This window comes from Periophthalmus magnuspinnatus, chromosome 10, assembly GCF_009829125.3.
Source record: "Periophthalmus magnuspinnatus isolate fPerMag1 chromosome 10, fPerMag1.2.pri, whole genome shotgun sequence".
Taxonomy (NCBI): Eukaryota; Metazoa; Chordata; class Actinopteri; order Gobiiformes; family Gobiidae; genus Periophthalmus; species Periophthalmus magnuspinnatus.
In genome coordinates, this window is record NC_047135.1 from 26,420,848 (window position 1) to 26,709,205 (window position 288,358).

The window sequence follows — 288,358 nt, forward strand, 5'->3', positions numbered from 1 at the left end:
CAGATATGCCAAACTGTGGAGGCAAAATAGACAAAACAATGGAGACAAGCAAGTGGCAACCCAGAAAAGTTAGTGCAACTTTAACCTTTGATGTAACACTACAAACTGTGTGGGTAATACCTTGTTTGAATTGATTTTAATTATGACAGTAATACTTTTTGAGAATAGCATTAAGTATAATAGCTTTTGCTGTGGTTTTCAAGGTAATTATCCAATCAGAAAGCTGAATGAACTTGCTAGTGGGCTGCGAGATCCCAAAGAAGCCAATTTGTGTCCTCGTTTTGCTTGGTTTCAGATGATATCACAACATTCTAAAGGCCAATAATATAAATACAGATGGGGGTAGTTTAAATTCATATTGTTCTAATGTGGATTTTTTTTTTGTTGTATATGGCAATTTCTTGGGTCTAGTCAAAAATAGAAATGAGGTTCAGGTTCAACATTTACCTTCTGGATATTTCATGGTAAACTACAGTGTAATCAATAGGGAAATTTGGCTCTTGCCCCCCATCTGAGAGTATGATTTCATCACATTGTAGAACCTGAAATCTATCAATACACTATATCGTAGTTAAGGGCATTCCAGGTTTAAGTTTGGATATTTTCTAACCTTTATAGGCAGCATTTTAAATAATTATCCTTCTAAACAACTTTAGTACATATCAAGTTTAAAATTTGTTGTTTTTACCTATTGTTTCCTTTCATCTCCTGACAAACAGTCGCGTGATTTCGCCGTTGTGTCTGATGGTGTACAGTTGCTGTCGAAGCAGGCGGCCGTTGCCTCTAATGAAGGCGCGGGTATCAGCAGATGTGGGTCTGTAACTGGATTTGCCCCCTCAGCTATAGAGCAGATCCTATGGCGGGTAAGTGGTCGTGATGGATGAGCACCAAAGCTCATCATACCCCAGCATCGCATCACCAGCCCCCTGCTCTGTCTCCCCTGCCCTGGAACCACCGGGACCACCGCTCTCTCAGACATTTAATACTCAGAAATATGCTGCCACACTGTATGGGTATATGAATGTGAGATGACGTGACATAAAAGATGCGTGTGGGGTGGGTGCAAAGTAACTGATAAGTACACGGAAACTAGTGATGGGCGATACAATACCAAAGAGCCGGAGTTACCATGGTGACAAAATGCACACATTACTAGCACACCTGATACAATATGAGATCGGGGCGTGTACTCAATACAAGAGTTCTTGGTCCAATTTTAGTGTTTCATTTTCAACTAAAAAGGCGGGTGTGACTGAAAAACATTTGGTTAATGCTAGCTAGCTTGTGAATTTTACTGGACAAAAAAGCTCACCTGTTATAGTTTCAGCTAAGTCGGTTCTATCAGGTCTCATTGTGTTAAAACAAAGCTCGTTTTAACAAGCGTCTAGTAAAGCAATAACACATACATAATAATTGCGAATAAAGCAACACACTGAACAAAAATACAAGATGTTTTAGGCAAAGACAAAAAAAAAAGAGACATCACCCATCAAAGCTGTTTACATCCTCACAGCTCCCTCAAACCCAAACACAGACATCCATCATGGCGTCTGGACATCTCCCCTGTCCCTCCGTCCCTCTGAAGGGCATGAGATGTGGTCTGTGCTGGGGCCTGGAGGGACCATGTGACCACAGCTTCTTCCATATGGAGAAACCTGAGTCCCCGTCAGACAGAGCCTCCCTCTGCAGCCCACAGCTCTGTTGACTGTTTCAACACATGTGTTTTCCCAAAGCAAGAGAGACTGCTTTAAGTCGTGGCTCGGTTCGCCATGCATCAGCAACATGAGAGGATTCACTTACACACTGGGATTGCTGTTGTTTTGGATATATTTAAGTACGGGGGTCTGAGTGATAAAGTTACTTCAAATGTAATAGACTTAAAATTTTAAAGACCTTGTATCTGAGCAAAATGTGTCTTGCCCCAGTACTGATATATTGTATTAGCAGCTCTTGAGGTCAAAAAGTCTCCTGTGTGCTGTGTACTGTCTGCATCTAATCAGGACTGTTAGGTGAATAATTTGGAAACTCGGAATGCATAGATGAGATGCGTTTAATGCCACACTGTAACATTTCATGCCAAAGCAATAACATCTCCTCAAGCGGGTGAAGTTTTACACCTTTAAGGAAGAAAATAATGGTAGCCCCACTCCATTTATCATCCAGTTATCTAAATGTCGATTTAACATCCCTTCATTTGAGCCCTGACTTTTTTAATAGTACATGTGATGGAGTGCAGTTGAGGCTCTTGTTTTGATTATGGTGAATTCACCTGTGGATGTGTTTGCAATCAAAAATGCTAATTACCCATGTGGCTTAATCGACATAACAATAATTACTCCATTACAATAGACGCGTGCTGTGACGGATGTGGGCTGGTAAACCTGTGTAAAACATGCACTGTTGATCTGATTAACATGGAGATGCACTGATGACTCCCCCAACAACTCAAGCACATGATGGATAGGCACTCAAAAGTCAATCCAGGTAACTTAAATTCAGACTATAGTCTATAGCTGTGCTGCAGTTTTAACTCGGCTAAAATAGTATATGCTAATGCTAACATCAAAGTTGCAGAAGTTATTAGAATGAGTCAGCTGAAGGTCAATAAACTTTAAAAAGATAGAAGAGCACCAGAGGCAAGCATAACAGGCTCTGAAGAGTGAGAGTAAAGACAGTTTCAATATCCAGGATTAAACTTACTATTTGAAAGAAAACACACACAACTTCAGGTGTGTTTGATAGAAAACAAGGATAAAAGTGTACTACGTAAAGATGATATTGCTTTGAATGGAATGTTCCTATTTATGGCATTAAACTTATGAATCTTGTGTTTTTTATGTTTTGCTTAAAATACAGCATTATTCTTACTGTAAGTGGGGCTGCCTCTCCACAGATCAGACCTGTAACTTAGCCTGGTTATGTCTGCTTGTCTCCATTGAGAAAAGTTTAATGTCATACTGTCAAACACTTTTTTAAAATATTATATCACCATATAGACAAGCAGATGGCAGACCCTCCACCAGAAATGTTACGTAGTGGTACTTTAACAGTCTTGAACTGTCAAAGTCACATCAAATCAATAACATCTGCAGCTTTTTGCTATTTAAAAAACATTGCAAAAATCACAAAAAATTCAGCAGGTTTACTGTCTAAACCAGACTTGGAGAGACTTTTCCATGCATTTGTCTCCAGTAGGTTAGACTACTGTAACGTCCTGCTCACTGGCCTCTCCAAAAGAGCGTTAAGACAGCTGCAGTACATCCAGAACACTGCTGCTCAGGTCATGACTAAAACCAGGAAGTACAAGCACATAAGTCCTGTGCTCAGGTCTCTGCACTGGCTCCCGTGGCTCAGAGAATAGACTTTAAAGCAGCTCTGCTTGTGAACAAGTCTCTCCATGGCCTAGCACCAAAGTACATCTTTGACAAGTTAGACCTCTATTTTGAATATGTTTAAATGCAGACTTCTGTTTAGCTGTGCATATGACTGAAAGGTTTTTATTCTGCACTTTTCTCTTTTAATGCTAATTTTACCATGATTATTTATGTTTTGTTTGTACTGTGTATTGTCTTTCTTATTCGGTAAACCACTTTGAATTACTTCGTGTATGAATTGTGCTATACAAATAAACCTGCCTTGCCTTTAAATATGATTAAAGTGATTTTGCATAGCTAAAAATCAAGGCAAATGTCTGATTTCATTTGGAAAACTTTGCTACTGCCTGCACAGTGGTTTTCAAATACAGCATTGGAGCAGGGGGTGAAAATAAATGTAGTTAAACAAATCTGTACCTTACAAAATTAATGAGTATTTTGAGTTGTTTGGGAAAAACCTAAAAGAATTGATTTCCAATGCTGTATGGATAGATTTGATCCACTCAGATTATCATCAATATTTCAGTGAGCGGTGAATAAGTGGTATTTCAAGAGTGTTTTGCTGACGTTTTGACCTTAAGTGTCTCATTTTAGAAACGTTTTAGAGAGGACTTAGGGTCAATACGAAGACACACGAGTCAATGAATGCTCTAAAGTGACTTCTCTCCTCTTTCCCTTCTCTTTCTGAGTGACAGACTGAACTCCAAACACCATCTGCTGAAAACTATCTCTAAACTTGACCCCGTGTGCCTCCAGGCTCTGGGTGACCTCTGCTACTCGGACCATTCACAAACTACCACGAGTCCACTTAACAGTTTTGGAAGGGTCCACGATTCAGGTAGATATTTTAACATGAAAAGTTATGGATTGAGTTGCTAGTATTCAAACATATGGTTGCAAAATTATTAACCTAATCAATAAAAGTGATCAGGTCAAAGTAGTAAAAAAAAAAAACTAAGAAAAAGAAAATGACAATTTCAGAGTTCAATAGCAATTCAATCTATAGTCCAAAATATTATATAGAAATGTTGTTATCTGGCTGTTTATGTCACATTAAACATGCTGAATCTGATTTTTAAAATGCAAACAACAAAACCAATTCATTTTAAACTTGTTCCTCACCTATAATGCATTCCTAGCATCCACCGTCATGAGTTTCACAAACCTTACTGTAATTTGAATATCAACTAGCATGCTAACAGTGCACCAGCATTAGATTCTGGTTCCTAGATGATCATTTTGAAAGTTTTATCTAAAAAAAAAAAAAAGATTTTGCTGTCGCTTGTTCATGGTGTCAGTAATTGTGAAGTTTCTTCTCACAATCATCAACAATCAACACTAAAGTCTGATATTAAGTTTCATATTTAAGTCAAGTATGAAAAGATATGAAACTACATTTACCAGACAGTGTTACGAATTTATAGAATTTTAATATCAATTCAATATAATTTTAATTTCTTCTCAAAACAAAATGGAATGTTGTGCTTATCAAGGTGTTTTTGACTTGATCAGTGCACAATTATATTATGAGCATTATAGGAGTTAAGGACACAATAAGAGACAACATTGCTCATACCAGGTACTGTAGGACAAATGTGCAAACCAGAATAGTCCAGTGTAAATCTAAAAAAAACATCTCCCATATGTTTTGACTGTTTGGGGGAGTTTGGTCAGAATTTGCTTGGAGCTCCGTCAAAACAAACCAAGAGAAGGGCCAAGACATTAACAGCCCATAAATCTACAGGCTCAAGTGCTGTGTCTGTGTGCTCTTTAAGATGACAGACGCAGGGCCAGACAGCGCGTTACCCAGAATGCATTCCACACGGCGTCTGCGTAAGGTGCACTTTCACTGCCATTGTCGATTACCCCGGATCTGCTTTTCATCTGTTCTCGCAGTTTGAGTCTCTGTCAGACGCCCACGGGCTGCAGGCCAGCTTTTAATTATACACGGAAATGTTTTATTTTTGCTTTATTTAAAACAGAAATGGCTTTTATTGTGTCTGGGATATTGTTTTAGAAAAGGGAGCCCTGACAAAACGCTCATTAAACGGATTTGCATTTTACCCTCCTGGCTAGCCCGCAGGCCGCTCTGATACAGACATTAATATACACGTCTTTTATTGCTTCTACTGTTGATGAAAAATGCATTTAGGCAAAATCTTTTATTTAATGGTGTTCTTGGGAAGTTTGAACAAATAAAGTTTCAAGTAATGTCTTCAGAGTCATAAACAGTGTTATTGCTGCTGTTATTTAAACCTTTTGAATGTATTTGGCCTAAGGCTCCACTTCCTCACGTTCCCTGGCTATTACTACGTGTCTCAAAATCTCTTATAAAATTTAATATGGATAATTACTGTATTAATATAGCCTTCAATACCTAGACAGTGGAGCTTTAATGTACTCCTTACCCTTCCAATAAAAAGCTTTTAAATTCAAATTACATGAGCCAAAAATGGGGAATGAATAAATGAATATGGATATTTAAACAACATATTATCAGACAGAAGGTCTAATAAAAATTGTATTTTAATTCTATCAAATATTTAACTACTTGCTAAAAACATTCTGTAAATTGGATGGCAGAAGTCAATGCTCTTCACTGTACTATATCGTTTATATTATCGGTTGCATGTAGGCCTACAGAACTGTAGCAACAACATTTTTTTAATTAAAGGTGGTTCTACCTTTTCTCACAGAAATGAAAACAAAATCTAATTAAAATAAATGAGTAAACAGGAAACAGTTTGTAGAAAGTTATTCCTCACTTTTCTAATACATAATTGCATGCTGAATAATTAGGATGCTAACAGGGCACCAGCCTTACTTCCTGGTTCACGGACAATAAAAAAAAAATTAAAATGTTTTACTCCACTACATGCAAGGAGAAAAAAAAAACTTTAATAGGAGGGAAGTCTATTTTTGTACTGTTCACTGTTCACATATTCAAATCCATATCCAACTGTATGTTTAATGTGCAACAAAAATCACAATTGCATGAAATCATTACTTATGTGTCTATAAAAGCTGAGACTCCTCTGTGCAAGCACTAAAAATTATGTTAATAAAGGACGTGTCATTTTTCTACATGAGTGTCTGGATTTTTTCAGCTCCACTGCTGTTCACATCTCCACGTTGCTGTGTGCCAAGCTAAATCTCTGTTATTTCACTAAACATTATCTATTTGCATTTACACTTTAGAGATGAACAATATCGTGCTTAGACAGAACCAACCACCCTGCTTATTTAAATGTTCTTCCCTAATGACCATGCAGTGATGCTTTCATGTCCTCGTTGTGTTAGGGATCCACTGCAGATGAGTGGGTATCTATGAGCTCGGGGTACTCCACTGGACAATAGATGACATGATGCCGCTATTGATCTGTGCTGGTATTTTAAGTTTTGGGTGAGGGGCCTGCTCTATCGGGTTTCCTCTCACAACTGCTCAGTCTGCTGCCAATTTCCACATCTTCCCCTTAAGGTCCCAAGATAGAAACGGTTACATTTTGCAGGCCCTTTTTACGACAGCTAATTCGAACCGCATTGACTACCATTATCACAGTCGGACATAACAGACCCTTACGGCGAAGATGATTGCAAATATAATTCTGTTATTTGAGCGATTACTCATGCGCCAAATGTTTGAGATTTTAAACCTGCCCATTTCCACCAATGCATTTCATGGGATTTGGTTTTAATTTAAACAGACAAAGAAATCCAAAAGGTCTATTATTATCATTGACACATAAACCGATTGGTAATACTTGGGCCTCACATTCAACCTTGATAGACGCATCCTTCAAAGCAGAACTCACGGCTCACATGGGAAATAAGCACCAGCAATGCCTAATGATGCAAACAACTTAATGTGGCTGCAACATGGCCCATGCTCCTCCCCGACAGCGTGGTTTGGTGAGGTGTAAGCCTGTAATGTCCATTTGGGATGGGGAGAGCTAATTTGCGGAGCCAGAGAACAAAACCGTACGGCTATAATGATCGCCGAGCCACCAAAGTCTGTGATTCGCTATCCAACTGTGATGCAGGGGTATTGCAGAGAGTCATTGGAAGATAGGATGATCAGATTTGGCCATGGAACCGAGCAAGCTTTGAGAGGTACTGGACCTACTTATACTGTGAATAGCCACTAAAATATAAAGCAGATTTTATTACCACGAAATCTGAAGGGCTTTACTTTTACTCAAGATGTAAACAATAACAGTATACTGAAACAGTAAATAGCTATTTTCAGGTGCATAATGCTTAGGTTCATAATTAAAAGCCTAGTAGAACACGCATTGCAAGACTGATTTTTAACATGCCGAACACGGAACATTTGTGGCTGTTTGATTCCCTAACAGCAAAAAGGTCACCAGAGAACCTGACAACAGTTAAATTATGCAAAATTGTGCAGAAGAAATTCAATCTATTCTCCAAAGCCAATGAAATGAAGCATGTGAGATAAGTGTCTGTCACATCAATTAAAGCATGTGAGAGGATATTGATAGACAGACATGGCTCCTCCAAAATGAGCACTTTGCCAAGGTGCTGGGATTGATCGAGTGAATGATGAAGACTCTGCTCTGAGGTTGGCCTGATGGTGGCGATGCTGCGTCTCCAAAAGTCTTCCCTGGGGAACCATCTTCTCCACCTCGTGCCACTGGCCTTCTCGGTAACGCTATATCCACATCGCTGAGACGGGACCATTGATTTAGCACTTAGTGCCATTGTCCCTTATGAACGGTTATCATTTTGGCACATTGCCATAGGTCCAGGCGTCAAGAATACTGATCAATGGTCTGCACCTTAAAGATGTGGGCCCAGAGTGTTCACTTTAGATGGAGTTGATTTCATGATATGAAAAGGGGTGCTGTCTGCTAGCTCTCAGGCAGGCAAAGATGAATGCAAGGGCCCTATTGCGTCAACCTGTGACAATCTGTGAAGCATGAAGTGATCTCAGAAGCATTATGAATAGGGGCAGAAGTATCATAAATACAGCCGTCAAACTCTAGTTTGAGGGGCAATGGCCCTGTAAGTGCATAATGTGTACTTACCCCTGTGTACATATGCAGGTGTAAGTTTGTGCAGTAAAGTGCAGTAGCTTTTAAGCAGTACATTTAGTGAAGATTTACCAGACATTTCTTATCCAATAAGTTAAATAGATCAGACCGTAAATGGATAGTCAAACCAATAACCAGTATCTTATTTGTCCTTGAGACAGTTGAGGAAGACCTGTTTTCATGCATGGTTGACTCGAGTCAAAAACTTTCTCAACTTTCCCGGTCCCGTCGTGTCGGTTGACCTACTAATTTCTGGACAGTCTGTTTAAGCGCTCTCAGGGGAGAGAGCAAAGCCCGGCCAGATGGAGAGTCCAGCGATGGAGAGGTCACCCCATCCACATGGGGCCAGGGCATCTCCAAATGTTTGCATGTCTAGGTTACTAAGTTGTTTTAGTGACTATAGCTGTGGTAGGAGTTAGAACAGTGAAGAACGAATATGGTGCCATTGTTGTTCAAGACACACCAACTTATTTATGGTGCTTTTACTGACATATTCCAAAAATTGGTTTTGGAAGGTTTTTTCATGTTACTGTTTTCAAAGGGTTTTTTAAAGCTGCCTTTAGAATACACAGAATGTAACTTTCTAGAGTGGTGCCACATCATTGCAAGATTCCATGGTAATAGACAGTTAAACCAATATTTTGGAATATTCTCCAAGGAGACACGTTTTATTCCATGCTGTTGAAGATTATAGCCAAAGAAAAGGTATTTCCATAGAAACAAGCTGAAGGAGGCCATCCTCCAGGCCAAATAAGAGTCAGATTTGTGGAAATGGAAGCCTGCTCAGAGTAAGAAAGCACGTTTTTCAGTGCAATGAACACAACCAAAATGAAAAAAAACAAACTAGTCGAGTAGTGCGAGTAGTTCTTTCAACTAAAAAGCTGCATACTTGCTGCTGCTTTCAGTGAATCTCGTATCATCTCTGTCACAGAAAGAAGAAAAAAAAATGCAAGAGACCATGGAAACAGGTGTGTTTGTAAAATCCCAAATCTCAGAGGAAGGCATCATAAATTGCATTAGTTGCACATTTTATACATAAGATGTTACATCAGATATTCCAAAAGTGTGCCCACTATCCCTTATTCTATATCAGAGTATCTTTATAGATGCGTACAGTCTCATGGTGTTAATTCTTGCAATTACAGCCAGTGAATGAGTTCTCATGTGTCAATAAGCCAGTGTTTTCTGAGCCGGATAAATATCCCTCGTTATTCAGTTTAAAAATAAACACATTTCTCAACCTAATATTTTCTCCCTAACGGAAACCCATCCTGTTAATCAAACGTTATTACCCTTTATTGGAAATACTATTAGCGGACGAGCGCTTTCTGAGTGGAGTCATTTAGCATCTTCTTCCCACGTTGTCGAAAATTGGGATGGTGAAATGATGTTATCATTGCCTCGTTAATTCACCTAATAATTCCTCATTTATTTAGACAATGAGATCTATAACTCAGCTCTGCCAGATAATAGTCAACCTGTGGGTTAGACAAACACACACTGAAATATAATCCCCTTCAAGCTTAAGGTGGGTTTCTTTTATTGTTTCTTAAGTAGCCTCTAATATTTATGTCTCTGCAGCCACATAAATTCATTTAAAAACATTTAAATATTAATGACCAACCCTTTGCTTTTAGCTGTTTTTCTGCAAACCCCATAGTGCTCAGAAGATTTATGGCTTGAGTTTTGCAAATCAAGGAGTGTGGAATAACCCAGGCTTTAGCTCTATCCTGTACTATACTACACTCTCATATTTGCTTTTCATTAGAATACTAAAGCATGGTTGCGTGTGGTGTTTACATGTAAATACACGTCCATCAATCACTTCAGGACAATAGGATGTGACCATACAAACTTTGAATATGCAGGTAGATCACTATCAGCACTACAATAAAAACTAAATTGGTTTCTGAAAAGACTACCATAGCACTTTGTCTCACCAGTTAATATAAATATGAGACAAAGTTAACATCCTCCGGGCTATTTGTGCAGATATCATGAAGCTGCAGCTGCTAGCCTCTGGTCTATATAACATGAGATTCAATACAAGCTGGATCACACAGGTACTCCAATAAGCTTCATTAGCACTGCAGGCAAACACAAATGCCAAATTATGTAAACTAGACTATATTGAGAAGAAATTCTCATTAAGTGAATGTGTTTTAATGATCCATGATGTGAAAACATAAAATGCTAAAGACATTAGTCCACATTTCCCATTATAAACAGCTAATTAAACACTTAATAATTATTTGCTTTATAACACAACGATGTATGTGCTACTTTAACTGCAACTTTTCTTTATTTTTGTTTTCTTAACAGGATTTAAGAGGATTTGTGCTGCTAGAGGCTTGGAATTATTTGCATTTTAATGTAATGTAGTGTAATGCAACAACATAATGTGAATAGTCAGTAGTAGTTACACCATTTTCCCACCAAACCAAAGGCTGCCTGTTGGATCCAAGTTCTAACCAGTGGATACCGTCACTGTATTCTTGGGTAAGACACACGATTCAGGCTAATAGATGTGCTGTGGGAGTGAACGGTGAACAATTCAGAACCAATGGTTCATATTAGCAACCACTTTTTTTGGTTGACTGGGGAGCTGTGGCTACAGAAGCTTAGTTACTTAAGAGAATGGAGAATGTATGAAAAAGCGTAAAAGTAATTTAAAAAAGCTGCACCTGATTTTTACTGCCTTAAAAAAATGAAAAACAGAAATAGTTCAGTGTTTGCAGTGGTCCAAAAATTATTTCTCATTTTCCACGCAAATTAATCACCGCAATGAGTTTATAAATGCTTTTTACATCTCCAAGAGGCCACACCAGAGTTCTGTCGTCACAGTAATGCTAACAACAACTACCATGCTAACCTCGCACTTCCTGACACCTGAACAATAAAAAGCTTTACAATTAGATGCAAACACAACACAATGGACTTATTTTGACCTCAAGAGCATATATTTGTACTGAGGTAAGAGGCAATAGCTCCTTTAAAATGTTTAATTACATGTATATTTATAATTGTATAAACAAAGTCATAGAGAAAGCTCAGCCTATAGAATGCATCCATGCCATTGGCAAAAGTAAAGAGGACAATATTGGGCGCAGTTGCAACAAATGAATACGGGTGCGTCTTGCAGGCAAATGAATACGCGCAAGTTGGAGTGCAGGAGTCACGGCAGCCTCCCTCGTGTCACCTCAGGCCTATTAGTCTCTATAAAGGATGATGAATTAGAGACAGAGGGGGTACTGCGTCGAAGATGGGGTCATAAGAATGATAAAGTGAACAGCATGAGCGCTTTAATGGCCGATGCCAGCAGAGAGGTGCAGGGAAGGCGGAACATGAAATCTTAAACAGGGGCTTTCCATACAGCATGTACAGCAGCGCTTCATATACAGTCTGTGGGGTGGATCGTAAAAGAAGTGACTGATATTTTAAAATGAGAGGAGGTCAGTGTAATCCCTCAGTTGTCCAGGTATGATCCATGGTAGAAGAAAAATTTGTCTACTCTACTATAAAATGAGAGGAGCTACCCATCTTAGTCTACCTATTTTAAAGTAAACAGTAACCAAACAGAAACAAACTATAAATAGTTTAATATGACTCTAATTTGGACAGTTGTCAGTTGTGCAGATTAAGTTAATCGCATAACTCACAAAAAGCTCTGAGGCATAAACTTCACAAAACGAAACCATAGACTGTTTATAAATGGACATAGCTAACTTGCTAGCTGCAGCATTCCAAACAGGAAATGGACATGGGTGCGATTTGGGGGCTTCCTCAACTCTGGCTCCAATTCACTTTCTGTTGAAAAGTCTCTCATTAACTGCTGTGTGAGGCTTAAATTGTTTGTATTACTCCACTCTACATGATCCTGGTGTTTTTATTTAGCTATTTTGTCCATAAATCAAGATATGCACATTCATTTTACACCAATCTGGTGGCTTCTTTCTCACCACTACCGAGCGGGCATAAGGGGTGAGTGCCTTTAACAACCTCGCTCCTGATTGGCTCTGTGGTTCCCCTCTCGTATTTCCAAAACTTAAGCCACTATAACTGACTATAACTCATTTGGTTGGAGCTGAACGCTATGGACAACGTCTACTCCCTCCAGTACAGTAGAGTCTATGAAGTTCACAGTATGTTTTGTTTATGTATAAGTTTATGTTAATTGTAGTACATTCCAGACAAAGCAATAACATCTACATGCAGACAAGCAGCTGACGGACCCTCACCAGAAAAGTTGTGCACCTATTTCCATCAAATGAGTCATCCAGGCTAAAATGGCAAACATAAAACTTAAATGAAACTGGTTTAAACAAGTATTACCAAATGTTACATGTTAAAAAATCCTGTTCAGCTGACAATTCATTTATGTAAGAAGTGTTGCTCTTTGATAAGTACAGTCAAGTATGTTTTTTTAATAAGCATCAATCATACACTGATGACAAGGACAGTGAAAACAAATGGTTGTCATATAATATTCAGAAGGAGCATACACTTAGTCTGAGCTCTAAATGGGCCTTTGTCTTTGCTGGACTTTTCTTCTGACGTTGACAGATGGGCCACAGTCCTACCTGCAGGACCAGTTATGCATTACTGCGCTGCTGCTGATAATGACTGCTCTCTATCAGGGTCATATGGGGTTTCATTACAGCACTCCTACTTTGCACCAGCTTTATGAAAACGAGCTGGTTTTAAAACAGGTATTTGTGGAGAAGAAGCAAGAGATAATCCCAAAATGCTTAAGACCAAGTTGATTTATACTTTTAATGGCTGTGGATTGGGGATTTGGAGTCACTATAAAAAAAACTGTAAAAAAAAATGTGGGGAAATTGCATTATTTACTTTGTAGCCACCACAAGCTATTTCAAATAAACAAATGGATGGGTAATGCAATGAGCCACAATACTAATATCAGCATATGTATATGAATGTGGCAGTTGAAACACATTGTTTCCTTACAGTGGTGATTGTAAACTATAGTGGTAAGGAAGAGACCTTAAAGGGCCTACCTGACTCTTTTCTTTTATATTTGGATTACTCTTGTACTCCTTACAGTGTGTTGTAACATCAGCTATTTTTGTGAATGAAAAAAATTGTAAAATATTGCTTTGTTGTACGAGAACTATAGCAAAAACATATACCAGATAATTTCATCAAATCAGAATTGTTACTTTAACCTCTTATGGAAACAACTACCTTTGACTATCCCAGATTGTTTCTCACTCATGGTTCAACATCAGGGTGAAGGAAGTGGGTGGAGCTTAAAGCGCTTTCAGAAACAAGTTTTTCACAAATGGTCCAAAATCAGCTACAGAGCCTTTAAGACTTCATCATCATTTCAATGCAACTAATAAGACACTTTATGTTATGTTGCTTCAGAAATATGATTTGTTTTTACACAAAAGGCTACGCTGGTATTTCTATACAATTACTTGTTAATACTGTTTTACAGTTTTCATTGTTAAAGTCCCATCAGCCATGACACATCTTTAGTAGGAACATTTTATCTTCTCATCTCTCCTCTGCACTGTCCCTGTCTCACAGATCACTGACAGCTGAGAAGCTAAAGATTGTGTAATTGCAGGATCCGTGGCATCACTCCGTAAAATAATATGCTAAGTGACTATTAATCATTCCAGTGACAAAATAACAAAATAAAGGCGAGACGTGGGAAGACACAGGGGTGTGATGGATGCTGTGCTGGGGAACTCTGTGTGCTGTAATTGCTGATGAGGCATTCTTTTCAAATCTGATCTTCAGTTTGAACAGACAAAATAATTGCAAATATCAAATTACAAACCTCTATTTCAATTTCAATAAAAGTGATTACAGCTAGCAAGTTCTAAGCTTTCTAATAAAACTTTACTTTATTGTCTTGTCTGAACAATATATATAACGATGATATGGTGTCACATTAGATTTCAAACGCACTTTAAAGCCATTTGCATCAACTCAGGCTCATGAACTACTGCTCTTAGAGAAGTAGTTCATGAGACATCACTTTAAAATGTGAGAAACTATTGTAAACGGTTTATAGCAGTTCTTTCATTACTTTACTAACGCATCCTAATTATATATGCTTGAATCTTGTCCCAACTTTCCGAGGCCAGTTTCGCTTTGTTCTTCAGCAAACGTAACAACAGCTTCCTAATTCTCGGACAGTAAGTATATAACATAACATTACAATTATAAATAAATGAATTAGTCTTTTAAAGATGTGAGACACAGACACAGTTCTTGGCCCTAACAGTGAATAGGTCTAATATAGGCCTACACTGGCAGACAATCTAACAGTGAGACAGTCTGTTTAGCCTGATTCATTGCCGACTTAGTCCCACTGGATACAGGAGTTCAGCAGGACAAAGAGCCTAGTGTACAGTATTGTTTATGTTTGGTCACTTTCACATGCCTGTCACATTGTCCTACATCCTCTTCCTTCTCCATCACGGCCCGATTAGGACTCTGCGATGATGGATGAGGGCAGAGAGCTGCTCCTCTATGGCACCACTCAAGACTTGGATGCGCCGGACACACGCTCTCCGGTGGCCTTCAATCCGGCACACGGCAAGTCTCTCAAAGCAGCCCACCAATAACAGCTTTGGCACTTTACACTCAAAACACCGAGAAGAATATGGGAGGCAGGGACAGGAAAACAAGCTGTCGACAACAAACGTACCTCTGAGGGTCGTCAAGAGGATGCAGCGAATGCGACTTGTCCCATTTCGAGCGCGTTCAGACAGGAAGTGGAGATCACGGGGCGGGAGGGGAGGGAGGGAGAGGAGAGACGCCGGGCGATGAGCTAATGCACAAGGGAGGAAGGCAGAATCACCTCTTCCTCCGCTTGATTCCACTTGATTTATGGGACAAGTTTAAAAACAACATTAAGCGCAAATAAAATCACGCAGGATCATTTCTGTACTAAATCAAAGACTTATTACGGCGGTCCGCGTGATGGGGAGATCGCACGGAAGCGTAGTGTAGATAGAACACGCATGGTACTAATGATGATGTAAGGCTGTATGAAGATGGAGGAGAAGTATTATTAGAAGGCAAGTGTATCAGCGTTTACGACATGAGAGCAGTGATAAAGCAGAGTAAGCAGAATCATTGGAGGATGTGAGCTATATCAAATTTAATATTCACTCCAGATATGTTATGAATCTATTGCGTAGTATGTCATTGCAAAGTACTTAAAAAGTCAAAAAGAGTCCAAATGTAACGATTATGTACACCAGATTCTTATATACGCAACACAAGTTTGAACTGAAATTGAAACTCCTCTGCTTGCCGTCTTTGCCTGTCATATGCCACCCACTGCCATAATGAATCTTGTTGATAATATAAATGACAAAGTTTCCCAATCTTTACTGTCAGCTGTTAACCTTATGCTGTAAGCTGGATTGTCAGGAGCTCAAACTTACTATAATCCATTTAGTACAGCTTCTTCTAGTGTTGTCACGATGCTAAAATGTCAAACTCGATTAAAAAATAGACTACCGATTCCAATACCACTGATGATGATAATAAAAACTCATCTAAATAGGTTCTATAGTGGCCCATGGGCGTATACTAGTCTATGTGGTCTTATTCTTGTTCTGACACAGCTCAAGATCTTTCTAAAGCTATAAAAGAAAGATTCATTCCTGTCCTGTGAATGACTTTTTAAGTATTGATACCTGTCTAAATGTGTATGTATGTGTTTTGTTATTAGTTTTAGTATCAATTAGTATCTGATTTTCGACAACCCTAGCTTCCACTGATGCGTTCCAGTCAGCACAACTTTTAATGTGGAGCAGAAAGCGCAGATGTTCCAATAAAAACATTTTGCAACCCTGCCTATTCAAAAAGGGACCTATAAAATGCAGTTCCATCTTTTTTACTGTCATGTTTAATAGGCTACTTTACTTTAAGACAGACTTTCCCTTTTGCTTGTAATAGTATTGATATTTTGATGAAAGGTACCCAAAACATTCTGAATGATCAAACTGGGTATTACAAGTCAATGCAAGCACATGTACCTGCTCATAACAACCAATTTCACAGCACTTTTAAATAACCTTAAAAGTAGCCTGTCCGATGTTTCACCTTTTAGTTCAAAATTCCAAAAGGCCTATGTATGACTTGTCTTCTTTTAATAATTTGAAAGCCTCTGTTCTTTGCAAACTTTTCTTTTCAATGAAACTAAGAGGATGAAGTCACCGCGTTGTTATGTACTTGAATGGTGTCACGTTTGATGCACATGTGATTCTGTCCAGTCATATCTAATGCTCTGTCTCTGTTCTCTCTCAAACACTTGTATTTTTATAACAAAACAGCATTTCTGCATCAGTGTGTTTTCAATCAGCCTCCAGATGCTCGGGTTACTAATAATATTTAGGCTTTTAGCAATGAACTGTCTCTTTCCACTTCACGTGAGCAGTGCATCTAACCTCATGTGGCCTCAACTGGAGCTTGCCGGCCATTCTTTGTTGTTCACTTGCCATGTTGTCCATTCAGTATAAACGACAAACAAGTAGCCAAGTGAATAGCAAACCAAAAAGCCAACACTGTCAAAGCTAATACTTCAGGCCTATATGAAATGATAGTCTATTAAATACATAAACTGGCCCACTTTCTTAATTTGATTTGTAAAAGATGTGGGGTTTTTTTGCATTGTAGAGACTTGCTAATACGATAAAAAGACAAAAAAGCTGCAGGACTATGTGAATGAACTAAAAAGTAGCCATGCACGTTGTGGCATAAACATGACACTGGAGATGGTAAAGTTAGAGTATGATTCCTTTATGCCATTTTAAAAACAACATTGTTTCATCAACGCTTTGCCAAACTGTTGCCGAGTTGAAGCATGGGCCTACAGGCTATTAGCTGGATTAGTAATGCCTTCAGTATTTTATGACTGATAACATTATAAGATTATGTTTATGTGAATGCTAATGTTTTTAACAAGTGTAGTAATTATGTGTAGACCGACTAAAGACCAAAATAAGCCTTACAGTTTAAAATATTTTATAATGTCTCTAATACCAACAAAACATACTAATTGCATACGTATTTTGGTCTAAAGATCGTATCTGTGTAGAGACTTCATCTCTGTAAGTCTTTGAAAATACTTTTTATTAGCATTCAAAGCAGGAAAGTGTTCTTACATGTCTTTCATGACTTCCTCTTTTCTTCTCTGACTTCTCACTTATCTGTTAGCATCATGTTAATTACAGCCATGGTGCTAATTTCCATAGACACCAAGCAATACTAGTAAAAATGAATGCCCAGGTGTTATATTGAGTGGTAGAGCATGACATAAACATCAAAAAATGCAGTGTATGATTAAATAAGCCTATGTTGGATATGAAATATATAGACTGAATTTCCATGCCCTAACAAGCAGTATCAATGGGCCATTTGTCCAATTTGTCTAAATTAGAATGGCGACCCTAGCCCTATTGATTTATTGGCTCTGCCGTGAAGATTCTTACTTAATATCATGACAGCGGTAGCTGTGTCGGGGCAGCCGCTGACAGTTTGAATGGCAGCGATGTCATTAATGCTCTTATGGCAACTGTCAGCAACAACCCTGTCAAATGCTCTCAGTGTGAGGACTGCACTTTTAATTCAACTGTCATAGGTCAGAACAGCATGGCCTGGAATGGCCCGCCACTGACTGCAATCATCTGTGACAGCAATTACGGACCAATCTAACGATGCAGTGCTTACCTCATTGACGTGTTTCATATTGGATTGATTGGTGCTTATCAATCAAACTGTCATTGGGAAAAACATATTATTATGATGAATGGTTGGTCAGGAAAGTCATAATTCACCATATTTTTGGAATGGACCGCTTTCATCTTGGCTGTTGATGGACATAACACAAAACCAGACAGGTTTGGAGTAGGTAAACTATTGTATTAGTTAGTTAAGCAAATTCTCAAGTATTTCAAATTGTGTAGGTCTGTTCATATATGTTTTATGGTAGAACGCAAACAGCTTGACATTGCTGAACGTCCAACGGGGAAAAAAACAATACATTTGTGTGTGCAGTGTACTAAGAGTAGTAAAGATAGCATCTATGGTTATAGCTGTAGATAAAATTTATTTTTTAAACTAGTTGTTGAGTATATAGGCAGTATTTCTAGTTGATAATGCAGTATTTTATTGTTATGTAATTTTTCAATGTTTTCTAATGTAAACTGGTCAAAAAACAAACAAAATAATGTTGATTTCATATGCATAAGTCTAAAATACGAATCCTCAATGCCAGAGATTTGGATTTAAATGCACTATACACACAATAATAAAACGCCTACACCTGTGCACTTAATTATATTGCGGACTAACGCATTGATTGAACACCTCTCCAGCGATGGCGGATCATTGTGGCAGACGTCAGGGACAACCGCTCCTACCCATAGTGTTGGAGCTGGGAACGCTCAGTAATTGATGGTCGGATGTGTTTTCCCTCCGATAATGTGTCTTTGCCGTCTTGGGGTTGCTGCTTTCCTTCCTTTCACTCCGTCAGAGCCTTTACTGTCAAAACAGCACATGTGTCTCCCCAATGAAGATGGATGACTCCGGGTCGGATGGATACGGAGGGATGCAGAGGAGGAGATGGAGGGCGAATGCACAAGGAAGGTAAAGAAAAAACATGCAAAAGAAGGGATGGAAAGACAAATGAAATGATAGAGAAGTAAGGTAAAGCCGACGAAGGAAGAGGGAGAGCAGTACAAATATGGTAGATGTGAAGGTGTTTCCTATGTTCATATACAGGCCTGTACTACATATGCCCATACAATAGCTTTCAAAACAAATACATAATGATTTCTATATTCACCTATGCTTTTCTGCCTTCAACACTACTCTCTACTTTTAAATATAGGCCTACATACTGTACATAACACCATCTAAATTTTCATTACCACACTAGATGTTGGTAGCAGTGGTGTGACAGAAAAACTCTGAAATTGTGAAAATCGCTTATAAACTTGTCATTGTGGATAATTGTGATGCTAGGAATGCATTAGTGAGGAATAACTTTGGATGCCATAAAATGAACTAGGTCTGTTTTTCACAATAAACAGTAAAAATCAGGTAGCTACAGTGGTTTTAAAGACAGAAATTACGTTGTTAAAGTTGCAGAACAGCTTTATGAAACTGTATAAGCCAACATTTGCTACTACTGCTCTAGGATTCTTTATTTAGAATCAAAATAAGTAATCTCGGAATTGTATTGTCCTTGTTGTGATATTGATATGCCCATCACTTAACAGGAAGGGCTAAACCTTACTTAAAGTCACAACCACACACCCTGACATAGTTACTTCCCTTGCTCCTGCATCCATTAGTGCTGACCTTTGACCTGAGCCCTTGTGATCATGTGATTGTGAAACACAAGGGTCAGGCTGCCTTGTCAAAACAGCACACTGATATGTGACAATGTGGTAACCTGTGTGCTTATCTGAGAGATGGAGGCTCAGTGCATTCACTCTCACTATAACAGCCTTCAAGTGAGATTTTGAAATATGTGTAAGAATCAAAAATGTTACATGCACATTTTGTCTTTTAGAGATATTTTTATAGTATGCTTCAGAATGTACTTTAATGGTGAAATATGTAACTTTTTTCTGGCGGCAGGTCCGCCACCTGCTTGTCTCCAATGAGATGTTATTGCTTTGCATGGAACGTTCCCACAGTATCTATCTGCACGGAGATAAGTGTAGAGGCCTCTCTATTGAGCATGTTTTGGTGGTGGAACCAGAGCACCCAGAAGAAACCAATGTAGACATAGGAAGAACATGCAAACTCTAGTCCCATCTAGGAATTAAATCTAGGACTTACATGGATTTTCTAATATAATTATAAAAAATAGTATTGTCCAATTTGAAACATCTGATTTTTTAAATAATGCTCTGCTTATTAAATTCCACAGTGGCCCACTTTCATTGATGGGAACTCCAAACCCCCTGATTCAGCCTTACTGGTGTCCTGTTTTTGTCCTGTTATCATTTGACTGGCAAAATGAAGCAGAGCATTGGCCCACATAGTGACATGACAGTGTGAGTAAGCGATCCCTTATCGGATCGGAGCGTGAATTGTTTACCTTGTCAGTCGTGAAGGACAGCAGAAATTGTTTGTGCAGCAGCTGTGACGGTTCAGGTTCAGGTAGCGTATTTATTTCAAAGGAGATAGAAGACAGGGAATATTCTCTGACACTAATGAATATCAGTTTTATTAGGATATGATTGCGGCCATCGCAAAGGTTATTGCTTTCATAACATTGTATATTAAAAACAATTTAATCTCATCCTTGTAAACAGTAATTCAATCTCTATCATGCCTGATCTCTAGTGATTGATGGCAAAACTATCATCATCCATACCATGTCACCGGAACAACTGCTTTGCTTCAACAGACTGTCACCTGCTTGTCAAAGAGGAGACAAAGCTACAAATCAAAGAAAAGACATCGTCATCATTTTTTTCCGCTTGTAACTATGAAATTCAGAATTGTTCACCACCATGTTCAAAGATGCACTAGTTGTTCTGATGGAAGGCAAGTCATCTGGCTGTTTCCTTGGAGATGTTGCTGCATGAAATGTTCCACAGTATGGCATTAAACTTGACTAACTTCATAAAGATCAGCAGGTGACACCACTAAGAAAAGTTACAGGTAAGATCTGTGGAGAGGGAAGCCCGCTCAGAGTAACAATGCATGTTTTTCAAGGTATTCTTAGCAATAAAAACATGTCCAATTGAATAAATGGAATATAGTTACATTTAATGGGATACTTGGAAATAGCTTCTCCATGGAGGCAAACAGGTGCCTGTGGACCTTTAATGTAGTAAAATTAATTTAAAGCACAGGTCGTTCAGACAGCATACAAGATTAGCTGTCAAATATCCATTTTAATCCCACAAAATCCGTTTTAAAATATAATCTCTAGATAGCAATGGAATCCGTTGACTCTTTGGACTGAGATATGTAGAACTATATTTGAACACAGAATAGACCGTGACCCCCAGTGTTCTCAATTTGACCTACACCATCACAACCTCTCCAGGCATCAGCAGCAGCAGCATTACAACCTCCCTGCACCATCCTTTCATCTTGTGTCCCAACTTGACCAGAACGAAGAAGCTCGAAAGATTAGGAGCAACAGAGAGACGAAAGAGTGAAAGAGAGGGAGAGAGAGGGAGAGAGGAGCTTTTAAAAGGATTTTGTCGGTTATTGACTGGTTGCACTCTTCAGCTAATAGCCATTTAAAGATTATGGGCCTGCTGGTGGAAATCAAGGCCTCCATTGTTTGCCTTATTGCATTCTGGCAGATGGGGGCTGACACAACAACACGCAGCCTCCCTCCGGGCACACTCGCCGAGCACCGACCCTCCATCAGCAGATCTCCTATTGAACTGGCCCTAATAACTGCCCATGAATTATTAATCCAGCCAAGCCATATTGAAGACAGCGGAGAGCAAAAAAACAACGCTGGGTTGCGGGGCCGACTTGCATTCAGTGTGATTGCCGTTCAGGTGCCAGTCAAAGGAAGAAGAGGAAAAAAATCAGTTCCAAAGAGTCCCAGGGCGGCTATTTCTCGGAACGGTGGAGGACGTTCCGATAACTGGCACGGGAAGATAAAATATATATTCATTAAATGTCAGATTGCTGATGAAATGGGTCCGATCCATTAGTGGGTAGCGGACGGTTAATGTTTCCCGGTTGTTGGTGGGTTGGGTGGCTTTTAGAGAGAGGCTAGAGGAGGTCGCTTTTGCTGCTGGAAACTAGATCACTTGATCCCGGAAGGAAAAAACGGGGGTTAAAAAGTTTGAAAGAGCAGGTGTTTGTGGTAAATAAAAACTGAATGCAAGAGGAATTGGAGTTAGGGGCACCTGTTGTGAAATCGGAGTCCCGTGAACTTGATAGCAGATTTGAACTTTATGTCTACTCCGCCCCTACCAATCTCCTGTCCAAAGATTGATGTGCGATTTTGGTTGTGCGACTTTTTCTTCTTTATTGCTGCCGTAACCGATGGCAGGGTCGTTTTTTTAAGGCGCTACTACTGAAATATTTGAGAATCTTCCATTTTTGAAGGCCACAAAATTTGACTAGCGTTTTTTAGATATGTTATGAGAATTGTTGAATACTGTTAAAGTTGGAGTACACACCTTTTTAGTGAAAATTCTACAGCCCATCCAGTACTATGACCAAATAGTAGAGGTGAGATGGGACACGATTTTCACAAGACGAGACAATACGAGATTTTAACAATTTTGTCTTGTGAGATCTTGTTGCATCCCTACCACATAGTTAGGTTGCGGGATGCATTCTGTGCCAGCTCCAGGGTTGTGAGATCCATCTCCAAACAAATTTGATGAATGTCTCTCCCCACTCTTCTCCTGCATAAAAGAAACAGTGTCCCCATATTGTAAATTTAAAAAAAAAAAATTATGAAGCACTCTATATTTCATAATAAACAAATTTTCCCTCATCTTCATTTCGTTTGTGACTTGATATGATACAAGATCTCATGCATGCCCTTGTACACTTACCACTGTATACAATAAAATCACATTAGAATGTAACTAGAGAAACTGTCTGCATAAAAGCATGTGAAGGCAGTCGGAAATATGCACATCTTTTCAAGTGCGTCAGCAAACAAGCATACTTACAATGTCGGCAAGTGCAGTTTGACCCGAGGTCTGTTGGCAACATTTAAAACTTGACTTGTGAGTAGAAGAGACTTGTCAAAACACGTCACTTCAACCGTGTCACTCGGCTTATGTAGACTGTAATACACACCCGCATCCAACACTTAATACGGTTTTCTAAAAGGCTCACCTCATCATATTCTAGTGTCTATAGGTTGCGTTCATGTTCTAGAAGTTGATGATTTCATAATTTCAGATGGAGGACAGGGGCAATATGTAACTTTATGAGAGATTTAGTTTGAAAGAAATACCCAGATTATGATGCACAAATGCTTAACTTTATCCTTTATCATATTTGTTTTGGATTAACTACACAAATTGGCCATGTCAATGTTATGGCATGAAATCCTTTCAGCTGACATCAATCACATTGGCACCATTATCTGAAGCTACTGAAAAAAATCAAAAAATCATTGTTGTTCATTGTGTTAGCATAGAAGATGTTGAACTTTGCCAGTCTTGTTTCTATTGGATGAAACCAGTAAATAGATATTAACCAGGTCAATAAACCTGCAATCTGACAGTCAAACAGAAAATTCTACCTCACAATTCAGAACTGTCCTCAATGTTAAACTAAGGGGATTCGAAAATATTGTGATATCACATGACGCAAGGTATTCTGCAGCTTTTCATCAACGTATCAAAAAAAACAACAACAATCAAATCATTTCAAATATTCACTTCCATGTCTAGCCTAGTTCACACTCGCTCTTAACAACTAATCACTTGGACTTTTTCCATCTCCTCTCTTCGTCTGCCACGAGCGGCCTCTGAATTAAAAAGCCTTTGGCAGGGCTGTTCTCACTTCCGCCGTTTCAAAATGAAGTCTAACCCAGCGCCTGATGAATTGAATTTCCTGAGTCTGAAGCCTACGATTTCCAAACTAAATAATGAACAACGCCCCTAGAATCCCCTTTCAGATCTCATTATGAGGGAGAGGTTCTAATTGCAAAGGAAAATTAAATTTCTATTGCTTTGCCGTAATATGAGTTTTTTGTGATTTGAACGACACAATGGGATCTAAGCAAGACTTTTTATGTATATTAGCGTTGCATTGTTGAGCGATGAATGGTCATGTGGTAGAAAATGAGGGGTACCTTCACATTGGTGGCTCAGATGATCCGCCCTCATGTCTTCACTGAAAGCTGCTGCTACTGCTCTTTTTTGGATGAGTGCCCCTATTTCATCAGATTCACACAGCGCCAAGAAAAACGTTGTCTCTTCTGAACTACAGCCAAACGCCAACACAAATGCGCCCATCTCTGACTACAGGACCATTCCCATATGCCCCGGGTCGGATTTCAGCAATATCACCTGTGCTGCTTGTGTGGATTAAAACAAGTTGGGCAAACAGTGTGAAACTGTTTTAATGGAATTTGGTGGTCACTGACATCTTTTATGCTTATCTTGGCTTTACATTTTAGAATTGTACATTTATACCCAATTGTAGGCCTATTTTGTAGAAAAACAGCAATTGAAGAAAATTGTGAAATTATTAAGCCAATTTAAAATTCCCAAAAAAATACTATATTAATTTTACAACATCACCTTCAATAGTACCAGGTGGTGTAAATTGGATGGTTTATTTAATATTTTAAATACCTTTGAGTCATTATGTAAAGAGCTGATATTGACAAAGGTGAGTGTGATAAATGTTTGTTGAATACCTATTTGCCTTATTTATTAAAAGACAATTAAAAAAAATGCATTTCTTCTATGCATGAAAAAAAGAAAAAAAATTAAATCAAGGTTAAAAAAAACCCTAAACTTTTATCTGATATTGTGCAATTTCCTTATAAGTGTAAACAGTCGTATTACTCAGTGTTCTTAGGATGCAAAATCGTGCAGTATCTGACAGACCATCTTGATGTCAGCAGAGGGTGGTGATGTGGACTGTTGTGTAAATCGTCAGCAGAGTGCAGTACCGATGAAAGAGGAGAGGCCCATAGTACTGCGTGTTTTAACGTGCACTGAACGCATTCAAAAGTGTGGCATGTTTCGACAGCTGGCAGCTCTCTTTTTGGCTCGCCACACAGTTCAACGCAGCCCTGGTCTGCCAAAGCCAAAATAACCACAAGAATGCACCACGGCTCATGTGCGATTAGCTCAATTATTTTTCATAGTTAAATATACGGGCTTTTATGACAACATGAAAGTGATCACGCGCTATGATGGTGATGTGGTGTCTTCCAGAATGAGACAGCTAGAGTGGAGAGTGGGGTGAATAAAGGTGCGGATGGCATTAGGTGGCATACTGGGTTGGGTGCTATCATGGGCTTTTCAAAGAAGGATTAGTGGGTCGTACTCAGTAATGTGATGGACTTTTGAGTGGCATTCAACTTCTCACTACAATGATGAGCCCAGTACAACTGTTGTGTGCAAGATAGTTTAGCATTTGACAAACAAATTAATCCAAACTTCTTGGATTACATGCCATGAAATAAATAAAAATGACATGACATGGCATGACAATAAATCCATATTAGTAATGAGGATTATTTTTAGACACATATTGACGTAATAGGGGATAAAACAAATTAAGAAATTCCATCAAAATGTCTTATATTATATATTGCCAATCTATAATCTTAGTAATGTTAATTTCAATTAAAAGTTTGCTAAATAAAAAAAAAAAAAAGAAAGAAGATAAATTATAAAAGTATCATAATAAATGAATATATAATAAATGACTATTTCTTTTGACCAAAGAAATAACAGAGGCATTTTTGAGGGTTTTTTTTTTTAAATAAAAAACGTTTGAAGAGAATAACTGCATATTCCATTTTGATGTTCTACAATAGTATAACAGGCTCTGAATTAAATATCTTTGATGACAGGCAGTTCATACAAAAGGTCATAACAACTGAATACTAATGACGTATTCAAACCAACACAGAGCCTACATTTATACTAGTATGATTACTGACTGCTCCTAATAGTCACTGCACATTAATCAAACAGCACACACAAAAGTCAAACAAGCCCAGTAGCGCTTCCCAGTCTATAGTAGACTTGAGTGACGAGAACAGAGCAGCAACAGCGCCTGCAGGCAAAGAGTGAATGCTTGAAACACGGTGTGTGTACTGGGGGGGTCAAAATGAGCACCATCTGGGTACATGAAAGGGAAGGGAAGTGGGAGGGAGAGCACGGTGCTAGAGCGAGGAGGGGTCCGAGCGCAAACAAAAGCACCAGCGCTGCCAGCATGTAGCCAGAACACCACCAGCTTCCATGACGTGACCCCCCCACCCCCCCACCCCACCCCAGGAACCCTCCCTCGCCCCTCTAGCCCTTTAAAAATCAGGTGGAAGAACAGTGCTCGCTAGCCTACATCATCCGTCATTGTCCCCCTCCCCTCTCTTAAGTCTTGTACCCGAGGGGATTCAGATCATTGCCAAAAGGAGCCACAGGCCACTTGCGAGCCTGACAGTCAGCTCCTCTAATGGGCCTGGCTGTTTATTTTGTAGCGCGTGGAAGTGGATTAGCTGGGAGGTAATTACGGTTAATGATGTGCCCGCCTCACCCCGCTGATCTGTAGTCACCCGTCAACGAAGAAAAAAAACACCCGCTCACTAGGCCCATATAGCTGCCGGCACCATTAATACAGGATAATGTTACCGATTATGCCGTACAAAAGGGGAAGGGGAGGGTTTGTCAGATGGGTTTTAGCCAAATGACACGGATCCATTTTGTGGCAGAAGTGATGCACTCAGGGTTCAAGCAGCTTTTGCCGATCACTATTAGATTATGAGCGCTGACATGGGGTGTGACAGAGGCCTCAGAGCTACAGCTATTAACACCAAAGATTAACGTCGGCCTGTGGAGAGGGCTTCATTTTGGAGAAAAGCACATGGATCATTAGGCACTGCGTGTTTGAGGAAGCCAAAACATTTTTGTCTGTTTTGACTGCTAGTGATTTATGAATGAACGAGACGGGACAAATGTAAAATGCCAGCAAATATCTAGCCCTTTAAAAGGCCTTGTACCTGATTTTTTCTCATGTAGGCTATTCATCTTGCCCCAGTGCAGATATATTATATAAGCAACTCTTGAAGTCAACATAAGTCAGCTGTGTACTATTTGCAGCTAATTAAAAAGTGTTTTATGCACTGGTAGCATGCAGGTTGGTAGCATCAGAGTGACGGCAAAAGCCCGGTTTATCCTTGAAAGTAATAAAAACACTTATAAACTTTTCGCAGGGAAGAATTAGCAAGCTCTGAACGTTAAGGTTAAGTGAGGAATAAGTTTGGACCACTGCAAACCGTTTAAAATGAACTAGTTCTGCTTTTCACATTTGTAAGTCTGTAAAAATCAAGTGCACACCTTCAAGCTTGGATGCCCATGTCCAAAAAATATAATTAATTTCCATCCAACCGGTGGTTAGTTGAGGTCAGCTGATGGTTAACAGAATAAATAATATGGGCAACATTTCAGATTTTTGTCTGTATCTGGTATTTATTCATTTTCCTGAACAGATTGTTCACAAATGTATATTGTTTGCCATTTAACAAATAGGGCCCACAAATAGTCTAGCATTTCACAATAGATCTCCACACAGCTAGCGTTCTAATTCTGGTTTCATCTACTCTAGCATTTCAATATTCATCTGTTTAATATGATACTCATCTGTTTGTGCTTATGTTTTTGTTGTGACTGACTAAGCATTATCTAAACAAGGAACAGAAACCTTGAAATGCATTTACCATGACTTGTCAAAAGAAACCAACATGCGTACCAACATTTTTTTCTTGGTGTTGCTCTGTTATTTCTTGAGTGATTCTCACTTTATGCTTTCTCCTTTTCAATGTTATCCTTATAAATCCTTAATCCTAATACAATAATTGTTCAACTGAAAAAAAAAAAAAGTTGATCAAGATGCTATCGACTGATTAAATGAATAAACCAATGTTTCCCAATCTGAGCTACTGTGACACAGCAAGCACAAACCTGGGGGTACTGGTTTCAGATTTTAAAAGAAGATTAAATTAATTGTTATTTGAATAAAAATGTTCTTTGTAGTAAATCTTAAATACTTCTATAATAATAGAATTTTGGACATTGATATAATTAAAGATAGTAGTAATAATTCACAATATACTACTATAGAAAACAGCCTGACTTGGCTACTACCCAAGTTAGGGTGCACTCAGAGTGTGAGACAAAGCTAAAAGAGCACAGGAGACAAAAAAGGTTGGAGACCCTTTGGACTAAATGACTGAAGAACAACAGTCCTGTTGTTTAGCTTGGCAACTAATGAGGCTTGGCCAACGAGGTAACCAGGAAATGGAGGTCAAGAAAACATTTAGCTTTGACTTTCTATTATTTCTCAGGTGTAGAAATTATACAAGGTGGTAATAAATGGCTGCAGCAACATTCCAAATCCTAGCACCCAAGGCCTCTTATGGCTCAATTCAAAACCATGTAACGTTTAGAAGCATAATAAAATCAGGAAATGTTCACTTATGGCCACCCTCAACACTTTGTTCTCACATTATAGTTTATGGGAACATGAGAGCCACCCATACTGTATAGAATTTACACAGCTGGTCAAGTTAACCATCTAAGAGCGACGTCGGAAAATTATGACGTATTGTGCAAGCGATTTTTTTCTGCATGCATCCATCTGGAAAATGCACCAGTAATAGCAACAAAGTGGTTTTTCCCCCCAAAATGAAGTTTGACTTAATCAAATCAGGGGTCAGAGAAACATATCAGCGCATGAAGAGGACAGGACACATCAGGGTTAAAGCGATTATGTGCCGTTAAACAGGCCTTTCAAAGTCTCCATCTCAGACACATTTTCCTGCCTTTTCCAGTAATTTTTGAGAGCCTTCAGCTGTAATAAAATATCACTTTTTGTGCATTTCGAGCATTAAACACTCTTGGTCTCGTTGTGTTTTTCTGGTCATAATTGCATTTCACTGGAACCCTCCCCTACAACCATTCCCATCTCCCCTTTTAATGCACTTTGAGTGAAGAGGACACTGGCTCGGGGTGGGGTGGGAGAGTGAGCCGTATTGGCGGCCAAGAGCGCGCCATAGACCATTCTATGACTAACACAATCTGAATGCATGAACAATCAAAATACAAGTCATTACAGTTTCATTTAGGAGAATTTACTTGGAATTATTTTTTTTTAAGTTATTGTCTGAGGTGGCACTGGGGCAGCAATCTTCCAGCGAGTTACAGGTTCATCCACCAACTAAAGAGTAGTCGGTTCAAATCTTATACTGTTGTTGTTCCCAAGACAAGACACTTTCCACATAACGTACTGTACATATATCAAGATTCGCCACTTCTAGCATGACTTGTGGATGTAAGGCCATCGAAGTTTGCTAATGCTCTAAGCCCCATCTATCACTGACAGTATCAAAACAGTTTTCAACTCTTTTGATCAAGCTTTTACTCTAATTGGGAAATAAATACAGATGATTGAACAATGAAAAGTTTGCGGGCGCCATCAAGGGTGATTTTGAACCATGCTTCACAGCAAGACGGTCCTGGGTTTGATTCCATATAATTCTTATCGAACAAAATATGTATAAGCATCATCATCAATCTAATTCTTTCCACAAATGCACGCTCCTTCTTCAGATCTTCTCAGTCTGTAGCACAGTTTAATACCAGACTTAAAACCCACATCGTCTCCCTGGTATTTAGGCAGGATATCTTGGTGTTTTATTGTCCTTTGCTTATGTGTCATATTTTATGTACAGTATATCTGTTTTTGTTGACTTTTGTCTGAAGCACTTTGGGCAGCTTAAGTTGCATTTTAAATGTGCTATATAAATACAATTTAACTGAATGCTTTAACAAAACAGTGTATGGAGCCAGAGGTGTTTTTTGAACCATAAAAGAAATAGAGTCAGGTGCAGACCCTGCTATATTCTCACATAACACCACTAGATATCTACTTTACTGCAGTCCGATAGTGTGCCAGGTAAGGCCTGACAGAAGAACAGGTGTGCCTGAACAAAGGCCAGGTGAGGCAAGGGGGAGGGGTGAACAGGTTTCACATCTGCCATCTACTGGTGAAAAAAAGGGAACTTTAAAAACAACTTGCAATGGAAAAATAATAATAAAGTCTAAAGATTCTATTTGTCTTAATCTTAATTTCAACTCATTTATCATGGACAACAAGGTTATTTGAACTTGTCCTAAAAGAATATAATCTCTTTTACTGTCCACCTCTAATTCACAAACATGTTTTACAGTTGCAGTTGAAGGAGGACAGGAGCTGGGGCCTTGTTGAGCTGGCTCCATGACGTCGCATAGCCCCATCGGAGAGGCGAGGAGCCTCGTAAAGTGCTCGCATGTTTCATAATGCAGATCATTACCCAGAATGATGCCGGAGACCCCAAAGTCCCCACTGTGTTATGTTTCCCAATAGTCGGCCCGCAGACGCTCTGATTGTCCATTCCAGGCTGCCATATCCTCACTTTATTGACACTAAGTTCCCCCACAAGGCACTGTTAATACGCACGACAAACATGTTTATCTCCTCCGAGTCAAGGTGCTTACCAACTGTAGGTTATTGAGGCACAGAGCCATAAAAAGAACTGGGATGATTTTAGATGCGAGGTGTGCCAAGTCAAATGCAGGGATTTCAAAACACAAGGCCTTATGAGGAGCAAAGGCGAGCACTGCAAAGCAAAACTAAATAAATATATAAAACATTTATTCTGTATATTAATCTTGTTTGAAGTACAAGTACTTTTAATAATATTTTTACAGCTGATTAAACATAAACATTTGGGTATATTTAACCAAGGGTGGAAAGTACTTAAGTTACTGTAATTGAGTAGATTTGTTAACCTTGTACAGCAAGATGGATTCTGGCAATATTTGAGCTCACAAACTCACCAGAAATCACCTTGAGATACTCCCGCTGTAAGGTTCAAAGTACCTTTTAGCTTTGTGCAGAAGACAACGGTGAAGTGCCCAAGCAACCCAAAGCAACCCAAAAGAAACAAAATGTACTTCAGCTATTTGTGGACAGGGAAGATGTCTGTGCTTTTCTCTCAACTGGATGTAACAAAAGTTAGATTTGTCATCTTGCTCTGCTGTTGTGACGCTTCCACCAATCAGATTAAAATATTAGTCAGGGTGTTCTGTGTTTTTTGATTGCTTTCAGCAAGAGCCGTTCCAGATAACAGTGTAGAACTCAATTCAGACACATATCAATTGGGCATGAGCCAGGTTATCGACTTTGGGATAGTTGTTAACTTGTACTTGTGTAATGGAGTATAATTCTGGCCATGAAAGTACCAATCTCCCAATGTCTCTGTTTCACCGTTGTGTCTGCTCCCTTCTAAGCATACACTTCAGCACGCCATCACCTTGTCTGATTGCCTTTAGCCAGAAAAATAAGTGCATTGTCACATGAATTGTTTGAAACAACTTAATTCAGTATCAAACCATTAAATTAATTAAGTTTTGCATAAATGACTAATCTGTGCTACTAAAATTCAATAGTAACTAGTAAAAACAGGTACTTAGAGAACTATGCTTCATATATATTTTGTTTGTATAATTCTAGCAACACTATTTGTACTTTTAATTGAGTGCATCTACTGTTACTTGAGTACACATTTTCAGTGCACTCTCTGACATAATTTAAAATACCCCCAAATTACTTTTGATGAATGTAGTCATCCCTTTTTCTAAGTTCTAAGTCAATGATTCCTTTTTTGGTGTACTTTGGATTGGTTTATATTTGCGTTTCCTACACCTACATTATCCAAATTGTTACTTTCTGCACTGGTCTCAAGGTCATCAAAACAGGAAAACCAAATCATGATCTGTATGAGCTCAGAAAATGTGGGTAAGAGATATAAACTAGTATAATATTCAAATTAGGTTTAATATTCAGAAAGTAATATAAAGTGTTGTCATTCATTATTTTTGTAGAGTATGTCACAAGCCATTAGTCAGCTGGCTATATGTCTATATTAAACAATGTTCGAAAAACATGAGTCATTATGTTATCACTCTTTTTTTTTATTTGTAGATTTGTCATGAGTCATACCGTTTCATATCACCCACAAATCCTTCCTTATTTATACATTGCCTTAGTTGTCTGTCTCTTCAGGTCAAAGTTTAGAACATATACATGACAAAAGATCAGCTGGCAGTTACCAATATAAGTGTCATAGTTAACAGGGTCCATATCCAATAAGCATCAGGTTGCATTGGGTTTACCAGATCCATTAATGGGAGTGAGTGTTGGACCCCCATATGACTAACACTGAATATTTGTATTTGCTTGGTTCAAACTGAAATCCACAAATCATTTTTCAGTACAGTAAAAGAAAAAATATATATTTATATTGATTAAATGCTGATATTTTTTATATATACTTTTATATAAAGACAAAGCAAAAAATAAATAAATTAAAAAATCTCCAGACGTATTATTGTTGTTTGTACTATGCCTTATTAAGCAGGTTTGAATGCACCACTTCAAACAAATTAAAGTTCCCAGGCTTTTTCCAGGACTTTCCAGGACTTTTTCAGGACATTTTTTATTAAGTACGTCATCTACAACTGCATAACCTCATTCTATTTATTTATTTTACAGATTTTCAAATAAAGGTGTAGTCTATGGCTATATCTGTCCACAATTAATAAGAATTGTATTCACGATAAACATATATTATATTCTCTTTGCACTGTGGTGTCACATTGCATATGCAAACATAGGCCTATAGATGACCCCAAATATTTTCTTGTAGTCAAACTGAAATAGATTGAAAATTAGCAGTAAAAACAAAATACTTAATTTCAGAAGTTGGTATGTTCGGGTTCAATACGTATGTGATGCCAGATAAGATAAGAAGGTAAAAGGGGTTTTGGTGGTTATGCCCCAAGAAATTTAGCTGTTTTTTGTTTTGGTTTTGTTTTTTTTTTTCAGAAAAAACACAACTGCTCTTTTTTACTATGATGATTGAAGTAACAGTCTCCATCAATTTGTAAAGCAAAGGGTGGAATAATTTTCAAGGACAGAATATATATTTTCCAGGACATTTGGGCTTTTTTCTCATTTTCCATATCTGAAAAACAGGCCAATTATTTTCCAGGTTTTCCAGGACACGTGGGAACCCTGAAAGTAGCGTTTAACTTTCAGAAGGTGGCACATCACCGCCTTGATTCCATGGAAAACAAAAGACAAAATCAAAGACCGATGTTTTATGCAATATTGTGGAATATTATATCCAAAGTAACAACATTTCACACTCACAGTAAAGTAGAATGAATGTAATATGTCAGTTAGAATCCAATATAAACATATTTATTAAAACATATTCAAATATATATATTAATATTCCTTAAGTAGACCTACTCACTATCCTTGAGCAATCACTCATTATCCTTTTGTAATTAGACCATTTATTAACCCTTTTCTGCCTGGACACAGTCGACAAAAGCCTTCAGGTGTAGTTCATGAGAAAAGAGAGAGAAGGAAAGAGAGACAGAGAGAATTTAATGAAAGCTCTGGCATCTGGATCCGATTTGTCAATGTTCCGCGCACCGTCCTTGCCCCAAACCAAACCCCCACCAGCATGCCTTGCCAGCATCAGCCACTTTAATTACTTTTCTCTCTTTTTTTTTTTTTTTTTTTTTTTGCATGGAACTGCGACCCTCGGAAAACTGACAGACAGGTGCAGCCATCCTGATTAATTAAAATAATAACGAAGGGGACAAGTGGAAGGAGGCGGTATTGAAAACATTGATTTACTTGGTGACACCCCTGGACGGCCTTGGGGCTTGATGGGTCTGTACTAGCTAAAAGAGAGGGGAGGATTTAAAAATGCGGGTCGCGGCCCTCATTCAGATCACCCCCCCATGCTTCCTTCCCCCTCCCTCTTGTTACTATCCATGCAGCTGCGTCGTGCCGCCTCCTCTACACATTCTGAATGCAAGCAGTAGTGCCATCACACCTATCAACATGAGACGGAGTTAATAAAAGCTTTCTCCAGGGAATCATCAGCTCAAATGGCCGTATATGATTTCAAGCGAGCGCAGAAACGTATCCAGGAGTGATCAGTCCTGAGAGAGCACACCACAAACGCGCTTGTTGTCGGCTGCTTTTACTCACATCATGTAAGGGTGCTGCCCGGTCTGCTCACATGTGAAGGGTTCCAACAATGGGTCCGGCTGAGGTACGGATTGGGCGCATCATGTGTTCTTTGGCAATTTGCCTGGTGTCACAGCGGGGAGGTGACACGATCATGGGTGCTGTTACTAAGACAATAAAAATGTTAGACAAAAAGTATTTACAGTAGATGGTCATATTTTTTCCATCTTCAAGGCAGTCAGAGTGCTTTGCATCAAGGAACCCCCCCCCATACACACATACACATTCATACACCATTGTACACACACACATTCATACACCATTGTACACACACATTCATACACCATTGTACACACACACATTCATACACCATTGTACACACACACATTCATACACCATTGTACACACACACATTCATACACCATTGTACACACACACATTCATACACCATTGTACACACACACATTCATACACCATTGTACACAGACACTGCAGGCAAACCGGGTTAAGGACACAAAGCTCGACTGACAAGGTTTATGCCAGGAGCAGGATTCAAACTGCCAACCTTTCAAAGTGGAGTCTCATGGGAAAGCCATCACTGTACTATGATCACAGCTGTCCCAAAACATAGGTTTGGTGACCACCACGTAACATTAAAAATATACAATCTTAATAACAGTATTTGAAAGATAAATACATGGAGGGTATGTCTTTGCAAATAAAATATTAAGAAGAAATGGTTAGGTCTTAGGTAAAAAACATAAGATTGAACTACATTAACACACTGTATTGAAGGTGCATTGGAGGATCTGTCACTGGTTCATCTTGTTATTGCCTTATGTGGAATGTTCCACAGTATGGCATTATACTTAAATCCGTTTAGCATGTATTAAATTACATGTATTTTATTGCTCAAAAATATCTTGAAAAAATTATTCTGCTTGGCTAGATCTCCTCTCTACAGATCGGTCATGGAAATCGGCCTGGTGGAGTCACCTGCTTGTTTCCAGAGAGATGAAGAAGTTTAATGCCCTACTGTGGAACAATCCAGGCAAAACAGTAACATTTCCTTGGAGACCAAAAGCCCAGAAGTGGCTGACCCTTCACTGGAATAACTTGGATATTTTGTTCTTTGCAGAGGACTTTCTATACCAGTATAATTGCAGCCTTTGTGATTTGATAATTGTGCCAACTCAAATTACAATTTTGTTTCGATTGCGATATATGGTGTGACCCTACTGAACTCAAGTAATACTGGATTATTGGAATATAAATGTACTCTTACTTGAGCACATTTTCTGGCTACTCTACCAAACTCTGACCCCATGAGCAGAAGAATGGGCCAGTTGCTTGTCCCTATATTGTGAAGTGTAACTTGATCTGTGTAAGTTTGTGTGTATGTAAGCTAACCTCCACTGCCCACATCCTCCAGCAGAGTAGCCCGGGTCCCTCTCAGCTGAGCATAACTCCGCAACCACTGGCCATTATTGGCCAAATTTCTATTATGAAAGTTATGGATGGAGGATTTGACTTTTGTTTCTATAGAGTACATGCATTAAAAGGCCTACAATATGATTAAGTTTGACTGTTACTACTACTTCAGTAGATTTTTTTTTTTTTTTGCTAAAACAGTATAGTTTTCAGATGGTAAAATTGTTTAATTTGTGTATTTTATCACTTGAGTAGCAGTAGTATAACAGGATAAAGTATCAAATGAGGCAATGGTGATAGTAGGCCAAGGCCCATATTAAAGTAATGGTAGAAGTAATAGTTGCATGCCTCTGTAGTATAGTACGATGCAAAGTAACACTAGTTTCAGTAGTACTTTCATTGGTAACAAATAAATTACATATTATTAAATAAGTACTGTGACTTGCATATTCTGTATAGATTTTATAGAATAATTTTTCCACCTCAAATAAAAATATGGTAGGCTTGTTGGATGTGTTGCAGCGGTCTATTGCAGGTTATACTGTGTGGCTTTTATTGGAGTGCAATGGGTCATTATGCATGGGTAATCTGTCACATTACTTGTCATCATTAATTGAGTGGTTAGAATGAGGAAGCCCTTCAAATGCTTCCGTGTTGTCTTGTAATGTTAACACATGGTACACAAAGTACAACCATTTCATATAAATGCTATAATAAGTAGTACAACATTTTTGGCTCATAGAAATAATACTGTGCATATTATATATATATATATATATATATACATATACATATATACATATATATATATATATATATATATATATATATATATATATATATATATATATATATATATATATATATATATATATATACTATAACTAGTATAGTATATACTACTAACTACACTATACTATACTATTTCGGTGCATGCATTTTCCAAGTCATGCAGTCAATGCAACTGGTCTAATTCCCTCATTATATGAGTGTTTCAGAGCTATATAATTATAATGTTATTCACTTTAATTAAACAAAAGTGTCAAATGTTACAAAGACAGCTCACACTATTTTTCACCCTCTTCAAATTTGCATGTAGCTGTTTGGTCGGTGCTGGATTAGCTCACGGTCTTGACAGTGCTACACGCCACCTACTGGACAAATTGTGAACTGTCGTTGCCTCGTGTTCTCCGTGAAAACAACTCCACTTTGTACCTCTGATAATACAAAATGTTCTTACTTGCAAACCAACTGCTTGCTCATATTTTTTTTTAGTTAATTAAAATTTTAAAATCTCATAATCATAATTGTCACATTTGATATTTTTTCTAGTAGCCTATAATTTGCTCTGTGAAAAAGAAAAAAAAATAATTTATACTGTTATATTTGAATAATCTCCCCAAACTTAATGTATTACATAGTGTAAGGGCATCAATTGCTTTGTATAATCAAGTGCACATTCTAATCTTCTTAAACAACAACAGATTATACAGGAAATGAAACAAAATCTATTGACTCCTTGGTTTCCCTTTAATTGGTCAATTAGAAGTTGTTTCCGAGTAGAGCTGGTTATCCGTGCGGTGTTGCAGGAGGAATTCCCTGCCTGTATGGAGCGGATTGGAGTGCACTGGTAATATTAGCTTTGCTTTTATATAGAGGTCCATTAATCGCAGCCTTCTGCCGATGACCTCTTGACCCCGCTGACCCCCAGACATCATGTTACAGGCCGGACGAATTCAAAATCACCACAATAACAGGGTACCAATGTGCAGGTGTTTTGAATGGCTGTAATGTTGGAATGCTCATTCTGTCATGGTTCAGTGTATGACTCTTGCTATATTGTAAAATACTTTCAGTGCATGGAATAAAAGTCATGTTTTTTCCTTGTCCAGTTTGTTGTATTTGAAAAAAATTGCATATGTTATGACAATGTGATCTTTCAGAACTGCAAAATCAATGTAAGAATTGAGTTAAGATTAATATATTTATCTTGATTTGAGTAAACATGAATATGAAATTAGCTAATGGAATAAGGCTTGCACTGAAATTTAGAAAATATAGCTTTTTACGCCTAAGAAAATCATCAACTTATTAGGCAGCTGTGGCTTAGCTTTTAGAGCGATTGCCCACTAACCTGATGGTTGACGGTTCAATCCCAGCTTAGACCAGTCCATGTTATTCTTATTCAATTAGATGTATTTGACAAAAAAAAATCCCTACGTGTATAGAATAATTGCTGTGCAGAAAATATATATGTGGGATTGTAAACTGTATATTTTTGGTGCTTCCCAGGATTGCATAAAAACAATGCACTAAATTAAGTTACTTATGTGGAAATTATAATTACAAAAAATTATAACATGACATTTATAATAAAGATTAAACTGAATATTCCAAATGTTAATAATACTTTTCTCAAGCAAGGACAATATTGTTTCTGCCGTTTTATAAGAGGTAGGGCTAAGAATGCTGGAATTTGCAGTAGTGTTTTAGGTTTTATGACAAAGCAACTCTAAGTGCAGGGTTGTCAAAAGTATCGAAAATCAAATACTAGTACTAACACTAATACTAAAACTGGTATCGAAACTAGATACCTATTTGATCCGGTATTGATACTAAAAAAGGTCACATTCACAGGACAGAAATGAACCTTCCATGAATAGCTTTAAAAGGATCTTGAGCTGTGTCAGAACAATGCTGAAAATCACATTCTATCATCTAAAGAAATTATCATTGTGGTATCGGAATCGGTATTGAGTATTAAGTCTGTTAGTATGGAAATCGTGTTTGGAATTTTAGCATTGTGACGACACCACTTCTTACATGTTCCTATCAAAAATACTTAATTGGTCAGACCATCTTTTTATATAACAGAATTGCGTTTAACATTTCCCGGTAATTACTAAAATATTAATAGTTGACTATGTGTTTACATCATATTCTCACTGTGCATTATTTTAAAAGCACTTAATGTCTATAAGGTCAGGAAACGAGCTGATCACCAACAAGCCTTTTGTCATACTTAAATAAAACAGGTGTTGGGTTCTGAGGGAGCAGATTTAGAAGACACACCATTAAATCTCTGCAATAATAAAGAAAGAATAATGGGGGACAGGATGCATTAGGCTATGGAAACCCATCATCAACTGCCCCACTTTAAGTCTACCCAAATAACATTATACCGTACCACCAGTATAGAGTTCCATTAAAGTAATCCAGGACATAACTGCCTATATAAAGTCGTCTAATAATATGTTATGACAACGTGATCTCTTAGAACAGCTATTTCATTTTGCTTCTGTATACACTGCAAATTCAAGGTAAGAATTGAGTTTAGAATATATAAAAGGTCCCATATTGCGCAAAATTTACTCTTGTGAGCTTTAAGTCATGTTATAATGTTGTCTTCTTCAGTTCCAGCTTGGATGAGCAGCAAAACATCTTCACTCCTACAACTTTTTGTCCAGTTGACAGATTTTACTTTAGGCTTTTACTACGTTACAATGTTGTTGTTTCATCAAAATCACAGCTAGAGTTGTGTTTTGTCTCATTTACACATGTTTGAGTAATCCTGCATTATTAGTCTGGCTACATTTCCAAAGCTCAAAATGCTGTTTTATGTTGCAACATCATGAAGTGGTAGTTTCCAAGTTAACTGCTACCTTTTAAGTTTTGTTCAGCAGAAGTAGACAATTCCTAGTCTGAAATTATCCATATGATTCTAGTGAAGTTGTATGGAGTTAGATGGTACTAAACTATATACAATAAAAAGCAGAGTGCTTTGCAGTGAAGCACTTTCTGTATTACCACATGATGTCACAAGGTGAAACAGTGTGTTTTACTCTGAGAGAAGATCTCAACATAAATATGCAGGATTTGTGTGTTAAGCATGTGTGAATGAAACAAAACTCAACTTCAGGTATCTTTGTGATGAGGTAACAACATTATAACCTAGATTTTTAAAAATAGCATAATATTGCCTCTTAAACTTCATGTGAGTACATTTATGAAATATGAAATTATGCAATGGAATAAAGCTTACATTTAAAATATGAATGACACATACAAATAACAACTTATTATGCAGTTGTGGTGTCTCAGTTAGAGCGATTTCCCACTAACCTGATGACTGACGGATCAATCTCAGCTCAAACCAGTCCATGAGGTTGTTGTGTCCTTGGGCAATACGCTTCGCCCACTTTGCCATGTAACTGAGTAAAAAAAAAAGGCATTATTATTATTGTCAACATTAACAAGAACTTACTTAAAATTTGAATAAATAAATAAATAAAATACAAACATTCAATTGACAGATCATTTTACTTTGCATCTACTCAAATCAAGATTAAAAAAAAATCTTTTTATTATGTTTTTGGACTTAATAGCTAAATTTGCTACCGTCATTCTCGTATTGTGCCTTTACATTAGGAACAAATGGCTATAAACTGCCCAATCATTTTTTTCGTTGCATATAGATTTTCCTTTTTTCTCATGCGGCGTTGAAAGCATACACCTGATTGCATTAACGCCCTCCCCTTTAAGCTGTTGTCACCTAGCTGACCGATTATGGGCAATTACCTGCTCTGTCGGAATCCTAGCCGAATAGATTGAATTCGGATTGATTTTCGCCCAGGAAAGAGGAGGGAATTTAAAGCCTTTTTTTAATTGGGTATTTGGTGTGTGCTGATGTGAACACCATGCACCTCCCGCGGGATCCTTTATGGCCCAATAATGGCATTGCTGGAGTCTCGTCTGCCCGCCCGCTCCCAAGGCCATAACCCTGCATTTGCTCTGAGTGCTTTTCTATTATGCATTGATAGTTGAGCATCAATCAATAAGAGGGGGAAACAGAAAACCCAGCGAAACCAACTTCTTAAGTGTAAAATGCCTCTTAATACTGCGGGGCCTTTCAAACAACTTAACCTGGACGCTTTTTAGCCCTGCCCTTCGTCTCTCTCTCTCCCTCCTCTTCCTCCTCCCCCCTTCCGCCATGGTCCGACAGAGGAGGGCAGGGACACTTACACCGGCGCCGGGCGACACAATGTTTTATTTAGGACATGAAAATGTGCAGTGCTCAGGTAAAAGTGTGCCGCATACGCTATACATCAATATGGGGTATAAGAAAGTATGTAGTCAGTGCATTGGGCTGGTATGTTCTCAAAATGCTGCAGGTGTTTTTTGAGTCAGACTTTATTAAAGGTTCTTTATGTAACTTTACTGGTTGGGTGTCCACCAAATGCTTTTCTCCATTGAGAGGTTATTGCTTTGGCTGAAATGTTCCACAGTATGTACATCTTTTAATTTATCCAGTTGCATGTGAAAATACATTGGGAAAACTGTGCGTTCCTACTGTGACAGGGGTCTCCTCTACGCAGATCTGACCTGTAACTTGGCCTGGAGTCGACATTCAGTCCCATACTGTGGAGCATTCACTTTCAAGCAATAATGTTGATATCTCCATGAAGACAAACAGGTGGTAAACCCTCCACCAAAAAGTTACCTAGTACACCTTTATAATAAAATTGTTTGCATAGGACCCAAATTTCAGTCACATTGCCTCTCAATCAGAAATAGCTGAAAAGGTTCTGAAAATCTTGGTTAGGAGTACCTTAGAGTATTTGGGGAGGATAAAGCTGAGGAAATACAGCCTCATTATGTATGCTACGTTCAAATGTTATATTGAAATAATATATTTTTTGGTTACTCTACCCTCTAAACAAATTATAGCTTACTGATATGTTTAGGTTGCACATTGTTTGGTATTATTTTCACGTAGAGTATGTTTCTGACTACTTTTTAGTAACCCTATTTCTAGTCTCATGACTCTATAGTTTATAAGTCTTTACTGACCCCTTGAGGGCTAGAGTTAGTGCAGTTTCATTCCCTGTCAATATAATTATTTACAATATGATCCAGACACTGTTCAAGACCCACCCCAGTCCTTTGACTATTGTATGACCATATGGGCCTATTTCATATTTTGCCATTTGACAATCTGTTGACAGTGAGTATAGAAGCAGATGGAGAATTTACATTGCATTTGCATGGACTCCACAGGCTTAGTAGACCAAGCTTTTGTAAGAAATAGGGCTCCACATTATATTGCAATTAAAAAGAATAGCAATTTGAAACGCTGCAATAGGCTCTGCACGCTAGGTAACAATCGCTTTTATTAAAATTGGAAAGCATCAAATAAACAACCTACTGAAATTCAATTTAACTAAAATAAAGACTACCCAATTATTTTTATTTGGAGAATCCTTCAATTTGTGGTGTTTAATATGTATTGTGCCTCAAAATTTGCATTAGCACTAAGGCACAAACTCCCTGTCCACTGCCTTATCTTTAAATATAAATTTTAGCATGACTCAGCAAAAACCTCAGAGAAACAATTAGACAGGAAGTAGTGACGCTCACAGTGAGGTTGACGGGCGCTATTGTGCACAGTGCCTATTATTAAATCGTAGACGCTGTGATTAGTTAGATAACAGAATGTCAACAAAGTCTCCAGTTTAGTTCAAGACCTCTATAAACATTTCTCAAAAGCATGGGATTCTTGTATAGTTTAGTAGATCATATAGCAGTCTTCTCTGAGTTTTAAATGTGTATTGTGAACTGAATTCTGGTTTGAAAACATTGCTAATATAATCACAATTGCCATGTTTCGATCTGTCTATTTTTCCCAAAATTGTGCATCCCTAGTACGGAACTACTTAACAAACTTAATAATACAAAATTGCAGAAAAAGCTCAATTTATGTCTGTGAACATGTTAATAGGAATGAACTACATAGTCACTTTTTGTCTATAACATATTTTTTTCATAAACTTCCCCAATCAGACCACAACAATACATGCTTCCAACTAAAATCTTCCCTTTCCATCTCGCTGTTGGTCACAATAAGCGTCTCCTTTCACCAGACCAATACCACAGCACACTGCACAGGGAGCGTTCCGGGAAGTCAAAGCTGCACCAGCCTAGTCTCAGCCAAAGATAACAGCCGTGGTGAAGACTAGAAACCCGACTGAGGAGGAGCAGATAAGGCCGAGACAGTCAAATCATCCGCCAACCACACAGGAGAATGTAGAGTCCCCACCGGCCCTCCTGTCATCACTAATGCACCCGGGCTATAGGACGGAGACCCAAGCACAGTAAGGTTATCTGGGGTTTCACGGCGTTTCTCGGAATGGCGAAGTTCACCTTTCCCTTGGTTGCGATGACAGTGGGTGATACGGGAGGGGTGATCGATTCAGGTTGTGCAACATTCAACATGTTCGATCTCGGTCAGAGGCTGATAAGTGTTTTTACAGGTGAAGTAGGTCTGTGGGGGAAAGACACAATACTGTACAAAGTTGGGTGTGTTAAAGGTGTGTTAAACCAGTTCATATTAGGGGTAGATTTTTAAAGAGCCTCAAAGGTGCATAGAAAAGTGTTTTATACTGTTTTTTGATATGGATTTTGGATATAATCTGGAGGCACTACAAAATTTGATATAAATTCCAATAAAAAAAGGTTTACATATAATAGCTGGGCTGCTGTAATTCTAACTAAATTCTAAAAAAACATATTTCTGAAATTTGATTCTTGTATTAGTTTGTCAACTCATGTCAGTGTTTTTTGTCTGGAAATGTTTAAAATGTGAACCTTGAACAGAACTTTACTATTAATACACAAATCGGAAATCTAATCGCAATGCTCAAAAATCACAATTTGATATTTTTCCAAATTGTTCAGCCATATTGTACCAACTTTTAGCTAAATATTTCTAGAAATGTTTTTTCTGTTACCGGTAATTGAAGGACTGTAAAGCAGCTGTCATGTGCAATAAAAAGAAGCAAGAAACAAGGCATCACTGTTATATAATAAAAATATGAATATAAAATAAATTTAAAAAACATAAAAATGTATTTGTATTTACCATCAATGAGTTAAAAGTCAAAAATAATTGTCATAACAAATAAAATAAAAAAATGTGTAAGATGAAATTTTTGAGAAGCCTCCAGCTCTAGCTTTTTATTGTATATAATTTAGTACCATCTAAAAAAATATATGGACTTCCAAGTACCACTACCACCAGTCTAAAACAAGTCACCTCTAGATCTAAACTGAAAATGTGGATTATATGACTCTAAATTAGTTTGAGAATCACTGCTTTAGACGATTCAATAACATCTTTGTCCCCGTTTATGAAATGCAATAAAAATGCCTTTGTTTTACATCGTTACTCTAACCTTTACTCTGCCATTTAAAACATCCCAGTGATTAATTATCCCAATAACACACTGCATGCTCTTAATGACCACATCACATTGTAATGCGCATTTGCCTTATTAAAAGCTGAGATTGCTTCCCAGAAAATGTCACCATCGCCACCACCTCTATAGTGCAACAACATCTTAGCACCAAACTGGGAGCTGTGAGGTAGGGCTGAACGATTTGGGAAAAATATCTAATTGTGATGTTTTTGACAAGCATTATGATTAGATTTGCGATTTATGTTTCAATAATAACGATTCAAAGGTCACATTTTAAAAACGTGTCCAGAGGAATTGACAAGACTGAAACATCAACTGACAAACTAAAACATGAATAACATTTCGGAGCATGTTTGTACAGATCTACACTACTGAGTTTGCCATTTTTATGCAGAATAAGCCGAGTGTTTTGCCGGGCTGTAGTCCTTTGGTCATTTAGTCAATTAATTGGTTGACCAAATTTTGTATTGGTTAACTAATTATTTTATTTAGATTATAAGGATTTATATGAGACAATAGCAAGAAAGGAGAAGTTATTGAGTGAGTTATTTGAAGATTTGTTACTGTTTGGTATTCATATGTAAAAAAAATAAATAAAATTAAATTAAAAGTCATATTAAACTCATGGTTAACGAGTTTAATCTGACTTTTATAAATACACTGATTCTTAGTCATTCTTTCTACTACAAATACAATAATACATTACAATAAATAGGTGTTTTTGCAGACAGCTGTAGTAATGTGAATGCAGTTTAGGTCAGATATATTGATACATACATAATATATTTGAGAGTTTTTCCCACGCACCCTCTTTAGTCAACTAATCAATCAGCTGGATGTATTTAGTTGACTACAGCCCTAGTCTTTAGTAGTTTGTTAAGGAAATGTGATGGTACTTCAAAAATTGCAGCCTTTGCGATTTGCCAATTGCTTCCATTCAACTTGCAATTGCGATTAATCTCACAGCCCTACGGTGATGTGTGTGGGGACGACTTTGGTTACACAAACTTTATTTTCACCCTCTTCTCTCTCTCTCCTCCTCTCCTTCGCCTGCAGCCTATGCCATCTGCCGCCCAAGAATCTGTTTCACTCCGCGAGCCAAGCCTTGCCTTTATTGGTCCTAATGGCACTATCAGCTGAGCCGCTAAACCCAATTACGTCTTAAAAAGGGAGGCCACCCCAGCTAATCATGGCTGGCTAACCTGATTTGGCTGTGATGAAGAGACGGGATAAAGAGCAGTTAATGGAGGTAGAATGATCTCACGAATACAAAAAACTCAATTCATTTCTCCGGGAGAGCAATCTGTCCGATTCAGCCCTAATGGAGTGGAGATTCATTAGTCCTCGGGCTTTAGTAGTAGCAGCGTCCCCTTATCAAGTCAGTGACAAAAGCACGGTCACACAATGCTACGAGGTGTGCTTTGTTTCTACACAGATGAAAAAGCTGTGGAAAACTGAAGGCTGCGTGGAGATCTACTGAAAATTCACTGCAGTTATAGGGCTGTAAGTTGTTGCAATTAGATATTTTTCCCCTATCATTCAGCCCTGTTGTGCAAGGATATAAATTACTTTTGCTAAAATATTTCTATATCTATAAATGTTTTTCTATAGGTTTTGGATGTAGGCCTTATCAGTGAATTTGGAAATGCAAGTAGGGTTTGTAGAAATTATAATAATGCCTTTTTTATTCACTCCAAATTCTGTTATGGTAAGCTCCTTCTGTAGCCAAAGCTGCCCTGAGGTAAACTGACAAAAGTGATGCTGCCAGCACGATGCAACCACCAACCAGTCACTCACACATCATATTCACAGCCAGGTGGGTGAAGAGTCTTGCCCAAAGACAGAAGTACTTGCTAGGCCGAGATGCTTGTGAACCACCAACATTTTGATTTGAGCCACAGTCACTCCTAAACAAAACAGAAGAAAAAGAGGAAAAGTATTAGTATAATTTCAGTCATTTAAAAGATAATGTTTTTTTTTAATATTTTGGATCAGTACCATAAAACAGATATTACTTTTAGTAGTGATATTAGCAGTGAAGAATCACCTCAATTGCGTGTAACTATGTACAAAACTGATTTGACCTAGATATTATTACAGGTGGAAGAAGTTGAACCATGGTAGACAAAGGGAGAACATGCATACTCCATACAGTGCTGCCCGTTAAGTAGTGGTAGTAGTTGCAGTAATTGGTATTAGTCATATTATTGGCACATCCTATTATTGCTCTTGCTAGTACTGCAGCTGAAAGTAGTAGTATGACCAAGTAATGATAAAAATACGTTACTAGTACTATGATTATAATAATAAAATATCACTTGTTGGTCACATTGTACATTTTCAAACTTGTAATAACTTTCTAAATTGTTACTACTGCATTTTATTTTAACAATGTCTTACTTAAAATACCACAAAAACAACAAGTTATCCAAAATTTTAAAATGTCCAGTGATGTAAAAATAATTTCCAAAACCTATATCCCTTAATTCACTGGGACTACCATTTCCACGCTGTCCCCACTGGCTCGTATAATGCTGTCTTCCTCACATGTCCCATTGATGATGTCAGTGACATATGAATGACCGATTGATACAAGAATGTCATGGCGTCGTCTTGGAGTGACTTTTGGAGCTGACCCGACCCTCCACCCTTCACCCTCCCCCTGCCCGCCCCTGTCCAGCCCTGCAGATACGAACCAGGGATGTCCGCTGGATGGGGCAGAGGGCCACAGCCAGGCTTTGCAGACGGACATTAGGCCAAAGCCAGAGTTAAAATCCTATTAGTTTGAGTTGGAAATCGGATTATCGTCGTCGAGAATCACTCGTCTGGCAACTAGGGTCTAATTTACGCCAATCAACGGCAATTATTGAGGGGAAGGGAGCCCCTATTAGAGAGCTTCATCCACTTAGTCTAATGAATGGGGCAGATTGAATCTCGGGCTGTGGAGACGCAGTGGAGAGAGTGCAGCAGTAGCAGAGAAGAGCGGCGGCAGTGGGCTCCACAGAGCGACTGGGCTTTATCAATGAGGGTTGCTCTGTCAGGACAGGGGTCTATGGATGGGCTGTCTGCTCGTGAGCTTGGGGCATTTTGTGAAAGACAGATTATGAAAATGTTACAGTACTTCACTAAAGTAATATTCAACAAGGCAAGAGAAGTAGCATTAATAAAAGTTTGTGCTATTTATATGACAATGTAGTGTAATGCATTCTTTATCATTTCAATTTTGGCTACAATTACCATATAGCCTACTCTACTGCATGAAAAGTGTTGGGCAACATTTTTTACTGTTGCTGTTCCTATTGAAAAGAAAAAAAAAACACACCAAAAAAAAAAAAGACATAAATGTGGTTACTATTACTATACATGAAATGGCTGCAAGACCATTTGTGATGACATAATGCAATGTTTTGCCTTTGTATAATGTTTACAATGTAAACGTTGAATTTGCCTTTAAATAAAAATAAATAAATAATGGGACTAATATTACTATTTATACTTTACTATACATGCCAATAAAATGTCCCACATTTTTCTTATTTTTTGAGCCTACTGCTAGGCTACTTTGCTACTAAAGTCTTGCTCCTAATAGACCATCAAAATAGACCAATAAGTAACAAATAGCGTGTAATTTTAATGTAGCATTAATTGTCAAATGCAATGGAAATATCAATAGTTTGATATCTGTTCACATGGTTCACATGCCTGCCAGCTTCCCTTTCCACCGCTGCCCCCTTGTGGCCAATAAGCACCATTATATTTCTGTACAGAGTACCAAACAGACAAACCAAATATACAAAAAAAAAAAAAAAAAGTATCAGATGACATATAGGTTGCTAAAAATAAACTTTAAGTGACTTATTAACTCAACGTGTGATATAGAAATTTCATATGCTTTATAGAGTGCATAGGGGGAATTAAGGGGAATTCCACACAACTCAGATGCTGCTGGGGCAGGGTTCGAAATGTGTGTAGGCAGTTCATAAAACAAAGTGCTTTCCGGATTCAGAGTAATGTAAAGTTAAGTAACATAGGTCCTTGTGCATCAACGATCCCATCTTAGTAAATCGTTTTCGCCATAATCGAGAATTGAACCTCTAACCTCAGCACCAAATACACTGACAAAATTGGAAGGCCTAATAAATTACTTAGCTTTATGTTTGGTCAGATAATGAGGCACGGAAATTATTTCCATCTCTACTTTCCATTTTCCATTCTGATATTTCACCTTATCTGTTCAAAAAGGAATTTGATGAAGACAGCTTGAAGTTAATAGGACAAGTTAGATGGTAATATATTACAAAAAAAAAATTGCCTAGTTATGTCAAGTTTTTTCATTTCTGGTTAAGTTTATTATTTTACTTCCTGGTTGGACAAAGGCAGCAGTCATGACATGCTGTAGAGGTAATTCCAATTCGGTAGGTAGAGATATTCTGTATAAGAACCTACAAAGTGCCAATTATCTGATTTAAACTATGACAAATATTTACAACTGGTACTATCCTACCAAACTCAGTAATAATAAAAAAAAACATGAAAACTTGTCATATGCACTTTAATCCACTTAACACCTGCTTTCACATTCTGTCCAAATTCTGCTATTGAATTATTAAATGCCTTGTGTCATCAAGAAGAATCAGTAGATCACATTAGGTGCTATTGTGAGAACAAGGTTTGTGGTTTGGAGAGTGACTCATCATTTTTCCTTCCCCTTCTCTGCTTATGAAAAATTAGAAGTAGTGGAGCATGCCCAGTCATTTATAGACCTCATCCTTTCCCTTTTCAAGTGAGAGCTGTGCATTTCCATTTGAATTTTGTCCCTATTAGTGGGAACGGAAAACCCAAATTTGGTGACCGTCGCTGCTCACCGTTTGGAGTGTAGGCTGTATGTTCCATTTTAGTTTTTTAAGTTGCACAATTGCTAATCTCATACGTCATTCAACGGGGGGGCAGAAAACAATAAACAAAACTTTGTAATCTTTTATTACTGGACATATGCAGACATTTGAGGAAAAAAAAGCACTTTCAATTTGAAGTGGCAACTTTATAATCACCACGACAAAGGTTAACCAATAGCCAGTTCCCCCGATCGAAACTACTGCATGTGCAAATGTGTAATAGGTTATTAATAAATAGCCTACGCAAAGCGTTCCCCCACAGAAGCAATGGAACAGTTGTATAGAAAAGAACCACAAAAAATTAAGCCTACATATGTGAACTACTTTGTTAAGAATAAAGTGCGAGTTACACTTTATGTTTGGCGAGTGATCCATTTTGCATGAAAACTAAAGTAAACCTTTTATTAGTAAACCACAATAGTGGCCACAAATTGGTAAATTAGGCCACATGTGTTTTGTCATTAAACAGGGGTTCATAAAGTAATAATAACAGCCTCTCTGTGATGAGAAAATGAGAGCCAAAAGGACAATGTGTGGCAATCTGTCAGAGAAGATGAGAGAGGAAGCCCTGATCGTTTATGTCCTGGCATGTCCTTCTTCAAGTTTGTAAACAGATTTAGTCTAACCAGGCTGTGATCATATCCACATCAACACTACAGACTAATGCTTTGAGACTATAGTTGGCAATATTTAACCCCCTGGCAATGGGTATTACTCTTCTTTGTTTGGAATTTTTTTTCAGACAAAATGAGTGCATTTTTGACCCCCCCTGGGCCCCCTACCCTATACATGAAACATCAACATACATCTGATTTGTATGTAATTTGGGGATTTAATTAAATGCATGAGACAAAAAAAAGATCTATTATGAACATTTTAAAAAACTTAAAAAGAACTTTTAAAAATTTTTACATGCACATGCAAATTTTATCTGCTTGGATAAAATTTGTGTCCCTTATACACTCACTGCCACCATGGATCTATAATAAGAACTGGACAAGTCATTCCCCCTCTGTTCCGGGGCAAGATCAACTAGTGGCCGCTGCAGGTGCTGCAGGAGATTGGGGCCAGAAAGAATTTTCCCATAGAGCACAATGCATTTTTTGGGAATTCAAACTGCCTATGGTTGGCGTACAGGGCATCCACAGCTTTCACAATGGTCAGATTCTGTAGGGATTCTTCTCTCTTTTTACAACATGAACATATAAAAAATTTAAAACTTAAGGAAATATAAGATTTAGCTTAGCCCCCCTCTGAGTCCGCACTAGCTATGCTCTAGCAGTTATCGCTCTGATTCTGACGTAAGTAATGCGGAAGACAAAATTTTGGAACCATGCACCAATGAACACAGGCCTTTGAACACAATACAACACCATCTTGGGTTCACCTTCCAAATTTTATTATACTTCCATGGCTGACACTGATGCCCCCCATAATACACATAAAGTCAAAAAAAAATTAATTTGTCATGAAACCTAGGGGATTAATGGTATTCACCATAAAATACAAAAAAAGTCAATTGGACCAACATCATATTCTTTATCGTTTGGACTGTGGGAACATAAGTATCCACTATTTCTTATTGGACTTTCCAAATCTATATACAGACACAGACCTTACTTTATGCAAAGTTATTGAAAATTGACACAAATATTATTTAGGTCACTCCAATCGAAAAAGTCATTTACACCATAGTTGTATTATGCACAAGGTTGCTGGCTCAAAACTATAGTAATGCAAAGTGAAAAGTAACACAAACATTATTTAGGTCACTCCAGTCAAAAAGTAAATTACAGCATGGCTGTATTATGCACAAGGCTGCTGGTTCAAAGCCATGGACACCACCAATACAAAGCAACTGGCACATTGCACTACAAAAAAAGAGTGAAGGGGAACTGATACTGGCCTGGGCAGTGGACAAGCAGGGAGAAGGCAATGCCAAGGCGGGTTTCGATGCAGAGGCGGTCGCGATGCAGAGGCGGTCGCGATGCAGGGGCGGTCGCGAGGCAGGGGCGGTCGCGAGGCAGGGGCGGTCGCGAGGCAGGGGCGGTCGCGAGGCAGGGGGCGGTCGCGAGGCAGGGGCGGTTGTGATTTATTTATTTGGCTGGGACAATGCATGTTAATGAACAGACATGATTCAACATGAATGTAAACACACCGGATTATAGCCAAAGGCTAATTTCCATCTGTTGTCCCAAGAACTGGGGTCATAAAGGGGTCAGAATAAAACGATAAGGCGATGCACCGGCAACGTGCAGTAAGACAGGAATCTATTGTCATTCTAAATATATAAATGGAGCTTTAGTACAGCTAAAATCACACAATTCAAACTGAGTCAGAGACTTGCACCTCCATAACACAACATGCCCTCAGGGTCTATGCTGTTCAGTGCAGTGAAGAACATTGACATCTGTCCATTTTGTTCACATAATAAGAAATTAAATAGACACAAACCTTTTTGTATGTAAAAACTGAAAATTAGCCTTCCTATGATCAACTCCTCAGGTTGGAAAACATATTCAGTTGTCAGTGGGCAGAGACTCTTTTTCGACAATTTCAGGTCAAAGGAAAAAAAATATTTTTGAAAATCTGTTCAGACATTATTCTGAGCAGAGTTTTGGATGAGAATGTATGATCTCGGGTGAAATGATTGAATGACCAGAGCTATTTGACTCTTCAGGTAAACAGCTCATGTTTGGGGCATGTGAGACTGACACTTGAGCTTTCTTTGCAAAATAAAGGCTCAGAATGTGTAATTATGGTGAGAAAGTCTCCAGTTCTTTACAAATAACATAAAAAACATAATACCTGTTGATTAATTCATACAGGATAAAAAAAAACTGTAAAAGAAAAAGTGTGTAATACAGGAGCTGATGTCTGTTGTTAGTATCACTTTGAAAGGAACAGTATTGGGGCTGGAGCTGTCGACCAGAGGAAGCTCTCTGAAAGGTTTTTATTCTGCACTCTTCTGTTTTAATGTTAATTTTATGATGATTATTTGTGATTATTTATGGTTTGATTTGTGTGATTTTAATGTTTAATGATTTGAATTGTTCTTATTCTGTAAAGCACTTTGAATTACTTTGTGTACAAATTGTGCTATACAAATAAACTTGCCTTGCCTCTCAGTCCATAGGTTTGAATTATGTTAGTATCACTTCCCGTCAACATAAGTCTACTAGGAGGAACACATAAAGGTTAAGACACAATCTGCCAGGCATTGCAGAAGAGCCAATCAAAACAAAATAGATTTTTCAATACTGCCATGCCTATGCTGGCCTATCCTGTTTATCAGACCTATCAGTAGATCTTCTTAGCATAGGAAATATTCACAAGAAGGAGACTCGCACTTCAAGATTATTCATCTGAGTTGGGGATATTTTGGCACGGTGAGTTTGATTTATTTATAATCTTTGAGCTCTGAGCACAGGAGGTCAGAAGTAAAGAAGCCTACCTGCACCTTTTCACACCCTTTTGACAGAAGCATCGGTCCAAGTGGGTCAATCAGGCTTTGGAGCAAGCTTTGGAACAGGCTTTTGAGCGGGGTCAGTTGACTTTGGAGCTGGTCAATTATGCTTTGAAGTGGGTCTGTTAAGCTTTGAGTGGGTCAGTTAGGCTTTCAGCGGGTCAGTTGGAGCAGGAGGATCCATCACGGAGCACGTGTGTGAGTGCGTACATGCCTTTATCGGTCTTCTTCCTCTGCTGCCTCTGTGTGAGACAAGAGCAAGGACTTTAAACTGTTGATAAGAAAGTGGGGTAGAATTACTGAGATTGGCTCAATATAGCTTTAATGTAAGTCTCGTTCACAAATTGGCGTTAGTTGTTTTGTATTATGCTATGCCATGCTAACTTTATGTTGAAAGCTTCCATCTTAGCAATAAAAATCAGCTATTTACTATTGTATTTGAGTTATCAGTAAGCTACGTCTCATTCGCTACAAACATGAAAAGATGCAACTTATAAAATTAAACAGTTTATCATTTATTGACTTAGCTAAAGCTAGCCTTCATGTTAGCTTAGCCTCAACGTTAGCATATAGCCGAGGTAACGTTTTCATGCTAGCATATCACTTATAAAGAACTGACGATCTATATTTGGGGTACTCTAATAAACGGTTAATCAGATAAGATTGACTGAGACCCTTAGCTAACATTATGTCTCCATATGTCTCCGAGCTGTCCCGGTGAAACCCTCATGACATGAACGCGCCACGCTACTGTTCTGCCTCCAGTGAACGTGACCTAACCTGTAGCTACATGTGCTCTCTGATCGTCGTTTATTGTTACGCCCAACGTCGTGATGAAGGTTTAGGTCGGTTAACAGGCGTTTCTTTGCTTTATTTCCAGCACTTTGTAATATCACCTGGGATGTTTCCTGCAACTGGGCAGACGGGCAGAGGTGGCTTTGCCCAACCCTTTATGAAAGATATGCCCCAGTCCACTTCCACAGAATTTACAGAAACTCTACCGTGCTTAAACACTTACAAGAAGTATGGAAATGAAGAACAACCGAAAGGATACAGATCAGGTAGGATTGTTGCCATCACTAAATGATGTTTGAATTTTATCCAACTTGCACCAACATATTATAAACTTGCTCTTTTGACATGTATAGAAATTCATGCAAAGCCCAAATGCACAAATCCTCAAACCCTAATAGACCGGTATATGCAAGGAGAGACTCATCCGGTGACTTTACTCCATCAGCTTTCACAGATTTTACAGTTTCATTTGGAAATAAAAGAGACTGGAGGCACAGGTGAATATGTTCTTCATATAAATCTATCTCTTGTGGTGTATTTCTTTGTTGGTACATATCTCCTTATATTCCTAGAAAATATACAAGGCTTTTACTTTGCGTTCTGTGTGGTTATTGATGGTGTTGAGTACAAAACTGGTGTTGGAAATACTAAGAAGGACGCCAGAAGTAATGCTGCAAAGTTGGCTTTGGAAGATCTGTTACCCACTTTGGGAAATTATACCTTAGCCATTCCAGAGAAATCAGGTTGGTGCCTCAAAATTATTTTTATGCCTACTGCCAAATGATTATATATAGTACTAACAGTCCTATAGGTATGCCAATAACTTTAATGACTGCAGCATTGGGGTTTTCTTTCAGATGTTCCTCCACCGCTGCCAGTGAAGGAGGAGCCAAGCTTCTCACAGGTTTCTTGTAGAGCTCTTGGTGGTAAAAAAAAAACAACAATAATATAATATGACTTCACCTATTTTTCCAAATTGTATCATATTTTTGTAATGTTTGTTTTTCAGAAAGGAAAAACCCTGTCAATCTGCAGATCTCTCACGCTGTCAGAGATCAGCTGACTAAACTGATGAACAACCATCCAGAGTTCTCCAACTGTGCTGGAACCACTGCTGCATTTGTCATAAAGACTAGTAATACAAATCAATAAAACATACAAAATTAAGTTTTCCTCTTCCTGTTTTGTGTGGTTATACATGTACTGCAACAACAATTTCAGCTGGATGTAATGTAGATTTTAACACTTATCTTCTCAGCCAGTGGATGTGAAGTGGTTGCACTTGGGACTGGAAATTATAATACGAGAAACAACACTTTTTCAAACGGGAGGATTGTGCATGATTCACATGCAGTGGTGGCTGCAAGAAGGTCGCTTATGAGGTAAACACATTTTAACCATTTCTTCAGCCTTACAAGGGAATAATACTATAAGAGTAAGTGTAGTCATTAAAAACTGTATTTAATGACTGGTTTATTTTCAGGTATTTGTACAGGCACCTGCTCATATTCTTCAGCAAAACGGCCAACTTGACAGAGAAGTCCATCTTCCAGATGAATGGTACCAGTGGTCTTCTGTCTTTGAAGAATGGCATTACCCTCCATCTTTATGTGAACCAGCTGCCCAAAGGCGCGGCGCAAATCCCCTCTACACTGTGAGTTTGTAATCTGCTCACTGGGAGCATTTAGTTAATTCTCTAATGAGTAATTGCTTTTAGGCGCCTGAATCCTTCTTCCATCGCCATGTGGCAAGATAATAATGAATTAAGTTTACATCAGACAGTGGAGGGCAAGGTGAGGTACATTATTTTATTTCTGTCTATTATTTGTGCTTACTCAAACCATTTTTTGTAGGTGTTTTCTGTCTTCTCATTTGCCTTGGAGCATTCGACTTCCAAGGTGGTGAGCATGTCGGCTACAGACAAAATCACCCAGTGGCAAGTTCTTGGCTACCAGGGCGCCCTCCTGAGTCACTTCATTGAACCCATCTATGTCCAAAACATCCTCATAGGCACGTTACCTAATTCAACTAAATCATGAAGTAGTGATTTATTGAACATCTTCCTGAAATTTTTCTATAAATCTTCAAATGAAACGTTTTCATTACATCACAGCTTACATTGAAACCATAGATTGTTTATATGAGATGTGGAAGCTTGTTATACTGCGTTAAAAAAAATAAATGTGGCTATTTTTACAGGAGATTCTGGCTGCAAAGATATTCGAGGTCTGGAGATCTGTGTGAGCCAGCGGGTTGAGGGAATCACTTCTCAGCTGCCCATTTACTACTGCATGGAGAGGCCCCATATCAGTCTTGTTCCGTCTGCAGCCACCTGTGGGATTGATGAAGATCATCTGATAAATTGCATTAATTGGAGTGAAGGAGACAGTTCCTTGGAGGTCGTAGATGGATTGGAGGGAAAGACAATTGAGGAGTAAGGTTCATTTTGAAAGGCATTTCACTTAGTATATGTCATTCTTACTATGCTGCTGAACATTTTGCATGTGTCAGGCCCTAATAATAAAGTGAATTTTTGGTATTTTGGTGTATGTATCTTTTCTAGATCTCCATTTAAAAGTGGTTCAGAATTAGCAAGTCGTCTGTGCAAAGCTGCAATGTTCCACCGTTTCAAGTTGGTTGCCAAGGAGGCGCAAAGGCAAAATCTGCTGGCCACAAGCTCCTATAGACAAGCCAAGGTAACTTCTCGAGCCTTTGGTACACTATGATTACTATGACCAAGTGTTCTAATGCTTATTTTCTCATTCAGAGGATGGCAAAACCATACCAGGAGGCAAAGACTATATTGAGGGAGTACTTGTCACAGCAAGGATTCGGCTCTTGGCTGGCTAAATACTCGGTTAGTGATAACTTTAGCATGTGAACTTTATAGCTGTGTATTACTCTAGGGCTTTTATGTTCATAAAGTAGTTTTGTTTGAACCAGTTTTGTAAAATTTTAACACAGTACAATTTTGTTAACAAATATCGTTTTTGTTATTGTTTTCTTTTTTAATGGCAATAGTCAGGCTGATATTTTAATCATCTGTCCTGGGTTAGGAACATGGGGGAGAAGTATGCTTTTCAAGCCTGATCTATCTCTGTTCATATGGCTATTAAAAGTATAAAAGTACAATTGTAATGTTTCTGGTGGAGAGTATGGCACTTGTTTGAATGTTGTGTTATTAAATTAGTCTTAACATTTATTCAATTGAGTGGTTTTATTGCTAAAAATATTTTGGTATTTGGTAATTGTAACTTGGCCTGATGGCATCACCTGCTTGGAGACTGAAAAGTTTAATACCATTCTGTGGAACCTTCCAGTCAAAACAATAACCTCTCCATGGAGACAAACAAATGCTTTACTCTCCACTAGAAAATTTACCATTATTTTTCAGACTAATTTCTGTTATTATATTTTATTCTGTTAACATTTAAAGCAAGTATTATAACAAACCGTAGTCTTCATCAGTAAGTAATGATATCTAACTGAATTATTAGGTCAGGCAGCAATATAACAAACCCATAATGAAACGTGATGGACTTTTGACTATCACACATGTGTGATCTTTGTTCGAGTTGTAAGTATGTGCACACAGGAAAGACAGTGGTTTCCTGTGTTTGCCGTATAGTAGAGCTGTTTAATGTTTTGCCTTCATCTATCTGTGAATGGACTTGTTAACCTGCTACTGGTGTGTCTGAAAGGAATTCTAAGTGCATTTCAGGATGGACACTTTGTGTTGTATGTAGAACACTTTGGTTATTCTTTTCTTTAGACTGCATGTAGTTTATTGCTTTGTTTGAATACATGTTTAATAATTTGATATTAAGATTTGGCTTACACGGTATTTGTAAGTGGGAGCTATACTAAAACAAAATGGCAGATTCAATTAAATGTTTTCTCTTTCTGTATTTTGTTCTCTGCCATCTACTGCAGTTCACAAGCTTTATAAATTAATCTGCATTGGTGGGGTAAACTTGGCTGCAGAGATTGAAAAAGGTAACAATTAGGGTTAGCATTTGGGGCAACACTTTACAAACAAATTTACTAATCTAGATTTTACAAGCTTCAATTACAACAGCAACATTTTACACTAAAATAATATGTTAAATCTGTAGAAATTGGGCAATTCTATCCTTAAAAATAGCTCTGAACTAAACCACTTGTTTGTGCATAGTTAAATTACTTGCTACTAGAGGAGAAAATGGGGGGTATGACACTAATGGGGGAAATTTCTATGATGAAATGCCATTTATATTTGGTGTTAAGGTCAATGATCTCACTATACCACTCAAAAATTCAGCATTAACCTTTTTTTTTTTTTTAATTACCCCATCAAACATTAAAACATGGACTGTGATGTCATCTGAAATATTCACACAATTTAATAAATAAAATAAATATATAAATACAGTAATCAGTTTTAGAGCTTAAAGTTACAAATACATTCAACAAAACAGAAACATTTTATATAAATATAATCCATTAGTCAGACACCAATATCTTTTAGAGTACCCAGTGTGGCTATGGCATTAAATGTCCGTGAAGATCCAGAGCTTGCTTCATTGTGCAACATGGCTATGGCCAATGTAAATCAAGTCCTTTGCAGTTTTGTCAATCTGCTTTAGATTGTTGTGAAATCAACATCTCGAGCTGTGTCTTAATATTCATAAGAAACTCATTATAAGATCTTTCTGGCCATTGCTCACAAGAACAGTTACATCTACCCTTTTCAACCTGTAATGGAATACAGAGTTTAGAATTTATTCTGTTTTTGCTGCCTTATATGAAAAATAATCAAATACTTACATGGTCCGCTTTCAATTTTGTGTCTATCAGTTCAAATGTTTCAAGTGTGCTTTGAATAATGTCCTCCTCCGTTTGATCTGTACATTCAGGCTCGACAACGCCGTGAAACTCCAGAAAGGAGCATTGCAGTGCAGCAGTTACACATTCAGGCTAGAAGACAAAAGTTGACAAAGTTGGCTGTATGGCTAACTGGAAGCACAGAACATATTTAGCAATGTGCATTTCCTGTACTAGATTGCTTTTGTGTGTGGTTGAGTGCGTTTGATATTTAATATTTAGCTTTGGTTCAGGGGAGTAGGAACATTTTTTCTATTCTTTGTCTAATTCTCTTAATATTAACTAGTTTTGTCTCTTACCTTCACATTTGTTGGAGTGTAAAATTTTGAGTCCAGTGGCTGTTGGTATAACACAATGAAGCATTAGAAAATGATGAGAGTAATTAGTTATGACAAGTTTTATATTGCAATTAAAATAACTTACACATACAACACCGTTCAACTTCGTAAAATCAAGTTCATCGATTAATTTCTCCATTGAGAGGCGTGGTAAGGGGTTTGCCAGAAGTTCGTAAAAAAGGGCAAAAACCCAAATGGTAATCCACACTGACAACTTCATCTTGAGCTGCAAGTTTTGTTTCAAGTAGGTGATGTATTAGGTCCTGAGACCCAGTTATTGAACTGAATATAAAGGCTCCAGGAGGAAAGGGTGGGTTGTGTTGGCTATAAATACATTGCATAGAGCATAATTTTTCCTCTTAGATCACTCTAGGGGTTTTTGGCATAGTATTACTGTGGTTTGTGTTTGAGTTAGTAGGGCAACACACATCTTAAAATTTAGGCTGGACTGACCATCTTCAGTGACTACTTGATAAAGTTTATTGATTGATTTTTGATTGATGGGTTGACATGTTGAATGTTTAATAACTTGAGTCAAGGTACCTGATTGCATTTTATTGTAGATTATAATTTTGTGTTTATATGGAAAGATTTTGGTTTTATTAAATAGAAAATTGCAAAAACACATTGTTGGCATGTTTATTATTTTTTAATACTATAGTATGTAGTACTGAGTTTATCAAATTGAGATCCAATTGTTTCAAAAAGCCAATCAGCTTGGTTGCTTTATAATCCATTTACATGTCAGTAAAAGCATAAGGTTAGGAGCTCACTTTAGAATTATAACTATCTTGTGTATGTTAAAGATGTACTGATTTATTTGGGAATAAAATATAATTGAAAGTTTAAGCATTGGCAGTAATTGCTTTATTTGGTCAGAAGATGGTGCTGTAAAATAAAAGTTCTAATGGGGGCATAGACCCTGCCATTAAATTAGGCAATAATGCAATAAACTGTTTAATCAATGCATATTTTTATTTGATGTAATTGTGACATCAACCTGTCCAGGAACTGCACGTGGAAAGTAGCTTTTTTTTTTTTTTTTTTTACTAAAACCTGGCACATGGCATCTTTTTATAAGGTTAATGTCTTGTGTCTTGTGGCTAAATAAATTAAAATTCAAAGGAAAAGATATGTCACAAAAACACATTTAAACATTTTATTTCCTGTTACATGAATGACAATAACATGGAGATTGTAGAATTGCATTACTTTGTATACATTGTTATATAAATAGGCAAATAAATAGATTATTAAATAAATAAAATGAAAACTGATCCATTTAGTGTGTGAAGACATTTAGTGTCAACACTGCTAATAATACAAATAAATAGGTTTACTGCAGTTACAATTAGTTGGTGTACTTTTTCAATTAGCATTGTTAAGAAGTTCCATAAAACTTTCAATGTTGCTCACAAATTCTTCAAGTGGTTTTTGGTTTGTTTGAGCCTCCCATTTGCAGTCTGAGGAATTTGTCTGCATTGCAAAGGAAAAGAAAAGTTAAGGACACACTTGGCATGAATTCATATAATTAAAATTACAGAAAAAGGTCTGCTCAAAATTTTCAGAATCCTTACCGGCTGTGGACATTGGTCAGAGTAGAACTCCAGAGTTTCTAGTGTACTGATGATATAATCATTATCATCAGTACAGTTGGCCTTGGCCCGTTCCAGCTGTTTCATGATAATTGTGTAGGCTGCAGCACAGCAGTGTGGCTAAAACGAATAAAAGGCAATGTTATGTCAGAAGGCAGGTGGCTCTGTCAATATATGTGTAACCCACATCTAACAAGGTGTAATTCACCACATCAAGACCAGAGCAACTGGAGCAGCTAAACCACTTTTGCACGAATATGCAATATGTCTTACCTGCACATTTGTTGGAGATACAAAAGTCATGTTGTGCTCCTTTTTTAAAAAGAAAAACAAAGTAAAGATTAGATCAAGTAGAAACTATCTAGAAAAAAATTAATAAGATCAAAGTTTGATACTTACACAAGAGATTTTTTTAAGAAGGTGAAGACCTAGATCATGCAACTCAATCGGTCTTGCTTGGAGATATGCCAAGAACAAAACCAAACACACGGCAACTCTGAAACAGTGCTCCATATCCAAGATGCTGACGATGTCCAACTCTGATTCTGAGATTGATCTGTAGATTGCTGTTCTGTGGTACCCTCATGTTCCAAATCAAATTTATAGTATGTAAGTGATGCAGGTTGGGCTATGATTTGTGTGTTTTTTTCCCTATTAATCATTTGATACTTTTCCACTAGCAAGGTGTGGGTAAATCCCCAAAGATAAGGCAGTAGGTCAGATCTGAGAAGACCCCTTTGGTTAGCTTTAGTCAACACGTAGCACAATATGACAATCAGTTTAATCTTCTTGGTAAGCTTAACATGTTTAACTTCTGTATAAAATAAATAATAAATATCAAATAAAGTGAATTAAAATTCCTAAACTAAAAGAGAGATGGAGTAGCTGTTAAACACAAACCGAAGGGATTTCTCTATGCACCCACATGCAGGGGAATCCCCGTTAGGGGCATGGTTTGAGTGATCATACTTGAGACCTGTGAAAACCAGTGTTTTCTGGACACTTTCACTGATTCCCTTTACTCTGTGGTTTATTACGGTTTCATTCTGTTTGATTTTGGATTAACCTTTGGTAAACGTGAAAACAATTCTATTTATATCCATGGAATTTACTGCAGACATTTTCTTTCCATTTCAATTGGCAACTTCTTCACCAAAGTAGTAGCAGTAACTGCAGCAATGAATAAAATTGAAAGTAATCAGTTCTGCATCCTTCTAATTAGTAAGGTAAAATTAGCTTTTACTGTGTTCACTAGATGGTTAGGCTGTGTAATTATTGTATTTTTTTGGTTATAATTATTGCCCCAATCACTTAGAAAATTGTGTAATTGAAAAAATTTGAAGAAAAGCCTCTTGTCATATCTGCAGGGGCTTTTAAAACCCGAATTACAGAATATTATAGGTATAGGTTTACTTTTGAAAGTATAAAATGGTTTCAAATGATTACCCTTTGTTTTCATCACCAAAACATCTGCTTAGTATTAACAATGAATGTCCAAGGATGTGCAGAAAAGAAACTACTTATCCATGATGATCCTTCTTAGAACAGCGCTGTTTTCACTGATGGCGAAGTACAATACTATAATCTGTTAATTTAGAGTCTTCTGGAGATGTGAGCTCATCTCCTCGCTCTACTATGTTTGCTTCACTGTTTTACGCAAGTTTCAATGTAGTTAGCCCCTGTATTTTATTTTTATTTATTTATTTATTTGAAGGACAGTGTGCAGATACATTAAAAAGATGGCTGCACCAGATTTAGCAAAATGCTAATTTCCATCTGTAGTCCTTAAAAAAAACAACATACCTATAAAAAGTGCAATACAAAAGACAATATACAAGTGTTCAAATGTTTCAATACATAGTGCAAATTACAAGTTATTAAAGTGCGAGACACATGCAACTAATATCAAAATAAATACAGTATAGTCGCTATCAGATGATACCCACGAGGGTAGCATCTGATAGCTCTGTACCTATGTAGTGACTTAAAACTAATATTGAATTTTGTTTTGTCTCATTTTGAAGAATCTGTGGTTGCTATTTGAAAATTTTTTATTGAGATTGGATGTGCTTTGAAAGTGGGGAAACATCTTTCGGAGAGCTATGTGGGAGGCTTCTGCTCCGTCAGCCCCCCCCAGGCGCCGCACCTGGTTTGAAGGTCTTTTTGGTGTAACTCCTGGGTGGCGTTAAGCCTTTTTGTGTAGAGTTTCCATTTTCTTCCCATCCGTCTGTTCAGGTTTCCCCTACCACTAGAAACTGCAGTATGGTCAACCCTGGGGTCAGGTGAAAGTGAGTGTCTTAATTTCATTGTGACTTTCTCGGTTAAATAAAGGTCAATAAATTACATTTGTATTAAAAAGTTCAGTTAAAGGTGAGTAGACGACTGTAATACTTGTGATTGTGGTTATTGCTCTCACGCAGGACTGCCCCAGTTAGCCCTAGTTGAGTAGCTCTCTCCTGACATAGTCACACAGTTTAAACCTTACACAGTCAATATTTTATTTACATTCTTTACATTTTGGAGTGCTTCTTCTTCACTTCTTTTGGAGTGCTTCCTGCTGCACGCTGCTTTGTGTGCTGCTTTTCACGTGTACCTAGTATACAGTATAGCGCTCAACCGATATGGGATTTTTCATGGACGGTGCTGGTACTGATTGTTTGGAATCGCAATCAACAGCTGGCTGCTCTGCTGATATTTGGGCGATTTTTATAATTTTCCCCAAATTATGTCACTTAAATTTAATACAAACCTATAAGACAGCTGTGTGGTGTATATTTAGGCAGCGGACTGACGAAAACAAAATATCATCCTGTGCTGGAGATTTAAAGTCCATAACAGCTAAAAAGTCCAAATATCGCTCCGATGTATCAGCCGGCCAATATATGTTAACAGTTGTAATTGTGGTTACAGCTCTCACACAGGACCCTAATATTCAGGTATTCTATTATAGTAAGAACGCCTGTCATGAAAATTACTATATCAACTTATCGTTCAATACATGATAGACGGAATAATCATTTGTGGGAGTAGTATTTATCATGAGCAGTTTTTCTTAGTACTAGTGGGGAACTTTTTGTTGTTTTTCTGTTCTACATTAAATTTAAGCTTTAGAGCATGGAATTTTTAACAATATTGAACATTTTGAATAGTTTTGGATAGTCTTCTTAAAGGGTTGTTGTGTCAGAGGCATAAATTGTGTCGTCATAGTACACTACAGGTCGGTGGCTTTTGTGGTCTATACACTTCTTGGGTTACTCAGGATTCCACTATGTTTGACGTAAGACCACGCTAATAGTCACATTTGCGCAACACGGGTTTGGGTGGTTGTGGGCTGTCAAACTAGAAACACAGACTGAACAATAATAATAATAATAAAAAATTGTCAGATTTCTTCCACCAAAGTCTGAACTTCGCTCCAGACCACATGCTTTTAGTGAAGGATTGACTGTAAATCTCCTGGTTTAAAAAGACCAAAGCTGATGATTGACTATTAGAAATTAATCAATGAATTTCAAAACAATTTAGATTTGATGAACTGCATTAGTTTAAACCTCACACAGTCAATATTTTGTTTACCACTGTAGACTTTTTTTTTTTTTGAGTGCTTCCTGCTACACCCTGCTTTGTTTGCTGCTTTACACAATATAGAGATCCACCGATATGAGTTTTTTCATGGCCAATGCTGATACTCATTGGAATCCAGATAAGCCAGTGGCCGCTCTGCTGATATTTTTATTATTTTCCCCAAATTATGTAATGTAAATTTACTACAAACTCACCCACAGCCTTTATTTTAAACTATAAATCTATAAGACAGCTGTGTTGTCATGTTTTGTGCAGCTCTTTCTTTGCATTAAAGCAGGGGTGTCTAAACTTTTCTCATTAAGGGCCATATATAAAAACACAGACAAAGCTGAGGGCCGATTGAGGGTCGATTGAGGGCCAATAGAGGGCCATAGTCTGGTCACCAATACAGTGAATATTTCAAATCTGTGTGTTTATTACAAGTTAGACTAGACCTTTATTCATGCTTACATCCTAAACGGGACACATGAAATATTTGATAGGTTTGGAAGGTTTGTTAAAAAAGATTTTCAGAAATGTACAGTAAGAAGTACTGTTCAAAGTAATATGGGCCAAGAAAAATTGGTCTGAGGGCCACATTTGGTCCCCGGGCCAAAGTTTGGGCATGCCTGCATTAAAGTTTTAATATAAAGCTTTGGGTGTATTTTTAGGCAGCAGATTGACCAAAATAATATATCTGCCTGTGCTGGAGATATAAAGCCAATAACCGATACACTAAAAAGTCCAAATATCGCCCCGATATATCAGCCAACCGATATATTAGTCCATCTCCAAAAACAATATGATGGACTGAGTGATAAATATGAGTATTGTTTTTATTTTGCTTTTAAAACAACAAACTAAGCATGAGTCATATCATGTGGCAGGGTTGAAGTGTGGATGACAAGTTTAGGATTTTCTAATTTTGAATGAATTTAGTGGGATGATACCTGTTGCAAGTATAAATTATTTTACATCAATAAAGTTGCACTTAGTGAAGGACAGTTGAAAGATATGTTGAAAATGACAGTAGTAGTAGTGTTGTAGAGTAGAATAGATGTCCTCACACTAGGGAGACTCAGAATTTCATCCAGATGTTAGGCACAATTTACGCACAAGAAACAATATTTGTTATATTTTTATGTATAATAATAATATACGATATTGACCTTATTCCGGCCCACCCACCTTTGCCTCTAAATGCTACTGAACTGCACTTTCTTCGTGGTGGCACTTCCGGTTAAGCAGGAATCTCATTCATTTCAACGGAGAATTGGAGAAAAGATTTCCCACTAAAATATTATATAAAGGAGGTCCATTTCTCTTAAACGTTCTATGTTCATGTGCACCAACAAGTCAACACTGCACCAATTCTCTGGGAGGCTTTGAAACAGCTCTATAATCCGCATAGAATTTATTTGCGGTCATAAGGTGAATAGACTATAGATTTGGGGAGATTGTGAGAATTTAAAAGTCGAAAAGAAAATCAGTTGGGTGGATTGTTTGCTGCACTGTGAATGTTTCTCTGACATCTACCAGGTTTACCAGACTCTGGAACTCCCCAATGCATGTGAAGTCCACTGCAGTGCATAAACACCTGCTTGGGCAGCTTGTGTGCACCTGTCACTGTGAAACATTTTGCTGTTTGTTGTTCCATTAATGTGGCTTGTTTGATTTGGTGTGAAGAAAGACACCACAAAAAAAACAAAAAACCCATCAACATCGGTGCACCTGCTACGACAGGATTGGTGATATCATTGTTATTGAGTTTGTTGAAAAATCAAACCTCCATATGTGTTTGTAAGAAAACACTTGATGAGGCTCCTAATCTAAGGGTTTTCACAGAGAGAAAAATAAATTTCCCAAAATTATTTTTTTCAAATACGTATAGCAAGCCTTCATAGTCTGACAAATGTTCCCTGTTAGCTGTGTGTCTTTTGGACATAAAACCTTTAGTAACTTCAGCACTTTATTTCGAGTGGCATAATAAAATATATAATAAAACAAATAACAATTCATTTAGCACACTTTACCATTGTTGTAAATATTATGGAGGGCTGAAAGACTATGACCGAAACAAAACTGGTCAGCCCGATCCAAACTGTAATGTAGCACTGCAGCTTGTGTTCTTATAGTTTTAAAAATGTATCACAATCTCAACTGAAACTGGGGTGCCAGTGTCTTAAATTTTCCTATTTTTTTATTCATGTATTGCAGGAGCGGAGGCTGCACAAGCACTGATTAATAATTAATAATTGGCTGAAGGTGTTGGGGTTTATTCAGAGAGAAGCTTTTTAAATTGGATTTCAGCTTTGAAATTGTCAACCCAAATGAGATTCATGTGAGGCTCACCCTGCTGTCTGATTGGTTAATCATATTGAAACCCAAAACACCAAATTATAACAATAAACAACTTAGCCATCACGTTAGAAAAGAGACAGTGTAATCCCTTATTCATCCAGGAGTGGTCCAGTGTAGAAAATGTTTCAGAGGTGATCATCTATGATTGCAAAACCAGTGTCCAGTTGACTGTCTCTGATACTATTTGAACACTGTCCAAAGCTTTTGTAATCCAGAATAAATTAGCATTATAATTGTTACCCATAAAAGTGATATTCAATTTGAACATGTTCACACTGTATCTGGGGACACAATCTTGTTCATGGAATTTAAAATCACTATTCTTGCATACAGTTCCTTCAAAGCATAAATATTTACCATAAATATTACAAAATGTCAGTGTGCCCTTTGTTATTACACATTATAGTGGTCTGACATTATTATTATTATTATTATTAATAATTTTAGCAATACAATTAAATGTCCATTAAATGTCAAGTGAACACATTTGGCCAGCACATGTCAATATAATGAGCACATTCATTTGCGATTTCATAATGCCGTAATTACTCCTCACATTACATTAATTTCCAAAGTGTCATGCCAGAAGATTCATTTCTCAGATATACTGTAGTAGTATATCATTTAGCTGTGGATATTGCAAAGTATTTCCACCTGGTGGTAGCATTTAGCTAAAACATGTTTAAGACTCGTCTTATTCTACAGCTACAGTAGGGTATGCTTTTCTTGCAGGCACTGACTTATTTTATTTTTGAAAAAAATAACAGGGCAAAGGTTTATTTCATTTATTTAGAGGTAAAGTTGTACAAAAAAGTGTAATATATAGTACAAATGTCAACATAACAGATAAGCTTAGAAATACTGCAGTACTACTACTTTCACTTGGCCATATAAGGCAGTAAAGCAGCACTGAAAATGGACTTGGTAGCTTGCAGCTTCAGATTAAATTACAGACTGTGTAAATAAATATGAAATAAATAAATTGCAGATAAACATTCTTTCAAGTAGTGTCCTTTACGGCGAAGGCTTGATGGGACTCCAAAATTCTTAACGCACTACCAGCTTTACGAGAGCCTAAGATAAAAAAAAAGGTTAAGTCATTATTTCCTAGAAGTTAACTAGTTTTAGTCACAAAAGCACTGAAAAACATGACAATAAATGACAGTATTATATAAAGTTACTCTGCAACATTTCTGGTGGAGGGTCTGCCACCTGCATGTCTCCATTGAGATGTAATTGCTTTGCCTTGAATGTTCCAAAGTATTGCATTAAACTTATGTTATCTCCATGGAGAGAAATAGGTGCCGCCACCAGGCCAAGTTTAAAGTTAGATTTGTAGAGCAGTGACCTCTTCCAATCCATCTTTATCAGTGTGTTTTGAGTAATAAAACACTTGAAAGTTTATAAATTTAAGATAGAAATTCAAGCAGATGGCAGATTCTCTTACCAAAAGAAGAGACATAGTGCAACTTTAACAAATGTTGATGTATAAGAAAATAACTTACACTTTGAATTAGAGACTCTAGTCTTTGTAAAAACTCCTTAGCAGTTTTCTTGGGATGCATGTGGCACAAGTCCTGGCAGGTGGACTGAGTTGAGTTGTTTGAATTGCAAAAGTCCATAGCTGTCTTCTAAATAACACAATGTATTTTATAGGATTAGAAATGTGCAGAAAGAAGTGAGTAGTTTGACTGTAGTTGGTTTTGCACAATGGCTGACTTACAGTAGTTCGACTTTTGAGGCTCCTGCTGAGTTTTTTCACACATGTGCCATTAAAGTGCAAATCCAGGTTGGCTTGGAAACACTTCAGAGCTGTGAGACAACAACAGTCCTAGCAAAGAAACAAAACCGTTCAACATTACTTAAGAGCTACAAATTTTTCTGTATGTCTGACAGAGCAAAATCAGATTAAGAAAGGGTAAAAAAGTTGGAGACTGTAAGCGGCTTTGAATACATGTGTTTTCCGGTAGGATTTGAGAATATCTATGGAGAGTTGGAATACAAAAGAGTCTGTTTAGATAGAGATGGTCCAAAATTGACTTTTTTCATCCAATACCTGATATTTGTCTTTGTTTTGGACAATAAACGATATTTGTTGATGACAATGTCAGTATATTTTATAATCAGTGTTCAAGTTTGAATCGAGATCACAAATGAACTTTTTAACTTTTTTCTCAAATATAGTATAATTTTTACTCTGATTATTGTGTAGACATTCAGCCACCTCTTTAGTCATTGTTTTGCTTCTTGAATTACAGTTATCTACAAGAATTACTACTGTTCCAAAAGGATAGTTTTGACATTTGAATTGAGGCAATACTTTTTACTCCAAAAACTGTATTAAATAACATCTACGGAATACAATATTGGCTGTTTAGCTCAGTTTCCACCAGCCCTACGCTACTTTCCCTTTATCTTTACATGCAATCCATTCCTACCACTGCACTGATGATTCGGTCTATAAGCACACGTGACCCCTTTTGTAATATAAGAATTTTTTCTATAATTAAAAAAATGTCTAGTATTTTTTCTTATGCCAGATCCTCACTGATGAATCTAAAACCACCACTTTGAAGCATTGTATTAACAATATGGTTTGCTGAAACCAAACCAAAGTTTAAATTCAGATTTTTCATATTAGTAAATAATATATAATTAATTTGATATGGATTCAGCAAAATAGGCTGCAGTGTTGGCTGCAGATCAGTCGTGTCTGATCTGTGATTACTCATCAGATTTCACAGAACACAACGGAAGCTTACTCTTCATCTGACTCACGGTTAGAAACGAGACTGAAAACAGGTTGAATTTACACTATATAGTGCAGATGTTTTTATATTATAGTACATGATGTATTGTAAACCCATGGGAAACATCTTGTGAGTTGCTCATAATGGTTCTATATAGTTTAGTGAATTTAGAAGATATCAAACTCATCATTCATAATTATTCATTATTCCTTTTATATGCAACATTTTGAGGACTTTTTCCCATTCAGATAAAAGATTTTGTTAAATTTGTTTATCGCTATGCCTACAGTCCTAGATTTTCATCATTTTTACACCCATGCATAGAAAAATGCTTACAAGTCAAAGGGCGATAAATATAGTAACTGAGCCAAACATAACATAGTCATTCAGTATTGACACCTACATTAGCTGACGACTGGTTATTTGGTGGGTGGTGAATTTCAACGCAATAAGAAACCACAAATATTATGTGGGCCTCAAATTGTATAATGAAGTCTATGTTTACCTCAGTATCCTGTGGAGGAGTGTTGATGAAATATCTGCCGTTCTGCAAAATACATGGCAAAATTAATTTCCTAATCACATTCTGGAGGTCAAGAGGATAAACTTTTCTAGAGTTCAAGTACCTACCGGCAAGTTATTTTTCACCACCTCTATGTAGCTCAAGGCTTCTTCTAATCGATGTCTTTTCTCTATCCCTGTGTCGTTGACCGATGCACAGCAGTAGACTGTAAGAACAGACAAAAGTAGTAGCCTCATTTTGATTGTATGGATAGGCAGCAGCGTATCACTGTAGTCATGAAATACTTGGACATTCTGTTGGTTGTTTGGCCTACCTTTTATATGTATCCCTCAGGACGATGCAAAACCACAGCGCACCTTTGGAAAGCCATAAGAAACCTCCGTGAGTAATGTCAATTTCTTTTCCACTGGCAGGAACCACTACGAAAGTGTCGTCAGTGTGCGCCTGCGTGGGGATTGTATTTGCAAGTGTCTGTGTATCGGTGATGGCATTCGACACAGGAAACTATAGGGAGACGCCACTTCCCATTTTCGCTTTGAATCAGCCGCATCGCTACCGTGTCATAGGTCGTCTTCGGAGGTGTGGTTGTGTATCTGGGCCACCCACATAATACTAGGGTGACAACAGGAAAACCAGGTTAGGGATGAACCCAAGAGCACATTTCAATATTTCAGTCCTGTAATTTCTAAAGTTCAAGTGCAGATGTTATCGAGCATGTCATTGTAAAATGGAAAACACAGTCATTGATAATCATATTTGATAAGATAGTGCCATATTTTAATACTTGTCCTGTTATAATATACTGCTGGCAAAATCCAAAGTTGTTAACAAAAAATTTAATTAAACTAATGCCCAACCTAATGTACGCTACCAGTCAAACGTTTGTACACACTTTTTCATTTATGTTGTTTCCTTATTGTTTTTACTATTTATATTGTAGTTTCTCACTGAACACATCAAAACTATACACTGACACATATGGAATGTAGTAAACAAAAATAGCTTAAAACATGTTTTAGATTCATTTGTTTTGTTAAAAGCCACCCTTCGCTTTGACCATTGCTTTTGGCACTTGCCATTTCTTGACCCTGTCAAGGCACATGTGAAGTGAAACCCATTTCAGGGGACCTCATCATGAAGCTCACTGACAGAAGGCCAAGGGTTTGCGGCAATATCAGCAAAGCAAAGGGTGACTTCAAATGTGTGTGTGTGTATTTATTTATTTATATATACATATATATATATATATATATATATATATAAGAACCCTCAAGCTCCCAGGTCCTGAGCGTGGAAAAGGGCAGATGAGACCACCGGCGGAGGGTGTGGATGAGTTTTTTTTTTGTTTTTTTTTAATATGTGTATATAGTTGATGTTGTTGTAGTTGTACTTGCATGGCTGTTTGTGCTCCTTTCAAAACTTACAAACTCACATAACAGCACTGCATCTCCTCCTCTGATTGAATACATGGATTGCAATTTCAAAAGACTAAATTCAGTTTTACTCTTTTTTAATGATAAAATTTTGTATAAATGGCCAGATATAAAATGTTCTAAAATTGCATTCAAAAGTAACTATTAACTAGAAATAAAAGTAAAAAACGTACATATGAAAAATGTTAAAGTACAATTTTGGCAGCACTACTTGTACTTGTAATTGAGTACATTAGCCATGTAACTGTACTCTCAGAAAACTGTGCATATGAGAGTTTTACTCATTTTTACTTATAAAGCGGAAATGAAAGCTTGATGGAGGAAATTTATGGGAAAAAACATTCACATGTCATTTTCAATGAAATATGACACTTCTTTTCTAAACACCTCCAAAAGGAAATGACCGTCATTGATCATCATTGGTCATTGGAGCAATACACCCCCAATTCAAACTGTGATCGTCAGTGGAGAAGATATTGAAATATTGTCTACCTATAAATACCTGGAGTTGCATCTGGACAGCAAGCTAAACTGGTCCACAAATACAGATGCACTTTATAGGAAAGGCCAAAGCCGGCTATATTTTCTAAGCAAGCTAAGGTCTTTTAATGTAAACTGCTATGTTTTATCGGGGGATAATGTCTAAGTTTGTTGGGGGGGCAGCCTCAGAAAAAGAGATCTTGGGAGACTAGAATAACTAATAGAGAGGGCTGGTTCAACTATAGGAAGTAGTTTAGAGATTGCGATGGTGGAGCAACAGACACGCAACAGGATGAATGCTATACTGAACAACATGGACCTCCTGAATTCAGCTTTTGAACAACAGAGTAGACAGTTTGAGTCTGAGATCAGTGATCTGCGGGACAGAGCATCACAAGACCTCCCTCTTCCCCACTGCCATAAGACTGTACAATAAGGAGGTTTATGGCAGATGAAGATTTGAAGAGACCTACAGTCTGAATTTCCCCTTGAGGATGAATAAAGTATTTTGATTTGATTAGATTTTTGATTTGATTTCTTCACTCAGCTTATGGCATATTTTGGAGTCTGTGCAGGCCAGTTATAGATTTTTCGGTTAACAAATTGGTTGACGATTATTTCAATAATAGATTGGCTGCTATGACTCCCTTGCCCTTTTCCTGCATATATTGCAATTTTGTCTCTGGTTGATTGAAATTGCTGTGTCACATGTGATAAGAAAACTTCCCTAATTATTTAGCCTCAGAATACAACCAAAATGGCCACTATATCTTTAATAGAACACTTTCAAAACTGTCGATTGCCAGTGAAGAACTATAAATGTGATTAGAACTTTCTCCTATAGTATGTGATTTCTTTTTAAGATGCAATGGTCATATTGGTCTTTTTCTAAATAAGTTGAGACTATTATCTAATTACATACAACTAAGCAATTTGTCAAAATGAAACAACATATGTGTCACAAACGTTGTACCTGAATGAGTGAGGAATTACACTGTCCTCTGTCACAATATATGTGCGCATGGCTTTATCTGAGCTCATTTTAAACCATGTCCTAAAATATACTGGTTTGGGATAGGTATTTTATTTTCTAAATCAAGTTGTATTCACCTGCATTCAGTCAAGTATGCCTTTTATATGGATGCCAGCTGCCTTTTCAGATTTTGCCACTCTATAAAGCTGGCAAAAGCCAGAGTGGAATTACACTATTGTAATATAGATCTGGAACAGCACCTGTTCAAATCAAGGACTGGAGTTTTAGGTGATCTTGATGCTAATTTATCATCCAGTGAGGATCTAGAGAGCTCAACAACAAAATACTACAATATTAAAATTATATATTTTTGATTAATAAATGTTTACCATGATACCTTCTGTTTTGTACTTGTTGCTACCTTGTTAACAATTCTATAATGTTGCAAAATTAACACTTTGTACTCCGCAGGTTGTGTAGACTAGAATGGTTTATAAGAGATGGATTCTCTTGAGTTTGAAAACTGAAATATTGCTATGATCTAGCTTGCGCAAGATGTTCTAGAGATGAGCAAGATGTTTCTTTTTATACTAATCAAACATATGCAGATTATTGACACAGAGTTATTTACGTTCCTACACGGTGCAATTTAAAAATGATGTTTAGTCTTTTAACAAAATAAAAATAAATAAAATCTCTTTATTCAAAACAAACAAATACATGTTCAGGCATGTTTTGATGAGCATTTTAGTCTACATCCAAAGCAAGACAGACATAAGGAAACAGTAGTGTGCGTCACCCATATTTTGGTTTGATCTTTTTAAGGCATTTTTTTATCTGACTTTTATGTCGGTAATGTCTCTGAATGTGTTGACATACATCTCCATACAATTTCCTCATGTGCTCTGTGCACGGGGAAGAGAGAAAACCCCTCTGAGTGTGTAAAGGAAAGGGTGGGTGGGGGTTGGACTGGTCTGAGATTCTCTACGTCTTATCTGGCCTTTTATCAGGATCACACACAACTACTAGTCTCTACGTTCTCTCCCCTCCCCGAAAAATGTTAGTCAGCATTTCGTCAGAGAGTGGTTAGTGACATCAGTCTCATGGAAATATAGGGAACAAAATTGTACAAAATATCTGAAAATGAATGTCATTGCCACAGACATTTATGTTGTTGTTACTGCTGTGTACTACTGCAGAGTTAATTGCTTGGACATGCACTGCTTAGCTTTGTTCCCAAAATGCACAGCAAATATCCATAATGCAAACATGGTGCAGTATTTATCCACTGACCCCTATTTTTTTTTCCTTAGCCCATTCATCCATTGCTGATGTTTCAGTGTCAACAGAGGTATGCCACGAGTGAAAAAAGAACAATTACTTAATAGCATGATTTTTTTTTTACACATAATTTAATTGATGTTCATTTTGTTTCCTGACATGATAAACTGGTTTGAAGATTTACCTTGACATAAAACAATAACACACTGTCCGTGGAATAAATATGTTCTTACCCCATTGACTGATACAGTCGTTTGAAATAAGAAGCAGTCAAATGAGTCAAACAATGTTGGTGCATTAAGTAAAAAATAAATCTAATATTCTTAACTGAACTAACTCTTTTGTTTCCCAGTGATGAGACAGTTTTAGTCACGTGTGATGGCTCTTGAAAGACTTGGGGACGTATGTAGTTTTGAACCTTTATGTGCAAGCATTTGTGGTTTACCTCAACGTGAAGGGGCCTCTAAGTCAGCTGCAGCTATCGAGTTCACAGGTATTTTGCTGATGCATAGCTTTGCCATTTGTTTGTGACTTTCCATTTCACTTTACAGCAGTACTAAGGCTCTGGTCTACGCAGATAGAAGTACCACACTCAGGTTAAATGGTCTTGAAACCCTTAGAGAATCACTTGACCATTTTTTGAAAAGTACAAGTTTGTGGTTTGTGTGGGTGATTAGAAATTCCAGTGAAAGCAGTGGTGTTACTACACTAATACTGGTTTGGTGTTGTTGAATACTACTGTTGTGGGTGTCAGGCTTGTAGTAGGTCTCCCTCTCCCACTTGTTTGCACTGTATGGCCTCTAGCACGTTTGTTAGCACATGTACTGCTACTTTTCCACCAGTGAGGACAAAAGCGAGGATCTCTGTAATAAAGAAAAGAAAGTTTGTTTCTATTACGGTAAGAGTGGAGGAAGAGAGCAGATACACTGTGGGTGGGGGAATCACCTGACCTGGTCCACTGTTATACCTAAATCGGAGGGAATCACAGCCATACTCAAAACATCGTTACATTTGAATGGTGAACTATATGAATATATCAAAATATATTAAAACAAACGTACATTATTAGTCGTTAAAGCACTAAGTCTTTTTTTATTCATTTATTTTTTCAATACCAGTACCAACACCAGTTCTTCACAGTGGTTGCTAGGTAGTGCTCAGAAGGAATTATTCTAAATGCTATCAACGATTATTTAATCTTAAAATATTAAAACTAAATATGACATTTGTTTGTCCTCAAATGGCATCACAGGCACAGACGAGGATTACACGTCTACTTGATGTGATGATCTACCTTAGATTTAATGAACAGAACAACACACACAAAAATGTAACACTAACCCTAACCCACGAGTAACATCAACCTTTTGTGCGTTAGCAATAGTCTGCAAATTCTCATAGGATGTTTACAATCTTTACTATTTCCGTTTCATTGCTCTTTTAATTGCGGTAGAGGCAGCTCATCAGCCACTTATGGCAATAGATGAATGTTACTAATGTCATGGTCTACCTTTTCACAAATCATATAAGCAAGAAAGTAACATTTATTCATAGAGCAACCTTTTACAGAGATCTGCTCACAAAGTGCTTTACAATACAGTCAGAAAAGCACCAACATTCACAAATCAGTCTCAAATCATGTGTTGAATCTAATCAAACCATTAATCAAAATGAAGTTACATGTATTGAGTCTATTCAGTTTTTAGGATCAATGCCAGACAGGTTAATAGAAATGGTAGATAATACGCCACTTACCCCTAATGCAGGCACTTGACTTCTGCCAGAAACTGTTATTTATTATACATTTATCCTCATCTAATGCGGTTTCAAAATGAGTTGTCTACATCATAATGAGAACTCTTGACATTAAGGGGTTAATAATCTATAGGCCTTTTACCAGTAGCCTTTGATCAGTTGTTTTGGAAATTGATCATTTTATGGGAAAACTTAACTCCCACTGGTATTCGCTTTGTGTGAACATTTAACCACAGCGGTGGGGGAAAAACATTCAGGTGAGGGGCTGGAGCGCTAATACACTGTTGCACAAAAACAACATCTAAAATGGAAAATTCTGTTTGAAGATGTTCTAACATTTTGCTATGAATGCTGCAGCCTACTTTAAGCAGTGCAATTTAGCGACAAAGAATTTGTGAATGTAACGAACAGGTGTTTCATATAATGAACAGGCGTTTCTTCTCTTTTTTTTTTTTTTTTGGTTATTTAGATCTATTAACTTTTTTTGCTTATGAAAAACCTCACGTTACCTCACTTGATCTTAAATGATATTTGAGTCATAATGGACAACATGATGATCTAAACCTGGCCTTTTGATCTGGCTCATCTCTTTTCATTCCTTGTTTTGACTTGAAATGTCTCAACGTATCCAAAATAAATGTTTACGTAAAGGCAGGAGACTCCTACCCTAACCCTTTTTTTCTATAATTTGTCAAAAAGAATCTAGAACAAAGTGCACAAAAACATTCTCCAAAATAAATGACGACTTGGAAAAATGCATCACCAGTATCCTGTTGATGTTTGGGCTCTAAAAGCCGACTTCCGCGCACTCATACTAATCATCAGGTGCATCTTTCCTACAAGACAAGATTGTTTGTTCAAAAGTTGCATTAAGTTGATCTGTAACCAGGAGTGAGAATTTTACAAAGTTACTCATCTTCATGTTTCGTTATTTTGATGAGTGAGACGAGCATGTACTTAGTCACAAACTTTCACTGTCTGGTCTGCAGCGTCGCATCTGAACAGTATATCACCGCTTACTAAAGAAAATGTGTGCATGCAACCTTGGATGTTTTCCGTAAGTGCTATAAAATGAATGATAATAAATGTTAAGTAAATAAGCAAGTACCAGCAAACTGTTTTTGGTCAGTTATGGGCAGGTTATAATTTTGTCTTTCATATATCAGTTTCTTCAAAATGCTGCCTTGTATTTCCTATTTATCTTGGTTCTACATGTTTATATTAATTCTGCTCCAACAGCCTGTCTGATCAACAACACAATCAGGCTTTTCACATTAGAACTGACTAGACTTTGACTGGTTGACGATGTTTCATTAAGATGCAGATTTATACCACCAATGTAATTTTTATTGCAATATAAAAATCCCTATAAAGTTCAACACTTAAAAATATTTACAACTTCAGGTGAAAAAAATATTGAGTGTGTCAAAATCAACAGTTTATAAAGGTCAGAGAACAATATACACAGATAGGATAGATTCAATATAAATTGGTCTTTTTCATCATTCTAAGAAATTCTTCTTCGCTGACTTCTCCATCTCCATCTCGGTCAGCTTCATCAATCATGTCCTAGAAACAAAATATTAGTTTAGTAAATCTTTTATGAAGGGATATCCATCAATGTTAGCCTCAATTGTTCAGTAATTCTTATGTTTTTACATTAAGTAGGTTTCTTTATTATAGTGTGTGTGTATTTATATAATTATAGCATATATAGTTAAGTAGGTATCTTTATTATAGTAATTAGTAATATACCTATGCATAATGTATGAATATTTACGATGGTGCAATGTGTTACAAAAAACTGTAATGTATACTATACTTATGTAGCCGGCCTAGTAAGTGCCATCACACATTGTTTACCTGTAACTCCTCATCCCTGAGATTTTCTCCCAGCTCTTTTGCGACTCTCTTAAGGTTTTTGAATGAGATTTTGCCCGTGCAGTCATCATCGAACAGCCGGAAAGCCTTTAGAATCTCCTCTTTTGAGTCTTTTTCACTCTGAGAAAACAGTTGTAAATAAAGTCTTGTGACTGGACTTATTTGTTTCATTCTATGACTCACTTTTGCACTTCACACACCATTTTAACAGACATCATGCTGAGAAAGTCATCAAAGTCAATCATTCCAGAGCCTTCTTTATCAATATCTGCAATCATCTTCTTGATTTCTTCTTTTTTTGGCTCAAAACCAAGGGCTCGCATAGCCACCTGTAGAATGCAGCATAGAAAAAAACAAAAAACAATCCATTAAAATTAGTTTTAAGTAGTAGTTAATTGTAGTTAAGTAATAAACAGCATGCGAACTGAATGGACCCAACCTTAAGTTCTTTAACATCGATGGTACCAGTCCCATCAGTATCGAACAGATCAAATGCTTCTTTTATTTCCTGCTTTATTTCTGCAGTTAGTTCGACTTTAGGAGCAGCCCTTTTCTTGGATTGTCCTGCGGAGCTTGCTGATTTCCGATAGTTCGAAGCCTGCAGAATGTTGTAAACAAATAAGATACGATCTGATTTATGTCATTTGCAAAAAGTCAAGCATTAAGTCACATCAAAACAACTTTGTTTAACCAAATGGCTTGCCAATTGTTAGCTAACTTCAGTGTTGATTTTTCCAGAAATTGAACAGCTTCCTTTACTTCTATCCCTTTTGATTGTTTCAAATAATATACACAAACCATTAATTGTAAAAGCAAACGTGCGAATGTGAGCTTACCATTTCAAATAAACAATGTATTCAAACAGGGAGAGAGAAACGTGCACGCTTCTCTGATGTCAACAAAGTCGGATAGAAACGGTTCACCAACGGAAGTCCCCAACGAACTGGAATCCCCTTGTTTAACCAATGATAATGTTTAATGGGCGGGTTTTCAATTTATCCGCCAATAGAAGGAGAGAATCATTCTTGTCTCCTGGCAACCGGAACATAGCGCACGCGCACTGCAGTGTTGTATTGAAGCGCACATCCGAATTGCTCTGTCTGCCGATTATCGTTTATGAAGGTAATTTTACAAACTTTGATCAAATGCATAGAGAGCAGATTATATGCGAACATTTGTATTCAGTCCTTAGGCCATTTACATACTTTGTAACGAGAAAGGAGAGATTAGTTTCAATAGAACCTCGGTTTTGATTTATCTTTGCTGTCTTTGTACTCTTTCTTGCTTGCCACTACACCATAACTTAATGATATCCGAAAATGTCTATTTTCTGCTCATCTACGACATGTTACGGACATTATAATTGCCATCAATACAGCGTTTTGCCCGGTCAATGTGATCTCTGTTTGAAATATAAAATCAATATTGTCAAGCTATTATGAAATCCAGTAATAAAAACTCTTTAAGTTAACCCTATCAATATAATTAGAGTCCGTTTTTTTCTTGTATCAAGACAAGGCAAGTTTATTTGTTTAGGACATTTCGTACACAAAGTAATTTAAAGTGCTTTACAGAATAAGAAAGACATTAAAATCACAATACAAACAAATCAAAACATAAACAATCACAAATAATCATGGTAAAATTAGCATTAAAAGAGAAGAGTACAGAATAAAAACCTTTCAGTCATATGCACAGCTAAACAGAACCGTTTTGAGCCTGGATTTAAACATTGTCAAAGTAGAGGCCTGTCTCACATCTTCAGGAAGATTCTCCCAGGTTTTTGCTGCATAAAACAAACACTGATTCCCCATGTTTAGTCCTGACTCTGGGCACCCGCTGGAGGCCAGTCCCTGAAGTTCTCAGAGTGTGAGATGGATCATTTGACACTAACATTTCAGAGATGTACTTTGGTGCTAGGCCATGGAGAGACTTGTACACAAGCAGAGCTGCTTTAAAGTCTGTTCTCTGAGCCACTGGAGCCAGTGCAGAGACCTGAGCACAGGACTTATGGGCACTGGACTGCTGCCCTGATCCTGACTTGAACCAGGAAATACAGTTCTAGTCAAGATCGGGGCAGCAGCGCTCTGGATGTACCGCAGCTGTCTTACCACTCTTTTGGAGAGGCCAGTGAGCAGGCTGTTGTAGTAGTCTAACCTACTAGAGACAAATGCATGGATAAGTCTCGACAAGTCTGGTTTAGACAGTATATCTTTGATTTTTCCAGTGTTTTTAAATGGTAAAAATCTGCAGATGTTATTGATTTGATGTGGCTGTTAAAGTTCAAGTTTTAGTCCATTATTACTCCTAGATTTCAAGCCTTTGATTTGAAGGTCTTAGAGAGAGAGAAACCGGAGGTGACTGCTGACACCTTTTTAGCTGGAGAAAGTTGTTTTGCATCCACATAGTGATTTGTTGGATGCAGTGACTGAGTAAGTCACCTGGTCCATATTCATGTGTGTTATAGCCATCTCCTAGTCATTTATTTAAGATGTTCTTTTTACATCACCATCCCATATGAGTTTCTTTTACAATAGTAGTGTTATGTTATAAGATAAAACCAATTTAACAATCTTCACTTCATTTCAGATCCTTGAAGTTATGGCAGCAAGTAGTGTTCTAAACCAGCGCCAACATGTGGGATTGCAGACACTGTCAGCATTGTCTGGTATCACGACACAATTTTTGGGTCCTACCAAAACCTACAAGATCATTCAAGATGATGCGACCGGTGAATCCGCTCTAGTATCCTCATGTTATCGGGTACTGGAAAATCTAGAACTGACCTGCGCTGTTGGCCAACTGGTTTACGAGACTGTGGGAGCCCATCACAGAATTTATAAAACTGGTTCTGGATGCTTGCTTTTCATGGCTGGGGCGTGGAGTAGGGTCGCATTAGAGTGCCTACACAGAGGAATTCCAATTGCTCATATAATATCAGCTATGTCAGAAGGAATGGACATCTGCTTAAGTGTCTGCAAGCTATGTAGCATCCCAAATAAAGAACTTTACTCAACACCAAAAGCACAACCTAATGAATCTATTGTAAAGGATTCTGCAAGCCATCAACTGTCATCTAACAAGAACCAAAGAAAACTAAAGCTAAGCCGTCATTTTCAGCAACCAAATTGTGAAAATATTTCCATGATTCCTAATCTTAACTCAGAGAACCAAAACCTAACTGCTATTGCAAGGACGTTAAGTCACGGGTACTCTGAGGCAATGGATTTAGTCATCAAAGCTAGCCAAATTCAATCTGAAAAAGACCTAACATTTGACATTGACAAAATTTCAACTTGCTTACTGCCTTGTTCCGCTGAGATTTGGAATTGTGTTCTACCTGGGTGCATTGTGCCTGTATGTCCAGAAAAGGCTTTAATTGCGCGCAACTTAGAAAAACAAGATTTAAAGGTTGCACTAATAGATGGTCATTTGACATCCACTTACCGCCATCTTGGTTATAACAAACCAAAAGGATTACAACATGTTTCGGAAGTTTCCAGTTCAGACAATCATGAGGAAGAATGGTTGGAATGCATTGTAAGACTTATACTAAACTTGGAAGTGAACCTACTGTTAATTAGTGGGATTGCTGATGGAAAACTGAAGGACCACTTTTGGAAGCATAATATTCTTGTTGTAGAAAAGATGAAGCTTTCGGTTTTGAAGACATTTGCCATGTCAACAGGCACCATTTTGGTGTCTTATGCCACACAGTTAAATTCAAAATGTATTGGAACTGGAGTCACTGTCAATATATGGAAAGATTTGAGCAATTTTGCCAACAAATCAAATCATGAATCTTTTCTAAACCTTTCTACCATAGAGAAAGGCGGCCTAGTAACTGTTGTGCTTTCAAGTTGGATACAGGGGAAATTGCAATCTGAAGAGGACGCATTCTTGGCGTGTGCTTATCGCTTACACTGGGCATTAAAAGACAAATCTCTTCTTCCTGGTGCTGGGGTGACAGAAATGTATTGCATTCATCAACTGCAAAAGCAAGCACTACTCTATGCCAGCGGTCACAAATCTGTGCCACCAATTAATCCAGGGACAGCTGCTGGCCCTTACACCGGTGTAGTGTTGCAGCTCATGGCAGATGGTTTCATAGACTTTGTAATGAATGTGATGGTCAACACTGGGAAGTATTCGAAAGTGCAAGCCAGGACTGTTGTGGTGGAGCAACTACATGGCTTGGATGGAAGTGTTAACAGTGCAAAGATGGACCAAATACGTTTAAAAGATCATCAGATGGACAGTCATTATGGTGAAAGCATGATCTGTGATAATCTAACACTGAAGCAGGAAGTGTGGAGGAAAGCACTGGATTTAGTTTTCCTTATTTTACAAACTGATGCAGAGATTATAACAGGTGTGGACCAGAAACAATTAGAACAGAGGGATCTTATAATTTTATAATAGAAATGCTTTAAATCGAGATCAAGATACCTCAAGATACATTTTTCGATTAAGCTTTTTGTCACCAATGCTTTATTATTTTTGACTTTTTTTTCCGCATGAAGAGTTTCTCTTTAAAGGTCTAAAACCAAAAACCTCCATGTGATTCAGTATACAAGGGGCAAACTTCTGTGTGTAGGTAGCAAGGAAAAAATGTTCCACATTGAAGTGGATTTCATTTTTCACCACATGGTGGAGACAAATTAGTGTGTGTAAACCTTAGAAGCCAGACTGCAATACAATGGATTTTCTGAAACTTTTAATAATTGATTCAAGGTTCTGATTTCTGTTTTCATTCATTTTTTTTATATTCCGTAGCATAGAGTTGGGGAAAAAAAGCATTTAAAATTAAGAAGCTGAATAGCATTAAATAAAATTCCTCTTACTTTAAGTGTAAAAAAAAAAAGATGACTTCTCCTAAAAGTGCAAATTTCAACTTTTGAAATTTGATATCAGTAATAATATCAGTATCTAACTCCAAAAAGCTCAATGTTGCAACATTTTGGCAATGGATTGACATAATAAGCATATTTAACTATAACTAATTTTCCCCCAAATGATGTCATCCTAGTGATTGTAAACTCTTTGTTTTAATTGCAGAGGTTTTTTTTCTGAAATTTCAGTTGAGCTCATAGAAGAGGCATTTACCAGGCTGCCTACCACTTGCTTCTAATAGCTTACTGGAGATTATATTTCCCATAATGCTCTCAGTTTCTTTATTCTGTAGGTCCTTATTCATTACTAGCATATTGAAGCTGTTATGTAGGAGTGAAGTATTGATGCCCGTATGTTTGAAGTTTACAACTGTTACACACTGTTGGCTTTATTAAATTCTTGTTGGACTGCCCTTTTTTTTATATATAATAAAGCAGTTCCACTCACTCAGATGTAATGGATGCTCTAGTTTTTTTTTCATTGTTTTTTTCATAGCCTGTAGTTTAGGTGACATCATTTTTGGTGACATCACGCCTCTACTTTGTGGAGGAAGTGATGGGTCAACATCAATGCTTTCCTTTTTCTAAATATAGGCCCGACGCGTTAAAAACATTTGATGGCATCAGAACTACCTTGAGTCACGGAGGAGGAGTGGAGTGCACTGGAGTTCAGACTGAGTTCAGTGAGTAGCTGTGGAACAAAAAAGTAAAAGTGCCCATTCTGCCAGTTGTAATATCCCAAATTCATACCACCCACATACTTAAACAACAAATCTACATATTTGACTGACTATTAGTCCCACCTGATGTATATTCCTAAAGCTTAAAAAGTTGAAAGTTTCAAATTTCAATTAAAAAGCATTTAGGTTGCCAGAAATAATATTTTCTGATGATTTCCATGATATATTGATTAGCGATAGACTGACATATCGGTTGGCTGGCCGATATAAAAAGGACCGATATTAGCACTTCTTAACGAATTGGCTATCAGGCTTAAATCTTTAGCAGAGACCAATATTTTGTTTGGCCCACCAGCTGCCTACATATGCATATAAAATTTATACATTAAGCTTTATTTGAACTCTTTAGTCCAAAGAGGGTTCTGCAAAAATGTGTCTATACTGCTCTCCTATCCAGTTTGGATAACATTGTGAATAATATGATTTTGGAGAAAATCATCAAAATTGGCCCTACATATCGGCCCAAAAATATCGGCAAAGCTCATCGGCCATCTGTTCTTCTGGATTCTAAATAATCAGTATTGGCATCGGCCATGAAAAAATGCATCATAAGTGTGCAATAAGAATACATTTTGAAGATATAATGAATAGAAAAGGCATAGTAAATTTAAATTATCGCTGGAACTACACAGATTTATTGTGGTTTTCACAGCTTATTTTACTTACTCCAACCAACATTTGAGATGCGGTACCTCTCCAACAGCCACAAGCCTGCTCCAGAACACAAGGGTAACCTATTTCAAAGGCAAGTACAAAAACATTCTACCAGATCCAGAATTTCTTTTTTCATGTAAATTTTGTTCCATTTCCCATTCAAATTTTTTCCCAAAGCGCATGAATGAATTAAGTCTTTTCTTTTGCAGGCTGCATGAATGACAGTGCCTCCGTGCCCATGATGTCTCTTGCTTTTGGCTCTGTGGTGAGTAGTGCCAAGTTTCTCAAGCTATTCACCCGGTTGGTCGGTCAGTTAAATCTTTAAGCATAAGTGGGCGTGTGTGTTACCACTCCGCTGCTAGGGCGCATGCGAACTAGAGGCCCTAACAGGGAAAGCCTCCCTTCAGATCTAAGCCAGCTGCCTTGATTTAACCACTCCACTATTGCAAGCAGGAGTATAAGGGAACTCATGCAATGCCTCCTTGAAACAACTCTACCTATGCTGCTACTCTGCTTTGCTATTTTTAGGTTGAAATTACTGGACGTCAAGGGGCACTTTTTGGGAGGGGGTTACAAACAAACTGACCCCAGGAGGTTAAGGAGTTAGTGGAGGAGGGGAGTGGGAGGAAAAGTAGGGGGGAGGGCTGGTGGTCCCAAAAAGCAAGTAGCAGAAGAAGCAGCAAGAAGAGGTAACCGGAGGAGATGGCTACTGGTGAAATCACAACCCTGCCCCCTTCCACCGAAGATGGCGGTGCCGGTGGTCTAACTCCAGGGACTTTCAAGGACCCCAAAAGATTGTACTGCAAGAACGGGGGATACTTTCTGAGGATAAGGTCGGATGGAATCGTGGATGGGATACGGGAGAAGAGCGATCCTCATAGTAAGTGCCATTCGCAAGCACAGGCCACACAATGCTGCTTTCTGTGGCCTCTTTAGTAAGCAATAGGAAAGTAAAAGTAGAAGGAAGTAGTAGAAGGAAAAGATGTGGATTTTCCAGACACTTACACAACTGTTTGGGAGCATGTGTCTAGGTTTCAGGAAAAAGTAGCAACAATTCAAGACAAATGCCAGAGAAATTGGAATATGAAAGAATTTGAATGAGAGATGAATTGCTGTTGCTTTAATGTAGGATTGAAGCTCTAACTCAGGGTTTGTAAATAACGATGATATAAATTTCATGATGTCAATGATATGTCATAGATTTCACCTCTTTCGTTTATGAATTTAATAAAATAGATTTTCAGGCTATAATATGCCACTCAAAAAAGCAAGTAGCCAATGTATTCACTTAGATGGAGACAGATATATATTTTCTTTTTATTTAACCTTTATTAAACCAGGAAGTCCCATCGAGATTCAGAATATCTTTTACAAGAGGGACCTGGTCAAGGTAACAGCCAACACAATCAACACATTGTAAAAACAATTGCATCTCTCAAGAAAATGTCTCAGTCACCACAATTTTCTTCAACTAATCAAGTGACACTAGACCAAAATAGCTTGTTAATGGTTGTTAAAATATTAAAATAGCACATACCATACACCATCAACTTGGGAATATGCATGTTATGTTGCATCTGGACTCTGGACCACAAGCATTTATTAGGTTGGTCTGAAATTCTATTCAAGGAAACAAACGTGTGTGCTCAGGATACTGACATCCAAGCAGGTGTCCTTAAATTAGCCACTAATCCAAGTGCCTGTAGTAAGCAGCTATTTTTAAACTCTAAACACATGTATTACAGCTAGTCTTAAGATCTTCACCTTGTTGAATTCTCTGGTTTTGTATAAGTTGAGAAATTCCCAATGAGTCACCTAAATGAAATTGGTATTAATCATTAAACTATTTCATAATAATAGTTAACATCAAGGCTGTACGACCTAGCTTGAGCTTCTTCAATGGATCCTTTGTTAAAAGTGGAGAAAAAGCTGCCAACATCGGACCACATGTGTTTCTAATGCCTAGGAAGCAGAGCTCATAGTAATTACAGTAATAGCCATTGCACAGTATGATCAAGCGATTGAAATTATAAGCTGTAAACCAAAGTTTGAGTGATAATTATGCTTTAACACCACTTACACCATAACAAAAACAGGATTTAGCAAATAGTGACCACATTATTGTACTTATGTCTAGTAGGTTTAAAGGGCAGTCCATACTAAATAAATCAACAACATAACTGGACCACACAGCATCTTCACAAGGAAAGCTTAAGGAGCATTTTCCTATTATTGACATTATCTGTGAGACTGCAGCACGGAATACACCAGTCGCACATGTTTGAATGGAGCAGTCCTCTTTGAAGTGAACCATGAATGATCCAGGCCCCAGCTAAGTGCACACAGATGCACATGATCTGAACACACTGTAGCATCATGTGGGCTCATCCCAATCATCCTATCGAAACTGTTGCTTCTTCTTTATTAGTGTGACTGCAGGGTAGACCCAGTGCAGGTAATTCTGTAAATGATGATATCTACTTATAAGCCTCTTGTAAACTATGGCCAAATGATTAATGAAAAAAAAAAGAAAATCACAACTTGAATGATAGCAATTGTTTACAGAATGTAATTTCCACTGCAGAATACAAAAATAACTCCATTAGGGATTGAACAGATGCCTCACTATATTATAGTGATGGGGACTGTTACAATGAAGAAATAATTGGTATTAAACTTAAAAAAAAATCTATCTATCTAACCCATCTACCTACCTACAAACATATAAACATACAAACATACAAAATATTCATGACGTGTGTATACAGCCCAAAGATTTTCGTATATATAAATCTAGTGTAATCTTTGTTACTGTCAAAAGTTTGTGGATCTGACCTAAAGCCTACACAAAACCTAACTTTCTCTTTGGAGACACATGTTGAGTCTAAAATGATAAGTTGCATCAATATGCAAATCATGCACACTCATCCTACTAGCAAACAGAGTCCCAAACTATTATTAGTTATTCTCCCAATGTCAACAAATCCAGGCTAGCCCACATTTCTACTTGCACTCCATGGAAGCCTGCTGTCATTTTCCTTTCCTAAGATGCACACATATTATGCTAGCTGCAATATATTTTGTTTTTGAATACTAAGGTTAAATTCTAAATATTAAGTGTCTTGGGTGTTTTTTCTGCTACCTTTAGTTTCTTATGCTTTCTGTATCCATGTTGGCTAGCAACATGGCTATATTATTATCAATTGCATTAGGCCTATGTTTTTGTTATCCAAAGAAATTACCTTTCTAGCCCAGATAGAAAAGAAAAGATGATAGTAACTTGGGTTTAAGAATCTATTATCCATGCTTTTGAAAGACTCCCATTCTTTGGGTGATGGCTGTTGATCTTGGCAACTGAGTGAGGCATACCAAAATCTATTCCAAGCAGATATTGTTACATTCAATGTGGACACCATAATAGTTTTGTCTCACATTGGCTTATGGACACTGCCAAAATGTCTTCCCCGTTGTTTGTCACTTAACATTTAAAAGGTCTTAAAGCTAGTTTGCACAAGCTGTCACCAGTATCCAATTTCCTGTTGAACTCCTTCATTCTTGTTTAAGTAGTTCACTTAAAAAGTGCATTTTTGTAGAAGATGGGGCAGTTTAGTGGAGTACACGATACATAAGCTTTTTATTCTTTTACAGTAAAGCTTCAGCTGCAGGCGACCTCAGTGGGGGAGGTGGTCATCAAGGGGCTGTATGCTAACCGCTATTTGGCCATGAACAGAGATGGACGTTTGTTTGGAGTGGTGAGTCACACTAGTACATTGTTTCAGTTTTGCCTTCAATGAAACTTCAAGCAATACTATTTAACTTTCTGGAGGTGGTATATCACCTGTGTGATTCCATGGAAACAGAAAATTAAATAAATACTTCAACATTCTCCATGGAGATAGGTTTTATGCCATTCAGTGGAATATTATAGCCAGAGGAACAACATTTCAATGGAAACAAGCTGGAGTTTCAAGCGTGCTCACAATACTCATACAGTATGTTTTTCAGTGCAATAAATAAAAAATGAAAAACTATGCTTTTATTTTAGTCTAGTTTTTTAGCTCAAAGTTATGCCATGGGACTTTAAGTACCCTTATAACATTTTAAATACTCCTAGTCCAAATTTAGGTCAAGACATTTGCAGCCTCTTGCAACACAACAACATTAACACAGACTGACAAACCCAAGTTAATTGTAACACAGTTACTTGTGCCTCACCTACTGTATCCTCCTCCAGCAGCCTGTTGCAGCTGAGAACTTGTGTGAAGAAGGCACTGATGTGGTTTAGAGGTTGTCATGGCTTGTCCACAGTCCATATAATGAGCCAGAAGCATTTCCTCTAAATGAGAGGCTGCAGCTGTGAGCAGCCACCCAGGATCACTCCACAGTGCTACTGCTCCTCTGGAGGAAATTATTACAACATTTAAGATGTTGCACTACACAGCAGGGAACTATAGCGTAACCTTCTTTAATGAGCATATGAACAGCAAATGTATTGCAAAAAAAGTTTCATTGATGATAGTTGCAAGGCCATTGCCCCATACCTCCACCAAAAACACAAACAAGTGTCTAGTGTGGGGTGTATGGGAGTTACACCCAGTGAGAACTCTGTCCAGATGTGCAGGAGTTTGTTTTTGTGTGTGGATTGTCCTTAGCAGCATACTGTTTGGTCCATTATGTGACTGTGTCACTGAACACTGACTATTAAAAATGCATGTTTTATCTACAGTCATTTATTAAATACATTTAAATTAGATATACTGAAGACCCAAGTCTAGTTCAAATCCTATAGCTCAGTATACATCGCAGCAGCATTACTGAAGTTGTTGTTGTCCTGAGAAGACAATGTTTATTGCATTTTCAGTTAATAATAATTCTTGTCTACAGAGGCGTGCCACAGAGGAGTGTTACTTCTTAGAGCGCCTGGAGAGTAACAACTACAACACGTACAGCTCAAAGAAGTACCCACACATGTATGTGGCCCTCAAGAGGTCTGGACATCACAAATCTGGAAACAAGACCAGCCCCGGTCAGAAGGCCATCCTCTTTCTCCCCATGTCAGCCAAGAGCTAATCTGCGATATGATTAGGAAAGAATCACCAATCATGTTATGGCAATGCGCACTAATGTTCCATCAGCGTCGCCAACGGCAACTGTGATGCTTCCCCTCATGCTGTTTGTGGAACATGTCTGGCTGCTTCCCAGTCAAACCAGGACATTACTGTTGGAGTTACCCTCTAGGCTTCAACACTGAAACTGCAGTCTGCATTTTGTGATTTATGATGCTGTGTGCACGAATGTCAGTCTCCATTTACTCCTATAGAGAAAAATCAACAGGACCTAAACTAGACTGAAAATATGAAGACCATATTATGGATTTAAACATGAAATTTGACAATGTTTAGTAGGCAAGGATAAACGGGTGATTTTGTGTATGTGTGTGTTATACACGACAACCTAAATTAAAATCTCTAAAATTCTACATGTTTCAAATCATGCTGACAGTAAGATGCTTGGTTACCTGCCTAAAACCAGTTCCTAAATCTACTATATTTTAAGGGTGTATAGTAATAAAAACAAAATCTAAAATTGACCCATAGGATGGACTGCATTTTCTTTGTTGTGACCTGTACTGAATTCCCTTCGCTCTGTATGCAGCTGTTTAAAAACGTATCAGCGCTTAAATAACTGTAACAGCATGTGGCATAACTGTTAACAGAGACATCTAGGCCTTCTTCTTGGGTAGCGGCCGGTGGTACAGCTGGTAGAACATGCCCGAGTACACGGCGGGCATCTCCTCCATAGTGAGGTCGATGTGGTTGAATCCATGCTTCAAGCCGTACAGCAGCAGACGGGCCACTCTGGAGGTGATGGGGGTGGTGTCTGTGGTCTGGGCTAGCTCCTCCAGGGGGAGCCACTCACAACGCAGACACTCCTGAGGGCAGAAGTCGATGTGGTAGGACAGGGGGCTGAGGCGGCAGATCAGGTACATGTCGGACATGCCAAAGGCCCCGGGATGGTTGTGCTGCTGTCGAATACTGAGCAGAGACCTGAACTCTGAGTGCACTCCCGTCTCCTCCAACACCTCGCGCACTGCTGTGGCACCTGGGAACAAGACACAACGTATGTGTATATAAGAAACATGCTGCTTTAGGACAAGTCCTACTTTATGAATGTAGAGTTTTAGATTAGAACAAGGGTGTCCAAGCGATCAGACCAATTTTTGTTGGCCCTCAGTCCCCATGCTGAATTGGCCCAAATGATTGTAGACTACTTCTACTACAATTTAAGTCATTCTACCACTGTTACCTCAATAGCATCACATTGCATTGTGATACTAACCTAAAATTACAGTTCCAAGCCCTATTAAAGATACGGTGGCTCTGTCATAGCTGTGTAAAATGCACCAATGTGAATGCCACCGGTCTGTAACCCATATGTTTCAAAAATATTTCAATATGGGGCTCTCGGTGAAGGTTTGGACACCCCTGGATTAGAGGTAATCTATTAAAGCATTTGAGTCACTTGTGCTCACCAATATTCTCCCCGGGATCAGACAGACCTCCAGGGAACTTCCATGCATTCTTTGTCTGAAAAACAGTGAAAAACACAGCTTAGACAAAGAGGAATGCTATATATCCATATTTTTCATATAATGCTTTTAAATAGAAGTACCAGTAAAGATGTGTTTTATTTAATCTTGCATATGTGCCTTATGAATTTCACACTTGTGTTTTTTGTGTGGCTTACACTTCACTTTGGTCATATTGAACAACGCTGCTGATTAAATTATACCAGTGCTGTATAAACTTTATTTTTGTAGCTTTTTACAAATGTCGAATGCTGGGTTTATTACGATGAAAGATGTCATGTAACATTTTATTGTATTTTTGAAGTTTAAAAAATGCACTACTATACTTAAAAATGTGTATTTATATTCCTGAATAAATGGGCATAAGAAAATTAATTGTTTGTCATTACTCCCAACATCCCGAATTGTATATACTGTAGTAGAGTAATTACAACTCGGGCTCTCTTCTTACACCACTTTGACACACATTACCTGCAGATAATAGACACTTCCTAGCCACTAACTACATCCCTCTTCCCTGCCTTTCACTAATTTCGAGACTAGCAAATAACAACTAACACGCTAACAACCATTTCCCGATTATCAGACTATCATACCGTTTCTTACTGGATGCAGACAGTACACAGTAGACGTATTTTGACCTCAAGAATTGCTTATATAGTCTATCTGCATTGGACTAATTCTGCTTAAATACATGCGGAATACATCTGGTATAGGCCCTTTAAAGAATATTTACTGTTCAGAATTCAACTTAACTGTCTGGGACAAATCTTGCATTGTTGGTCATCAACAACTAATTGACTAACCAGACATTTACATAGAAAGTCTCTCCAAAATATTGAGCTTGCTTGTTTGTATAGCATGCAGGAGGCTTGGTGATGTGGAAAAGCTGTGAAATTATATCTAGTTTGGGACCAGCTGCGCAGATAAACACTGATAAATAGACTTGTTGTGAGAGGGGTGGTGCTCCAGAGCCCCACAGCACTGGCTCTGTTATATGAAGCACACTGCAGGGGCTGTTCAGGGGCTGCTCTCAGCCCGAACAGGTCAACACACTGTTTACTGATGGCGACATGCTCTCCTTCAGTGGAGCAGACGCAACAAATATGTAAACACTTAGCAAATTAACAAACTCGACTCACTTTGTTTAAAATGGGAAAAAACATTAAATCTGTTTTTTGGCTACTGAGCTGAATATATAGTATTGGCTTGTCCTAGTCTTTTTGGCAACTTTAGTGCAAACTAGGTATATTTGCAACTTTCTGGTCAAAAACAGAGTGTGTGCTGCCTCCAGTGGGCACTGCAATTTCATGTACTATGTGACATCACGCATGACTGCCCTGATTACAAACACATGGCTGCAGGGGTGGAATTTGAAGTGTGGAAACCTATTCGACCAATCACACTGCTCCTTATATCCCAGACCCCATTCCTTCTCCCCCTCACTCTTTTTTTAGTCCTGCGGGTACTCCCCAGTTTAGCATCTCTATTTGAAATGTGGTTGTGGGAGGAGTTTAGGTGTTCAGTCCCGTTTTAGTTCTAATTGCAGATGTAAAATTTCATCAAAAATAGAAAAAATGCATTCTCAGCATCATACATAGCTTACCTTATTTCGGTCTTGAACAACCAGAACCTTTCCATTGGACTTGTCAACAACTGCACCTGGAAAAGTTAGAGGATAAATATTAACCATATTAACCACCCAAGTTAATCAGCAATGGTTTGAATTCCTGAATTCCTTTGCCATTTAAAAAGTGAACAATTATATGGACATAGTGTATCATGAGAGTCATTTAACACATAGCATGTTCCGCATTTGGTCCCACAGTCATTTCTATCAGTGACTGTGGTTACATGCAAACCCAAAATGTGATTATCAGATTTCTCAAGTTTGTCCAGTTAATAAAATGACCGCAACATCTTATCATGGTTCCTCACATCAGATACTGCTGGATGCATCACATTTTAATAATCTGACGACTTAAAATAATCAGATTTTTGTGTGCATTATGGTTGTCAAAAGAACTGAATATCAGATAATCAACAGTAAAACTAGTATTGAAACTAGATACTCATTTGAGCAGGTATCGATACTAAAAAAAAGTCCCATTCACAGGACAGAAAGAAACCTTCCCTGAATAGCTTTTGAATGATCTTGAGCTGTAACAGAACAACTATATGAGCTGTATCAAAACAAGTACAAGACCACATAGACCACTAGGCCCATGGACCGCTATGGAACCTACCTGGGCAACTGAGGGATTACACAGGGTAACATAAATTACTATGATTTAATGCTGAAAATGACATTCTATTGTCTAAATAAATATATTTTTTATTGTCATTGTGGCATCCAGAATTGGTATTGAGTATCAAATCTATTCATTGCTGTTCAGAATTCAACTTAACAACAACTTATCGACCTACCAGACATTTATATAGAAAGTCTCTCTCCAAAATAGTGAGCTTGTTTGTTTGTATAGATTGCAGAAATCTTGGTAATGTGGAAAAGCTGTGAAATTATATCTAGTTTGGGACCAGTTGTGCAGATAAACATTGATAAATAGACATCTTGTGAGAGAGGTGGTGCTCCAGAGCCCCACAGCACTGGCTCTGTTATATGAAGTCTATTCATTAGTATCGAAATCGACTTTGAAATTTTAGTATTGTGACAACACCAGTTTGCATTAAACCTAGCCAATGGGGTTTTTCTTGACGATGTGCCTCACTGGGAGCTCATTTGGTTGAATAGAAATGTTGTTTTTATGCTATTGAAAATCTTGGTAAAATTATGTTACTAAAAGTATTAATTTGAATTGTGAATTATTTAAATGACTTCCGACTTATTTAACTGGTCCCAAATTACAGTTTTTCCATTGTAGGAATTTTAACAGTTATACTTTCTCTCTGCCCACATTCCTTGCTAGTTGGTTAGTTTTGGTGACCACAGGCTATCATCTCTCCAACTCCTCTTCCCTTGGAGCGACTTTCAGGTACTGACTAAGGAAGGACACAAATGGATGTCCCAGATGTGGACAGTGGTGTAGATCATGTTAAAGACGGACACTAAGTTGGACCAGTGAGAGGAAACTGATGTAATGCTGCTTCTGTGCCATATGGCTCTTCACCGATGATGGAGTCTATCATTAAATATAGTGTTGGTTAAGGAAACTAAATGCTCGTTGAAAATGTGCAAGAGCCTTACTAACTTAATGACTTCAGGAGTAATCAGGAGCAGTGGCTTGGCTTCAAGCTGTCTTCACTGGCTACATCAATATTATTTAGCAAGATACAAATATATATATATATATATATATATATATATATATATATATATATATATATATATATATATATATATATATATATATATAAAACAATGCTAATTTGACAGTGACTAATTTCATGTTTTTCTTTGGCCCTGATTCAGTCTTGTTTTTGAAGGTGCACAGTGTAACTTTTCTTGTAGGGGTCTGCCGCCTGATTGTCTCCATGGATATGTAATTGGTATGCTGCCTGGAATGTTCCACAGTATAGCATTTAACTTATCTATGACAATATTTTTAACAATATAGCACCAATGAATGAATACATGCGAAACATATGTTTGATGTCATACATTTGGAACATACCAAAGCAATAACATCTTCACCAGAAATGTTACATAGTGATGATGTAATGTTCGCAAACGAGTCACACATTGGCTTCTGTCATAAATAAATATTGAAAAAGCCAGTTTTTTGAATGGCTCTTTGAAAATGAATTGATCCAAAAGATTCTGATCCCCTAAAAGAGCCAAAAGTCCCATCACTAGTTATTACAATGAATTTCATCATGCTCACTTCATGATGCTGTGGACAATGGACATGTTCTGACATGATCCGATTGGATCATAGTTGATAACAAGAAACTGCACTCTGCCCTCTGGTGGATGATCAGACACATTACGTCACATTGAGGCACAATACTGTCTGCAGTGAAATCATCAAGACTTTTATATTTTCCTAATATATTATTCAGTAAAACCAGAGATATCAACGTGTAAAGTATAAAAGTGAACACGGAATACTTTATTATTACGATCCATCAGTAAAAGCATGTGGTTTGGAGCAGAGATCAGAGGAAGACATTTTTGTGTTAAACAGCAATGATTTAAAGTCTGCGTTGCTTATTACTATTTGTTCTTAATAAGAATTGGTCAATATCTTTTTTGTAATATCACCAAGCCATACTTCACACATTAGATGCGTGTTAATTAATGTGTATTAGAGCTCTGTACCTGCTACTCCTACTTGATGAGTGGCGAACCCGGGCAATCGGCTCTCGCCCTCCTGGAGCCACAGGGCCATGACGGTGTGGTGGGCTTTGGCGTGATGGAAGGTGAAGCCCTGTGTGGAGGCAGCAGCCGCACATCTGCTCAGAGAGATGGGGATCCTGAGCCACACAGCCACTTTATCCTCTGCTCTCCATTGCACCAACGAGTCTGGAGAAAAGAAGCGCAATGTTAACATGTTGTCTAAATGATTAGGGTGTAATTAAAAAAAAAAAAAAAAAGAATGCACTATGTAACTTTTCTGTAGAGTTTGTCTCAGTCACCAACAATGTTATTGTTTTGTCTGGAATGTTCCACGGTTATGACATAAATGTATTTATTTCTATGAAGACAAGCCAGGAATGCTCAAAGGCCAAGTTACAAATCAGATCTGTGGAGAGGTGACAGCATGAAATGTTACATTGATAGATGAGCAATAACATCTCTATGGAAACAAGCTTGTGTAGAAAAGTTACACAGTGCAACTTTAATTACAGAAAGAAAAGAAAAAGAAAGAAGCAAATCATTTATATTAAACTATATGGATAATAAATGTTGTTAATAATTTCTTTGTCACATTTTTATGGGCCTAATGAAAGGGATGTGGATGGAATGGATTATGTTTATTCCAAGCATGCCTTTTGTTTTATGACAGCCAAAGCTAAATGTTGGATACTTTAAGAGGGGCACAAAAAGGTTTGGACTTGGGACAGGGAACTATGGGTATCTGTGATTTGCATGTTTAGGCAAGGACATGCCCAGCACCAGGCACCTGTTTTGTCCACAAAGTTGTATCTCCTAAGGGGAAACTTCACTTTTTGATCAGGCCTTTTAAAAACACATACCGTGGAGTAATCTACTAAATGCATTCTCGCTTATGTCCTCTGCTACACTGCTGTCACCCAGGTCGACTGTCACCCCTCCGAACCGGTCCACTTTGCCCACGAGCCCGCTGGATCCCTCCGCCTTCTGCTGCTGTAAACAGGTCACCGAACATGAAACTGCACGGACAGATTTGCGTGTAGGACAGGCTGCTCCACCTCTAAACGTCCTCCTGAACAAGGTTACAAATCTAAAGGTCCTTACTAAGGCAGACATATTGCATCTATACACAGAAGTATCGTTTTAACAGTAATGCTGTCTAATGTACAACAATAACAGCACATAACAGCTAGCAGGCAAAGATCCGCCCTGAAAGTTTCATAACTACCGTATGTAAAGGTTTAATGCGCACAATGAATCTGCACAAACTAGCAATATCTTAAAACTATGGCGTATTTGACATACATTGCTGTACATATCATTGTAAGTAAACCTTTGACTTCGTGTATTTACTTCAGCTACACATATAACTTGCATTTGTTTTTAATTAACAACATTTCCAATGCTCTTTTATAATATTTACGGTAAATTAGGGCGGGCTCACGCGCCAACCCGGAAGTTTACACATGTTTGCGCTTTCACGTGGAGAGGATTTCTAGTTTTAAAATGTCTACAAAGAAAAATAAAAGTAAATCCAAAAGAACTAGTGAGGGGGACAGTTCACTGGGGCTAAAGGAGGAGGCTTTACATGATTCTTCAGGTCAAAGCTCGAAAAATAGCAACTTATTCACTGTCATCGACTTCATTGAAAAAGGTAAATGTTTGGGAAATGTTTTGTCAGTGTCTCGTCAAAACAAAATAAAAAAAACTAAAAAACAAAAACATTTGTTCTATATTTTGGAGTTGTACATGATGTGTATCGTTTTCACAAAGATACAATGAACGCATTGTTTCTCTGCTTTCCCTCACTGATGCTAAGTGGTCCATGATGTGCTCAAGCTGTCTAAAAAAACTATTGAACAGTAAATGTATGTAATTATTTAGGAATACTTTCTTTGCATCCTTCAACCTTTTTGGTCTTACTGAAGATCCTCATGACTCCAGTCTGCTTGTTTCTGCAAATAGTTTGTTGTACATCAGTATAATTCTGAAACTAAATTGTAATTTAGTTGAAATTTGTTGTAATAATACATGTTATTCTCACTCTATTTAAAAACGTGGATGAACATTTGAACAAAAAACTGAAAACAAGTTTAATTGCCAGTGTAAGTGAACAAAATTCACAAACTAGGAAAATGCTTTGGTATTATTGTGCAAAAGTGAACAGCATATCTCATTTTTATTTCACTGAAGAATTGTGATATTATTTTTGTGTGTCATTTTCCCTCACAGCCGATGACAAAACACCTAAAAGCTGCAGATCATGGCTCGCCCAAATGGGTCTCAACTCGATGAAAGCTGCTAAAGTGTGTATTGGAAGACCTGTTCTATTGACGAGCTCTGTTGGACAAGATGTAAGCACACATTGTACTTGTTGTTATGATGACTTTCTTGTAGATCAACTCTAGATCTATTTATTATTGGGCTGTAAGCAATAAAATAAAAATCACAATTTGACACAATTAGCATTACCAAAATTTTCTCCACAAACCAAAAAATATCTCATTCTGCATAAAAACTGCTAACCCTATAGCTTAGATCTGTACAAGCATGCTCTGAAATTAGAGTTTTATATTAGTTTGAACAGGATCCTATTACTAATAGTATAAATCACAAATCTATTTGCAAACTCAGTGCTTGTCACAAAAATTGCAATTAGATATTTTCTCCCACCCTAATTTCATGTCCATCAGGTGTGTTTGGGCTGGCCTGTTGCCTCGTTCCCTGGTGGAAAGGTGGGGCTGCAGAAGTGTGCTCTGAGTAACCTAAGGGTCAAGCAGGGAGAGGAGGTGATGGTGCAGCCTGTCACTGGACCAGTGCTTCAGACCACAGAGGTGCTTCTCTCCACCAGGTACACTACACAACAATCATACCCTGGGCATTTATGATCATTGGCCTGTTTTAGTCTTATTCCTTTTTATTTTCCTTATTTTTTGCTAAAGTTATGCAAAAATGTGTGGAAATTGTTTGTGTCATGCTTCTGCACAAAGGTGGGTAGTTATGTTTAGACAGTTACATTTACATTGAGTAACTTTTTTAATAAATCATATTTCTCTGAGTAGTTTTTGGAGACCATACTTTTGCTCCTACTTGAGCAATATTTAGTTTGAAGCAACCGTATTCTTACACAAGTAAATGTTTGGGCTACTCTTCCCGTTGTGAGTAAGTCTACAAGTGAGAAAACTTTTATGTTGACAATTTGCAGATTACTTAATGTAATTTGAAAGATATAATAATAACAACTCTAAATTCAAATATTTTACTCTCTCGAGTAAGAGTTACTTTGAAGTGACGTTACTCATACTTTTGGCTACCCATCTTTGCTACTGTACCAGTTGTGAGTTCTGAGAGAACTTTAGATTTTGTTTTCTTGTTAAAGACTTCCATCTGCTGACATAAACGTGCAACTGCATGCACTGTCACTAAAGCATTTCTCAAAAACTCATTTTAGGTCAAAGGACGACAAACTTGACACAGATGAATTTAAAAACTTTTTCCTACGATCTTTAGGTAAGTTACCCCTTTCATCAAACATATTTGTGAAAAATTGAGTCCTGATTGTCCTTTTTAATTTACACATTTTGTTTTATCTGTTTTATATCTGTAGCACAAAACACTACCATTATTTTGTATTATAATATACATTTATTTGAGTAAACATAATAAATGAACCAAAGCATCTGAAAAAAAAGTTAATTGTTGAAGTATAGCTTGCCAACAAGTATACTGTGTAAAAATAGTACATAAACAAATGTAATAGGGACATAAATTGCTGTTTTGTCTTCTCCAGAAGGAAACATCATTCTCCCTGGTAACATTGTTTCTCTGAGTTACTTTGGCCGCTCGTGTAGTCTGCGTGTGGAGAGCATCCGGGGAGAGGACGGAGTGACCCTCCAGAGACCCTCTCCTCCTCTGGGACAGGAGACTGAGGCTGACCAGTCCTCTGCAGACCTCCCAATGCTGGACTGCACTTCTGCTGACCTGTCCCTTCAAATGAGTTTACTCAATGTAGACGACAGTGAACCACACACACCCAGCTCGAGCGGAGATACCTGCCCCACAGCTAGCACCCCTTGTCGGACTGCACCCCTCCCTTCTCTATCCTCCCCACCACCTCATACACCCTCCTACAACTCCCAGAACGCACTTGCAGATCCACAAGAGACTCTGTTGAACATAGATCCAGCTGAAACGTTTCCTACAGCTCCCCCTGGTGGTGTTTTGAGTACTGACACTTTTTACTTCCTATCATGCTCCACTAAAGTGAGTTTCAAAGACAGGGCAGCTCAGAACGATACAGAGGAACAATCCAAAAGCACAAGAGTTAGTTATAGCATGATTGGTGGGCTCAGTAACCAATTAGATGTCATCAGAGAAACAATTGAACTTCCATTGAAAAATCCAGAGCTGTTCACAAATTATGGTAGGTGACTTTCTATCCAAAAATGTATGCATGTTAGGGTTACTTTTAAAACCTACTCCTGTTATTGTAGGTATCCCACCCTCACGAGGAGTTCTGCTCTACGGGCCCCCAGGAACAGGGAAAACCATGATTGGTCGAGCTATAGCCAATGAAGTGGGAGCTCATATGACTGTGATAAACGGACCAGAGATTATGAGCAAGTAAGATAAAAAAATAAATATTAATTTCTTAAAATGTATTTACTGCCCCCTCATCAGTGTCTTTTGGGTTTCATATTTCAAAGTATTATGCAGTCCTTAAAAGTGTGACTCTAATATAAATGATCAGGCCCCACTATTGTAGATTTTCATTTTGGATATTTCTTAGGACTGTTCTGGTGACTACATGGTATTATTAATTATTAATACTAACTTCTGTACCTATTCAAGAGATTTACATGATCACATTGTGTATATTGTGTATATAATTATTCCTCATTTATGGAAAAAAAGGAAAAAATACAACCTGAAATTTTTAATAAAATGGTTTTGTGTATTTACAGATTTTATGGTGAGACTGAAGCAAGGCTCCGGCAGATTTTTAGTGAAGCTTCTCAAAGGTAAGACTTCCAGTGTTGCTCAGCAATTGCATCATCTTTGTGTTCTTTGTGACACACTAAGTCAATACAGGACCACTTTAGCAAATTAGGCAGTTAACACCACATGCTGTAATACTATGTTTTAGCAGTACCTCAGAATAACAGCTTGCATTTAAATTGACAACGGAGCAAGTAAATATTCAGATTTTTTTGAGTTTCAGTTCAAATTTGGCCCTGACCTGTCATTGACCTAACCTGTCAAACCTGTCATTTTAACAAGATGGAAATTTGTGTGGGAAGTATATTTTTATGGTCAAGTGTTTTTTTTTTATTGCCCATCTGTTTTTGTAGTGAATCCTTTGTTGTACTTTGATGTTTAGAAGTTAAATTGGTGACAGTTTTGCCTCTCTCTGATACAGACAGCCAGCCATAATCTTCATCGATGAACTGGACGCCCTCTGTCCGAAGAGAGAGGGAGCACAGAATGAAGTGGAGAAACGTGTGGTGGCTTCTCTTCTCACTCTGATGGACGGCATTGGTTCGGTAATTGAACATTACACAGTGCAATATATGAAGGAAAGTGTGAATAACCCATTTTTGGAATGATATATTGTTGAACCTGTGCATATAGAATACCTTAAAACAGAGCTGTTATGCAAAATTGACTTTTTAGAGCTTTTAACCATGTTATAGTTATTTCCCCTTCTGATTTCCCCTCTCAACATTGCATTTAGCTTGATTTCATTCTCATTTCATTCTTCATTCTCAAATTTGGTTTTCTTAATCAGTGAGACATCAGGATTAAAAATAAATGTTTCTTTTACTTTCATTAAGCATGCAACATTAGCTTACTGATAGTATTAATCACTGTAGTATTAGCAATGGCAGAGCTGGTTTTCAGACTAATATCACTCGTATTGAAAAAGCAGACAATGAGACAGGAAGCCATCTTTGCTTCCTGGATGCATTTCAAACTGCTTATGTTGTGTCCCTTGGGTATCATCATTTTTCTTTGCCTTGTCAAGACCTCTCAGCCAAAAATCATGGCTTCCAATAACAGCCAATCAGAGCCTGAGAAAAAGATGATTTCAGGTTGCCATGACCTGCTTGTTGTCATCACAGGACATACACACCATTTGTTTTTTGTCTTCCAATAATAGTGCATTTCTTGTATTTTCCAAACTTGGCAGTAGTGATTAGTTCTTGGCATTTCCCCTTTAGCATTCTTTGTACAACTGTAATTTATTAGCATATTTCAATTATCCCTGTGGAATTCAAATCTGAGAAAAATATGTTCCATCTTGCTGCCAGACTGTGCTAACACATTCCACACTAGCTTTATCAAATCATGGCCAAAACATGAAAATAAGGAAATGAAATGTGGTTTTTGGTCCATAGTGATAATAAAACAACTGTAATTAGTACTTTGTTCCAGCTTTAGGTACTGTGTTGAATTTCATAGCATCTGTGATGAGGTTGCAGATTTCAGCTGTCATTCTGATGTTTGCTTTGCCAGAGCCCATAAGAGCCCACTTCCTCTGTAATTATAGACTGGAGAGAGAGAGAATACTTCTGTAGTCATGTCACTGCACAGAAGAGCAGGCCAGCACCGACAAACATTACAGAAAGAGACTTTCAGTGTGCCCACTGTCACATGTGTGTTATTGAAAAAAAAAATGCATGGGTTCTAAATTCAAAGTTGTTTATCTGCAAAACAACATTCATGGTATTCTATTTCGATAATCTAATCATCTCTACTAACAGTATGCTATAATGGAAATATCTCCACCAATGGAGTTACCACATTGGTATATACATGCCGCAACAAATGATTGTGGAAAAGCTATAAATATATCCTACTTTGTGATTTCTTGACTGCATTTCTCCTGTGCCTTAGGAGGGACACTCAGGTCAGGTGCTGGTTCTTGGAGCCACAAATCGACCTCATGCCCTCGACCCGGCTCTCCGTCGACCAGGGCGCTTTGACAAAGAATTGGAGGTAAGCTCTAAAGTGGTGATTCTCATGTTTTTATTCTATTATATTATAATAGCATAATTGTTTCACCGGGGTTGAAACCAGGTTTATAGATCAAAACCAAGACTCAATAATAACTCAATATAAATGAATACCTGATCTCGAACAAGGATAGTTGGAACTAAAAGTACAAAACAAATAAAATGAAATCTGCAAAAGATTTTTTGAGTATTGCTTACATCTTGGTGACACAGTATGAGAAACCTACTGTCCAATATAGACAATAAAATGAACATCTGAAGTATGTAAATATAGTAAATTATGCAAGCAAACTAACAGTTCCTATGAAGTTTAGAGGATAGTGGATGTGCAACCTTTAACTCTGATGCCCTGCTCAGGTGGGGGTTCCTAGTGCAGTGGAGAGAGCAGACATTTTGCAGAAGTTGTTGCACACGGTCCCTCACAGCGCCTCAGTGGAGGAGCTGAACCGGCTGGCAGAGAGCGCCCATGGATATGTGGGAGCAGACCTGGCAGCTGTTTGTAAGGAGGCTGGTATGTATTTACACATCACTATAAACCACTGGCTACATTGTGAAATCACACCTTAAGTATTTATGTATAAAGTTGACAAAAAGAAGACCAGAATCAACATTTAGGTTAAAGTGCAAGCAAAATCTTCAAGTGTCTAGGGCTCTTAGGGGTTTTTGAAATTCTTTGGTTCTATATTTGACTTGAAGGAACAGGGAGTCAGTTGTTGCAGTGTTTGTCCACCAACTCAAAAGGTCATCTGTGCAAAGTCTGGCTTGGATGCATGCTTCTGTTGTGTCCTTTGGCAACACACTTTACTACCTTACCTAATAAGGTGTGTGAGTGATTGGTAGCAGTCTGAGAGGACAATAGCGAATTGGATGTCACATTTGTCAGTCTACCCCAGAAGTAGGTCACCATCGTCATATAGTCAATTCTGTCAATAGGCAGCAGATACATATTGAGGTAACACTTCTCCCTAACACATTACCTGCTTAAAAATCAACTGTTTAAGTTTGAGGCATATAAACTCAACACTGCTGATTTGTAGTAATCATAGTAGTATTCAAGCTACAATATTATATCTCATTTTTTTGTCAATGTGACCATAGCCATTTCTTTGGACACAGTGACACATCTCTTCTTCCTTTGAACAGTCCTGGTCTACCACTCTTTGTTGGTTGTCCCGGAGGAAGTGAGGTTTGTGTGCAAGCTACAGAAACCACTCAAACCACCACTTGTTGTGAAATTCCTCTGCCCCCTTTACCCCTGACCCACTCCCCACACATGGAGATACATTGCGTGTGTGCAGCTTGTTGATGTGAACTCAAGTGAGGGATGAGAAAAGGTTACGTAGCCATAATTGTACTTAAAGCAGACCTATTATGCAAAATTTACTTTTCAGCACTTTTAACCATATTATGGTTGTTTCCCCTCAACATTTTGACCCTCAAAGTTGTATTTGAGGTGATTTAAACATATTTGTGCAATGTTTTTAATTGCTTATTTTTAAGATACCTTATTGCTGCCATATTCTCCGCCACTGGCATATGCCCATGGCTCTCCTTATTTCAGTGTCCAGTATTATTTTGTTAATTTGTAATACGCGCAGGATTTGGCACTGCTCGCGAGTGTGATCTGCAGCTATCGGAGGTGCCGAGTCTTTGTTGTTTGAGGCGACGTAGGCTGGGCACCACAGTTTTCTAACGCGGAAGTCAGTGGACTTTTTACTCAGTCATTTTAGTTGAATGTTGCGATTTAAATGTCCAAATTATAACATGATGATCCACGGGTGTCATAGATTATAACAATTTAGCAGACACAAGCACAATACGTCTTAATAATATTGGTGCCACCAAAATAGATTTGTAAGATTAATCTCAAATGAAAAGCGTAACTTGAATTGGCAAATCATAAAGTCAGCAATTATTGATTCTTTTGTTTTAAGGGTACACTATGTAACTTTTCTGGTTGAGAGTCTTCTTACCTAACCTAACTCATGCCAGATTAATATGTGTGTCATTCTGAATTCAGTTCTACACATTATCATTCTGGGATAGCTCTTGCTAAAAATGATTGGAAAGCACAGGATGTAATGATTATTAGTTGAATCTGATTGGTCGAAGCGTCACAACAGGGGAACAAGACAAAAAAATCTAACTTGTATTACATCCATTTGAGAGAACCTCACAGACATCTTCCCTGTCCACAAATGCACAAAGGTCTTAACTTCTGCATGTTTTCAACAAACAAAATAGTCTGTATTTACGCAAAAACAAGCTGAAGTACGTCTGTCAGCATCACCATGTTTGTTTTGGTTTGCTTGAGAGCTTCGCCTTTGACTTCAGCACAATCACAATCAGTGCTTCTCTGTGATTTGTGCACCAACAACCTGTTGGGCCTTATCACAGTTTATGAACTCACAAATATCGTAAGAATCTACCTGGCTGTGCAAGGTTACTTGGTGCCTGCTCTTCTCCATGATGTTATTGTGTTGCCTGAAATATTCCACAGTATGGCATTAAACAGATCTGTCTTGATTTGTTTTTATTATGGGATATTATGGGATCTCATAACCTTGAAAACATTTTACTGTGGGCACTGTGTAGGTTTGTGCCTTCTAGGGATGCACCAATCTAGCTTTTCCAGTTCCAGTAGCATTTCTTTAACTTGCTGCCGGTTCCCGATATTAAACGATACCGCTGCAGAGACTGAAAACGGCATTTATTTCCCATTTCCTTTCCAAAAATAACTGATGAAAATGTGTATGTAGCTTTTATTTATCCCATAAGTAACTGCCGAACAGTTTTATGTAAATGAAAGTTCATTATGAGACTTCCTGGACCAACCATGGCCAGTAAATAGCCTGGATATCGGCTGAACTGATATTTGGAAGTCGATACCCAATACAGCACATTTTTTGTATCAGCGTTGATATCTGATACCATTACCGGATCGGTGCATTCCTCGTGTCTTCATAGATCTGATCTGTAATTTGCCCTTGTGTCATCACCTGCTCATCTCCATGGAGATGGATATGTTTAATGCCATAGTATGGAATATTACAGACAAAGCAATAACATTTCCATAGAGACAAACAGGTCTAGGACCCTACACCAGAAAAGTTACATAGTGCACCTTTAAAAATGTTTGCAGCTTTGGATGCTGCAGTCATTACAAGTTTCTTCAAAACAATTTGAAGATCCTTAGCCACTTCTAGCTAGTATTGAAAATATGGTGCTACAAATTAATGCTCAGACTGATATCAAATGTAGATATTAATTTGAGCAAGTGTATATGTATGTATGTATATATATATATATATGTATATATATGTATATATGTATATATATATATATATATATATATATATTTTATTTTATATATATATTTTTTTTTAAATATCATTGTACTGTATACCACTGAAGTTGGTATACAGTATCAAGCCTATTCATTAGTACTGAAATCGAGTTTTAATATTTATTATCGTGACAACACTACTTCTAGTACCAATTTGCGTTCAAACATGGCCTGTGAACTGAATCTAGGTCTTAAACATAAATCTCAACTATGTTTTCAAAGTTGAGCTGAACAATTTTGGGGCAAATAATCATTTGTTGTGATAAAACTATTGAGGTAGTTAGTCGTCTCTCTTGCACCTCTGGATGTGATTAGCAGTTTGTTTTTTGGGTGACCCTCTGGCCTCCTGGGTGGTCCGGGCGCTGGGCTGTGTGTGGTGGATTGCATTTCCAGTGGTGGAGGGAGCCATACGGAAGCGCCGGGGAGAGCCGTGTGATTTAGTGTCCCGCACAGGGATAGACTTGACTGCTGCTGTTTTCTGAGAACCCTCGTGTCGTCCCGCGGGGAGACAACCTCCACAACCCCACCGGACCCTGCCTGGTTCCCCCCGAAAATCTGCCCAAGCCAAATCACTGAGCAAACACGGGCTGCACAAGGATACCACAGGAGAATAGACTGATTCAAAGTTTCCAGTTGCTCATGGCTTCGCAACATCAGGATAACAAACTCACTGCGTGCATGTTTGCGCAATATGTGAACATAAAGGCACTGATAAAAAGTTGTATTTAAAATGAAGAACTTGGCTGTGAACTGCTTGGATTTCAACTTATTTGTCCAATGTTGGAAAGACATATTCTATGAGCTGTGGTCCCCCAACCTGAAGGTTAGAGGATCGATTTCAGTTTGGACCAAGTTCTGTTGTTGTGTCCTTAGACAGGACACTTCACCCACATTGCCTAGTATGAAAGCGATGTGTATGTGATTGGTGGTGGTCACAATTGTCATTATTTTCTATTTTACTTTTTGATTATTTTTCTTATCAAAATAATGTCTTTCAATCGTAATTCATGAGCATAGACAAGAAAATGTTTAATCTGTGCCATTTAACGCACAAAATAATCTCAAATTTATAACACCAAAGTCTGAACTGACTGGATATAGGCTTCTCAGTTCAAAAGACCCAAGCTGATCACTGACCGTTAGAAATGGCTGAATCTTGATTTGATAAACTCCATTAATTGCACAGCCCTAACATCTGTGCAAACCCCATTCTGTTTACCTGGATATCCACGTTGCATAGAAACCTGTATAAATACACAGAGCAGACTGTGCACAATGCACACACGATCAGAATGTGTTTTTTCCTCCTCTTTTATTAAGAGGAACAAAGCCGTTTGGGGACCACAGTTGTTTCCTCGTGGCGCTCAGGTAACAATGAGCACCGGGCCAATATACTGCAGACACACGGCTTCCTGAGACATACAAATGTAGGGACAACATCACAACAGCAGCAGCAGCACGCGAGGGTCATGTGCACTGCTCCAGAACTGCACAGCTGCTAGTCTGCATAGGTTTGGGGACAAGCATAAACACAAGTGGCATTTCACTCATAACATATAACATAATACTAGGACATAATTACTGGATCGAGGTATGGTTGAACAATTTGGGAAAAGTGTCTAATTGCAATTTTTCTGACTAGATTTGCAATTTATGTTTTAATAATAGTGTTCAGTTCAAAGTCAACATTTTGAACATGTCAGAAGGACGAAAATATGCACTGAAAAGCTAATACAAGAATCACACTTCAGAACATGTTTCCACAGATATATAGCTGAATATTTTGTTGTATGTGGACAAAAATTATATTGCTTAACAATTGCAGCCTTTGCAGTTTGGTAATTGCGTCCATTCAATCTTGTAGTCCTAGATTAAGGGTCGGTCAGATTGTAATGCAATACAATAGAAAGAATGAATACTAACCTTACTGGTCAAGGTTAAACCCATAGTGTTGAATATAGGGTTGTCTGTTTTGTTAATTTGCTGGATGCAGGCTTTTGGCTATTACTTCCTCTCAGGCAATTTCAAATGCACACAGTATCTCTGTTTCAATTCCAAATGTTAGCATTGAATTGTTGTACGACAAATGAAACAATTTGTTCCCTTTCCAATGTGTCACTGTGTTTCATTACTGCTGGCCCTTCCAATAAGGCAGCTCAGTTATTGTTCTCAGTATAGTGCCCTCTGGAGGACAAATGGCAAAGTTGCACAGGCACATTTTAAAACAGGGTGACTTCTTTCTATCAGTAACCAATAATGTTAGGTGGAAGTGAATTTCATGATTGGTAGAACTTGAAACATGCAAGTTATAAAAGTTTACACGTATAACAATTAGCAATGCTCACTTTTATTTAAAAATAAATTAAATCTGTATACTAATTATACCTTCACTAGTTGTATACATTATAATTTGATCTCATAATTACTGCATTTTACTTTTACCATTTTTATGTTTTACCATTTTGTCATCATCACATGTTCTCTGGAGCCTGGAAGTGTCCGGGCGTCTCTCTGTCGTCTTGTAGTCGTATAACTGATCCAGATGACTCATTTCCACAATATAAACAGTGTCAATGTGTGTGTGTTTGTGTGTATTTGTGTGCGCCTGTTTAGCCTGTGCCACATCCGGAGCCACTGTTTACAAGCCTCTCCAAACAAGGGGAAGCCCGCTGCAACAAAAAGGCCCAGTAAAAATTGATTAAGTGCAATAATAAACACGAGCTTTGGGCTGAAAGCTTTTGGGCTGGACTGGTACTTGACAGGAAAAAGGCAGACGTGATTTTTAGCATCTACCGGTAGTCAATTTGAAAAAGAAAATGGACTAAATTAAAGTTGCTGAATATTTGTACTTGTTTGACTGACATGACACTTTGGCATGTTTTTTTCTTACATACCTGTAATTACCTTATAATTGTGTCTTTTTGATTTTACTTTGTTGTCCAGTAACATAAAATTGCTAGAAGATGCTTTTTAGTGCTAATTGCAGGTTTAGTTCAGTTCAAGATCCAACTTTGGCCCAAACTGATTTCACATCTTCCGGTAGACTGTTCCAGATTTTAGTTGGTTAAAACTGAAACACTGATTCCCCATGTTTAGTCCTGACTCTGGGCACCAGCAGGAGGCCGGTCCTCAGTGTGTGAGATGGTTCATATTGCACTAACATGTCGGAGATGTACTTTGGTGCTAGGCCTTGGAGAGACTTGGAGAGACACAAGCAGAGCTGCTAGCATGTAGTACATAAGATGCTATATTTTTTATCACAGAGGACGTTACGGTACTTCAATAATTGCATATTTTGAGATCTTAACGTGATCATTAGAATTGCTATTTCGCTTTAAGCTTAGTCCTGCTGTTTTAAATGCAAATAAGTCAGCTAATTGCTTAATACTTGCTTAATTATAGGCTAATCTAGCTATAACTCTCAATGTGTGGTAGGCCCTACGTGTGTTTCTTTAATAGTGTAATACATCTTTTTTACACGATCACTTTTGTTTTCATGTGGCGCTCTGTTTGTTTTCGTTCATTTATTCTCTTAAACATGTTGGACAACCTACCCCATACATTTTGCACTAATCCCTCTAACCCAAATACACCCAAGCCATCTTTCTTCCACAACGGAAATGAATACTGCATATACATCAGCAGTAACACGAGTCCAGTTTTAGTGTTTGACATAAATTCAGCCGACGGACACCAAATGGGCCAAACAGTGCTAAATGCCTGCCATGTTTACAGCCTCACTCTTTCCCTTATAAAGCGCTTTCGCAACCGCCCTGTCCTTTTAAAGACACCCGTGGAATTTCTGAACGGGACGCGTAAATAATATCCACGGATCAGCATGCGAGGTTTATTTGAGCCCCACTTGTTTATAAAATCCGGAAATGGGCTGTTTGGACTCCTTAACCCCTAGCTCTTATACCTTGCGCAGCCATTGACACATGCACTGTATACCGCACTCCTCCGAAGCATGTGTGTGTGTTTTTGCAAGCACGCGTATTATTGCTAAGAACAGATGTTTGAGCTATTGTAAATACAGGTGCAAGGAGCGTTCCGGAAGCCCCCGCCAGTAATCAAGCCCTCCGCGCGATCTTGTAATGCCCAAAGTATTTCGCAATTCATCTGAGGACATTCGCTAAGAAGAACAAACTGTTTAGATGTTCCGCAACACCTACATAATTGGATAAGTACGTTCCCGTGATGATATGTCGGAATGACGTGCTAGAATGAGATTTTGACACACCTCAGGAGCATAGGAGGAGAAGCTACGCTAGTTTTGACAATGGCCCTCTGTGAAGCCGTTCCCGTTTGAAGTCCTCATGGAACTTTTTAACCTCCCGGCGCATCCTTTCTTCTTCCTCCCTAAAGCTAACGCGGATGCATGGCTTTGATATGACCCGGAGTGGAATGAATGGGACTTTTGTTGGGCCTGATTGGGGATGTGTTTATAATAAGAGCTTGTATCTGTTGGCTTGAGGTTTCGGGATAACACGAGGATTGACATTGTTGTTTGATTTGCGAACAGTTGTCCACACTTGTATTTTTGTTGTTTTTGGCTCTGATATTTGTTGCCACCAAAGCAAATGGTCTCCTAGCAGTAGTTGGTTGACATCTTAAACAGCATGAATTTTCGCTTACCAAACTTTTGGAGTGTCTATTTGATATTGAAGCTTGATATTAAAACTTGTATAGTAACTAGATACTCAATTGAACACCTATCAACACTGAAACAACTGTTGTATAAATAATTATAAGTTTAATATCAATATTGGTATAAAGTATTGAACCTTTTACTGTGCTCTTTCTGTACACATGTCATTTACCTGGTGCTATTCCTAACAAAATGGTACTGTACACAACCCGTCTTGCTCCGGTACAGATATATTGTATAAGCAGTAAAGCGCTTTAGTGTCTGATAATCAGGAAGTGCACTGTTAACATGCTAGTAGTTGTTATAAGGAAATGAGGTAAGAAGTAATAACATTGGACCACTGCCATAAACTGAATTAGCCCCGATTCCCACTTTTTTAAGACAGTAAAAACTGCGCCTTTAACATTGACTTATTTATTTCCACACACTTTTTATGAAATCACTGTGGTACAGAGATCCAGACCAGCTAGGTAAATCTACGTTACATTGGCAGATTGATATTAGTTCTGACATCCCTTAATCACCTGTGATGTATTCAGGACACTCTTATATAACACGCACTCCGCAGCATTTGTGCATTCAGGCCCTAAAGAAGCGGCCCATTTACCACCAGGGTCAATGTGGATGACCCCTGAAGAGGAGGCACTGATTTGGAGGAAGTTCTGTTTTGGACTTAGCTAATTAGGACGGTCCCTGTTAAAAACCACAAGTCGCCCTCTGCCCTCTCCACTGCAGGCTCCAGCGTCGATGTGTTCACTCTTGTACATTTAAAGGTCCTATATTACGGGAAATGGACTCATGAGCTTTTAGTTGTGTTGTTTTTTTCTTCACTCACACACGTTTGAGTAAGCCTGCATTATAAGGATGATGTTTATGATTATGTCTCCAAAGTCTACAACATCTTTTGGTGTACTGAGGAGTGAGGAGTGATTAATTCATATCGTTCTAGTGAAGGTATTGAATTTAAAAACACAGGAGAGTGCTTCCTGTATTAGCACTCAATGACGTCACAAGGTGGAACAGAGTGTTTTCAGTTAAGTCAAGTCAATAACAATATCCAGGATCAGTGTGCTGAAAGTGTGAAACAAAGCACAACTGAAAGTATGTTTGTGACGAGGAAATAGCATTATGACATAGAACAAAGTGCAATATAGGACCTTTAAGAGGCCCATAAATTCTCCCAACTCCAAATCCCTTACGAACTGAGAACTAGAATGGGCCCACATAAGGTTCGCATTAAATATTTGTTGTGTTGCCTCTTTTTTTTCCCCTTCTTCCCTCCTTCCGCCCCTTCCCATCGGATGTTTTCGTAGCTAAACCAAATGTGTTCTCACTGCCTGCCAAGAATAGTCATGAGAGACCGAATCCCTAAAGCAAATCGTGTAAGTTGCATCGTTGAACCAAGTTTCCACTGTCCCCGGGGTATCTAAGAGTACAGAGCTGTCCCCCCACCCCCCCTTCCCCCCCGCTCTGTGTGACCCGCCACATATCCAGATTTACTGTAGAGGTTTAGAAATGATTTGTCCATCTGCTATCGGACACTCCTGCTAACTGCATTATTGGTGAGTCATCGTTCAATAGCCCTACCGTGTAATTCTTTAATCCTCCTTGAGATGTCATCACGTTACTTCGGGATTTCGTTTACGGATTGTTTGCAGAATAACGTAATATACCAAATACCCCGAGTTAGAGGTTTATTTGAAATATGTACTGTCACATTTACAATTTCCTAATATCACCTGCCCAATCTAGCATTATAGTGTGTCCTTGCATAAATAGACAATACTATGTTATCTTGAGTGGGACCCTATGCAGTATAAAGTACAAAGACTAGATAATGGCTGTGAAGAAGGAATGGGGTGGCTGAGGAGGCTGATGGTTCTGCTGCTACGCTGGAAAAGAGGTTTATTGACCATAGCTGAAAAGACAAGAAGATTAACAGAACAGAAAATACATTTACTGTATATTAGTGGGCTGATATGTTATTGGTTGAGAGATGAAGGTATTGGGCTGTGATTGGCTGACAGGTTAAGTGAGGTCAGAAATATAGTGTTCCTGGTTTAATTTGATGCTTCAGGTTGCGTTTGCTTTAAAACTGAGCTCGAGGGGAGGTCTGAATTCTATGGTGGAATTTACTGTTTTTAACCGTCACATTGCAGAGTTGTTGACCTGGTTCATGGTTAATATCTCTGTATTTACTGGGCCTATTCACTCAATGTTTTGTCAATATAAGTAAACAAATGAGATGATTTTCCCACAATAGCTTCGTAATGTGGTGGCATTATTTAACCCCAAAGATGCGATTGTCGTCAGTTGAAAGGACTTAAAGCCTTAAGATTAATATGGCAAGTTTGTGGAGCCAATCCCTAGTAAATAATAATAATGTTCAGCATTTGTGGATCATAAGATTGGATATTGGATATTCCTTTCAAAATAGTAACTCTCCCATAAAAGTTGTATTGGCCCCTGCCCTACATCTGAAATTATGACATCATCAAATTCTATTACTATTTGTATCTGCAGTGTCTCTCGTCTGCGGTCTGTCCCGGATAAGTCTAAACAGGATGCCTTTGTCTGATGGTAAATCCCCTGGTCGCCCGCTCTCCACGTCCGCTCTCCTCCCACCTGCACCCCTCCCCCCAGCCCCTGCGCCCCCCTCCAGCCCCTGCCCACATCTCCGCAGTGTCTGTGTGGGGAGAACACATGTGCTTTGGCAGGGCTGGTGTGTTTAACAGACTAATGCCATATCGTGGGGCACCTGGAAACATGGCGGCGAGCTGGTTTTGTAACTACTAATCTCTGCCCACTTGTGCTGTGTAATTGAGTCAGAGAGGAGGGCTCCCCCACCTGTACGGGTTAAATACATGCAGCTGGATGTGAGTTTCAGCCTCGAGGTCCTGTAGTGTTATGCCATACCTCCAACTAATTCAGTGGTTTTAGTTTAAGTTTAAATTTATGACAAATGAAAATAGACCTGGTTAGTGGTAGGCAATTTCCACAGGTTTTTATGAATTTTTTCTCAATAGTAAAAATCTGATTATATTTTTTGTACTTCCTCTATGTCTTTTAAATGTTAGGGTTGAGTTCCAAGTATTATTGCACAAAAAGGAAGTGTAAAATTCCTAAACTAATAAAACTTTGTTTGAAAGATTAGACTGAAGGATTCATTTATCATTCATTTCATTTGCAGCTTTTTCATAAAATATTATAAAGTATTCACAATATTATAATTTTGTTTTGACAATATATTAACAATATATAGCTTAAAGTCACAATATGTAACTTTTTATGTTTTTTTCAGCCGTTTTCATTTTTTTGTTTAAATGCAAGGTTATGCAGACAGAGAATAATACATCCATTCCATGCAACCTTTGGGGAACTGTCTGCAAAAATAGTCTATCTCTCTACCTATAGACTTTTTTTTTCCATATTTCTTTTTGTATTAAATTAATTATTAAAAGTTGTACCAGCACATCTAGAGCTAATTTATTTAGTTGCATGCACTCGATGAACTGCTGGCTAATGCATATCCCAAACACCACATAGTTTATCTTTCTTGTCAATGAATCATTTCCCATTGCTGTAGTTTAATTTATCCGGCATATGTTTCCAAACTGTTGCAGAACGCACTTGTAATCCACCCATTAAAACTCAATGTGATTTCAAAAGCCTTTATTGGAATTGCCACAAACATGTCTCCGCTTATTGAAAAACATCCTGGTTCACTCCGGAAAGAACGCTTAATCTACCCTCATTTCCCTCTGTGACAGATAAAAACTCAAGTGGCTGTCGCAACCAAATTCCATCAACGGGAAGGTCACCAGTTTGAATCTTTTGACCATAAATACCAAAGGGAAAATCTGTTATGTTGGAGATTCTTTTCAGCAAGAGTCTGACAGATGAACAATGCAAAAAGGAAGTTGTATTAAAAGTTCTTGTGGATCAGTCTTAAGCTGCTTTTTTTTGTTTTTGAACAATTTCATGTCAATGTCAATGTTTCCAAACACCCAAACCACTGCAGTCTCTGGAGTAGGGAGTCATAAACATCTGTGAGGGAAATTATGAAGAAGGCTGTGTACACTGGTGGACACATTATGGGGAGGGTTTATCATGTGTAAGATTTGGCTGTAGACGTGTTAACCCTAAATGCTACAAAGATATGATTTTCTCACCTCAAGAACAAGTTGTGACATTGTATATTTTACTACCACCAAAACATAGTCCACTAACTACATATTTCTAATAATGGCGCCACTGGTCCTTATTCAAAATGAGTTGTAAAAATGCACAGAGATAAGTAAAGAATAAATTAAAGGTGAACTGTGTAACTTTTTCTGGTGGACAGTATGCCAATAGTTGTCTCATCTCAGGAGTTATGGCTTTGCCTGGAGTATTCCATGGTGTGTGTGTATATATATGTGTGTGTGTGTGTGCGTGTGTGTGTGTACGTGTGTAGGGGTGTGTGTGTACGTGTGTGTGTACAAGAGGCCCAAAGAAAAATATATATGTATATGAGTACATAAAGCCATGACCATATACTATACTGTTAAGGGAGATTGTATTGTATAAAAATACTTTAAAAAACATTCTTACTGTGGGCAGGGTCACCGCTCCACAGATCTAGTGGCATCTGCTGCTTGGAACCATGGAGATGGACAGTCTAATGCCATACAGTGGAACATTTACATGGAGACTAGCAGATGGTGTCCCTTCACCTGAAAAGTTACATAGTAAAAAAGAAGGCTGGGTGTGTAAGCCACACACCCAGAGAAGAAGCTATGACCATAGCTTGGTCATAGCTTCCCAGAGAAGGAGGGTATAGGTCAGGGGTCGGTAACCTTTAACACCCAAAGAGCCACTTGGACCCGGTTTCCACGAAAAAGAAAACAATGGGAGCCGCAAATACTTTTTGACATCTAAAATGAATGTGTATATTATTTTTTTTTACCTTTACACTTTGTATAAACAACTATAGTGTGTTGCTTATGAAATCCATGTAGTGCTACAAAGACTCGCGCAGTGTCTGCAAATTGGGGCTGTATTTTTATGCAAAACTGTAAGCTGTTGTCTGTGAGGTGTGAGCGGTGTTTGTTTTTAAGATAGTTCAGCGAGTGTGACGCTTATTTTGAGCAACGAAAAATAATAAAATATATATTTTTTAAATATTTCAAGATCACAATAATCGTCTAATTTAAACTAAAGTAAAACTACCAAAAAAAAAATAAAAAATAAAATACAATTAAATACTCGTAATTTATTTCCCAAACAGGTACAGGTGAATACGGCAGAGGTCAGAACAACATAACTCACAAAATGTACAGAAACATGCAAAAATGGCACAAAACGGAGCTTTGTGTATGTTTTTGGTGACGGAACAATTTCATTACTCACACAAGGAAAAATTTGCATCATATCTTGCCTTTTAATTGGTAAAAAAAATGCATGCTGGACTAATGAAAAGTTCAACTATGAGAGACTTAGGTGTATGGAGAGAGCTGAAACAAAATGGAGGGGAAAGAGAGTGCATTTATATGCCGGTTGGTTGAAAAACAAAAGTAATGGTAAGAAAACAAGAAAATTGGGAGTCTTCTAATCTTGATTGCTCACCATACACAAGATCTTTCACATTACAACTTTACTGTCATTGTTTAGAGATGTTTTTGAAATAAGAAAATGAAATTGAGCTCCCACAGTCCAAAACACAACTTTGTGGTGTATTTTATCACATTGTGTTTAGTTAATACGAGCAAACTGTTTATAGCAACCAAGAGAATAGTTGGCAATCTCCAAAACCCAAATGATAATAACTTTATGATTCTTCCCTCCATCAATCAACCCTTGACATGTCTTTGCATTTACAAAACAAAAGTTCTTTTTTATTGGAACACGCAGCTTTTTGTTCGGATGCTCCCAGCCCTCAGACCCACTGCATTCAGCGCCAGTCACACATCCTTTCTGCCTAAACTCCTTTCTTCTCAATAATGCCCGTCCAATTATTTCCTGTGTGAAAAGGGGAATTAGTGTCCATTCGGAGATAGGCGTGTATCAACAGAACGTGTCAGAGCCTGAGTGTTTTGAAAACCTCCGAACCACTAGGAAGGAAGCGGCAAATGTGGCATCTCCAAATGATTCACCTTTTCTGACCTTACAATAGGGCTGAAACGATTTGGGGGAAAAAAAAAAAAAAATGTAATTGTGATTTTTCAGACAAGCATTTCAATTAGATTTTTTTTTTTTTATATTTGTTTAAAAATTATTATATTATTACTATTTAGTTTTTTTTAATGGAAGTAATTATGGTACATATTATGTTAAACTTGTGAGTCCTTAACCATGTTATGAAGGTGTACCCTCATTTGAGGTTTGAGCACTTTCTATAGTTTCTGTATTCACCAACTGCCAAACACGTAACATTTCTTCTTAAATTATAATAGCCAATCTTCTGACTCATTCTCTTTGTTTTCTCAAATCTATTTAAGTCTATCAGATGGTTGAAAGTCAGTATGTTATCCATCCATCCATTTTCTTCCACTTATCCGGGGCCGGGTCGCGGGGGCAGCAGTCTTAAGCAGGGACTCCCAGACTTCTCTCACTCCGGACACGTCCTCCAGCTCCTCCGGTGGGACCCCAAGGCGTTCCCAGACCAGCCTAGAGACATAGTCCCTCCAGCGTGTCCTAGGTCTTTCCCGGGACCTCCTCCCGGTGGGACATGCCCAGAACACCTCCCTAGGGAGGCGTCCAGAGGGCATCCTGAGCAGATGCCCGAGCCACCTCAGCTGTCTCCTCTCGACGTGTAGGAGCAGCGGCTCCACTCCGAGCTCCTCTCGTGTGACTGAGCTCCTCACCCTATCTCTAAGGGTGCGCCCAGCCACCCTGCGGAGGAAACCCATTTCGGCCGCTTGTATCCGCGATCTTGTCCTTTCGGTCATTACCCAGAGCTCATAACCATAGGTGAGGGTAGGAGCGTAGATTGACCGGTAAATCAAGAGCTTCGCCTTTGGGCTCAGCTCCTTCTTCACCACAACGGACCGATACAGCGACCGCATCACTGCAGACGCTGCACCGATCCACCTGTCAATCTCACGCTCCATCCTTCCCTCACTCGTGAACAAGACCCCGAGATACTTGAACTCCTCCACTTGAGGCAGAGACTCACCACCCACCCGGAGAAGGCAAACCACCTTTTTCCGGTCGAGAACCATGGCCTCAGATTTGGAGGAGCTGATTCTCATCCCAGCCGCTTCACACTCGGCTGCAAACCGCCCCAGAGCCTGCTGCAGGTCCTGGCTCGAAGAAGCCATCAGGACCACATCATCCGCAAACAGCAGAGATGAAATCCTGTGGTTCCCAAACCAGACCCCCTCCGGCCCCTGGCTGAACCAGAAATTCTGTCCATAAATATAATGAACAGAACTGGTGACAAAGGGCAGCCCTGGCGGAGTCCAACATGCACAGGGAACAGGTCTTACTTACTGCCGGCAATGCAAACACAGCTCCTGCTCCGGTCATACAGGGATCGGACAGCCCTTAGCAAAGAGCCCCGGACCCCATACTCCCAGAGCACCCCCCAAAGGACACCACGAGGGACACGGTCGAAGGCCTTCTCCAGGTCCACAAAACACATGTGGACTGGTTGGGCAAACTCCCATGAACCCTCGAGGACCCGATGGAGAGTATAGAGCTGGTCCAGTGTTCCACGACCAGGACGGTGCATGGAGATCTGGGCGGCAGTCGAAGGCAGGAACCTCGACGACCGGATCTCCGGACATGGTCAGTATGTTAATCGTAATCAAATATGTCATAAAAGAAGATGTACAAATGTATTTATATGGAAAAGTGTTGCTCATGATATCCTTTATTCATCCTGTATTAATATCTGAATGTGCAATTACAAGAAAGGAAAATAATAGTGCTGTCACACCAACATAGTGTTCTTAATATTTTTTTATTAGATTTTTTGTATAAAAAAACATTAAAAATAGTAAGGTAACAGTGAAAAACCTTTAGCCCTTAGCTCCAATACCAATCAATTGAATTCATATTTGGGCTAATTGTTCCATCTAATTAATCAGCTAAAGTTTTAGTACTCTCACCTCACCGCATAAGGGTCCAAGTTTAACTTGCGCACCTTCCATTACAGCAGTGCTTCTCAGTTATTTTCTATTATGCTGTGCGCGCGCTGCGTACAGTACTACAGTGTCATATCTCACCGCGCGCCCCGCTATTTCAGAACCACTGCATTACAATAAGGTACACTTACTACTACGGGTGGTTTACGTACCACGGAAGAACCACCACCTCCTCCTCTTCAGTCGGTTGACTGTCTCCTGGAGCTCCTGGTTCTATCTCTTCAGAGCAGAGTTAGTCTCGTCTGAGGAGGTCAGAGCCTCTGAAAGCTCCTGAATCTTTTCCTGCAGTTCATTCCTCTTGTGCTCCTCAGTGTGCTGTAGAGCACTCAGCTCGTCTCTGTGCTGTACCTTGACCTTCTCCACCTCCTGGCTGATGTCCTGCACTTTCTGTGTTAGCTGGTCTCTTTGTTCCAGAGCAGAGGCATAAGCAGTGTGGCACTTCTCGATCACAGCCTTATATGCGAGTCTCTCAGTTTGGTGACTCTGGAGTAAGGCTTGTGTCGTTGCCTTCTGTTTTCAGATGATCTGCCCCTGCTCTTTCTCTCTGGTGTGCAGGACATCAGCAGAGCATTTCTCCTCACTGAGAGCAGACCTAAGCTCTGCCACAGTAGACTCCAGACCCACCTTCTCATCCTGCAGGGTTTGAAGTTTGACCTGGGCCTGTCTGTGTTTTTTCTGCTCCTCTGTCAGGGAAGATTTTACGCAGGTCACATCTGTGGTCAGTCGCTTATTCTCTCTCTCCAGCAGGTCCAACTTGTCCTGGAGCTCTATGATAGTGCTCTTCTTCTCTGTTAGAGCAGATTGTAGAGTGGACCTCTCAATCTTCAGGACGTTGTTTACGGACTTCAGCAACTCCAGTTGGCCTAGAGCCTTTGTAGCTGCTCTTTTCTCCTGTGTCAGGGCATGTTTCAGCCCAGACACTTCTGCCATCAGCTCCTGCTTTTCTGTTTCCAGAATGCTTTGAGCTGCTGCAGAGGCCTGTTCCTTTTCATTTAGGGAGGACTGCAGTTCGGCCACAAGACTCACCAGGCCCTGCTTCTCCACCTGCTCCTTTTCCAGGTCCTGGGTGAGGGCATTGTCTCTCTTGTTTTCCTCCTTCTCCAGTTTTAGCTGCACTTTCAGCATTTTTATTTGCTTCAGCAGATCTTCCCGGGAGAACTTGTTCTACTCCTGTTCCTGAGCCTCAGGAAACTCAGTTAGGACCTGCTGAATGTTGTCCTCTCTATTTGTCTGTCCCTCTGCCTCTCAAAGCAGGGCTCTCCTTTGCTTTCTTCGCTCTTTGCAATTCAGCAAAGTAGCCTCGGAGTTCTGCTCCTTCATCTCCAACTTTTTATCAGGTTTGCTGGCCATTTGATCACTGTAAAGCACTGCGATATGTTTGAGTAAAGACTTCTATATGAATAAAGTTGCTAGCTGGCTGACTTTGTTGACTGACTTACTGGCTTGCTTGTGTACTCACTGACACTTGGATAAGTCGTGACCTGATTTATGGGTTAGACTAGAGGCATACTAGAGTTACATTTAATTATTATGAATACAAACCTTTCAGTCATATGCACAGCTAAACAGAACTGTTTTGAATCTGGATTTAAACATTGTCAAAGTAGAGGCCTGTCTCACATCTTCAGGAAGACTGTTCCAGGTTTTAGCTGCATAAAATGGAACTTCTGATTCCCCATGTTTAGTCCTGATTCTGGGCACCAGCAGGAGGCTGAAGTCCCTGAAGTCCTCAGAGTGTGAGATGGTTCATATGGCAGTAACATGTTGGCGATGCACTTTGGACCTAGGCCATGGAGAGACTTGTTCGCAAGCAGAGCTGCTTTAAAGTCTATTGTCTGAGCCACAGGAAGCCAGGGCAAAGACCTGAAAGGACTTATGTGCTCGTACTTCCTGGTTCTAATCAGGACCCGAGCAACAGCGTTCTGGATTTACTGCAGCTATCTTAACGCTTGTTTGGAGACAAATGCATGGATACGTCTCTCCAAGTCTGGCTTTGACAGTATACCTTTTGATATTTGTAATGTTTTTTTAAATAGTAAAAAGCTGCAGATGTTATTGATTTGATGTGAGTGTTAAAGTTTAAGTCTGAGTCCATTATTACTCTTAGATTTCTAGCCCGATTTGACAGTTTTAGACAGATAGACTGAAAGTAACTGCTAACACTTTCTCTATGTTTCTGTAGGCCAAAGACTATGACTTCAGTCTTTTCTGAGTTTAGCTGGAGAAAGTTGTTTTGCATCTACACACTGATCTGTTGGATGCAGTGGCAGAGTGAATCCACTGGTCCTTATTCACCTGCTGCCAACACAATCACAACATATTTCCCCCCAATTTTTTTTTACAGATGTTGGTGGGAGAGTGAGATAAAAAGATTAATGATTTATTTTGATACATATTTATGTGTTTAGGTTTGCATGCACTAAGGGGAGTGTTGGGAGGATCCACACACCTGTCTGACCAGCAGCTGAAGGGAAGAGTCACTGTCACCCTGCAGGACCTGACCTGGGCCATGTCTGTGGTGAAGCCCAGTGCCATGAGGGAGGTGGCTATAGATGTTCCTAAGGTAAAATCCACTACATCAACTATTATAATTACATTTGTTTTGTTTTTCATGCTATTATAGCTTTAAACCATATCATAATTTTGTATCCTCTTCAGCAACTTACTGGAATTTATGATTTGTTTCCTATGTGTCTGTTTCAGTAGTCCTTTTAGTCTGTGTCCCTCTCTCTCCTCTCTATGTCAGCACGTAACCTGTTTAGCTCCTTTTGATAATTTCTGTTAGAGAAATTCCATTCTTGTGCTGTATGTAGGGCACTTAATGCCAGCTCAGTCCGTGTTATCTTGGCCTACGTCATCAAGGGTTTAATACTCCCTACAACACAAGCTTAGCCAGACTTGACTGTGCTAGACTGGAATGGACAACGCGATCTCATATATTATACACTCTATAGTGTAGCGCTTTGAGAGGCTTTGACAAGCCTGTAAAGCACATTACAAGTGTAAGCCATTATTATTATTATTATTTTAAGAAGTCTGCCTGTGTGTAGTTTACATGCATTTTACATCGTCAGAAAACATGGGGATATTTTGTGTGTAATATTAAACGCTTTTAATAAATGTGCCGCAAATAAATCAAAACAGTTATTGTAGTGTTTTTTAAGTCTTTTCAGTCTGGTAAATGGCCACATAGTACTTTTCAACCTTCTAGGCACTCAAAGCCCTTTACATCAAGGAAGCACTAACCCATTCACACACACACACACACACACACACACACACACTCATACACTACTGTACGCAGACACCCCAATCATTGTAAATAGGCTATTTAATTCATGAGAAATGGAAAATATTTATAAATTTTAATTTTGACAAATATATAACATTAAACACTGCATAATGACATTAACTGGGCTTAGATAATGATTAAGTAATAATAATAGTAATATTATTATTAATCATAATATTTATTAACTAATAAAATATGCATGTTGGCCTGTCACAATAACACATTTTGAAGTATGATATAATGAATAATGAATAATGAATAATATTGAAATTAAAGTAGAATTATCCCCAGAAACCTATTCTAAGCATAAAATATGGTTAGAAACATGAGCCATAATGAATAAAAAGCACAATGAAATACATTTTGCATCGATGATGAGTTATAGAAGTATGTATTCACCCCATTTAAAGCTCAAATCTTATTGTTGTACAGAAATTTAAGAAAATCCCCACTTGCACTAACAAAAAGTACACACGATAACTATTGACCCCTGAAAATTTTTGTTCAATCTATCAAATATTGAACGATAAGTCAATATAGTAATTATCATGAGAGGTCTATATGCACGTAATAAACCAGGACCCAGGAACCAGGAAACCAGGTAACCAGGAAACCAAGCTTATAAACAAGAAACCATGCGGGTAACCAAGGAAACCAAGTGGTGGCACTGGCAATTTTGTGGTCTTATTCACACATAAGCCTTCCATGTATTTTCCTGGTAATTTATTGATAGATCAGAAATGCAGGGATATCAGTTCTGGCTTTGTTCACACATGACCCTGTTCTGGCAAAATGCTGGGCAAATTTATGGGTCAGGCTGCATGTGTGAATGAGGCATAAGTACAATGTGGTGAGGGTTAAACATTAAGGTCTATAAAGTACATGGACCCCAGTAATGACCCATAGTTACTTTTTCATTCAATATCACTCAGTATGATTGCATTATCTGAGTAAAATTAGAAATGACTGCAGCTTAACCAAAACAGCGACTGTGGCTTCAGTATTTGTAATCAGCCTTGCGTCAGTTCCACTCAGCCCCTCTCTGCCCTGTGGAGGAAGTGGAGTGGTTTACATCATGTTGTCTCTGCCTCATCCAAAACAGCAAAACAAATTCATGAACCAAACCGTCAGCGCTCACAGCTCATAGCCACAAGAAACAGAGCAGTCATCACTACTCCCTCTCCACTCTCATGCACTCCCCAAAACGCTCTGGACCATTGACCACGCCAGTCCTGGGACGTTTAAGCTGAGTGACTGTGGACATGCTGGATGTGATGAATGACTCTGCCCTGCACAAGAAGAAAGAGATAGATAGAGAGAGAGATAGCGAGGGAGAGAGAGAGAGGGGGGGAAAGAGATGGAGGGGTGGGGTAGAGGAGGAAAGCAAAGAGAGCAGGATGTTTTGGAGTTTGCATGTGCAAGACATAACGGACAGGAAGAGGGCTCACATCATCCTCCACCGGTAATTGAAAGCAGATCTCTGATGGTTCCTGCCAATGAGTGTAGAAAAAAGTTGTCCCTCCTCCCTCTACCGCATTTTGCTTACACAGTGTACAGGCAGTCTTGTTAAGTGGAAGTGAAGCACTCAGCAAAAGTATTCATTTTAGTGCACTGGATTTGTATAGCACATTTTTTGACACACAATGAGACTTTACATTACAAAGTACACTCTTGACATTTGTCTTCCTTCTCAGAGAGAATACAGGTCAAAAAGGCAAATAGGTGCCTTTATTGCTATAATTGCACAAAAACCACTAGAATACATGAAACCATGCATTTTGTACATATCCACAATGCATTTACTTTACGCTTGTGATTTTTAGACATGCTATGAAATGCTTTTCTCAGAGGTTATTTGCTCTTTGCAGTGCAATGAAACACACCAAAGCTCCTGTAATTTTTACTTTCTCTTTTAACATTGCGGGCCACAACACTAACAGCATAATTTGTGCCACTGCCGCTGATGTAAAATGAGTTAGTACATATACAAAGGTTAGTTTATAGTCCATGGCAAATCAGTGTGGATGCGTTGCAGTTCTCTGCGACACACCTGACAGCCTGACTGGCAATAGGACCTTGCGACTCCTACTGTGCCATGGCCAAAAACCTTACCTGTGGCACAGTGCTGCAGACCACAAGGGCTGTGATCCACATAGACTATATGGACAATTGATGAAAACAGCTTGGAACAGCTAAAGTTTGACACAGACATGTCTGCATATGAGCCTGATGTGATGTTTTTTTCCTAATAAATAAATAAATAAATAAATAATTACAAATTGACTCATTTGGATTCCCACAACACATCTGAACCCGGATTAGCTCCACGGAAGCTTGAATGGCATGTTTGGAGTGCACTGTTACATACAGGGTTGCTTTCGAGTACGATCAGACTTCTCTAGATGTGTTTATGTAATTTGGGATATGCATCCACAACGGCCCCAAGTTCTGTGTTTACATGGATTTTAGAGATCCTCTTAAAATCAGACTAGGCCAGAGATTTGGTTTTCCTGATATACACTGTGCATGTTAACATTTCGTAAACGGTACATTATCTTTTCTGCAGACTCATTTGCTTGAATTGAATCCTTATTTCAGAGCATTCAAACATTTGTATTTATTTATTTCTCCCTCTCTGATGTCCTCTCGAGTCCAGCCGCAGAGCTCCGGACCTGATTATATCCGCGTGAATGCAAACATTTGTTTCTAATCCACTTTATATAAGACACTTCCACTGGAACTGGCCACGCACATGTCTCCACAGTCACGTACACCACAATATGAGCACTGTTCTACTTAGTCACTGTCTTCCAACTTTTAATTGGACATGTTTTAATATTTTTCCACTGCATTAATTTGTAGAAGTTCCCTGTGCCTTCCTCTCAACCCCATCAAAGTACCAGAGCCTGAGAGGTCCCTGTAAAGTTCAGAAAACAACAGTAAAAGATAATAAGTAGGTCTAGTGCAGGCAAGGGAGAGGGAGCAGGGAGATATAACATGGCAAGGTGTGAGTCAAAACTTAGGCCTTTAATTTTATTAACAGTTAACAGAGATGGAATGTCATATATAATTATACATTTCAATTCTTCTTCCTATCAGTGGCAATTATTTTAACAAATGGAGATTACAGTTAAATTGTAGAGGTGATTAGTGGTCAGTGTTGCCACAGTATTAAAATTCACACTCTATTTCAATACTAACCCGAAATTTATACCAGAAGCTGCAGCGACATGTAACTTAGGCAAAGCTGCATTTTAAGTGTCAATTTACACCGGAGGCATCAGAGCTGCTCCTACATTGTTAGTCTTTGTATAGTGTCACATTTAAACACCAGACTGTTTTGTAATGCTTACATATTCACACCCGCAAGCATATGCTACACTGCTGCACTTACTCACTGTTACTGCTTTGGTGTAAATTGGGGGTAAGGAATAGACTCAGTACCGATTCTGATTCCATAATGATAATAAAAAACACTCTTTAGACAATAGAACATTAACATTAAATCTTTGTATTTTCTTTTATATAACCATGTGGTGTTATTTCCATGTAATCCCTTAGTCATCTGGGTAGGTGCCTTAGTGGTCCATGGGCATATGTGGTCTTGTATTTGTGCTGCAATCTCAAGGCCATTCTAAAGCTATTCAGTAAAGGTTCGTCTCTATCCTATGAATGTGACCTTTTTATTAACTGGTCAAATGAGTGTTTAGTTTCAATACTAGTTTAAATATCAATTGGCATCTGAGGGTTTTAAACCTTGAGTTGTATATTTAAAGACATGTTTTAACAAATTCTGCTGGATTGGCATATTGTTAGAAAACTTATACTCCAAAATATATTGTCATTTTCATTTTCTGCAATATCACCCACCCTTGTTGATAAAGGGTGTGTTAAAGGTTGTTAATACCCACTACTTGTTAATAAATCCAACAACTGTAATGACAATGCACAAACTGAGAACCAAGGATGTCTTCTGTTTTTGCAAAGTCACCAAATTGATCAGACAGTACCTTTAATCTCCTCTTTACCGCACTTCCTTTGTAGCTCATAGCATATCATTTTCCTGCTGCTCAGCTGTTTCCTGTATAGTCTATCTATGTGTCTTTAACCATAGCTTTTATCTGCTTATTTCATTTCATTACTCATTAGTGGTCTGAATCAGTCTTCTGGCTCATTTGGCCGCTTCCGATCTATCTCCTCTCCCCTTCCTCTCCTCCTCCTCTTCCGTCTGTCCGCTCCCCCTCTCCAGTGCTGTCCATAAATTGTTGGGTATTTACAGTACGTGGCCAGACGCCAGGTTTCCATTAGGTGCTTGGTTCCCTGGAGACTGCATCGATGGCCTGGGATGTGTTGCATAGAGAGAGAAATAGAGAAGGGAGGAGGAGAGGAAGAGCTGAAAAGATGGAAAGATAGAAGGAATGCTAGCAGAAGGTGAAGTAGCAAATGTAGACAGCAAATGGATGTAAGTTGGCAGTGTGTATATAAAGACCAAGTTACAAAATGCTTAACAAAAAATACTTTTTGACTACTAGTACTACTTTTTTGAATATTGGTAAACTAAAATGGGACATGTCAGTAACAAAAGCCAAAAGTAAAACATGTCAACTGGACAAAAAGTTGTAGTTGACAGATTTTACTTTTGGCGTTTACTATGGATCAGACCTGGACAACTGAGGCATTAACCAAACACATGTCAGTAAGTTAAAGTGACCATTAACCATTTTTGTCAGTATAAATTATCTTCCAAAGAAAGGGTCTCACATACATTTTCAGATTTCACTAAAGCTAAAAGTTAATTTGGCTACACCACCATGACAAATACTGGGTAGTGGTACTACTGGCAGAAATATCCATATCATTCCTCATTTCATACATAAAGAGTTGTCTTTTGTGTAATTTATTGGATCGTATTTCTGCAAATTTGGTTGTGTCCAACTTGAGACCTTAGTCCCGCACTGTATAATCCGTGTTTATGAAGACCATGTACCTTCATCAAAGTACCTCAAATCATTGTTCACACTGTCTTAACCACTTTCTCTCCTGTATCCATCTTCAGTGCTAAATTATCTTGCAGCCTCTTATGCCTTCTGCTGACATCAGTGGTACTTTTGTTTGTAAAAGGTCCTATATTATGTATTTTAAGCGTTACAACTTTTTTTTTGGTGATTCCTGACTAAATATGTAGGATTAATAAAATGCACAAGTGAAATAAAACGGTACTTCAAGTATGTTTTTGGTCAAGTGACAACCTTATAACATGTTTAAAAGCTCAAAAAGTCGATTTACCATAATGTTCTACACACTACTATAGTCTTGTTTTGTGTTCCATTGACAAATTGGATTATTGAACTGTATGCACATGCACTTTCCTCTTAACTGTGTTAGAACAGAATACGCGTGTCCATCTGATTCACTGTGTAACCTGATTTCTGCCTCTGTGTGCATGTAAACACAGTCAATGAGAGAGCAGGGCCAGATAAAAAGCAGATAGTGGGATAACCAAGAGAGAGCAGTGGATGGAACCATTGGATCAGAGGTGTTCAAAAAGGAGGACTAAAAAGGCAAGAAATCAATGTATAATAAAGAGATAGACAGGCAGGTTGATATAGAGCCTTGTGACGCGCCCGGAGGAGATGTTTCTTACCTTATCTGCTTAATATCCTCTTGTTGATGGCTCCAGCACTCCCTTCCTCCCGCCCGGGCTTGGTCCATTTGTCAGACAGACACATCTTGGCTCATTCCCCAAACCAGCAGCCCTCCATGGTTCAAACCAAGCTATTTATTCTACATGTCTTTCCCAGTGTAGTTTTCCATTTCCGTTTTTTGGAAGAGAAATGGTAATATTGTGTAAAAGGTCGTCTTCGTTGGTTAAACAAGAAAATATGGATGACATCAGTGTGCAATCATAGGTTTCTAGGTTGAATGCTTTCCTTATTGAGTTTTGAACTGCAAAATCCGGCATCATATCATATAATTATAGATGTTACTGTTGTATTTGGCTCACCACTTGGGCTTGTCAAGAAATATGAAATAAAATATGCTACCTTTTATTTACTTTTATTTACTACCATTACAAGCTTTAGATGAGTACGAAAGGTTATTGGGTCAGCAAAGTAAATGTAGTTTTGTAACCTTCCACAAAAGGCCCAAATCATTTGTTAAATGGTAAATATTCTGGAAAGTGCTTTTATAGTAGGTCTTCATTAATTTTTTGAAGACAACTTGAGTGCATTGTTGATGTCAGTGTCTAATCAAAGTTGACTTTTGTCGGTTGATTCTATTGTTGGCAGTGAGTTTTGTTTTGAACTTTGGGACTTTGTTATACTTTGTTAAACATAAGTTAAACGTTCTAAGAGTTTTGCTGTTATTGCCAAATGATGACGCACTTGTCATGTATTAGTATTTGATCTGGTCTATAAATGCATGCATGTATTCTACTTATAAGCATGACTGTTAAGTTGATGACCACAAGTTCAAAATTAGGGAACAACTGGAGCCACTTCATTAGGTCAATCCATCTATACTTTTTAAATTCATTGTACAACTGTGCTCACAGAATGTCACCATATCTTAAAAAGTTTGGATTTCTGTTCATTCAGTACTGTTTTTTATAGTTCATGATAGTAATTGAGAACATAACTATAGCATTTATTATTTAAAAGGAAATAAATGCCTACTTTCAGGCTCTGCATTGCATCAGGTATTGAGAGTGTCGTCAATATCTGTCATACTGGCTTCTGATAAAAGGTTTCATCCACCATTCCACAATGTTAATGCAAATAGAACACTTTTTATACATTAAAAGAAAGTAAGTACAGTTTTTTTCTGTGCAGAAATGATCACATAACATACTTTTAAGTACTTCAGATGGGTATCTAGTTTTGATTACAAGTTGTAGTACAAATTTGTATCTGGGTATTTTATTTTTTTTAATTTTACAACTATGGAAGATACTAATAGAACTGTTTTTCTCATGTCCAGGTGCGGTGGTCAGATATCGGAGGCATGGAGGACGTGAAGTTGAAACTGAAGCAGGCAGTGGAGTGGCCCCTGAGGCACCCCGAGGCCTTCACCCGGATGGGCATCCAGCCGCCTAAAGGAGTCCTGCTGTACGGGCCCCCGGGCTGCTCCAAGACTATGATCGCCAAGGCTCTGGCCAACGAAAGCGGACTCAACTTCTTAGCTATCAAAGTAAGTGTGAAGTTTTGTTTACTTGAAGAGCACAGTTAGTACACAAAGTAATAGAAGTGCTTAATAGAACAAGAAGGGTGCATTAAAATCACAATACAGACAAATACAAACACAAGAGTAATAATTATAAAAATATGTTGACAGGATAGTGCAGATAAAATCCTTTCAGTGATATGAAAAGATAAACAGAACTGCTTTGAATCTGGATTTAAACATTGTCAGAGTAGCGGCATGTCTCACATCTTCTGGAAGTTCCAGACTTTAACTGCATGAAACTTTTACATTTTCACTGTAGTGTTATCTTTATATTAATATCAGTAAACTGTCTTTTCACAACAAGTACCACCTAAGATAATATTTGGCTTTTGAAGTACCACCAGATCTAATGCCAGATGTGGCCTAAATTAGGGCAAAGCATGGTCGAAAATGAAACAATACTAGGTCTAAAATTAGCATGCACAAGGTAGTCATAAATCATGATGAACCCAAATGAAGACGTAAACATTAATAGCTTTGTCTTTGAATAATACAAATAACAAACTGCAGAGGGCCTTGTTCCCAGTGGTATGTGTTCCACTCACGGCACCAGAGCCTGAGTACCATGAGTGAAACATGTACCACTTAAGCCCCATTCACAGATAAATTTTCGAGTACAAAATGCCAGAGCACTCAGCAGTGACCGCCATTCACACGTGTACCACTCCCAGAAAATTGCCGAGTCTGCTCTGTTCACACATAACCTAGCATTTGGTCTCTCACATAGTAACACGCTGCTGTATCATTTAAATTGGAGGAGAATGCAATGTAACCTCTTAGCGTAACCAGGAACCAAGCATGTAACCTGAAAACCAAGATCGTAAACAAGGAAGCCAACTGATACTGACAATGTTCTGGCTTTATTCACACATAAGCTTTCTCTGCATATTCCCTGTAATTTACCTGGGAAATTGCCAGATGTTCAAATATAATTCATTTTGGCTATATCACGGTTCTTCAGGTTGGCACTCAGAAAATATTATGTTGATGAAAATATGAGATATATTTTAGTACAGCTTGAGTTTAATAAACAAACCTCACTATCACTTGTGTTCAATACCAATGATGTCAGCAGTGTTTAAAAGTGGACATACTTGGCTAATGACTTGGAGACAGTCTGACCGCACCACTTCCTCTTTAGTGGGCTCCCTGCGTGACCTCTGACCCCGTGTTTGTCCCTTCTCATTCATCACCCCATCCTCCGCTGCTGCCCCCGCCCCTGCCTGTCCGGGCCGCTGTGACAGAGATTGATTGATCAGCTTGTTGAATTGTTGATCGGGGGGCTATTTTCAAAGCTGTTGCCGTGTGAGGCAGAAGAGCACGACAGAAGCTCTCAGCTAGTGTCATTAAGCTAACGGCTAATGTCAGTGACGGTTGAGGCCGGCTTTGTTTTCATGAATCATGCTGGAAATGGGTGAGGCGCAGTCCCACTAACTAGGGCTGTAAAAAGCATGAGTTAACTTTAGCTATTTCACCTTACGACGCTCTAAAGACGGCAACGGGCAGGAAATAGCTGGGTTGGAAAACAAGACAGTTTATTTATGGCTGACGCATTTGCTGGTAGTAAAAACAAAACAAAACATTATGTGTACTGCTAGGAATAAATAACTATAACTTGAGTGGGTTTAGGTTGTTGAATATGTCAATTATATCTTTTAAATACCTAAAATAAAAATATATTTGGGTCAACCTACCATAATAAATCAAAGTAATGAAAGTTAGTACGAGCATGCCCGGAACAACAAATCCCAGCCAAGATGTAGTTAGCAGGCTCCTTAAATTACAGAAAAAGTACCATATGATATGTACATAGTTACAACACACTCGATTACACAGACACATAAATCTGGGATATAAAAAAGCCTGAGTTTAAAGAATAATTTTAAAAACAGTGCTTACTTTTCAAATCAGTATAGACAGTTTTCAGAATGAATGTGATGTATTTATGACACTGAATTGTCATAAATATCCAAAAGGTAAATTCACAAATCTTGAACCAGATCATTTGAATTATAGACCAAAAAACTGCGTATATCACAGCAAAAAATCTGCATTTGAACAATTTTACTTTCTATTTCCTCCTATATGTATGAACTATTATTGGCCTATAGAAAGTTGCGATCTGTTGTCATCTGAAACCCAGGAATATTGGCATTTGTCAAAGTAAGACGATGCTAAAATGTACATATAGCTGTAAGACTTACCATATGGGCTATACTTGATAATATATAAATTTTTTTATTACACATTGACGGATACATTCTGCTACCTACCAGAAATCAACAATATTTTACTTAAAGTTTTATTTTTGCATTTTAGATTCTGTCTTTGCCGAAGTCCATAATAACAAGTACTTTCCTTTAACTTAACTCTAGTTTGCGTAATGTTATATTTTGGATACTGTTATCTATGCTGCGAGTTCAAGTCCCCAGGAAGCGATCTGCCCCATGAAAAACATCCTGCCCCCCGCTGACAGCATCTGCAATAACACCCTCCACCTCTCCAGTGCTTTCACATAGAGATACCTTATCCAGATTTGGGATACTTGAAGGCTTAACTGTTTCCTCTGTGAGAAGAGAAGCCCTATTATCTTCTTGTCAATTTGAGTTTCCTCCCCGCCATGCACACATCCGTAGATACTGTCAGTGGATTTAAAGTCAGCTTGTCCAGCACAGGAACCCAGGATTATAGAGTCAAGCGGCACACTTAGTACAGGAGACAAAAGGCCTGCAGTTAAGTGTCCTGTCCTCCAGCGGCACTGAGGTGTTGAAAGGTGGATTGGAGAAAGAGGAAGTTCTTATGATGAACGGCTGGAGGTTTTTCTGCTTTTGAGAGACACGTGGGGGAATTATATACCTGGGTTCTATAATTATTATTTTTTAAGTAATAGTGCTTATTATACTTAGTATTGAGTAGTCATCTAAATAAAAATAACAGAGAACATAGCAAACAAATAAAGATAGATCAGAATTAAATAAATGTATACTTTTTGGCGATGTAATTACAAAAATAGAAATAAGTGATATGTGACAATAATAAGAATGTTATTTCTTTTGTATAGCACTTTTCTAGATGCCCAAAGTCACTTTAAAATTTCGTGCATTATTCTTTCACTCCACACTCGGTGATGGTAAGCATCTTTTGTAGCGGCAGCTGCCCTGGGTTAGACTGGTGGCTGGCTGAGGCTGCAAATCTGCGATATCGGCCCCTCTGACCACCTCCAACAATCAAGGACACACATTTATATCAGGCAATGTGGGTGAAATGTCTGGCCTAACGAAATGACAACAGGTTTTTATTACTGTGGCACCTGATATTTCCAGTGGTTTCCCATCCAAGTATTACCAGGCCCAATCTTGTTTAGCCTCTGAGATCTGACAGGATCAAGCTTTAAGAAGGAGGTTTGGCCAAAAGTGGTGTGGTGCATGTGACAATATGCTATTGCAGTTTTATTGTCATACGCTGATTCAGTGCTTCTACTGGTCAGCATCTGTCATGCTGTTAGTGACAGGTTGATTTAACAATCATGGTGAGATGTGAACTCTCAGATGTGAAACAGATAGATTTAGTTACCTCTGAAGGGTAAGAATCTATGTAAATATAAATATAAAATCAGGGATCTAGCCTCTAAGAATAAATATTGTGAGATGTTTGTTTTTTTTGCATGCGACCTATTCAGGGGTTTCAGAAAGAAATGTCTTTTGTAGGATTTTGTGATGATCTTTCCCCATTCAAAAGCCATAACATTTTGATTTGAATTCCGCTATTGCCATAAAAACGGTCTACCGTCTCTACCAATTCCTTCAAATCAGGAAAGAAGCCTGAAACTCATAAGGTTACTTCTTTTTATCATTTATTTTTTCAGTGACCATGTCCAAACACAACAATCTTTTTCCCAGATTTAACAAAGAGTTCCATCCACAGTCCATGGGCAGGCACGCACTAAAGGGTTTTATAAAATTAGGATTTGTGTCAAAGGACTTTCCATCCTGACTGTAAACAGCAAAGTTAAAAGCAAAGAAAACTCAAGAAGTTATATCCTATTAAATGTTGTTATGAGCAGTGTTTGAGACCAGTTCATTTTTGCCAGAGGCGTTACATTTGAATGAGTCAAGCCCTTATTTTAGCGTTTTAACTGTAAATGTAGTTCCGAGTTGACGGCAATTAGCCCCAGTTTAAAATGTCAACGGAATCTAAAAGGATTGAATAGGCCTTTTAGAAGAGGCAGGAAACATGTAGAGGAATCTAAAAAATGTCCCGTTCTCTTTGAAAGTGCACAAGTATGAATTATAGAGTAACAATCAGAGGATTAGCTTTATCTGTACTGTGGGGCATACAGCAGGGCTCTACACACGGACAGGCTTAAGTGATAGATTACGCACCTGGGGTTAGACACACCATGCGACTGGAACTTATGTTGTCTTCATCATTACCATGATGCTACTCACAATGTTTGCCACTAAAATTTATATATTTTGAATGAATTAAAGGATTGTCAGTATGAATTTTTACATTATGTTACACTCTGCAAAGTATTTGTGATTGCTTGAATCCATCTGTATAGATTTAAATGCCTCCTTCTTTCTTTTGTGGTTTAAAAATCTGATAATATAGTATACTTTATTAAAATGTTGATATCCTTGTAAAAGTGGATCATTGCAATACAATGTAAATATCCACAATACAATATAAAAAAGTCAGTGTACAGGGGGACTTGCCTAGTATTAAAGTGGTGGTTGGAGGGGCTAATGATGCAGATCGGCAGCCTCACTTCTGCCACTCTGGCAGCTGTGGCTACAATAGTGGCTTATCACCACATCAATAATAAAAATGATTGAGATTTCTTTTAGATGTAGCTTTAACTGTATTTTAGCTACAAATATCCACAATATCACATCTTGTCCAGTTTTTACCTCCATATTTCTTACAATTTTAATTTTATTTTTAGGGACCTGAACTACTCAGCAAATATGTCGGGGAATCTGAAAGAGCTGTCAGAGAGGTAAGTCTGCATGTGTCATAAACAGGAATACTTACAGTAATTACTTAAAAATGTTTTGTGAAAATGTGTTTATACCCTGAATGGCGGTCGGTTGTGTTCTAGCTATAATACACGGACTATTTCCTGTGCATGTTTTTGTGTTGTTGTGGCACACTATTCTTTGCCTTTGTCACACTCACCCTCTTATTTCCTTTCCTTCATTGTTGCTGCTGTCGTCTGCAGGTGTTTCGGAAGGCCCGGACGGTCGCTCCTTCCATAGTATTTTTTGATGAGATCGATGCACTGGCCAGCGAGAGAGGAAGGTACATGGGGTTACATTTGGACAAACAAGAATCACATTAAAGGTGCACTATGTAATTTTTCTGGTGAAGGGTCCACTACCAGCTTGTCTCCACAGATATTTTATTGCTTTCATGTCCCATAATGTGGCATTCAACGTATCTACCTCTGAAGAGAAGCAGGTGACAGCGCTGATCTATGGCGAGATTTGTATTTTTGACTATTTTTGAGCTATACATATTTTTGGTTTGATAATTACTGCAATGTTTTGTTGTTTTTTTGTCTGAAAAATAAAGAACAAAACAGTAACTTATATTTCAACAAGTAAAAGCACGTATACAGTGGTCCATTCAAGGCAAAGCAATAATATCTCCATGGAGACAAAGCAGGTGGTGTGCCCTCCATTAGAAAAGTTACATAGTGCACAAGAAAAAACAAGTTTATGGGGTAGTAGTGGCATAATGGGTTGAGCGTTCACCCAGCAACTGACGTGTCATTGGTTTCAACTACATTTACCACTTCAGTCACAATATAAATGTAACTAGTTGTGAAAGGAAGGGGATCCAGCATAAATTCACCATGTTTCTGGTTCTCACTGCGTATTCCTCTCACAAAGAAGACAAATTATATATATTTTTTTAGATATTTTGTATTAAACTATAATATATGTAGACAATTATTTTAGTTCACTGTAAATTGCCATATTGATCTAAAATATCTTGATCATAGAAAATGATTCATTAACTTCCTGCTCAGCATTACACTTTAAATTATAATTTTTTACCAGAAGCAAAACATGACAGAATTGAATGCTTTGTTTTGCTGACATTATTTACTGTTAGGAGCGACACATACATTCTGGACACATTTTACAAAAACACATTTCATTGTACTCCATTTTCCAGTCATAAATTCTGCCCCTGATCGCCTCACAAAGATGCTCTTATGAGTCACTGGCACATATCTCCAAGTGTCTGCATCACTTTGAAGCCACTCATGGTGCCCCCTCAGCCGCTGCCGGTCAGACACAGAGCAGTGGCTTGTCCCGAAGCGGCTCGGTGGGATGGCACTGAGAACATCTGTGGCCCAAAGGAAGCTGGGATGGGGCGGAGAGGAGAGGGGGGCAAGGGGGGCAGATGCAAGAGGGGGAGCGGGCGGAGGACGAGCACCGGACACACACAGAGACCTCATTGTGGCTCGCGGAGCAGATGGCAAAGGCCAAAAATGCAGCGCGCTTCCTCGATAAAAATAAAGGCCGCAGGAAGGAGCACAGACAGGGCAGGCTGCTGGGCCATGTGCTCGCAGACTTCAGAATGTTGACACCATTCATTTGGTTCTGTTATAGTAAACATTTATACTTATTTGTGTGATTGCATAGTGACAGACATATTGTTCAGCCCTAATGTAAAATGCCAATATAATATATCATAATCATATTGAAATTGTAATTTATGTACGTGCAATGATTAGATAATAGAATGTTCACTGTAAACAACAAACTGCTCTGTTATTGAAGAAAAATAATTTTTAGACCTCTGCACAAATGCTGTGAATTCTTATATTAGTTTTAACAACACAAAATTCAACATCAACATAAAATAATCTCAAAATAATAGCACGTCATAATCTAAAAAAACTAACAAAAAAACAAATTGTAGTATTTTCCTTTAAATTACCATGTCCCTTGTATTTGTGAAATCCTTCATCTAGGTAGGTTCCATAGTCGTCCAATGGTAGTCTTATAGTTGTTCTGATGCACCTTAAGATCATTTAAAGCTATCATTTCTGTCGTGTGAATATGAATTTTTTAGTATTGATAACTGCTCAATAAGTGTCTAGTTTCGATACTAGTTTTAGTATCAATTAGCATCTGATTTTTGATACTTTGTCATATATAGAGTCGTCATTTATCTAAACTCAGCGTCTAATTTGGTGGTGTGTAATAAACAATCTATGTCGTCCTTTCTATTTGCCTACATATTTGCAGTCTTCCCACGCAATATCATTTGTCTAGAACCAGGCCTGACTAATACCACGTCTTATATTTGTACATAAGCAGTTGTGTAGAAAACACGGTTTAGTGAGATAAAAAACAGATTATGTTTGGCCACACGGATTCAAACATGTAGTTTTATCGTGAGAAAAGTCTGATAATCCCCTCTTTACATTTTTTAGTATTCCACAAATTTCCGGTTGGAAGCATTTACAAAGAGAAGACTGCAGATGTTAAATATGTAGACGAGATTATCGGAGCAGCTGGCGGCAAACTATTTGTACAGTGACAATGGCTAAAATATAATCATAATACTGTATTGCGTGTTATAGATCAGTTGGTTCATTTCATCTTGGAAACAGTGCTTAAAGGGGGACTAAATACTTAAACTCTACCCACAACCACTTTTCAAATAGAGCGGCTAAACTGGACAGTGCCTGTGGACTAAAGAGAGTGAGGGGGAGGAGGGATGGGGTCTGGACATATGAGGAACGTGTGATTGGTCTAATAGGCATCCACGCTTCAAACTCCGCCCTATTAGCCATGTGTTTGTGAACGGAAACACCTGGCTGTAATCAGGGCAGTCTTTTGTGATGTCACCAACCACTGGATATTGCAGAGGCCAGTGAAGGCAGCACAAACTTAGGCCTTTTTGACCAGAAAGCTGCACATTTGCTTAGTTTGCACTAAATTTGCCAAAAATGACTAGGAACAATAAATATAGCGTTATTTATTGTTAAAGCATAATATATGAAGTTTAATAGTGATTTAGAGTGTTTAGTTCCACTTTAAGAATGCACTGCTCCTTGACCATACCTTAATATTTCTAATTCCAATTATTCTGTACAACAGCTGAACCAAATTGCAAAAGCTCTCATTTGTAATTTCGCTTTTACGGCTTTTGCACAGTCGTTGGTATTCAAATTCTCTCCAAATGACCAGAAGCTGGCGGTAAAGCTTTTAGCTATTTGAAAAATGCACTTAGCCATACTGATGTGGAGGTTATTTATTGGCGCTCACTTCCTGCTGCGTTTAATCAATGAAATGGCTCAACTGCAGGAATTCCAAAAGTGTTGACACAAGCAGACAGCCTGAGCAGCATATATTTTCTCTTTTTGAAGCACCTGTAAATCTGTCAGCCTACCTGCCACACTTCAAACTGCTGGAATGAAGAGAGGACAGGACGAGCCAAAGAACATTCAAACGCAACGCATATGAGGTTTTATGAAACACAGTTTGAGAATAGACCCATTAAAATGCTATGTCATCACAGTGTTCAAAATGATAGAATGGAGGCAAAAGTGAAGTCGACTGTAGTACATTTTCACTGATTAACTGACATTATATCTAAATGTTTTATTGGGGCTATACCTTTTTCATGCTATAAAGTAAAATCAATTTAGCCCCTGTACAGATATACAGGGTGTCCATACAATTTAAAACATGTATTAAAAAGCAATTGATAAGATATCTTAATCAGACATGTTCTATTGTATTCTGTGGTTTCCAGGTTTTTTTGTTTTTTTTTTACCTCATTTAATACACCTCTATATGGGCACCATTCATCGCACAAAGCAGATCGAGGCAGTATTCGATTTCTTACCATGTTCTCTGTAGCATAGCCTCATCAGTGGTTGCAATCGTATCTGTTATCTTTTGCTTTAGTTCAGTAATGTCCTGTATCTTTGCTCGATACACGATATCTTTGACATAGACCTATAGGAAGAAATCCTGGTGAACGTGATGGCTACAGAATAGGTCCATCCTTTCCAATCTGATGGTCTGGAAATGCGTTGGTTGAAGGTCCTGCAGATGTGGTGCCTTATATTCCGTCAAAAGGTCAAAGTAGCCATTTCTTAGATGTTCATTCTTTAATCAACAGGATGCCTGAAATACAAAAATACAATGTGAATAAAAACTTTTATAACCACTGAGTACAATAGAACTTGGACACCCTGTAGTGTAAAAGCTGCTCTTGGGGTCTTATTGTATTATAAAGCATTTTTATCTCCACAAATCAGGTAGTGTGCTGTTTGCATTCTAGTTGTTGTTAGTGTTACTGTGATTCCAAAACTCCACTCTGGTCTCTGAAAGTTGTGAAAAACTTATAAACTCATCATCATTTGCTGCAAAACAGTTTTACATGATTTTTTATTAGTTTTTCATGTTTTTAGGTATCGTGCCTTTAAGTCTTTCTATTACAAAGGATGGAAAAAATAAAATTTACTTGCCTAAGCATTTTTTCGAACTACTCAAAAAGTCTAATTTATGCTACAGTAGAATATACTTTTGTGAGGTCAACGTTAATGTTAATATTTGCCCAGTAAAAACTAAAACCTATGATTTTTTCTTCATCAAAAACATGTCCTATCATAATCTCCTTTAAATAAACTGGTATAATTCGCATGTAGGTAAGTGTTTATCCTTTGTTAAACCTCCCTCGATTTGTCATATTTTGTTATATTCTGAGGCTATTATGTTCCACTTCACTTTTGCCTGCAGTTGCCTCCATTCTGGAATGTAGAACGTATTTGTTTACAAACTTTTACAGCGTCTATTGGCTACTCCGGCTTCTCTCCCCTCTTTCGTGCCAAACTTCGTCTCTCCCGGCTGGTCCATATCGCGGTGACAGAGACCCTTTGTGTTGCTCCATGGCCTTGTCTGTGCTAATAACGTCTGGCACTTCCGCTGGCTAACCCTGTCAACAGAGCCAGTGTCTGTGTGCCTTTGAGCCAAAGGGGCGGCTGTCTGCACTGTGCTGTGGTGGAAAATAACCAGGGTCTAATGCAAAGTTACAGCGACAATGTTGTTTAGTTTATATACAGATTATACAGATATTACAAAACAGATATACAAAAATGAATGTCAATATCATGGCATTACTGTAAGTCATTATTATGTCCGAATTTTTAACATGTCCATTATCATTAATATAAGGTAACATGGGCTAATAAAAGAATCACATGCATTTCAGAAGATGCATGTGAAGATGCTGAGTTCTAAAAGACAGGTTAGCAGGTTTTTACAAGAGTCTGCTTTGCTTATTACGACTATTCAGATAATGTTTTTGAGTAATCTGGGAACCCTAGCTCACCATAAACCAGAACAGGCAGGCATGTGTTTCCATTAAATACCTTTACAAATTCCATAATTCCTTAAAAAATATACTGTTTTGGGTGTTTAATATTATACTTTGACATATGTAGATCATTATTTACATTTTGTGATTTCTATTGATCTAAAACTACTTAAAAAAAACAAGACTTGATGTTCAAAGGTGTTATGGTGATATACGCAATATTGAATTTTTGAAGCTTTGTAACATGTTATAACGTTCCCTCATCAAAAACGTGCCTGCAGAGGTTTTGTCGTCCATGTACGTTTGAGTAATCTAGCGATTTCTCCTGGGCCTTATTCAAACCTTCCTTATGGTTGGCAGTATGAGCCCACGCCTCAAATACAAGGCTCAGCCCACAAGCCTACCTCACCCATGCTCACGCCTGGTCATGTTTGATAAATATACAAAAGTGGGATGCAAAACAATACACTACAACTTCACAAACTTGATACAATGTGCAGTAGTTTCATTAGTTGAATGTTCGGTGATTGTGTTGAGAGGGCATTGTGAAGGGGGACTGACTCGGGGAGCAGGGGATGGGGGAGTCAGAGCACAAAAAAACTAAACTGAAACTAATTAAACATTTTAACATATTGTTTTCAGCGAATATAGCATCTTCAAAACAATAAAATGTAACATGGTGATCTAAATATGTTATGTGTTAACAATTAATACAGTATAAGTGTAATACCTTCTTTAAAGCTCGGTCAATTTTACATCATATTTCCCCTTTAAATACTTAAGATTGATTTTCACTATGTTCTTTTTCACACTCTCCCGTGCCCCTTTAGCTCGTCGGGGTCAGGCGGCGTGGGCGACCGGGTCCTGGCCCAGCTGCTGACAGAGATGGACGGGCTGGAGCAGCTCCGGGACGTCACGGTGCTGGCCGCCACCAACCGGCCGGACATGATGGATAAGGTAAACACACGTCGCAGGAGCCTTTGGTGTGTGATGGATCAGCCAGTCCTCCTCTGCCCCTCTGCCTTTGTGGGCCTGATGGATGAGGAGAGAGCTCTTTCGCTGTGGTTCATCTCTTTAACTGTGCTAGTGCTGTTGATTTTAGACATGCGTGCTATAGATATTTCTAATGATGTGCTGCCCGCTGACAATAGACACAATATGTTCAAGTTTTTCATACTGGCAGAATGGGTTTGGCGATGTGATAAAGGATGAATTGTGGTCCGATATTATTTGGGTGATGATTCAGTGCGCCTCTGTTAAATGCATCTCTATGCTCTAGTTGGATTTAACCAATCGTGGGGAAGTTTGAACTCTGAGAAGTAGTATTACTACTTATTAGTATTTAGTAACCACTTAAAGGAAATAAAATAAAACTTTGACAATGCCCAATCTCATCTGATCTCAGAAGCTAAGCAAGGCCGAGCCTGGTTAGTACTTGGACCACAGGGAATACCAGTTGCCCCATTGGGGCTGCAGTGGCTCTAGTGGGAGTGCTGTTGTGCACTTAAACAAGACACTTCATCCATTTTGCCTACTGTGAATGGGACGTGTGAGTATTGGTGGTGGTACGAGGAACATTTTTGCTTCTGTCAGTCTGCTCTAGGGCAGCTGTGGCTACAATAGTGTTGAGGAAATTAAATGGCACTCTGTGTTCTTGAAAGGTGCTATATAAATCAAATGCATCATTATTCTTATTATTATTATCATTGTTGTTATTATTATTTGTGATAAAATATAAATCGTGACCTTTGATATAAGGAAATAGTGAGGTCCTAATTTCAACCCTATTGGCTGTAATCTAACAAGTTTGTCCTGTAATCTGTAGGTTTTATCCCTTTTCTGACCAGTGCACTGTCGTTTGGCAAAACACTACACCACCTTGCCCCCAGTGTTTGTACACTTAGGTGTGAATTTGCGCGTTTTGTGAGTGTTAGCTTGGCAACAGATGGGAATGTGTTTGTGTAGTCCTCACTACTTTTGTGACATCCATACATCAAAGGTAGATATTGATGTATAGCATACTTAAAATGTACAGACAACATTCAAATTTTCCAGGATTTGAGATCTCCTTTGTCTACTTGAAAAGCTCTTCTTATCAGGGCTCCTGTGTCCTCCCTCCATCCATCCGTTTTCTCCCCTTTTATCTCGCTCTCTTCCTCCTCTCATCCACTCTGGCTTTCTTTGGTCTTTTATCCAGCCATCTCCGTCCTAATGAAATTTCCTGAGTGCTGATCAAAGCGTGGGTCTGGGCCTTGTCAAAAAGGACACGGGGAATAGAGAGTGTCCCAGTGCTCCTCTTAAGCTCCTGCAGCCAGCCCCATGTCTGTCTGTCTCATACACTTAGGCTCAATGATTTAATCAGCCGTGCATTTACAATACCGTCTTACGCCATTGGAGCTGTGAGGGCGACAGTGGTTGGATCAGCATGCATTAACATTTATAGTGCTCGGTCAATGGACGGCAAAATAATTATTGGTCTAAACAATGTCATTGACTGTCAAAATGAAAGAAACAAATGAAAAAATTAATTCAGCCAATGGAGACAAATCGAATTAACTACATATCTAAGATGTTCTGCAGATATACTCTCATTTCCTCCGTTCATGTTTTTATCTCTCAGTGGCTCTCCTAAACTACTTTTTGCTTGTACCCTGCATTTTCTGTGGCTATTTCATTGCCTGTTAGTTTCTTGTAAAAGCGATTTAACAATATTTAAATATCATGGACCTTGATATTTTCGGTTACAGTATTGTGATACAATATTTCAAACTTTTTGTGAGGAAGCTTTTAGGAATTCTGGCGCAATATAGTTTTTCCTCTAATCCAGGGGTTGCTAGTTTAATTACCAACTTGCCATCAATGTTTGTACACACACATGCTTAAATTTCTACTTATTAGTGAGTGTTAACCGGACAACAGATGAAAATTGATAGCTGTCTCGACTTTCGGGACATCCCTGGTTTCCCATCTGGCCTCAGGAAGTGGCTCCCCGGGCAGCTGAGCACATTAGGCTAGCTCCTGCCCACACCTCCTACTGAGTGTGTCATCAGGAACATTCATGACATTTAAACAAGGGGCCAGTAGGAACGGAAGCGGTCAAATGGACAGGCACTCTCCCACTCAACCATGTTTGAGCACGCATCACGACTCAAGCACCGCACCGGAGATGGGCCCACATTTCCATACCAATAGCAGGATATGATGGGACAAATTAAGATTAATGGCGCACCGGGGTGTCAATAGAGTCAATGTAGGCCTTTGTCGGAGAGGTCCGGGTCCCAGCTGTGTGATGGACAGAGTGGGAGGATAGGGTGGACACAGGAAGACAGGAGAAAGTGCACTCCTCCTCAGTTGAAAAGATGATTTGTGGTTGTTGTCTCATGGCTGCCTGGTCAAATATTTTAAATCAATATTTAACTTTTCTTTTCAGTTAGAGTAAGTGTTTTAAAGGTGTACTATGTAGTTTTTTAGTTGATGGTCCGCCACCTGCTTGTCTCTGTGAAGATGCTATTGCTTTGCCTGGAATGTTTCATGGAGACAAACAGGTGACTGCCCCATGCAAAGTTAAGGCAGATTCCCCCCAAAAAACCCAACAAAATAACAAAAAAAAAACAAAAAAACAAATCCTCTTATTATGAAAAAATGCAGCTATGAAGAGGCAGTATCTATCAGCTCTGCAATTTGGAACAGGAAGTTATTGGACCTATTATTAACCAGTTGATAAATATTGTGGTTTACAATGAACAATATGTAAAAAAAAAAAAAAAATCCCCTGTATGTTATAGTTTATTACCTGAGAAAAAAATGCAATGTGTCTTCAAAAAATGTATTTTTTTCTAATAAATCTTATATTATAGCGTCTATCTGGACTCTTTCCATGCAGCTGACATTGTTCTTTGTACCATCAAGCACACTGTGTCCACAGACAACAGTTATTGCTGTTGGAAACAGACCAGTGACGGTTATAAACAGCATCAATATTGAGTCTTCTCTCAAAATTCACAATCAGATATACTTTGATTGTTGTAGCTGCAGTTTCTTCATTGACTATGATGATAGATTAAAGTGTATTAAAAGTATGTGTAATGTCAGTGGCTCTTCAACAGTAATACAGATTCAACTTGTGCCTTTTTTTTCCAAATGTTGTTAGTACTTTTGTCTAGAGCTGTGGGCATCATTTTATTTAGATTATAAGGATTTATATGGGACAATAGCCGTACGTACACATTAGGGAGTGAGTGAGTTGGCTGAAGATTGGATAGTTTTTGGTATTTATATGCAAAAATGCAGATTATTCATATAAATACATTGTTAGTACTTTTTTTCTAAATAGTTGTTATGGTTGGACTCCAGTTGTAGTCTTATGAGTACAGTTTGGGTCAGACACATAGAGATAAGCAATAGTTTTGAGAGATTTTGCCACGTCTCCTTTTTAGTCCAATAATCGATTAGCAGGGCACGTCTTTAATCGACTAAGACTTTCTTTAGTCAACTACAGCCCTATTTTTGTCTTTGGCTTGTACAGCTTTAGTCCATTGTTTAAGCCAAATCATTTCTGAAACAGTTTAAGTTTCACCGTGCTGCACCCTCCTAACAGCGGTATAACAATGACCTCTAAAGTTCCCAGCCCAGGTCTCTTACTGAATAGCTTATTTGTTTACAGTAATGTGCACTAGCTTCCTGTGTGCTATCAGCAGCAGTACTTACAGTGAGGAGATTGCTCCCAGATGGATCTTTGTTTAGGACCAGAAGTCACCAACTCGCCTTATCAGATAGAGGAGGGATTAGAAAGAGAACAGGCTGTAAGTTCACAGTAGGTACAAATAACAAATGTCAGTTAGTTTGAATTCAAAGTTTCTATATTGATAATTTAGATATTACAATATATTGTCCAAAACGGGTTTGTTCTTTAAAAATCCAGTTTGAAAATGCATGTTTATGTATCGTATTTATATTAGCTAAATTTTAATCAGAAACAAGTTGACAAGTTATGGAGCTGGAGTCTAGACCAATTTGAATTCTGAATATAAGGCCTATTTACATCTAATTGTGTAGTACTCACTTTTTAAAACAAACTATAATTAAAAACAATCAGGGGAAGTTGAAATATTTAGGCGCATATGTAAACTGGTCTTGTATCTTGTAGGAGTACTGGCTCTGTAGTTTCCGCCCCCTAATACCACTTACCTTTGACAAGCATGAGTGCTTCTGATGCAATGTGGTTAGTGAACAGAAGATGGTGCCAAACCAGACATAGGTGACAGTAGTAGTTTTTAACTGGACAAATTGAAATCCAGGGTCCATTTATATTTTGATTGCAACTGTCTTCATGCTTTCCATATTACAATAACATGAATTATTTTTCTTGTTAAATGTATTTTTCTGCACAATACAGGTAAACAGTTAAAGGTGCTGTACCTGATTTCTACTTTAAGAATGTGAAAAACAGACTTAGTTCTTTTTTATTCTATTTTCAGTGGTCCAAAGTTATTCCTCACTTACCTTATACATTCCAAGCGTCCTAATTACCAGACACCAGAGCTGAGTTTTGCCATGACAGTAAAAACAACTAGCATGCCTACTGTGCACTTTCTGATGATCGGTTAAGGAAACACGTATAATTTGATGCTGACAGTACACGGTGAGCATATTTTGACATCAGGAGCTGCTTATACAATATATCTGTACTTGCACAAGACACATTTTGCCCAAATACATGGAAACAAATCAGGTACAGATCTTTTAACGTATATTCCTTGTCATTATGCAGGCAAATTGTACTATGATGAATGCAAGAAGTAAGTGACAGTAATTTTGTCAGTTTCTTTTATCTATCATGTAACATTTTATTCTTACTGGTACTTTTTTTCAAGGAAGTTGTTCTTTTACTTACAAAAAAAAAGAAAGAAAGAAAAACACTATTTGATATTGCCTCTCTCTCTTTGACTCTGGGGTAGTGAATTCACCACTCACTCAGCAACCAGGGGATAGAATCTTGGGACCTCTAGTTCATTAGTGCCAGACCATAGACTCTATAAAGAAGTACACTAAGTCAGTGTGACGTCACCCATAGCGTTTGGCTCCAGTCAAATTAACCTCAATAAGGCTAGAAGTTATAGTGGTGAATTTGTAGCCGAGTTCCACATTGGAATTCCGACCGCGAGTGTCTTAGCAACCAAAGAGCCAATCTGGAGCGAGGCTGTTGAAAGTAACGCTCCTTCCCGCTCGCTCTGCTGGTTCAGCATCAAATCAAACCTGTTGCTAAAGCTTGCAGGAGCGACCTCGGGGAAAGAAGGCGCCTGATTTGTTATTAATGTTCATATCTTGAATCACGGACAAAATAGTGAAATAAAACCAGGATCATGTAGATCGGGTTAATACAAACATTTTAAGACCAAAATGATGAGGCGCATTGCAGCTACTACAGAGAGAGGGGTGACAATTTCTTTTTTAAAGTAAAGTGATTTGATGGAGCCAGAAGCATGCCCATGGAATGTAACGATTAGCGCATTTATATGTACAGTCTATGTGCCAAACATAAAACCCACAAACCTATACAGTATACATACCATTGCTTATTTCATTAGTGTTTTGACATGTTATGTGTTCTCCACTTTTTTTTTCATAGCCAGGAGTCATTTTAAGTAAATAGTCTGAACATCTGCCAGTGTTTTGAGTGTTTTCCGGAGCAGTCCTGATGTTGCTAATTGTAATCACTGTTGAATTCCTGCAGACTGTAATTAGTGGGCCACTGGGTAAATATTCAAGCATTAGCCCCCTCACTGTGGCATTCTTTCAGCCTGTGTTTGTGTGTTGTGGCTTTCCATTTATGAATGCGAGCATGTTTTTGTCCCACACTTTCATCACTCGTACTAAATACTAACCCTGACCCTGTTTATAATAACCGCTACACTGGGATTTCCCACATTGTTTTCAAATATGCACTGTGTATCCAGAATTACTTTATAAACCCAACCAGATCAAGCTGTGATGTGCTTTGTTTTTTGTATCATTCTCTCAATTGTTCATGACTTGTTATTTTTAAGCTTTATTCAACTTGTGTTCTTGTATTTAAGTGGCATATTGGGTTGTAGTTTATAACTGTACTAATTTACTAGCAAACTAAGCTGCATTTAGCTGTACATTAACAAAACCTCTCTGTTCTGCTTTTGTTCTATAGTTAAACTTAAGCTAAGGTTTTGCAGAGTATTATTTAAATGGAACAAAACTCTTCCCACAAACGCATTTCAAATACAGCTGCTAAACTGGGCAACACATGGAGGACTTAAGAAGAGAGGGAGGAGTAGGAGGGGTGGGGTCTGGAGGTATAATGTACTGTGTGATTCGTCTAACACGTATCCATATTTCAAAGTCCGCCCTTACAGCCAGGTGTTTTATAATGAGAGACACCTGGCCACACCTAATTAGGGCAGTCCTGTGTGATGTTACCAACTACTGGAAACTGCCGAGGCCATGGAGGCTGCATGGACCCCAAACTGAAGCATCATCATCAGGACATATCAAAAGTTCAAATCAAAAGTTGTTCAAATAATTTACATAAGTCTCAGGGTGTGGTCATAATGAGCTCTTAATGAAGCAGCCATTATAAAAGCATAAAAATCCCTGTACCTTTTGTAAACATCGACAAATTCAGACGAACCCAACATAGCATTTTGTATTTTATTGACCTGGACGTAATGAGATGTGAATTAAACGTTTACCTTTTAAAAATGGTTCTGCAGCTACTGTACATTGATTACTACGAATATGAACCTAGACATATTGAGATTTGACCGTAGACGCTTCCCTTTTTCCACCATAAACATCATCATATTATCTTGGATGCGTGGCTAATCCCGGCTTGTGGAGGCCTAAAGCTACAGTGGCTAAAGAAAACAGTGAGTGTATGTTGTGCGTGCCTTTCCAAGCAGGTAATGGGATGCCGTTCCGGGACAGGCGAGCTCTGGGAAGCAGTGCTGGGGGAGCCGCATCCCCAGGCTAGTATCAGACTTCAAGGCCTGTATTAGGATCAGCTTACACACGAGCATCCAAGAATACCAGAGGAACACATGGAAAACCAGCACGACCGGACCTGGTTAGAGCTACACTACAAAAACAACAGCACTACTACAACCCACCCCCCAGCGACGGTATAGGGACTGTTGTTAGTTGATTTATTTTGACCAATCTGCCCTGAGCAAATACCAAAACAATGCCGTACATCAAGTTGACATGAACATTTCTGGTTGGAGTTCATTCTGTCACAGTTGAAAAACAAACCAAAATTCTAGGAAAATCTTCTGTGATTAAAAGTATCACCTGTTACCTCTACTGGTACCACCTGTGTGCCTCTACTGGTTAAAAAATGAAAATACAAACAAGGCTGACCCTGGAATGCCATTATCAGTCATATACTTAGCACACATTCAAAACAATAACATTTCCAGAGTGATAGAAGTAGAAGATATATATAGTGCACCTTCACGTTGCCTATCCTAAATTGGTGCCAAATCACATCAAAATATTTTCAATAATAGTTATATTGTGCCAGTAAATGTAACTTCCATACAAATCTCAGTTTATAGTTAAAGCCCCATCATGTAACTTTGTACCCAAAGATATTTTACAGTAAAAGCATATATTTTTATTGAACTAAAGCCTTGAAAAACATGCTTTAATCTGAACAGGCTTGCATCTCCACAAACCTGACTCAAATAGGGCCTGAAGGGGAGCGTCCCAGCTGCTTGTTGCCATGAAAATGTTATTCCTTTGGTTAAAATGTTTCGTGGCAATAAGTATATTTATCCCTATGATGAATATTCCAAAGTATGGTTTAAACTTTTTATTTCAGTCCTGCAGGTGCCATGCCACCACCTAAAATTACGTGGTGCTGTTTTAACCTAACCAAATAATAAAATCACTGCAGACTGGGCAGATAACTCGTTTTGGCAACATACTCATTTCTTTATCTTCCTTCTTGAATGTTGAAGTAGATCCACTATCTGTTCTGTCTCTCCATACGACTGTACAGGCCTTCCACACGTGAGCCAATATTTGCAGTGCACTTCCGTTGGGCTGTCCTGTTGTTGCAGCATGGATCCACACCAGATAGAGATAGAGTGTAGGAGAGATAGAGAGAAAGAGAGAGAGGGAGGAGGAGGAAATGAGGGCCCTTTGTGCTCTCCTACCTGGCAGACAGCTCCTGCATGTGTCGTCTTGTCTGTTGGCAGGCTGGGACCACCGGCGCCCTTGGAATGCTCCGACTTCAGGAAATCTGCTTTATTCTCCTAAACGCTGCACCTAACCCTCTCTACAGCTCACGCTCTCTAGGCTATGTTCTGTTTTGTCTTGCTTTGTCCTCACAAACAACTTCTGTTAAGATTTAAAGGGTAAATATTATGCTATTTTCTGATCAATGTTATAATGGTGTTTCCTTATCAAAAACATACACACATGTTTAACACACAAACCCTGCAGTTCTTCTCTCAAACACTCTGTTCCACCTTATTATGTCATGTGGTAATACGGGAACACGTTCACTAGAAACATTTGCATGATTTCAACCCTGGAATTGCCCATCTCTACTAAACTAAGGGTAAAAAGCAGCTGTTAACTTGAAAACTACCACAACATGACATCACAAAGTTGAACAGTGCATTTAGTGTTTTGGAGCTGTAGACAGACTAATAATTAAGTATTACTCAAACATATGCTATGAAACAAAACATAACTCTGGGTATCTTTTTGATGAGGCAACAACATTATAACTTGGCACAAAGCTCACAAGAATTCATTTTGTGTAATATAGGACCTTTAATGAACAAAATGCGTGTTGACTGTGAATTCACAAATTGTCCATCATTAATTTTCCTAAAAAGTTTTTTTTTTTTTGTTGTTGTATGAGACACAAGGAATGATATGGGAAAAATAAGCTCATGCTGACTTCTCCTATGTATGCTGTGTGCTCTTCCAGAAAAGCTGTTTGGCTTTGTATTTGAATTTAACACACACATACCATTTCCTCTGGTTGGGCTGAAGTGGCCCAGCGGGTTGTCTGCAAACCAACTGAATAGACATTAGTATATGTTTGCAATGTTGCAAAAGGAAGGGCATCATGAACTGGAAATATTCACTATATTCGATTTAAAAAAAGGATACGTTTATAGTATTATGTTTGTATAATTTGGCAAATTACACGCACTTATTGGCAGATCCAGATCATTTGTTAATATTTTGTGAAATTACTGTGGTTGCATGATGGTTGCCTAAGAAGCTCAATGAAGCCTGTTACATGACTCTGTTTCCAATTGTGAAACGGATGCAAGGTCTTTACTTTTAAATATCCATATATTGTTACAACCAGCGCATGCTTTCAGATATTTGGATATCCCACAACTTAATAATTCATGCCCTTTGGGAGTTAAAAAAACGACTTTGAATAACAATGAAATTCTATGCATCAGGTTCTCTGGACTGAGGAAAAGATGATACGCTGACATTAGATTCCATCTGTCACTGCTCATATTTGTTTATGCCCTGTATTATATTTGGCCGTGGACAAACAGGAAAGCAGGAAGCAGTCATCAGTCAGCAGCAGCTTCGGTTGGACCTACATACAGAATAGAAGCCGGGAGAAGGGGGCCAACAAATAATACTCTCTTTGTACGCTCCCAAATGTCCCCTGCCGCAGCCGCTCTGCAGGGGGATCCCGGCATCACATTAAGAGCTGCTTACAGTGGGATAAGGTGCAACTTTTGGGGGGAGATTTGAAATCGGAGCGGCCTGAGGAGGGGGTCTTACAAAAGGAGCTGGTGTGTAGCATGTTCTTAGTGCGTTTTTACAAAGTCTTGTAGCATGTTGGAGAGCTTACTAAACAAATGGCTTTTTTGTGAGCGCAGGCCAGGGGGGTAACAGTATCCACGTCTATGTTATCTGCTGGATTCGGTAGTCTCCATCAGGATTCCATTTCTTTCTGCGGAAATCAAATGAATCATTGTCTGCAACAAACACCACATGGCTGTTAGAAGAATATTATGTTTGTCCGTTGTGCTATATATACACAGGGCATTTTTTGTGAAGTTTCCGAAACTTCCACTTTTCCAATTTGAAAGGACTATCTGACTTTTATTGGATGAAAATTAGTTATTTATATGTTCTTTCTCCTGAATACTTTCTATAGACTCATATCAAGACTTTGTAGGATTTGTTTTTTTTGTTTTTTTTGTAAAATATTAGCAAGAAGTTTAACAAGAAGAGTCTTCAGAACTTTAAACCTCTGTATCTCACTATACAGAACATAGATATAAACTTTTAATTCTAAGGGCATCCCCTTAGAATTAAAATGTTCTCTCTGAGTTACTCCATACTACAAGACCAAATTATATCTAAAAGTAATAATATATTTTACTTGTAAATTTACTTTAGTAACAACATATACATCATCACATCACATTTTAGTTATATTGGAACTCCACTAACTAATTTGTCTCCTATCACTATATTTTATTATGTTTGCTTGGGTGCATTTCCTTCTTATTCTTTTCAAAATGTTTGTCTGTTGCCTTTTCTTATCCAATGATTATGAATACATTTGAAAGGCCACAACTTCAACACTTGAACAATATTGATTGGGGTTTTGGGCCCTACATAGCATAATAAACCTTACATCTTTCTAGACCTCCTCTCCCTTGTGCTGTGCTTACTTCCTTTTCTTACAACCATCTTTTGACAAATGCGTGTTTTTAAACCTCTGCTTTTATTGAGATTTCCAGTGCAGAAAGACAGAGCATGTCTGAGGTCTGGGCTGCAGGGCTTTGGCAGATGCATCTGAAAAAATAGGATGGTTGCGGTGTCACTTCATTTCCTCTTCTTTCGACTTTTTCTTGATGGATTGCCGTGTGAAAGGCGGCTTGCTCTGAACTTCGGGAGCGCACATTAGCATACTAGTTTGGACCAAAATGTTACTGCCTGTCATCTCAAGAGCAGAAGGTAATTTACTGCTGTCAGGAACTACCCAGAAGCGATTCCCCAAAAATATAGTAGAAAGTTTGGTTCAAGATGGAGTATGGGGGCCACAGGGGGTCCAGGGCCTAAATCCTGGAGCTTGACAAATGAAAGGGTTTCTGAAGTTGTCCACTGTCCTCCAGGCCAGAGCCCAGAACTAATCTCTTTCATCTCCTCTTTTGGCTTATGGGGGCGGAGGAGGGCTGAGTAGGGATGAGCGCAGGGTCTTCTGTTGCTTTGTGAAGCCTGCCTCCAGGACACATGGCTTAACCCGGTTTCTCATTGGTTATATTGCTTTTATTGACAGTTGGAGTTGGGAAATCTCCTCAAAAGACTGTGTGGTGATCTTTGGAAGCTGAATCTTGATGACCCCTTCTTCTGCAGACAAACTTGTTATACATTATAGAGATTAACTAATACATGTGCATTGCCAGCCAGTGTCATCTAGGGATATCAAGAGTATTTGATTAATCAACAGTAAGAATTCTAGTTACAATACATTTGTAAGAACTAAAATATTGCACTTGCATATTTGAAGCTAAAATAAGTACTGTATTTTCTGAACTATAGGTCACACTTTTTTTCATAGTTTGGCCGGGGGTGCGACTTATACTCAGATGCGACTTATATGTGAAATTATTAAAATATATAATTTTAAATCTTGGTTATTGTCACCTTGACAACAGCGTGAGGGCACTCTAGGCTTCTGTAACAGTATGACAGACGTGGAAATGGAAGTGGCGCTTCATCTACTTTATACTATAGGTCTTTTTCTTCATTATTATGTATTTATGTATTATGTATTTATTTAGCTGATGCAACTTATTCTCCAGAGTGGCGTATAGTCCGGATATACGGTAATTTCAATCCAATATACACTCGAAAAATAAACCTATATGAACTAACTTTTGGAGTATGGACTTTTCTTTCAGTATCTTGTGGCCGGGGTTGATCTTCTATTAGTAATTAAAAAAACATTTATTTTTGCCCAGTTAAATATTTTTTTATGGTGGATTCAGAATGTGAGAAGGGAACAGCAATAACATGTTCACAAGCCACAAAACACAAAAACTTAAATTGGAATTTTTTCATCCAAATAAAAAATTGGTGTCATTCAACCACCGTCGCCACCCACAATATGGCATGTTGAACAAAGAACTAAAATTTCCCAACCGCCAATCTTTGCAAAGGATAGATAGACCACCCCGTGTACTGGGTAAGTTTTAGTCATTGGGACACCACTAGCCCACTCTCCCAGTCCAGAGGTACTGCGCAACCTATGTTTTCACTGAGGTGTGTCAACATCATTCATCCTCAATGACTTACCATCAAAGAGCTTTCTCAGTCCACCTCAGTCCCTGTTCACTGCTTCTTGATGGCAGGATTAAGGAGGTCTTCAAAGTAATCTTCCGACTGTCCAACACTATTCATCTTTAAGCTAGAATTAGTGTTTCCCATCCTGAGCCACTTCCTTCATGACCTTACCTAACCCATATTTCACCTATAGGCTTCTCCGGCCATAGAACAGGCTTGTCAAGGCTCCAAGTTGTAGTGTTTTTAAACCTTTATCTGAAACAGTATTTATTTAAAAGGTATGGCTATTTCTTTGTAAAATTTTACTAAACTTTACTAAACATGGAGTACCTTTACATGAAGGTCATCTTAGCAGAATCTACTGTTTTAACCTTAAAAATTCATGCAAAAATACATAAAAAAAAAATTGCACTCTTGAGCAGGGTTGACTTTTCACAAATCTGACGTGTAATTTGGGCTGGTAGCATCACCTGCTTAAGATATATATTTGAGTAATGCCATACTGTGAAACATACCAAGTTACTGAATCTTTTAATGCTAAATTCCTAGATGCAGCAAATGTGTCTCCGCACCTATTCACAGCCACTTGGCCATAAAGTATAATTTAGTCAGGAGAAATGATTACTCCTTGCATGTAAACCTATTTATCGAAGTTTGCAGACTACTGACATAATTAATTTGTGTTTGACTTTATCAACTTCATCAATGTGAGGTATAACTTTATTGGCTGTCTTTCACTATCCATATATACCCTTCTCTCTTTTCTCCTGCATGATCCCTCTGCGATACTCCCCTCCCTGGGCCTCTCCGAGCTGGCCTGCCTTCCCTTTGGCTTTTCCCTCTTCCTTCCTTCCTCAGTTCCTCCACTAATAGCTCCCTTGTTCCTGACTAGTCGGGGCTGCCAGTTGAGCGGTCATTCGTGGAAGATTCATTCGCAGCACGGTAATTGTAAACAGACAGACCAAAAGAGGGAGAAAGAGAGCGGGAGAGAGAGACTTAGACAGAAAAAAAATCAAATAGAATAGGGACATTTAAAACATTAAAATCAGACAGCAAGCTCAAGTTTGCAAGATCTTGACTCCTCTTCTGTTGTCATATCATACTTTTGCGCCCTTCAAATTCTTTCGTTCATGGCTGATCTATGGCTTGTTTGACTGCTTAATGTTGCATGGAGTTTTGTTACGCCTCAAACTCTTAATAGAGCCCAGATACACTCCACTGTTGTTTTGCTATTTAGAAATGAGTGTTTGGTGATGTTTGGTTGATGTTCATTTCTTCCAGACCTCCAGACCCCTTGAGTTTGGGCCAAGATCCGTTTTTCATGGTACAATCACAAGAGGCTGGTTATTAGAGAGTCTTTGACTGTTGAAATGAACAAAGGTGAGCATTCATCAAGATCAGTTTCACAAAGATATTGTTTCATAGATGTATGTTTTTAGATGTAAACATTGTGTACATTAGATATAGAAGAATTGGTAATGTCTCCAATTGATATCCACATAGTATTGTTAAAGTCCCTCATATAAAGTTCAGACTGCACAAAATGAAGCCTCAATCTTACCTTTTAATGCAGACATATTCATGGGTTTCAGGTTATTTTGCTGTTTGTGAGGACCTTTCCCCATTATAAAGGGGATTCCCTAAACACTGGGCTTTTCATCCAGGGGCGGAGTGTAGTGTTCCATGTCAATCAAAGCAAAAGGGTGAGTTAATTTCATAATCAGCAGATGTGATTATAGCAAAGACTTATAATTTTCTTTTGTCTAAAAAAGTTATATATATATATATATATATATATATAAGTATGCAGACCCTTTACTCAGTATTTAGTAGAAGCACAGCATGATGCTGCCACCACCATGTTCCCTGTTGGGACTGTATTGGACAGGTGATGAGCAGTGCCTGGTTTTCTCCACACATACCGCTTAGAATTAAGGCTAACAGACCAGAGAATCTTATTGCTCACAATCTTGGAGTCCTTCAGGTGTTTTTTTTTTTAGCAAGGCTTTACCAAGGCTCTTCTCCCCAATTGCTCACTTTGGCCAGACGACCAGCTCTAGGAAGGGTTCTGGTCGTCCAAAATGTCTACCATTTAAGGATTATGGAGGCCACTGTGCTCTTAGGAACCTTAAGTGCAGCAGACATTTTTTTGTAACCTTGACCAGATCTGTGCCTTGCCACAATGCTGTCTGAGCTCTTCAGGCAGTTCCTTTGACCTCATGATTCTCATTTGCTCTGACATGCACTGTGAGCTGTAAGGTCTTATATGGACAGGTGTGTGGCATTCCTAATCAAGTCCAATCAGTATAATCAAATGCAGCTGGACTCCAATAAAGATGTTGAAACATCGCAAGGATGATCAGAAGCACCCGAGTTAAATATATGAAGGTCACCGCAAAGGGTCTGAATACTTATGGCCATGTGATATTTCAGTTTTTCTTTTTAATAAATATGCAAAAAATGCAACAATTTCGTGTTTCCCTCTCAATACTGGGTATTGTGTGTACATTAATGAGGAAAAAAAAATAACTTAAATGACTTTAGCAAATGGGGTTTAAAAAATTTAAGGGGGTCTGAATGCTTTCCGTACCCACTGTATATGAATAAATATGTGTATGTGTGTGTGTGTATATGTATATGTATGTATGTATATATATATATAGACATGGCAGCACAGGTGAAAAGGAAAGCACTGTTTAAAAATGGGTTGCCATGGTTGCAACAGAATGTTAAGTCCCGCCCTGGACAGAACTTTTAGGGAGTTCCCATTATAAAGCTGTAATATTTTAATTTTAATTTCTTTAACGCTATAACAACAGAGTACTGTTGCCATGCTGTATACTTCAAATCAACAAGGAATACTTTTTCCTGAAACCCATCAATAGGTTCCTCAAAGTCCAAGTAGTGTTGGCATCCATTGTCAGGAAAGATAACTATGACTGAGTCTTGCTCATCAATGTTCTTATGTATGTTAGACTATGTGATACTATGGCACTTTGAGGTATTAGGAATCTCCCAATTTTTGCATAGTAAAGGCTCCAAAATAGCTTTGGGTCTTAAAATGTTAGAAAAAGCACTGCATGTAACATCTTTAAAGTCCTGTGGTCTATCTGCAAATGTTCTGGTGTGGTTGGATATAGGATAATCAGCCCTGTCACTTATATTACCCTTTATTTCACCAAGTTTAACATACTATTAAAACTACATTGTGTATATTTTTCTTTGAGAATTTATCATAAAAAAATACCATATAGATACATAAACGTTCGGTCTTGTGCCGACCTTGGCATCCAACAATACCAAAAGTTACAAGTCTATTCCTTGCTTTCTCATTTCAATGCTGTAATTTGCAGAGGAGTGCATTTCCCAGCGTTGCCCCAGAGACAGGAGTATGTGTTGTTGGCTGGGGGTATCGGTAAACAGTCCAGTAGCGCCCGGCAACCAGACCTGTCCATGACCTCACATGACCCCACAACCTCTTCTCTTATTGGCCGGCTCAGTGTTCCTACTTTTATTTGCTCTACTCCCAATCATTATCCAGTTCTGTTCTCACACTTAGCTGTAGGTTTACATAACTTGTGCTTTGAGAACATCCTCCCATATCCTGTCCATAGTTTGGGATTTTTTCTCTACTCAAAAGAACATGAACAGGTTAGACAAATGAGGCATGTCAGTTGATATACTTTTTTATTATCACCCGAAAGCTCAGATTTAAATTAGGTTTGGGTAAAATAAGTCTGCCTTTGTATCGAATACTATTGTGTGGTGCCTACTTGCTCTTATAGTTTTATTAAAGTACAATATATCTTACTTGTTGAGAGAGGTAAAGGTTCTGATTTGGTAATATGACATATTTTCTCTTTTTTTTTTTTTGTTTATTTATAAACTTGCCACACCAAAAATGTGTGACAAAAGGGACATCATGTCTTTCACAAAATGGTATTAAAAATTGACATTTACCCACCAACACAAGGAACAAGGTCTGATCGATCTCTTTTACATACACACTTTTGGCAGTCCAACCCAGGGCATTTTATAAGTGCTTTTCACAACTGTCAGTGACAAGAGCGGAGTTTTGTTGTCACAGATGCTAACGGGCAATTCCTGATACTCAGACAATAAAACACTTTAGAATTAGACCGTGCACAGCGAACTTACTTTGGCCTCAAGAGCTGCTTTTACTATATATCTGTACTGGGGAAAAAACTAATTATGCCCTCCACTTCTCAGAGCCAGTAAACCTGTTGGACTGGTGTTGGATGTCCATTGACTTAACAGTACATCCGCACACGCACACCTTGAGAGGAAGTAGTTGCTGTGACTCCGCATACCTGGCCGTAAACATAGCTGGATAATCTTTGGCTTTGTGATGCCCGCCCGTGTTTTCACTCACACTGGGCTTTTGTTGCGTGCAATAAAGATGAGTCAGTTGTTAGGTCACGGCGAAACGTTTGTGTTCAGATAATTCACTTTCCACACTGCTTATTACCCACACAAAACAACTGGCCCCAAGTGAATGAGGCTTTATTTGGTGTCAGACCAGTTTTATGCATGTGCGGAGCAGAATGAAAAGTATTTGTTGTCTAATGCATGTCTAGCTTTAATTAAGACGTTGCGTGCCACTATGTCTTTCTTGACCGTTTTTTGCTTTCTCTATGTGAATAATAACTTCTTGGTTAGGCACATTCTTTGTTGACCAAATTATTTGCTACAGCTTGGTGTTTCATATTGTCAGCGTAATGCATTTTAGCAATCTATTTCTGAATAAATGAATAGATTAAAAAAAATAAATGAAATTGATTAAATTAAGTAAAGTGACATGTAACTTTTCTAGTGGCCTGCTGGTTTTAATTTGAGATCGATAAGTTCAAGCCATATTGTGGAACGTTCCCAGCAAAGCAATTACATCTCCATGGAGACAAGCAAGTAACATCAGTGATGATATCTAGTATACCTTTAAATGAGAAAGTACATAGACTAACAACTCATAGGATCATCTTGTATAGCTTGATGGCTAACGGATACACAAGGAGCAATCCCATCTCCAAAATATTTTATGATTCTGCTTACAATATCAAAGGTTAAACGACTGGAATATCCATTTCCCTTCATTACTGTCAGAGAAACCCACTTCCATATTTCTAAACACATGTTGTTAATACTGGCTGCGGTTGATTCCAAAACCCATGCTGATTTACAAGCTTTAAAACATTGTGAAAGCTAAAAACGGCATAGCCTCGTCTCTCTCTGTCCGTATCCCCACTGAAAACCTTCATTTTGCACTTTGATTACGGTGTACTGTTCCCCGCTAAGACAAACAAAGCACACACTAACTGCTTCAAGGCCAATTGGTCCGATCCCGACCGAAGGCGGGGGGACGCGCAGAAACCAATTAGGAGACGGAAGCCACTAATTAAAAGCTGCATGCTCTACAGATTGCATCAATTTTATTTTCTTTAGCAATGGCCAGGGCCCGTAATTTGCTTGCTTGTTTGTGCGCCGGTGCACATTCCAGGATTTTGTGCACAGAGGCGACACTGTCTATCCAACCCTCTCTGCTGTAGGAATGAGGACAAGGAAAAAAAAAGAGGAAAGTTCCAAAAGAAATCCAAAAGGAGGTTAAGAATAGACGAGAAACTATTCATTAGACTTCAACAAGAGTCTCTTTGCAGAAATGTTTCCCCTTCCTGGATTAAGTTCCATGGATAGCTGCCAATACATTTAGTGTGTTGTGAGTGGGAGATTGCATTATGCTCGAGTGGTTTGGGTGGTTAACCAATCCGCTCGCCTTGGAGAGCTGCAGGGAAAGGCTGAGCACCTGAGGAAAGCCGCAGGGCTGCTCTGATCACAGGGCCCAAGGAAACATGCAGCCGGACCTGGAACCAATCAGGAATGACACTGCGGAGTCTGACTTTTTAGGAGACATCTTTTTAACATTTGACCAAATATAGATGTGGAACAACAAAGAAAAGTCTGAGTGTATAAGTGATAGTCATGCAGTTAAAGGGATTGCACCAAGTTATTAAAAACAACAGAGGAGGCGGTGTTTAAATGAGCCGTGTCTGGCTGTTCGTGTAAACATCCTCATTGTTTTATGTCATTACCTAATAATTCTTGGCAGCCTGCTCCTGAGCTATTGTGTAACCATGACTTTCAATAGTAAGCTCATCAAACTTAAGCCCTAATATTTGCTTTTCATTATTGAGTATCTGAAAAGTATCTCATGCATTTACTTGTATAAAAATGTATGAATATAATGATAAAGAATGAATTGCAGCCATACATCTGAGACGTCTTAACAGCTTTTGCAAAAATGGATATTTCTGTTTTGGAGAAAAAAACAAAACAAAACTAATAACAGTATCGATATCGTTACTGGAAAATTGAATGAATCAGGTATAAATTCCCTATCTTCTGATACTCTAATTAGCCATTTTGAGAACCCATTTTTACCGACTTCAGGCCAGTAAATATTGATATGATACCTGATTTTAAAGGTCAGAACCTACACGATTCCACCACTGACAGTGACAGCATAGCTTGTAATTTTTCTTTCATTTACAAATTGTTTATCTTCAGATGTGACTGTTTCAAACAAGAGGAGTGGTACATACAGTATTATCCAGTATTATCCAGTTTATTATACAGTTACGTATTACAAATCTGATTAGATGTTTCAGTATTTCAGTCCCAGAACCTTCAGTTTTTGTCTTGGACTGACTTCATATTTCATCAAAAGTCAGCACGGATGTTCTGAATATTTGTCACTGCTTCGGCCCACTGCTCCTCTGAGACAAACTGGGCCTAGGATGAAGAGGAAAAAGTCTAAAGGAAATAACTTAAACCTTGTGTCTTCCTTTTCCATTCCACCTAATGTTTTTTCCAGGCGCTCAACGTTCAAAAGCCGGTCTTAACGTTCAAAGTCAATTTTTCGTGTACCCTGCTCATCGGATGTCAGGAAATGTACAAAACAGGATAACACAACATCAGGTATTTCTTATGAAGACATTTACCAGTAAAGGTTATGCCACCAAAAATCCGGTACAGCTGCTATAAGCAAATATCCTTCAGACAGATTCATAAAGCTGGTCACATACTGGAGAATCAGTTAAAGTGAATGAACATCACTAAGGATTTCCTTGTTATTTGGTCATGGTGTGCATAATTGTGAGTAATTGTTAAAGCTACCATATTACCTGGCCTTTGTTCAGCAATCACCAATACTCTCTGGTCTTCTGTCAGGGCAAAGCTGGCACACTATCGGACAGCAGTAACGTAGATAACATCTAGTAGTGAATCAAATTACAAATGGTAGCTTTAATTTGTGATGTTTCTGATCACAGTAATCGCAACTCTAAAACTTGTGACATCCTTAACTCCAATGTGTTGAGCCATTTTTATTTTGTCGTTTCTGCTAACACGGTCTTTGCACCTGCTAGCATACTAAAAATATAGTTTCATAATTCAATGTCAACACTCAAATTCACAGAGTTGGCTTTCACCAGTGTTTTCCCTCTTGACAATTACAGCAAAATGATCTGTATGTCTTCCGGAGAAAAAGAAGGAAAAAAAAACAACAACCCAAAAACGCGGCAGCCCACTAATTTTAGATGGACGTGATTGAGCCCGGAGGCCAAACGGGATCAGGCCCACATCCGTCGAAAGCCAGGGCTGCTAATTCTAACCATAACATCGCTAACATATGTTTTGCTGTGCCCAAGTGCTGATTTGAGAGCTGCTGGAAGCGGGGCTGCAGGCTGGGTGCATGGGACCATTCTTTCTTGTGGCATGTTCTGTGGATATTGGCGCGCAGTGTGTATATTTATAGAGGCTGGGTCATGACACATGTACACGGACTACTTGTTCTTTCTTAAGGACAGGAGCAGCAGCCACTTGCCAGGGTAAAGTGTATACAGTCAGTGGCATATAGACAATTTTCAGCAGGTTGAATATTTGCTTAATAGCCGTTGTACCTGATTTTTAGTGTCGCAATAACATGGAAACATAGAACTTGTTAATTTTTTAGGTTTGCAGCAGTCTCAACCCATTCCACAATTTCCAAATGCATTCCAAGCATCCACTTTTCACAACTTTCAGAGGCTAGCTACCAACAACAACTAGCATTCTGGTCAGTCTAAATATCTAAAAGTAATGTATAATAATGTATAATTGCAAATGACTTGTTCATTATATTGTGTTTAATCTTCATTATGTTACCTATCATAGTGGTCCTGAAAAGACCTTTCAACCTGCTACGTTTGGACAAATTCCCAACATCCACCTGGCCACTGTTTCGTCACACCATTATACTGTTTCCATATTTGGCCTGGGAACGTTATTACAATGAGGTTATTAGACAAATAGTTTGAGAGTTAGTTTTCAGTCATCGCGTGGCATGATTATAATAGCAGGAAATAATTGTATGTGTCCTGTAGAGTTTGAAGTCCAAAGCTCCGGAGGAAGTACGCGGTCAGGGATAGGAAGTTGTTCTATTACTGTAGTTGCGTCCTATTGATGTTCAGCCCAAAATAATAAAGCACTTGGACAAAGGAGTTTATGGCTGTATCTGAGTCATGTTGGCTGCTTGTGTACTGTTCACACGTGTATTTAGGTATTACATCCAGAAATAAGCAAAACAGGAAATTCATAACATATACGGAATTTGACCTCAGCACAGTTTTATTGTTCCAAACAGGCTTCAGTGCTGTCAGATTTTAGTTGTCAAAAAGTAGCCATATTTTGTAACTTGAAATGGCATTATTGAGGCATTTGGTTTGAAGGCCCTGTACCCAATTTTTCCCCCATGTATTTGAACAAAATTTGTCTTCCCCCAGTACAGATATATTGTAAAAACAGCTCTTGAGGTCAAAATAAGCCCGCTGCATGCTGTCTGTATTACATTAGGAAGCATTTTATTGTCAGATAAGCGGGAAGTCCACGTTAGCATGCTAGTTGTTGTTAGCTTTACAGTCAAGCTCATCGCAGTGAGTACTTATGATGCCCGGAATGCATAATATTGCATAAAGATTAGCTTGCTTTGGCTTTAATTTTATGTTTAAACTGTATCTGCCCTATCTCTTCTAGTTTATTGTCAATAGATCTGTCAAAGTCAAATGACACAAAATATAAATTGTGTGATAAAAAGGATGGATGCATGAATGAAAACTATAGTGGAAGACAAATAGCGATTCTTAAATTTGACATAAAACATTTTGCATTTATTTTTTGCTATAGACGGCATCATACAGTACTCTTTTTTTTTTTCTGCCCACTTCAGCTTTTTACCCCCACTGGCTTCTTATAACATATTTAAAGTGCTATCCCGGCATCTTCTTTTTACCATCACAGAAGCCATGTTCATATGCCTACACAGTTCATTGAGCAGACACAGATGCAAGATAATTTTGCCTTTGAAGTCGGGGTTAAGAGGATCCAAGCACCAAACTGACCACAACAGAGTAAAGAAGCTCTTCACTGGGGGGCTGCAGTCTCCCCGCTCCTTTCGAACCCCCGACTCATCCCCCTGTACCACCCACCACTCCGGATCACAGTGACTTCATTTGGATGGCATGCTGTTTTGCCAATGTGGTTCCAATCGTGGGTCCAAAACTGTACATACACACACCCTGCAGGAAATGCAGCTGGGTGACAGAAAAAAAGAGTGAAGGAGGTAAAGAGGAGCGGAGGAAAATAAAACACATGTGAGGCGACGCGAAAAGGGGGCGGGAGCATGATTAACGAGACCGACACTTTGAAGACAGGAAGACACCTGGCCACCATCTTGTCTCAATGGGCTCCGGACAGGCGGTAATGCTTTAGTGTGTAGGAATTAAGTTCAGCGCATCTCAAGGGGTTTTGGCACGAAACCCCCGGCCAGATGGGCATAAGGATGGAAGCGTGCAATGTATCAAGACAGTTTCCAATGCCCTTTAGCCTGTTGACTAAAGGGGAAAGATAACGTGAGGTATTAAACATCGCAGGTGAATTGGAAAACATCTTAAATTTAGATGTGTCAATTTGAAACTTCTTCTATAGATTATTTGCATAAATGTAAAACACTTTTTCCTTACTACTGTATTTCTATCTACTATCTATTTATATTACGATCTACTATCTATTTGAATAAACTACATTTTACTGAAAAATAGCATAAAAATGCTACTTTTGCCTCATTGTTAGGAGTTAAAACTTTCATAAATGAGACTTAAAATTAGATGTCAACATATCCTTCTGTACAATCCATTAAAAGACTGGAAAGTTTGGTGTAGATAGGACAGATTGGACAATGTTGTTTCCATATGCTTATATATGCAGAGAGCAAACTGACAAAAACAAATGTTTTGCCTCTAGGCCTGCCTTAACTTGAATAACCTAAGCATCTTAGGCCAACTGAAGAAATTTTTTTGCAGTTCTAAAGACTGTCCAACATTCATTCCTTGAAACAAAACATAGTGTAAGGTTGATCCCATTTTAGGTAAACGATTGTGGTTGGTCTAATGATTTTTGGAAGTCAACCAGAATGAGTTGGATTCCAGACACTATTTTCACCACTTAAAATATGATTAGGTTCTGGCTGAAACGATTGTGCTATTTTTATAGTCTTATATAGTTCTTTAATTCTTTTGATCCTTGACACTGCATGCATGTTCACACAAGTCAAACTTAATTGTTGACTTTGTCATTTTTTATCCACATGGTTTTATGTATATAAATATTTTAAATGTTAATGTGTCTTGCATTTATATAATTACTGGAGTTTGTATTACTAAAATGATAGCTTGAAAAGCATTCATTGTTATTGTGAGCAGTAATAATGCTTCAGCTGCTTGTTACATGGACATAAGATAAGTTTAGTGCCATACTGTGGGACATTCCAGGCAAATCAATAACATCTCCATGAAGAAAAGCAGGTGGTGGACCCACCCAGTTCATATTAAGTTTCTCAACATTGTATTTGAAGGTGAGGAGCCAGACTCACAATAAATGGCCTTGAACGCTCTTTATTTTAAGTTAAACAACTTTGGCTTAGCAGTGAACTGTCTCTTCACGTGTCCTCGCGTTTCACAAGTTTTGACTTTAATTTGACTAAAAGTCCAGTGTGTCCTTTCCTCTGCCTCTGTGTGTGCTTTGCCATCTGCCCCTGCTCTCCCTCCCTCTTTTTGATCTGGCGACAGTTCCTCACCATTTCTCCTCTCTTTCTCTTCTCTTGTGCTTCTTATCATTTTAATCCAAATTACATGAAGTAAACAACAATTTTCTCATCATTTATGAGCCAATCTATTTTAGCACGTGGACATGTTGCACTTCTATAGTGGTAGTAACGCACACGTGCACATATGTATGCTGAATGTGGTAATGCACGGCTGCATTTATGCTTAATATATTGTAGAAAGCATTCCAAACTTTAAATGTGGATTTCTACAGAATTATTGGTCCTTTCAACACAAAATAAAAATTGTAGTGATCCTGTCTATGTTGGACGGTGGAAGAAGATCAAATCGAAAATCAAGATTAATCAATATGTAGCTAAAATATCTGATAATTCTTTTTTTTCCCATATCGCCCAGCGCTTTCTGTTACTATAGTCGTTTGTTTGGATTTACCACAGCCACACTCCTGTGTCGTGTGCTAGACCTGATTAGCCCAGTTACATAGCCTAGATGAGTTATAACTGCACCTCAAATTAACTCCCCATGTAAAGGCTCAGTCTCTTCCTACGCTTCCGAGAACTGAGCAATGTCCATGGGATGTTTGGCTGTGTAGCTTTGTCGTAAAATATCCACCATGCACACCACTGTTTGCAGCTTCGGTCAAGGCTAGATCTCGGAAAATGCCACTCCAGGTTGCTCTTGGCACGCCGGCACCGCATGGCAGCACGGTTTCATTAGCGGCGCAGAGGGTGCACTTTGAATGCCCTCTCTGACGCACAACCGAGCCAGTCAAAAGAGACCCCTTTCCTCTCTAAAATCACCAGGGGGGCTATTTCTGTAGTTGAAAATTGTTAAAGAGGAGAACAAGCCAGGAGGAAAGAGGAGGGAGTGAGCGGTGGTGTTGTGTTGCGAGCGGTTCAGACTGGTTCACGTGCCAGATCTATAATGCGTTCCTCGGGGCTGAGAGCTGGCTGAACTCTGGACCGCGGTGCTCCGGGAGAGGAAGTCCCAGGCCTGGGGAGTTGCAGACATCCTGTTATGGAGCACTATTGGCCGCGATCGGGGCCGGAGCACACCATCTGCAAGAGCGTTGGAGCACATCTGTCATTGGGAAAGAGCATCTCAATGTCACATAGCGTACACACATCCTCACGACCACTCACTGGATTGTTTCCGCTATACCAGGGTAGAACATTTTCTCATGCATTTTTGGGTAGGCCAGAGATTTTCCAGACCAGTGCCATGACAGAGAGGTTAAGAATGGAATCATCTATTATAAAATAAGGTCTTAATATAGTCTTATTACTCAGTGGTCCATAGAAAGCATTGCTTGTAGAACACCCCAAGAATCAGTGAAACATGTAGACAGATTTTCTCTGTGGTTCTAAAACAAGTGACTAAGTGACTTTTTTACCTGATATAATTTCTGTTCATCGTTATATTATCAAAGTACACTTAGTTGCCACAGCTTTTGTCATTCTAAGCAAGTATATATATGTTAGCATTAATATCGACATATTGAGCCTTAAAAAGCATTGTTTTGCTTCATTTTAGCTTCAGTAATTTTCTATGCAAACTCCCCTGAAAAGATATTGTCTATTGATTTGCCTGAACCTTGAATGTTTCCTATCAAATCCATCATTTCCGGACACACAATCCAAACTCCCCTTTGTATCTGAAGTGCTCAGAGCCATGACACAGTGTTGGCCTTCTGACTGGGCCAGACTGTCCCTGCCGTTCCCTGGAGCTGATAGGGCAGGAAGTCCGCTGGAGATAGGGCCCACTTGGTCCAGGCTATTTAGGACGACAGGAAGAGGTTAGTGTCTGTCTCTGCCCCCCTCCTGCTTCCTTGATTGGCCTGCATTGTTTATTCAGAGTCATTCTCAGCTGTCCAGCTGTATTTGAAGTCTTTCCTTGTCCAAATGGCCAACTTTTTATACTTTATGATAAATGAATTGTAGTTTTTTGTTTATCTGAGTTTTATAATCCATCATTATAGTGTTTTATTTCTTATTGTTGTACAGCCAGTCCAAAACCTTGTGTAAAGTACTGACATTTCCACAAAGGATACATGAAATTCAAGACATGCTCATTATTTATCATGTCATAAATATTTTTAGCAGTAGGCCATGACCTATCACAATGACAAACTTCAATTGAGCACCACTAGCCTCGGTTTCCATAGAGATAGATACGAATATTTATATTGATACACTGCAAAAAAAAAAAGGTTTTCTATATCCTAGCCTGTTTAGCATTAGCCAGTGGACATTGTTTACAACTATGTTCTTGATGGCTAACTGTAACTCACTTTCATTGTAAAGGATTCTCATATGACATCCCTTAACCATTCCAAATCCCCCGGAACACTTTTTGGGTGGTTGTGAGGGGGCTCAACTCCTAACTTCAGAAAATCGCCAGTAGACCTGGTATGCCGACTTCAAAGAGGCAGATCTTCAAACCAAACTAGTGCAAGATGGTCAGCTGGGATCAAAATGAGCATGAACCCCCATTTGTCAGCCCCATGACTTATGTACATTCTCTCCCATTTCAACCAATGTTTTTTTCTAGAGAGGGAGGTCAACGCCTAGCTTTTATGAATGACAGCTTGCGCGTATTGTAGGCAGTATATAGACTGTTACATTAGGCACAAAAGACTGCAAACAGGAAAAGATTCAGTTGCTGTATTCTCTATGCCTTTATCTTCCCGCCTCTTTCCCATCACGCCCCCCACCCCCAAGACCTGACGCTAGCTTGTCTGAGTGGCCTTTTGCCATGCATTCCTCCCCTTTCTGTTTGGCCTCTGTCTCAGGAAGTGGCCCAATTAGTGGATAAACACCATGGAGATGATGGGGAACAGGAGGTGGGGTTCTGGGGGGCTGGTAGATGCGGGCAGGGGGGAGTTTCAGTGCCGAGGCAGGGGGCTCCAATTAGGACTGGATGCTTACTGTTTTGCATTGTTTGTTGTTATTTTGTTTTTGTTTTTTAGTCATTTTTCTCACCAAAAACACTGAATTAGTTGTATCATTCATCATTTTCTGGGTAGGCTAAAGGTTGTGTTGCCATTTTGGGCCGACAGTATATTTTCCCCTCTACGAATTCATTCATAGGCAGGGGAGGTGAACGTGTGGTTAAAGGTTACGTTAAGGTATATTTTATCGTAAACATACAAAAAATTCCAACACTTCTCCAGAGCTTCAGAACTAACTAGCTAAAGGATTCGCTATAATGTTGCATATTTTATTTTAGTGTCAGTTGTGAGCCAAGAGTGCCAACCAATAAAAACACAACAGCATGAAGCAATCTCTCTACCGATCTTATATCTAACACACGATTAATGCATTAAACCCATCAGAAATGCATGATGTCCAAACCTTAAAGAGGCAGTGCCTGATTTTTCATGTAATAAAGTAAATTATTAATACAAGGAAAAAAACAAACATCAAAAACAGGTGCAGGTGTGTGCATAAAAGTCTGTTACTATTATTATGATTTGCGGTTGTGTCACCAAAGTATGCAGTTTTGCTTTTCCTTGGAGTCAAAATGAGACTGCTGTCTGCATCTAATGAATTAGTTATTATTGTTTGGGAACCAGGAAGTAAGGTTGATATGCTGTTAACATGCTAGTTGTTGTTGTTGTTGTTGTTGTTGTGGCGGCAAAATCTCACTCTGGCCTCTGAAATTCGTGGAAAGTACTTATAATCTCCAAATCATTCAATCATTTTTCTTGTTTTCACAACGCTAAAAATGTAACAAAAACTCAACTTAATGGTAAACTAAATAATAAATAAACATGAAATTATTATTTTATTTGTACCTTTTTGCTAGGGAATCTTCTACCTTGCAATGCTACATAAACTTTAAATTCAAATGACATGATTTTGCCTTGGTTTGGTCATCGATGTATAGCTTTGTACACAGCATTCTTTCCTATATGTCATTTATCAGCTCAACTCCATCTAACCATGAGACCACATTCCATCCGCAATAAATTTGATTAGACCAGAGCCCTCCTTTCCTTTTGGTAATTAGATTGACTGAGCTGACCCCTAGCCATATTACTGCAGCTTCACCCTGCAAACATGTACTTTGCATTCCACCTCTGCTGTCAATGTACAATTACGAGGACAGTGGAACCCAATAGTTAGATAAACAAACGTTATCTGATACACACAAATTATACATGTAGACTCAAATTCTCCATGCAGTGACCACTTATGCACTCAGGATAGGCTAATATTAATACACGCTGCTGCCAAAATGTCTGAAAGGTTGAAATTCTTATTGAGATAGCAGGAAGGAGGCCCAGTCAGGATATATGATTTTTTTTTCTCCCCCCCTTCTCCATTTCCTTGACTTGGTGGCTGCGCGGTGTGAGCAGTATTCCATCTGGCTGTCAGTGTAGATGAGTTACAGTGAGCGGTCCCTCGGAGAACCAAAAGGATGCAGAGCAGAGCTGGAAAAGCAGTTTGCTCCTCTTTACATGCTCCACACCTTTGAGTCGGGACGTCAGGCTGCAGGGTTATAAGTTATTTCGCTCCAGGACACGGGTCTGAGCAAAGGGGGGAGACGTCAGTGTGGTATCTGGTACAGAGATCCACTAAGAGATTGCAAAAACATGAATACAATTTTTAACTTATTGTATGCTTTGTATGGTTGTATGGTGGCTAATTTGTCTTTAAATCAAACCATGGAAAAACAGCTTAAATCCTTACATATTTAAGAAAGTTGTAGTTCTAGTTGTAGTTGTTGTAGCTAAATAATCCTGGTCACAAATGAGAGCATGTTCCAGTTTGTTCCTGTAGAAAAGATTAAGCACTGAAAGTACATCTAACTATCAGCTTAACACTGAAACACATGTATTTACTTGAGAACATAACATTAAATCACAGGGCTCCATGCTGTAGCCCTCTTATCAGATCAAAATACACTAAGGAGTAGTTGGAGTAGTAAACTGAGAAGTAGTAGTTTGTTGTTGTAGTTGTAGTAGGTGTAGTTGTAGTTGTAGCAGGAGCAACTAATCCCTTTTTAAATTTCTGATGAACTACAGTCTCTATCTGTACAATAGATGCCCCGATCTATGAGAGTGTTGAATAAACTATTTCTGTCAAACACTCAAAATTTCTGTTTGGTTCTTTTTATCATGATGGAGCTATAACATCTACCATTCTGGGGTCACAACTGCTGATCATCTACCTCTTAGTGTGCCTGTTTTTTAAAGTTTTTGTTCCATTATACCATTTCTCACTTGCTTTTATTGCCATACTTGCAGAGATTGAGGAGTTTAGATAATGCAAAAACATTTGCTATAACACTCCTCCCATATATTACCCAAACTCTAAGAACACTGGTCTGAAACAAGCTAAATTACATGTCAGAGTGTTTGCCAAATAAACAGTCATTTCCGTCCAGACCCAGGAAAAAAAGTGGAAAACACATTCCACCCACTGAAATTGGGATTCCTCTGTGAAAGTCAAGCTATTTATGGTATGCACCGCTCTCCGCCCCTGACACATCCGGCACATTCCGCCTTTTTCCACATCCCTGACTGACAGTAAACGCCACCTCTAGCCCCGACCGCGAGCCCAGATTAAGTCTGACAGGCAAATAGACGCTCCTTAGCTCGCGATGGCTCTCGTGTTGTCATAGGCCTGAGTTCATAGTGAGATTTATAGGCCTGGAGTGTACAGTACCAAGGGGGCCAAGCGGTGCGAAGTGGGCTGGGACCAAGTTAGGGGGCTCTATAAAGGTTGTAGGTTATAAATACTTGACAGTGTAGTAAAAGTGTCAGAGTCTTCCTGAAGCAAGCACATGAAAACACATAGAATCTGCCCTGGGGCCCAGCCTCCGCAAATGCTACGTCCCCGCCCACTCACCTATTTCTGACTGCTGGCTTTTGTAAACAGGAAGCAGAATGTCAGCCTGTTATTGGCTCAGGGTGAAGTTTGATTTATGGCAGGACACTGTCATGCAACGGGTACTTATTGGGAGTCGTATATTAGCGGTTGAAAGTGTCCAAATGTTAATTGAGTAATTTTAGGTATGTGGAAGTGTAAACTTTTAACAACTGACCAAGGTGAGTTAGGTAAGAAACTTGTTTTTTGAGTGGTTGCCAAGGTGCAATACTGTAATACTAATATGTAGGCCCTACATGTTCTCCCGAAGAATGACCCACTACCCTGTCCAGGTCAAACTTCAGGCCCAAAATGTTAATTGTGCTATAATATATACAACTGCATATCCAGACATATTTTAAATTTGCCATATTCAGATCTCTGCCAGATCTCCATTAAATATGAGTTAACTGTTAGCATATAATATTGGCTTTCAAGTTGTATCTTCACCCGCCTGTCTTCAGAGCATTGCCTCTCACAGTGACCCTGCATATACCACTGACACCAGCACACACATTGTTTGCAGCTGATCCTCAGTTCTGACAGGACTATGACGTACTGGTACCTAAACCCAAGTCTGAGAAAAATATAATGGATTATCTATTTATACTTTCAGGCCTTGTAACTGCTATGGAAATCATTGGTGACATAAATGGTTATTTTAAGAGCCACATTTACAATGTGTTTTGGAAAATGGATGAATTCTAACTTGAGGTCTTATATACTGGGGCTGATTTGACTGTATATTGCTCCTTTATATTATAGGTTTAATATTGTCACTTCAACAATTTGTTTCACTGGATTAAAGCAGACTTATTATGCAAAATCTTTAATAGCTTATTTTTAAGACGCCATATTTACAATCAAACCCCATTTTCACCACCACCGGTATACTTACTTTGTTCTCTGATTTTATTTTCTTAAACTATGGTATGCACAGGATTTGGCAGAACTGTGTAATCATTTTGGTACAAATGAAAAAAACAACAACAGCATTTCTCGCTAGTGTGATTTGCAGCTATCCATCAGACTCTTTGTTGTGATGATGTTTGTGGTGATGTCAGCTCTCATTGGGCAGAGCAGTTTTATAATGCGGAAGTCAGCGGACTTGTTTCTTTTATTAAGTCATTTTAGATGAATATTGCTATTTAAAATGTGCAAATTATAACATAATGATCCATGGGTGTCATAAATTATAGCTATATAGAAGACACAATAGGTCTTCTTTAAATGAAATCCCTACATCTGTCACATTCCTTCAATACAGGTTTGACATTAATGTTTCCACGTTGAGAAAATGTTTTTAGCATTTTAGGAAATGTTGGTAGCATGTAATAGTGGATGTATACACTCCCTTCATTACTCGAATACCTTTCATAATATTAGTCATTGTTGTAATTTGCCAAAGCCCTTCTTAAAGGATTTGTCAGGTTATGTTTTTAAGTGATACATAGTGAACTATCATACGTACTATGGCTTCTAAAATAACATTATACAAACCATGATCCACATTATTAAATAGTGAGTCCTGTGATCCTCAACCCTGTTTCTTAGCATGCCCTTGCTGGGTTCTTTGAGTCAGGGAGCAGTGGAGCGCCGATGCACAGGGACATGTACATGCAGCTCCTGGTCTCAATAGCACTTCCTGGCGTGTGAAAGACAAGCCTCCTCCTTCTCTCTTCCTCCTTCCTGGGCCCGCTCAAAGACTCTTGTTTGCCATTCTTGCGAGCAGCCTGTGAAAGGGGAGTCAGTGGAGGGAGAGGGAGGAGGAGGAGTAGGGAGGGAGGCGGGAGATGGTGGTGACAAAAAGACAAGGAAAGAGCGGATGGGTGTTTGCCAGGTGTTCCTTTTGTGCGTCTCACCTTGCACTCAGCCATGGAGAGAGACACACACACAGGAAGGTGGGAACAGATAGGGAGCAGGACTACACTGTAAAAAAACAATGTATGAATTATTTACAGTAGGATACAGTCGAGTGGCAACGGTAAATAAATGTCAAGGTAGGGCTGTGCAAAATGAGAAAAAAAAAAGTTGTCCTTGGATTAATCTATTTTGAATTGTATTTTAACCAAGTGTTTTTGAATATTCATTAATTTCCTAAAATAATTTATATTTAACAAGGAAAATGCTTTTTTTGCCCAGTGTATATCATGCTCCAAACCACATGTCAGAGAATTGGCTCTAGGCCTCTCAATTAAAAGACCACGTGTATTGCTGATCAGGTGGTTTGATTATAATATATGCAGTAATTTTACTAACAACAACTTCCATGCTAACGTGCAATTTCTGATTATCGGGCAAAACACTTTGTTTTGACCTCAAGAGCTGTTTATACAATATTGTCGTACTGGGGCAAGACAAATTTTGTTCTAATACATGGGAAAAGTAAGGTACAGACCCTTTAACGTTTCAAACTCGGCAATGTCTGCTTTGTTTTTCCAGCTGGAATTTCTGATGTTTGACCAATAAAATGATAACGATTGTAGCATGAAGTTATTGCAGTGATAGCTCCATCCGATTTGGATTGTAGCATTACATTCAAACCATATCTTTAACTTTACTTTCTAGTTGCAGTCCCATAGTTATTATATTTTTAGAGTGCTGACGAAGACAATCGTGGAGGGGGAACTAAGCCTGCAGATCCTTCCATTCTTCCACAGAGATAATCTTGAGGAAAGGTGCTTGCAGCCCACATTTCGGAGGGTGTGTGTCTCATATTTATCCAGCCCCGGTACACGGCTTTTATGCACGCTTTGATGCACCAGCGATAAACAGCTCCTTTTTTCGCACAGCCCATCTACAATGCCTTATCAACAACCCCGATCACGAGCAGGACCGCAACTGCCTGCTCAACCTGAACTCTCAACGGCTTTTGTGATACCAGCAGTTTTTCATTCTTCTCAATTCAATTCTCTATAGGCCCCCCCGAGTGAGGTCAACTGCAAACTTCGTGCATTACTCTAATTGCTATGATCAGTTTTCTGAAGCTGCTTAACTGGTACCGCAGGGGATGTAAGTATAGATAATAACCACAAATTAGACCCCATCTGCGAAACTTTTGCCCAAATGATCCTTATCTCACAGGACCTTTTCACTAAGAGCGGATTGTACACGAAATTGCAACCACATGCCAGCCTGCAAACAAATATGTGTTGCTTGTTTGCGATTGGTAGACTGGCTTACCACTATTGAGCCCCTATAGTTTCTCAATACTTCAGCAAGATGTTTTTCATTAGAGTAGAGTGCATGCAAGTTCACTATAATGTATCTTGGGCAGTTGGCTTCTCAAAAGATTTCCATTGTTTACAAATGTACAGAAACACACCTTGTTGCTCTTGCAGGAACAATGCTATAATGTTCCCTTATCAACCCGGCATTCATGGTTACTCTCTAACATTACAGCCATTGAAAATAATTGATTGGAAACCTTAATTGTCCTTAACAGCACAGGTGACAAGGTGTGGTGCAGTTGTTAAGTCTGTTTACTCACAGCAAGAAGGTCCTGGGTTGGATTCCTAGACGGGACAGTGTCTTCTGTGCGGAGTTTGCAGGTTATCCCCTTCTGTTCTTCGTTACTACCCAAAAAATGTTAGTGCTAATGGCAGAACACAGCTGCAACATGTATAATGGCAAATAAAGATCCCCTACATTTACATTTACATTGCAGTGCCTGTTTAAGTTGTTGCAGGAACATGGTTGTATGTTTTGAAACTTTTTTCTCTCCCAAAGACTTTATTGACCAGGACAGATGTAGCGCGAAATAGGGAGGGAGAGGGTGGAGACATTCGGCTAACGGTTGCGGCCTGGAGTCGAACACACCACAGCAGCGTGGTAACAACCGCGTATGTGCAACACTTTAAACCACTACACCATCAGCACGCACATATCGTTGTGTGTTAACCATTATACAAGTCTGCACTTTACTGTACAAGAGGCTTTCTTGAGATCTTTAGTTACACATACCATTCCAAGTGTTATCAAGCTATGTTATTCTCCTTCCAGATTCCCGAAATGGTGGTGACTGGACACTTTTCATCTCCTGAACGCAAACATGTAACTCGAACTTTCCTGTCGATTTAATTTGGTGCATGCCTTGGCCATCGCAAACCTGACCACAGGATGTTGTATTGAGCCCTTAGTTCCTTTTTGGACAGCTCGACTACCGTTTATTATGAGATGAAAAGTACTGCCAAACTCAACAAAGACAATAACCACCACTCTCCATCCAGCCTCGCTAATAATTCAAATATCTGCTTTGAGATGGAAGAGTGTCGACTTTCAGTTTGAGGTATGTTAGTTTAGAGATTAGACTGTCGACAGCATGCGAATAGGCCTGTTCCATCTATCTTTAGCTGCAGCATGTTGTCGTTGCCTTGCCAAGGGGAATCTCCTAGATCCGGACCGGTTACACAATCGCAGGTGCGGTTAGTTTGAATTTCTTCGAGTAGAGTCATGACATAAGTACAAGCTGGCACACTTTTCTTTGTTGGCCAGTTCCAACCAGATTTGCACACTGCATAAACAACTCGAACACAACACCCATTCTGCGTGTCTGTGCTCAGCATCACTGTAGGCCTTTCAAACACGTGCTCATAGAAGGGTAGACTCATGTGGTCAGTTTGGATGCTTTAGTGATTAGTTTATAGGCTGCCATTGTTGTGATTGCATTGGTATTTATTATATTAACAAGTGAATGTCCATAATTAGCATGTAATTGAGAAAACCACATTTTAATAGCAACATTTAGAAAAGCCTGTAACTGATCATAAATAGTAAAACAGGCACAGATTTAGGATAAAATCTTATGTAACGGTACAAAAGTATTCCAAAAATGACACCTATAGTTGCATTGTTTACATTGTTTTAATTATTGTGACTATTGCCTATTAAAGTAGACCTATCATGAAAAATCTAACTGTAAAATGTTATAGTTGTTTCCCCTCAACACTTACTCGTATTTGGAGTGATTCGTGCATGTTTGAGTAATTTTTAATCACTTGTTTTCGAATTGTTTTGTTTATCATTCGTCATAGATGAATATTGTGATTTTTTAAATGTGTAAATTATAGCATAATGATCCACTAGTATCATTAACTGAAGCTCTATGACTGACACAAGCACAATAGGCCTTTAAAGTTCAGATGGTTAGAATACTCATTTCACTAAAACATAGAGGTAATGCCATAATTGGAGTAACAGTAGCTCAGCTGGTAGAGCATTCTTCCACTGATCCGAAGGTTGGTGGCATAAACATCATTGGTCAACCACAGGTAGACAATGCTATTCCAACTCTCACAGATGAATGCTGTTGTTGTGTCCTTAGGCAAGACACTTAACCCACCTCGTTCTCCGTGTCTGTTTACACTGGTATATGAATGTATGTGAATGGGTGAGTGGTTCCTTGATGTAAATCACTAAGTGCCTTGAAGGTGGAAAAGCGCTATATAAAAATGTGACCATTTACCGTAATTATAGCAGCCATAATGTTAACAAAGGCCAAATCTAGTGCAAGTCTAAATTACAGAATAGTTATGATTACACTGATAAATAACCACATTGTTAAATAAGGGTTTAAACGAAAAAATGCCTTCCTTGGTATTAAATTGTTCCAGCATTTTGGATGGAGTTTTGGTGTGGATGACATGTTGCAGTATTCCATTTTAGAACTCATTGCCACTTCCTGTATTTTTGTACATTTCCTTTCAACCTTATTTCCACAAGTTGTGACTCAGCTGATGTAAAACAGTGATAAAGATTTACCACAGATACTGTCCCACCAAAACAAGTAAAACTTGAAAACCTGTAATATCCACATTAAGTATTTTGCTGCAAGTTGGTCTAATTCATTCCATAATGACATTTTCAATATGTAGACACCTAATTTGATTATACAGTGGTCATTCATTCAGATTCAGAATATTAGTTATTGAAGTTACGATGGCAGAGGATATTGAAACTCGCAGTAAAATGTCCTACTTTTGGTCATTTGGGCCAGTTCACCAGGAAGCACAAGGGCCAATAAAAATTAGTCTGAGGGCCACATTTAGCTCCGGGGCCACAGCTTGGCCACCCCTGTAGACTCTCTTCCAAATTACAACACACTAATCTGGAAGTTATGGGCAAATGACTACATCCCACCATAAAGGCAACAGTGCAAATATGATAAAAATACACTTTTCAGAAATGTACCTGGCTATGTAAAGTCCTGTCGTTCATGTAATAAAAACAAAGTGTAGGAAAAGCACATATAATTGGAGTCACACGAGCTAAACAGGGCAGCCACAAGATTATGTCTCGCTGCTAACCGCTGTGACTAAGACTACATCCAGCTTCCATTCATGTCTGCGGAGCATGATTCAATTACGGCCGGCTTACTGTAAGACAAATACAGAAATAGACCGTATTTGTCTTAGTACTGGGGCCGGCTAGTGTTACACTCAGCCTACCCAAGGTCACAAGACTGTAAAGTAATCCCCCATGTAAAAGGAAGGATATGTCTCTGCAAACAGGGCGTTGCTGACTTGGCTGAAAAGATAGGACTGAGGATAACACTGTTCTAAGACTCCAATCCATAAACGCGGACGGGTCATATCGCCGTGATTGATTTGTATTAACCCCACCCTCCATCTGAAGGACAGTTACAGTACCTGAGTGTGTTCCCGGTTAAGTGGTTATACAAAACAAATGTACACATAAAACTTGTGTCCTCTTGTCCTATTGTATTAGATTCTGTATACTGTAATTATCTACAAGTAAGTACATGTGTTTAATACATGCAAATTGAGTTATGTAACTGTATACTAGCAGATTTTAACATGTTTGTTGAGATTTCTAAACATCGCAGATATTGAAATTGAACACCTCTAAAAAGCAAACAAACTAGACAGTCATCTTGATCCCTTACAAGAGTTTGGTATCATTTAAAGGGCCTATATTATGCTAAATTGACTCTTGTTATAACATTACCTCATCAAAAACATACCTGGAGTTGTTTTTTTTTGTTTCATTCACACATGTTTGAGTAATCTTTTTTATTATGTCAGTGTACATCTCCAAAGCTCAAAATGCTATGTTCCACCTTGTGATGTCTTAAAGCTGTAGTTTTCAAATCATTTCAATTCTAGGGGTGAAATTATCCAAATTATTCTGGTGAACGTGTAACACAACTCTGGTTAAGTTTTTGATGAGGAAACAACATTATAACATAGATCAGAGAATAGCGTAATATGGGCTGAGAATTCTTGTGCATTATGGTTAAAACTTCTCAAAAACGCTTGTACAAAACACTGTTATTTCACACATTATACTTGTCAACTCTACATTTTTGCTAGTAACAGCCACTGTGATTTCACCTGTTTTCTTTTGGTTTCCAACTGATAGATTGAGTCTGTAGCTTTTGTATAAATCTAACTGTCACGTGTGTCTTCAGTGGCTGCTAAAAGAAGTGATTTCCCTGTACGAATTCCTGTATATAAGTCGGATATCCTCTTCTGTCATTCCTCCTTGAGTCCTGCACCCTTTGGATAAAACCCCTATCAATTTTTCGCCTTGGTTTTGACCTTGGTGACTACAGTCCGTTACACTGCTCCTGGCGCTGACCTGTCACTACATATCCATTTACAACATCCGCAAATGCACACACTACTAGGGCCCTTAGCGCTTATAGCCCTCCTCCCTCGCCCGTCGCCATAGAGACAGCCAGTCTGACCCGGAATGCCACTGTATGTACGCACCAGTGAAGGGTTACACGCCTCTTTCAAAGTATCAATTAGGCCGGACCCCCCTCAGTCCGCTCTGAATGCGATGGCGACTCGAAGGCACAACAGTTTGGGCAGATTCTCAAATTGCAGGGAGCCACACTTAAGCTGATGGGGCTAGTGTTGAGTACTGTGCCCCCCCGCCTGCCACTCACTGCCCCCCAGTTTGTCTAGCCTCTGTGACATGTAACAAGCCAGGAGCACACCTTCTTCACTAGGGCGAGCCTTAAACAGAAAGTCTATTGACGAGCCCATGGCCCCATGGGTGTCCACTCGGGTCGTTCGTGAAGATGAAGGACCCGAGGGGAGCGAGTGTAAAGGATATCTAGTAGAATGTTAAGGGACAGCTTGATAGGTCTGGTAGACATGGAGACTGTTGCATAATATTTGATAGATTTGAGAATGTAATTAATTTCACCTGTTTTTTAAAGTAAGTTTGTTATCGCTGTTAAGCTGTTCAGTTAATATAAGTGTAGATATACCAGCCATAAAAAAAATTGTTACCTGAGTGGAATGCATTACATTTATGCAAGACATTGCAACCACCTTTATTGAAATGGCCTGTGATTGGTCTTCATTGCAGCTGAAGAGGCACAGTATAGCTTCCTTGTGACTGTCAGCCTGCCCCAGGGCAACTGCACGCTCAGCTTTGATAAGTTGGAGGACTGTGGACTGCATAAATACTGCATCTTAAGTCACTATGAGTTTGTAAGTGGTACACGTGAATCGATGGAATAATGTTTATATTTAATAAATACTTATGTTGTTGGGTGTCTGGGAAAACTGGTCTAGGTATTAATTTTATTTCACTATACTGGTATATTGTAATTTTGAAGATGATGTATACGTTTCAGATGTTTCACAGACACATACATTGTGTTGGCCGGTATTACTTTAGTTAAACCACTGTACATGCATGTGTGATGTTCAGTCACACCCCACAATTGCCTGTAGCGGTCGGTGTTTACCTGAGTACATTTAGCCAGCTGTGTTCTGTGGAAAAGTTGGCCCGCATCCGCACACCGCTCGGAGCAAGCTGCGAGGGCCTTTGCAGTTTGCTTTGCTTTTCAATCTCTCCATCATCACTGAGGCATTCCTCAGTGCACCGAGTAGGAAGCGCACTATGTAATTTGTGCTGCCTCAAAGAATTATTCAGCTGTGCTCACTGAGAAAAAAAGGACTGGGAAGTTCCTAAAAAAGATCTAGGAATAGAGGTCAGCAAACACCACATAAATCACCCCACCACCACACAGACTGCCCCACAGCAGATGGGACATTGGTACTTGGAGCAAGATCTTTTTCGTGGATCAAAACCAGGACCAACCCTTCAGACCATAAACAAGTCCTCGTCAACCCCAAGCAGAGGCTGCAGCTCTGTGTGTTTCAACACATCCCTCTCCACTTCCTTCCTGCCCCACCCATTGGATTTAATACCTGCCTGTCATGTTTGCTTCTCCTCTTCCCCCCTCCTTCACCACCAGACCCTTGCTGCGTATCTAGTAATTACCCAGCACTGAGAAAAGCCTTTCATTTGAAAGGATTGGCAATTATCTTGGTGGAACACAATAAAATGGCTTCCCCTCCAGAGGAAGGGGAAGTTTGAGCTGCGGTACGCCGCCGCATGTCGCACCACCCGCCTCTTGAAGTGGGAGCAGAGGTGGAGGTCCTGCACGAGGTGTGTGTTTTCACTCTTGGGCCCTGGTGAGGATAGCTCCTATTCAAAGCAGTTTGGGAAATACAGATTGACAAGTTGAAGTGGAAAAGCTTTTACCTCATTGTTGAATCACAGCTTTTTTGCCGTCATGTGTGTTTATAGACTAACAATTTGCAACATATTCTTTATAATTTGCAAGTACATTTTTCAGCAGGTATATATGGATTGCAAATATTAGCCTGGCCGGCCAGACTCTCATTCTCCTTATCTCCAGACTCCGGATTAGGAAATACTAGTGAAATACTGGCACTGCTGTTTAGATCATGAAGCTGGTTTAAGTTTGAAGGGCTATGTGATTTAAAGCCATGTCCTGCTGTTCACCTCAATGGAATCTAGTTCAGGCCTCTCCAGTGTTTTATGGTACAGTTGAGAGTTTAATCCCAACACCTCTGTGGTATTACTGGCTTCTTTGGACCTTTTTGTGCCCTAGCAAATGATACAGTGACAAAGCACATAAAACGTAATGAAGTTGTAAAATGCACTATTTCTGAAAGCGTGAAAGGGGAGGAACTGTTATAATTGGCTTATGTAGCATTTTGGTGTTTTGCTGTGTAAGCGGAGAAGGTGCTTGGTGTTGATGGCACAGAAGGTGTGACGATGTGGCCTCAGGGTTATAATTGGCACCAGTGGCAGTCCGACAGTTTGTGTTTTCAATAGCTGTTAAAGGGACCACCCTCAGCCCTGGCATCAGAACGTGTGAATGTGGGCATGTATTTGGTGCCAGTCACTCAAACCTAAACCAGGAATGACTGGCCACACGTGTCTTACAAAAGTTATTATGGACTTTTTATTAGGCTCAGTTCATTTTCTCCAGTAAAAAATATTCACCCATATGGCATGTTTTCGCTGCTAGAAAGGCTAGCTTGCATTTAGGTGGGTTTATAAAATAATTTACAGTATTCATTAGATAAAATTTCTTTGCTATCTTTGCTGTGCAAATGATGGTCAATACAGTTTGCATGAGGTAGGCCAAATGATTACACTGTTGAATTTGAGAATGCATACTTATGTTGTACCTCACTCACATTATTACTATGGCAGCCACATAGGCTGAGAGCTTGGAGTGATTGTAAAGTAAACAAATGGCTTATTCATGATTGGGGCAGCAGTGGCTCAGTAGCATTTCTATATGAACCAAAGTGTACGTCATTGGATTCCAACTTCAACATATACTATTGTTTTTGGGGACCGTAAGCTACATGCTTTCCCTTAACTGACCTTTTCTTCTAGGATTCCAGACATCTGATAATTTGCAACTTAAAGCCACAGTATTTAACTTTTTAGCCAAAAAAACACATAAATAAAAACATGTTTTTTTTTCATATTGATTGTGTTTGTTGCACTAAAATAAACTTATGCATTTCTACAAAGCTTTAATTTTAGACTTTTAGGAGGAGGACCTCTTCCTGCTTGTTTACATGGAAAAGCTGCTCCTTATATAATATAATTTCCCACATCTTCATGGAAAATGTAGTGTTTTAAGTAAGTATTGTTGTCACTTTCCATTTTCATAGAACCAAGGTGACATGTCACCTCTAGATATACAAACTGTACTAAACAAGTTTAAATTATTTGGTGTATACTGAATTTCATATCACCAGTTGTATCTGATCAGTTTGCCCTTTTGCTGACTAGTAGGCCCAGAGAAGTCACTTCCAGGTCTACAGACATTTGGTCACCATGGCTGCGAGAGCTTCCCACCTGTGCGCCTGCCCTCCTCACACTGAAGCAGCTTTTGTTCCTCCCTCCTGCTCCTCCTCTCTCCTCTCAGCCCCACCTGTCGTTTTTTTCACCACTGGCTTGGAGTGCAGAGGCGAAGTTTGGCTGGAACAGCTGGTTGCCCTGGAAACACTTTGTGCCACGGCGGCAGATTGGAACAGGAACTGGCCTATCCGTGTCAGTGTGCAGGCAGGATCTGGGCCATGCCTTGTGTTAACAGATTATCTGATTTCCATTCAGGCGGCTCGGGTATCGGCCCCACTCCCCCGCTCTCTGGAAAAGCGACCCCGCACAGCCTCTTTCTGAAAGCCCCCAGAGCCCTCCTCTCTTCTCCCATTTCCTGTCTTAATTACGCACTCCTTTGTGCAGCTCTTGTTTTTTTTTCTCTTCCCTTCCCTCCTGCTTTTCTGCCTTCTCTTCATCCCTCATCCCCTCCCTTCTCACTGTCTGTCTCTTACTCTACTCGACTTTTTGTATGTCAAGAGACCAAAGCGGGTTTTGAAACTATTTTCTTGTCACTTTATGGACCAATTATGACTACTTTCATAATGCTTTGCTTTTTTTGGCAGAGTATAACTTTGCTAGCTGACTACAAACTAGAAGAGCAAGTTTTGTTGTTTTGTTTGCACAATGTAACTTTCTGGTGGACGGTTTGTCACCTGTTCTTCTTCTTGTCATCTGCTTCTTGTCATCTGCTGTCATTTGTTTTACCTGGAATGTTACACAGTCTGGCATTAAATGTATCCATCTTGCATTTTTTTTCAATTACAGATGTTTACATGGCTCAAAAAAACAGGCATTCTTATTGTGAGCAGGGTCAGCTCTTCACAGATCTGACCGGTGACTTGACTTTGTTGTGTCATCTGCTTGTCTCCATGTAGCTAATGTCATACTATGGGACATTCCAGGCAAAGCAATAACATATCAATGAAAACAAGCAGGAAACCAGAAACATTACATAGCACACCTTTAATCAAAGTAAGTTAATAGTAAAACAACCCAAATTCTTTTACAGCAGTTGAGAGACATTTTTGATACACTTTAAGATGCAAAATTTATCAAAGTTTGGATTACAGTTATTATCCTCAACTGTCCCAAACAATCAGCACCTCCCCAAATCCCAGGTCCCTTCTCTCATCTCCGTCATCTCCCCACCTGAAAGCCAATACTTGTGTTTTCGATGCATAAAAGGCGCGGCGTTGTCAACAGGAGCAATCCGTCCAGAGCCCGTGGAAGCTATGGTGAGAGCTCCGGCTACAGTTACTTCAGAGGGGGGCAAGAGGAGGAGGAAGAGCGGGGTAACTGGCTGTCTGAGTGAGGGGGGCAGCTGGAAGGGATTACCATGGACTGCCATACACGGCACAATTACAAACATACCATGTGTTAACTTGACTGTAGCGTAGCACCAATCAGCATATGAAGATAGTGGGCCAAATATATGCTCAAGTTAGCATGCTGTTGCTGTAGTGGAAGTGGTGTTGCATCTTGGGTAGTTCAGCTTTGGATTGGAGATATGTTTTGAGATATGTTAAAGGCACTGTACCTGATTCAAATTGAACAGTGGTCCAAAGGTATTTGTCACCTTCCATCCTAATTATTCACTGTAGTGAGTTAATAAGCACCTTATAGAGCCGTCACGCCACTGCTAACACCAACTAACATCCTAACAGCGCTCAGACATTACTTCCTGGTTTATGGATGATCAGAACTCTTTACAGTTAAATGCAGACAGCACACAGCAGTCTTATTTTGACCCTTAGAGCTGCTTATACAATATGTCTATGCTGGAGTGATACATTTTTTACTTTATTACATGAAAAAGTCATATGTAGCCTCAGACTGGGAGAATAGAATAAACTTGCCAACAGATAAATATCCATATATCAGTGGCTCTATATCTGGTAGATTCAGAGGCAAAGATACCAGACTCCTATTGGCTCACAGTTTTGAATCTGTATGTTGTACTTAAATGTGCTGTATCAGATTTCTACAGGTTTAAAAATGTGAAAAATAGAATGCGTTTATTTTACATGATTTGCTGTGGTCCAAAGTCAGACCTCACTTACCTTATGCATTACAGGTGTTCTTATTATTCCCCCAGAATGAGTTTATAGCGTGTTTCACAGCTTTCAGAGGTAAAGCTAACAGCAACAAGCATTCTAACGCACACTTCCTGATTATTGGATGATAAAATGTTTTCTAATTAGATACAGACTTATCTTATTTTGTTCACATGAGCTGCTCATACAATATAGTTGTGCTGGAGACAGATTTTGATTTATTCAGTTTTTTCCTCCAATGATAAGAATGCCATAAAACCACTACTGTTCCTACTGTTGTAAACTCAAGCTTCAATATGTGGTGCAAAATTACTTCCAAATACTTAATCTCCAATCTTGTCTATTCCCATTATGAAAAGACTTTGTTTTGATATCTTTATTTTCCCGTTTATTTTAAGACCTCCCCTGGCACTTCCTTCATAGGTCACGGGCGAGACCAATAGCATAGAAAACAAAAGGAAAGCCTCTCTGCTGTAAACACATTGGAGCTGTAAAAGTGGGCACCTCCGCAGTGACAAAAACAGGTTTGTCGCTGCCGCCCGCCTCAGATCCGGTTACCGAGCCGGGGAAGTGAGGCCAGACCATGAGAGGTGACCTTGTCTGCGCAGAAATCTGACACAGGTTTTCACATACGGGGGGTGTGGAGGGGCTTTCCTACTGCAGCGGTCCCTATGTTCTATTACCCTCTGGGCTATGGGGGCTAATTGCACAGACTTCATATACTGGATGAGAGGACATGTAATTTTGTATTTCATAGATACAAAAAAAAAAAATCACAAACAGTTGAAAATATTCAAACTGTAATTAATATAATCTTTAATAGTGACTCTATAATACAAAAGTTGACAGTTTCATTTCTTGCCAGTTCATGCTGTTGTCCTTGGACAAGGCATTTCACCCTCCTTGCCTTTTTGGAGGAGCCAATGGCTCAGATTGGCAGCCATGTTTGTTTCAGTCAACCCCAAATCAAGGTGACCAAAGAAATAACTTATCATCTCTCACTGTACAACTTAATACAATGCAAAGCACTTTGGGTATCAGCAAAGACGTTATATAAACACTGTTAGATAAAAGGTGCTAAGTCAGTAAACCACGCTAAACACTTCTACTCATGTCAATGTTTTGTGAGGCTCTGGTGGTCAAGTGGTCGAGTGATTGTCATTCACGAAAACAGAGCTAACTCACTGGAGAACTCATCGAACAATACAATTATTTTTTAGAATGCTGTGTTCTGTTTATAAATACTAAAATCTGAAAACCACCAATTCTATAATATAATGATGTCTTACGGCCAAATGGGGGTCAAGACACACTTTTCCTGATTGAGAACTTTGTCCTTTGCCTTGAAATATCTAAAAAGTAAATTCCCAAATGTTGAATCTGATCATTTCGATTAGTGTCTGGACCTGAGAACTCATTGTTTTACAACCAAAATCTGCATTTCATCCATATTCATTTTAGCTGCCTCCATCTGTATTTAATGTTATTGGACTATGGAATGTTATGATGTCATCTGAAACCCTTCAACTAGTTTATCAAATAGATTATATTTTACTGTTCTTTCAAATGTTTATATTCTTGTGTGAATCTTGACTTTTAAAACTATCACCATGGTCCCAGTGTATGTCAGTGCATTTGAATGGACTCTTTGAACTGCACTACCAAACCAGGCAGCCTCCATCCTTACCTGAGCTGTGCCATGGGCTCAGGATGAAGGTAAACACTGCGATGTTTAGGTTTGACAGAAGTTGAAACCGATCCGGGCCCAGTCGCCAGTGTCACTCAGCAACCAGCCTGTTTACGCGTGTCTCTTTGGTGAGGAGCGGTGAAGGCCAGCGCTCAGATACAGAGTGTGGATTGGGGAGTATGGATGGGTGTACATGTAGCTACAGCTTCTTGAGTGTCTTGTTGTGACATTAAGGGATTAGCCAAGAAATACAAGATGAAGGGGAAAAGGATGTTGTATTTCAGTTTTTGGAGGTGGTGCATCAAAGTCTTGGTGGTGTGGAATTGATGATGCACTCTATAGATGTCTCTTCAGATTGTTTTCTATAATTACGTGTTAGCGATAGTTTTTTGTAAACCTCTGCTATTAGGTTAAAGTATAGGTTGTATCGGATACAACATTACTGCAAGGGTAGCGAGTGCACCTATATCAAATTGCAATGGGCAAGTCTGCAAGTCAAAATATTCTGCATATAAAAGTTGAAAAAAAGTGCACTATAAAAGTGATTAAAGGTGCACTATGTAACTTTTCTGTTGGAGAGTCTGCCACCTGGAGATGCAATTGCTTTGCCTGGAAGTTTCCACAGTATAGTATAAACATATCTATGTGACATTTAGTCAATTAAACGCATATTTCTTGCCAAAAACAATAGTTGACCCACTAGATAGGTTTTATGTCATACTGTGGAACCTTTCAGACAGTATAAAGAAGACTAAGGGAGTGTGATGTGACTGTTATGCATTTTCATATCTTGATTTATAGAGAAAATCGTGAAATATAAATACCAGGATCATGTAGAGCAGATTAATACGAACATTTTATGACCAAAATGAGCAGCTACGGAGAGAGGCAACAGTTTTCCAATAGAAAGTAAATCTGAGCCAGAGTCGATGGAGTTGGAAGCGCGCCCATGCTCACTTCCTATTTGCAACGTGACAGCTAGCGGGTTAGCTATGTCCATTTAAACTTACTGTCTATGCCACGGAGATAGGAACACCAGAAAAGCTAGACATTTTAAATTTTGTCTTCTTGAGCTACACATTTGGTAATTACTGATCATTTGAAATATCAGTGGGGTACAACGAGGTGGGTTCTGTAAAACCATCCTAAAGGTTTAACCCCTCCTCCTCCTTCCACCACACTCCCCCTGACACCATGGACAAGGCCTGTCACAGAAACACAAAGCGTGGGGGTCTCGTGTGTGGAGGCGCCTGAGTGGCACCAGGCCTAACCAGAGCCCTGCGGGGACCCTGAGGTGCTGGGACCCCGAGGTGCTGGGACCCCAAGGTGGGCCTGGCACCTGTCGTCTGCCTCTGATGAGCAGGGGGGTAAATGATAGGTCTGTGTAATTGTTTAAAGAGAAGCTGGGGTAGTTGGGTCCAGACAATCCGCTTTTTTTTACTATTGTGTTTGCGCGTTAATTACATTTTTTTTATGGAGATGTTATTGCTTTGCCTGGAATGTTCCACAATATGGCATTACACTTTATTCAATTAGCTGTTTTTATGATGAAAAAATAACTTGCATTGTTACTGGGAACGGATTTGCCTCTCCACAAATCTAACCCATAACTTGGCCTATAATGGTGTTATCTGCTTGTCGCCATGGAGATATATACATTTAATGCCGAACTATGGAAGATTCCAGCAAAGTATCCGCATCTGCACTGAGACAAGCAGGTGGCGAATCTTTTAACCAGAAAAGTTCCATTGTGCCCTGTTAACGTACAATACTACTGTTTAACCTCATAATTTTTGTACAATTGTAAGTTATATATTCCAGTGCTGGAGTGTGCAGTTTGCCCAATGCCCACAGGCTCCAGGACACAGTATAGAAACCAGACGTAGCAAGTTTACACCAACATCAACCCGGCACAAGTCAAGTCCTAACTGTGGACAGCTCTCCGGAAACGCCTCTTTGTAAAGCAAACATACACGGATTTTATGGCAGCCACTTTACTGCTTTTTTTATTTTGGTCTGCAATGAGTCCACATTTCACCATGCCCTGCTCTAATTTCCTCTGCTTTTCTTCACCTTTTTTTTCTCACCCTCCCTCTCTCTCTCTCACTCTCCCTCTCTTTCTCTTAGCCTCTCTCTCCCTTCCCTCTCTCACTCTCTCGTTCTCTCACCCTCTATCCCTCTCTTAGCGCCTCTCAACCCCTCCCTCTCTCTTATCCTCTCTCGCCCTCCTTCTCCTCCCTCTCTGAGTTACCTTCCCTCTCTCCCTCTCTCTTACCCTACCCCCCGTCTCTCCCTTTCTACCTTTCTCTCTCTTACCCTCTTTCTCAACCTCCCTCCCTCTCTCTTACTCTGTCTCCCTCTCTCATTCTCTTTCTCTCACACACTCTCTCTCCCACTTTTTCTCTTACCCCTCCTCTCTCACCCTCTCTCTCTTACTTTCTCTCAATCCCTCTCTTACCCTCTCCCACCCTCTCCCTCTCTCTTATCGTCTCTCACCCTCTCTCTCTCTTACCCTCCCTCTCTCACCCTCTTTTTCACCCTCTTCTCTTACCCATTTTCTTTCTCTCACCCTTTCTACCTCCCTCTCTCTTACTCTCTATCTCACCCTCCCTCCCGCTCTCTTACCCTCTTTATCACCCTCCTTCTCTATTACCCTGCCTCTCTCTGTCTCTCTCACACCCTCTCTCCCTCCCACTTTTCCTCTTGCCCTTCCTCTCTCACTTTTCTCTTCCTCTCTTACCCTTATCCTCTCTCCCTCCCTCTCTCTCTCTTACCCTCTCTCTGTCCCTCTTTGTCTCCCTCTCCCCTTCCGTCTCCCCCTCTCTTTTACCTCCTCTCTCTAACCAACTCTTGCTCTCTCTTACCCTCTCCCAGTCACTTACTTTCTCTCACCCACTGTCACCCTCCCTCCTTTTCTTACCCTCTCTTTCTCTCTCTTACCCTCTGCTTTTCTTCACATTTTTTTCTCTTGAGACCCTCCATCCCACACATGGTCTCTCTGCCCACTCTCTGCCATTCACGATTTACTGTTTTTCATAAGTGGATCTTTTACATTTCTAATATCTCATGGAAAACTGGATATATGAATAATTTTCCACAGATGTAAAACTGATGGCAGTACAGTATGTGGTAAATGTTAGTGTAGTGCATTTTAAGATGTATTGACTATAACACTGGCCTAAAGAAACAAGTTCCATTCAAATTGACCTGATGTGTGACGCTCTTAAAAGTGCAATTGTGAACACTAAACCAATGAGCTATAACAACCTAAAATTGTTAACATAATTATATTGTTGTTGGGTTTTCAAAAGAGCATTATATAAAACATCAATTTAAGCCTTGGATTTGGTTCTTATCATAAAAGTTAGTTTATTCTGATGCGGTCATTCTCCATGAATCATTTCGGAGATGTCTTATTGTAAATTGTGTTGTTTTTGAAAGGGCAGTCTTTGTTGGATGAAATACTTAGTCACATTCAGGGTTGTTGTGTTTATTTGAAAGCCCACACAGGGTAACACCGCAAAAAAAAAAAAAAAAAAGGAGTGGTTTCTTGATGTAAAGTGCATCTCCACAAACCTGACTCTTATTCGGCATGGAGATGGGCCTCCTCCAGCTTATTTCCATGGAGATGTTGTTCCTTTGGCCTTAATCTTCCACAATATGGCATAAAACTCATCTATTTCATTGAGAATGTTCCAAAGTACAGTTTTAACTTTCTATTTCCATGGAATCATACATGTCAAGAAAGTTATAAACTGTGCCTTTACTAATTAAGATGTTGTTTGGACAGATTAGGGGGGGCCTCACTGGAACCCCATGGGCAGCTGAAGCGGTGTTAGACCCTCCACCTTAACTACCAGCCCTGCACCAAGAACCACCCAGCCGCTCCCACTCCCCCCCTCCCTTCACCTGGTCTCCATATGATCGCTACTCTCACACATGGAGCTGTAAACTATTGAGGCGTGATGTAGAACTCTGTAATGGCTCCGTGTGTTCCTGCCAAATCTGTCAAAAACCAACTGGGCCAGAGTCTATAAAAGGTATAGCTAACCCAAATGACTGCAGAACATGTGTTGATGGTAAATACAAGGCTAGTTTTAAGTGGATATTACCATTCGTTTCTGAAACAGGTTTTGGTATATGTGCTTCTAAATGTGTTTGCAAGAATTGGGGTTTAAAAATAAAAAATGTGTAATAAGGCTGCAAGGTTAATCACAATCTAATCGAAATCCCAATTTGAATGGATGCAATTAGCAATTTCAAAGGCTGCAATGTCTGAAGTACTATAATTTTCCATAAACAACAATGCATCCTGTCTTACACTGCATAAAAAAACGGCCAACCCTATAATTTAGATCTGTACAAACATGTTCTGAAGTCTTTTTGTTACTTCTTTTGGCTGTGTTTATAATGTGAACTTTGAGCAGAATCCAGTTATTAAAACATAAATCGCAAATCTAATCGCAATCACAATGCTTGTCAGAAAAATCATTTTTCCAAAAGCGTACAGCCCTAATGTGTAAGCAACATACGGCTTGGCTTTCACCACTTACAAATGATTTTGTTTTCAGTTAGCAGTGTGGGAAAAAAGTTGAAGAGCACTTTCTATTGACATGAGAAGGAAAAAACAAAATTTAAGCCAAGATATTATGAGGTGGTCTAACAGAAATGCTACAAGATGATGACAAAAGCTGTAAAGTGACACATTGGTGCTTTAAGGCTGTGTATTAGAAAATGTGTCTGTTAAGTTCTGTTTAATTAAGCAGTCTTCACAATCTCTCTTCTCTGTGGTATGTGGGCTAGTAGGGGGTTAACGGAGCCGAAGTTATTTGCTTCTTGGACACGGTGGCCTCGCCTGCCGGATGTGAGCTTGACTCAAGGGCAAAATCCACAGTGAAAGCCTCTCATGTTTTTGACTGGTCGCCAATTCTCTCTCTCCCTCTCTCTCGCTGTCTCTCTTCCTCTCTCTCCCTCACCTCCAGCCCTCTCTGTCTCTCTCGCCCCCTCTCTTCATCCCTCTCTCATCCTCTTCCCCCCCTCTTGCTCTCACTCGCCTTCTTTCCCTCCTCTCTGTTTCCCTTTTTCCCTCTCTCTCACCCTCTCTCCCTCCCTCTTGCTCTCTCTTTCTCACCTCCCCCTCTCCCCCTCTCTCTCTCTCTCCCCCGCTCACCTCTTCCTCTCCACTTGTCATTCATTCTCATGCTCCCGTTAACTTTGTCCCCTCCCATAGGTTTACTCCCATCCTTTCTCAAAACACATCAGAACTGATTTGACACAGCGCATACCCTCACATAGTCCAACCCTTCCGGACTTTGTCACTACATTTAAAGGCGTCTTAAAAACATGAAAAACAGAACTAGATTATTTTAATCTTTTTTCTGCGGTCCAGACTAATTCATCACTTTCCTAGCATGCTAATTATTCACCAAAATGAGTTTTTAAGTGGTTTTCCCAACTTTGAGAGAGTTTTGCTGTCACGGTAAAGCTGACGAGCATGCTAACAGAGCACTTCCTGATTCTAAAACAATATTATGTTTTGTAATTAGATTCAGACAGCACACATTTTTACCCTAAGAGCTACTTATACAATATATGTTTTGTCACAATACTAAAGTTTCAAACTGTATTTTCCTACTAAGGAATAGACTCAATACTCAATACCGATTCTGATACCACAATGATAATAAAAAACACTTGTCCTTTAATTCTTTTATATTACCAAGTGGTCTGACATCTCTTACGTCAGTCGTCCAAGTAGGTTCCATAGTGGTCCATGGGCGTATACTAGTCTATGTGTCTTATACTTGTTCTCAGAGAGCTCAAGATAATTCTAAATCTATTCAGTAAAAGTACATTTTTGTCTATTGAATATGACTATTTTAGTATCTTTCTTCTGTTAACCCCCAGGCAGGTCTGGTGTGAATCTCCCAACACCACATTGCACCTCTGTGACCTCCCTGACCTTGTTGTTCTCATAGTGCTGGCTGCGTGTTTTTGTGCGCTGATGAATGTGCATAGAGCCAGGGTGGCCCATCTCCCAGCCAGGATGACTCACCCAGGCAGCGTCTGTGGATTGTAGCCCGACAGGTTAGCATAGCGCACACAGCAGATGCCTTCAGGGAGCAAACACGTGCAAGTGGCCTGGGGCAAGGCTGCAGATGTCGTTATAATCAAGAAATATACAGGATTCAGTGATTTACTTAAGATTAGACTTTGGATGATTTGTAGTTAAATTTATTTTGGCTTCCATAAGAGTAGACAAACCTGCAAAAGTACTTTCATTTCAAAAAATTGGTAAAAAATGTTAGTAACTTGTTTGAAGCCTGGATGGTGGTTCCAAAAGGGAATAGTCTTGCCACAATAAATATCTATTATGGACTCAGAGCATGTACAGCTTGTACTATCAGCTTCCTTTCTGGGTTATAAGGGTCAGATGCTAAAGCAAGTTTTGTTGGACCAGTTAATTATAGTACAAACAGACTGAGACATGTCAACCAAACTGCGTTAAAAAATCTACTCATGGTTTCCACTGAATATTATGGAATATTATGACTCCCCTTGCCGTATATGCCCCATAGCGATCCAGTTATCTGTACATGCATATCTGCACATGCACTGATTGACTTGTGATCCATCATATATAGCTACATCGGTTTATATCCATTTAAAACAACTGCAGAATCAAAGAGGCACCATGTATGTTTTTAAATGGAGGAATCCAAAACCTTCTATTGGTGGTTTTCAGATCCTATAATGTGCTGATTCTACCAGATGGGGGCCAAGAGCCAGTTTTGTCTGTTGATTGCATTGTACTTTGCCATGAAATATACAAAAGTTAAGGTAAAGGAACCTGATCATTTCTTTTCGTGACTAGACCCAAGAACTCAATGTATTACAACAGAGATCTTAAATATTATTGGTCTACTGAATGTTTTGATGTCATCTGAAACCCAGCAATTCTCCACAGAGACATTGTTTTACCTGAAATCTCCATGGAGACAACCAGGTGACTCCACCAAAACAAATGTTGTTTTGGCAACTAAAAATTCCTGTAATTGAATAAATGAAAGATATAAAAGTTAATACAGGTACGCCTTTAGAATTTCTACCAACGCAAATCTGTCACCTGACTTGGTAACTAGTCATATGTAAACAAATGGCTTAGCAGGGCCCGGATCAGACTGGAGCAGACCAAGAATGCGCTCGGCAACTACAGTCGGAGGAGAAGATTCCCAGCATTCCGAGCTGGTTAGGGAGAGGTGCAGCCCTTCACAGATAGGAAGTCATCTGTCGTTAGGGGGTAATCACTTCTTGAGGAGGCTCGCAATGCTTGGAATGATTGCTGTTGTTATCACTGGTGAAACTTGGCCCGCAGATCGGATGCGGTTCGCTTCTCTGTTTCAAACTATGCTTGTCTTGTTATTGTATTTTTCTCTTCAGTTTAACCAGGAGTGATATAAACAGGCAGAGAAATGAGTGAGGGTGAGTTTTAGGTTGTTAGTTTCATCCCTACATGAGTTTACGATACATAGAGGTAATAATATGGTAATTGGGGAAAAAGCAAAAATGTTGGACCTCTACAGTTGGGCATATTTATATTGCTGCCAAATTTAAAGCATTCTATTTGTAGATGTGTCTGAAAAAGTAAGACTCGTGTTTGTAATTACTATATAAGTTCTACAAAAAGGACTGAATATATATATTAGTTGGAAAATAGAATCTAGTACCATTCGACCTCTGCTTTGTTGAGATTTGAGGTGGTTTCACTGCCCGTTGATTCTTGCCCAACATGCCAGGCCACGTTTTTGTATTTCTGGGGTCTCCTTCTCCCTCGCTCCCTCTCTCCCCCCTCCTCCCCCCACCGGCCCTGGATCCTTGAGAACAGGAAGTGTATCTTGTTAAGTGATGGATGGGCCTCCTGCTCTTGCTGAGAGGAAGGAGAGAGAAAAAAAATCCTTTCTTTTCCTCCAGGGCAGTCAGATGAGTTTAGCAGTCTTAAAGCTGAGGCTCGACTCCACTCTTTCAGAGGAACCTTGGAACCCTTGGAGCCCGGGTCCCAGAAAGTTACAGTCAAGTTACCATGGATGATGTGGAGAGAATTAAAATAGAGAGAATTATCTGACAGTTTTAATGTATTGATGAAAGATAACTGAAAACTTCTTGGCTCAAATATTTCGCCAATACTGCATAAAATGTCTTTCCAAGCATATTGTTTTGCTGGGGATTCCGAAATTGGTGATACAGATCCCTAAAGTGTTGCTGAGTGGTTTTGCAGAAAAAAAAGACAATTTTAGCTATTTAAGGTACAGTGTTATTCTAGCTTTAGTTGTGTTATAATGCAAAAAACACACCTGTAATTGTAGGATGTTTCATTAATGTACATTCAACTAATCATTTTATATTTAAGTACTTTCCAAGCCAAAATTTATGATTTTCTGCTATGTCAATAGTTGGTATTCTAGGAAGTACCCCTCTGTGTTTTCAGACTTAAATTTACCTTGATCGATCAGTCTCATTTTGATGCCTTCAGCCTCACATTGTGCCCAAACACAAACCAGGAGCTAACATTTACTGTTTTGGCCTCATAACCATCACTTCTTAGTTTTCCAGTGAGGTCCTTGTCCCAACTTTCTCCTTGATCCAGGCTTGGGGCTGGCACAAACCATAGACTGACTTGTCACCTCTTGAGTTTTTAACTAAAACCTTAAACGTATCTTATTGTCAGTTCCCAAAAGGTTGCCCTCTGCACCTCCAGCCAGACTCCACACACTTGTTTATCCCTGTGCATGACTGTGTGTGTCATTAACATGGGGTCAGTCGGTTTGTGTTGGCACACGGCCTTCAGATACTTCCTAGGGAGCCTGAGTCAGGAAGTGTCCTGGGCACGTCCTCTGTTTGGTGGAATATTCACCAGTGCTACTGCCTCAGCCCGCCGCGACAGACGCAGTGTCTATAGCTCAGCACAAGATAACCACGGTAACCTGCAATAACCTGAGTCTAGAGTCCTGACAACAACTTAATATGAGACTGAGTGGCACCCAGCCAAACTTCATGTAAGCTAAATAATTGACACTTAGCACACAAACATCTACTGGAGTAAGAAAAAATAAATAATGTCTTTATATACCTTATGTAGCGCTTTTCAAGTTATTCACTCTTTCCATGGTCAGTGGTAGTATAAACAACTTTTGTAGCCACAGCTGCTCTGGGGTACGCTGACTAAAAAGAATCAATCCTTCAACCTTAATTTTTTTTTTTTTTTTTTTAACCAACTGTATCAGTATAGCCACCATAAAATTGACACTGATTGCTTTTTTTTTTTGCTTTGTCATGATATGAATGACCAGCATGAGTCTAGTCAAGGATTAATAAAAATCTGTTTACTTTTCTGGCCCTGCTCTGTGCAGTTATACTACCTTCTGAGCTGTGCCAAGTGGTGTTGACAAATTGCCAGAATCATAATGTACCAGTCTGAACACGCTGCCAACATCTTATCCGTTTGTCTTTGCGGTTGTTCCTTACGGGCAAATAATTGTTCCTTGAACCCTTGACTTCGATTGACGATCTTCCTGTTACCTGTAGCCTTGATATTAGCTACCCCCTTAGCAACAGTTGTCTATTTATGTTAAAACAAACATTCTGATCACGCATTTGGTCATTTTTTCCATCAAAAACAACTGAACATCACCACTAACCTTTCAAATCAATATAATGCTAATTTTGAACGTTTCTGACATCTGTAAATTGGTCAGTTGCGTCGAAGCGATTTCACAGACGACTCAAAGGCAAAGATTACTAACTTATACCCTCTAATGCTGCATGCCTGTTTAAGAATCTCCCATTTCCTGACATTGACTAACCCCGACACAAAACATATGTATTTATTTTTAACAGCAGTATGTCTCCCCACATAAGACCCTCATTGGAAGGAGCCACGGCCTAGCAAACATGCTCGCTTCCTCTTGATCCATGGATGCTTTGTCGGCCAGCGCTTGTGTTGTGGTTACCTCGGGGCTAGCTCTTAATGTTTGTCTCCAGTTTCCATCCTCTCATGTTCCAGACACATCCAGGAACGTTAAAAAACAGCAGACGATAAAAGGCAGGGAGAGCGTCCACAGGGTTGTTAGATGGGAGTCAGAGGAGGAATAAAAACAAGAGATTTAAGATGGCGGCCTGCTGCATTGCCGTAAGGAGATGGGCATTTGTTTTAGTGGCTCTCAGTTTTAATCAAATGTGTTGTCATTAGGGACTGCAACGAATGTTAACATGCATTATTTTAAGACTTATAAAAAGTTTGTATGAAATGTGCTGTGCTGTCTTAAAAACGTGAAAAACAGAACGAGAACTCACTTACCTGATGCATTCTGACTATGTTAATTATTCACCATAATGAGTTTAAAAGTGCTTTTCACAACTTTAAGAGGCCAGAGTAGAGTTTTGCTGTCAGGGTAAAGCTCATTATATGTGCCATGCTAACAGCGCATTTCCTATTTCATGGATAATTAAACATGTGTCTGCTATTGCATCTATAAGTAGATGTAGATAGCAGACATAGGTCTAATTTTCACCCTTAGGACTGCTTTTACAATATAAAACAGATTTTATTTAATTACATTTACAGTTCAAATCATATCTTTTGAACATAAAGGAGACATGACGTTTGATGTTAATGCTAAGAAAACTTAATCAAGCTAGTCCAGGAGGTCATCACTGAGTGCGTAGATCATTTTCCATTTTATTTTAATTTGCATTTTTGTTGTTTTTGCTCTGGTAAGTATATATTGACCACTAGATCTCCTCTTTTAGTGTGTTATTGATAAAGAGACCAGAAAAATGACATAAATGAAATCAGCATACTTTTATGCTGATTAGGATTATGAAGCAAGTTGATTTGTGCAGAACGTTGAATGTTCATGTGCACTAACAAAGTCAACAATTCATCCTTTTTCTGGGTGGCTAGAAAACAGTTGTGTTGTCAATGTAGAACTTTTGCTGAAGAGATTGGCAGCTCTATGCAAAATAATACATTTGGAACGATAATGGTGGCACTCATGGCCAATTATGAATGCGATGATCATATTTACACAACTTTATTTCTAAGATTCTGATACATTTTGTACTATGATATTAATCCCATGATACTCCCATGAAAGTTGGGTATTGCTACAGCAGTCCTGCACATCAGATTTACTTTTCTTCGTACACTAATTAATAACATTTTGATATCGCCATACTAATTAGATAATCTTGGAGAAAGTGGGTGATCCTAGTTGAACTGGCTGCATGACGACAGTTGTGTGCAGAGTTCAAAGCCTTGTGCTATGGTGCCTGCAGCTTCCCTGATCAGTCCTGACGGGCCCTCCTGCCATGCGTGCGTCTGTCTGCTGGCCTAGGACTTTAGCCCACTGTGACCAGTCTGGACCTCAGCCAACTCCTGCTGCTGTCTCTGCTGCCAGATACATTCACTTTGCTTGAGCCACAGTAGCTTCCTAAAATGTCCTTTGCTAATAGTTACATTGTTGAACTACATATTTTTAATATTGAATGAGAATCTGATTATATTGTAAAGCTTTTTTTTTTTTTTTTTAATTACAAAATTGCCTCTCATCTTATCTTGTTTGTTCTGGTTCAGGTTATTTAGGTTACATTAAAGGTGCACTACAGGTCAGATCAATGTTTTTCAAGATATTTTTGAGCAATAAACACCCCCATAATGAAATACCTGCTAGATGGATAACTGTAATGCAATACTGTGGGATATTCCTGGTAATGTAATAACATCTGAAGACAAGCAGGTAGTGGACCCTTCACCAGAAAAGTGACTTAGTGCACTTTTAAGTTAGTATAATAGTGAAGGTAGCTTGGCATTTTGCATTTTCTGACTTTAAGTGCATTTTTACTGAAAAGCTCCATCTACCACTTCTTTTATCATCTAACATAAACATCAGTTCCACATTATCTCAAGATAACGTGGCCCTCTCCTTAATCAGAGAACCTGGGTTACCATGTAATCTAACCTGAACGTTTTATTTATATGGAGCAATTAAAATTATTACTGCTAATGTGCTGATAATACTTAGACACACTAGAATAATGGACTTTGCCATTAATAAATAAGGTTAAGTTATTCCTCATACAGTATGACATCATCAATCTTAAAAATGACCAATATTATAATTAGATATTTGCCTGACTGGTCATCCCCAACTCTTCCTTAGTCCATGTCGTCCCAGCCTGGACCCGGACACCACGTGGAGACAGGGCGTATGGTGTGTCTGTCTGCCTGTCTGTGCTGAGAGGCCCCTGCCACTTAAGCATGTCTGACAGAGGAGACAGCCACGGCTTTGGGCACTCCAACTCTGTTGTGGGGTCACCAAGATGTGATCTGAGGGAAGTGCAGGCTCCATCAGATAACGTCAACATTGTCTCCACGGTGACGGCTCTGAGTGGAGATTTCACAGTCTGGTTTTTGAGTGGAGATGTAGGGCTATTGCAGGTTTCTTGATGCTACTTGTATTATAATGTATTTATTTGTTTAAATTCAATGTGTATGTAAGGCTGTAAGTGTAAAATCTATTGCCTGCAATGGCATCATGAAAATATGTAACTAAACTAAATTCTATGTATCGCTTCTGTCAACCCAGGATGCATGAGATTTGCTATATAATGTTTGTTTGTTTTTTCTTTTAAAATGATACAATTTTATATCAGTTTTTAAAACTTCCAACTTCCAATATTTCCAATATTGAATCTTTTCACTTAAATTTTTATGTTCTTGCCAATGTTCTTTAGCTGTATTATCTGAAGCAATACAGGTTGCCAAGATGTCTAGACTTACCAGTCCATTAAATACCCACAAATTAAATAATTTGCTTTTATAAATTGTAAAAGCAGCTCTTATGGTCAAAATAAGCCAGCTGTGTGCTTTCCGCATTTAATCATAAAGAGCTTTTATCCTCAGTGAATCAAGAAGTAGCACGGTTAGCATGCTAGTTATTGTTAGTATTACCGTGACTGAAAAACTCTGGCAACTGAAAGTTGTGAAAAGTGCTTATAAATAATTAGGATGCTAAGAATGTGTTAGACAAGTTAGAAATACGTTTGGACTGCTGAAAACCAGTGAAACTGAACTAGTTCCATTTTTCCATGTTTTTCAGACAATGAACATAAGATACAACACCTTTACAAGTATCTTCAAAACTTCTAAAAAGGCTAGACATTTTACCACAATTCCTGCTCTTACTTGCCAATTTCACATGTTATCACCTGGGCTGATTTGTGTTGCGTTATGTAAGACAGATTGTAATCACAGCTGTTGTCCTTCACCGTGCAGGCTCTGATGCGGCCAGGGCGGCTTGACCGGATCGTCTACGTCCCTCTCCCAGATGCTTCGACGCGGCATGAAATCTTCTCTCTGCAGTTCAAGAACATGCCTATAGCTCCAGACGTGTCTATAGAAGAGCTGGTGTCCAAGACCAACAAGTATTCTGGAGCTGAGGTTAGTGTTTGGTGCCATTGAAGGTGGGGCATTTATAAGCAAAGTCACTTCAACATTACACACATGTTTCAACAGATCATCTCAACTTAATATTTTAACACAGTTTAATATATCACAAAAGTATAATATTGTAATGTCAGGTAATACTAAATATACGTATCATAATGACATCAAGTTTCTTTATTTAACAAGTTTTAATGTTTTTATGTTTCATATAGCCTTGTTCTTGGTTCAGTCTTTGTGATTTTTTTTTTTTTTTTATATTTCAGGTATTTATATTTTTGAACAAATTACAATAACAAGTATTCCTTGGTGCATTAAGCAAATTGCAAAATACCTTCATCTAGCAGAGATTTTTTTAACAGATTTTCTTTTTCTTTTAGACTTTTTATTTATAACATTTATGACAACAGTTAATAACACAAAAACATCTGAGGGCAAGAATCAAGAGTACAAAGTGAATATGCATTCCACAGCTGTTACATATGAGTCCAGCTATTTTTTCCCATGTTTTATGAGTTTTTCTTCTCGAATTAGTCTTTGTAATTTATTTACAAAAGGCTGATAAAGGCAATCAAACTGAATTTTCAATATTAAACATAGTTCTTGAATATTACATTTTTCCTTAGACTGTGCAGTTTGATTCATACTGTCCCCTACTTGTATTTACCTATATAGTCACCCACGCTTACGTAAAAATTTGGTCAAAGGACAGAAAGTAAAAATTGCCAAGTATGAGAGTAACTATAAATAGGTCAGTCCAATTTCCATAAGTATGCAATTTCACCTTCTTCGCATACAAACTACGTCATCGTCTTTCATATGACTCTCAGCTGCTCCACTTAACGCTTAATAAGTCATCTCAGTTGATCTAATGTATGACCATATACTTTCATTTTGGCAAATTCCCTCTCCACAGTCTATATATGTGATAATATTATTTTATTCTAATTTAATTACACCAAGTAGTCAATCTGGTTTTAAAAGTGCACTATGCAACTTTTCTGGTGGTATCCATGGAGTTATTGTTGTTTTTCCTGGAACGTTCCACAGTTTAGTATTAAACATGCCTATCACATTGGAGCAACCATTGACTAGACCATGTTACACGTCAGTTCTATGGACAACTGACCCCATTCATAGTGAGTGTGTATGTTATTCAAGATAGTTTTCAGCAATAAAAATGTATGTAATTAAATTAATGTAAAATGGATACATTAAATGCCATACTGTGGAACATTCCAGGGAAAGCAATAATATTTCCCTGCAGTTTGAGGAAGTTACATAGTGCCTCTTTAAATTGGAAGTACAAGACCTGTCACATAAATTGTAAAAAACCTTCCATAACAACCTCCCCAATATCGGAATGATTCACTTCCCTTTAAATACCTTTTTCTTTCCTTACTGCCACTTGAAGAATGTGTTCACAGTTGGAGTGGAAACTAGTAGTTTTACTGGTCACAGTGCATATTCACATATAAAGGAAGAATTTAATTTGCAGCCATCCTCGGTCAGACTTTACAAGCCCTGTAGGCCCGTTAACTTTATAAAACGCTTGTGCAATGTGCTTATGTCTTCAGCCTGTCCTCAGCAGTGTCCCGGTAGCCTTTCGGAGCAGTGTTAGGGCAGGTTTTTTTTGTTTCCATGATGTGTAGCTTGTCTGTGCTATGTCACCAAGCATCCCTATGATCTCACTGCACCGGAGGAGACAGGCACAAACAGTTCTTTGTGATAGATTTGTCTGGGACCATTCATCTGCCGCGTGATGCACATGGTAGTTCAGAACAGCTCAGAACACTGCTCTCCAAGGAAGGAACAAGCACAGTTACAGATGCTTTGTGTCAAATGTGAAATACAGTGTAACAAGTAGAATATCTGTTTTTAGTAGTCTATAAGGGAGTACTAATATGTGATGCTATAGAGAAGTTAAATCTTTTTTTGTACACTACCAGTTAATGTTTTTTTCTTTAAGTTCACTACCTTCTACATTATGTATACATATGGAAGACATCAAATATATGATGTCAGATGTAAGGAATTATGTAGCAAAGAGAAAAAAGTGAAAAAAGTCAACAAAGTATTTTTTGATTAATATCCTCAAAGTAGCCACCTCTTGGCATTTCTTGACCTTGACTTCATCCAGAAGCTCATTGAGAGAAGGGTTTGTGGTGCCATCAACAAAGCAAAGTGTTGATCTAAAGACAACTTTTGAGTTATTTTGATTTTTTTGTTTGTTTGTTTACTACATTCTATATGTGTTAACTCATAGTTTTGGTACCTTCAATGAAAATCTACAATGTAAATAATTATGGAAATAAAGAAGAAACAAACAAAAAAGCAAATTTCCTTTGGATTATCTTGGATTTATCCTTTGAATACTGTGATTGAGATACTCAATATTGCCCACCCCTAGTTTAGACTACTGCTAAATATTATTGGAGCTGAAACACATATCTGCATGAAAGTTTTAGGCCAGGATCATCTCATACTGTAGATGCCAAATTGTGGTCTTACTTAATTTATTAGAAGACAATTTCATGAAAAAGTAGTCCAATCAACTTTTCGTTTTGAAACAGAAATTGCAGATGTGATCAAAAGAAAAATTCTGCCAGCTAGAGTGAATACGTTTTGCCACTCCACACTCCAAGCGCTTTCTTCAGTTCTGGCCAGATTGCTGGTGGACATTACTTTATATCTATCTGAAGGGAGGAACTAAATCCACTGAAATGTACACACCTATCTGTTTACAGTTTCTGTTTGTTAGCATACTGGCTATCGCTGTTGTTTTCCTTGTTTTGATTTGGATGTAAGCATTACAATATCCTTCCACCTGAATACATGGAAGATTCAGGCCAGCATTATCACATACTGTAGATGTCAACTTCTTAAGTTGTAAGAGAACAATTACGTGAAAAAGTAGTCCAATCGACATTTAATATTGCTTCACAGATTGCACATATAGACATTATGATATCCTTCCGCCTGAATACACCCCGTAATATTTGAACATGCATCCTCCCACTGTCATGTGAGATCTGTTCCACTGGTCTCCTGACAGAAAACAACCAGTCCACACACATCAGTTACACATGCCATTACAGCCATGGATACACTCATCTCATTGTTGTCCCACTTGCAGTCCCCTGTTACATGTTTGTGAGTGCAGCCAGTACAGAGGGATCGCTTGTTTTGTTTTCACAGATTGGACACAGAACACATAGTAGCATGGTTTTCTTTCTCTTTACTGGCACATTGTTGGAGCAGTTTAGAGATGTTTGAATTTTGATCCAAGCTGCGTGCAGTTTAAGCTCAACTCTGTAACCGATACAGAGATAAAATTAATAGTGGGGTGTGTTTTGTGTGGCACTACATTGCAATTTTACACCTTATGGCAGCCCTGAAGGGACATTTTGTTGCTAAAGACACTGTTAAAATAAAGGTCAAATGAGGAGTTTGTTCAAATATAGCTTACATTCTAAATAAATAAAGAATAAACATGCAATTGTAGACCGATTAAAGGTAGAATATGATAGCTAATAGCGTTACACGTTTAGCTAGTAGTTAACTTTAACTTTTTTCTTACCCATAGTGGAAATTTGTAATGGGGCGTATATGGCCTTTAAAGTACAGAATGTAGAGCAGGGGTGTTCATTACGTCGCTCGGCATTTTGGGCAGATCACGTCCCGTCATCCATCCAGTCACATGACTAATATACAGGACAACCAGTCAGATTACACTTGACCCTAGGTCCCATCATGGACGCTGCACACGCATAAACAAGCGCGAGTTAGTTTAACCCTATAGCGTCGGATCCTATCGTCGCCGATAGAGCGGGTTGCGGACTTTCCAGCAGCGTAACTCCGCAACTTGTCGTGCTCTCATGTAAATTCAAACGGCGTCTCAAAGCGGAGATATGGGGCTATCTAAATATTTGACCGTCATTACGGTAATCTGCCTCTGTTGTGTCGAAGGTGACGAATGAGAGCGCGGTGCTGCGGGGATTTTCCCAGTCATTTATTCGATGCATAAAAGAAAAAATACGGATGGATGTATAAGATAGAAGTAGTTGTGTGAAAAAGTGCAGTAAATTCTGATACTTCGTTTAACATGATTTTTATGGCTATAAAAAAAAGACAAAACCGTAATCAACATGATTAGCTCTGTTATCGCTTTCAAACAAAAAATGCAATTTTACTCCTGGCTGTCAGAAGCTACTGCCCGAACTATGCATCCCTCACTGATTCCATTCAGTGCAAGTCATCAGAGCAGTAATCATCATTCAAGTAATTATGAACATGTAAGAAGTTCAATTGTGTTGTGCAGTATTATCTCATGACGTTGTGCAAGGTACATCAAAATGCACTGTACATGTAAGAATTCATAATACATTTACAAATAAATATTTGTTTAACATTTTTGTATTAGGTGGTAGATCTTTCAGACACGATCATTTTAAAAGTAGCTCACATACTGAAAAAGTCTGAGCACCCCTGATGTAGAGAATACATGTGTCTTGATTATATGGAGCTTGGGCCTACAAAATAATGGGTGAATAAGAAAACATATTTGACTCATTTGACTAATTTTGTGGACGTACAGAAAATGGATGTAAGACTGAATTCTTATGTGGTCATGGTTAATCCATTATTTTTGTTAATCTTTTCACATGACATATACGTGGCTTTGGTTATGTGTCTTTCTACAGTTAAAATGCATAATTATCATTTGGATCAGCACGTTGAATGCCCTAATTCTCCTGTATCCAACCCTTTAGAAAAGCAATCATTATAACATTTGATTTACCAACCCTTTTCACTGTAATGCGTTATCAGTCTGCATTTGTTCCTATCTTACCCAGCCCTATCTTGAGTAGTACTTAGCTGTTATCTGTATCCTGTTTGCCTTAAAACTTCCCCTGTCTGATCGGCACAGTCTAAAGTTCCGTCTAATCTAATGTGATCTGCAGCATTGGCACAGTAAATATACTCCGTACACAGGTGGGACTGCCGGGCTCTTATCAGTGTTCTGTGGCATGTCTTTGAGTTGTTTTTTTTTCATAGACGTTTCACAAACTCCACGGCAAGTGACTGCAGCCCTCCATTCCACAGGTGAGAGACTAGACCAGAGCTGAACACCTGATCGGTCCTGGGTGCATACCTGCCGCAGCTGGAGGGTGGCTGGAGGGGTTGTAGGAGGGGTGGGAGCACTTGCGGAAAAGATGGGTGAAAGAAGATGTGATTTAAGAGTAAAAATGTTTGATTAAGTGGCTTGTACTTGATATTTTTACATGTATTTGAGCAAAATGTGTCTTGCCCCAGTACAGATATATTGTACAAGCAGCTCTTGAGGTCTGCTCTGGTCTTGTGAAGTTTTGAAAAGCACTTACAAAGTCATTCCAATGAATAATTAAGAGACTTGGAATGTATAAGGTAAGGGAGGAATAACTTTGGCCCACTGCAAACCATTTACAAAGAACTATTTTTTCAAAGAAGGTAACTTGAACTTTTAGCCACAAGGCTCACTTGTGCTTATAGCTTTCACAAACCCTCTGGCACATACTACTAGTAATCATGTACAGTATTTGTTGTAGACAGCATTTCCACTTTTTTAGACACCGTAGCAGATTGTTTTCCCCTTGTTTGGCCAACATACATTCACCCCAGAATGTTTTATAGTGATATCTCAAAATCTTTCTTGCGACTGATAAAATGCTTTAAAATTACATGCAAAGTGTGTAAAGGTCTGATTCTTTAACAAAATGCTTTTACAATATACTTCAAAAAGTTAGGTATGGCAGCTTTAAATAACCTGCAATAAAACTTCAGAAAATATCGCTATTATATGGTGAAACATTGCTTTCAGATAAACTTACTGTACTGTAAACAGGAATATAATTTGTACTAGAACGCCAAAAAATATGCATAAGTAGCAGACGACTTCAGCAGCAATAATGTAAAAAATGACCATGCCAGAAAACTATTTTAATCTTCCATTTTAATTGAACTTTTAAAGCACATAGGGTTATGAAATCGTGTTGCTCTCATTAACCTACCTCTCAGAGTGGCCCTTGTACAGTCGTATTTGCTTTGGCGCAGTGATCGGCCATGGCTAGCACACACACGGCCAGGAGCCCATTGTAAGAACGCGGGGGCTCGTAAATCAACAGCCACGGCTTATTGAAGCTGTAGGCCGTGAAATACAAGCCAGATTTCATTTTAAAACCCCACAAGTTCTGCAATGTCCGGCTTTTGATTGTACTTGATTGCCTGTTTTGTCTACTTTTGTCTACTGTGCTGTGGGAGTCAGGTCTGTGAAGAGGCAAGCCCACATAGGGATGCATGGTCTTAAGCAATAAAAGTACACATAATCAAATACTTTTATTGGCTGTGGGGTTTTGAGTAATATTTTAAAGGTGCACTATGTAGCATTTCCGGTAGCTGATTCACCAACTCTTGTCTCTCCGTGGAGTGTTTCCTTTGCCTGTAATTTTCCACAGTATGTCATGTAATGTATCATGCATTTATTCAGTTACACCACTTCTCGGTGCCAAAAAAATATATTGAAAGAGCTGGAATGTGCTAAACTTTTTCCAAGAATAGAACTCAAAACTTTCTTATTGTGAGGTGAGAGTGCTGAACTAAATAAGTTACGAAGTTGTGTGAAATGGAAGAATAGTTATTTTGTCTTCCATGATTTTTTACCAACTGAATGTAAACAAATTTATTACAGAAATAAAAAAAATATATATATTGCATCTTAGTGATTTGAAACGTCTTGTACTTATGAGCTGATTAATTGCATAGCAGTACACGCATTATGTTCACAGTAAATTTTCTACCTGCTTTGAATAGGGCTATTATCTTCCCCGTTTACAAATGCTAGCCAATTGCGCAAGCTTAATCAGTTCTTGAGGAAACTTAGCCTAGTGGTTTGATTCTCTGCTGCCAAAGTAAGTAGGTGCACAAATGAGTCTTTTAGGATCAGTGCAAGGTTTCTACATTAAAAAAGTAAGCATTTTCATATTTTGCTTTTGTCAATTATCCTGGTCTGCAGTCGCTTTTCTGTGTTTACATCATCACTGTTTCAATCTGCAAGAATCTTTAAAGACACAGTATGTACTTTTCAGTTAAAAAATAGATGCTTAATTTTTGTTGTGTTTATTGTACTGAAAAACATGCATCCTTAAGCCTCTGAGCAGAATTGCGTTTCCACAAACCTGACTCTGGCTTCCTTCTTTTTTGTTGCCATGGAAATGTTGTTCACTTGGTTATATTGTTCCACAGTATGGCATAAAACGTATTTATCTAAATGGAAAATGTCCCGGTATGGTTTTAAGTTTATGTTTCCCTGGAATCCTACAGGTGACATACCACCTCCAGAAAGTTACATACTGTACCTTTGAATAGATTTTAAAATGCATCTTTTTTTTTTTACTCTGCAAAAACTGAAAATAATAACTAGAAACAAACTATACTATTAACACTTTAGCTTGGTTTACTTTTTGAGTCGATTCTTCTGTCAGAAAATGAGCATGTGTGATGTTTCCATCTGGATGAGCTGAAGGCTTGTGTCGGAGACAGACGATTAGACACTAGTGTAACTATAATTGTATATGATTTACAGTGAGCAGCGTCTTCACACCTCTCTCCACATTCCATCCACACAGTACATGCATGGATCGTATATCAGCCGCCAGAGGCTATCCTCAACACATTTCATCCAACTGTCTTTTCCATACTGTTTCTTAGTGTTATTCTATGGTATAAAGACATAATTGTTTTGTGGGCCTGTCACGATAATCACTATATTGACTTATCATTCTATATATGAAAGCTGGAGCAATATTTTTTGGGGGACCATTATTTATCGTCTCTACTTTTTTTTTCACTACTGAGAAGATTTTGGTTGTTTTTTTGGCGATATAATCAAATTTAAGCCGTAACAGATTGTTTTAATAACTTCTATGACTCATTACACATACAAACTAAGTGCTGAAGTGCTTCATTCTGCTGTGTATTTATTGCAGCTCATGATTTTTTAACAATATTGTAGCTTTAGAATATTTTTTCTTTTAAATCTGCTCTTGGGTTGTTGTGTCAGTGTCATAAATTTGTTTCAATATTATCGTTAATCGTCTATATTTACTCCAGCGATATATCACGCTTCAAAGTTTATCGTAACAGACCCACTGTTTTGTCAAAGATGCAGTGATGTTAGCATGAGATTACTGCAGTTTTGGTGGTTTGTTAAAAGCCATGTCAGATGTGGGCAGTAAGAAGACATTTACTTTTTAATTGACGTTGACAGGTTAAGATCTCTGGAGAGGCAAGCCCACTCACAGTATAAGGATGCATGTTTTTAAGACAATATGAAGCCATAAAATCATCTGTAGTCTAATAAATGCTTTTATTTTAGTTGATTTAGTGTCTCTGGAGCTTTAAGCAAGATTTTAAAGGAGTGCTGAGTATTGGGGGATTCGCCACCTCATGTCTCCAGGGAGATGTGATGGCATTTAAATTGTCTGTCAGGGTTTTATTCAATCACAGATCTTTCTAATGGTAAAAGTGCTTTCTTGCTGTCTGCGGTGTCCCTTGCCTGCAGAACTGACCTGTAACTTGTCCTGGAAGTGTTCTACTTAATGGAGATATACAAGTTTAATGTCATACTATGGAACATTCCAGCCAAAATAATAATAGAGTCATGGAGTTTTAAGGAACAGTATATTGCGCGTTACAATTTTATACTGCTTCATCCAAAATAAATAAGTCCTGATGTTTAAAATGTCCTATAGCTTGACAATGCTTAGGTTTAGTGTATAACCTCTTTTTTTTACTTTTTCTACTACAAACAGCTTGGAAAATACCAGAATTATCAAATTATCAAATTATTGTATATATTTTCCCTGGCTATATCAACGCAGAAACATTCGATAGAACATCCAGTCAACGTACTCCAACCTGATAATTAGTTTAAAGTTACCATACTCCTACTCGCAATACCATTTTATGTCTTCTCTACCCACCTCTCACGCTGCGGTGATCGGTGAACGCTTGAATGCACCTTGCTCGCCCTCAGTCCTGGAGGTCCCGGCTTTTTAATTACATTCCTGGGATTGCAGCCTTGTCGCGGAGAGGAGGAAGGCCGCATGGATGTGAAGGTGGGGGTGGGGGGCTGGGGGGGTAGGTGGTGGGACCGAGTTGCTCTCCCCGCTCCGAGCTACAGGCTTGTTAAAATCAGTTCTCTTCCTCTATCTGCCCGGGGTGACACCTGGTTTGCACAGCTTACCTTCCGCCGAACTCACAAATTTTTTTTTTTTTTTTTTTTTTTTTTAAATTGCCAAAACAGAAGCGACATTTGATACGGTAATGGTTGTCACGAATCAGGAGGGCTTATACAGCTGGCTTCTGTGGAAAAGTGCAATACTGCTAGACGTTTTAGATTTTTTTTTTAAAGTTTTACAGTCATGTCCTGACAGGAAAAGCGCTGCAGGATTTATTGCAGCCTGTCACATGCCCTCCGTCAGATCGGCTCGTGTCCGGATTCTGTTGGAAAGATGAATGCACAGGTTTATATGGTAGAAATGAGATTAACTTAAGATAAGAACAACTTTTTCTGCATTTTATGATCTATGTTTGGAGAGAACAAAAATAAATAAATAAATTGCGTATGTGTTTGTGTCTGTTCAATTACAATTAACTGACTTAAATCATATGTTATCTATGCAGTTACTAAAGTTTTTGGGGTGTTTTTTACTCTTTTTCAGTTGGTCACTACATTTCACTGTTAATAATGTCGTCTTGACTCTATCCATGTCTGCAAACATCGATATCCAATGCTACAGTTATTGGTGGTTACTTTAATAATCCAATGGCCTTTTGTCTAAAAACATTCAAGGACTTTCTATTTGTTACGTAAATAAGTGATAAGTAATTCATAGTAATACATTTTATAATTTATTTACAGAGCACTTTTCAGAACACTTAGACACTTCACAAAACAACAATAAGAAAACTACAAATTTAAGTACTTTTAATATGATTGCTCCAAACCACATACTTTTACTGAGAGTTGGAGCTTGGCCCTTTGGTTAAAAAGTGTTTCTTTAAAGAAGACCTGATCTGCTTGTGGGTGCTATATAGCTATAATTTATGACACCCGTGAATTATTATGTTATAATTTGCACATTTTAAAATTGTAATATTCATCTAGAACAACTTAATAAAAGAAACAAATCCGCTGACCTCCGCGTTAACAAACCGCGGTGGCCAATGGGAGCTGACATCACCGTAAGCAGCATCACAACAAAAAGCTATGTAGCGCTCGGCCTCTCCTACGGATAGCTGCAGATCACACTAGCGAGTGGAGTTTTTTAATTTTTTCTCTTCATTTGTACCAAATCATACGCGTATCATCGATTAAGAAAATAAAATTGAAGAACAAAGTAAGTATAGAGCATTGGGCATATGTTGGTGTTGATGAAAACGGGGATCGATCAGCAATCTTTATTAACTTATTAAAGATTGCTCAAACATACACAAATCACTCCAAAAACTACTTTGAGAGGGTAAATGAAAGATTAAAAGCTCTGAAAAGTAAATTTTGGTCTGCTTTTACAATTACACATTACTGAATTTCCATTAAAATGTGTGTTCCATTAAAATTGTTGTCCCTACTTTAAAAACCTTTATTGTTGCAACTTGACTTATACTAAGCTACATAGACCTTCCTATATGCTCTCAAAAGGGTGTTGGTGCAATTCCTGTTATCAAAATACTTATACGTCTGAACAGGAAACAACCTATACCTTTGCATCATTATCAAGATACCTAAACTTTAAATTTGACCTGTTCTCTCTCTGTATAGACCCTCATTACCACCTGCCCTCTGTGATTTCTAAAGCTAGTTGTTTTAGCGCTGCAGACTGAATGAGGATCTGCTGATATAAGTCCTCTGGCTCCACCTCTTTCGCAGTATTTGATTGACAGATGACCTCTGGGAAGTGCGGCACAAAAACACCACAGCCGTAAGCCCTCTGCACACGATGACAAGCTTCAACCAGGAAGGAAGAGTGGCAGGCACTGACGACCTTTTGTTGTGATGGAGACGTATGGGAAGTGACAGATATCCCACAATACAAGTCTTCCACTCCCCAGACTATTTTTAAGTACCGTCACATTTAGAAGTAGTTAAGTAGCAAATGGCATTTAAATGAGTATACTTATTTGTTTTGTTAGTTTTTCTGCTTGCATTGTATTTTAAACAGGGCACCCATGAAAAAGACAAGTGCTCTCATTGGCTTCCCCTGTGTAAAGATATATATATATATATATATTTGTCACAGCATGCATTTGGTTTGCATGCATCATAATATTAATGTGTGTGTGTGTGTGTGTGTGTGTGTGTGTGTGTGTGTGTATATATATATATATATATCATACTATATATATATATATATATATATATATATATATATATATATATATATATATATATAAATATATGATATGATTATTGTGAGGGGAAAAAATACAATTACAAATCTTTACTTTATTTTTATTTAAACTACCTAGTTGACAAAATAACTTATTTTTACTTTTAAAATGTGGATAGATATTTTTAGTATTTCTCATAATTATTAATCTTTATTATTATTATTACAGTTAGGCTATGGACTAACTCATTCATTTTTACATTCCTCTTTTGGAGTAACAATGCTAACCTAATAATAAAAATAAAGCTAATTATGTTAACAATATAAGATTTATTGTAGCTTACCTGAAGGCATTTTTTTTAATACATTGCAACTTAAATTGTAACATTAAAACACATATCAGCTGTTTTAACCATATAGTTGCAGCACTTATTTTACTTCTTAGTTATACTTGAGTAATACTTTTTAACCATGCTCATATTTCACTACAAGTTTTCTTACTTTACCCACCTCATAATAACAACCTCTTTATGAACATTTTAATCAAATCCCTGGCGTTTAACCATTTCCGAATACGTTAGTGTTGAGTGGCAGGTGCCTCTGACTGATCTTGACCTCCATATTGGTGGTCTGCCCTCCAACCTCCCTTTCCAACTCTCCTCCTCTCCCCCTCTCCCCCTCTCCGCCCTCCCCCCACCACAACCAGGACAGATCCAGGCCCAGGTGTCTTGAGCTGCTTGGATGACAGCCATTCAAACACGTCGGTGCAGTTGTTTTCTTAGCCTTTTTCACTTCTCACTGGCTCTGGCAGGAGCTGGTTGCTTCCGGTATGGTGCAGGATGTACAAACGCCACAGATGGGTATGTGGGTTTGACGTCAGAGACAGTTTGTGATTCACTTGGCCAAAGTCCTGACATTCTGAGCATTTCCTGTCCTCTGAATAATCTGTTTACTCACCAGAAAGGACAGTAAAGGTAATTTGGAACATTTGTCAAGAGGATATGAGTGATATACAGGTAGGGTTTGGTACCACAGTATTGAAAATCAGATATGAATCGGTACTAAAACTGGTATCAAAACAACAAACCTACCTGGACAGCTGAGGGATCACACAGATATAATGCCACATAGTAATATAAAAGAAAGTTCTACGATTTAATGTTGGAAATTACATTCTTTTGTCAAATAAAGGGTGTTTTTGATGATGTGCAAATACATAGGGTAGGTGTGCATCCTTCTCCATACGAGGACTGACAAGCTCTTGCTAATATCAATGAGACAAGAAAATGCAAAGAACCAAACCATATTTGTATAGTAAAAATTGTTGATATCTTGATTTATGGGCACGATAGCAAATAACATTTACCAGAATCATGTAGAGCGGGTTAATGCAAATATTTTAAGACCAAAATGATGAACCTGACAGCAGCAATTACAGAGAGAGGGGTGACAGTTTCTCAATAGAAAGTGAACTGAAGCCAGACTCGATGGAGCTGGGAGCGAACCCATGCTCACTTCCTATTTGGAGCATAGCGGCTACCATGTTAGCTATGTCCATTTCTATGCACAGTCTATGCTTAGGATGCTTATTATAAAATATACACACTATAAACTTACTCAAATATGAACTAATAGAGTACAAGCAAACATCACTAATATAGCATCTGGTGTACAGTGTGTCATGTATGTTTTAGCGTTCCCCTCAGAACTATAAAACCCCTGGATGTCACCAATAGCCTCTGGTCTTCAGAGCACAGAGGTGTTGACACTCGCTGTCACTCTTCCGTCTTAAATACACAAGAGGGAAAAACCCATCAGGAGACTTTTTCATAATATACAACTTTCGAACATACTTTTTTACACTTTTCGATTTTAAAATGCCAAAAATTAAAGTTTACAAAATACAGTGATGAAATTCTTAAGTGCTTCTTGTTTTGGGTTGGCAGATCGCTTCCTCCTCGCACCTGTGGCTGCAGAGTGTCCGTCTGATTTATGAACCCGTATTTGTTGTTGCAGAGATTTTTATCACAGAGGACACAAGAGCCCACAAATGCACCAGTAAAGGTGTCCTGTTTGAATGATCCTTTAGACGGGTGATAGCACTAACTCAGGACCACAGGACATACAAGGAACAAAAAGTGACTTGTTATTTATTTTCCTCAAATTATATTTTTAAGATTAGCTGTGGACAAGTAGAGCAATGCATTTTTAAACTTTGAAATCCTTGCCAACTGAACAAATACCTTATTGGGTTGTTCAGATGAGAGATTTGCAAACTGGCTTGAAGGTTGGTGGTTTGTAACCTTGAACAAAGCACTTTGCCCCCCTTTTATCACATTTTACCAAAAAAAAAAAAAAAAGTTGATTCCAAGTCATACGCAGAGGGTTCAAAAAGTTTTAATTACAATTTTTTTTTAAACAAAAAAAATGCGTACATGAAATGCCACTATGATCGGCTGGCCCCTCTCAATCCTTGGTTTGAACCCAGAGCAAATGGTCCCACAAATGTAAAATTCTCGTCTACATGTGTTATGGTTTATGAAGTACCAGAAAAAGGCATCATTTGTGTTCTTTAATATTACTAATGCTATCCACAGCTGGGCTATTGCTTCATGTATGTGATTTACGCAATCGTTGGAAAAGTTAAGTTACGCACTTTGACAAATGTGTTACAATACTTCCCTTCATTGTTTAAACCAATATCACACTGTATGCGTCAAGTCTGTCCCGGCAGAAGTTCCAGTTATGCCCAAAGAAAACAATACTTTGTACCAACTCAGCCACCGGTTCATTCTCCAGCATAATCCCAACTGCTTAAGAGTAAATTGAAATTTTCGGTCTTGGAAAGGCCACCATCCAGGTCTTTCCAGGAAGCGAAACTATAATCATCGTCAAATAACCATGTCAACATTGGCGGGAAAAGCCTGTCTGACGAGGAGCTAAGTTGGACATGACTTTCCATAATATTCCTTAACCTCTATCCCTCGTGTTTTATTTTCTAAAGGGCTGACCACGGGCTGCCACTCCACTCCAACCATTTACACAAAGGCTCTTCGGAAAAACGTCTTAGCACTTGTGTAACCCTCAAAGTACAACACCTCCATCGACTTCCTCTCCAATGACTCCCCTCGCGTTTCCATTTATTTTTCTTACTCCTTTGCGGGCGAAATTAAAAACAAAACATTTCCCATTGCATTGATTGAGCCAGCCATGGCGTTGTTGAGCCGCAAAAGGCCAGGAATCACCGGTGGGCCGCAGATTTTAAGTTAAACTGGTATATAAAGATCCTACTGTGGTTTATGTGTGAGGACAAATTGATTTTTTCCTACAAAACGCAGCCTCTCGAATGTACCGGTGGCTGTTTCACTTGGCTCAGGGTTGAACGTTAGAATAGCGAACGCCAAGAAGTGAGTTAAAAAAGCGGAGATGGAAGAGAGGAAATTTGAGGAGCGGTAAGGATTTGTGGTGCCAAAATGCAAATGAGAGAAAATGGCAGTAACAATGTTGAAAAAGACATTAAGACATGGGGCAGCACTTGAGCAGATTTGCGTCAGAAGTTGATGTATGGCTTTGGAGTGGCGGAGCGAAGTGGCTGTAGGAAGTCTAATGTGGATTTTCCCAGAGAAGTTAGTGCAGAGGTTGCGAGTAGTTCTCACCTAATTGTAATTAGAACAAAATTAAAAATGCAAGATGGAGGGAATAGAGAGTGTACTTATATGAATGGTGCTAGATGTGATTGGGTTGCAGGATGGGATTGTAACAGAATAGACACGTTTCTGTTTAATTTGAATTTTAATATGCAAATACATGTAAAGACGGGACTTCAAATATGTCTAGTAACTATAGATACTCACTAGTAAAATTGACTTTTTCATTCTAAGCTTATATCTCATTGATGATCTTAGTTTTGAGAAAAGTACAGAGTAAAAAGTAAAAGTAAAATTAGGGATGGGCAATGTATTTGGTCCAATATCGGTATCGGTATTGGGATTGGTTTGTCATTCCCGATTTGTCGTTGAACAGACTGTGTAAAAATAGAAATAGAGGCGCAATTCTAGGCTAAGAAATAGGGCTATTTATACAGTCATGCAGCAAATAAATGTATTTTCCGACTAATACATTTTGTTTTTAGTAAAAGAAAAATTCAAATCTGTCAACAGGACAAAAAGGGAGTGTAGGAGTGAAGACGTTTCTCTGTTCGTCCAAGCTGCTTCTTCAGTTCTGGTCAGACTACTGGTGGACACTGCTTATTATTATTATTATTGTCCAGTTAACAGATGTTTCTTTTACTATGGATCATACCTGGACGACTAAGGGATTAGACATTTTGTTATTATTTTTACTAGTTATACTGGATTGGATAATGCTCTCTCGATCAGTTAGGAAGTAGCGTGTTTAAATACCTCAGGAATGCTATGTATCACATCCCATTATCCGGTAATCTCCTCCTTCAGTGAATATAGAATCAAAAACAACACAGTGTTACCTACATGCTTACAAAAACCCACTCATCACATACTTTTGAGCAAGATTCTTCTCTGATAATAACTTGTGTAAGAACATTTCTACTGAGGTCCTCGATCATCTTCAACTACCAAAATGTTGAGCAATTTACAAATATTTATTCTTAAAATTCAACGATCTAGCCAGTCCTTAGTTTGATTTATTTTTGTTTACAGAACATACTCACGTACTGGATCATTAATCAAAAATAGATACTATGCTTTGTACCACAGTGGACCTTTCAGAGCAATTTCCTGTAATCTCTGTAATCCCACACACACAAAAACATACAAACAAACTTCAAACACCACTTTCAGACTGCTGTAAACTCAACTTAATTCTAGTAATTCATAGAAACGCAAGGAAAGAAGGCGCCTAATTTGTTTGTTATCAATGTTCATATTTAGAGTTACGGACACAAAAGAAATAAAAATACCAGGATCATGTAGAATGGATCAATGTGAACATTTTAAGACCATAACAGAAATAAAAAATTGTGAATCCAAATTTGTAAACTGACCCAATTTATCTATTATAAGTCAAAATCTTGCCTTGTCTCTTCTTGTGAACCCATCTTGTGTCCCACCCCTTCGATTCATTTGCGATATACTGTGTAAAACTACTTTATGTGTAGAAAATAAAGTGTCCCTCTGTTCCTCATTATAAACAATCATGGGATTCTGCAAACCTGCATATCTGAGAGACTGTGTCAACACACGTGAATCATGCTAACCAAACATATGCACCCAATGTATATTATGACAGACGAAGCAAATAGGAAGCAGAGATTTTGGAGCGCACCCCATCACCCAGGTGGAGCGCTACCTGCCCTGACATTTCCAGACACACACCGGTCACTCTGCTGTGGGTGTGTTTGGTAAATACGCCAGCACTGCCCTCTGCGCCTCCGCCAGAATGTGGAGCTTTCATTGGGCTGATTAAGGGGCGAGGACAAATATGCCCTTAAAGGAGAGGCCGGAATCTATCCCCCCACCACCACCACCACTGCTCACACACACACCAGCGCTTTGACGGTGAGTGGAGCCCCAACACAGGTGCTGTCCCACATGGCATTTTCCATAACATTGTAGGGATAGGGGCCCAGGATGATAACGGTCAATTTTGAAGATATTTTGAAGTAACACAAAAAGAAAGTAGAGTAAAAGAATGTCAATAACCTCAATAACCACTTTTGAACACCTTTTATCCAGCGCTAATGTACATCTTCGACATAATATGCTTTTGGGGTATTTTGGGGTATTTAGTGCTAAAATACACTGCCAGGCCAAAAAGAAAAAGGTCACACTAATATTTTGTTGGTCCGCCTTTAGCTTTGATGTGGCATTGTTTCAGTAAGCTTCTGTAATGTCACAAGATTTATTTCCATGCAGTGTCGCATTAATTTTTCACCAAGATCTTGCATTGATGATGGTCGAGTCTGACCGCTGCACAAAGCCTTCTCCAGCACATCCCAAAGATTCTCAATGGGGTTAAGGTCTGGACTCTGTGGTGGACAATCCATGTGTGAAAATGATGTCTCATGCTCCCTGAACCACTCTTTCCCAATTTGAGCCCCATAAATCCTGGCATTGTCATCTTGGAATATGTCCGTGCCATCAGGGAAGAAAAAAATCCATTGATGGAATAACCTGGTCATTCAGTATATTCAGGTAGTCAGCTGACCTCATTCTTTCATTCTGACCTCAATCGCCCATGCAGTAATTACCCGATAGGAGGCTCGTACCTATTTGCTTAGTTAAATCTAGGTGGCGACTTTATTTTTGGCCAGGCAGTGTATAAACTGATGGATCATAATTTGACGTTTTGTTCATTCTAAGATGCAATATTGATCTAAATCCTCAATAGAATAACAGGAACTGGCCCATTGACTTCCTGTTCAAAACTGTAGAACTGATAAGCCCCGCCTCTTTGTAGTGGCATTTCACTGTAACAACCAACAGATTTTCATTTATTTGACTTAACTGTTGAAATGTAACATTTTTGAGACCTACATATATGACCCAGAGTTTGAATTATTTCAGTAACTGTAAGTAAGTACAGTACATTGAGTGGAAATAGGGGGTAGTTGAAAACAGACATTTTCTGAGCAAGATTCTTCTGTATAAATCTTCATGTATAAATCAATTGAAATACAACTTGGCGTCAATGATGAAAAGTATGGAAAAGTGAAAGATTCAACCCCGGTTAATGAGCATACAAAATGTCACTGCTATTTGGTAACTGGGGAGATGAAATTATGCTAAAAACAACAAATTATGCTGAAAAGCTAGCATTTTCAACTCTGAACTGGTATTCAACCTAAATGTGCAGCCAGGATTACTCAAACAAGCTTAAATGAAACCAAACACAACTTCACAAATATTTGCTAAAATCTCAAAGTAAAGTTTAAAAGTGCAATATGTAACGTTTTTGGTAGAAGGTCCACTACCTGCTTGTCTTTATAGAGATGGTAATGCTTTGACTGGAATGTTCTGCAGTAAACTCACTTATTTCCATAGAGACAAGCAGGTTTCTCCACCAAGTTACAGGTCAGTGTGGAGAGGTAACCTAGTGACAGTAAAATACTTTTTTTTAAGGCATTGTAATGATCTGATATTTCATGTTTAGTTCAGAGTTGACACCTTTTGTTGTTTTTGTAACCAATTATGTCTTGTTAATGTTACTGCTTTTGTATGTGACACTTGGTTGCTATGCCGACACGTTCTGTTTGTCAGTTACTGGTCTGTTTTGGAGACTGGCTCTAGTGAGTTGAGACTGCTGTTGTTTTGCTCTTGTTTTGGCATGGGTTGCGGCCTACAGTAGCCCTTATGCTCAGAAAAAACACCCAGAAGAAATTTACCATGTTGCCATGTTAATGCCATACTATGAAACATTCCAGGCATCCTACATTTTCTGGATCCTATACCGGAAAAGTTACATAGCCCACATCTAATAAGTCTGCTTGGAATTTGAATATCCAGCAAGTGTCAGGAAGTAAAGGTTTAATCTTGGGAAGGGGTTAAGGAGTCACGTGAGGGCATAGGAAAGAAAACAAGGCACATGATCAGATATAGCAGAAAAGCCCAGTGTTGTGTGTGTTTTTGTGTGTGTGTGTGTGTGTGTGTCTATGTGTGTGTGTGTGTGCGTATGTGCGTGTCTGCCTAAAGAATTCAAACCCTGATGATATAAGTGTGATCACATCTGCGTTCCCTGGTCATACGGAACAGCTGAAACAATACAGAGCGAGGGGAGATATTACCTTCTCATTTTACACATGCACCCAGAGGCAAAAGTGTGTGCACAGGAAATCAGACTCAATTTGAGACGCACAAAAGTTATTTAATAAGTCAAACAAATTATATGAATGCGTATAGAGTAGTATAGAAAATAAAATTACAATCTTGAATGGTGTTTTTTTTTTCTGCTGGTTTTATCGGACAGTGCAGATGTCATTGTGTAATGGCGGCGAAGAGAGGGAAGAGACATCCAGAAAAGAGCCAGGAATCAACTTCATGATGCCAATATGTGCAGACTGCTGGTTCAAACCGGTTTTGAAACATGTACTGTTGTCGTGTCCTTTGGCCCAACACTCGAAGTTGTACTGCATGACTTTTTTTGGAGCTGAAATTGTTGCTTTGCTTAAAATGTTCGACAGTATGGCATTAAACTTATTTATCCCCACTGATGAGCATGTGGTATCATCAACCCAGTTTCCAGGTCAGATTTGTGGAAAGGCGACTCAGTTGACTATAGAAATACATGTTTTTTTAAGATATCTGAGCTAGAAAAACACCTGTTGTCAAATAGATGGATATGTTGAATGCCATACTGTGTAACCTCTCCAGACAAAGCAATAACCCAGCCATAGAATAGAATAGAATAGCTGCACAGGACACCTTTAGCCCACATTGTCAACTACTACTGGTTCACTGTGTAAGCATCACGTTATAACAACTACACCTTAATATGCCTTGATAAATATGATGAACACATAGTTTATTAAGAATGAAACTACTTAATTAATATCCTAACTCCTAATGCCTTAACTAAAGAGTGTTGCAGATACCTGATTATTTGCTTTAGCTGAGTGTGCAAGTCCAATTAAAAGACTTCACCTCCTCTTAAAGGGCCTGTACTTGACCTTAAGTCAGGAAAAATGTTTAGTTTGAACCGTTAGACACGCCCACTTAGTCTTTTCTACCATTCAGATATTGCACCATAACAAGAGAGAAGAGAATCAACTGTCTAGTGTAGTGTCAGGCAGTTGTTACCCATGATTCTTAGCGAACAATGTGCCTGATTGGACAAAAAGAGGTGTCAGAAACTTCTTTGTTGGTCATTAACTGAGAAAATGCCATGTAAAGTGAATAGATTATATATTAGAGTCTAAATGTATTTCTTATTTAGCTGCTTTTACTGCGCGATCCATGATGTGCTTATCTTGACTAGAATAAATTAAAATCATGTACAGGCCCTTTAATCAGACTACTCCAGCTGTAATCCGACTTGGGCCGTATTGGTAAAGTCCCCACTCTCTATAACCGCTGGGCCTGTCTGCTCGTGTCACTGTAAAAGGCTTTCACATGGCGCTGCGGTCAGGCCTTGTTTCTTTTGGCACGGGTCTGTCACTGCAGACACTTCCTCCGAGCTGTCTCTCTGGATGAAACCTCTCAGCTCCCGACGTGGCTTCATTCATCTATTATTTCATTTCCTCTCTGAGATCGGCGCAGCGTTGGGAGGGCTGGTGGCCGTGCTGTGTGGTTTCCATTTTACATAAGCGCCGGGTGGGTTTCGGAGCCAATCTCATCTCCGAGGCCAAACGTCAGCCGTCCGAAAGGCTTCCTCCGCTCCTCTGTTCCGCCTCAAAGTGACTGATCTCCAGGGGGATGACATCACTTTCCGAACACGAACGCACTTTTTCATTTTTCCTCTTATATGAGCAATGTTAACGCCGACTGCTTGCTCTCTCTCGCTCTCTTCATTTTCTGTATTGTCACACTTGAGTGAAAGGTAGTTGTTGGTGAATAATTTGCCAACTGTTATGCTTTAGTAGTTTTGAATAGTGCTAGATTAAAGTTCCTCATGTTTTTCACAACTGGTAAATTCCAAAAGAGCCAAAACATTTTAATTGTATATTTGCAGTGTTATTCCTGTGTAAATCTGTGGGGAAGCTGGCTCAATGTGGTCGAAGCAGGAGGCAGACGTAATAAGTGGTCTTTTACCAGACAAATTTATTTAAAAGACGACTTCGGTTGGACACCAAAATAATTTAAGAAAATAACATAAACCGTTCACACAAAAACAGAAACAACCACGTGCACAAAACTACACAGAAGTCCTCCCTGAAAGCCTAACTTGCACCGCTTAAATATCCTCCTAAACAGAAAGCACCTTCCGCAGGTATATACCATATGCTTTTACAGGTGCTGTAGGTATAACTTTAGCAGGATCTCATCATCAACTGCATACTTTTGAGGGCCTAGGTCCCTTTAACCGAAAAGTGTTTAAAATAAAACTATAAACACTTACATACATACAGACATTAAAACAAATAAAAAATAACTTAAACCAGTTTTCCGCATGGTCCAGCCCACGACCTCACCCAAGCCTTTAAAAATGAGGAGGACACACCTCCTCTTTGTCTGGTACATGTGGAGGTTAAGGTAAGAACAGATGCATGTGTTGAACTGAACTGAATACATTTAACCAAATAAAATCTCTTTAAAGTAACAGGTGTAAGTTTGATGTTTAAATTGAAAGTTAGACTAACGAAAAGACTAAACAAAACAAACCCAGGATAGTTATGTCCAGTTATTTAGTTGAATATACTGAAAAATTATAGGAAATGAAGAAATATGTGAATATAAACAAAATTAAGGTGAGCTTAACGAGACAAAGGCCCACTTTGTCACAAAATCTTGCATGCAAATCTGCCATAACAAAGCTCTCATTAAAACATTATATTTTATCAATACAATTAGCTGGAGCAACTCTAAAGATGTAAGTTTTGTAACTTTGTAGTGGGAGGTCAGCCACTTGCTTGCCTCCTCATCTGCATGTTCCAAAGTAGGGTATTAAGGGTATCTGTCTCCATTGAGACAAGCATGTGACGCTTACTAGGCCAAGTAACAAGAATACAGGTTTTTCAAAGTGATTTCATAAATTCAAGAGGGTTAAGTTTAAGGCCATACTGTGGAACATTCCATTTAAAGCAATAACATTTCTATGGAGACAAGCAGGTAGTGGACATTCCTCCAGTAAAGTTACATAGGGCACTTTTAAGCTTTCTGAGGAAAACATAAATGAAAACAGCCATGTGGGAAAATTGGTTCTAAAAAGGACAATAGTCATTACATAGATCATAGGCCATTATTCATTCAAACCTCACACTCACTGGTGTTAAGCATCATCATCAAATTCATACCAGGTACAGTTTTTCAAATTGCCAATATTGGCCAACAATTATTATTTTAAAGTGGGACTGAACAGCTGAACTTCATCCACAACCACTTTTCAAATAGAGCGGCTAAACTGGACAATGCCTGCGGGACTAAAGAAAAGAGTGAGGGGGGGAGAAGGGTCTGGAGGTGTAAGGAACACTGTGATTGGTCCAACAGGAATCCACACTTCAAACTCCGCCGCTGTAATCAGGGCAGTCCTATGTGATGTCACCAACTACTCGAAATTACAGAGGCCACTGAGGGCAGCACAAACTTAAATTTTGGCGTTTTTAACCAGAAAGCTGCAAATGTACCTAGTTTGCACTAAAGTTACCAATAAATGACTGGGAACAGTAAATAATGCAATTAAAACATCATATACACAGTTTAGTAGCGGAAAAAAGCACTTTAGCATACAATCAGCATACTATCATAATCCATCCGTAACATATATGGAAGTTTCAGGTGTTTTGACGCTACTACCAGCTCCTGTCAGGTTGCAGGTATGCCGACCCCACCCCTCGTACAGTATTTGTGTGTTTTGCTGTACCTTACACATGCCAGTGCCCTGCTTCGCCTGTGTACGTTCATTGTGTACTTAAGTTTTCAGGTAGGCTCGCCGGCGTAAATGTGGCCGTTTGTGCGCGGAAAGGAGGGTGAGAGGAGGAGGAAGAGGAGGGAGAGAGCTTGGACTGGACGAAGCAGGCTGTAGACACAAGGCCGGATTGATGGTAAACACACACATGAGGGCCGCTCCAACAAGCCGTTCATTAAGGAGCGTCTGATACACTGACTGTGCTCCTTTGTGGAAGTAGAGGAAGCCCGGAGTACAGCAGACAGATTTGACCCGAGAGCGCGGGGGTGTACAGCTAAGCTACTGCTGCTGCTCCTGGCTTTTTCCCTCCCCACACAGCAGTCCAGAGCCGGGGTTATTTTGGGCGCTCAGAACAGGTTGGCTCAAAGAACACATCTAAAGCTCTAGAGATGCACATTCGGTTGGCCGCAGTGAACCGGTTGCGTTGGGATTTGTCTGTGACTTGAGTACTTAATGTTGGGCTGTACTGCCAAGTGGCCTAATGACGAATGTGTTTGTAGGAGGTTTGAACCAGCTGCCCTCCAATTGATGGGTAAACGTGTGCCCATTCTACCACTGTTAAATACATGCAGCAACTATGTATTAGTCAAAGTAGAAGAAATTACTACAGATACAATTACATATGAAGAGATACTGATCTCACTAGCAGCACAAAACATGGATTGTTTCTAGGATTTAATTGGTCTAAGCCTATAGTTTTATACCAGCCTTTGTCTCTATCGCTACAACAATTTGAAATGCATTGCAATACATCAAATTATTTTTTGCTTCCACTCAATACTGGTGGTAGTATGCCTCTGTAACGTGATAAACCAGTGTCTTGCCAAAGGGCACTAGGGTACTTAAGTGGGCAGGGTTCAAAACATATACTTCAGGAGTAACAACCACCATCAAAATGAATACAGTAGACAGTAAACAAACAACGAAAACTTTCTAAATCAGATTATCCTTAGCCTTTTCTGCTATTGCAAATGTACATTTACAATCGACAGTAAGGATGTGCCTTATCTCTAACCTCAGGACAAATATAACAGCAAGAAATGCAGCGTAAACAAGTTCTGGAGAGATGGCTTTTGCTAGTGTCCGTGTGCGCGACATATGCATATAATGTTCTCCATATACATAACTATTGATTCTGTTTCATGTTGAAGGTGATGTCATGTTTGCTATTGTTGCACTGCTCTGACACAGTGACTATTATTTTCAACAGCACATGTAATGGAGCCCTTTAGCCTATAGCCTCCAAAGCGTTGCCTCATAATGTTGACATTGACATACCATTGACATGAAGTGATAGTCCTTATACCAAACACTTCATATTATTGACTGGCACCATCCAAAGATGCTTATTATTCACTTGGAATCACTTGGCATCGTCCAGAAGTAAAAGCTCTTGACAATGCGTGCTATTGTCGTAGTAGTAGTAGTAGTAGTAGTAGTAGTAGTAGTAGTAGTAGTAGTAGTAGTAGTAGTAGTAGTAGTAGTAGTAGTAGTAGTAGTAGTAGTAGTAGTAGTAGTAGTAGTAGTAGTAGTAGTAGTAGTAGTAGTGGTGGTGGTAGTGGTAGTGGTAGTGGTAGTGGTAGTATCCCACAATTGGGAAATTCCAGTGTTGCAACACACAGTTCAAGAACAGCAGGAGAATAGAAATATGCAATCACATAGTTGTCGTTGTAGAGCTATTTGTAGTTGTTCTAGTAGTTGTAGTTATTGTAGTAGTAGTAGCAGTTACTTAGACACATTTAGTTACTTAGACAAAAATAACTCACACTTGCTACAGTCAATAACATTCCATATAGCATCATGGTTTCCAGGGAAACCATGATGTTAATAGTAAACCATATAAATTATTCAATTATATGTCAGCATTGAACAAGGAGTTGTGCATTATGTAGTTGTAACGTACAATGCGGAGTTGTAGAACACCCCGACATGCAGTGGAGTGATGTTTCTCTGTGAAGTGCGTTGTTTAATGTGCTTAAACCACAGCTACAAACTTAAATGTCTCACCTGTGAATGTGAGAAGCCTGTTCATTGTCTGTAAATGTCTAAAATATTAGATATTTGAGTGTTGTAAATTAAGTTCTACTCAGAACAGTTGAAGAGTTCAGGTGCAAAAACAGATAAGTGCCATTTAAAAAAGTAATTGGAGGCTTGCAGTTTACTTTTTGTATAGCTTTTTTTTCTTTTAAAATTAAAATGTATTTTATTGCTATTACTGCAAAATATTATATATAGTAATATATATTAATATTATATATATTATTAATATTATTACATCTCTCCTTGATAAAATCCTCTGAAATTATATTCATTCCTTCTACATGTATTGATAATACCTGATAAGATTATCACAAAAAGAAAAATACTTTTTGGCAATTTTTCCAAACAGATATCTGTTTTTGCAATTGAACTCTTCAGTTGAGCCTTTATTTACCCATTGCTATGGTGATGTCAGTGATGGCCGCAGAGAATGTGATTTAACTGTTGTTGGATTACTTATCCATTATTCCCTATTATCGCATGGCAGTCAGCCATTGCAGTTCTTACTGACTGTGGTATAAATCATATTTAGATGTTTGAAAGTATATTTTTGTATTTTTTTTTATCATTATTATGAACATTTACCTTTTATACTGGGTACTTGTCATTATTTCAGTAATATGTAAAGTTATTGTTGTAATAGGCTAGTAGCAGTAGGCTTAGTAGTTGTAGTAGCAGTAGCAGTCGTTGTAGTTACTTAGACATATGATAAATTACATGGTGCAGTTTATAGCATGTAACCAAGTACTATGCAAATATTAGAAAACCTAATGTGTCCCCCTTTGTAATTACATTTTAAAATAGTTTTTATTTAAAAGTTTTATTTTGATAATGTCTCCCTTACACCATTATTTTATTTTGTCGTCAGCGCTACGGTTTTGTTCCCCTCATAACATTTTACACTCTTTCTATACTCCCCACAAACTGCTGTTCGTGTTGACTTGACCACCACATCGCCCCTCTACATTCTATATACCCAGGTCCGATCTGGTTACGGCTCGCTCCTATACGTCTTAATGTGCTTTCTGGAGTCATTAAAGTGCTGCGTTGTCTTATCTTACAAGTACAACAGGACCCCACAGGCGCTCCCGGGCTCTCCGCCGTATATCACCGTGACTACAGTGCGTGGCGTGTAGTCTGATATATGGAGTTATGTGCACCCAACCCAGCGTGGAGCACCGGCAGTGGTAGGTTGCGACGGCCAACGGAGCATAAAGGCCGCTCTTGTAACGTGCAGGGCCTGTTGTGGCACCCTGAGGGGAAAGGGGGGAAGGGGAGGGAGGGGAAAGGAAGGGGACGGAGAGAGGGAGGGGAGAGTGGGTGGTAGGGGTGAGAGAGGGTGAGTCGCCCACAGCAGCACGAGTCTCGCATGTGCCCAGGCTGACCCACTTCTGTATCTACCGTAATGCGGTTGTAATGCTGAACTCAGGGATTTTGCTGTAAGGGTGGCTATGGGAGGAGTGTTATGATGAATTCAATTTGAAATGTTTTATTCATGTGATTGCTTGTCAAAATAAATATGACAAATGAACAGTAATGGTTTTATATTGGCCCAAACAGGCTTCAAATTACAAAACATGCACTGATATGTACATCTGGAGTGGTTGCTCTTTGGGGGGACTTTCTGTCAGTTAAATTTTTTTGCATTAACAAAAATTTGGTCAATTTTCGACTAAATACAAAGACGGAAATTCTGCGTTTTGGCTAGAAAGAGGCTCAAACTTATAGAAAGAGGCTCAAAACTTATAAGATTTGATCAAATTTCAGCCGACCTGGTGAAAAATGTTTTCTTTTTATTCTAAAAAATCTATAGAACTTTAAATTTCAACAGACATTTGTAATCTTAAATCAGTGACATGTAAGGTTTTTACGCAGGGAAATAATTGGTATATTCCAAGTACCACCAGATCTAAAATAGGGCTAAATTGTTTCACTAATTCTAACCAAGAACTTACCCAAGGGAGGACAAAATAGCAGATAAAATTTAACAAGAATTAGAACAGTAAGAACACTTGCATACACCATAAGTTAATATATATGGAATTGCAGGTTTTATTGATCTAATGGGCATTGCCTCAGTGCATCTTGAGATTCACACAAATAACTCTTTTGCTGTTTGCTTCACAGACCTACAAGAGCATTCTGGGTAATGAAATGTCTTGGGGCTGTGTCACATGGCTCATTCACATTCTCCTGTTTGCACACTAGCACCGCTCCATATAAATCAAACAGATCAAACCAAAACCTCCTTGCTCCACTGGCCTGTGTTTATTTGTGAGTTAGCATGAGAGCATGGGGGTCGAGGTGTTGGGAGAAAACCACGGGGGAACTTGTCATTAGAGGAATATGTGGAAACAAGGATGTGGTGAGGCTCTAATTCAGGATCCATCACTTTTCCAGCCACCACGGAGGAAGCCCTGTGCAGTCTAATACCACTCACGGTCATAGAATTGGCTCGACAACCAAGACTGCCTTTTACTCCTCTTACAGGAAATATTTTGTTAAGTAGTTTTCCATAATTTGACTAATTCTCATATTAGCTAACTGGTATAACGATCTTGGTTGTGTCGTCATTCTGTAAAAAATTCTCAGTTAATGTATTATAATCCATCACAGCTATTGATAAATTGTAAAATACTTTAGTAACCACAAGGTATTTTGATGCTATAGTGTGTTTGCCAGTGGTGGCCCAGCACTTACAAGCTAATGTTGCTAATTACCGTATAAAGCCGTGCCAGTCAGACTTTTTTTTTTTTTTCGTGATTCAGATATGTTGGATTGTCGACAATTCTGAGATGTTCTGGGCCACCAACACTCAGTAGCTCAGTTGAGTGTTTTTCGACTGATCCAAGGGTTGGAGGTTCAAATCCTGCTTCAACATGAGCATTATTAGACATTGAGTTGATATCATGGTATTTGTTTAATCTCATACTTCATTGTACTTGCCGAATATGCAACTTTAGCATATGTGATTAATAGTGCCATATCATTGTGTCCTTGTGCAAGACGCTTCACCCACATTTCCAACTTCAGTCATCGCGTTTTCCCCATAAACACTTAACATTCAACAGCAAATTGCGAATATAACATTACTACACGTTTGTACATACAGATCTGCTCATATTATGTGTCCAATGTAAATATACTGCACCTGTACTGTCTTAAAAATGTGGAAAACAGAACATTTCAAACAGTTTTCAGCGGCCTAAAGTTATTCTTCACTGAAAGACTTTAGAATTAGATGCAGATAGCACACAGTAGATATATTTTTATACCTCAAAAGCTGCTTATGTAATATATCTGTACTGGAGAAAGACACATTTTGCTCAATTACATGGAGAAAATGGGTACAGGGTCTTTCAGTTCATTTTATTCTTTTGCACAAATTTCAATGCCACCATATCATTGTCAATCCCACTACAACATAAAAAAAAATGTTTTCTGTTTAGGTCCTACAGCTTAACCAAGCCAGATCCATGGATGAAGCTATTCTTTCCGTCCTATTGTCATAAAAGGCCTGTGTCACTAGCCACTTAGCATCGGCTCCACCAGGAACAGTTGTCTGCACCTTAGCCCCATAAAAGCACCTATAAATGTCGACATCACTGGACTGCACTTCTTTGTTGTTTCTGTGTCCCATTAGAAAAGCGCCGTATGCCATGACACTGACGCACTTGTTGGCGGTTCATTAAGATACATAAGCAGATAAAAATGCACATTAACAAGACTTTCATGTAAACAACGTAAGCAGGATTACTGGAAGTTACGGCAGAGACGGCTCCAACGCCACAGATGCAGACTTAGTATGTGCATAGTGTTTTTTATGCAAATAGTATGGAAAAAACACAGTAAGAAATGTGAACTTCTCTAAATGTGAACTTCACGTCACTTTATTATTATTTTTTTCCATGAACTGAATAGATTTGCAAAACAATGCATTCAAATTGCAAACATTTAAATGCTAGTTCTGCTTTCACTAATATCAAACTGCCACTGGGAACATAACGTACCCCTGCGTAGTGAGCACTGAAATGATTAGAATGGGTCTGTTGAAGGTAAATGGGTTTTTAAAACATGGGGTACAATAAGATGATATATGTATATCCCCCCCAATTCCCTTTTGTATTTAAAGAAACATCCAGCAAACTTAGGGGTGAGCCATATTGATTTGTTGTTTTGTTTTGTTTTTTTACTTTGACAATAGTATGCCTGTATTGGGGGTTTTTTGTTGTTTTTTTTGTTTTGTTTTTTTGTTTGTTTGTTTGTTTTTTGTTTTTTTAAGGTTCAAATATTGCACAAAAAAATGAATAGACTATGAAATTAATAACACTTTTTTTCCCAGAAATTTAAAGGTGCACTGTGTAGTTTTTTACAGGAGAGTTACTACCTGCTTTTCACCATGGAAAGGTTGTAACATTCCACAGTATGGCATTAAACATTTCTATCTGTAATTGTTGGGGGTTTCACTGCAACCCCCTCCCCCCATAAATTCTTAAAGTGAGTAGGGTCGCCTCTCCACAGATCTTAACTACATAACTACCTTGGCCAAGTTCTGTTTTTTTATCATCTTTTTGCAGTATTTATTAATTTATCTTTTATCAAAATTCCAATTTTCCATATCTTCAAAACAAACCAGCTTATTTGAAAGATCCCAAGTTTATTTTAATATTATTTGCTTGCTGCTTTTTTTTCAGCTTTTTACATTTTTTGTTAATTATAGGCTATGTACTTGACAAAACAGCCATTTTTTTAATTTTTTTTTTTTTACCATTTTATGTTTATCGCCCACCTCCTTTTCCATATCTCTCCATCAGCCTTTTCAAAATTTGTCCCTGCCCAAGCCCCATTTGTGCTTGGTCATCAGAACCTGAGTCACTCCTCTTGACTCAGCATTTGGTCCATCACTGAGCAGAACTGAGAGCCTTTTGATGATGACTGTTTTGAATGCCAGCGCTCTCCTCGCCTTCACGCAGACCTGGCTCTGCTCCATCGTTAGGAGCTGCTGGCCCTCCGCAATGCACCAGCCTCCTCATATTTTTAAGTGATCGCCGACATAATTTATGAAGCCAATGAAAAATAAAGTCTGCAATGCTGTAAAATAAAAAGAAAGTTGGATTATTTATTCACGGGCGACTCAGCAGACCAGATTTCCACTGCGTTTGGTTATTCAGGTTTGCTGTTAAAAGAGCTCTGTTAGACTTATTTAATGTAATAAAGATAAATTTGTCTTGTCACCGTACATATACATTGTCAATACAGCAGTTGTCAAAATGAGGCCGCTGTGTGATGCATCTAATTATGAAGCGCTTTTTATCGTCTACAAAAAGTAGGAAGTAAGGGTTGTTGCTTGCATGTTGTTAGCATGCTAGTTATCGTTAGCATTACTGTGAGGGCGAACTTTGGTCTTTGAAAGTTGTGAAATGTGCTTATAAACTCATCACAATGAGGAATAACTCTGCAAATCATTTACCATTAAGTAGTTCTGTTTTTCAGGGGCTGTGCCTGATTCTTTTCATGTAATAAAGTAAAATTTGCCATGCCCTAAATATATTATATCAAGTATAGAGAATTTTTTTATCATCCACAAACCAGAAAGGCTTATGCATTGTGAGCATGCGTGTTGTTGTTAGCATTACCGTGATGGCCTCTGAAAGTTGTCAAAGTGCTTATAATCTCATCACAGTGAACAATTAGGATGCTAGGAATGTGTTAGGAAAGTTTCTCTTGTTTTTAAGATGGTAAAAATCAGGTTTGTGCTTTTAAAAGAATTGGAGGCCCATTTTAGGTAGGCAGTTTTGAGATGGGAGATATGCGTTCAGGGTATCAAGGTAGTGCAGGACGTTTTGGCTCTGCTGTAGGAATGTGTTCACGTGAGCAAACAAACTAGCTGTGTTTGGCATTGTGGTTGATGTTCTGGGCGTCTGCGCTCTGGTTTGTTGATTGCCTCCTCGGAGCTGTTCATAAATGAATGTGCAAGACTGTTTTTGTTGCAAATTAGAACAACAATGTGTGATTTTCTAGAACATGGTGTACCTGCTTGACAGGTGCTACAACACATAATAAAGTGTTATGTGTTCATGCAGAAAATGAATAAAATCAAATAAGTTAATTTAAAAAATGCTGTAATTGCTCAAATAAAACTACAACCTCCATCAAATTACATCAAGATTGGCACGCATAATGCAAAAACAGCACTTCTGTCAACATATTAGGTATAAAAATCATTGCATACTGGCCGTAAAACTCTTAATATATGATATGACATTATTTAAATAGAATAATGTCATTTTACATCTGGATTCTCAATGCTAATACTGCCAAGACATAGGGAAAGTTAATGCTATGCCTGCCTGTTGCTAGCCTACATGTTAGCAAAGTTAGCTGACTGTCACTTTAGGGAAATCTGTTGCATTTGCTCCATCTTTCAAAGCTGATGGAGTTAACTCTCATTCATTATTCTCTAGATAGAGGATTAGTCAGTTGAGCATGTTTTAAGAGTAATATTAGTTCTTTCTTCATGATATACTTTATTTGATTGTAAGGACTTTAAGCCTACGCCATAAAATTAACAGTTATAAACCCCAAATGTTACTTGTTTAAAAGGGAAATTGCATAGGATAAAATATACTGAGGGAAAACTCTATAAATCTAACACAAAATGCTTACATTCATTTTAAACAACCTTTTCCAGCCATGCTCGTGCACTTATTCACATTTCTCTCGTTACATGTAACCACAATAGAGCCTTCATAAAGAGGTGTTGCGGAAGTAAACATCCAAATAATTATTAGGCCTGGAATCATGCACATGCCTAGCGCATCGAAGCGTGAAAGTAAATAAGGAATTAACGTCTGATTGTGCCGTCTGTTCCTGTTTAGAGCTGTTGCTTGGAAACGGCACTAAATCACATTGTTCCACATATGGTGCATCTCTCGTAGCATTTAACCCCAGTTCTGGGCTTGTAAACAGGAGAGCCGCTATCCATGGCCTCATTGTTCCTGGCGTCATTATTACTGACAGCCCCAAATGACTTGAGCGATGGCAAAGGCTCATCGAAAATTAACCCCGCTCGCCATGTTTACCCGCGCTAAATCATGTTGCTCATTGGGGCTGAAACAGAAGACGCAGAGAGGGTACGGAGAGAGGAGGGAAGGGAGAAGGGGAGAGGGGTGGAGGGGGGGGGCTCACATCCTGACATCTGCGGAGCACCTGTCCGCAGCCGTGCACGTCGGCCCTGCCAGAGCACACTCGCACACAGCTATCTCCGCTCAAGTCCTGGAAAACAACATGGATTCAGTTCAGGCTAATACTCCCAAGCTGCCTGTGCATTCCTCGCAAAGTAACTCAAAGTGTAATTATGGTGGATTTGAGAAAGTTTGAATAGAGTACAGTAGAGGTTATTTGCCATTGCACAAGGTTAAAACGCAAACTAGGGGATTATAAAAGTATTAAAATAGCATGTACTGCATAAAAAAGTTGAGAAAAAAAAACATCTAAGCAAGCACACAGTTTAATTTCCACTTCTGCAGTTTACTGGATTCAATTCAATTTCACACTTACATCTGTCCATTATAGCCCGCAGGCCAAAATGCCTTATCAGATGCAGATGTGGGTAGAGTAGCCAAAAACTGTACACAAGTAGGACTACCATTACTTCAAATAATAGTTCTCAATTAAAAGTATTACATTTTGGTCCAGGAAACTATTTGGGGAACGTACGAATAATTATAAGAGTACCTATCCAGACGTAAGCATTCATAATTTAAACTCCATTAAAAGTATGGAGTATTTAGACAGCAAAATACTTAAGTAATGTGCCAATCACATCTGACCAGACGTTATATGCAATGCAATATACAGTTGTAATCAGTCAAGTGTAAATATTGTATAATGGCAATGTAAGTTGAAAAAAATAAGGTTAAAGTTGTTGTTATAATGCTTTAAACAACAAAGTGGTTCTTTTGGCATATTCGACTTGTAACTTCAAGTTAGTACAGTCCAGACCCCACTTATCACATATTTTGGAGCAATTTCATACCATACTCCTGAATACTTTTTCCCTTGTCCAAATTGTGTCATAAAACTACATGCATTTTGAAATCCTTTTTAAATCAATCATTAAATGTGTAGCTTTAACCACCTCGTGCTCTACACTATATGAACACTCAGCCTGCTCTACATACGTACACACAGTCAATATTGCTGCGAGTGTCCTACTAACCTCCCTGACTAACCTTATCAGCGTGCTCCCATCACTTCCTGCTTCGGTGGGAGTCATTGTGTAAGCTACACTAGTTCAGAACAAAGCTATAGGAGTGTTTTTTTTTTTTTCCTCAAAGGGGGACAGAGGAGAGAGACTGGCCTTCATCAGCCATCGCCACCCGCTCGGAAGTGATTCAAAGCAGTGGCGTGTGCACAGGAGGTCAGCCGGCCTCTTTCATGTGGGCCCGTTGCATAATGCTATCAGGGAGCCTCACTATTTACATTACAGAGAGAGGACAGAGTTAAGGCCAGTGCAGGCGGTTTGGTGTGGATAGAGTAATGTTGCGTAATCATTGAACAGTTCTGATGTTTTTTTATGGTTTGTTTATCAGAGACACAGTGCACATAACATCGACCTGTGCAAAATAATAAGTATGTTGTGCAAAATAATAAGTATGTTGTTTGTGCCAGGTTATAGCAAAGTTGCTCATGCTGGTAGGAGATCCGTCACCTGCTTGTCTCTTTGGAGATGTTACTACTTTCCCAGGAATGGTTCAATAAAAAAAAGAAAAACCTTGAAAAACATGTGATCTTACTGTGAGATGGGGCACCTCTCCACAGATCTGACCTGTATCTTGGCCTTGTAGGGACAGTTGCTTGTTTCCATACAGATAGATAAGTTTAATGCCATACTGTGGTGACAGACTCTACACCAAAAAAGTTTTTAGTGTATCTTTAATGTTAAAATCAATGCCAGTACAATACAGTATCCCAGTGTTGAAAATGCTTATATTGGGGGACAAATCTGGACTGAATTTGGCAATTTTCTACAAATTTTGCAGTTGATTTTTATAATTACTAATACCCAAAAGGCCTTATTGTTTGTTGTATGTACAGTGTAATGCATTTTAACTATGTAGCTTCTTCAGTTGCATATTTTGCACAACATACATATTGGATTGCATTGATGTCATTCATTTAAAATCTGTTTCTTTTTTATCAGCAGCACATTTAGACCTGTCACAATAACAAATTTTCAAGTGCGATATACTGCTGAAGTAAATATAGATGATAAACGATAATACTGACACAAACAATAAAGAATTAGAAGCACATTATCTCAGTTTGAACCCGTACATATCTCATCTTGTATGTTTATTTGCTTAAAGGGACCTGTCCTCTACACAGCTCGAGCACAGTACGATGATTGTATTGTTACGCAACAATAGTTACATTGCATAATCTGTGCTTTGCTTAAAAAGACATGTGGGGACTGAAGTAGGCGGCTGTCATTTGCTGGAGATGCTTCAAATGCCTGGAGAGTGCAGAGGAAGTGCAAAGTTGAGTGCTGACATGCTGTAGTTTATGGTGGAATATGTCTTACAGTTACCCAAAAGATTCTGTTTTTATTGGACAAGCAGCTAATCCTTCATCAGCTGTAAAAGGAAGTAAGTGGGACCCAAACCATGCAAAATAGGTCTATCCTCCAGCTAAGTACTTCAAACCATGATCCTGGCTCACATTTGGACAACTTGGGTCCCTCGGGTGCTGCGCTGTAGCCGCCCTCTGCTCTTGGTCGCCCTCATGCCACTGAAAGATCGGTCACATGTAAAGAACGTATTTCCCTTATGATGTCAATAACTTAATATCAGACATTTTTGGTTATTAAAAGTGCATTATGTAACTTTATTTTTTTTTTTTTTTTAGTAGGGCCGTCACCTGTTTGCCTTAACGGAGACATGGTTGTTTTGCCTGGAATGTTCCATGGTATGGCATTAAACTTCTCTATGTTCCATTTATTTAATTTTAGGTGTGTCTATTGCCTTCTTCTTTATGGAGATAGATGAGTTTGATGCTGTATTGTTGAACATTTCAGGCAAAGCAATGACATCTCCATGGAGAAAAGCAGGTGCCTGACCTTCCACCAGAAAAGTTACACATTGAACCTTTAATAAGTTGTAAATGGGCATTATTTTGCAATATACTGCATTGTTTGATGGACATTGTCACAGCTCTTATTTTGCATAAATAGTTGTCATAATAATGATAGTAGTATTCGTAGTAGTTGCACTGAAAGCAATACCAGTAATGATCAGTAGGAGTGGACGTAGTTACAGTGGTACCAAATATTCTGTTGTATACATAGTGTAAACTGCGCATGCATCAAAATTTACATTTGTTTTGTTATTTTTATGCAACAATACAATAGTGCAAGCACACATCCTGAATACTTCTTTGAACATACTTTAGTATCCTCATTAACATCAAATTTACATAATAAACAATAACCCCTTTCTCAACCCTGTCATACTTAGCTTTAGCAATAGCTGACCACACAAGCCCATGTATCCAGTGCCTGACAGCTAACTGCGTGTCTGTGTCCTGTCCCAGATAACAGCAGTATGCAGAGAGGCGGCGCTACTGGCCCTACAGGAGGACATCAAAGCCCAAAGCGTCCAGGCCAGGCATTTGGAGCAAGCCCTGATCACCGTGCAGCCCCGCGTCCCTGACTCCCTCATCCAATCGTACATCAGATATCAGCAGAGGCACAGCGGAGGTCTGGCCCTTTTCTGACCACACCATCACAACACACAGACAGCAGTCATGTGAGGAAGACAGAGGGCCTCTGAGCTGTTTCTTACTACTGTGTGCATGCTGAATAAACAGGGCAGCTTTCCACATTTGAACTTGTTGTTTTGTTTATTTTGAGTTAAGAGAACTCAGATGGTAGTAATATTTTAGTATATTTAATATTATACATATTTGAGGTTAGAAATCACCATTATTATGAATTCAGTGCATCCTTGAAGTTAACCATGTTTGACCTGTGGATGCTGTGAACAAGAAACAATACAGTCAGAATAATAAAAATGTACATTTGGTTTTAGAACAATACAATCTCACCATTGTACAAATGAGCTATAAGCCACATACAACTTTACTGGAACAAAAACTATGGAAAACTGTTTTGTAAATCAGATTTGTGAATTAAATGTACTTTCTGCTTGTTAGATGTGTATTTTTGTCTTATTTCGATTATACTAACATATATCCAAGAACTATTATAAGTCATCTAGACCAATGCCTTTAGTTAATTACTATGTAACTACCAACACATTACAATAATGTGTTAATATAATATATATATATATATATATATATATATATATATATATATATATATATGCATGTAAAATTCATCCATTCATCCAGTACAACTTCTATATACTGGTATCTCCCCTATTTCCCTTTGTAGTTTTGTATGAACAGGCTCATGTATAATTGATCACTTTGTCCAATTCAACAAGTGTCCGGTCTGTTGCATACACTGAGCTGCAGTTAACGTTGCGCCAGATGGAGACCAGGCTGGGTCTGTGTGTGCCGTTTATGAAGGGCGCACACCAGCAGGCTGTTCCCTCTCTCACGTGCACCCATGGAAAATGAGCTAATTACAGTCATGGTGAGATTTCCGCGCGCGCACTTCCGACCACAGCGCGAGGATCCCGGTGGCCATCTGTCGCTACGGGACACTCTATCAGTCCAGTGTTTGGCTGGAGCACGTTTAAGTTCGTGCGCCACAACGCTTTTCCTTTCGCACCCTGTTAAGTGCACTTAGGCCTCCGTTGTGCGCCTCTTTTCTCAGGCATGTGTGACCCGGAATGGCACCGGGGGTCACGCATCCATTGATTTTTCCATTTGAATGGGATAAATTGACTTTGTATTGAACTTCCTTTTCTCATGGATCCGGATGTAGCGCATCCGCGACACCAATCAAACCAGACAGTCAGGAACAGAGGGGAGGAGGGGTGCGTTAGGGGGGAGGGGGTCTGTCCCCTGGCTGCGGGCTGCTCTGCATTTAAGGTAGTCTGGATTACACCAGCGCCTCTATCTCTAACCCTGCACAAGTGTCCACAGAATCTCAACTTTACTGCAAGTACACTGTAGTACAATAGTACCTGTTTCAGTGCAACAAAATGTAAAGCTTCTGAGACACGGACACATGACAAAATGCATTCTGTTTGCACATGCATTGATTTTGATCAGTTTCTAGTTCTATAGGTATAGATTATTACACAACATTACATTACAAAACAATATTAAATGTTGTTACACTGTTTGCAAATGTGATTTACAGCTTAATCAATAATAACAATGCCTGTTATATTTGATGTTTTAATGTAGGAAAAATATAATAGTCAACCAAGAAAATACTAAATACACACTATTACTTTAATGACTTCTTCTGACATGAACAGACTTTTGATAAGATACTTAAATAAATCGCATGAATAAGAATTATTTGCCTTCTCCATTGTAAAAAGTATAATAACCCTAGTTTTGTGCTACTTATTGTTACTGATAGGCTGCTGTTGCTATTTAGAGTATCATTTGGGTCTGTTAGGTTATATGAAACGTTGCGCTGCTTCATGACTACATTTAGAAGGAAATCGACAAACAAATGAGTGCGTAAAACCAAAACCATGTAATCCGTATACCTGGCAAAAACAGACTTAGACGTATCTTTGGCAGAGTACGTCCTGTCCTTGTATTACAGACAGGTCTATTCCTGAAAGTGGGCACTCATAGAATAAACAGACTTGTATTGCGTCACGAGGCTTTTTACACTTCACATTCATGAGGCACACAGCGGAAGCCCCTCGTGCGCAGCGTGTGGGGCGTCAAGTCTCCGGTCCACCTTAACTGCTGCACACTTCCCTCTCGGCCGGCCTTCCACATCTGCCCAATGAATCAGGAGCGGATGCGATGTATCCTTTTTCAGTGCGGTGAATGGCCAATGGGAGTTGGCTTGTGGAGCAAACACTGAGCTGTGCGCTTCCATTCATTCAGTGCTGAAGTGGCTCGCAGAGAAGGACGGAGCGCACGAGAACGAGACGAGAGAAGAGCTGCGACTCATCCGGCCACAGCACAGCGCACACGGGACGCACGACTCTTGGATATATCTACTGTTTATCTGCAACTTGGAAACGGACTGTACGTGATTTGTGAACGTCGCCGTTAATAGTTTTTACTTGGATATACAATCCGCGCTGTCCCGGGACACATGCGCGCGTGAACTTCTCCACAAGTGTCCCAGCAAAAAAAAAAAAAGGAATACAGGAATACAGTCGCACTGGATTAACAGACTGTGAATGTTATGTTTTAAGATGACCAGCCGCTGCGCTTTTATGGAGTTTCATGGGCTGTGTATTTGATGGATTCCACTGTATGGATGATTGCATATAGGTACGTATCCACCGCACTGTTTACCCTGGCTGCACTCGCTTTATAGCCTTCTGCGTACATAGTGCAATTGTACGACTTTCATGCTTTCTTCATCGCTGTGCAGATTTAAGGGATTAGGTTTGGGTAATGGTAAACCGTAGTCTCGTTGGGGCAGGGATCCCTCGACAGTTGGATGTGAAATAACACGACTTTCACGCGGACGTCCTTTCGTGGCTCTTCAGTAACAAACACCCCTCCCCCACGCCGCTTGTTTTCATTCATAAGTTTTTTTTTTGCCGTCTGTTTGGATGCGTCCTCTTATGTCTGCACATTAAGCGCTCCAAGTCTTTCTGGTGCAAAAACTTTTGTAAAGCGGCGGTCGTCTCTCCTGCGTAATGCGCGTTGGAAAGTGATTTTGATAGAGTAAAATAATATTCTACGATTAATATTTCAAGTGCGCTTTAAGCATGACTGTGATGTGATATTACACTATCTAAGTTTACAAAAGCTGGTTAAATGTAACACTTTTGCCTCCGTTTTCTTTCTTTATGCCATCAAATCCGGAGATCCACTCGTTCGTAAACGTTTTTCATGCGCACTCAAGGTATCTTCCTATGGCATTAAATAAAGCATAGTTTGACTATGTTTAAACGGCGGGTTTGTTTTTCTTCTTGAGCCTGAATCTGGTCGGAACTCGCTCTGACCTTAGTTCTTCTGCTCCACTTTTGTCCTGTTTCCCTGAAAGCCTTTTGGGGCAGTAATAGAATACTAAGTGAGGCAGCTCATTTAGTTCCTTTGGATCGTGTCCTCATTTCGTCGCCGCGGTGCATTTAAATGTTAACTAGTCATACAAATGGAAATGAGCAGGGGAAGTATTTGTAGGGCCTTGTGAAGTTTAGATGTGTGCGTATTGGGAGGAAGGTACAAGAAGTCTTGTTAATCGTCAACGTTTTTTTCCGGAGTACGCTCACTTAGAGGGATCAAAAGTGACATGTTGTCACGCTGAGGACGTGAGGCGAGAGGCAGGCTAAACTTATACTCTGGATATAATGCGGGTGCAGCCGTCCCTTCCCTGTACTTATGTAAATAGTAGACAGAAATCCTTGCATGATTCCAGTTAAACTCCTCTATAGCAGCAGATTAGCTCTGTGTCAGATGTGCCATGTTTAGTCTCTCTCTGACCATGTCCCTCTGCCTTTGTCTCGGCTCGTTGCCCCCCTCTGCAGGTTTTCAGATGCATGCCAAGTCCACGGTGAATGTCGGAAGTGGTGATACCCCCAGATGGAGCTCCAAAGTCAACATGGCCCGGGTGGTTCATTAGTGGTGATCCAGCAGCCTTCTCTCGAGGGCCGCCAGAGGTCGGATTACGAGCGGGAGTTCCAGCATGCTGCCATTCTGTCTCTGGACCAAATCAAGGCCATCCGCTCCAGCAACGAGTACACAGAAGGGCCCTCTGTGGTCCGGAGGCCCCCTGCTCCCCATACGGTCCCCCGGCCTAAGCAGGACAAGGAGGAGAGGACTCATGAGGTCATCCTTGTCAACAACAACTATGAGCGGCACCCTGTAGGAGGCATGGTGCCCCGGGTCCCTGGCCTCAGCCGCTCCACCAGCACAGGGAGCGCTGCCAGCTCAGGGAGCACCGGCAGCGCATCCTCAGAGCAGGGACTTCTGCCCTGTTCTCCCCCCAGTCGGCCCCCCATGAGCTTACCCCACAGAGTGGAGCGGCCCATCGGGACTCAGCCCAAACCCAAGGCCCCATCACAAGGACCCAAATTCCACCACCCTCCTCCTGAGGCCCCACTAAAGCCTCCAACCAAGGGCAAGTCGGACTTGTTTGTTCCCGTGGCGGCCGGACACCAGTTTATCTGTGAGTGCTGTGGGAAGTGTAAGTGCAGTGAGTGCACAGCTCCTCGGACTCTGCCCTCATGTTTGGCCTGTAACAGACAGTGTCTGTGCTCTGCGGAGAGTGCTCTGGAGCATGGCACCTGCATGTGTCTAGTCAAGGGCCTGTTCTACCACTGCTCCAATGACGATGAGGGGGACTCATGTGCGGACCACCCCTGCTCTCTGTCCCACTCCCACTGCTGCTCGCGCTTCCTGTGCATGGGATTAATGTCGGTACTCTTTCCCTGTTTGCTATGCTATCCTCCGGTAAAGGGCTGTCTGAAGGCCTGCCAGAGCTGCTACGACCGGGTGCAGCGGCCTGGCTGTCGCTGCAAGAACTCTAACACTGTCTACTGCAAACTGGACAGCTGGCCACACAGCCAGGGAAAGCCCTCCTGATGGCTCTGTGACATGGATATACTGACAATAATAATGATAGTCACAAATTAATGTTTATCAAACATTTAAGCACCTCCCACCGGCCTTCCCTCTGCACTGTGGAACCTAAGGAGCTATAGCAAAGGAGTAACGAAAACCACTCAATTTTTTATTTTTATTTCTGGATCAGGACCATGTTTTTACAGACCAGTGTTTCCCTTAACTCTTTCTATGTCTGTCATCAGTTCCTCATTAACACTATTTTTATATATCAAGCGTATTTCTTCCGTTTTAGGTAGGCAGTCTCCTCTGGGCCCTGGTGCCCAGCTGGTGCTGCCTCTCACCAAATCTGTGAAGGACGATCTATTATAGGGCAATTATGTAGCTGTTACCTGGTATTCATAGCGCGCAGGTATGTTGAATTAATGGTTGCTGCCACATGTATACTGTGGTTCCATGTTTCATTTATGAAAGCACATCCATCTCATAGTATTTCACCTACACCTGGATATGTTTCTCTACTTCCTCCCATCCGGACTTCACCCTGTGGCATTCTCCCATGGTTTTGTTTTCCGTTTGTGTTCAACTGTATGCTCAAAATCCATAAGAGGAATTCTGGCTATTTTTTAAAAAAAGAGAAAAAATGTCTGTTAAAACATTTTTTTGTTGTTGTAAAAAATATTTATTATGTGAAGCTCTATTATTTTATGATATTTATTGCAAGAGACAGTCTTAAATTTACTCATGTCTGAATATAACAATATCAAATACTTACTGAAAAATTAAAGGGTGGCACAAAAGAAAACTATGTTAACTTTAATGCAGAAAATATATTAATTAATGAAAACATAGCCTTGTGTTTGTCGTGATTTGGGTCTATTTCGATCATTGTCTAACATATATTTGCATGAATGAGTGATAACTGGTCACAATTTCAAGCAACGAGTAGAAACAGCTTGCAGCACTGAAACGCAACTGTTTACATTCTTTGAGGGCTTCTTCGCTGCTGTTCTCCTCGCTAACCTTGAAAGCTAAACAATACAGGTCATTGCCACGGTTAGCCCCAAAGCTGCTAGCATCAACAAGAGCCTCTACATTTCCATGCTCACAGGAAGTAACTCTAGTCCCCCCCTATCCGCCCTCCTCCCCACTTTAGCTGACTGCCAACGAGTCACCGCAAAACTATGCACTGTAGTTTATTCCCTGGGCTTTAAACGCAGCTAGATCGGGATGTTCCCAAACTCCCAAATGGTCTCCATATTGAGCAGTGTGTATGTGTGCCTTGAGAAAAGTAGAGGGCGGCCATTATGAGTTAAGCTAGGGCCACCTGTTCAAAGATAATAAACTAGAGGGGCTATCAATGCTGGGGCTTTATTTTTTTTACGGCACAGTTCCTGCACTAAAGCCAACAACCCCCCTGGACTTGCCGTGACCCACACCTCTCCATTTGGTCGCCTCTGTTTTGTCACTGAATTTATCACATGGGACGTCCACTGACCCCAAACGCATCGCCCCCCCCTCCTCCTCCCTATCCCAGCGCTAGAGGGCCCCAAGGGTGTATGACATCATCACTTTGAAAGTCGGTTGGTCAGGCGCACAAATGCCAACAGTTGGGGGAAACACAAACTGGGACCAGGAAATTCGCTGGGGGGACAAAAGGAAAGGAACATCGCACAGCTTAAGGGCCTTGGAAAAGCTGCAGCGTTAGCATGAAAACAAAACAACCGTGTGGCTTTAATCAGCGACATGTGATTGCGCCACTCGCCTCAGGTGATGCTAGCAACGGGCCTTTGATTTCACAGCGTTGGCAAAACAAGAACTTAGAATCCCGTTAGTTAGACCGGCTATGCAAGGAGGTTGTTAAAAAAAGAATCTGTAAAATTTGGTTTAGCCTAAATATTTGAAGGGAATTGTGTGGAACTTTCCGAGAACCATTGTTATTAATGACACAGATGTCCTTAAAGTAAACTGCAGTTGCTCACGCTCCTATTTTTTATTAGCAGATGTCTTTGAGGTATTCTGGGAGGCTGTGGTTCAGGCTAATGCTAGGGTCTGAGTTGATGCTAGCTTGTGCACTCTAAACTGATGTGCCCATTAGAGCAGAAAGGTGGTTTGGAAGGGTGTATGCCTTGAAAATGGCAACTTTATTTTCTTGCATTTAAAAGCAGGTTGGTTGTTTCCTCCAGTGATTGCATGTCATTGTCCATGCATTAAAAGATATTAGGGGGTGGGACAGGTGAGACACAGTTCCTACGAAACGAGACACAAGATTGGGTCCATGAGAACAAGACAAGACGAGATTTTGACATCATTTAGATTCAAGTGTTTTGGCCAATGTGTTATATTTTTGCTGCCATTGGAACTGTACTTTTTTTTAACTACGGCTGTGCCAAACATTAACACAAAAAAATCTCATCTGTGCACAATTTTGAGGCAGTTTTATCTTGTAAGATCTAATGGCATGAAATCTCATCCCCTCCCTATTAATGATGTTTTTGTACTAGTTTCTATTCAGGTTTAGTTAAGACTATATTCAGCCTGTTGGACTAGACCATCTGACCGGAGTAGACATCCACTGGAGACAATGAGTCTGTTGAGCTTGCAGCACATAGCACGCACTGGCTAATGTTTCATTTGCATGTGCTTAATGTTAGCATTGCAAATAGCATTTAGCATTTGTTTAAAAAAAGAAAATGAGCTAATGTTAAACCTGGCTTCTTTATAGCCGTAAACGCTTACATGCATGGTTATTGTAAGATAATCACCGACTGGCTCATAATTATTTGGACTATATAAGTTACTTTGACTTAAGAATTTACAAACTGCAAAAAAAAAACTTGCAACGGAACTTGTTCAGAGTAACCAGGAACCAGTCCTATTTTACATGCACTAATAATGCACTACAATGGCCTATGTAGGACATAATAGATTGTACTTACCAAATTTAGACCCATGCCAGTGCTGGTTCAAATTTGGTGTATTCTGGTAGATAGTGTTCAGTCCTGATTTCTTGTTGTCTTAAGCACTACTTACAAAAAAAAAGTTGGTAACAATTAATAACAAAGGTGCCAGTTGGATTAAATTAAGATAAATATGACATACAATTTTTTTTGCAATGCATTCAACAACGCTTGCAGTTGCACAAAAGTTACCCTTGTGCTAACTGTCTCTACTGTGACCGCTGCATGCTACCTTACTCCAGAATGTCAGCAGTTTGCATGTAATGAAGCGTCTCTTCAAACTGGCCTCGTTTTAATTTAATGTGCTTTCCTTTCTCTCTGTTTTGGTGGAATGTACCTTTTGTTGGCCTCTATAGCGTTGAGTGGATTAACGATTTGTCAATTTCCTGCTAACTTTTTCAGAGCTGCAATCCGAGCCCCCGTTTGCTGCTAGCTCCTGGATGATAGCAGACAATAGGAGGCCTCTTTTGGTACAGGTTTTGCTATAGTTTCCCTGTACTTTCGAACAGGGGTGGGACACAGAAGACAGAGATATGTTAAGATGTTTGTACTAGGCCAATCTAGAAAATAAATCCTACCATTTGTAAAAGTCAGCTTGGTCAAGTCTGTAACATGAATTTCCATCCAGTGCTGTGTTAGTGTGTAACTTTTTACTCACCGTGGGACCACCGCTGAAACCTGAGTCACTATTAAGTAATAGCTGGGCATAATCGCTCACCTCCTCTTTGCACTTGTTTAAATCGAGTCACTCCACACGCCCACGTAATGCTTTTTGGGGTTGTCAAACTCAGATGGATCCTCTTACTTGGATGTGTTTTAGGCATCAAGGTAATGTGTACATTCACTGTTTGTTCATGTATTTCACATGCACACGATTAGTTCAGGTCAGTCCTCAGTGATGATAAAGTTATTGTACATTTTAGTCTAATTACATTGTTCCAAACGACCGGTAAGGCAGGATGGCTGAGCACAAACATCCATCTCGCTTCATTCCAGCTTCTTAGGTGAATATAAAACACGTTTCTCAAACTATGTGTCGTGAAGACTGATGGGGGGGACCAAAGATACAGACTTGGGAAACAGTTCAACAGAGTTTATTTGGAGATACAGGAATGGAGGTAGACAGAGCAGACAGTTGGGAGTGGTGTAGTAGGCAGTAGTCTTGGAGCAGGTCATGGGTCGCAGAGTCAGAGGCTGGGGTGTTCGTATCGGACATGGAGTCGAAGATGGAGGTGCAGAGTGGTTCCAAAGAGCTCACGATGGATATACGAACAAATAAACTGTGACTAGTGGAAATGCCAGAAGAAGACAAGAAAAACTGAAAGGTGACAAGACGATCTGGCCCAGAGTGTCGGGTCTTCAGTGCTTTAGTACTAACAGGTGAAGGCTTGATTGATAATGGGTTGCAGGTGTGTGTGGGAGGAGCCAGAATCTCCACCCAGCTCCAAGCTCAAACACAAAAGGGAGGGGGAAAAACAGCACAGAACACACGAAAAAACAAATCCTGACACTATGGTATGTATATTCACACATTTATTAGCTTTGTGTTAGCTCTACTTCACCTCTTTGTCATGGTTTGGTCTTGTGTTAGATCTTATTTGGCTTTAATTAAACATGACCTAGACCTGGTTTTAACCTGGTGTTGACCTGGTTTTGACCTGGTGAAACTATAGTATGGAGGACCAAAATGCAATGAGTTGCTACAAATGCTGTGAAAACTACTTAGACTTGGACAAACGTGATTGTTTCACATAAGAACTTAGTTTATGACCTATTATAAAAGATCTAACTATTGGACAGTACCGTTTTAGTGTAAGGAAACTGCTTGTTTATTTTCTGCACACAAGGGCTACTGTAGGCCGAAACCCACGCCAAAACAAGAGCATAACAACAGCAGTCTCAATTTACTAGAGCCAGTCTCCAAAACAGATCAGTAACCGACGAATAGAACCTTCACATCAACTTGTCGGCATAGCAACCAAGTGTAACGTAAACAGCATCAACTCCGAACTAAACACAAAATATCTTACAACAACATGTACTTTTTAAACTGGCCTACTCGTCACGCAGTCAGATCTTTAAAACCAGTGTCAACATGTTAAGGAAATGTGTATATTTTAGCTACATTTCAGATTACTTGCAAGCCTATAAACTATCACACACATTTTAAACCTTTACCTGTCTATAATCATACTGCATTTTCAACAATTCCTTGACGTAATTACTAGCTTCCATTTTTGCACTTGTTTCGGGATAAATTTAGCCACTCTGCACGCCCATGTAATGCTATTTGGAGTAGTCAGCTTTGGCGGGTCTGTTACGCTATCCAACTTTTTTTTCCTCCCCTGACTACCATATGAGTAAGTGGTGGAACCTCCTGCCCACGCGTCCACATATAAAGTCCAGTCCCACAAACCCACGTTTAAATCCACTATAAACAGACATCTTCCTACAGGACATTAGTCAATGCTTGGGCCCACGCGGACTCCTACTCTCTCTCCTTCTCCTCGCTGCCTTCCGCCCCTGCATCTGGTTTCCATTATTTCCGCTCATGGCATATAAATAGAAATTAGCAATCAGGGAAATGTGGGGGTGGTGGATTTTGGAGAGCAGAGTAGCGTTTTTGGGGCCTTGCGGAGATGACCGAAGTTTGGAACTTATCTTCTCTGATATGTAAGAAGTAGTGTCAAAATACCGATTTATGAAAGGATAAGCTAAAGTGGAAAAGAATTGGTTCAGTTTGATGGCTGTGACAATTTTTAACACGACAAGTCAGAAAATGCAACTGGATGATTCAAACTTAAGATTCAATTATCAAAAGTTTAAAAAAAAAACATTACGACACAATCCACATTAAAAGGCGCACGATGTAACATTTCTAGTAAAGGTCCATCACCTGCTCGTCTCCATAGAGGTGTTATTGCTTTGCCCGGAATGTCCCAAAGCACAGCATTAAAAGTATAACTGTGGAGACAAGCAGATAGCACCATCAAGCCAAGTTACAGGTCAGATCTGTGGATAGCTGAGCCTGTTCACAATACTGCATTTTCACAAGATATTTTAAGAAACAAAAAACACATAACTGAATAAATGCAACATAGATAAGTATTTATATTTAAGTTTAATTCCATACTCTTGAACATGCACGCAAAACAGTAACATCTCCATGGAGACAAGCAGGCAATGCCACCAAGCAAAGTTAAAAGTTCAGATCTGGGGAAAGTTGACCCTGTTCACAGTAAGAATGCATTTTTTACAAGGTATTTTGAGTAAAAAACACATGCACACAAAGCAATATCTCCTCCTTTCCATGGAGACAAGCAGGTGACCCCACCAGAAAAGTTACATAGTGCAGCTTTAAAGTGGTTGACTGCAAATGAGTCGGGCGTCCAACATGATAATAATGTAATAAAATTATTCCGGGACGATGATTCATGGTGTCATTGTTTGGTTGTCCTTCTCCAACAAGGTGTCTGTTCTAACACCTATAAACAGAAATACATTAGTTTATACTGTGTTAAACTTGACTTTAGCTTCCAATTCAAAGGTATAGAAGATAAAGTATGCCTGTAAAACATTGCACTGCAGTCACTTCAAAATGACGTCTGTGAGACATTCATAGAAGTCCAGTATATGTGCAGTGTAAACATGTCGGAAAGTACAGAGAACAGGCCTGGGTTTGGTGTGACCACTGTATTTGAGTTTAGACTACAGCTCAGCCACAGAGCATGGAAGCCAGACGTGTAGCTTCAGACATGACATTCTGCCTTTCACTGCGTTTACATATACAGATTAATACTATATGATATGATTTTTGGCTCATTCAGGCCACTCTTGTCCCAGTTTATATGCAGGTTAGATATAGGTGCAAGCGAGGGCTAAGAAATGTTCAGTGGACAGTGGAAAGACTAAAATTTGTGTCTTTACTGATCTAAAATGAGTGACTATTTGCTGAGCTGTTTCTTGCCCTGTGCAGTTGAATACCTCTCCTAGCACGATCAGAGTGCTTTAAATGTAACAGTGGTCAGATTTAATTTTTCTTACATTGAGAGTAAAATCGTTCAGTTGACCAATGATAAGTGCAAGGAGTATGTTCAGACGTCCCCACCCCAGACAACTCCTCTTCTGCCAATGTAAAATAAAGTAAAGTCCATCAATGCAACTTCTCCTTTCAATGAAGCCCCTCTCAGGCAGTTCATGTAAATACACTCCCTCTCCTCTCCTTCCTGATATTTCTGCAATATGACACAATCCTTTTTCACCTTATCTCAATGCCTACTGTAGCAGCAGAACCATCAGCCGCTTCAGCCACTCGTACACAATTTGTACACAAAGTAATTCAAAGTACAGAATAAGAAAGACATTAAAATCACAATACAACAAGTCAAAACATAAATAATCACAAATAATCAACATGAAATTAGCATTAAAAGAGAAAAGTGCAAAATAAAAACCTTTCAGTCATATGAACAGCTAAACAGAACCATTTTGAGCCTGGATTTATACATTTGTACAGTGGATCTGGAGGGTTTGTTAATCTGTTTACTGTTGCAAATTGGACACGAGAGTTGTTACTGCAACTTCCAATAATGTCTGAGAAATACCTCTCCCTTGTTCTACATAAACTATAGTTGTACCTGTGCATCTTTTCTCTGTAAACCTCGTAATAAACCTTGCACTTTGAAACTTCCCGTTCGGCCCTCCGGCACTCCCTTTTCTGTGCCCTGACCGAGTCATCATTTCTGCTTATTTTTAACGACTTTAACCTTCATCGGGGCAATGGTGTCCAGAACATTCAAAACACTCGAAGTTACAGAGTTCAACAAATCATCAACATTTGAACATGAGACATTTTCAAAGTGTAACATTTCCATGAACAGTGCACCTGTATTATTATTTATGTGTCTCCTTCAAACAACTGCAGGACCAACTGTTGGTTTGGGAATAACAGACAGGTCAAGGAAAACACAGAAATGATCAGACAGAGCAACGTCAATAGAGAAATACAGTTTGATTTTTTTTTTATCGTGACAACATTAGCTCCTACAAAACTCTCTTTTCTCCCTCTCCTTAGGTTGAAATAAGTCCTTCAACAACTTTCACACCCCTAAGTCTGTAATTACATTGATTAGCATGTCCGGTTACAAGCAGTTGAATTTTATAACCACATTGCTAGTGACTTCCTGTATGTCCGGAGCTATAAAGTGCCCATGGGGAGGTGGGCGGTCTGTTTTATCAGGTGTTGGGCTCCATTCAAAGTAGAGGTGTTTCATTGGAGGACCTTAGCCCTCCTTAAGCATTTGCTCCTGGGTATGGCTTCAGAGCTCTGCACACCCATGGGACTTCAGTGTAGTCGTCACCCCCCTCCTCCCTCCCCTGTGTGGGTGAGTGGAGTGGATCTGATAGCACATTCTTCTGTCAGAGCCCCTTCCTGTCCTTTTGTCTCCCATTCTATGCACAAAGGCCTTCACAGCGGTTCACTGTGATTAAGGGATCAATACAGTAGAGTGAGAGGCAGCCATTTGGGCTCCTGTAGTGTCATTTCACTTAGCACTTTGAACTGAAGGATGGCTAGTTGCTTGGTTTAGGCTACTGATGCTAAAGCAGATTGGAAATGACATGGCATTTTTATTGGGATAATATTAACAAGGCAAGGCTAGCTATTTGTCTTGCCTAAGGACATAATGACATCATGCATCGTAACAGAGATCAAACTACCAATTTACAAGTCTTAAAAGAGACAGGTCATCACACAAAGTCAACTTTAATTAGCTTTTTACCATGTTGTCATAGTTTTCTCATCTCATTTATGCAATCAAAGGTGTATTTGTGATTCATGCATGTTAGAGTAATCTTTATTGTCCTGCAGTCAAGACACCATTGCTCTGAAATTTCCTGTTTTCCAGTCCAGATAAACACATAAAAAATCTGCTACGTGCTACCGTGAGCTGTAATAAGACCCAGAATTAAACCTGGACTAGAACAGGACCAAACCAAGACCAGGACCAATCCTGTGCAAGTGACTCAGTTAGTAGAGTGCTCGTCCTCTGATCCGATTCCAGCTCAAATAGATGAATACTGTTGTTGTGTCCTTAGGCCAGACAGTTGACCCCCCCCCTCACCGCCAGTGTCTGTGTACACTGGTGTATGTATGAATAGGTGAGTGGTTCCTTGATGTAAACTGCTTTGAGTCCCTTGGAAGTAAAAAAAAACGCTATATAAATTACTATTTACCGTTTAGCTTTCCAATATGTTACTTTGGCTGGTACGTTAAATACGAGCCATATTGTCTTATTGCATTGTTTGCTTGTCTTAAGAAGAAATTCAATGAGCAATTCTTAAGGCAGCGTTATAGTCAGGAGTACCTAGTTGGAGGATTAGCTCACTACATTTTGGTTGTTTGCAATACAGACACTGGGAGAACGTTTATCTTTTGCATTTAAGCCAGAACTTTTGGCTAGTCAATGCTAATGATTCTCAAAGGATGGTATAGGAAATCCTCTTACATGGGTTCTTTGAAGTGGTACAGCAGGCTCTCAGATACCAAAAGACATGTCATAATCAATCAATGAATGCTGGAGAGCTTCTTCATTCCTTACAACCTTTGCCATAGTTTTCCCCTTGATGGAACCAACCTTTTTGTACAGTCTAAGAACCAAAACAAAGAGTGTAGCAGTATTATTTGCCTTAATATTTCCAACTTTATGCATGCAATAATTTGGTATTATTTGATTGGTTCATTATGTTGTTTTCTTAATGTCATTTATCTAACTTAACTTATCTAAATTAATACTGAAACTATACAAACAATATCAGCCTTAATTAAAGCTACAGTATGTAACTTTCAGGAGATCACCTCATCTTTACTCTGCAAGATTAGAATGGACAGTTCCATGTAAACAAGCAGGTGGAAGTCCTTTTCAGGGCCAAATAAGGGTCAGTTTAGAGGAAATGTAAGCCCACTCAGAGTAAGGATTCTCATTTTTCAGGGCAATAAACACAACCAAAAAATTAAAAGGCTAAAAAGTCACATATTGTGGCTTTAAAGGTTACATTTTCCATCTCATTGGAAGGTTTGGTGGTACCTTGTTAAAATCACTGTAACTCTAAATTGTCTTTTTGTCTATTTCCCCTAACATTTCACAATTCTTTCTAGTCTCCGCAACAGTCTCCAGTGTGAGAAGAGGGGGACAAACAGGCCGTTGATTGAATTAGCTCACAGAATACCAAACGCAGCCTTTTGATTGGCCGAGACGTTAGCTGGCAAGGACATTGGAGGAGGAAGTACGTCTGTGCATACTGATGACCCAATCACACATACAGACCAGGGCTATTGATTAGAAGTACATCAAAACCCAGTACCACCACACTTAGTCTCTGTTGGGCTAGGAAGTCGCTCATAATGAAGGGTCATGCTGTTAAATCAATAAGGAAATGACACGGCAATAGAAACTGCTCTAGCTTCTGTCAAAGTCAACATCTTATTGACGGAGGTGTGAGCGTAGCAAATGGCAGCAGAGGTGTTGGTGGTTAAAGGCACATTACGGGACATCGTTCTCCATAGTGTTATATGGCAGCACTTGAAGGAAGGTGTTGGGTTAAATGTTTCTGGATAAAAATATATTTGTTTGCGGCTTATTGGAGACTTGTTGGTTTAATGTGAGCGTGTTGATATTCAGATTATTTACCGAGTACCTTTTTTATAGTTACTTATTTTGTGTTGTGGGTAGATTTTTTACATAGATTTTTGTTGTCAATGAGAGGTCTACTGCTTTAACACAACTTCGCTTAAGTTGACAGTAGTTCATAGTACTTTTAACTTGAGTACACTTTAGATGCAATGCTTTTTTCCCCAACTTTTTTACTTTTGTTCACTATTGTAACCATTTCTACACTTGCCCATTTTGTTCATCATCTGATTGGGCACTGAACCCCCATTCCCTCGTAGTATTTTAACAAAAGTACCTGGGTTTTTTCACACATGACTTATTTTATACTCTAATATTTTGGACTACTTTTTGCAATGTTCTCTCCTCTTTGACAAGCTTGCATCCTCGTTCCTGCGTCTTTGACAGGCCTGGGGGGCCGCGACACTTTTGTGCATTCCGCCCTTCCCCCCTCCCACTCTCCCCTCCCCTGTTTCCACCTCCATCGCCTCCCTCCCTCTCTCTCTCTCTCTCTTCAACCACCCCTGGCACTTTTGTTCCCTGTTCCCCCCTTTGATACCTCAAGCAGAGACAACAGAAAGCATCCTCTGCGCACATTAGCTAGATCAACCCAGATTAACCGAACTGAACCCTGTGTGTTTTTATTTGGAAGTTGTGTGTGTGTGTGGGGGCTTTTCCTCTTTACCACCCCCCTCCCTCAATCCTTCTCTCTCTCCAAACCCATTCCCATTTTTTCCCCTTTCTTTTTTCCCAGATTATATGCATTCAGACAGATGGTTCCCGTCTGCTGGCTTCTCTCAATTCAACTTCCTCTTCCCGCAGACACAGGCCCATCCCCCTCCCATTCTTTCCCCCTCTCTCTCTTTCTCTCATTCTTTTTCTCTATTCTTTCTCCCCCCCCTCCCTACCTTCAGACCAACGGACCCTCTGGAAATAATCTTTTATTGGCCAGTTGTTCGGAAGTGACCTCGTGGCCTTGATTAGATAGGGCCAGGTCCTATCACACGATTGTGCAGCACAGCCCCGTAACCATCAGGACCGCCCCCCTCCCTCGCCCCCACCAGTCCCCTTCTGCCGCCTGATCCCATGTGAGGGGAGACAACAATGGGGGGCTTTAGTGCGTCCCCATCAGGCTCTTGTGGGATGGGGTGCGGGGGGGAGGGTTGGTTGGGGTACCCCAGCAGATCTAAACAAGTGTGCTAAACAACCAAATTGAAAGACCACTCTTGTCCCAGTCCACATGCAGGTCAAAGAACCGAATAGGTGCGAATGGGGGGCTAAGAGATGTTCAGGTGCCTAGTGATTTAGCATTAGCACTAAAATTTTGCAGCTATAATTGCTAATTATATACTGCCTTGCTTGTTTCTTACGTTGTGCAGTTGAATGCCTCTCCTAACCTGATCCTATATGTAATTGGACTGCACAGTTACATGCAGTGGGAACCCAAGTACATACGGCAGCTCTAGATTTTTGAGATTCGATTCACAAAACCTCACTTGTAGTTCCCAGGTTTACATGCATTTTGATAAATTGGTTTAAATTGGACTAGCCCGGTCGTCTGGTTTTTCTTATGTGCAGAGAAATGTAGTAACTGCCAAGGTTGAAGCTCCACTGGTACGGCCGCCAAACTGCACGGACTTCCAGTTTATGACCCTGGTCTTTGGTGGTAATGGCTTTACAAACCACCAAAAACATAGTCACTGAAACTAGGCTCAAATTATAAATTAACGTCATTTATGCATAAAAGGAAGTTTGGTCAATAATGTTGTAGAAGTCTATACAATGCAAAGGAGCTAGGAGAAAAGTGACTGAAAATTAGACATTTCAGTTAAGATTAAGAAATATTTTCTTCACTAAAAAGGTGCACTATGCCACTTTTCTAGTTCAGGGTCTGCCACCTGAATGTCTCCACAGCAAGTTACAGGTTAGAGCTGTGGAGAGGTGACAATTCCACTGGAAGAATGCATCTTTGTCAAGGTATTTTTGAGAAATTAACATTTGTGATTTAATGAACACTACCAGAAAAGTTGCATAGTCCGTCTCAATAATAAAAAAAAATAACAAAGGCATGAAGGAAGTGGTGTTTGATATGTTGACTGTATTAATATGGATACCAGATGCTTGCATTCCGTACTCACATATGTATTACAGGTTATACCACAGTTTGTAAACCACTGCTCAATGATAGCATTTTAGCCCACAGACTAGTGATTTTTCTCCATAATTTCGACAAGATCCTAGCATGTAATTGGGATGAAGATTGGTGAAGACTGGGGAGCAAAATTTTGTGATTTGTGCAGTAATGCATGATAAGACCATGTAATAAACGTGACTGCTGCGGACTCAAAGTGGGAACACAACCCCATCACTCATATAAATCTCCCCTTGCTCAGTCCCATGAATTCCAACTTTGTGGAGTGTGAATGTAACCTCAGTGAAACAGGCAGAAGGGAAGCAGGGTTGCCAGACTTGAAGAGAGCAACAAGTGACTGTCGTAACGGCTAGTGCAGGTGCGGACCAAGGAGTCCAGACTCGGGGCAGATTTACAGTGTTTATTTACAAAATGGTGAAATTCAGTTTTTAATAGTTCATTTAACACACACGGGGAGCAGGAAGCGGGAGGCAGACCAGACGGGAGTAGTGCAGAGCAGGGACGGGAAAACCAGGACCAGAACGAGGACAGGATCAGGACGAGACCAGGGCAAGCCAAGCAGGGATGTCCAGAGCGGGCACAGAGACAGCCAAGGCTGGAGCACGACGGGGCCAGGGACAGGGCCAGGGAAGACCCAGCAGGAGTAATCCAGAGAGCGGGAGACAGGGCAGGAGACGGGAAGCAAGGCAGAGGGGTGGACTGTACGGGAGCTGGAGTGCAGAGGCAGGAGCATTAACGAGCGAGAGCAGGAATCTGGCAAAATTCCAATGAGTAACAGGCAGACAGGTAACAAAAATGCAAAAACTAAGCTGGAGCATTCACGTTGACACGCGGACAGTCTGGCCCCGAGTGTCTTCTGCCGAGCCCTCATATACTCGACAGCAGGCGGTGATGATTGCGTTAATGCGCTCCAGGTGCGCACGGGAGGAGTAGGAACTCCGCCCAGCTCCGGATTCAGACAGGTAGGGGAGGGGGAGAGCACACAGGGAGACAGAAAATGCAGGATCATGACAGTGACAAAGCCTTTGAAAAAAACAAACAAACCCCAAAACAAGAAACCTCAGCCCCTACAAAAATAGGTTTAAAAAATAAGCAATTTGTTAAAACGCGTGTTGCTGTTGGACCAGTGCTAATGAGATGCACATGTTTTTAATAGCATATTTTTAGTGCATATGGTTTTCATGGTTTTCTAATTATTACTTAGTTTGGTGGGATAGACGCTGCGGTAAATATTTATCATAGTTTTACAAGTGCCAGTTTACAAGTGGCAGTTTAGGGGGAAAAAATTGAAAAGAAAAGTACAAAAATACAGGACGTACTGCTGAGTTCTGAAAGAGAATCCCTCTACTTAAGTCAACACGGAACAGAAAATTCCATCCAAAATGCAAAGATAATTTACATGCAAGGAACATGACATATGACACATTAAACACTGCAGTGAGGAATCTTGGGGTCATGGTGGACTCTGTAGCACATTAGCCCTGTCAGAAAGTCAAGCTTCTTTCAGCTGAGGCTCCTTGCTAAAGTAAAGCTCTACCTTTCACGGGTGGATTTTGAAAAAGCAATCCATGCATTTGCAACACAATGTCTGGATTATTGTAATTCGTTGTATGTGAGGCTGGACCAGGGCTGCCTGCAGAATGTCCAGAAGACTGCAACTGACCAAAACTAAGAGACGAGGTCATACCTGTGCCATGCAACCTGCACTGGCTCATATTGTGTGCAATTCAAAATGTTATTGTTTGTGTTTAAATGTCTGCACTCTATGGGTCCTCTTTATTTGAGGGAGTTACTCCTGTACTCCACCCAGAGCCCTGAGGTCAGCTGACCAGCTCCTGCTGTCTGTGCCCAAAAGACCACAACCTCCTTCTGCCTGCCAGATCCTCTCAGTCTTTAATGCAGTTTAAGACTAGACTGAAAACCCACCTCTTCTCCCTGGCATTTAATTCTAGCTAGACAAGATATCTTGGTGTTTTATTGTTTTATTGTTTTATTAACTAGTAACCAGTCATATGTACTTTAACATCAAAAAACGCTTTCAAATGTTCAGCTGTTATCATGTAGTGAAGCAGATCTGAAAAAACATAATCACTCTCACAAATGCTGCTCTGTAACAAGCCCCAAAAAACGCATCCCATGACTGTCAAAATTTGTGACTCTCTAAAAAGTCACCCAAAGTCGCTATAAAGCGTCGGACTTGGCAACTCCGAGGGGAAGCCCTGTTCTTTTCTGTGCAAGCCTCCTGTTTGTCTCTGGTTGTGCGGAGCTGTAAAGCCATAACAAAGGCACGGGTGTCCAGTTACACTCTGGGAATGAGGACCGGCCTGTGTGTGTGAATGGGGCAGAATAGACAGGAAGACAACTCTGATTACCTCCATAAAAGCTGTGACCTGGTGTCGCTCCCTGTCCCACCGCTGTCCCGCTTCTCACAAACACTCCGCACAGCACAATAGTTTTACAGTGCAGTATACGCTTTTACTCCAGTATTATGCACAGCAAGTTAAAGTCAATCTCGTAGCTGCGCTCATGTAAAAATGTACCTGATTTTTACTGCTTAAAAATAACTAGTTTATTTTAAATAGTTTGCAGTCGTCCAAAATTATTCTTCACGTAAGCATTGCAGCCATCCTAAATGACAAGTTTTGAAGTGCTTTTCACAACTGTCAGAGGCTAGAGGAGAGTTATGCCATCACTGTAAAGCTAAAAACAACTAGCATGCTAACACAGACTTCCTGATTATTGGACAATAAAATGCCTTTTAACATAAAATGTTGCAATTAGATGCAAACAGTACACAGTGAACTTATTTTGACCTCAAGAGCAGCTTATACAATATATCTGTGCTAGGGCAAGACACATTTTTCTCAAATAGATGGGTCAAAATCTGCTACAGGACCTTTAAATTACAAAATGTCATTTGGATTTGAGATAATAAACCAAGAGAAGAGTGGAGCTCATGATTGCAGTGCACAGGCTTAGCAGTACAAAAGATCCAATTGTGTATTCAGAAAAACATGCAGCTTAAAAGTACACAGAGTAAACTTTCTGGACCAGACGCCTGCTCACTGGCCTCTCCAAAGGAGCTGTGAGACGTCTGTAGTGCATCCAGGCCGCTGATGCTCAGGTCCCTCATGTTTCAGCACTGGCTTCCAGAGTCAGGACTAAACATGGAGTATCAGTGTTTCAGTTTTATGCAGCTTCCTGAAGATGTGAGACAGGCCTCTACTTTGACAATGTTTAAATCCAGGCTCAAAATGGTTCTGTTCAGCTGTGCATATGACTATTCATTTATTTAATTTTAGTTTTTATTAGTTTATATTGTGATTTTAATGTCTTTCTCTTTCTGTAAACACTTAGAATTACTTGTCTGTGTACGCATTGTGCTGTACAAATAACCTTGCCTTGCCGTGGTGGAGTGTACCCACATGTTTGTCTTAATATAGATGTTATTGCTTTACCTGGAATTTCCCACTGTTTGATATTAAACGTAGCTATTGCCATGGAGACACGCAGGTGATACACTAAGCCATACTACATGTCAGATCCGTGCAGAACCGACTCTGCTAACAGAATGCATTTTTTTTTGCATGTGTGTTAACTATAAAAACACATACTTTAACAATTGCAAGATGGATGCGTTTAATACCATACTGTTGAACATTCCAGGGAAAGCGATAACATTTGGAAACAAGCTGGTGGCAGAACAGAGTTTTGCCATGATGCTGAAGCTAACAGCTAACATGCTAATCCACACTTCCTGATTATTGGATAATAAAATGAGAGGATGCAGCTGACTTATTTTGACCTCTGGTGTGAGACAAACTGCATAGTAATAAATTGGGTACAGGGCTTTTAAGACTATTAGCATTGCTATATTGTATGTGACACGTCCTCCAGTATTTTCTCTTTAAAATCCATTCTAAAACAGATCCAGTCTTTAAGAGCCCAGCTGTCCAAATAACTGTCGTCAATCCCTCTGAATGACAGCCCTGTATGCAGTTACCCTTACATAATCACATTAAGGCCTGTTTACTAATGCCTATTACAGTAACCCAATGAGCCCCTCTCCCTCTGGTCCCATGTGGAGACCCCCAAGGCTCTCCTGCAGTGCTCCAGCTGGGTGTCCACAGTCCCAAATCCAGGAAGGCCCGGACCACCCCCGCAACGGGCGCAAATGGGGGGCTCGGGATCAAAGGTGGCACACACAGAAAGAGCTTATCTGTTGTTGATTTTAGGCTTACACTCAAGCACAGGCTTCCAGAAATGTGTTGAGGAATTACAGGGCTCGGATCGCGGAATCTTCAGCTTTTCATCTCCTCTTTTTTAATACGTTTGTTCTTGCAGGAGGGAATGGGGGAAGGGGGACTACAGTGGAGTGTAAAAGCCAGGCTTAATAAAAGTGAAAGTGACTCGTTAGAAGGAGAGAAGTCAGGAAACTGGTGCGGATGGGCAAAGAGGCGAGATGGATTATGACTTTAGCGTGACCACTGGGAAGTATTGACAGTGGATCGTTCAGTGTATGTCGGTATACGCCATGTACCACAATGGAAGCATCTAGGGGTGCAATACACAACCTTACTGACTTATGATTTCATAGAATACCCATACCAATGAAAGAATATTGATGAAATTGCCTTACATAACTACTGTCTTTGCCTTGAATGTTCCACAGTATTACAGTTGGTTACAGTTGCCAAATAGCTGGTTGCTTTAAAATGTCTAATCAATTACTTTGTTGTGAGTACACTGTTGCACACAATGTTCTGACATTTCACAAATCCACAACTCCTACTGCCTAGTACAAGTTCAAGCAGTTTTGGATTGCTTCTGTTCCCACACCACTTGGTTCTTAACATTTCAATTTCGGCCCCTGTGAGTGGTACGATTCTATCTACAGGTCCTTCAATGGAGGTATTATGGCAGAGGGGAAATTGCACCTTAAGGACACCCTCTCTCCCCGCTGTAGATCTTATTAACTATGTCCCTCTATAATACGGCCCAGCTTGACTCTGCCTGAGCCCGCCCCTTCAAAATAAAAGAACCTGCCAATCAAAGTCCACACACCGGTCGCCATGGCATGATTGGCATTTGATTTGAGTGTTCGGTGGTGTGGAGGAAAATGTGAAAAAACAGATTAGTTACAGCCACAATATTAATCTTGGTTTGAGTAGAGACAACAGTGATGGAGTTCGCATGTTATTGTTTTATTTATATCCGTGCGAGGAAAACACATTTCTGTTTTACTCTGATGCATCGTAAAGGTGCTCTACCTAATTTTTACCATTTTAAAAACATGAAAAACAGAACTGGTTCAATTTTAAATGGTTTGCAGTGGTCCAACGTTATTCCTCACTTATCTCGCATTCAGAGTATCCTAATTATTCACCTCAAACAGTTTATCAGTCTGTGACTTTTTACCACTTTTGGAGATCAGTCACTGTAATGCTGTAACAACTAGCATGCTGATGTGCACTTCCAGATTATCGCACAATAATCCACTTTCTAATTACATGCAGACAGAACACAGTGTGCTTATTTTGACCTCAAGAACTGCTTATACAATATATCTGTACTGGGGCAAAACTCATTTTGTACATGGAAAAATCATGTACAGGGCCTTTAAAGGGTATATATTATGCATCATTTATTTATGTTATAACGTTTTTTCCTTGTCTTTAGTCACGCAAACTTGTATTTATGGTGATTCATGCATGTTTCAGTAATCTTCAATCTCCCATTCTCTGAAAATTCCCGTTTTGGCACCCAAAAACAGAATATGTCTTCTTCCATAAAATCAAATCAAGATTATTATTCTAATTTCAAGTAATTTTAAGTACTTTTTCAGTGCAGTGGCAAGACAAATTCTTTTCCACACCGCTGCTTGGTTGGAGCGCACCAGCCTGTGTGGAAGTCTGAGTATTCTGAGGCCACACATCGAGCTTCCAGTGTGGAGCAGTGGGGCCTGACGTCTTACCATTCTGTATCCATACTCGCCGTGCGCTTATGGAATTCTGCGCACAGCCTGTGGAATACTTACAACGCTCCGATGCTTCCCAAAAGTCCCTCCCCAGACTGAAGTTTCCTAAGTGCTTTTCCTCTCCACCTGTTTTTGTAGACTACTGTGCAGGCCTTGTATTGGAAAATGCACAATAGACTGATGATGATGAGTTGGACAGAGGTACAGCGCAAAGGTATGTACAAAAGCTCCAGTTGTATTATGATCAGATAGGTTATTATAGTACGGGAAAGGCAAAGTGGGTTGTTGTGTGTCTTGCCCAGAGATACAACAGTAGCATGATATTGTGTGAAGGTAGATTTACCATACAACCAACTTGGGACCCCCATAATATGAAAGTGACAGTAGTAAAAACAATAAATGGCAAAGCATGTTGAATCAGCATTAGTGTTGTTTATCTGAACAGTTAACAAAAATGCCATTCTTACAGTTAAAGAATAGATTATATACAGTTTCATAATTTTAAAAATAGATCTTGCTAGACTAGTTTTATTTTCTTTCTGAACAATATTAACCAGACCAGAACAAAAGAAGAGACTTATATGAGCAGCAAAACGTCTTTATACCAACAACTTTTTGTCCAGTTGACAGAATTTTTCTGAACAATATTAGTTGAACAAAAATTCCAAATTTTGCATTTTATGGAAACAACGTGGAAAAATGTGTTTTACAGAGACCTGTCAAAACTCAAGGAACAGCAATTTATTCTCAACATTGGGTCTTGTTGCCTGGTTCACTCCTCAAAATATCCAAATTCACACATACGCACGTACGTTTAGAATTTACTCCTAAACTTAATGATCCCAGGTTGAGTTATGCTAAATTCTTGCTATGCTAACAAGTTACACTGACTTTGGTAAAGGCTATCCTCTTCTATTTTCAATGACATTTTACTTAAGTTCATCTTTACACATCTGGACGGTGATGCTTAGCTTTAGCCTATAGCTCGCCCCACACATGTTCACATTTTGCTCCACAGACAGCCAGCTGCGAAGGTCGTGTTAGAAGTTGAAAGGAAACTTGTGCCGCCCCGTGAATCTCACACCATTACTCAGGACGAATCAAACGTGGAACACTTCACCCCGGCAAAAGGAAAGTTGGAAAAATCCGGGGAGGAAGTTAGCAAAAAACTGAAACCATGTGTCTGGAAGTACCTCATCTTTACGACTTTCAACAACTCATGCTTATTCACGTTTGGCAACAATCAAATGCTCAATTTACCTTTACGCGGAGATCACCGATGTTCCGCTAAGGTCAATATTGTGTGAGTTAGCCTGTAGCTCGTGTAGCGTAGCCCTTTAAAATGTATACGAGGTGCGGCTAGAGGAGACAACAAAGGGCCTCTAATTCTTTCCCCTCCCGAGGCGTAGCAGCCACATCAAGCGCTCACACTTCCCCTGCCTCAACACGGTACAGGTGCAACTTTAAAAAGAGGACACAGTTAAAAGAGAGAGAAGAAACACATTGGTTTTCCCCATGTGCGCTAGGTTCTCAGCACTCACCCCTCTGATGAAGATGATTAGAATGAAGCTTTACTACCATGGAACGAAAGCGACATTAATGAGGACTAAAGGTTCCATGTGGCATTGTGAAAATTGAACAAGTAGTTGTTGTGGGTACTTTAAAGTTGTGATGAGGCCTTCAAGAGTAAATGGTGTGTTCTAAAGATACAATTACTACAATGTCAGTATGCATTTACCTAGGTTTTTCTAAAATAATGCATGATGTTGCAAAAGATCATGTACTTGTTCTTTAGTTAAAGGTCCTATATTGCACAAAATTGACTCTTGTGCGTTTTAGGCCATGTTAGAATGTTGTTATCTCCTCAAAAACATACCTGGAGTTGTATTTTCATTTCATTAACGCATGTTCAAGTAACTCTTTATTATTAGCCTGTTTGTATCTCCACAGCTTAGAATGTTCTGTTCCACTTTGTGATGTCATAAAATGGTAATTTTGGAGTTAACAGCTACTGTACCTTTTGCGTTTAGTTCATACACCTACACTAGATTATTTGGCTAATTTCAACCCAGGAACTGCCCATCTCATGTGGAGTTTACCAACACAGTGGAGCACTTCCTGTGTTATCACATGACATCACAAGGTTTTCCGTTTGAGAGAAGAAGTCAACCTAAATATGCAGGGTTTGTGTGTTAAACATGTGTGAATGAAACAAAACACAACTCCAGGTATGTTTGTGATGAGGAAACAACATTATGACATAGATCAGAAAATGGTGTAATATGGGCTCTTTAAACATAAGTGGCGATAAATGGAAAACAATATCAAGAGGATTTTTGGTAGCTCAACACTTTTGGAGTTGTTATTGCTTTCCATGTGTCACGATGTGGTGTTAAACTCGGCTTGCATTTATTTAAACATTTTTATTGCTGAAAAATATACATTCATACAGTGATCAGAGTTTCCATGGAGACGAGCAGGTAATGAATCTTCCATCAGAGAAGTTTAGAAAAATGTCTTTAAAATCAGTTGGGCAATTTTTTGATAACCCTTCCTCTTATATCTTGACATTGGCAAAACATAGCCTACACATAAAAAAAAATGTGACTAAACTGGGACTGCTTGGACTAATCCAAGACTAAACCACGACTAGAACTCAGTCAAACCTTGTCTATATATGGGCTAAAATGGTTTAGCATGATACCTGAATGCACCCTTAATAGTTAGGAGATAGTTAGGAAGTAATCCCTGAAGGCCACTGTGATAAAATAACTATCATATCATATACGCGTTCATCTAGTTAATGCTGGGTGAATCTTGATGTGTGACATGTATAAAATGCTCCGAGGCCACTGCAGGAGACAGAGTCATTAGTGAAGTGCAGAGCAGACAGGGGTAGAGTGGGGGACAATAGTGGAGACAGAGGGGCAGACAGAGAACATTGTGCCTGACAAAAGCCTTTTCATGGATGAACTTTGGGCACAGGTGAAGATCCTGAAGAGCAGAGCCTAAACAGACCCATAAATTAGCCCTTGTCATGTGGAAGTGCTCCTTCAAGTCTGCGTCCTCCAACCACGAAGCCCCTCAGTCCGATAGCTATTCTTTGGACTTTATGACTTTCCTCCTATCTCAGATCCAAAGCACAGATAAGAAAGTTGTAAGAATGCCATTTAAACAGCAATAAAGGCAGTGAAAGAGGCAAACGCTAATTGTTCATGCTAAAGGTTGCTGTGCTGCTCGGCCTCGGTACCAGACATGGTGATCTGGTATTGACCTCAATAGGTCTATAAAACAGATAAGACTATCTCGCATCCTCAGGAAGTGCACCCCATAAACACTGAGTTTACGGCCGCGATAGACACTGAACAACACGGGTCATGCGCCAAGCCAGAGCTGACAAACTTTATTTCTTCAAATGCAAGTAACACAGAGGGTCATTCATACATTGTTTTATGAGGGTTATAAGGGAATGTGTCCCTTCCAGGCCACCATAGCTATAGCCTATTCATGGAGTTTAAAGCAACTATACATGATGTATCCCATGTATTTGAGCAAAGTTTGTCTCGCACCAGCAGGCGTCTAGATGTATTGTATAAGCAGCTCTTAAGGTCAAAATATGTCCAGATAAGACTATCTTGCATCCTCAGGATGTGCACCCCATAAAGACTGGGTTTATGGCTGTGATAGGAGAACAACAAGAAAACACGGGTCATGCGCCAAATCAGAGCTGACAAACTTTATCTCTTCAGATGCAAGTAACACAGAGGGTCATTCATACATTGTTTTATGAGGGTTATAGGGTCATATGTCCTTCTCAAGCCACCGTAGCTATAGCCTATTCTACTTCTGCGACACGTGGAATTTAAAGGCCTTATACCTGATGTATCCCATGTATTTGAGCAAAATTTGTCTCGCCCCAGTAGGCCTACAGATGTATTGTATAAGCAGCTCTTAAAGTAAAAATATTTCCAGATAAGACAATTTGCATCCTCAGGAAGTGCACCCAATAAAGACTGGGTTTACGGCCACAGTAGGAGAACAACAGGAAAACACGGGTCATACGCCAAGTCAGAGCTGACAAACTTCAAATGCAAGTAACAAAGAAGGTCACTCATACATTGTTTTATGAGGGTTAGAGGGTGAATCTGTCCCTTCCAGGCCACCATAGCTATAGCCTATTCATGTTTTGTGACACATGGAATTTAAAGGCCCTATACCTGATGTATCCCATGTGTTTGAGCAAAATTTGTCTCGCCCCAGTAGGCCTACAGATGTATTGTATAAGCAGCTCTTAATGTCAAAATATATCTTACGCACGCTGTCTACTTCTAATTATGAAGTGTTTTATCAGGAAGTGCGTGTTAGCATGATAGTTGTTGTCAGCTGCACAGTGATGTCAAAACTCTGCTCTGGTTTTAGCACTTATAAACTCATTGCAGTGAATAATTAGAATGCTCAGAATGAATAAGGTAAATGAGGAATAACTTTGGACGACTGCAAACAGTTTAAAATTAAGTAGTTCCGGTAAAAACAAACAGTAAAAATCATAAAATAGGTGACATCAACAAATTAAATTGAACAGTATCAATATTATTTGCATAATAATTGTTACCATAACCACCTATTGAAGAAAGTAGTTTATTAAGTCGGTTTTGAGTTGCAAATTTCAAATAAAGACAAATTAGGCTAGTTTAGCATTAGCATTTTTAACACTTGCCATTTCCACAGCTCTATCCTAATGCTAATCTCAGTCTATTAGCTAGTTTAGACCCATTTGTTTGTGTATTTAGCTACTTTACTAACTTAGCAAGTAGTATATAGCCCATACACACTATTATTTTACAATTAAATTTAGTCCACTTTTTAAATTCAGAAAACTTGAATAAATAAAAGCTTGCACAGGAAAAGTCCCAGACTGCTTTTGTGTGGCTAATTTTCGCATTCATGGTTTAGCAATTTGTCATGTAGCAGACTGGAAATAGTGCAGAAAGAAGCTGAGCGGCGCTGAATGCTAATGACACAAGCTAATCAACAGTCGGCCATTATTCAGGCAAAGGTCGTGCTCCCTGCAGAGGAAGTGTAGCGCTATCATCAATCTGCTCCCAACGGGCCGCATGAGAAAGGGGCTGGAGGTGGTGGGCGGGGTTAAAAGTTGAGTACACTGTAGGTGCCAAACCTTGCATTGAGAGACTTCACACCCCAGCACCACCTGCATCTACATGTCAAAGAAGCTATCCCGTCGCCTTGGCATGTTCAACTTCCAGTCTTCGTTTATCATGTCTTCGTTTTTCATGTCATCCTCGGGGTTGCCAGGTTTTCAGAGAGCAAGAAGTGACCAAAGCCTTGAAAAAAATCCAAAACAAGTGACCACAATCCCACAAAATGATAACATTAGTTCAAATACAGTAAAGCGTCAAACCAGCTAGATATAATTGTACATGTTTTGCTAGCATGTTTTACATCAATAACAGCTCTAGAATATTAAAGGCCTCGTACCTCTACTTGTACTTGCCCCAGTAAAGATATATTGTGTATTTATCATTTTACAGTGATGGAAAAACTCTACTCTGTTGTAAAAAATGCTTATAAACTCATCAAGGTGCATAATTAGGATGCTTGGAACGCATAAGATAAGTGAAGAATAACTAAATAATATAAAACAGAACTTAAAAAAGGCAAAAAAAAATCCCATGTGTGATTTTTGACATGTATGAAACTTTTTTTATCATTTGCAAACAAAAAAACAAAATAGAAGCCGAACTTGCATTAAAGAAGTGTGCAATGCAGCATCGGCTATCTTATTCAGAACAGAGAGAGAGAGAGAGAGAGCGGAGGGCGGTCGGTTGGGAGTGCATGGGTGACAGCACAGGGGAGCGGGGTAGTGGGGGGCGGGACACATTGAGTTTGCCAAGTCAGGCAGAACGATGGACAGGAAGCAGGGCAGGAAGGAAGACGAGGCTCTCCCCGTGAAGTGCCATTGTTTACGGGACGTGACTTGAAGCAGCCAAAAGTGACTGCTCCGTGCTGGCCCATTTCTCAAGAGGGCCAAGCACCGATCCACCTGCACACGGGACGCACGCATGAGTGGTTGTGTCATTTAAAGGTTCCATGTTACACAAAATGAGCTTTTATCCATGTTATAATGTAGTTACCTCTTCTAAAACATACTAGGAGCTGTGCTTTGTTTTATTCACACATGTTTGAGTAACTTTATAATTAGCCTGTCTACATTTCCAAAGCTCAAAATGCACTTTTCCACCTTGTGATATCATTTAGAGGAAGCTTTCAAGTTAACAGCTACCTTTTACATTTTGTTCAGTAGAGATTGGTAATACCAGGTCTGAAATTATCCAAATGATTCAAGCGAATGTGTGAATGAAACAAAACACAACTCCATTAGTTCTAGGTATGTTTGTGATAAGGAAACAACATTATATCATAGATCAGAAAATAGTGTAATATGGGTCTTTTAAATAATGAGAAAGTTTGAACTCTGTCTCCATCATTAGATATAATTTAAAGTGGAACAAAATGCTGAATCTACTTTTATGCTACTTAACTGTGTATATGGTATTTTAAAAGCATTATGTAGTGTTCCTAGTCATTTCCCAGCAATTTTCGTGCAAACTATAACTTTACAGCTTTGCAAAAACATCTAAAAGTCTGAGTGCTGTCTCCAGTGACCACTACAATTTCAAGTACTAGGTGACATCATGCAAGACTGTACTGATTAGATCCAGGTGTTTCTGATTACAGAAACCTGACTGCAGGGGCAGAGTTTGACGTCTCAACTAGACAAATCACACTGTTCCTTTTAAGTATAGTCTCCCCTCCCCTTACTCTCTTCTTTAATCCCCCAGGTACAGTTTAGTTTACCAGCTCTATTTGAAATGTGGTTGAGTGTGGGCGGAGTTATTTGTTTTGTCCCAGGACTTTAGGTGTTTAGTCCCACTTTAAAACCGTATGACACCACTGACATTTGACCCACGGTTAATAAAATGTTCACAGCTAGCTTTAGTGTGATGGCAACAAAGCTCTGGTCTCTGCGGAGGAATAACTTTGGACTCGTTCTGTTTTTACCTGTTAAAAAACGTAAAAATCAGGTACATTTCGGACTCACATTAACATTCGGGATCTTTGCATATTCGTAAGACATCTCACACTAGATAAAACTGACACTTGGTGATCCAAAATGGTCACCAATAAGGAAATTTCGTGAGGATTTTTTTTCAGTTTTTCCACTTTTATCTCTGTAGAGCACTATAAAATGCTCAGAGGTTAGACTGTGAACTTTAAGATATCTATATTTTTTGGAGGATAATTTAACACACATTTGGATAGGCTATCTATAAATTAAAACCTTACAGATGGGCCCTATACTTATAGAGGCTGTCCAATTTTTTCATGTAATAAAATAAAAATTTGTCTTGCCCCAGTACAGTTATATTGTAAAACCAGCTCTTCAGAGTCAAACTCGAATTCAAACTCGAATTTTAAAGTATGTTTATCTCTACGAACCATGACGTAGTGCTGTTGTGCGGTTAGCATGCTAGTTGTTATCAGTATTACTGTGACACCCAAACATTGCACTTGTCCATTATATCATTTTTTGCCAAAGGTGGGTAGTACTCAGTTACATTTACGCAAATACATTTACGACTAACTTACGACTAACTTTATAAAAGAAATTGTACTTTCCAGAGTACTTTTGTAGCCGCATACTTTTACTCCTACTTGTGTAATATTATTAGTGAAGTAACAGAACTCAGTAAAAGTTTTGGTTAGGCCCACTCCTTCCACTGCGAGTATGTGACAAATACTTTTATCGTTTCTTGCACCACTTCATATATGATTTAGTTTTTCAAATTTGTACTATTTAATGTGTTGTCCTTCAAATTACATTCACTTCAAATTATAAATCAGATGTTATATCGTGACAGTTACTTTCACTTGTGTAGTAGTTTTCCCAAATACACTTTTACTCCTACTTGAGTCTTTTCGTGGTTCACTACTTTGTATTCCTTCAGTGATATTATTTTGAAGTAACGTTACCCTTACTCGAGTATAATTTATGGCTACTCTACCCACCTCTGATTTTCGCTCATCCTATCAGACTTTTACTTCAGTATCTTCACATATGACTTTGCAGACATCCATAATTGCGTCTGATTGCTAACAGTGGTTGACCCAAAGCTCCTTTTGAACTTCTCCGTGGACCTCCATCTGGACCACAGTCAGTAAAATGAACTCTGCCTTCTGCATCTGCTCACCAGCCCATCTCTGGAACGCTCCTCTGGCTCCTCTCTCCTGGCTCCTACCTCCTCGTCTGAAGACCATCCAGCAGCATTATCTCTCCACCAATCGGACGCCACATCCATACCTCATCCCGCAGGTAACCTTTCCAGCAGATGAGCTTTCATTGTGCGCCAACCAATCAGAGAGCACCTAGGAGATTCACAGAGAGAACGGGGCCAGTCTGGGTTTTGGGATGTTTGTTGAAGTCATTTTGTTGGTGTATTTAAAGTTTACTCACAGGGAGGTGGAGAGATTAGGGAAATTACCTTATGTTGGTAGAGGCCACTTTTGCTCGGTCAACTTGTTTGAGACTTGTTGAATCCAGCAATCCACTTTTGAGAAACAAGATATAAAGGTGCGCTATGTAACTTTTCCAGTGCAGGATACACCACCGGCTTGTCTCCGTGGATATTTGTTTTGCCTTTGCCTGGAATGTTCCACAGTACAACATAAAACATATCTATCTTGCACAAATTCAATTACACGTGACCTCTTGACCTCACAAATCAATAATATCTCCGCGCTGACAGGAGCTAACAGGTGGCATATCGTTCATCAGAAAAGCATAGTGCTCCTTTAATACAAAGAAATGAATGTTTTATAATTCTCACTTATGAAACTTTCTCCTCTGTTATCCAGTCCTGAGCTGGCACCAAAGCACCATGTAACACATCATAAAGTATTGGGTAATATAACTTGCCCGGGTCAGCCTCGCAGCACCTTGAGTTTGGCAGTTTGCTGTGAAATATTGGACGAGGAAGTGAGCTGCGTCCTCACGTCTGCAGTGTCCAGGGAGACAGCCTGTGGTGGTGCCCTCTGAGCTGACCTCACACAGCACTGCTCTCCATGTGTTTATACTGGAGACCAATCTGTAATGGAATGAAAAGTCTCATAATACAGCTCTTATCCAGATGTGATTAGGAGATAGACATCTGACATTCAAAGACTCAGAACTCTCCTCAGGTCTAATTCTTTAACTGTGTTTGCCAGTGTAGACTTCAAGTCCAGAGAGTCCACCAGTCCCCTGTGTGTCCAGTGCACAGTCTGGGTCCCCTCTGGTCCTTCCTGATTGCTGGAGCAGGCAGATTCCGGTCGCTCTAATCTTCCTCTTAGACTGCCCTGAATTAACGAGAAACCCCATTTGACACACATGCTTCCACTTTTCTGTTTGTTGCCTCCCCCACTGAAGTCGGCTTAATTCGTACAATTTGGCCTTCATTAGGCTGTGTTTCAGGCTGCGGGGCACAGGTAATGCAAAGCATTTCCCCTCTCAAATTGTAGCCCGAGCCTGGGTTGCTAGGAAGTGGAAGAGCCTCAATTGCAGCCATTTCCTGGCCAGTGTACTGAGAGGTCCTATTACAGCATTTAGGTCAGGCCAATTGGTGTCATTACAGCAGCCAACTTCCCTCCACCAGAGTAATGAATTAGCCCCAGCTATGTGGGCTGTATGATTGCTGTTGCCAGGGGAGATGAGTATGAAGTGGGGTATAATTATGGTATGTATCCCTGAGCGGATGTGTGGGGTGGGCCAGTGTGGGGGCTCAGTCCTTTTGTGTAATGGCTTAATGTAGCTGCTGACAGGCACCGGGCAACAGGCAAAGGTGCTACTGTGCTCTGCTCCACTCCACTCTGCTCCACCGATCACACGCCAAACCAGGCCAAACCCGGCCAAACCAGGCCAAACCAGGCCAGTTTGTGCCAATGCATCCCAACCTTAACCCTTCTACACTTACAACAAATAAGTCTGTGAGTCATTTTTATTCGTCGTGTTCATGAGGGGTCCATAAAAGCTGTTAAATAAGAGTTTACAGAGCTCTTCACAGCTCATTTGTATGGTAATAGAGTATGGCTTATGTGATCAGGTAGCACCACTTTTGCTCAAACTTCATTAGGAGCTGCACGTTTTTACAAGACAAGCAAGGAAACCATTAACTGTTGGAACACTGATAAATTACCCCCATAATAAAACAATAGTGAACTCTGATTGCATGGCCCATTCATAAAAGCAGTGAAAACAATAACCAAGAGGTGCAACCTTGTTTACAATGAGGGCTGTGCGAGGAGGCCAAGGGCTGCAGTAAAACTATAGAATTCTGTGTACGCCATAATTAAGAAATGCCTTAGTCTCTATATAATCTCCCACTGCACCAGCAATGGGCCAAAATGTACTTACTTAAACAATCTCTCATCAAGTGTTGTTCATGATCCAGGGGAAAAATATAATAGAGAAAACAAATATCTGGGAGAGCAAAAGAGTAACTTGTACATTAGAAGAATGGGAGTTTTGCCAGGGGCCAGTTCAAAGTTCTTGCAATTTGATTTAATCTGGTTGCGTGTTTGATATAAGTAGTATTGGCTTGATTTGAGTCTGATTTGAATCCAGAGGAAAAAAAACAAATGGGAAACTGGACCATGCAATGTGCTCCCTCACCTTCTACGATCTCCCCCATCTCACTCACTCTCTCCCTCCCTTTTTCTCTCTTGCCTTACAGTCCCCCACTCTTACCCTCTCTCTTTCTCACCCCCCTCCCTTTGTCTCTCACTCCTGGTCTGTGTCTCTCCCCTTCTCTCTCCATCTCTTGCTCTCACTCACACTCTATCTCTCTTTTTCTCCATAATTCCACCTTCTCACGTTGTCCCACCTAGGTCTCTCTCTTTCTCTCCCCCTCCTTCTGTCTCTCACTTCTACCCTCCCTCTCCTCTCTACCTCTCCTACTGTTTCCCTCTCTCTCACCCATCCTTCCTTTTCTCACTCTCTCTGCTGTCTCCCCCTCACGCTGTACTATCTCCCCCATCTCATTCACTCATTCTCTCCTTCCCTCTTTCTCGCCTAACAGTCTCTCACCCCCACTTTCTCTCTCGTCCTATATCCCCATCCCTTCCTCTCTCTCTTTCTCTCTCACTGTCTCTTTTTCTCCCTCATTCCCCCTCTCTCATTACTGCCTAGATCTCTCCCTCCCTGTCTCTCACCTCTACTCTCTCTCCCTCTCCTAATGTTTCCCCCTCTCTCTCTCCCTCTCCCTCCCTCTCTCCCTCTGTCTCCTACACTCTCCCTGCCTCTCTACCATCCCCCCATCTCACTCTCTCCCTCCATCTCTCTCTCTTGCCTAACAGTCTCCCGCTCTCTTAGTCTCCCTCTTCCTCTCCCCCTCCCTTTGTTTCTCACTCCAAGTCTTTCTCTCTCCTTCTTTCACCCCACTTTTCCTCTCTCCCTCCTCCATATTGTTGTCTCTCTCTCCCTCTCCCACTCTATCTCGCTTTTTCTCCCACTCTCATTCTCCCACCTAGGTCTCTCCCTCCCTCTATCTCTCACTCTCTCTCTCTTACTGTTTTCTTCCCTCTCTCCTCCCTCCATATCACTGTCCCCCCCTCTCTTTCTCTCCCCTCTCCTACTGTCTCTCTCTCTCACTCTGTCTCTCTTTTTCTCCCTAATTCTCCTTCTCTCATTATCCCACCTAGGCCTCTTCCCCCGCTCTCCCCTCGCTCTAGCTTCTACACTCTCTATCTCCCCCATGTCACTCACTCTCTCCCTCCCTCTTTCTCTTCTAACTCTTGCTCTCTCCCCCCTCTCTTTGTCTCTCACTCCTAAACTGTTTCTCTCCTTCTTTCACCTCCACTTTCTCTCTCTCCCTCCTCAATATCTCTCTCTTCCTCTGTCTCCTACTCTTTATATCTCTCCCTCTGTCTCTCTTTCTCCCTGCACACACACACACACACACACACACACACACACACACACCCCCCCCCCTCATGTCAGAGTGAGTCGAAAAAGTGCAGCCTGATTATTTCACAATACAGACTCCAGGGCTCTGCTGCCTCCACACACTTTTACCACTGCTGCTTAAACCAGATCCTTCTCTCGCTCCATTCATATCACACAAAATGATATATTATCCATTTTTCTGTGTTCAATCACTTTTTATTTTTACGACCAGGATTCAGAGCTTTGTTTCAGTTAAAGCTGCTGTATCTGTTTTTTAGACGACAGAGTGTTTTCCCACTGATCTGAAGGTCGTGGTTCAAATCCTGCTCTTGACATAAACACCTTTGGTCAGATCCACACTTCTACTCTCTCTCCATCCCTCTGTCACCTACAGACTCTCTACCATTTCACTGTCTCCTGCTTTCTTAAGCTCCCTCTTTCTCTCCTCCCTCTCTTTATCTCTCCTTCTTTCACTCCCACTTTCTCTCTATCTCTCCTCCATATCTCTCTCTCTCTCTTATGTTTCTCTCTCCTCCCTCTCTCCACTACCATCTCTCTCTCTCCTTCTTTCACCCCCACTTTCTCTGTATTCCTTCCTCCATATCACTTTCTCTCCTTCCTTCACTCCCACTTTCTCTCTATCCGTCCTCCATATCTCTCTCTCTCTCCTCTTTCTCTGTCCCCTACTCTCTCTCTCTCCTTCTTTCACTCCCACTTTCTCTCTATCCCTACTCTATATCTCTATCTCTCTGTCCTTTCTCTCTCCTCCCTCTCTCCCCTACTCTCTCTCATTCTTTCACTCCCACTTTCTCGCTATCCTTCCTCCATATCTCTCTCTCCTCTTTATCTCTCCTCCCTCTCTCCCCTACTCTCTCTCTCCTTCTTCCACTCCCACATTCTCTCTATCCCTCCTCCATATCTCAATCTCTCCCCTCTTTCTCCCTCCTCCCTCTCTCCCCTACTTTCTCTCTCTGTCTCTCTCCTTCTTTCACTCCTACTTTCTCTCTATCCCTCCTCCATATCTCCATCTCTCCCTCCTCCCTCTCTCCCCTACTCTCTTTCTCCTTCTTTCACTCCTACTTTCTCTCTATCCCTCCTCCATATCTCCATCTCTCCCTCCTCCCTCTCTCCCCTACTCTCTTTCTCCTTCTTTCACTCCCACTTTCTCTCTATGCCTCCTCTATATCTCTATCTCTCTCCTCTTTATCTCTCCTCCCTCTCTCCCCTAGTCTCTCTCTCCTTCTTTCACTCCCACATTCTCTCTATCTCTCCTCCATATCTCTATCTCCCTCTCCTCTTTCTCTCTCCTCCTGCTCTCCCGCTCTTTTTTCCTTAATTCTCCCTCTCTCATTATCCCTCCTAGGTATCACTCCCTCCCTCTCTTCCTCCGTTTGTCTCTCACTTCTCCTCTCTCTCTCTCTGTCCTACCAGACCGGCCTGGTCCAGACGACAGTACCTCAGTTGGTAGAGAGTTTGTCCACTGATCCGAAGGTTGGCGGTTCAAATCCCGCTCTTGACACAAACATCTTTGGTCAGATCCACAGTTTGGTGGTGAAATTCCAGATCCCTGTCATTGTGTCCTTGGGCAAGACACTTAACCCATCTTAACCCCAGTGTCTGCGCACATTGGCGTGAATGGGTAAGTGGTTCCTTGACATAAAAGTACTTTGAGTGTGTTGAAGGTTGTATAAAAAGTTATTTCAAAAGTTATTCCTCATTTACCTTATGTATTCCGAGCATCCTGATTATTCACAGCAATGACTTCATAAGAGCGTCTCACAACTGTCATATGCCAGAGTGGAGTTTTGCCCTCATGGTAAAGCTAAACAACAACTAGCATCCTAACTTGCACTTCCTGATTATCGAACAATACATCGCTTTATAATTAGATGCAGACAGTACACAGCAGATTTAAGAACTGCTGTACTGAGGCAAACACATTTTGCACAAATAGACAGATGAAGTAGAAGTTATATTGTTACTGCAAATAGTTAAACAAAATGCAAACTTTTCTTGACCTTAAAATATCAAAAACATATGCACACAATTTACTAGATTTGAGCGGAACACTGCCTTGCATCCAATTACGTTTGATGGCATTAGACAAATAGAGCAAGCTTTGAAACTAAATATGTAAATCCAAAAATGTGTATAATCTAAACACTTGTTTTGTTAGGGACTCACGTTTCATTTGATCATTATTATAACCAACAATATCATGTTTTGCAGCTTGATCACAAATGACACATGTACCGCTAGGAATATTTTGAAATAGGTCATAGTTTGATATTTGGGAGATTTTTATTTGATCCCATTTGGTTTAAGTTACTAATGCCAATAATGGTTCAGATTGTGCAAGTCAACATATTTTCGAGAAGTTGTAGCTCTATTTGGCCAAATCAAGAAATCCTCCAACTTTCAAAACCAAGCTATGTCCTTAATGAAAAAACTGAGCCTTTTTACGAACACATGGAGCAGAATGCTAGTTTCATACAGTGTGGCACATACATTTGACTGTATCTGTTGTTTATTTAAGCTAATTTTCCATCCTACCTCTGCTGGGAAGCCACTGGTCAGGTCCAGCCAGGTGGCACCAAATGTGGAAGATCTGCACACCGCCATCTGGTGGTGGAGCAGTGGAAGTGCTGTGTGCAGTTTACTGATAGCTGTATGTTAATGAGTAAACTTAAAGCTACAGTATATAACTTTCTGGAGGTGGCTGATCCCCCTGTATGATTCCATGGAAATAGAAAGTTCACACGATACTTCGGAACATTCCTCTTGCTGATAGATACGTTTTGTTTTAGTTTTTTTTACATACTGTCGAAAAGAATAGCTGAAGATCCAGCATTTTCATAGAAACAAGCAGTGAGGCCCTCCGAGAGTTAGGTTTGTGGAAATGCAAGCCTGCTCATAGTAAGGACGCATGTTTGTTAAAGTTCTAAAGTGCAATAAATGCAACCAAAATGAAAAAAAAAAAAAAAAAAAATCAATTCTGGAGACACAAGTTGGCACACACAATACATGTTTTCCATGCTTTGAAGGGACTTTACATTGACTTACATTCATTCTATCGAGACCGTCGTTAACCTCAATGATAGTTAATCTAAACATTAACCTCTATTTAAATTAACTCACATTTTAACCACGTTGCTTTTACCTCATGGGGATCCTGTTTTTCGGTCCCGATTGAGCAAAAAGTTCCAATGTAATGACTATCCGTCCATCAAAAGTAGAATAAACCTGAAATAAATGCATCTACTGATTCTTGTTGTAGTTGGGTTTACGCTGAATCCGATTATAACCTCGTACATATTGATGGGGTGTTCTGGGGGTGAAGTCATGCTCCCTCTTCCTACCTTCGGAGGAGCCTGGCTTAAGCGTGACAGTTTGATGGATGTTGCGTGGAGGGCCTCTGGAACCAGATGATTTCATGTGGTTGTGAGGCTACGCTCTTGTGTTTGTAGCAATTAGCACAGTCACTTATTACATCCAGTGTGAGGAGTTAGGAGATGTGAATACAAAATCTCACAGGGCGTCATTTGGAAACCACTGTAGAGCTTTGGTAACATGTAGGAACAAGTGATGGTTAAAGTACCGTTTTATGTCATATGTACAACTTTTGTTACTTAAAGAGCCCATATTACGCTACTTTCTGATCTATGTTATAATGTTGTTTCCTCGTCAAAAACGTACATAGTTGTGTTTTGTTAAATTCATACACCTTTAACACACAAACCCTGCATATTTAGGCTGAGTTTAGGTTCTTCTCTCAAACTGAAAACACTCTGTTCCACCTTGTGATGTCATGTGGTAATACAGGAAGTGCTCCACTGTGTTTTTAAACTTCACATACCTTCTCTAGAATCATTTAGATGATTTCAGCCCAGGAATTGTCAATCTCCACTGAACTAAAGGTAAAAAAGTAGCTGTTAACTTGAAAACTACCACTTCATGACATCACAAGGTGGGACAGAGCTAATAATAAAGACTAATAATAAACTCAAACTCAAATGAAAAACAGAACTAGCTCATTTTAAACGGTTTGCAGTGGTTGAAAAATGATTCCTTACTTAGCTTTTATAGAGATCAGAGTGGAGTTTTGTCATGATAGTAATGCAATCGATGACTAGCATGCTAACCGCGCACTTCCCCATCACTGGACAACACAATGCTTTACAAGTGGCGTAACTGAATTTGCAGGATCGGTCAGACATACATGATTTAAATATATATCGCACCCTTTATTACAAGTGTTAGGCGTGTCTGTATGGAAAATGAAGTACTCCGTTTTCTTAAGTAAAAGTGCAGCTACAGAGGTAAGAAGTTACTCAAGTAAAAGTATCACATGAAAAAAAAAATCAACTAAAGTAACAGTATTTAAGTACCTGTTTAAAAATGTACTTTAAGAGTAAAAAGTAAAAGTATTTCACACAAGTGTTGTTCATTTATTAAAGTGTAAATATAGATATTGATTAAAAATGATACATATTTTGGTCAACAGTTGCAATACGAATCAATTTTGTAATTTTTCTCGTAAATTTTGTGTATTTATTTTATTTGCTCAAAGTCGAAGCTTGTAGTCAAGACCATCAGTCAGGATATTTCCACGAACATGGTAAAAATAACCCCTCAAATCATATGAAAAGTACTTTTTACTTTTCAGTCCAGTTCAAAAATGTAGTGGAGTAGAAAGTACAGATACATGCTCTCAAATGTAGTGAAGTAAAAGTAGAAAGTATCCAGTTTAAAATGTACTTAAGTAAGGAACAGATACCTAAGAAGTCTACTTCAGTGCAGTACTTCACTACTTTCACTTCCACTGTATTTAACACATCCTTCTGTGTCGACAGGCGCAGCATCCAGGGACCCCTCCCCAAATTTTCATGTTCATGCTTTTTGAAGGTTCCGTTAAAAAGAATGGAACACAGAAACGTCTTGCTAAATCTAAATCATGTTTTGTAAAATACATTTTGTCAGTAAACACTTTAAACACTTGCTTGTTATTGCAGTTCATCTGAAATCAAATCATCATCAATTATAATGAGAACAGAGTGGAACTGGACAGTTTACACAGCACAGATCCAAACAACTGTGGAGCAACTTTCAGATGGGATACTTGTGCAACGTCTTCTACTGCTCATGAAAAGATATTTATATTACCACATCTTGCTGGAGTTACGATGTACAAACAACCCTAATCCAATGACGTCTGGTACTAATATCAAAAGTGTCTCAGGTTGGTAGTTTGGCATATTGAGATTGAGTCCTTGAGCAAGACACTTCACACATCTGGCCTGTGGAAATCTGTGTTAAAGGGCCTGTATTTCGTTACTTTCTGATCTATGTTATAATGTTGTTTCCTCATCAAAAACATACCTGAAGTTTAGTTTGGTTTCATTCACACATGTTTAACACACAAATCCTGCATATTTAGGCTGAGTTCTTCCCTCGAACTGAAAACAATCTGTTCCACCTTGTGATGTCACGTGATAATACAGGAAGTGCTCCACTGTGTTTTTAAATTCCATATATCTTCACTAGAATAATTTGGATCATTTCAGCCGTGAATATGCCGATCTCTATTGAACTAAAGGTAAATGTTAACTTGAAAACTACCACTTCATGACATCACAAGGTGGAACAGAGCATTTTAAGCTTTGGAGATGTAGACACACTAATAATATATGCAAGATATGTAAGTTCAGTATCATACTGTGAAACATTCCGGACAAATCCATAATCTCCTTAGAGGTGAACTCTCCACGTGAAAAGCTACACAGTGCATCTTTAAAGGGCCTGTACCCATTTTTTCCCCATATATTTGACAAAATTAGTTTTGCCCAGTACAGATATATTGTATAAACAGCTCTTGAGGTCATCTGCATGTGATTATAAAGCGTTTTCTTGAGAATCAGGAAGTACGTGATTAGCATGCTAGTCGTTGTTAGCTGTAAACCCGTCTCTGATCTCTGAAAGTTGCAAAAAGTGCTTAGAAACTCATCACAGCGGATGAATAGGATGCTCGGAAGGCATAAGGCAAGTGAGGAACAACTTTGGATCACTGCGAACTGTTTAAAATGAACTAGTTTTGTTTGTAATGGGTTTTTTTTAAAGACACAGTACCTTTAATTAACATTGCAGCTTATGATGTAATGTAACTTCCACAGTATACGTGCACCGGCCGGTTACTCCAACAGGTTTTGGTTCATTCTAGAAGTAATACACTGCCTATTGAAGCCACCAGTTCAGTGTTATCTAACTCGATCACTTTGACAAATGGCACCTTAGACCTCCGCCATGTCTTCCTCCTCCTTTGCTTCCGTTCATCCCCCTCTTCCTCCCCCACCCCCCTCCTCTCCTTCCTTTAGTTATTTGACACTGCTGGAGACGCCGGGCATTTAGGGCATTCTTTGTCCCAGGAGAAAGCATCAGGAAGGAGGAGGAGGAGGTGGAGAAGGGACTGGGGTGCAGAGGGGAGGAAGAGGGGAGGGTGGCATTATGAGAGGTTCCACTCGGATTCAATAAATTCCGCCTTAAACACACACAAATACACGCACACGGAAGGGGCGGAGTTTAGAGGGAAAGGGGGAGAGAAAAGAGTAGAAAAGAAGACGGCCTCCTCCGCCTCCTCCTCCACATCCACTCTTTCTCACTGGTCTATGGGATGCCAGCATGTGCCGAGCCCCCTTTTTCCCACAGTGAGGCCGGGGCAGGAAAACTGGTCCGCCCCCCTCTGTGTTTGTATGTTTACATGTTAAAAAAAAATATCATTAGAAATATTGCTTTAGTGATAATCCATTTGTGTGTATAAATGTCTCGATATGTGAACACTAGGATTACAAAGTTCAGTGGACTTGGCCATCACCACAAAGCTACTTCTGCTCTCTCTCTGTCACAATACAAACAAATCAAAACATAAATAATTATCGTAAAATGAGCATTAAAAGAGAAGAGAGCAGAATAAAAGCCTTTCAGTCATATGCACAGCTAAACACAACCGTTTTGAGTCTGGTTTTAAACATTGTCAAAGTACAGGCCTGTCTCACATCTTCAGGAAGACTGTTTTGATTTTAGCTGCATAAAATTAAAACGCTGATTCTACATGTTCGGTCCTGACTCCCTGAAGTCCTCAGAGTGTTAGATGGTTCATGTGGCACTAACATGTGAGAGATGTACTTTGGTGCTGGTCCATGGAGAGACTTGTACACACTCTGCTTTAAAGTCTATTCTCTGAGCCACAGGAGCCAGTGCAGAGACTTATTTGTGAAGTACTTTCTGGTTCTACTCAGGACCCGAGCAGCAGCATTCTGGATGTACTGCAGCTGTCTTACTGCTCTCATCATTTTGAAACCCATGGATAGCTTCTTTACCACAGGAATTAATACTTTTCTAACAAACCAAAGAAAAAATATTGCTAGTATCAATAGGTAAACCATTAAAGGTTCACTATGTAATTTTTCTTGTGATGGGTCTGCCATCTATGACATTGCCTTTATTCATTTACATATGTTTTTATATCTACAAATATATAAAAAAAAACAAGCATTCTTCCCATGAACAGCCTTGTCTTACCTCTGCCCAAACCTGATCTGTAACTTGGCCCAGTGGTGCCCATGGAGACAAGCAGGTGTCTCTGTCAAAAAATGTAGTTAGAAGAGACAAACACGGTGTTTTAAAGCAGTTTATTCAATTTTTTTAACTGTCTTGAGAACAAATGTTTGAATAATCTAATATAGCAAGAGATAAAGTGTAGATTGACTGGTCTCGACGTTGGTTGATTGGTCAGATCCACAGGTTGGCGCTACGATTCCAGCTCCCACAGATGAATACTGTTGTTGTGTCCTTGGGCAAGACACTTAACGCACCTCCCCCCCCCCCCCCCCCCAGTGTCTGCGTACACTGGTGTATGTGTGTGTGAATGTGTGAGTGGCTCCTTGATGTAAAGTGCTTTGAGTGCCTTGAAGGTGGAAAAGCTCTATATAAAAAAAATAAAACATGACCATTTACCCAGTCCAAATCACATATTCCGTTACAGATTCCCGAATGTTTGACCATGAGACTAAAGTATAAATCTTGAGTGTACAGATCTGTCAATGACATATTTAAAGTTCCATCGTTATACAGCCAATCACCATGTCTTTATGTACCAGTGACTCTTAAATTACTTCTTCTTACTGCAACTGTTTACTAGTGTCTCCGCACTGAGGTAATTTTGTGTCTATATATTGAAGTGAGCAGACTTTGAGGTCGATGCCCGCTCCTATTACCGTAAAAGCAGAGCAGAAACCAACGCAAGGAGGAAAATTAAGGAGCTAGGTTCATTTCGAGCACCAAACAGGCAAAAAAGACCACGTCAGAAAGTAAAAATAATCCGGTATAAAATAATTCCGTCCTAAATGCGCTTTTAAAGACATGTTTCAGGCGGTGTACCCAGCCAACCTCAGCCCCAATGGGACGTCCAGCATTACTTGGGGAAATTACAGCTTACGTTCGGAAATGGAGTGATAGTTTTATCTGACCTAGATATTAACATTCTGACATAGGTGCTAGGATGAACACTTAATTTAATAGGCCCATTTTACACAAAATGGACTCCTGTGAGCGTTAAGCCATGTAACAATGCTGTTACCTCCTCAAAAACATACCTGGAGTTGTGTTTTGTTTCATTCACACATGTTTGAGTAATCCTTTATTATTAGTCTGTCTACATTTCCAAAGCTCAAAATGCTCTGTTCCACCTTGTGATGTCATGTAGTGGTAGTTTTCAAGTTAACAGTTATCTTTTACCTTTTGTTCAGTAGAGAGGGCTGTAATTATCCAAATGATTCAAGTGAAGATGTATGGAGTTTAAAAACACAGTGGAGCACTTCCTGTGTTACCACATGACATCACAAGGTGGAACAGAGTGTTTTCAATTTGAGAGAAGAACTCAGCCTAAATATGGATGGTTTGTGTGTTAAACATGTGTGAATGAAACAAAACACAACTCCAGGTATGTTTTTGATGAGAAAACAACATTATAACATAGATCAGGAAACATAGTAATATGGGCTCTTTAATAAAATTTCAACTCATTCTGTACACAACCCCGAACTGCTAGCTTACTGTCGGCATCGCTACTTCTTGTTAAATTATATCTCTATGGTGCTTTTACTGAGTTGTGCTAAAATGAATAAATATTTCAAGATCAGGCAGTGGACAGTGTATTATGGATGTCAATGTTGTCTCAGTGCTAATGCTAATGCCATTTAGGCATAATAAATATTAAAACAATGCCGCAAATGGAAGTTATATATATATATATATATATATATATATATATATATATATATATATATATATATATATATATATATATATATATATATATATATATATATATATATATATATATATATATATATATAAATAAAACAACAATCACGTGGTCTTTTACATTTAATCTTAATTGGTTGCTTGTTTTACAGTTTATGTTCTAATAAAAGAAAACATAAGTTTTGACACACACATGTGTACAGAGCCTATTCAAGTTATCACTAGGTAAACTTTACTCTATCTTTTTGATTGGTCAACTTTATTTACTCATTCAGTACAAGAGTATAAAGGCAGGATTATACTTCAGCTGGAGGAAGTGTCTGGGGTGAGGGAAGTCTGGGAGTCCCTGCTTAGACTGCTCAAACCTATATCCAGTTGAGTTCTACCTCCTCCAGTTGAGCTTCCGTTTGTGTTCAGGTGCATCATGGGTAGTCTGAACAGCTTTTATTTCATGTTTTTATTATAGGACAATGTACCGTTACATTAGGCACTTTCATGCTGAGACGTTTATACCAAACCTTAGCTTTTTAACTTGCACAACAATGAAAGTAATTCTGACTCTGAAAATAAGCAGAGACATTTCAAAACCCCACATTCCAAATAAGGTTTGTGCATTGCTTCATTAGTGGCAGAACTGTTTTTAGCATTCACCATGATTGGGCTACACTGTCAGGCTGATCGATGAGTGCGCAGAGCCATAAAAGTGTATGGGGGAAAATGCACGGCTTGTTTATCACACAGAGGAATGCGATGAGGAAGTGATGCATATTCACAGAGTTGGCTCAGGCTCCGCAGCTGTTGGTTAGACACAGGGCAAAGTTCACAATATGTGCTTACTTATATCATTTATCAGCCAGATTAGATTCCATTCACTGGTGAGATGACAGCGCTGGCCTAATAAGTACACTCGCAATCACATCTATAACTTATGCAATATAACTCTTATTGCATTTTTTTTTTTTTTTTTGCATTGTCAGTTGGGTTGCAGTAGCCTACTTTTGTATGGATGTGTTCCTGGTTTGCATTGTGTCCAGGCTAAATTCAGCAAGGAATACCTGGAGATGTACCGATGCCTGGAAACGGATCAACAGGTGCTGTCATCTACTTGCCCCAGCCAAAATGCAGCAAAGAATATTATTATATTTAAAAAGTTTCTTAAAAAAACATACATACACAATCAAGTTCGGCTTAGTTATCTGCAAATGAATCATCCTTCACTGCCACATGTATCAGCACTCTTGATATAGTTAATGTGCAAGTTAGACCACACTTTTCATTAGAACCTAAACATGATTATATTAAAGATTTTTACATACAATCTTACCAAATTTTTTCCCATTTCAGCAATTTTTGTCATGTTTTATAAATTTGAATTGAACTTCCTGGTACAAAATGGGCTGCAAATGTGACATACATATTGGTAATTCCAGTTCTGTTACCTAGCAACCATACTGTAACAACAACAGCAACAACAGCCAAAGCTCATCTTTACACATTAGTTATTATTTGACAGATAAAATGCCTCACTGCACCTTTATTTTTGTTAAATGAATGTTTAAACTGCCAGAAAACTCTGCATTTTACCTCTGCATTTTGAATGGAAGTTCTGTATTGACGACATAAAGCACATGTGTCAAACTCAAGGCCCACGGGCGAAATGTGGCCCTCCATATCATTTTATGTGGCCCTCGACAGGGTAAATTAAATGGTATGATGGTCTTAAAATGTCATTTTATCAGCAGACACACAGTTACACAGCCATATTTTTACATCTTTTCAACAAGTAATGAATACACAAACAGTTAATTAACAATTTAAACAAGTAGTTACATTTATATTATATCTGGCCCTTTGACGGCAGCCATTTTGCGGATGTGGCCCTTGGCAAAAATGTGTTTGATGCCCCTGACATAAAGGGTGACATAACATTTGAGAACTCATTGCTACTTCCTGTAATTTTTTTTAAACTATTGTTCCACATTTCTTCATAAACTGTCACTTAACTGAACTTAACTGTTTTACTACATTACCGTGATGGCGAAACTCCGCTCTGATCTTTGAGAATAGTGAAAAGCAGTTATAAACTCATCACCGTGAATAACTAGGATGCTCGGAATGCATAAGTTAAGTGAGGAATCATTTTGGAACCAGTGTTTTTCACGTTTTAAAATCCGATGCGGTGCCTAAGTTTTGCGGCTCCACATAACTCAACACAGAACCAACGTCCAAATTGGATTTTAAAAACCCCTGGACTGTTGCTTATGCTAAGTTGATTTCGTCATGACGTATAAATAGCTGTGTTTACATGTTCTAAGTCTCGCAGAGGAAGAGGAGGCCCAGAGCGTGCACATAATCACACAGTTGGAGTAGGATTGAGCCCTGAAATCTGGAACAGTTTATTAGGGGGAAGTCTGCAATTACATATTTTCTGGGTAAACATTAACTAGCATTGTATTGCAGGGCTTTGTGCAAAACTGCAGCCTAGGTCGGTCCACAGGTTGTATACTTGGTTGTATATGTGAGCGAGGGGCACTTTTACTGGGACGTTTACCACCAAAAGGCATAGAAAGGCCAGGTTTATGGATGATTTCTTTGTTTTGTGGCGGTAGCTGCAGTGTTTAGAATGGCTTTGTGCTAGCAGTGTTTGTGAAGCAGTATAATCTATGTAAAGGGAGATGTGAGGTGCCATTAAGGTGATGGAGGGGATGCATGTGTTTAGGTTGCAAAAAAAGAGTACATTTTTACATTTATACATTATTATTGAATTTGTAATAATATTTTTACAAAACATAAAAAATTAATAATGAAAAAATAAAACCAATAGGTACCCACTTAAACTCAGAAAGTTGTAAAGTTGTACCACTGCTCCACCCCCTACTTAGCCTGGAATGTTCTACAGTATGGCATTAAAATTATCTATTTCCATGGAAGGCAAGGCAAGGCAAGGCGAGTTTATCTGTATAGCACAATTCATACACAAAGTAATTCAAAGTGCTTTACAGAATAAGAAAGACATTATGTTCACACAAATCAAAACATAAATAATTGCAAATAATCATCATAAAATGAACATTAAAACAGAAAAGTACAGAATAAAACCCTTTCAGTCGTATGCACAGCTAAACAGAACAGTTTTGAGCCTGGATTTAAATATTGTCAGAGTAGAGGCCTGTCTCACATCTTCAGGAAGACTGTTCCAGGTTTTAACGGCATAAAACTAAAACGCTGATTCCCCATGTTTAGTCCTAACTCTTGGCACCAGGCCGGTCCCTGAAGTCCTCAGAGTGCGACATGATTCATATGTCACTAACATGTGGGAGATGGAAACACGCAGGCGACTCCACTAAATCAAGTTTGAGGTCAGATTTGCTCACTGACAATGGCAATAAGACTTATTCTCATTCTGACATAGATATTTTAATACCATATTATAGAACAATTCATGCAAAGCAAAAACATCTTTATCAAGACAAGCTGGTGGCATTGTGCACCTTTAAAGATTCTGAGAAAGCCAAAAGAATAACATTTCCATGGAAACAAATGCAATATCCAATATCCAGAATGAAAAAAATATGCTTTTAGTCTGTTTTTGGTAAAAAGGTTACATACTGTGGCTTTAAAGCAGACCTATTATGCAAAATCAACTTTTCAGAGCTTTTAACCCTGTTATAATTGTTTCTCCTTCTTATTTACCCTCTCAAAGTTGGTTTTGGAGTGATTCGTGCATGTTTGAGCAATCGTTAATCGCTTATTTTCAAGACGTCATATTCCTGATCAATCCCTGTTTTCACCAGCATACGCCCACAGCTCTGTATTTTGTTTTTCAGTTTTATGTTCTTAATCGATGATACACGTAGGATTCGGTGGCGTCGCATAGTCATTTTGGTACAGCCACAACAGACACAAACACAATGGTCATCTTTAAATCTTGTAGCAAATATGCATAATAAACACTATATGGTATATATGGTGTCTATGATGTATGGGACTAATGTAAACCTACACTCAACAACAGGACAAAGGAGCACAGAAGTTCTTTCAGCCAGTGCTGATGGGTTTGTGACTCAGTTGTAATTATTGTCATGGACATGTTAAGCACCTAAACCACACCAGAGCACATGGGCTTTAGTGTTCTGTCCTGTGTCCCAGAGGGGCCCCATACTTTGCACATCCTGTCCCCACTGCAGCAACCCTTGTGTGGAGAAGTAGACGATGCTATTTAACATTTTACATGGATTTAATTGCAAAAAGTAAAATATGTATTTAATTATGAGTGTTTCTATTACTCAAAGTTATTATAAATGTGCTAATGTGCCATCATGCCTATGTGGGCATGCTACTCCACCAACCACCAACAATCATTCATTCATACGCCAACACATTTTGACCTATGGAACCCTGCAGAAAATCTCCATAGGTCAAACGCGTTGGCTCCAACTTGCAAAGACCTTTATAATTATAATCAGGGTACCTTGGTCAAGGCTGATTATGGTATTTTTTTTATGTTATTTCATGTTTTTCAACATATTCGTAGCTTCCTAATAAGTCAACAACAAGAGTTTATTAGCAGGTTCACCATGTTCACAAGTTTAGTCATAGTAATGCTTATATCAACTAGCATGTTAATAGCACACTTTCTAATTGTGCTTTATATTTAGATGCCGATAGCACATAGCAGGCTTATATTGAACCTAAGAAGTACACTCATAATATAATTGTATGGTGCAGGTTTTTACATGATGCTAATACATTTACTTTATTTTAGTTTTTTTCTTTCTCTCTCTCCTTCTAGCATTCAGATAGAAACTTCTCTTATCCTCTGCTCAGGCCTCCCTCTCAAACGCCTTCCCGTTTCCATGGAGCTGTTCTTTGCTCTTTTCAGCAGCACTGGTTCACCCAGGGCCTCAGGACAAAGTCAGAGGAGAGAAAAAAAAACAGTCTTCTGGCTGCTTCTGGAGCTGAGGTACTGTGAGTCCAGCGAACATATTAACCCCCTCCAGCCCCGAAAAGCTTTCATTTGGCTGATCTTATCTCACCACGGTAGTAAATTGCCTGTGATGACTTCCATAAGTGAAACAGAGTGCAGAATACCGCTCATGTAGTTGCACCCTGGCCCCACTCAAACACTATCTCCTACGTGTTTCCATTTGACTCTCATTTCCTACTTCCTTTGTCCAGTGAAGAGTACTGTCAACTATTTACCCAGATTGAGCTTTGTCAACAGCTAAAAGTCATTATTAAAGCAAGTATTAGGACACCTTAACATTGGTAGTTTGAGTTTTAAAATGATCATATAAGAAAACCTAAAAAGAAAAATGTACCTGGACTCGTTTGGACTTACAAGTGCTGTAAAAGGCTCAATTCAGTAGTTGTAGAAGTCTACTTGCAAAAATAAACCAAAATGGCATGGGTAAGACAATTTTATTTTATTATTATTATTATTTTGCTTTTGATTAACCCTTTAAGGACTGAACACATTATAGACCAGTATAGCTCACCTAGACTAGACTATTCTTTTTAGCCATAAAATATCAGCATGTACAAATTTTTTTTCGCACAATTACCTCTATTTTACGTATCCATCTGTATTTTTCCTTTGACACATCAAATAACTGACTGGGAAAATCCCCGTGGCACCTGTGCTCTGATTCGTCATCTTCTAGGGACAACGTAAGCAGATTACCGTAATGACAGTAACATATTTAAAGAGCCTCATGCCTCTGCTTTGAGATGCTGTTTGAATTCACACGATAGCACAATTGGTTGCGGAGTTACGGTAATAGAAAGTCGGCGATGATAGCATTCGTCACAATAGGGTTAAAGATCTTAAAAATGTGACTAGTTTATTTAAAACTGTTTTGTGGTCCAAAGGTTATTCCTCACTTCATTCCTAGCATCCTATTTATTACCCATAAGAAGTTTATAAGCTGCAGCCAGGGTGGATTTTGGCCATTATCAAGGTTATGCTAACAACAACTAGCATGCTAACAGCGCACTAGCATTATAATAAAAACGCAAACAGCACACGGCGGTTTCTATATGACTATTTTACTTTTCCGCTATATCTGTACAGAGGCAAAAAAAAAAAGTTTATTACAAGAACAAAATGGCCACAGTCGTTTTTACATATTATTTTCTTTGTCTTATAACATAACTTCCTTTCAAAAATAAATTTGAGTTTAGTAGTAACTAATGAATATAAAGACAGATACAGTATGACATCTGACATCTTTATAACACTATGACCTCATATTGTTCCAGCAGCATTCAAACAAGCCTTCAGAGGTGCAACCGTTAACACCCGCTTCCTCTTGATAAGTGCCAAACGTACAAACCCGTGTGTTTGTGGTAGTCCCGCTTGTGAATGGACTTTGATTCACGCATCCATCAACCTGTCACACAAGCTTTACCAACATTTGACGGAGAACACTGTGCCTTATTTGCCTGGGTGTCAAAGGCCAAGCCGAGCTCAGCCGCAACACGGGGACCGGCTTCAATAAATGAGCAGAAGAATGGTATCTCGTATCAGACAACCCGCCCCACGGCTTTGAACAGGTCAGAACTTCCACATAAAATCAAACAGCGCTCTCGATGATGGATTGGAAAGCTGCAACGGCTTGTTTCCTTAAAAGATGCTAGTACTGGCTGTGTGTGTTGATAGCTTTAGCCTCCAGCGCACACCTGACAAAAGTACGGCCGGTAATAGAGTTATACGACATATTAAGTTGGTTATTTACCACCGTGAGCATGATCGATCTGGAAGTGCAGGGCAGGGTTTGACATAGGTTTTTTTCATCACCACTGTTCTTGCTAGTCTTATTTAATAGGTAGACCTACTAGCTAACATTTGATTTTTACTTGCCATACAAGATGTTAAAGACATTTAAAGTTTTTATAATGGTTATATGTTTGTGTCTCAAAGCCAATTCTAAGTTTTATTAAAACATAACAAAACAACAAAGTAAAAAAAAAGTAAAGTCTGTCTGTGGTGTTATTTAGATTTTTCTTTGGATCCAAAATTCGCATTAGCATCAAGACAAAAAGATCAGTCCTCATTTGTCTCATATGTTTTTAGTGACATCCACACACACAACTCCCTGTCCACTCCATGATTTGTCTGTATTTATTGATTTTAGCGTGACTTGGCAGAAAACCTCAATCCTCATAAGTTGTTTGTGTAAAAAATTCAACTTTGCAAAGCGACTCGTGGGCCAAATTATATTACACAGCGAAAAAGCATTTGTCTTGTTGGCTAGTGTTGATGTCAAGCCCTGGTGGCAGCTAAAAACAAGTTTGGTTATTGTCACTAAGTGTCACTGAAGGTAACAATGGTTTGGTGTGACTGTACAAACCTTTCTGACAATCGGAGTATTGTCCTACAATCTGTGGCAACCCCACCCATCTGGCAACTGCACAGGCCAAAGCAGTGGAGACTTTATCAAACAGGTCTGTACAGTCCAGGACAATAGAGACTCCTGATAAGACGGAGGGAAATCTGGCACTTTGCGTGATGCTCAAGGCTTCATGTTTGTGACGAATGGGCCAATCGTTATGAACGCCTCCTTCTCAACACCTTTTGTAAATTATAGATTAACGTCATTATTTGTAACTGAGCTCTGTCCACATTTGAACTTTTATAAAGATGAGCGTGCAATATATAATCCAAGTGTCAGGAATAAAGAAGAAAAGAATAAAAAAGATTGCATGTCTGTAAAAGTTTGCTTCTGGGGTGCAGATGGTGCTCCAGTGAAGCTACTATGTTAGAAGTTTAATGTGTGTAAATAGAATAAGAAAATCATGTATAACTGTCAGTGGTGGAAAGTGGCAAAGCACAAGTAGTACTGTACTTGAGCAGAATTTTTAGGTATCTGTACTTTATTTAAGTACATTTTACAGTGGATACTTTTTACTTTTCCTTTGCTACTTTAGAGCAGGCATCTGTACTTCCTACTCCACTACATTTTTACACAGCACTGAAAGTAAAAAGTACTTTTCACATGATTTGAGGGGTTATTTTTATATTTTATGTTTGTGTTCGATAACATCCTAACTAAAGTTTTTGAGTTCAAGCTTCGGCTTTAAGCAAACAAAAATAAATACACAAAATTAATAAGAAACATTAAGAAATTGATTTGCATTGTTGCTATCGACCAAAATATGCACAATTTTTAATTAATATCACTAAATTTAACACACATTTTTAAACAGGTACTACAATACTTTTACTCAAGTAGCTTTTTCCATGTGATATCTTTACTTTTACTTGAGTAACTTTTTGCCTCTGCTTCTGTACTTTTATTTAAGTAACAAAACTGAGTACAGTACTCCATCTACTACTGATAACTGTATATGTATGGAGAAGCCAAATCAGCACTGTAGTAGTCCCCGTCATCAGGCAATTTGTATTTGTATAGTCTTTAAATATAGTGGTGTAGGTATTTCTTCAGTGTTTGGTAATATCAGTATGAAAGCAGCTGGCCGTAATAACGATACCTTAATTAAGATCATAATTATCATCTCATCTGCTTACTCTCATTCTTTGTTTTCTGGATCTAGACTTGTAGATACACAATCTAAGAGAAATGGAGCTGCGTAAATTCATCCTGGAAGACTTAAATGCGATCCCGTCTACCTCACGGCTTCTCCAGAGTTTACCTGCTCCTCAGCCTTCATTACTTCACTCCTATTACTCCTCCCTGCTACTTGCCACACCTCCTCTTCATCCAATCAGCGCCCAAACTACCCAATTTAAATCCCCTCATCTCCTAAATGTTGTCTAACTGGCATACCCTTCATCGCAAAGTCCTCTGCCAGGGTCTGAGCGCCAAAGATAACTCAATAAAGCTTACTAATACTTTTCTTTTGTGTCTGTCAGAGTGTTTCCACGTTGAAATTAGATAAAACTTTTTTTTTTTTTCAGTAACCACAACCGGGTACAGGTGATGTATCATTATATAAATATCAGCATTTAAATGATCTGACACCGAAATGGCTGATATTTGGCACCAATACATTTTCAAAGCTGTCTCTATAAACCCATGTGCCATTCCCACCGGGGAGTAGCACCAAATCCTGGGCCCTGGCTGGAAAACCATCTTGTTGGGCCTGCACTCATGAAAAATGCACATTACACCAATACTTTGTGGGGGACCCCTACCTGCTCTGGGGCCAGGGTAAACAGTACGCTTTGCTCCCCAAGTCCGACGCCCCTGTATTCCCAGATTATCTATCCTACGTGCATCAGACGTGTATTTTTGACCAGATTATACTACTACTATACGACTACTAGAGAAATTAGCCTAAAACATATGTCTGTATGTTCGCACAACCATGCAACAAATGATTTTACATCTCAGATAAGTAAATTCTGGTAATTTGTGAACTTTACGATAACGCAACATACATTTGTGGTTCCTATGGATTTCAAACCTGGAATATTGGTATTGGCAAATATTGGTTATCGGGCACAGCAGCAAGACAAATATAGCATATAGGTACTGGTTAGGCATGTAATGATGAAGTATTTTAAATGTACAATATAACAGAGTCACGATAAGAAGTATTTTATAACTAAATAACAGAATATACCACTTAAGTAGTAGAGTATAGTACAGAAAAATAACCAAACCGGTGAACCCCATCTGTGTCGATATAGTAATTACCGTGACAGGCCTAGTACTTGCTCCAAAATATCCATATTGGACCATCCCTAACCACCATCTTTGTCTCACCAAATTCAACCACAACCAAATCTATTGTACCAACGCACACAATAGCATTTTAACAGCCTGTGTCAGTGGACGGATTTAGTGTAACGCATGCCGGTGCTCGTTCGCTCGTCTTTGTCCCTACAAAGTGGCCCTTTCTGTGGCAGACTGGATACACCTTTCCGCCTCTTTCATGCCGGACAATGGTAAAATAAACCAAAGAATCTCTTGTTTGCCCTCGTCCTTTTGTCACGCCGTATTAGGGTTCTTTCCAACCACCATCCCACTCCATCAAGCGCCATCCATACACACAAGTCAAAATCATTCCATTAATAAGTCACCTCCAGGAGTATTTAAGTGCAGCTCGGGATTTAAGACTTCCTCTCTGCTCGCTGGAATTTGCCGGGCCTTTTCGGAGCTACCTTTGTCTGACTTATGTGCCTCCGGTGGATTAGGGAGTACTCAGAAGCCATTTAAATCACAATCCTCTGCGTTCCAAAGTAGTACCAGACAGACAATGCAGTGTGGGGAAAAAAGAGGTCGACATGCACGAGGTTGATAGTTGTAAAGCTGTGGAATACTAAAAGACGGGCCCATGAATAAAAGTGCAAACCCCTCTATTAGGGGGATGTGCCTGAACTTGAGCTCAATGGAATGTTTTGGATTCGCAAAGGATCCTGTGGATGTGGTTATATGGAAGTATGGGGGTTAAGTGCATGCTGAGTGTGTAAGCAAAGAAATACAGCTAACTGGGAGGAATAAAAACAAATTTGAGCTTCTGAAATGTGAAACTCTTCCCCAACCCCCACCAAACAAGGCGGACCAAAACAAGCAATCTGTCAACTATACATTACAAAATAAATCTCAAAGAAGAACGTAGACTTTAAAATGCTTTTGTGAGCCTAAATCCTGACTATTGTGCTTGTGTCTGGGGTATGGTTATAATCTGACACCGGTGGATCATTATGTTATAATTTGGACGTTTTAAATCGCAATATTCATCTAAAACGGCTTAATTAAATAAACAAATTCACTGATTACTGCATTACAAAACTGC

The 288,358-nt window shown here is 39.2% G+C and overlaps 7 protein-coding genes across 8 annotated transcripts; 5 read left to right on the plus strand and 2 right to left on the minus strand.

Moving 5' to 3' along the window:
- Nucleotides 1-52,420: 52,420 nt before the first annotated feature.
- adad1 (adenosine deaminase domain containing 1 (testis-specific)) lies at nt 52,421-55,941 on the plus strand. Its single transcript, XM_033973721.2, has 13 exons — nt 52,421-52,583; nt 53,138-53,318; nt 53,406-53,549; nt 53,625-53,795; nt 53,910-53,978; nt 54,062-54,187; nt 54,311-54,434; nt 54,536-54,706; nt 54,770-54,845; nt 54,906-55,062; nt 55,252-55,486; nt 55,616-55,748; nt 55,820-55,941. Exons 2-13 carry the CDS (start codon nt 53,159-53,161, stop codon nt 55,931-55,933), a joined length of 1,680 nt encoding a protein of 559 aa, XP_033829612.1. The 5' UTR covers nt 52,421-52,583; nt 53,138-53,158; the 3' UTR covers nt 55,934-55,941.
- Nucleotides 55,942-76,356: 20,415 nt separating this feature from the next.
- On the minus strand, nt 76,357-77,773 carry cetn4 (centrin 4). The gene is made up of 5 exons (XM_033974044.2): nt 77,686-77,773; nt 77,289-77,447; nt 77,050-77,178; nt 76,832-76,969; nt 76,357-76,537 (listed from the first exon to the last, which is right to left on the minus strand). Exons 1-5 carry the CDS (start codon nt 77,686-77,688, stop codon nt 76,448-76,450), a joined length of 519 nt encoding a protein of 172 aa, XP_033829935.1. The 5' UTR covers nt 77,689-77,773; the 3' UTR covers nt 76,357-76,447.
- A 136-nt stretch (nt 77,774-77,909) lies between these two features.
- bbs12 (Bardet-Biedl syndrome 12) lies at nt 77,910-81,282 on the plus strand. Its single transcript, XM_033973937.2, has 2 exons — nt 77,910-77,971; nt 79,439-81,282. The coding sequence occupies exons 1-2, from the start codon at nt 77,966-77,968 to the stop codon at nt 81,266-81,268; spliced, it is 1,836 nt and encodes a 611-aa protein (XP_033829828.2). The 5' UTR covers nt 77,910-77,965; the 3' UTR covers nt 81,269-81,282.
- Nucleotides 81,283-83,440: 2,158 nt separating this feature from the next.
- fgf2 (fibroblast growth factor 2) lies at nt 83,441-88,205 on the plus strand. Its single transcript, XM_033973939.2, has 3 exons — nt 83,441-84,015; nt 86,784-86,887; nt 88,020-88,205. The coding sequence occupies exons 1-3, from the start codon at nt 83,838-83,840 to the stop codon at nt 88,203-88,205; spliced, it is 468 nt and encodes a 155-aa protein (XP_033829830.1). The 5' UTR covers nt 83,441-83,837.
- Nucleotides 88,206-88,857: 652 nt separating this feature from the next.
- nudt6 (nudix (nucleoside diphosphate linked moiety X)-type motif 6) lies at nt 88,858-95,217 on the minus strand. The gene is made up of 5 exons (XM_033973938.2): nt 94,882-95,217; nt 94,004-94,207; nt 91,331-91,386; nt 89,668-89,722; nt 88,858-89,237 (listed from the first exon to the last, which is right to left on the minus strand). The coding sequence occupies exons 1-5, from the start codon at nt 95,132-95,134 to the stop codon at nt 88,858-88,860; spliced, it is 948 nt and encodes a 315-aa protein (XP_033829829.1). The 5' UTR covers nt 95,135-95,217.
- A 253-nt stretch (nt 95,218-95,470) lies between these two features.
- On the plus strand, nt 95,471-233,047 carry spata5 (spermatogenesis associated 5). 2 transcript variants are annotated; one of them, XM_033973936.2, is made up of 17 exons: nt 95,471-95,672; nt 96,251-96,372; nt 96,712-96,869; nt 97,470-97,528; nt 97,809-98,441; nt 98,512-98,641; nt 98,983-99,039; nt 99,438-99,561; nt 100,916-101,017; nt 101,392-101,545; nt 119,566-119,720; nt 127,431-127,640; nt 132,625-132,678; nt 132,901-132,980; nt 138,860-138,986; nt 196,661-196,825; nt 232,429-233,047. In XM_033973936.2, the coding sequence occupies exons 1-17, from the start codon at nt 95,525-95,527 to the stop codon at nt 232,609-232,611; spliced, it is 2,661 nt and encodes an 886-aa protein (XP_033829827.1). In that variant the 5' UTR covers nt 95,471-95,524; the 3' UTR covers nt 232,612-233,047. The 2 variants fall into 2 exon arrangements, with proteins under 2 accessions (XP_033829827.1, XP_055080588.1); XM_055224613.1 differs by lacking the exons at nt 132,625-132,678; nt 132,901-132,980; nt 232,429-233,047 and having other exon boundaries at nt 95,483-95,672; nt 196,661-196,799.
- Nucleotides 233,048-234,742: 1,695 nt separating this feature from the next.
- spry1 (sprouty homolog 1, antagonist of FGF signaling (Drosophila)) lies at nt 234,743-238,371 on the plus strand. Its single transcript, XM_033973930.2, has 2 exons — nt 234,743-235,281; nt 236,487-238,371. The coding sequence occupies exon 2, from the start codon at nt 236,542-236,544 to the stop codon at nt 237,541-237,543; it is 1,002 nt and encodes a 333-aa protein (XP_033829821.1). The 5' UTR covers nt 234,743-235,281; nt 236,487-236,541; the 3' UTR covers nt 237,544-238,371.
- The last annotated feature ends 49,987 nt before the right edge of the window (nt 238,372-288,358 follow it).

What these genes read in the sequence shown, in the direction of transcription:
- spata5 (XM_033973936.2), top strand. Translation starts at nt 95,525, where the DNA reads ATGTCTACAAAGAAAAATAAAAGTAAATCCAAAAGAACTAGTGAGGGG. An exon ending in CTTTTTCCTACGATCTTTAG is followed by an intron (nt 97,529 to 97,808) that starts GTAAGTTACCCC and finishes TGTCTTCTCCAG; the next exon opens with AAGGAAACATCATTCTCCCT. An exon ending in AGCTGTTTGTAAGGAGGCTG is followed by an intron (nt 101,546 to 119,565) that starts GTATGTATTTAC and finishes TTATGTGTTTAG; the next exon opens with GTTTGCATGCACTAAGGGGA.
- nudt6 (XM_033973938.2), bottom strand. Translation starts at nt 95,134, where the DNA reads ATGTCTGCCTTAGTAAGGACCTTTAGATTTGTAACCTTGTTCAGGAGG. An exon ending in ATTTAGTAGATTACTCCACG is followed by an intron (nt 94,208 to 94,881) that starts GTATGTGTTTTT and finishes TCTTTTCTCCAG; the next exon opens with ACTCGTTGGTGCAATGGAGA. An exon ending in TTGTTCAAGACCGAAATAAG is followed by an intron (nt 89,723 to 91,330) that starts GTAAGCTATGTA and finishes ACTGTTTTTCAG; the next exon opens with ACAAAGAATGCATGGAAGTT.
- adad1 (XM_033973721.2), top strand. Translation starts at nt 53,159, where the DNA reads ATGTTTCCTGCAACTGGGCAGACGGGCAGAGGTGGCTTTGCCCAACCC. An exon ending in GCGCAAATCCCCTCTACACT is followed by an intron (nt 54,707 to 54,769) that starts GTGAGTTTGTAA and finishes AATTGCTTTTAG; the next exon opens with GCGCCTGAATCCTTCTTCCA. An exon ending in GAGGGAAAGACAATTGAGGA is followed by an intron (nt 55,487 to 55,615) that starts GTAAGGTTCATT and finishes TATCTTTTCTAG; the next exon opens with ATCTCCATTTAAAAGTGGTT.
- spry1 (XM_033973930.2), top strand. Translation starts at nt 236,542, where the DNA reads ATGGAGCTCCAAAGTCAACATGGCCCGGGTGGTTCATTAGTGGTGATC.
- fgf2 (XM_033973939.2), top strand. Translation starts at nt 83,838, where the DNA reads ATGGCTACTGGTGAAATCACAACCCTGCCCCCTTCCACCGAAGATGGC. An exon ending in GGAGAAGAGCGATCCTCATA is followed by an intron (nt 84,016 to 86,783) that starts GTAAGTGCCATT and finishes ATTCTTTTACAG; the next exon opens with TAAAGCTTCAGCTGCAGGCG. An exon ending in ATGGACGTTTGTTTGGAGTG is followed by an intron (nt 86,888 to 88,019) that starts GTGAGTCACACT and finishes TCTTGTCTACAG; the next exon opens with AGGCGTGCCACAGAGGAGTG.
- cetn4 (XM_033974044.2), bottom strand. An exon ending in TCGATGTTAAAGAACTTAAG is followed by an intron (nt 77,179 to 77,288) that starts GTTGGGTCCATT and finishes TGCATTCTACAG; the next exon opens with GTGGCTATGCGAGCCCTTGG. An exon ending in GCATGATGTCTGTTAAAATG is followed by an intron (nt 76,970 to 77,049) that starts GTGTGTGAAGTG and finishes CTGTTTTCTCAG; the next exon opens with AGTGAAAAAGACTCAAAAGA.